At 54.5% G+C, this 232,178-nt stretch overlaps 2 protein-coding genes across 3 annotated transcripts; one reads left to right on the top strand and one right to left on the bottom strand.

Moving 5' to 3' along the window:
* The first annotated feature begins 38,015 nt into the window (after positions 1 to 38,015).
* Positions 38,016 to 146,635, top strand: NOL4L (nucleolar protein 4 like). 2 transcript variants are annotated; one of them, XM_004585718.2, is made up of 11 exons: positions 38,016 to 38,519; positions 87,793 to 87,948; positions 92,613 to 92,724; positions 99,218 to 99,327; positions 125,503 to 125,644; positions 140,311 to 140,588; positions 142,033 to 142,218; positions 142,301 to 142,492; positions 142,634 to 142,756; positions 143,027 to 143,228; positions 145,155 to 145,976. In XM_004585718.2, exons 1-11 carry the CDS (start codon positions 38,199 to 38,201, stop codon positions 145,373 to 145,375), a joined length of 2,043 nt encoding a protein of 680 aa, XP_004585775.1. In that variant the 5' UTR covers positions 38,016 to 38,198; the 3' UTR covers positions 145,376 to 145,976. The 2 variants fall into 2 exon arrangements, with proteins under 2 accessions (XP_004585775.1, XP_058535321.1); XM_058679338.1 differs by lacking the exons at positions 38,016 to 38,519; positions 87,793 to 87,948; positions 92,613 to 92,724; positions 99,218 to 99,327 and adding an exon at positions 116,864 to 117,091 and having other exon boundaries at positions 145,155 to 146,635.
* Positions 146,636 to 155,754: 9,119 nt separating this feature from the next.
* Positions 155,755 to 221,031, bottom strand: ASXL1 (ASXL transcriptional regulator 1). The gene is made up of 12 exons (XM_058679843.1): positions 220,539 to 221,031; positions 216,028 to 216,110; positions 213,647 to 213,755; positions 166,569 to 166,689; positions 166,396 to 166,493; positions 165,783 to 165,876; positions 165,178 to 165,330; positions 163,890 to 164,053; positions 163,699 to 163,795; positions 160,117 to 160,222; positions 158,969 to 159,602; positions 155,755 to 156,138 (listed from the first exon to the last, which is right to left on the bottom strand). Exons 1-12 carry the CDS (start codon positions 220,593 to 220,595, stop codon positions 155,887 to 155,889), a joined length of 1,968 nt encoding a protein of 655 aa, XP_058535826.1. The 5' UTR covers positions 220,596 to 221,031; the 3' UTR covers positions 155,755 to 155,886.
* Positions 221,032 to 232,178: the final 11,147 nt, after the last annotated feature.

Here is a 232,178-nt window from a genome sequence, read left to right on the forward strand (position 1 = left end):
CTCAGATGTACATAAACCAGTTCGTAACCTACACTCAGTGTGTAAGAGCTGAGTGACCACCTTTCCCAAGATGTAGAAAAGGCCACAGGGCAAATTCAAGATGCCTCATAATGCCCCTTGCCATCCAGGCCATGCAGCTTGCAGTCCCCGGGAGCTACTGAGTGACACCCACAAGGATGACTGAGATGGAAAGAAAAACAAACAGAAGCGCTGGCCGGGAGGCAGGGACCCTACCCCTCGGACACTGCCGGCCGGGGTGCAGGATGGGGTGGTGCCTTTGAAAACTGGGCTGGCCAAAACTGTACAAAAGGGTACACGCGGAGTTACTGTGTAACCCAGCTAACATGCCCCAAGCACCATCCCCAGGACACAGCACACCTGTCTGCAGCAGAGCTTGGTGTTAGCCGAGGTGTGGCCAGCACACAGGCACCGCCTCCCTCAGCGGAAGCATTGGTGGATGCAACATGCACTGTTTGCAGCCACAAGAAGGAGTCAAATACTGACTCCTGTGGTGCCACGCATGAGTCTTTTTTTTTTTAAGATTTATTTATTTTTTGATTACAGATATACAGAGAGGAGGAGAGATAGAGAGGAAGATCTTCCATCCGATGTTTCACTCCCCAAGCGACTGCAACAGCCGGTGCTGTGCCGATCCGAAGCCAGGAGCCAGGAACTTCCTCCGGATGCAGGTCCCAAGGCCTCGGGCTGTCCTCTACTGCTTTGCCAGACCACAAACGGAGCTGGATGGGAAGTGAAGCTGCCGGGATCAGAACCGGTGCCCATTTGGGATCCAGGGTGTTCAAGGTGAGGACTTTAGCCACTAGACCACGCCGCTGGGCCCGCCATGCGTGAGTCTTGCACATGGGACTCTCATTGTGAGAAGCTGGCCACAAAGACCACATGTGGCAGGAGCCCCTCCCTGGCATGTCCAGTGTGGGCCGATCTGTGAACCACAAGTGTCTGGGAGGGGAGTTTGGAAAAATGGCGTGACAGCTACTGGCCAGGGGGTTCCTTTTGGAGCTGATAAAGATATTCCAGAATTTATTATGGTGATGGTTGCACAATTTTGTGACTATTTTTTTTTAATTTGAAAGAGCATCAGAGAGAAAGGGGGAGATACAGAAAGTTCTCTAAATTTGCTGATTCAATCTCCAAATAGCCACAACAGGCAGAGCTGGGCCAGGCCAACACCAGGAGCCAGGAATTTCACCCTTGTCCCCCACGTGAGGTAGGACCACAAGCACTTGAGCCATCTTCTGCTGCTTTCCCAGGTGCATCAGCAGGGAGCTGCATGGGAAGGGAGCAGCTGGGACTTGAACCATTGCTCCAATTTGGGATGCCAGTGCTAAGAGCAGCATTTTAACCCACTGTGCTGCAATACTGGTTGAATTATCTGCTTTAAATGAATTGTATGGGATGTGACTTAATAAAGCTGTTATTTAAACATGGGGAAATGTAAATAATCAGAAAAAGAAAAAAACATCACAAGGTCCATAATTGTGTCGAGGGACAAATACGGCTACCAGTCAGGGATGCTATTCAGGTCACACCCTGCCAGTGGGAGTGCTGCTGTCTCATTTACTAGCAAGCTGCAGCGTCCAGTGCTGTGGTGTAGTGAGTGAAGCTGCCACCTGCAATGCTGGCATCTGCATGTGGGCACTGGTTTGAGTCCTGGTTGCTCCACTTTTTCTTGGGATTCTGTGCACCCTGGCATGAGTCCCAGCCACCTCTGACCAGCTCTGGGGATGCTGCCTCTCTGAGCCTTCTTCCTGCTCTGTCAGCCGAGCTGCCTGCTCCTGGGTTAGCCATGGCTCGCCTCTGGCCCTCTGTTTCCCTGCTGGCGTCCTTTGCCCAAGTGACTCAGCCATCCCAGCCTTGGTTTGCTTATCTACAAAACAGCCGAAATGGGGGGAAAACACAGGATGCCTGTGGAGGAGTGTGGGCCACAGTCCCCACCATTCTGGCCCTTGAGGAGAGGCGGGGGGAGGGGTCCTGCCCCAAAGACACCAGTGCCAAATGCCTGGGCCTCGGCCACAGGCATGCACCTGGCACACACACACAGACCTCATGACAGCCAGTGCTGCATCTGTGGGATGCGCTACACCAAAGACCGTGAGTGGGGAGATGGCCAGCAGGCTCCACCTCCTGCAGGGAAAAGCAGGGTTCATTAATTCATTCATTCAATCAGTCATTTATTCAGCTGCTAACTTCTCACTGAACACCTCCTCCTCCAGGCCCTGGAAAGGCTGCCGTTGACAGCAGCCTACCCTTGTCTGTCGGGTGGCACTGACATCCCTAAAGAAAGTGAACTCCTGGGCCCGGCGCAGTAGCGTAGTGGTTAAAGTCCTCGCTTTTCACATGCTAGGATCCCAGTGGCCCCGCTTCTCATCCAGCTCCCTGTTTGTGGTCTGGGAAAGCAGTCGAGGACGGCCCAAGGCTTTGGGACCCTGCACCCCTGTGGGAGACCAGGAAGAGGCTCCTGGCTTTGGATTGGCTCAGCTCCAGCCATTGCGACCGCTTGGGGAGTGAATCATCGGATGGAAGATCTTCCTTTCTGTCTCTCCTCCTCTCTGTATATCTACCTTTCCAATAAAAATAATAAAAAAAAAAGAAAGTGGGGCCCGGCGGCATGGCCTAGTGGCTAAAGTCCTCGCCTTGAAAGCCCCGGGATCCCATATGGGCGCCGGTTCTAATCCCAGCAGCTCCACTTCCCATCCAGCTCCCTGCTGTGGCCTGGGAAGGCAGTCAAGGACGGCCCAAAGCTTTGGGACCCTGCACCCATGTGGGAGATCCGGAAGAGGTTCCTGGTCCCGGCATCAGATTGGCGCGTACCGGCCGTTGCAGCTCACTTGGGGAGTGAAACATCGGATGGAAGATCTTCCTCTCTGTCTCTCCTCCTCTCTGTATATCTGGCTTTCCAATAATAATAAAATCTTTAAAAAAAAAAAAGAAAGAAGTGTGAACTCCTGGGTCCTATGTAATGGATCAGCTGGCTAACCCTCCCCTTGCAAGTACCAGCATTCCATATGGGTGCTAGTTTGTGCCCTGGTTGCTTCACTTCCCATCAAGCTCCCTGCTTATGCCCTGGGAAAACAATTTAGGATGGTCCAAAGTCTTGGGACCCTACACTCACATGGGAGACCTAGAAGAAGCTCCTGGCTCCTGGCTTCAAATCAACTCAGCTCTGGTTGTTGTAGACATTGGGAGAGTGAACCAACAAACAGAAGATCTTTCTCCCGCTGTCTCCATCTCTCTGTGAATCTGCCTTTCTAATAAAAATAAACAATAAAAGAAAAAGAAAAAAGAAAGTGAACTCCTGGGGCAGGTCAATTGGTGGGAAATGCCAGGGAAACAGGCAAAGCAGGGATGGGGTGAGGGCTGTCCCATAAGATAGGGTGGTCAGGGGGCGTGAGGGGTGGAGGTCTGAGCAAAGATTCAAGGGGAGGAGGTCCCAGTTCGTTGCTGCAGTCCTCCAGGCCATTAACAGTGTCGGTAAGCGTGTTCATGAACCTGTGCTGTGGCCTGGCCTGGCAGGGGGCAGGAGATAGAGTCAGTCCCCCCTCCCTGGAAGTGGCCCTGCAGGGTCAGCAGAAGCCGGGGGAACCACCCGTTGGTGTTGTTGGTGTTGGAGTCTGCCCACTGTGGCCAAGGCAGAGGACACAGGAGGTGACTTTTAGGAAAGAAATATGATCCCTGGTGAGCCATCATCCCTGACAGAACTGCCATATAGTGCCCCATGTAGACATAGCGTTCCAGAATCTTCCCACAGGCATCTGCAAAAGCACATCTCCTACCCTAGAGAATAACAGAGATCACATCATGTTACTTTTTTTTTTAAGAACCATTTATTTTTATTGAAAAGGAAGATCAGATTTACAGAGAGGAGGAGATACAGAGAGAAAGATCTTCCATTTGCCAGCTCACTCCCCAAGTGGCCACAATGTCTGGAGTTGAGCTGATCTGAAGTCAGGAGTTTCCTGCTGGTCTCCCACTTGGGTGCAGGGTCCTAAGGCTTTGGTCAATCCTCTATTGCTTTCCTTGAATAAGCAAGGAATTGGATGGGAAGTGGAGCAGCAAGGACACAAACCAGTGCTCGTATGGGATGTCAGTACAAGGTGAGGAGGACTGAGCCATTGAGCCATGCATGGGGGCCATCATGTTAGTTTTTAACTAATTAATTTGAGAAGCAGAGTTACAGAGAGTTAGAAGATCTTCCATCAACTGGTTCGCTCCTCAAATGGCCGCAATGGGCTGGGCTGGGCCAGGTTGAAGCCAGAAGCGCTTGGAACTCAATCAGACATGGGCGGGACGGAGACGTGCTTGACAAAACCAGAGAGCTGAATTGTAAGTGGAGCAGCCGGGATTCAAACCCTATTCACAGAGGGTGCCAGCACTGCAGGCAGTGTCCTAACCTACTGTGGCAACAGCCTTACCCCCCTCCATCTTGCCGTTTTTCACTTAAACTTACGTCAGGAGTGGTGAGTCGGTGAGTACCTGTTAAAACAGGTACTTGGGACACCTGCCTCCCTTCTCAGAGTGTCTGATCTACTCCCAATCCCAATCCCAGCTTCCTGTTAGCATGAGAGGCATCAGGTGATAATTCAAGTACTTGGGCCTCTGCCCCTCCTGTGGGAGACCCAGACTGGGGGTTCCTGGCTGCTTGACCCCATCCCAGCTGTTGTAGACATTTGGGGAATGAACCAGCCAATCGGTAATCTCGTTCTCTCTTTCACACAAATTAAATAGCATTTTTAAAAATATTTATACCAAAATGGCCTCTGAGAAGCTGGGCTCTAAGCCCCTTGAACCGTTGCAGCCAGTGGCAACTCTGTGACTTACACGGCCGGGCCCAGTTGTTGCTGCCTGTTTGTGGTCATCAATGACATGAAACAAGCATGTTCCGTGTCTGCCCACATCACCGGTTGGTTTGCTTTCCTTGATAAATTCCTGAGGTGCGACTCCTGGAAACCTTGCCTTGCCTAGAGCCACGGTTCAGCGGGGGTGGGGTTCCCTGAGCCCCAAGTCCCCAGCCAGGATGGCCAGGAGCCCGGCTCCCAAGAGCACTTGCTCTTTCCCATGCCTCACCCAGGCCTCCTGATCCACACTGTTACCACTCCCCCGCTTCTTCCTCATCTTTCCAGAACCTTCTGTAACCTTCCCCAGGGAGCTTTCCCAGAGCTCCCCCAGCCTGAGCCCCGGCTGCCCTGTCTCTGGGTAACCAGGGCCCTTTCTTGGCTGTGTTCTCTGCTCCCCTGTGTGGAGGCCCCAGGCCGGATTCACCGCGGGATTTCCCGCACCAAGGGTAGAGCTGGCTCATTTCACTTTCAGCAAATGTTTGTCAAGAGAGGAATGAAGAGCCAAACAAATGAATGAACAAATGAAACCAAGTCCGGCAGGGGGTGGGAGGGGCTGAGGCTTAGCCACTGGGCTCCAGTCCAGGGGGCCAGGGCAGGGTTGGGGGTTGCATAGCAGGGGGCCCCTGCCTGGAGTGGGACAGTAGGGGGCTGGGGAGTGCCATGCATGCCCACAGTGAGAGAGGGGGCGAGCGAGGGTTAGCTCAGGGAGTCAGAGCTGGGGTGCAGTGGGCAGTGCGGGCAGGCTACTGGAGAATAAGACAAAACCGCTTGACCTCTGCACCTGACTTTGTCCATTACAACATGAGTGTCACACGTACAAGTGCCTCACGCACACATTTATGTTGTGAATACCTGCTCTGGACCAGCCCATCATGGCCACACAGCCAGCAGTCCTGCAGCTGGGGTGCAGCCCAGTCTGCCTAGCACCAAGGTCTTTTTGCAGTGCCCTGGGCCCTACCTCCTGGGGCTGGGGAAGGAGCCAGCAAGTGCCTGCCCGGGGAGAAGCGCTGCTGGCACTGGGGCTGCTGACCCTGTGCTTATCCCATGTGGTCAGCCAGACCAGTGCATGCTCCCTGCTGAGACACCACTCTTCATTTAACCGCACACTGTGCATATATTTAACCTCAATACATACAGACCCCTTCTACCTTTTTAGTAGTTGTACAATGTTCCTTTTTAAAAAAGATTTGTATATTATTTATTGGTAAGGCAAAGTGACAGAGTCAGAGGGAGATCTTCCATCTATTAGTTGATTCTGAAAGAATGGCCAGGAGCCAGATACTGCATCTGGGTCTCCCATGTGGGTGGCAGGGACCCTGAGCACTTGGGCCATTACCTGTTGCCTCCCAGGGTGCGTATTAGCCAAAAGCTGTTTAGAAGCAGAGATGGGACTCGGACCGGGCGCATGGCCACAGAATACTGGTGTCCTCAACAGTGGCTCAGCCTGCTGCACTGCAGACAATACCGCAGCCTGTGGACCCGGCCCCTGCTGATGAACATTAAATAGTTTCCATTGTTTTGCTTTCACAGACAGCCCTGGGTAGACCTTGCTGTGCCCTGGGGCAGGTGCTGAGCCACCTGGTGCTGGACAGGCATCGGAGCTACACTAAGTACCCACAGACTGCCCTCTAGGAAGGCCAGACAAGGCAGTTCTTTCTCCGTGAGCTCCAGGCCGACCATCAGCGTGGCTTTCTACCCTCTGGGGCAGCAGGACTGCCAGCCATCTGGGCTCACCCTGCTGGTGAATGGGAGGTGTTGCCTCCTTCTTGCAGGGGGGATGTCAGGAAGAGAGGAGAAAAACCCCAGGCCACAGATTTTCCCTCCTCTAAATGCCACCCATCCTGAAATTTCTCCACAAAGGGCTACATTTGGGGAAGGCCCTGCCCCCACTTTGGGCGTCCTTCCAAGCGTGCTGCCTGTGCTGCCTGCCTGCCGTATGGGCCGGGCTCCCCGCCATGCAGGTAGCATGGGGTGAGAGGGAGGGGGAAACCCAGAGGAGTCGGAGGAACGATTCTCCCTCCCCAGGCGATGCAATTGCCCTGCCGCATCCCCCTTGCTGAGAGGAGACAGGCCGCAGGCTGAGGGATCAGGACTGAAACTGGGAACCCCCACTCCTGTCCACAATGGCCCAGCCCCAGGCCTTGCAATCCCAAGGAGCCATGTGCTAGAAGAGGGTGCTGGTGCTGGCAGCAGGCTGAGATAAGGCAGGCTGGAAGGGTGTGTGTGTGTGGAGGAGGGGCTGGAGCAGGTGCAAGGAGCACCTGGAACAGAAGCGGCGACCCGAGCAACTTGGCACATGGATGTCCAGAGAGGCTCAGCCAGGTCACAGCGCAGCATGCAGCCAGGGGTGGGGGAGGGTAAGAGGAGAAGGTTGGCAAGCCTGCAGTGTGGCCAGGAGCGCCAGGCAGGGGCAGCCGAATGCCCCTGAGCTCACCCTCCTGACACACCCAGGACTAGGGCACCATGATGGTCATCACACAGAGGAGGAAATGACCATGGGGTGAGGAGAGCAGCGTGGCTTGGGCCATGCATACAAGCTCAGGCCTGAGGGACAGGAAGGAGGGAGCAGCTACTTGTTGTTGACTTTGGCTCAGGTCAGGGGTAGGCAGTGGGCGCTGGAGGTCAGAGGTCATGCGTGCAGGGCTCTCACGCCATGGACCAATCGCGCTTCCCTACAGTCAGCCCTTGTCTCTGTGTATCCAAGATACAGATGATCAGGGGCTGTGGTGAATGGGAGCCAGGACAGAGCCCTGTGCTCGGGGACAGGGCCGCGATAGTCAGGCAGGGGCAGGTCAAAACCTCTCCCCATGCAGGTGCTTTCCCCAGGGACTCTTCTTCACCTTGTCATGTGTGACCCAGTCACTGTCACCTTAGCAACCAGAGTCCTGGGGCTGACTGCACCGTTCCCTCCTCAGTCTCCTGATCCAAGGGGCTATAACCCAGTGACATGCTGGTCCAAGGGCATCCAGGTGCTAGCTCCACACTCCGTGTTCTGCAGGTGCATTTGGAATGCTCCCCACCAGACCCACATATGCTACAGAGACAGCTCACCCCCAGAGAGCTATGGGGGTCAGTGGGGCTTTGGCACACAGCCCTAGCTCTTCTGGAAGCTGGAAGATGACAGGCTCCTTGGATTTTGCCAAAGCCTCAGTCTGTGAGATGGATGAAGGCAGGCAGGCTGGCTGATTCCTAAGGCCGTGTCTGCCTTGGAGAACACAGTGCTGGAGGCAGTAGATCTGGCCCAGCCTGGCCACTTGGTGGTCTCTGTGTCAGGAACACAGGGACCCCTTGGCTGGGCCATGGGCTGCGAGCCCAAGGTCATCTCCTGCCTACTGGCTGCAGCTCTGAGCTGGTGCAAGGACTTGCTCCAGAGTGGGTGCTCCCCTGCTCTCAGTGCTGCTATCTGCCCGGCCTTGGCCTGGGCCATTGGGAGGTAGCATCAGATGTTGAATTGGAAAGAGCTTTGCAGATGGGCCACCTTGGCCCAGCAGGAGGATTTATTGCTGGGCTTGCAGCAGGAGGTCCAAAGGGCATCAGGGCCAGCCCCTACCCACCCCAGAGACTGCGTAAAGCCCAGGCTGCTGTCCCTGTAAGCAGCTGCCTCCCCTTATATCTGAATGTGGTCATCTGCCAGGCAGGGTTCACGGTCAGTAGCCAGAAGAACAAGGTCGGGGGAGGGGGTCACAGACAGTTTGAACTTCCTGTCCTCCCCCAAATCTCCTTCATTTTCTTCCTGGACCCACTGCCCCTGGTGGGGAGTGTGGGGTATCTTATCTTGTCCTTGGTCTCCACCCATCTCTCCTGCCCCTACCCTTGTCTTGAGCCCCTGCATTCCCATGCTAGCCACCAAGCCACTTTGGTAATCTGGGGCCTGGGTGGACCTTGCCTACCTAGCATTGGCCGGAATGGGGCCCAAGGGGTGACCGGGTCAGGAATAGAGTGCCAGAGTGTCCTGTGCCCTGTTGCTTGCTGATCCATGTCCTACTGGCAGGTGCCCCATGGCTTTACAGCCTGTTCCCTGGCAGCCTGGGGCCAGCCCCTCACCTCTGCCCAGCCTCCCCCCACAGTCTCTCTTCAACCCACACTGCTGTACCCTGGGGGAAGGGCCCCTCCTCTGTGCCTGGACAGTTCTCTACTCATCCCCCACAGGGGTCCACCTGCGGGTCCAGCAGGGGCCATGCCAAGAGAGGCTCCTGCTAGGAGATCCCAATCACTTGCTGGGCGCCTGGATGAATGGATGCCGCTGGCTGCCCTCTGCCTAGCTGCCCAGCACTGGGGAGTGGTGACCTCCAGCTCAGCCAGGCTGAGCTATATTTAGATGCCAGGACAGGCTTCTGGGACCCAGGAGGTGGTAGACAGGCAGGTAGCCCAGGGGGCACGCCCACTGAGGGGGATGCTCCTGTGTAAGGCCAGGGCCCACTCCAAGTGCTGCCCTCCAACCGGCAGGCTAACGCTGGTGCCTGAACAAAGGGGCTGTCGGTGGAGCTGGTGCTCGCTGGAGTGACAGGCAGCAGCAGTAGGTCACGGGCTGGCAGGGCCAGCGGGGGGTGGAGGGAGTGAAAGTGGGGCCTTCTGGCTGCCCCCTGGCTGGCCTCGCTAGAACCCCCCAGCCCTCCTGGCCCCGGCTGCCTGCCCAGCTCTCCTCCCTGCATCCCTGGGGTGGGCACCGTGCCAGGCCGGGCGCGGTCCGGGCAAGGAGGGGCTGGCCCGGCCGGGCTGCGGGCTCCGGCTCGGCGGGCGGGAGGCAGGATGGATGTGCGCTGTAATTACCCAGCTGCAGCCGCCCCAGCACTGCCGCCATAGCAACGCAGCCTAGCCGAGCGGCCCAATGGCAGAAGGGGGACGCGGGCGCCCTGGGCCAGCCAGGAGGGGTGGCCAGCCGGGCGCAGCCCCGCGGGCATCCTTTGTGGGCTCGCTCCCCACCCTTCCCCAGAGGCTGGGAGCCAGGCTTTTCCTGGGCCCAGGGAGGTGAGTGCAGCCCAGGGGAAGCTCTTGGATGCCTCCTCCTTCATAATGCCAGGGCCCGTGGGGCTGGGGGAGCAGGTGTCACAGGGTCCCAGGTCTAGGGCCCCCTGTCTTGTGCCCCAGGACTCCCAGGTCTAATCATTCCTACTTTGGGCTGCCCCCTGGGGCCATGGGAGCACCCCTTGTCAAAGAGGTTTCTGGTTTGTGGGTCTCTCCAAGGCAGCCTTGGGCAAGGCCTGGCTTGGGCATGGGTCACTTGTAGAGAAGGTCCCAGAAACTGCTCTGTGGCCCCAGCCTAACCTTCCCCCCATCAGGAAGCTCCACTGGTGGGAAGGAGCAAGTCCTGCCAGTCTTCTGTCTGTGGATGTTTAATCTGAATCAGGGACTGCCTGCGACATGTGCATTTCACAGACGGGAAGACGGAGTATGTGCCCCCTATGAGGTCACACAGCTAGAACACATCACTGCAGGAGGCTGGCCAGGCTGGTTAGGAGCCATGTTTGCCCCTCCGTCTGGTGGTACAGCCATGGGCCTCTGGGAGGGTAGGTGCTGGGCACCAGAGGGCCCAGGCAATGTCTCAGAGCTTTAGCATTCTCCCTGCAAAGTGGGAATTTGTTTTTATTTATTTATTTTAAAGGTTTATTTATTTTTATTATTAAGTCAGATATACAGAGAGGAAGAGAGACAGAGGAAGATCTTCCATCCGATGATTCGCTCCCCAAGTGAGCCTCAATGGCCGGTGCTGCGCCGATCCGAAGCCGGGAGCTAGGAACCTCTTCCAGGTCTCCCACGCGGGTGCAGAGTCCCAAAGCCTTGGGCTGTCCTTGACTGCTTTCCCAGGCCACAGCAGGGAGCTGGATTGGAAGTGGAGCTGCCGGGATTAGAACCGGCGCCCATATGGGATCCCGATGCTTTCAAGGCGAGGACTTTAGCCGCTAGGCCACACTGCCGGGCCCTATTCTTTTTTTTTTTTTTTAAGAATGTGTTAATGTTCATTTTATTTGAGAGGCAGAAGAGATAGCAAGTGTGCTATCAACTGGTTCTCTTCCTGAGTGACCACCCCAGCTAGCTCCACCCGGATCTCCCATGTGGGTGGCAGGGACCCAGGTGGTGGAGCCAGTACAGGCTGCATCGCAGGCTACGCCTAAGCGGGATGCAGTGTTGGGAGCAGAGGCAGGACTGGGACTCAGGCACGCAGACAAAGGCGGCAAAGGCGGTGGTGAACCCTGCAGTGCCATAAGCACCAGACCCCTGGAGGAGAAATGCCCCTCCCCCTGTGGGGCTGCTGCTGGGCTCCCAGGAATTCTGGCCAGCACAGCCCTGGCACATGAGCCTCTCAGGCCAAGCTGGCGGCTGTGGCTGCCGCAGCTGTTATCTCCTCACTACGGTTGTAACAACAGGAGAGGGCGGGCTAGCCTTTCCAAGGCCCCTTCCGGCTCCAGCTCCCAAACTTTCTGGGCGGGTGCCAGTGGTGGCAGGCAAACAGAGAAATGGGGGGGCTCACAGCCTATTCCCAAGTGTCCCACTTGTCTGGGCATGGACTGGCTGCAAGGGACCTGGACGTGGCTAGCGTGAGAGCCCACAGCCACATGATTAGCAGGTCCTCATTGAAGGAATCCACTGGAGACGGCTGAGAAGTTTCAGCTGAGCTGAACACAGCTTTGCAGGAGGAATCGAAGCAGGAGGCAAGCTCTGGAGCACGGGCAGGACAGAGGAGAACCAGGAGACGGGGGCAGAGGAAGTCATCCACCTCCGGGGAGTGTGCTGGGGAGTTTGTGGACGTTGCTCAGGAGAACTTTTGGATGGGCTTCTAGAAGCTCCAGAAGGCTAGCAGGTAGTTCAAGGGAGAAAAAGATATGAATGAGGTTTCGTAAATAAATGAATGAATGCATGCTCCCTTTGGCCACAGTGCCCCTCCGCCTCCACTGTTTCCTTCCTTCATCTCTCAGGCCCCTCCTCCATTGCTCCACTGCTCTGGGTGACTCCGTTTAGTCATGTATCAGCTGCTGGCCCTGGAAGCCCACAGTCACGTGGTAGGTTACCAAGTATGAGTGGAACAATTCCAGCTCAGCAGCCAAGCCAGTATGGAAGAGTGCCCTGTGGAAAGGGCCAGCAAGGGTTGTGCAAGGTGTTACCCAAAAGGGTTGTTGAAGCATCAGTAGGAGTTCACTAAGCTGCCAACGCTGAGGACAAAGAACCTGCCCTGGGTAGGCTTGAAGACAGGACACAGTACAGCATGATGGAGAATTTAGGGGGGGGTAGAGGGAATTTTTTAAAGTTTTAGTTATGGACTGGTATGGTGGTTTAACAGACTAATCTTCTGCCTTGTGGTGTGGCATTCCACGTGGGTATTGACTACAGTCCCAGCTGCTCCATTTCTTTATTTTTTTTTAAGTTTTGTTTATTTTTATTGGAAAGCCAGATTTACAGAGAGAAGGAGACAGAGAGAAAGATCTTCTGTCTGCTGGTTCACTCCCCAACTAGCCACAACAGCTGGAGCTGTGCCAATTTGAAGCCAGGAGCCAGGAGCTTCTTCCAGGTCTCCCACACAGGTATAGGATCCCAAGGCTTTGGGCCATCTTTGACTGCTTTCCCAGGCCACCAGCAGAGAGCTGGATGGGAAGTGGAGCAGGTGGGATCAGAACCAGTGCCAGCGCTTGCAAGGCAAGGACTTCAGTCACTGGGTTACCAAGCCAGGCTCCAGCTGCTGCACTTCTGACCCCGCTCCATGCTTTAGGCCTGAGAAAGCAGTGAAATATAACTCAAGGTCTTGGGACCCTATACCTACGTGAGATCTGTAGGAAGCTCCTGGCTTCTGGTTTCAAATTTGCTAAACTCCAGCATTTATGGCTACTTGGGGAGTGAATCAGTGGATGGAAGCTCTTTCTGTAAATCTGCCTTTCCAATAAAAACAAATATTTTGAAGGTTTTATTTATTGATGTGAAAGGTGGAGACTCAGAGAGAAAGGACAAGAGAAATCTTTCATCTGCTGGTTCACTCCCCAGATGCCTGCAGCAGCCAAGCCTGGGCCAGGCTGAAGCCAGAAGCCCAAGGACGTGAGCCGTCATCTGCTACTGCCCAGGCACACAAGCAGGAAGCTGGATGCAAAGCAGAGTGGCTAGGACTGAACTGGTGCTTTAGTGTGGATTGCTGGCATCCTGACAGCGGCTTAACCCATTGCACAACAGCAACTGCCGTGCGTCCTAGGGGCAGTGATGAGTAAGGGCAGCTGCATTTATTGAGCACTGACTGTATGCCCAGGTCAGTGTTGCAGGCACAAGCTCACTAGAATCACATGAATAAAGCTGGGTTCCCTTTGTGGCAAAGACCAAGTTCACATCCATGGGTGAGGAATTGAGGTTCAGATAAGTTTAGGAAGTATGTGGGACGAAGAGAAAGGGGTGCCTCTGAGGGAGATGGGAAGATGGGTAGCCAGCCTGGGGAGCAGAGAGAGGCCCTGGTGTGCATCACCGTTGGCGTTCAAGTCCCATGGCTCTTAATTGGAAGCTGGTGCTCCTGCCTCTCCTCCCAGTAATAATTCATGGATACATTAATGGCTTCACATGTCTAAAAAGAAATTTCTTTATTTGCAAGTCAAAGAGAGAGAGAGAGAGAGAGAGAGAGAGAGAGAGATCTTCCATCCGCTGGTTCACTCCCCAAATGGCTGTGAAGGCCGGATCTGAGCTGATCCTGAACCTGGAGCATGGAGCTTCTTCTGGGTCTCTCCCACGTGAGCCATCCTCTACTGCTTTCCCAGGTGCACCAGCAGGGAGCTGGATGTGAGGTGGAGCAGCTGGTTCACGAACTGATGCACGCATGAGATGCTAACGTCTCAGGAGGCTTTTTTACACCCTGAGTCACAACGGTGACCCCCAAGGCTTCATATTTTTGTTCTTGCAAGATTATGGTCATATCAGGCAAAAGAAAATGTTGATGGGACAGGGCAAAATGGTGCTGGCCCCTAAGGGCTCCACTAAGGGCTTCACAAGCCCTGGGAGTCTCCAGAGCCCCCAGCAAGACAAGGACGTAAGGTGTCACCTTGGAGGTAGTGACACTTGAGTGTGCATGAGGCAGACAGAATTTGTGGGGGTCCCAGCAGGGGTCAGTGCACCCTGGGTCTATTCCTGAAGCCACTGGGGCTGCCGGCATTGGAGAAGTTTCTGGAAACCCCGTAGCAGGACTTGTGCTGATTACTTATAGACTGTTGAGACTGGGCCGGTGAACTGAGGCCCCGGGCAGCCCTCTGCTCTGGAAAACTGAAGTGGCAGGTCGAGCAGGTGGTAGCTCTGGCTGCAGGTGCGGTGTCACCTGAGCCACTCGGTTTGCTCCTGCGGGGTGGGGGAGTTACTGTCACACCCCATCTGTCTGCAGGCCAACTTCCTCTCTACTAGGGAGCAGGGGTAAGGGGATGAAACTTAGGGCCTCCCTGGCCCAGGTTAGGGGCGCTGCTTTGGCCGTACCCCACCCCCACACAGCTCCTTCCAGGCATCATGTGTCAAGGGGACCTGGGACTTAGTGGAAAGTGCAGGTTGGACAGTCCTAGGCTTGTTCGTTCATTTTTTCCAGCTATTTCATTTTAAAGTTATTTATTTATAGAGTTAGACAGAGAGAGGAAGGGAAAGGCAGAAAGATAGTCAGAGGAAAGAGTTCCATTGCGGGTTTACTTCCCAAGTGCCTGCCACAGGGGGCTGGGCCAGGCTGAAGCCAGGAGCTGGCGACTCAATCCTGGTCTCCCACGGTGGTGGCAAGGGCCAAGCACCAGAGCCTTCACCTTCTGCTTCCCAGGTGTGGCACAGCAGTCAGCTGGAACTAAGAGTAGACCAACTCAGACCCTGGTCCTGGGCAGCAGTGCCTAACCCCTGCACCAAATGTCCACGCCCCTTCTCAAGTTTAAATCTAGGCTTGACCTTGGGTAAGCCACTGTTGTTGCTTTTTCCCCTGCCCGCAGGATTTGGCTCTTGTTTTTTTCCCCTGCCCGCAGGATTTGGCTCAGGGCAGAAGGAGGCAGTGAAGGCCAAGGCTGCCAGTCCTGCACCTGCACAGAGCTGTCAGGAAGTGGGGGAGTCTTTCTCACCTTGCCTCTCTTCAGGGCAATCTGGGAGAAATAGGGCCCAGAACCAAACAGAGCAGCATAGTGCTGCTGGGAGGCTGGCTCGCGTGTGTGAGATGCCCAGTTCCCAGCGGGTATGCTATCCGTGAGGTGTCCAGATGGGCACCCAGGGCCGGGCATGCCTGGCCAGCCATGGTGCACAGATGGCAAAAGCACAGGAGGCCGAGCTGGGTCTCCAGAGCAGGGGCTGGGATTGCAGTGGGACAGGTGGTGGCGGTGGCCCAGCTCCCTCAGCCTCTAGGCCCTCGCTTCCACCTGGGGCCTCAGCCAGGAATGGTCGTGCTGCTGGTCTCAGACGCCTAGCATAGCCAGCCCTGGGCAGTCCTTGTCCGCCATGAACTTGTTCCCTGTGAGGATACAGACAGGTTTCATCTCCACATTCTAGAGGTGAGCCCAGCTGCTGTACAAACAGCGAGGCCCTCTCCAGCATACCTTGGAGGAGGGGACTGTCCCTGGGGGTCTCCGTGTGTGGGATTTTCTCCTCTCGGCTCCCCAAAAAAGTAGTCTGGGCCCACCATTCCCATCCCATCCTGCCAGTACAAAGATGCAGCTTTGGTGTGGGGGGGATTTTTCTCTTACATTTTTAGTTATTTATTTTACTTATTTGAGAGCGAGCGAGAGAGAGAAAGAGTGAGCTTCCACCAGCACTCTCTCCCCCAGATGACTGCAACATCTGGGGCTGGGTCAGAAGGAAGTCAGGAGCCAGGAGTTCCATCTGGGTCTCCCCACGCAGGTGCTAGGGGCCCTCCAAGCACTCGGCAATCTTCCACTGCCTTCCCAGTTGTGTTCATTATCAGGGAGCTGGGTGAGAAGCGGAACAGCTGGGACAGGAGCCTAATGATACAAGATTTCTGGTACTGCAAGTGGCAGCTTCACCCATCATACCACAATGACACTGGCACCATGCTCATGCACATTCAATCTCAAGACAGCATGGCTGTTATGGTCTGCCTATCACACTGCCCCTGAGAATGGGGGCTCCGTGCAGCTGGGAACTTTCTGCTGTGTGGGCCTAGCACAGGGCCTAGTACAGAGCAGGGACTTGGCATATCTACAGGGTGAATGAGTGACCTGGTAAACATCATTGCAAGCATTGGTGAGCATTTGCAGGGTACAGCCCAGTCCCTCATGCTCCAAGGCTTCAGGTGGTCCAGGACACAGAACAAGGATGCAGCCCCCCAGGCCTGGGCTTCTCCTCCCATCCTTCCAAATCACAAGGTCTGGGGCCCATTGCTTGCACCCTCCAAGTCCCATAACCCTCACCTCTGAAATTGACCCTGTGTGTATCAAGAGGGGAGGGGGGTCTTGAACTATCCTCTGCTGCTCTCCCAGGTGCATTAGCAGGGATCTGGATTGATAGCGAAGCAACTGGGACTCGGACTGATGCCTGTTTGGATTGCTGGTGCCATAGATGGAAGCTTAGCCTACTCTGCCACAGCACCAGTCCCCTTTATCTTGTTCTCATTTAAAACAGTCAGTAGCACACTTACACTGGGCACATGACTCTGCCCATGCCTTTATCACCAAGTAGTCTAATTATGTGTGTGTGCTGGGGGGATATTTAGAAGGTCTTAAAAAAACACAAATATGCAACAGGCATCAGAACGAAATCCAAATTTCGATGGGGTCTCTTAGGATCTGGCCATTGCTGCCTTCTCTGACTATCACCCACCCCCTCTCTCCACTGCCTCACTCCACGCCAGCCATGCTGGCCTCTCACAGTCCCACCCCAGGGCCTTTGCACTGCCGCTCTCTGCCCTTTTCCCCTGGAAACTTCAGCCTCCTCTCTCTGTCTTTAGATCTCTGCTCACCTCACCTGTCACCAGCCCAGAGCAGCTCACCCTGTTTACCCCAACTACCCTCTCTCCTGGAGGGTCCCTTTGTTCACCTTTTTTTTTTCTGATTGGCACTGGTGACGGAAGGGATCTGTCCTTATCATCTTAGTTCTGTGGAATAAGGGCTGACCCTGCCAGGGCCTCACTACACCCCAGCTCTGGGAGTGTGGCTGGGTCTGCCCCAGCCTCACTGTACGCCAGTTCTGGGAGTGTCTGTCCCCTGAGCTGACCTGTTCCACATCCGCAGAAACAGGGGCATGCGAAGAGCAGAATTCCTTTTTTAAAAAAAAGGATTTATTTATCTGAAAGGCAGAGGGAGAGAGAGAGAGATCTCTCTCTTTTTTGTAAAGATTTATTTATTTTTACTGAAAACTCAGATTTACAGAGAGAAAGAGAAGCAGAAAGATCTTCCGTCCACAGGTTCACTCCCCAAACAGCTACAACAGCCAGAGCTGAGCTGATCTGAAGCCAGGAGTCAGGAGCTTCTTCCAGGTTTCCCGCATGGGTGCAGGGTCCCAAGGCTTTGAGCCGTCCTTGACTGCTCTCCCAGGCCACAAGCAGGGAACTGGATGGGAAGTGGAGCAGTCTGGGTACAAACCGGCACCCACATGGGATCTTGGTGGTTGCAAGGTGAAGACTTTAGCCACTAGGCTACCACACCAGGCCCATGAGACCGAGAGATCTTTCACCTGCTGATTTACTCTCCAAATGGCCACAGCAGGCATGGCTGTGCCAAGCAGAAGGCATGGCTGTGCCAAGCAGAAGGCAGGAGCCTAGCACTCCATCAAAGTCATCCATGTGGTGACACTGAAGCTGGTGGTGCTGCAGGGCTGTCCTGTGCTCTGTAGCGTGTGTAGCAGCGCTCCAGCTACTACTAGTTGCACACCCCAGCACTGTCCCCACAGTGGTCCCAGCGATGGCCCAGCACTGTCATGTACCTCCGGGGGCCCAGACTCCTGGCTGAGGAGAGCAGCAACAATGCTATGTACCTTACACTGCCCACCCTCACCCCTACTCCATTTCCTCCACTGCCCTTCCCAGCACCCAGCACGTCCTGGAACCATGTGTGTCCTGGGCTGGTTTGACTCCCTTCCTGGCATGCGTTGCACGGGGGTGGGTCCCCCAGGAGCCCTCCCATTTATCACCTCTCTGAGTTTGCTGAATCACCCTACATCTGGATCGTACTGTCCCCAATCTAGATTGTGTTGCTCCTCTTTTTATAGATGACAAAACTGGCTCGGGCCAAGGCAGTGGGATTTGGGGGTTGGTGACTTGCCCATGGCCACCTAGCTAAATCTGTGACATTATTGAGATTCAAACCCAGGTCTCCACCTTTCAATTTGGTATTGTTTGACTCTGAGTTTCAAAGCACCAAGGCCAGAGACAAGGTGGGCCACAAGGAAGCCAGAGACCACGCAGAGCACCGGGTCTGGGGTCGTGTACGGTTGGAGCAGCTCCATGCTGTCCCTGGCAGGGCTCCCAGTCAGGAGGGTAGCTCGGGGTGTGCCCGGAAGTCTATCAGCATGCATTCTCCCTCTCCAGCTAGGGGCTCTGCATTCCTAAATGATCCCAGGCAGGGCACACCGGAAGACTCCGCTCTGCACTTCTCAGGAGGTGCCCTCTCGTCAATGCCCTCCAGAGGCAGGAAGGTGCTGAGTTTGTCCAGTGACCTTGGAGATGGGGTGGGGCGTTCAGGAAAAGGGGGTGACGTTTCTTACAGCAGAGAATGCACTTGTTGGTAAAGTACCAGGAGAACAATCCCCTGTGTCCTTGTGGCAAGAAACAACACAGGGGCAGTAGGTGCCACAGGTTAAGCCGCCACCTACAGCAGCGGCCTCCCATGGTTTGCACTTTGAAAAGACCAGTGCTTTTGGGGGTGGTACAGTGGGTTAAGATGCCAGCTGGAACACTAGATGCAAATTGGAGCATGAGTTTGGGGTCCCAGCCACTCCACTTCAGGTCTAGCTCCCTAGGAAAACATGTGGGAGGCAGTAGATGATGGCCCAGGATGCTGCAGCCACATTGTGGGATTCCAGTTACCATGCAGGTCTGGGTGACCTAGAAGCCATGGAAGGACATGACAGGGTTTGTTACGTTTTTTTCCTTTTTTTAAAATAAAGATTTATTTATTTATTTATTTATTTATTTATTTATTTATTTACTTATATTGAAAGGCAGGTCAGATTTACAAAGAGAAGGAAAAACAGAGGAAAAGATCTTCCATCTGCTAGTTCACTCCCCAAATGTTCACAATGACCAGAGTTGAGTCAATCCAAACCCAGCAGCCAGGAGCTTCTTCCAGATCTCCTATGTGGGTGTAGGGTCCTAAGAACTTGGGCCTTCTTCTACTGCTTTCTCAGGCCATTAGCAAGGAGCTAGATGAGAAGTGGAGCAGCAGGGACATGAACTGGCACCTATATGGGAACCTGGCACTTGCAAGGGGAGGCAGGATTAGCCAATTGACCCATCGTGCCAGGTCCCATTCATTCATTTATTCAGCAAGTACCCAGTGAGCCTGGCTATGTGCCAGGCCCTGTGCTAGGTGGGGAATGAGGCTGGCGGGGCTCTGGGCACCTGCAGTTCTATGTTGTTAAGGGGACAGATGCTATTCACCATACCAGTGCATGACCGTGCTGTAAGAAAAGCAGGAAAGTTGAGGTCCCGGGACTATGAGAGCATACAGCAGGGGTGCTGGTGTAGATTGGGGTAGGGGCTTCTTGGGGAAGTGGTTGCTGAGCTGAGATGAGAAGGGAAGCTGCGGGAGGTGAGGTGCACCAGCATGGAGTGTGTAGTGGGGTACACCTAGGCTCTGCAGGGAGTGGGGAGCAGTGAGACCTTTTGGGGGGAGCCCATGCAGATCCAGGGCTGGTCAGGGGCCAGGGGAGAGGAGCTCCAGGCACAGTTGGGGGGCTCCGCTGTGGGGAACCCCGTGCCAGAGAGAAGAAGCTCCCCAGCCAGGTTAGAGCTGAGGTGTGGCAAGGGCACTGACTTACAGCCAAGCTCCCTCTGCTCTCAATGACCTGTGGTAGAGGGAAGGAGCAGCAGGGAGCCCACAGCACAGGGATGGGTGCCGTGTGTCAGGCTAGAGAGGGTGGTAGCCTTAGCTGGCAGGTGGAGGGCGGGGAAGGGAGAAAAGCAGGAAGTGAAAACGATGGGCTCTGAGCAAATGGCTGTGAGAACTAAGCAGGGGACGAGGCAAGGACTGGTTTTCCCACTGAATCTCTCTTTCTCTGAGTGGATACAGACCTTGGTCTTGTACTGTGTCCACTGGCCCAGAGGTCCCTTCACGCATGTACTCATCTACCCATCCTTTCATCATTCATTCATTCATACGTCTGTCATCCACCCATCAAAAAAATTCATCTATCATGCATACATCCTTCCATCAACTATCCACTCATCCATCCATTCATCCATCCATCAACCATTCATTCATCAATCTACCCATTCATCCATCTATCTGATCTCCCATTCATCCATCCATCCACCTTCCCATCCGTTCATCCACCCAGCCTCACATCCTTTCATCCTCCAGTCTTCCTTTCCATTCAGTGCTCCTCAGCACTTCCTGTAGAGAAATGTGAGTGTTAAGACCCAGGAACAGAAGGTCCACTGTTTAGCAAACACAGTGGGGACCAAGAAGTCTGGTTTCATGTAGTAGATGTTGGCATGGCTAGAAGGGCTCTTAGGTGTCGTAGAGTCCACCTGCCATCGTTCCAGGGATACTGAGGTCCAGGAAAGGCCAGAGCCCCGTCTGTGATCACTTAGCCAGACAGCAGGTGTGCAGGAGGATTAGGCCAGGACCCTGTAGGACACCATGCCTCTGCCTGTGGTCTCTGAAAATCCCTGCAAAGAAATCCCGATGAGACCCTGCAGCTGGGACGGGTGTAGCCATCTGCTGCTGGGGTCCTAGGGCTCCTGCCTGCAGACTTCCATGTCCTACCCCCCTTGCCCACCCTATTCGCTGCATGAGAGGCCTAGCTAGCCAAATGTTTCTGTGATGTCCAGCGAGCCCCTGGGAGGCTGGTGGGGAGCCCACAGGTGCTGCCTGTTAAACAGCTCAGCAGTAGCCTGTGCCTGTCCCTTTAAGGAGGGCTTAGGCCTGCCGGCTAGCCAGCATTCCCAAAGGAACAGGAAGGGGCAGCCCAGTGTCTCCTCTGGCATAGACCTGCTGACCCCAACCTGCCAAGGCAGCCTGGGGAGGGGTTCAGACGGCCCTCCCAACCTCAAGGCACACTCCCAGGGATAGGGCCCTAGACGCCAGACTGGCTGGCAGCTGGGTTCTAAAGCCTGACTTCATGGCACCTGTGTGAGGGTGACCAACTGTCCAGTTTACCTAGACCTGAGGTATGCAAGCTGTGACTGTTGCAGGCAAGGCAAAACATGTTGGTCACACTATTGTGGCCAAAGCCATCCCCAGCCAAGGAGAGCAGAGTCTCTGTGGGATACAGAATCTTGAGCTTCAGGACTGTCACTCCTTGGACATAGCTGTGTGACCTTGGGCAGGGCCCCTAGCCTCTCCAAGCTCCTGTGTCCTCAGGTATCATGGCAGGGCATGGCCACTACCCACCCTGTTCAGCTAGGTCAGTGTGTTGTACCAGGGGCAACGGCTGCCAAGAGGGCTTTCTGCTTTCCTTCCAACCTGCACACCATCATGACCATCTATGTGTGGTCCCAGGGCCTTGGCACTGCCTGAAGGAAAGAAAAACCCTTGATTTCTCCCAACACAGGACCTGGCCCATAGGGCTTTCTCAGTGAGCACTGAGGATGAGTGAATAGGTGTGTGAGTGAGTGGGCATGGGTGAGTACATGAATGAATGAATGGGCAGGGGTGAATAAATGAATGGGAAGTTAATCGTGGAACACAGGACCCCTGGTGCTGTCTTGGCCTGTGAGGAGGCCAGTCTTAGTGGGAGAGGGGAGAGACAGTAAAGGGGTCAGCGTCCAGAGGGACCCCGTGTGGAGCATGTGCACTGATTACATCCGGGGAACTTGGACCAATTGTTCTGATCCGCGCCTCAATAATCTGCCTGAAGATACCACTAAAGACAGTTGTGTCCTCCCGGGTCATTAAGGGAAGTGAATATGTTAAGGCACAGAGCTCGGTGCCTGGCACTGGGTCAGGTTTTATGGGCACTGTTGTGAAAGGCAAGCAGGTGGGAGGAGAGGAGGTGCAGGAGGAGGGGTCAGCGGCGTGGGGAAGAGCCAGGAACCTACGAGGGTGACCTTGGGAGGGTGCCCGGCCTCTGTCTTGGCTGCTTGCAGGGAGAGTCTAGCAGCCTGTGCATGGGGCTGTCGGTCTGCAGGGATCCTGAAGGAAACCAAGCCCCTGGCAGCGTCTGCCCACAGTGTGCCGGGCAGGAGTTGGTTCTGAGCAGAGAAACAGCAGAGCACACCCAGCCCCCTCCAGGGACCGCACGTGAACCCATAGCAGCAGGAGCCAGCGGGGCGCATGGTGTCCTGCCGTTCTGGCCCAAGCCTGGTTCTGACCCAGGCCTGTGTGATGCAGCCCTCCCACAGTCCTGCTGTGGACACGCCCTTCTTCCCCGGGAGCAGGTGCAGAGGCCCACACACAAGGCCCCGCCTGGCCCACAGCCGGCTCCCCTAACACCCTAGGGGCAGACGCAGAGGCGCTGGGGCCTTATCAGAGGCCTCTGCTCTTGTCAGCAGGCCCACTGCCCGCAGGCTCTGCTACCCAAGCGGCCTGTGTCTACCTTGCTTAGGGCCTCCCAGGGGCTACAGGGGGCGTGTCCATTCATTATGCAAATACCGTGATAGTGGCTCTGCCAGGACTCCTCCACTGGCCTGGACCGTGAGTCCCTTGCTTGGGGACAGGCTCCGAGGTGGCCTAGCTGGACAGGGACTATGGGCATCACTGGTGCTGGGTGCCCAAGGTCTCAAGCCACTTCCGGGCAGCGGCTCACTTGCTCGGCAGCGTTTGCCATAATTATCCAGCCATCCCCTTCAAGTATACGGCAACCATAGCAACAGACAGATGTTCTGTCCCAGCCACGGTCCACAGCAAACCAGGAGCCAAGCACAAAATTTAACCCCTTCCAGGTCAGCCAGCCTAGGGCAGAGCTGGACCATAGCCTGGAGGCCCTGAGGCTGTCGCAGGTCTTGCTGGACTCTGTTGGGTGCATCTAGGTGACCAGAGACCCACTCATCTTACACTCACATCCCTGGTTGCCCCGCTCCACTTCCCCACCTGTCTCTTTTTCTTCCCCACAGCCCACAGACAGGGTAGAGGCCGTGTCTGAGTGAAGGCCATGTGTGGAGCAGGCTGAGCAGCCCAGAGCCTGGTCAGGTGAACTAAACAAGGCTTCTGCAGAGTTCCTACCTCCTATGTGCTGGGTGACCTTGAACTGGTGACTCACTCTCTCTGAGCCTCACTCCCTGTGTTGGACCTGCCTGCATCCTGTTGCTCATCTGCCACGTGCCAGGGCCCCAGGCTAGATCCCAAGGAGGCTCCAGGGAATGAACTCTGCGGTGGCTTACACCCCAATGAGGGGTGGGAATGCAGGCATGTGGGGCATGTCCAGCTGGCTTGGGACCATGAGCAACCCCAGAGGATGTGGGAGGGAGAGTGAGAGGTGGGCCAGGCCTGCTTGGGACAGGTGGTCAGGCGAGGCCTCTGGGGAGGTGACATTTGAGCTGAAGACTGGGGCTGTCTAGGAGCCAGGTGCAAGAGACTTGGGGAGGAGAGGCCCAGCAGCAGGACCAGCCAGTGAGGGCTAAAGTCCTGGGCAGGGAGGAATGAGTGTGGTGGTGGCGGGACGCTTGAGTGACTCACAGGGAGGGAGCACAGGCTGGTGGTGGGGAGGGAAGGCTGGGGTCCCCTGCCAACAGCCCACCTACCCTCAAAGTAAGTGTGGCCTAGCCTGACTGCCACGTGGTCTCCAGGCCCTGGGGCTGGCGCTGGTTGGGCTGAGGGGGGAGGGTAGGGGCAAGGGCTACGACCATACCCAGCTGCCCCTACTCCCCAGCACCTGGAAAGCCACTGGTCAGGGACTCCTGACCCAGCAGGGCCCCACCTGGGTTACCTATTAATGAGCAGAGCAGGAGCAGCCCCAGGTGAGCCAGCATCAGGGTCACCCCCAGTCTTGGGCCCCACAAGCCAGAGAGGCCCCTGGGGCTACTCCTGCCTTTGGCACCTCCAGCCTTTGGCACCTCCAGCCTTGGACTTAACTCTTAGCCTCTGGGACCTTTAGTTTACTGTCTTAGGAAAGGGACTGGTAAAACTGCTCCCCACGCTGCCTACCCCCTGCCCTCCGTACCCACCCCCCGCATCTGCTGATGTCTGGACCCCAAGTTCAAATTTGTCCCAGGGCAGTGGCCCCAGTCTGCTTCCTGCAGCCACAACCTTCGCACTCACACTGGCCCTTCACTCAATGCCACACTGCCCCTCCCTGCCTCCACGTGTCGCCGCCATGCTTGTGAAGATTTTGGTCTCTTGATTCAGTGTGGGCTTCCTGTACACCTGGCACCGTCCCCAGCGCTGGGGAGAGCACAGCGTGGCTATTCTGGAAGACAGACACAGGGAGAGCGGGTCTGGAAGAGATGGGCATGCTGGAAGCAGGCCGGGAAGAAGCTTTCTGGGGCAGAAGTCCTGCAGGGGTGCTTGGCCTCCAGTGGGCAAGGTCAAGAGTGTTTTCTGATTGCTCCACTTTGGGCGCCTTGCACACACACGAGCTTTACAAGCGGCTGGTATTGCTGTGGTTGTGGGTTGTTGGAGGATTAGGCACTGCTCCAAGAGCTCCTCCAGGGGCTTGCGCACTGGCAGTCCCCAGGAAGCATGCCAGGTGCCCAGGCAGCGGCCAGAGAGGCAGTGAGGTAGAGGTGGCGAGAGCCGGTGGAGGAAGAAGGGCTGCGGCTGCGGCTGCCAGGGGTCTCCAGGGCACAGTCCTTGTCCCAAGGCATGGAGGAGGGGATGCTGGGATTGGATCTGGTTTTATTGTTAGTGTTGGTTTTTATTTGAAAGGCAAACGACATACAAAGAGAGAAACACACACACACACAGTCTTTCATCTGCTGGTTCCATCCCCCTAAAGGCCACAACAACCAGAGCTGGGCCAGGCTGAAGGCCGGAGCCTGGAGCTCCACCCAGGTCTCCCAAAAGGGTGGCAGGGACCCAAGTCCTTGAGCCTCACCTGCCGCCTGCCAAGCTGTGCGTTAACAGGAAGCTGGAGATGAGAGCAGCCGGATTGGAAGCCAGGAAGCTCTGAGAAGGGGTCCGAGTGTCCCAAGTATCGGCTATCCCATGCCCCATCCATGTCCGCTGTAAAGTATAGAGTGGGCTGGGGGCACGGGAAGGGACAGGAGGCAGGGGACAATGCCCTGGGCGAGCAGGTGGCGCAGGGCAGCTGGGGGCGGAGTCGCTGTGGGATTGAGAGTCCAGCTGAGGCTCAGCAAGTCCCGCCCAGGTCCCCATGGTGCCCTGTGGTCAGTAAGCAGAAGGAGTGCCCTGTGGGGCGTTGGGGTGCTGAGGGAAAATCAGAATGGGGACCTTCCACACAAAGCCATGAATGAAGAGAGGAGGGGACTCTGCAGGGGCCAAACGGGCTGAATTCCAAGGGAGCAGAGAGCAGAGGGGTCACTGGTGCCATGGTGGCGCCCTGCTCTGCGGCCCCCACCCAGGCTGGGGGGACCTTCAGGTTAAGTCAGAGCGCAGTGTGGGCTCAGGACACATGGGCAAGTGTGGGGCGGTGCCAGGAGGTGCTTGGGACTGGGGTGGGTGTGAGTTTTCTGAGTTTGGTCCCAGAAAGCCTTGAGGAGCTCTGGAGATACAGCTGGAGGAGGAGGAAGGCCCCAGGCCAGAGGGTGGGACCTCTGAGCTGTGTTCCTGAAGTGTCCTAGTGGGGGACAATGAATGGAAGGAAAAAAGTGCAAGTGGAAAGGAGTTGGGAGGCAGAAAGTGGTTCTGACCCAAGGATGGGGGGAGTGCCTTCTAGGAGGCGGCACCCAAGGTAGGTCATGGACACACGGACACTCATAACCGTTGCCATGCTTGAGTGGCTGCCCCCGGCTTCAGGGCTCCAGCACCCAGAGGGGCAGGCACTACCCATAGTCCCATTTTCCAGTTGTGGATATAGGGCGTCAAGGAGCTAGAGTACCCTGACCCATGGCTGGAGGGTCCCAAGGCTTAGGAGAGAGCCCACTCCGTTCCCAGGGTCGGGCCAGGCTTGTTTGTCCAGCCCCATGAAGTGGAGGACAACCCCCACCCTCAACAGCAGCCTCAGGCAAGAGGCCCCAGCTCCCTCCGGCTCCGTCCCAGCACTGGTTTCACTTCCCAAAACGCAGCCCTATTTTGGGTTTCTGGCTTCCTCCCTCACCCTGAGCCACCCGGACTCGGAGGAGTGGGCAACTGAAGACCGACCCATGCCCACTGCCCCCTTCTACCACCCGGAACGGGGGAAGCTGCTGGCTGCACCCACCCTCTGCAGGCCCTCCCCAGGCCCTGGCTGCCCTGCCCTATTCCAGCCCAGCAGCCCTGCTCCCAGCTTACACTTATAGACACTGAACTCCTGGCCCCACCAAGACCTGACCTGTGACCTCAAGCCGATTGGTTCCCTCCCAGACCCTCAGTCTCTGTGACCTGGGAACATGGCTGCCTCCTAGTTGAGTCACCTCAGCCACTGGAACCCACAGCGTGTGGTGACCAGACTCTGTCTCAAGCCTGTCAGGGATTGGCCCCAGGAACCCCCAAGTGCCGTGTACGCTGGGCAGCCATGAGAGGGAGCTGTGTGTGCGGGAGGAAAGGGGCTGCCACTTTGAAGGGGGTGGCCAGGGGACAAGGTGATGGAACCAGCCCTGCAGACCAGGAAGGGCACCCTGGGTGGAGGGCACAGCCGTGCACATGTCCAGGGGCCTGGGAGGTCTGGAGGTGGTGTAAGAACAGCCAAGAGGAATACATGTAAGGCAGAGGGAGGGAGGAGCAATGGGGCTAGACAAGGATTGGAGACCCAGGGCTGCACTCAGAGGAGGCTTTGGGGCAGGGGAGGGGCTGTGTGAGTTTGCGCTAGTGTGAACAAGGCAGAGGGCACAAGAGAGCCAGAGACATGGGCACAGGCACTGGGTGACAGCTTGTCTGGGGGACGGCAGCTGGGGTGCAGCTCCTACTATGGTGATGTTTGGAGCTGGAGCCCAAGGGCTCCTGTTGAACTTGATGCGTAGGGGTGGGGTGGGTCAGGATGTGGCTCTGGGCTTTGGCCTGAGCTGGGGACAATGCAGACAGGAAAGCGGGATCAGGGGTGGGTTTGAGAGTTGGAGCCAGGAGTTCACGGCTAGACTCAGGCTGCCTGGAGGAGAAACCATTGGCACAGGGCAGGGCCAGGTAGAATAGTGGTGGGGTAGGGTGGAGTGTGGAGGTCTGGAGGTCAGAGGGGCAGACCTGGCCACTACCTCCCTCCTGCTGGCTGCTCAGTCCCTGGAAGGCAGAGTGTCCTAGAGAATGCCTGGGCCTCTCCTGTCCAGCAAGTTCCCATTTTCTGGCCTAGCGTCTGAACTCTGGCCCTAGCCTGCCTCTGCAGCCTCCACTCACTCCCCCGCCCTGACCATCCTCCATGGCCTCCGCTCGCTCCCGGGCCCTGATCAGAGTCCACACGCTTTGCTGGCCTATGCACCTGCCATACTGGGCTCTGGTCTGACCATCTCCCACCTGGTGGCCCTGAATGTGACTTGTTCTTTGCTCCACTTGGGAAAGGGTGAACTTAGATCCCCTGAATCCTAAAGAGGGTCCTCAAATTTCCTCATTTGGGGGTTCAGGGATCCCCAGAGGAGCTGCCCTTTCTGCCCTTCCCTGGGTTGGTGAGACCTTGGACAAGGTGCTTCCTGTGCCCTACATTGTCAGTCCCATGCAATTTCTGGATACCCCGGTGGGTTCTTCCCGCTGAAGGAGGGGTTAATGTGGCTGCAGGGTTGGGGTTCCCGGAAGAAACTAGAGACTCTGGCTGACCTGGCTGGTCTTGGCTGGAGCCACCTTCTCCACACCGAGCCCCAGGCCTTGGCTTCCTCACCTCTAGTATAAGACCTGTGACTTTGAGTAGGACAGCCACAGCACAATGGGCCACCCCTGCTCCTGGGAAGTGCACCGGGCACTCACTGGGCACTCACCGGGTGCTGGCTTCAGCAGGTGGTGATGGCCACCCAGGTGGCGGCAGTACAGCGCCTGCGACAGAGGAGGCCTCAGCTGGCTTTTGGCCCTGGAGCCTACAGGTATGGGCATAGCCGCTGGTCTCCCCCCAAGGAGGTCCCTGCTAAGGCCAGCAGTCCTTCCTCACCTCTTGTTCCCGGGCCTGTCAGGGCTGATTGATCACAGGAGCAGGTTCTGGGCCTGGCTGCAGCCTGAGGGATTGGGGCAAGCCACCTGCCAGTCCTTGGTTTCTGCACTTGTAATGTGGGAGAACATCTAAGGGTACAGGCAGCCTTGAGGTCAGAGAGCGAATTAGTCACATACTGTGGTCGGTTGCAGAGTCCCGATGGAAAGGATATGTCCCAGACACCCCCTGCGTGCTCTAACAGAGGAGGACACTGGGGCCCAAAGATGCAGAGGGACCCAACCAACATCACATGGCTGAGCTGTGACAGTGGGCACCTTCTGGGGTCTTCCCGGAATGGTACCCACTGCTAGTGGGGCCCTGACACATGATCAGTTTCTGAAGTCATGGAGCAGGCAGGGAAGTGCTCTGGGTCCTCAGGTCTGCTCTGTATGGGTGTCTTGGAGGAAGAGCTTTTGTGGGCAGAGGTGGTCCCAGTTCACTCCACTCCATGTGTTGGAGAGCCCCTGCTTGGGTGGGGGAATACGGCCATTGACCCAGGAATTGCATGGATGATGCTGGGATTGCAGGGTTCCATGAGAGTGAGTTATGGGGGAGGGGGCAGGTTGAGGGGAGAGCAATAGTAGAGCCGAGAGCTCTATGGATGAGCTGTAGTGAGTCAGGTGAATTTGTGGCATGGGGTTGGGGGAGAGATGGAGGGAGGATTGTGCAAAGGCCCTGGGATGGGAGGGGCCTGGGAAACTCCAGGAAGCAAAAGAAAAGCCCAGTAGCTGCAGCAGTAGCAGAGACGGGGGTCAGCCACCGGATCCCCAATCCCAGGAGGGAAGGGGTCCTGCAGCTCACCTGCACTTAGGGCCAGCAGCAGAACCATCGGGGCGGAACCATCAGGGGCGGAACCAGGGGTGGAACCAGGGGCGGAGCTCTGCTTCTTAGCCTCCAGGACTCCTCCTCCTACATCTGCTGAGTGAAAGGCGAGACAGGCAAACCTGTGTGAGCACCTGCTGTGGAACGCAGCGTCTGGTGTGCACAGCGCCTCGCACAGCCGTGCCACCCCTGGGTCCTGGGGTCCCTAGGCCCTGGCAGTCCCTTCTAGAAAGGGGAAAAGGGAAAAGAGCCTAAGGGAGCTTCAGCTACTGCCCCTACCGTGAAACGCAAGGCGTCACTGTGTTGTCTCCTCTGACATACTCTGCGGCCAACAGGGATTGTCATCCCACGTGTGGCTGAGCAAAACGAGGCAAGGAGAAGAGGAGGCCCTGCCCTCACTCCCACGGTCGCTGGCAGTCGGAGCTGTCCCTGCCCTGAGTCAGAGCCTTGATCCAGGCTGCATATCCGAGGCCACATGCAGCCTGGGCTTCGCCTAACTGGAACAATTACAGCAGAGCTGAAATCTCACAGTCCCTGACTGTCTGTCTCAGATGGAGCTGAGCTGAAAGTCCCCAGTCTTGTCCCCACTCCTTAATTGAATGTGGGTGGGCTGTGGGGTAGACAAGCAGACAGGTGGGCCAATCTGCCCCTGGATTTTTTCCACAGGAAAGGTTTTGGGAAGCTTCTAGAAAGACTTGCTAGGGAAGCTGTCCTTCTGGCTGGCCCCAGGAGGCCCTTGCCTGGGGCTGAGCACCCAGGTCCGAATCCACCCCCAGGGCCAGGGCAGTGTTGCGTTTCCTCCACCCACAGCCCTGTCCAACTTGCTCAGCAGAACACACTCTACAAAGCCCGTTGTCTTCTAGAATTCAGATGGGAGGGGGTGGGGAATACCTGGGGCTAAAAAAAAGGTGGGGGATCTTTCCATGAAGGGGCATGGCTGCACCCTATGGGACCCTGGCGGGCAGCCTGGCCCACACTGGGACTTCCCAGGTACAGACACCAGGGTTTGGCACAGCCAGTGCCTGCCAGGGACACCAGGGTGACATCTGCTGGGGGCTACGACACATTGGGCGCTGCGCTCAGGGCTTCTGCGTGGACGCCTTTGAGATGTGGACATGAAAAGTCAGAGAAAACTCAGTCCCCGAGCGAAGTCCCACAGCTGGTCAGAGAGGCTTGATGCGGTCAGCCCTCATGCCAAGTATTGTACTGCTGTGATCCGGGCCAGGCCATAGTGTGTCGAGGACAGAGCACTGGCGGGAGCTACACTCCAGGCCCCTCCTGGATCTCCGCAAGGTGGGGTGGCCAGTGTTAGCCTCAGCTCTGCCTCAGGGAGCTTCAAGCACTCCCTGGACACACCAAAGGCTCTGAGAAGTCCTGCAGCTGTACACACAGGCTTCAGCTGCAGGGTCCCGTCTGCGAGGTACAAGCTGACCACTGCTTATGATAGGGTCTCTTGGCAGAGAAGAGGTGGCTAGGATGTGAGCCAAGGGGAAGAAGGGAGGTTGGGGGGGAAGTGAGTGACAGACAGGGTCTTTTTTTTTTTAAAGATTTATTTTTATTATAAAGTCAGATATACAGAGAGGAGGAGAGATAGAGAGGAAGATCTTCCATCATATGATTCACTCCTCAAGTAAGCGCAACAACTGGTGCTGTGCCAATCCAAAGCCAGGAGCCAGGAACCTCCTCCAGGTCCCCCACACGGGTGCAGGATCCCAAAACCGCCCTCGACTGCTTTCTCAGGCCACAAGCAGGCAGCTGGATGGGAAGTGGAGCTGCTAGGATTAGAACCGGCGCCCATAAGGGATCCCAGAGTGTTCAAGGCGAGAACTTTAGCCGCTAGGCCACACCACTGGGCCCTAGACAGGGTCTTGAAGGATAACTAGGAGTTCTTTCCTAGATGAGCATTCCCAGCAGGGAATGTGTGCAGGTCGTGGTCTTGCTGGGATAGAGTGGCATAGAAAGCTGAGTGTGGCTGGTAAGAGAAGCCTGAGCAGATTGGCGAAGGCCTTGTGTGGCCAGCCAAGGCAGTGGGACCTGCTCCTGCAAACTGCAGAATGGCAGGGTCCAGGGGAAAGCTAGAGGCCTTGGGTTAGCCCTGAGGAGGCCAAACTATACAGAACAGATGGCAGAACAGACCGGGGCACTTCTGAGAGCTTCCTTGCTTTGTATCTGAAAGGCAGAGATGGAAACAGAGGTCTTCTATCCACTGCTCCACTGCCCAGATGTCCCAGCTACCCAGAGCCTGGCCAAGCAGAAGTTAGGTGGGGGAACTCCGGCTGGGTCTCCCACGTGGGCAGCAGGGACCCAGGTCCTTGAGCCATCGCCTGCTGCCTCCCAAGGTGCACAACAGCAGGAAGCTGAAACAGATGCAGGGGTGGGGTCGCACTCCCAAGGCCTCTGATGGAGGCTGTGGGAGTTTCAACCATTGTATCGAATGTTGACACCCTTAGACTCTTTGGGCAGCAAGAAATCCAGTACCAAGAAGGCAAGAATGAAGGCCAGGAGGAACCACTGGCTCCCGGAGCTCAAATTGGCCACAGTCAGAGGGCAGTGCGACGGCAAGCACAGGTTTTGGCTAAGGGAAGGAAGCATCTCTCAGGGGGTGGAGATCTCAGAGCACTCCAGCCTGGCCCCCCCAGGTCTAACACCCTGGGCAGCAGCTTCATGGCTCAATAGTCTCCCTTGCTCCCTGAGGCTCCCCGGGGCCGGCCCCACATGCCTACTGCCTGCTCGGGGGGGGGGACCCTTCTGTTCCTGATGTGGACACGCCCCATATTCTGCAGCCCTGCTCCAAGCCCTGAGCACAGTAGCCTTTTGATGCTTCTAACCCTCTGACCCCCGCTGGAGGCCAGCTGGGTCCCGACCGAATGGAACACGGCTTCTGTCTCAGTGCAGTGCCCAGAGCTCTTCGCTGAGGTTCTCTCCTTCACATGGCCCTTGGTCAGCTGGTCCTCTGGGGGCAGGTGGCAGAAACATGGCTGGGCTTTGGAGCAGAGCACATTTGGGTCAGCTTCGCTCCAAGCTGCTCACTGGCTGTGCGACCCTCCACACCATTTGGCATTTACTTGGGGGCATTTCCTGCCCCATCAAATAGGAACATGAGGACCTCAAAGGCGGCACACAGTAGGGCCTCAGGCAGGTCCCACTGCTGCATTGTGTCTTAGGTGCTCTGGCCAGGCGAGGTACAGCCCTGGTTTGTCTCTACCCCAATATCCCCTCAGGGCCTGACAGGTGGCGGGGTTGTGAGAGTTCCCCCCTCACATCCTCTTGGACTGGGCACACCCATGATCCCCACCCTGCCCACCTGGATGAGGGCAGGGGAGGCCCGCAGGGCTCTGCACCTGCTCCCTGACACTGACCTAGCAGGCTGCTGGGTGCCAGCATCCAGCATCAATAAATTACCGGCGAGTTCAGGTGACGGGACAGATCCAGTGTCAGCTTCCTTGGTGTCCTGCAGGCGGCCCAGGCCCTGGGATACCCCTCCATCTGCCTCTCTGTCCACAAGCCACTCCCAAATTGGCAGACTTGTAAACGGGGCACCTGCTGTGTGCACTGTGTTAAACAGAGGCCTTACAAGGACACCACAAAGCAGGTACCAGCTCCATTTCACAGATGAGGAGACTGAGGCCTGATGGAGAGGTGACTTCTCCTGATGTTAAGGAGGAAGGGGTCTTTACCTGTGTGTCTCAGCAGGAAGATTCCCTGATCTTGCAGGTTCTATTTATCACACATACATACACATGCATGCACACATGGGCACACACAGACACCTGAGGTTTCTTTTTTCATCCATGTATTCAGCAATTGCATATGAAACACCGCTGTCTGCCAAGTCCCATCCTGGCCAGCAGAGGTTGTGATGGGCACTGCAGAGTCTCACTTCTGGAGCAAGCGAGATGAAGAGCAGGAAGGGGACAAATCCCACGGGCTGTGAGGAGGAAGGGGTGAGCCTAAGGAGAGGAACCAGGCAGGGGGCAGAGAGTTGCTTGGGGGCCTCCGGGGAGGTGGCATTGGAATGAAATCCCCAAGGGTGCCTCCCTCTCGATATTTCAGTTTCTGGAGGGGTGGGTGCTGCATGCCAGGAGTTCCGGGGGTAGAACTGTTTTTCACGTGGTATGCCCCAGGGGCACTGTGGCCCTGGTCACTGCCCCAGGGGACCCTCTTCTCCCCATGATTTTCACCCTGAATGCCCCATCCCTGTGTGCAAGACACCACGGACAGGATTTTCCCAAGAGACCCCTCCAAGCTCTGCATTAGGACACCTTTACATGTTTTTTTAAGATTTATTTATTTTTATTGGAAAGTCAGATATACAGAGAGGAGGAGAGACAGAGAGGAAGATCTTTCATCCGATGATTCACTCCCCAGGTGAGCACAACAGCCGATGCTATGTCGATCTGAAGCTAGGAGCCAGGAACTTCCTCCAGGTCTCCCACATGGGTGCAGAGTCCCAAGGCATTGGGCTGTCCTCGACTGCTTTCCCAGGCCACAAGCAGGGAGCTGGATGGGAAAGTGGAGCTACTGGGACTAGAACCGGCGCTCATATGGGATTCTGGGCGTTCAAGGTGAGGACTTTAGCCGCTAAGCAATGCCGCCGGGCCCTACATGTTTTATTTTATCTGAAAGATAGACAGAGATCTTCTGTCCACTGGTTCACTCCCCAAATGCCCACTACAGGCAAAGCTGGGTCAGGCTGGAGCCAGGAGACAGAAACTTGACTCCCACAAGGGTAACAGGGACCCAAGGACTTGAGCCATCACCTGCTGCCTCCCAGGGTGTGCATGCGCAGGAAGCTGAAGCAGGAGTGGAGCCAGGCCCCGTGACATGAGACAAAGACATCCCTGTACCTGACTTGATATTTTTGTTTTCAATGGTAATCCGTCTGTCACAGTTTTCTAAGTGTCAGCCAGTCCCTGTGCCTTGTATGGGCTAGGGCCACACGCATCTCGCTTATTGCTGTATTCCCCCAGCCAGGCTGCCGTCTGCCTCGCATGAGGCACTCAGGGCTGGATGACTGGCTGCAGGACACTCCGCCACCGGGGGCTCGCATCGCCCTGTGAGTCAGGTGTAACTGCCTGGCTGCAGGACACTCCGTCGCCGGGGGCTCTCATCGCCCTGTGAGTCCTGCCGATGTTCCCATTTTACTATCATAGGAAACCGAGGCTTTCGGAGATTAAGGATCGCCAGAACAAAGTAGTGCCACCCCTCCCAGCTGGGGCAGGCCACCCAAGGGCCGAGCAGAGTAAATGCTGACGGAGTGATTGATTATGTGGGAGGCAGAGTGGTGCAGTGGAAAATGCTGGAGACTTCAGCTTAACATTAGCTTTTTGAGAACCAGTCCATCGCTGCCTCCCTCGCTCCATCCCTCCACCCATTCATTCATTTCTGTGGTTACCTACTCACTTATTCACTAATTGGTGATTATTCCTGAGTACCTGTGCTGGGCCCCAGGACAGGTAATAAGGAACTCACAATGCTGTGTTGTCAGGGCTGGGGTGGGGGAAAGCCCAAGGGGAGACCCCAACCCCCCTGGAAGGTCAAGTCTTCCCCAAGGAGGTAGGCAGGGGACACCTCAGTGCAGGTGCGTGGACTTCTGGGAGGTGCTCTGGAATCAGGTGTGGCAAGCAGCAGTCCGAGCCCTTCATGGAGGTGGCACGGACACTTGACAGTGAAGCCACCTGGCTCCAGGCTGACTGACTCACTTTGCCCCACCCCAGGCCTGGAACTTCTGCTGAGCCAGGCTGAACTGCAGCTGGGCAGGATGCAGCAGGAGGCAGGTGACCCGAGGCCAGGGCCTAACTCCACCCTGTGGCCTCTTCCCCGTGTGTGACTCAGTTTACCCACCTGCAAAGCTCTTGTGATTCCCGTCTCTCATTCTCGACCTTGGTAGCAGCCGTGAGCCCTGGAAAAATCTACAATCCCCAGGGCTGTGATCCCAGCCTCCAGAGGGTGGAAAAGAGAAATGTCCAGGGTCCTTTGGCAGGTGTCCAGGCTGGGAAGTGAAGAGCAACAGCTGCCCCCCTCCCCTAGGACAAGTAGCGCCACCCCTCCCAGCTGGGGCAGGACTTCCTCACTAGGTCGAAGGTACAGGGGTCTGCTCCTGCAGCAGTTAGCTTCCCTCCCTCACTTGCCACCTCCACCCTGTCCCCAGTACCCCTCTAAGGGAGCTGACCCCTCAGAGGTTGCCCTCTGCCCTTCACTTCCTGTCTCCCCTCCCCACTAGTCTCTCCTGCTGCAAGCCTGCCCAGGGTCTTCCTCCATGGCTTCCCCGCTAGCTTTGGCGGGCCCCTCTCCCACTTCTAGAAAATGCCAGTCTCTTTCCTACTTCAGGGCTTCTGCCTTGGCTGGCTTTGCAGCACCTGCCATTTAGGTCACTGTTCAAATGCTTCCTCTTCAGATGCCCCCCACACCCCACCCAGAAAACCAGCTTCTCTCCTGCCTCACTGGCGCTCATTCTCAGCTTGCCAGTTCCATCCCAGGCTGGTGAGTGAGGGTTGATTCCTCTGGGGGTGGGGTGGGGTGGGAGTGTCTCTTCCACCCTGGCACTGTGGAGCTCCTAGAGGACAAAGACCTCAGAGAGCCCATGACCACAGCCCAGCACTTGCTGCACCTGCTGGACAATGTTTGAATGAGTGAGACACAAAAAATACCAATAATGTTCATCTCCCTCCTTGAATGCTTCTTGGCCCCTGTACAGGAGAAAACAGCGTTTGTTGGGCACCTGGCATATGCCAAACACCCTCATGAATATCTTTATAGCCACAGCAACATGCCCATTATACAGATGATAATGTTGGGAACCTGTGGCCTAAGGTTACCCAGTTCATTCAAGCAGGGAGGTCGCTAAGTGGGCGGTGCCTTTGAGCATGAAGGGGGGCATGGCAAATGAAGTCCCATGTCTGCCCTTGCTATTGCTCCTGCCATGCCAGAAGGCAGCTGAAGAGTGCCAGCTAAGTCTGAGGTCCCAAAAGACAGGCAGAGACCCAGAGGAGAAATGTGTCTTAGTGCTGAGATAGGACCCCAACTCCTAAGTCAGAGGAGACATTGAGAGCAGCCGGTATCATTGCCGGGCATCTGTTTCTCAAGCCGGGAGTCAGCTGGAAGGACAAGTGTCCCAGAGGTCAAGGGCACATCAAGTGTCGCTATAGACCAGGCCCTGGGGAGCAAGCCTCCGGGCCACTAGGACCTGGGCTTCCCAACTGGACATGAGTCTTGCTCCCTTCTCCCCAAGCTGGGTGGTCTTGGGGCAGTGCCTTCTCCTCTCTGATCATCTCTTTACATGGAGGCCGTCAGCAAGTATCCAGAAAGAACTCTTGGGAAGAGAAAGAGAAAAAATGACTGTCGAGTTGTTGGTGTATATAAAGTAACATAGAAATGTAAATTGTCTAAAAATAATCTCCTATGTGAGATGCAGAGAGAGGGGCTGGGACTTGGAAGACCTCTGGGTTCCTTCACCGTTTACTGGTACCTACTGTGTGTCAGATGCTGTGCCGGGGCTCTGAAATACAGGGATGAGTCAGCTGTGGGCCCAGGGCACCTGGCTCCCAGGGGGACAGAGGAAGCAGGTGCACCAGAGCCAGGGGTTCCTTCTCAGGGTTGGGGAGGAGACAGGGGAAGCCTCCCTGAGGGATGTGGGAGCAGGAGCTAGACAGACCTGCCCGGAAACCCACCTCTCACCTGCTTCCTCCATGACCTTGAGCAGGTCAGGCTCCCTCTTTGTCCCAGCCCTTTATCTGTACAAGGTGGTGGTCTCCACCACCTTTCAGAGCTGCCAGGGCGTGACACACAGGCGGTCCCAGGTGGGGGGACTGTGGGAGAGGAGGAGAGGAAATGAACCTGCACTGGCTGAAATCTGGGCCTCTGGTGTTGGGCTGCAAAGTTGCCTGCAGCACTGACCTGAGCACCAGGGCTGGGGCTCATTTAGGGGTGCGTGTCCCTTCCTGCCCACCCGGTACCCTCACTGGTGACCCGCAGGGGACGCCAGGGAGAGCAGCAAAGCATTTCCTCCCGCCTTTTGAAAAAGGAGGGCAAACATCCTGGGCCATTGGCCTGTGCCTGTATTTATGTAGGTAATTTTATTGAGAAAGGGAGCTAGCTCCAGCCAAGGTCAGATCTGCCCAGGTGGGAGGAGGCTGGTGGGGCCACCTCCAGTCCAAGGTGCACCTAGGTGTCTGCTTGGAGGGTCTCATTGGCAAGTTGAGGCTCCTCTCGGGAGGCTGTGGTGGTTCTCTTAAGCCAGGCCACCGGCCACCATGCCACTTCCCAGGGCCCTGTGGCTGCCTAAGAGCGGTGGGGGCGCACAGCAGCCACGCAGGCCAAACTTCGGGGAATTCGAGGTAAGGAAAAAGGAGAGGAAGTTTGGGGGCCCAGGGACTGGGCTTTGGGGTTTCCCAGGGGGAACACGATGGACGCACGAGGAAGGGAGGGAGGAAGGGAGGGAGGAGAGCCCGTGTCAGGCGGCCCGGGCCAGGGGAGGTCGGGCTGGGAGGCTCGGGGAGGCAGGGACGCGAGAGGCTGGGCTGGGGCCCGTGCCGGACTCTCCGCGGGACCGCCGTGTCCCGCCGCAGCACAGCCTGAGAGGCTCCAGCCGGCCTCGCCAGATGGAACGCGGTCCCTGGGCTGGGCACTGCGCGCCTGCGGCTCCTGCCCTCCCGGCGGCTGCGGGTGCGGCGGGCCCTGCGCCCCCAGGGGCGGGCCGGGCGGGGGCTGGGCCCGGCGGGCCGACGCGGGAGGGAGGGGGGCGGGCGGCAGCGAAGGCTGTGCCGCTCTAACAGGTGGGATCCCGCGGCGTGGTGGAGGCGGGCGCGGGAGGAGGAGGAGGAGAAGGAGGAGGAGGAAGAGCAGTGGCAGCGGGAGCCGAGCAGGAGCAGGACGAGCGGCGCGAGCTGACAGCCACCACCGCCGCCCGCGCCCAGGCTCGGTCTCGCTCCCCGCCTCCCGCCTCCCCTGGCCGCCCGCGGGGCGGCCCGCCCCCTCTGCACCTCCGGGCCCGGAGCTGCCTCCATCGCTCCTGCATCCCGGCCGGGGGGGAGGAGGAGGCGGAGCAGGAGGCGAGCCGGAGCCGGAGCCGCCGCCGCCAACGCCGCCGCCGCCGCCGCCCGAGCAGGACAGAGCGCGCCGCAGCCCCGCGCGTCCGGCCGCCGCCCGCGCCCATCAGGCAGCCGCGTCGGAGCTACACCGCGGGACAGCCCCGGCCGCGGTGCGCCCCGGCCCGACCTAGCCCAGCGCCGTCCCAGCACCGGGCGGCCCGGTGGCCGGCCCGCCCCCGAGGGCACCGGGCGCGGCGGGAGGATGCCGAAGCCAACGCTGCTGCTGCGCGGGGGCTGGGAGCGCGAGCGCAGCCCCGGGGACTCGGAGCTGGGCCGCCAGTTCCGGGACTGGTGCCTGCGCACCTACGGCGACTCGGCCAAAACCAAGACGGTGACACGCAGCAAATACCAGCGGATCGCCGAGGTCCTGCAGGGCGGCGGTGGGACCGGCGCGGGCAGCGGCCCCGCGGCCGGCGAGAAAGGCAAGTTCCAGTTCTGGGTGCGCTCCAAGGGCTTCCGCCTGGGCAGCGGCCGGGAACCCAAGATGGGCCAAGTGGTGTATGTGCCGGTCAAGACGGGCTCGGTGAGTGAGCGCGCGGCGGGTTCCGGGCGGGCGGGGGCGCGCTGGGGGGGACGGTGTGCGGGGTGTGGGTGTGTGTCTGAACGTGTGTCCCGCATGCTGTCCGTGTGTCTGGCCCTCCCGAGGCGCACGCGTCCCTGCGCGTCCGCCTTGCCCCGGCCGCTTGGGCTGCGCTCCGGCTTGGGGCGTCCCTGCCCCCGCTCTGCGCCGCTGCCCGGGCTGTGGCCGTGTCGGGCGGGCTGTCCCGGGCTGCTCACCCCAGCGTGTTCCGTCCTCCTGTCCCCTCCCCCCCGCCAGCAGCCGGCTGCTCCGTAGCCCGAGCCTCTCCCTACCCCCCGCCCGCCCCGGGCTGCTTGTCCCGGGCGCCTCGCGCTCCCGCCCCCGGGCCGGCTGGGCGGTGTGTGTGTGTGTATGTATGTGTGTGTGGAGGGTGGTGCCGCGGGCTGGGAGGGGGTGGTGGTGGCGTGGAGGCTGGAGCCGCCACGGGACAGGGAGTCCGCCGGGCCTCCCTGCGCCTGGGGAGGGGACCGGCCCGGGCACTGTCGCCCCGACCCCACCCCGGGGTTAGCCCCGGGGAGGGGCGGCCGGAGCCGCAGCCTGGCGCAGGAGCAAACCTTCTGCGGGTGGGTGGGGCGCCCCCTCCGCGCCCCGGGCCCCTGGCTCTCCCCTCCCCAGGACGGGGGCGGCCTGACCTCCCCATCGCCTCCCCTCCCCTCCCCTCCCCTTCCCCGTCTCCGGGGCCGGCCGGGGCCGGGCGGGGTGGCGCGGGGGAGGGGGCGGGGAACCGCAGCAGCCGAGCGGGAGGAGGCCGGCGGCCGGGCGGGGGCGTCCCCTCCGGCCCGGGGCGCCCTAGAGAGGGCGTACCGCGCGGGCCCCGTGGCTCCCCCGCGGGGACCTCATTGTTCTGCAGAGGGTGGGGGCTGGGGGGGCTCCCAGCCGCTCCCGGGGTGCTGCTGAGCTTTGAACTTTACGGGGCCCAGACCCTCGGTTGGTGCGTCCCGCCCCCGGCCGGGCCACGCTCGCCTCCCTCCCTGCCCCCCAGCTCCCTCCCTGGCCTCGGCGGGCCGGAGCGCGAGAGAGCCGGAGAGCGGGGCGGCCCCGCGCCGGCCTCCCTCCCGCCCTCGCTCCCCCCTCCGCGCTCCTCCCCCGTCCGGCGCGCCCGCCCCGCGTTCAGCCCTGTCCCCGGCCGGAGCGGGCTCTTCACACACAATTGATTCGGTCGTTACGAAAAGTGCACTTGTCCCCTCCCCCTCCCCCTCCGGCGGCCGCCGGGCCGGGCCCGCGGGGCGCAAGGGGGCCGCGTGGGAGGGGAGGCGGGAGCCCGGGCGCGGGTCGGAGGCGCCTCCCCCTCCCGCGCCCAGGGGACGGGGCTGCAGGCCGCGGGGAGCGGGGAGCCGCGAGCGCCGAGGGCGGGCGGCCCATCTGCGAGGAGCGCTGATAACCGCGCCGCCGCCGTTGCGGCCGCCAGCAGCCCATCTGCGCCGCTGCCGCCGCCTCCGGCGGGACCGGGAGGCCAGGGGGCCGGGTCGAGGGGGTGCGCTGGGGCCAGCTTCCCGGAGGGGGAGGCTGTGGGGCCCTCAGCTCACATCACTGCCCTGCCCCCCCAAAAGACCCAGACCCCCTCCCCCAGCCGCAATCAGTGCCCACTTTCCCATGTGGGTCGTATGGGTCAGCGCCCAGCCTGGGTCAGTCCTTGCCACCCTGCCAGCTCCGTGGCCCCCTGGGTCCTCCAGAGCCCGAGTGTGGCTGTGGCCGGGTCAGTTCGCCTTCGTGTGTTATTGCCTTCCACCTTCAGTGCTTCCCAGGTCAGTGCCCACCCCCACCCCCATCCTCATCTTGAATCCCAGGAGCTGAAGCCTTGGCCTGACCTTAGTTAGCCTGGGGGGGCCTCTTGGAGCCAGACCTGGTAGGTGGCTCCCTGGTTCTGGGTGGGGGTGGCCCTCTCCCATGGGGTGTAGGCCTGGGAGATCCACACAGCTGTGAGCGTGAGCGCCCCTCCCCCTGTCCAGGGCACATGCAGAATTGGGAGCACAGGCTTGGGCTCAGGGTCTTGCCAGCCCAGCTGGTGACTTGACATCCCTCCGGTGGCCCTGAACTCACCTGCTCTTTTCTCCCCTGGCAGCAGGAGCCCCATAAGCCTCCACCCTGTTACTCAGACCCATAATAAAGTTTTCCCCAAGGACCACCTGCCTGGGAGGCAGAAAAAAGAGACCCAGGCCTCCAGGAGGGCAGGGCAGGGAGTGGTGGGGACAGACGCCTCTCCCTAGGTAACCTACTCCTCCATGCTTTGACCCCACTTGCCTAGCCCATTGGTCCCCAGCGAGCCCCTTAGTTACCTGCCGCCCACCCAGCCAGTCAGAACAGGAGGTGTCCCAGTCTTGCCAGCCCAGCCCCATGTCCCTGTCTTGGGGCTTAGTATTATCAGGGTTCTGTTTTCCTTCCCACTGGTCTCAGGGGAGGGAATCCTGCCGGGAATGCTGGGACAGCTGTGGCCGTGGCCTCTCCCTGGGAAGGGCGGAACAGGACCGTCTTAGAAAGGTGCAGAGGACATCCCCTGCCCTGCTGTGTACACGTACTTGTACGCACACGTGCATGCACACAGGCACACACGCACAAGTGGCTGAGGTTGTCATTGTTGCTGGAGTCAGTTGGGAGAGATCCTGCAGTTTTGTCCTGGGTGGGTTTTGGTGAAGGTCATTGGGCCTCCCACCTTTGTCCTAGGCGTCTCTTCAGTTTGCACAGCGCTGTGGTGGGCCCTGGGCTACCAGCCTGGGTGGGATGCCAACCCTGCTTCCCTGGTGCCCTGCTGGCCTGGCAGGGGGTAGAGGATGTGATACCAAAGTCTAGGAGATGCAGGGGTGGGCAGGTAGGCGGAACAGTCCCTGGGAACCAGGATGTGGGGATTGGTTTGTCTGGTGTTGGTCCCAGCAGCATGCAGTCCCTGAGGTCCTCAAGCCCAAGAATGGCCACGGCGCTGGCACGGTGCTTTCCTACCCTCCCCCCCACGGCAGGGGCCTCTCTGCTCCCCCCTCCACAGCCATATGTGGTGCTGTGGTGGGGGGGGCCCTTCCCTGGCCCAGGCCGGCCGCAGGTCGATGATCTGACACCACTTGTCCTGTCCCATCTGGCCCTGGAGCTTTTCTGGGTGTGTGTGACAAAGGCCTAATCTGTCCGGATGGCCCAGGGTGGAGAGGAGAGCCTGGGGGAGGAGCTGGGGTGATTGTACTTTGTGGGGGCCTCCTGCAGCTGGGGTCCCTGTGGGGACAGGGCGGGGCGGCAAGGAGAGCCGGAAAGCCCTGAGTGTGGGGAAGAGGCAAGTTGGTCGGTGTTGTGCAGGTTATCACAGGAACTGGAAGGTGGAGGCCCAGGGCTGCCTGGGAGGAGGGCGGAGTCCGCCACAGGCAGTGGTGCTGCTGTTGGGTAGGGGATAAGATCTTTTTATGACCAGAACAAGCTGGGCTGGGGAGAGCCTGCTGAAGAGTTAGACTCACCCGGAGCCAAGCCGCCTCCTGGGCGACATCCTCCGGTTCTGTCCGGCTATTTAGCCTCTCCCACCTCTCAGAGTGGGACTGTCCCAGGAGAGGGGGGGATACCTATGAGGGCTGTAGATGATGGCCATGGCCAGGCCCTGCTCCGGCTGCTAACTCCAAGACTGTTTGGAGAAAGATGTCCTTAGTCCACCTATCCCACCTCCCATAGTGGACGCTGGGCATTGTAGGTGGTGGCTTAACTCATGATGCCACCCTGCTGGCTCTGAATGGGAAAACAGGCTGCCTGAGGGCAAGTGAGCAAGGAGGACTTTCCATTGTCCAGGGAAGCCAGGGCTGGGTCGTGTCTGGGCTCCTGCCAGGCCCAGCCGCACGCAGTCCCCCAGTGGGATCTGGCTCCTTGTGCGGGGCTCCTGTGAGGCGGGCCTCAGGTGTTCCTCTGGCCAAAGTGGCTAATGGTGGTCTTTTCCTGCTTTGCACACAGTGCTCATTTTGTGGCAAGAGTGTTCACAGACTCGAGTCTGCATCCCCAGAGCTTCGGTGTCAACCTTTGGCACCTGCGGCCCCGGGGCTGGGCGGGAAGCAGCCTCTGGGTTCACACAGAGCAGTGTTTGCTGTGACCTTTAGTTGAATCCCTCAGGACTTCCTGATTTTCTCCAAATTGTCCCCAGAGTGGCCATTCGTGAGGTCACCTACCGTGTGCCCAGGTTCTGGGGAACTACCGCAGTGGCCTAGCTAGGGTCAGGGTTGTGATGGTGCCATTCTGTAGACTGAGCACTGGGGAGGATAAGAACTCCTCCCCAGCTCCAGGCAGGCCCCGAGAGCCTGGGTACCACTCTGTAGTTGGCTCCCGCTGGCCACCAGGTGTCCTGTAACCTGATCCAAGTGGAAAGCATAGTCCCTCTGTGAGAAGCTCTCAGTCCATCCCATTTTAGCCTGAATTCGTTTAGAAGACTGTGATCAAGAAGTCTGTGCTCACAAGCTGATTCCTGGGGTCATGCAAGATGTTTGGGGGCCTTGTGGGGTGGGGGACTCACTCAGGTGTGGGGTGGGGAGGAGCTCTGGGGAGAAGGCTGATGGTAGGGTGGTGGAGTCAGGCATCCATCTCACCTGCACTGTATCGAGCAGCGCTGGCAGGCCTGGTGTTCGCAGAGCCTATGTGATTCGGAGGATGTGGTCCTAGGGCCCCCGGAGGCCTGCACAGCTGAGCCAGGTAATGCGGTCCTGGGCCACTCTGCTGGGCAGCAGGGACAGCATGCATTCTTTCCCCTTGGGTCAGACCTGGTATGAAAGTCCTTCCCTAAAGAGACTGAGTGTTTGGGGACCCTGAAGATGTGCTGGGAGGACTACAGGCTGTGGGGGTGAGTGGGGGTGTGGCTCTGTCATGGACCTCATGGCCATGGAGGTTGTGTGATGGAGTCAGGCAGGGCTGTGTGAGCATATGTGGGTGTGAGGGGCCTGGGACTACACCTGTCTATGCTGTGCCGGGACAGTGTGTGCGTGCACAGATGGGGGCAGGCTGCCATTGCCTGTGTGAGCACCTGGGGTGTGGGCGTTGGCCGACGGCTGTGGCTGCAGGTGCACCAGCCTGGGAGTGAAGCAGCTCAGTGTGGGTGTGCTCACAGGGGCGTCCTGCCTTGTACCCCATCAACCGGAGCTGCTGCTGCGGTGGCACTTGTCATTTTTGGGCTCTCAGTTGCTGGCAGCAGCGAGTGTGAAAGAGCGAGTGAACCTAAGTGATGCTCTGGCCCTACCTTCTATCCCCCAAAATCTGAGCCAGGCACCCCAGTGGGGCAAGGGGTCATTCTGGGAGAGAAGGTGTTGGACCTGAAGGAACAAGCCGGCCCAGATTGTGTCCCAATACAGCCTTTTCCTTGCCTCTTGTCCCTAGCCAAATAGCCCACCTGTCTTTTCCAAGTCTTAATTTGCTCGTCTGGAAAATGGGCTTCCACCCAAGGTCCACTTCTTAGCCAATTGTCATTGAGAATGGTGTCTAGGTAACATGTTAAGGTCACCCTACTAACTGGCAGGGACTTCAGGCCTGGCCCCTGGGCTGCAGAGAACCAGTGAAGATGGGGTCTTGGGAGGACAAAGCTCTCTGAGTCCACCTGCCTCAAGAAAAGGGTGAAGGGTCCATGCCGTGCAATCTCAGAGCTGTCAGTTCAAATCTCTACTCTGTCCTTGCCTCAATTTCCTCATCAATAAAATGGATCTGTGTTATCATCCCCCTATCTTAGAACTGGTGTGCAAGTTAATGCTTTAATGCATGCAGAGCCTGCTAAATGGGGTGGGCATTTGTCACAGTGGCTAAAATGCCACTCGGGGATGCCCGCATTCTATATCAGATTACCTGGTTCGAGTTCCAGCTCTTGTCTGCAGCTCTAGATCCCTGTTAACATGTATCTTGGCAGGTAGCAAGTGGACTCCAAGAATCGCTGCTGCCTAGGTGGGAGACCTGGCTGTTGATGCCGCTGGAGACCACTCTCCAGGGAGTAGAAACATTTCCGTCTCTGTTTCATTGCCTCCCAAAGGAATAAAAGAGAGCCCCAACAATATGGCAAGTCTTTGGCAATGCTCATGGCTGTGTGATCTTGCTGAGCCTTAGTTTTCTCATCCAGTAAGTGGGGATGGTGAGGAAAAGCATTGTGGCTTGTAAACAGTACAGTGAAGAGAACGCTGCCAGCCCAGACCTGGCTGGCCACGTAGCAGGTGGGCAGTGGCGATGACGGCTCTGAAGCTGGTATCTGCGTCGTCTGAAATTCCAAGGCCACTGAGGCCTGGGAAACATTACAGTGATGACCAGAGAAGGCTTGGTGAGGATGAGAGTGGGTTTGAGGCCTCAGGGTCTTGCTGCCTGCTCTGTCTCAAGGAATTACTCAGGGAAGTTTCCCGTGCTCTCACCTGCCTCTGAGCCCGCCTCCCCACACACCTGTGCCAGAGGTGAAGGAAGTTTGCTGGAGGGGTGGGTGCTTCAGCAAGACCTGGCAGGCATCTGCCGAGTAGATGGCTGAGCCTCTCACCCTCCCTGTCCCCAAAGGGCCCAGCCTCACTCTGCTGCTTGGCAGGGAAGCTGATAACTGTGACATCTCTGCCAGTGTTGGCCATGGCCGCCTCCCTTGGGCAGGTGTCTGAGCAGGCCTTCCACCCTATTCTCATCCCTGGATTCTGGGAGGTGGATGAGAACGTGTGCTGGAGAGCCACGAATCCTCCCTGAGGCCGCTGCGGGTAGCCAGTGCAAGGTTCCAGAGCCACTACCCATTGGTGCCCTGGGCATGGAGGCTGGGTCCACAGTGGGCTGTGGGGGACTGAGGGGTGGATCATGGCCCAAGCCAGGCTCATGGTACTCCTCACCTGAGCTAGAGGCAACCCTCCTACCCACCCAGCTGTCCCCCTCCCATCCCAGTGGTGGCTGCATGCTTGGGTGGCTGGGGCAGACAGGTGGCTGGGCCAGCCCTTTCTCCTCTCTTGGTCTGACTTGCTTAGCATTCCGTTTTTTTTTTGTGTTTGTTTGTTTGTTTTGGGGTTTTTTTTAAATTTTTAAAATTTTTTTTATTTAGCATTCCGTTTTTATGGCCACCCAGGGCCCTGGGCCGCTTTGCTGCAGTTGTGGGGAAACTAAGGCAGAGGGAAGAAACCTGCTTCCTGAGCCCCAGCACTGGTTCTGAACCAAGTCTGCTTCCAACCCTGGCTCATTCATTCATTCATTCATTCGCTCCCTCCACTGACCCCTGTATCCCAGCAGCTGTGTCTTGTCCCTTCCTTGGGCCACAGTCATTCTTAACTCCTCTTCTTGTCCCTTCCTTTGCATCCCAGCCAACCCGTTTGCAAATCCTGTTGGTTCTCCCTTCACAAATACATCTCGGGGCAGGCGTCTGACTTGGTGATTAAGCGGCCGATTGAGGCACCTGCATCCCATAGTTGGTTTGAGCCCGGCTCTGTTTCCAATTCCAGCTCCCTGTTAACATGTACCCTGGCAGGCAGCAGGTGATGACTCAAGTGCTTGGGTCCCCGCCACCCACATGTGAGACCTGGATAGAGTTCTTGGCCCCTGACTTCGGGCTGGCCCAGTTCTGACTGCTGTGGCCATCTGGAGAGGGAATTGGTTGGTGCATGGGTGCTGCTCTGCAGTTCTCTGCCTTTTCAATAAAAATGCAGATGAAAAAAAAATAATAACCACATCTGCCACTTCTTTCTAGCTGTAGGCTGGCCCATGACTAGAGGGGCATTCAGCCTCTTCACCAAGCTCCCACTCCACTGCGCCACCCCCTGAATGCCAGAAGGCACTTTGCAAAGAAAAGGGTTCACTCCCTCTTGTGCTCATAACGCCCTCAAGATCTCATCTCCCTGGAGCCAAAGTCTTGCTGGCAGCCCCCCACCTGCACTTCCTGGTAGCCTCCACTGACCCTGGCTGCCTGCTGCCCCCACCTCCCTCCTCTGTCCACTGCTAGTCACACTAAACCACACTGGCTTTGCACAACAGTCTTGCCCCAGGGTGTTTGCACAGTCCTGCCTCCTGGGATGCCCTTTCCCCCAGATCACCGCATGGCTAGCTCCATCCCGACTGCCACCTCCTCAAAGAAGTCCTCTTGGAATATCCAGTCAGGACTACCTTGGGACCCCAAGGCCCTCTCTTTCTTCAATTTCATTTTTCCTTTGAAGCCCTCATCAGTCGCTGGCGTGGTGTGTCCCTGGTTGCAGATCTGCCTCCCAGTGAGGCTGTGAGTTTTGCCAAGGCAGCCCGTGTCTGTTTGGCTCCTTGCTATATCCCGAGGGCCCCTTTCTCCCTGGGTACCCCACCAGAAAGGGGGTGGGCAGATGCCTCTGCAGGAGCCTGAGATCTGGCTGTCCAGTTCTGCACTCCAAGGGCCTCAGCAGCTGCCTGGCACACAGCCCTCCTTCCCTAGGGAGGCTGATGAAGTCCTCAGGGCAGTGACCTTGGAGGCCTGAGAGAATTGTCCAGTGAGAGCAGAACACGAGGAGGGAGAGTGGGAGTCTGGGTGGCAGCGAGGAGGTGGCCTGGGTGTGGCAGGTCGTGCCAGCTAGAGCCTGGGCTGACTGCCTGGGCATCAGGTCCCGTAGCATGTGGGGGGACAGTCGGTGGCCGCGAAGGCTGGGGAACCACTGTTGGGCGGGGCTAGTGACACTGGGCTGGGTGAGAGGGAGGAGAGTAGAGGAGAGAAAGCTCTAGAAGCCACGTGGGAGCTGAGCTGGTGTCTGGCTATGGAAAGCTAACGGCTGGTGGGAGGGGAGGGAATGGGGTCAGGCTTGGCCAAGAAGGAGCCCTGGGGTGTTGTCGTTGTTGCAAGAGGGGGATGTGCCCTAGAGCAGGGAAACGGCAGGCAGGCAGGCAGTGCTCCACCAGCTGGGGTCATGGTGGGGCTGGCTCAGCCAGTATTGCAGGTGGACAGAGGGGAATCCTGCATCCCAGGAAACAGTACCTGGGAGCACTGTGAGGTGTCCGCGGGGTGAGTGGCTGTGGGAGGGGGAAGCCATGGAGGAGACCTGGTGACTCAGGCCTGGTGTGGGGGATCAGCTTGGGCGTTGTGGTATTCACAGAGCCCCTAGTCCCAGCCCAGACTCATCCCCACCCAGCCGGGGGCCCCAAGGCAGGCTCCAGGGAGGCCTGCACTTGGCTGCATGACTCATCATTTTCTCGGCTTCCCTGGGCTGGGGAAATGTACAGGGAGACACGGGGTCCTTCCCACAGCCGGCCGGCGTGGTGCTTACTGTAGACCAGCCTGTGGGAATGTGTATGCTGAGGCTGGGACCCTGGCCCAGGGCATCCCCAAGGATATCTCGAAGAGCCCCTGGCTTCCACTCTCATACCACTTGAGCAGCTGCCGCGACCCCATTCCACAGGTTAGCAAACCAAGGCACAGCCTCTGCTGGGCCTCCAGCCCCACAGCCACTTGCACCTTCAGTTTCTCATCCGAAAAGTGGGTCTGTTGATCATCTGTCCCCGACGGGGCTGAAGGGGAGAGCAGCTGAAGTGCTTTGTAGCTGTATTGTCATTGGCATCAGGGGGCTGGGGTGGCGTGGCGTGGTCACGTGGTCACTGCCCGCTCAGGTGTGTGGAGCCAGGTCTTGCCGTGAGTTGTGTATGCTTCAGGGCCAATGGCTCTCCCACCTGTTCTGTGGGAGCACTTGAAGTCCAGCCTGCCTGACAGGCCATAGCCAGAAGCTGCCGCTCTGTTTTGGAGCTGACTGAGGGGCGAAGAGTTTTGTGCCGTCCAGGGCCGTGCAGGCCAACAGAACATTCTGAGGTTGGGAAGCCAGGGCTGGGCTTGGGGGCTGCTGTCTCCTGCTGTGCTGTCTTGGATGAGTTGCCTTCCCTCTCGGAATCTTAGTCTCCTGGCCTATGAAATGGGGTGATGTTGGCTGGCTCTGGGTTCAGTTTCCTGCCTGCGCTGTACTGGATGGAATGAAAACATCCATGCCACGGTGTGGACAAGGTCACGCTCTTGGTCACGGATCGTGACCGTGACAGAATCTGTCACCCTGCCTGGCATCTGTGGCAAAGCCACACAAGGTGGTGCTGCCCACTTGGACTTTGGTGTCCAGACCAGCCTAGGACTTAAATTGTGCCCTACTGCCTTGAAACAAGTCCCTGCAGGCTCTCTGAGCCACAGTTGCCTCATCTGTGAAATGGGTCCAGTGTCATTGCCCGCCTCCCAGGGTTGCTATGGGGAGGCCAAGCACCCAGCAGGGAACCAGGGGCTATTTGTTCCCTGCTCATGCCTGCCTTTGTGGCTGGTGGCCAGGGGCAGAAGAGAGCAAAGCTGGAGTGTGGCAGGGCAGCTGGGGCAGAGGACTTCCAGGAGGAGGCGGTAGTGCTCAGCTGGGGCTGCCTCTGGAACTCATCACTCCTCACCCCACATCTGCGCCATGGAAGGCCATATGGAGGGCAGAGGGCAGAGGGCAAGCCCTAGGCAAAGGAGGTGCAAAGCAGGGCCCATAGCTCCTGTTGGTCCCTCAGAGGATTGGGGCTTTGGGCTGCCCGCTATGCGGCTGAGCCCTGAGAGCCTAGCCACTGTGTAGCCTCAGATGCTGTGACCTCACAGACCCTACTGCCACTTCTGTACCATGCAGACTGAGCCGGCCACTGCTTTGCAGTGGGGTCATTCACTACACACCAAGCGCTTGGTCACTGCCCACTACGAACCACAGCTTGGAGCACTCAGCTGCTGCTGCTGGACACGTGCCGGGCAGGGAGCCTAGGCAGACTCCTGGGAAACCTAGGCTCTGCTCCCAGCTGCTAGGGTCTACACCAGGGGGTGTGGTCTCAAGAGGAAGCAGGGGGAGGTCCCAGCAGGGAAAGGGTGTCTCCGGCTGATGCCTCGAGGGACAGTCTTGGGCAGGGCTAACCAAGGAGCAAGGAGAGGTTTGCTGGAGAGGGGATCCCAGCATCAGCCCCCCTACCATTGGACACACTTACCCCCAAACACACAGAGTTCCCCATCCTTCTGTGCCTCCTCTGCCTGACTGGGGCTGCTGTCCTCTGAATCCTGTGTGACTCAGGCGGCTTGCTTGCCTTCTCTGGGTGTCTGGTCCTCCATCTAAGAAGTGAGTGTGGTTCTGGGCTCTGCCCCTGGGTCTGTGGAGAGCTGAGGGTGTCCAGGGGCTGGCAGGGAGTGGCCAGTGGTGGAGTGGGTGTAGGGAGTGTGTGCTGCCCTTGGGACAGCCACTGCCGTCGACTGCAGCTGTGGTCACAGGTGCAGTGGGTCACTTGGGAAGGGCTTGGAGCTTGGGCCTAGTGGTTTCTTCCCACTGAGAAACGCAGGAGTGAGAGGCAGTCAGAGGCTGTGGTGGAGGCCTGGGCTTGTGCCCTGGGGATCTCAGCAGGGCTCTGCAGTCCTGGGATGACTACATCATTAATAAGGTGCCACTTTTGGGGAGGGGGTCTTCAGGTGCAGCTTGGGAGAACCCAGGCCTGAGCTGCTTAGTAGCTGGGTGGTCTTGGGGGAAATGAAGGAGCCTCTCTGGGCCTGTTTCCTCTTCATCTGAATGGTGGTAGCAATGGGTCCAGCTGTGCGGGGCTGTCACCGGCAGGACCCTGCAGTTGCTCAGACAGAGGCTGCGGGCCCCGCCCATTCGTTGGCTGACTCCGCCCATTGGCTGGCTCTGGCTGCACCGCAGATCTCTCTGTTCATGGCCTCAGCACTTGCTGGGTGCCAGGAGCTGTGCTTGGTGCTACCCCAGTGGTGATGGGACAGACATTCTTGATCTCTGTGTCCCAGAGCTGGGGATCAGGGCACCCAGGGACGTGGCAGGCTGCCCAGCCCCTGTCCTGGTCATACCAAGTGTGCTGAGCTCCAGGGATCGCTTCTACTTCAAGGCCCTGAGGCCAGCCCTTCTGCCCCTGTGCCTGGCTGCTTGCAGTCCCCGCGGTGGGCAGCCTCCTCGCCTCAGCCGGGTCTGCCACCTCCTCCCCATCAATAGCCTTCAGGCACTTCCTCTTGCTTTCCTCTCCACACGGTGGCATGTGGGGCCAGTGTGGTGGCCTGGCGGCTAATCCTCTGCCTGCAGTGCCGGCAGCCCATATGGACACCAGTTCATATCCTGGCTGCTCCACTTCCCATCCAGCTCCGTGCTTATGGCCTGGGAAAGCAGTTGAGGATGGCCCAAAGCCTTGGGGCCCTGCACCTGCCTGGGAGACCCAGAAGAGGCTCCTGGTTCTTGGCTTCAGATCAGCTCCGCTCTGGCCATTGTGGCCATTTAGGGAGTGAGCCAGAGGATTTTCAAGTTAAACCAATAAGTATTAAAACAATAATATCAACAAGCTACAGACCTGACTATACTCCTTGTTTGCTCAGACCCTCCCCTGGCCCCTTAGCTCTCAGAGTCCGGCCTCTACTCAATGCTCCCAGTCCCTCTGGCCTCTTGCTGCCACTCTGGATCTCACTGGGCTCTGCTGAAATGTCACCTCCTCAGAGAGGCTCTCCTGGACTGCCTTTTCCAAGTACCCTCTGTCACTACAGCTCCCAAGCCCCTTATTTCACTCTGGAGCCCTTACCAACATCTGGCAGATGAGTCTCTGTGTGTGTCCCTGGGGCTCTTTAATGACAGGGACTCAGTCGCTGCTGTGTGCTGGGTAAATAGGAGTCTCTCCTCACTCCACACCCCTCCAAGAGCCTCCGTTTGGCAGAAATGGGCAGGCAGATCCTGACTGTGGCCCCGAGGCCTGGTGTGAAGACACAGGTCCCTGTGCCCAGTGCTGTGTCCTCCCCGTGAAGAGCCATCTGCTGCCTCGGCTCTCACCTCATGCCAACTGTAGGGGTTGAGGGCCTGCTGCGGGGGGCCTGGAACCCCTGGCAGAGGAGGCGACTGGGTTTGGGCTGGTCCACCCTGAGAAGCCTGGGCGGGGCTGAGATGCAGGCTGTGGGGAACAGAGAGGGAGACAGACTGGACGTGAGGGTCCAGGAATCTGAGCCGGGGAGGTGGAGCAACAGAGCATTGGGAGCAGGACACTGATCATGGTCCAGGGACCCCCAGCCCCGAGCTCTTGGGGAATCACAAATGCCCCAGGTGGGAGCAGGACCTACAGCAGTGCGGAGGTGGTGGCTGGGGCGCATCAGTCTCTGCTTCCATCGCTTGTTTTCCAAAAAGCCTGCTTGCCCCTGTTATCACCCTTGGGGACTAGTCTGTCCCATGTGCTTCCTGTGTGTTTGCTTGCCGGGCTCCTGCGAGCCTCTGAAATCATCTGCGACTTGCCCCAGGCCCCCTGTGAGCAAAAGGGGTGGCTCCTGGGTGTGAGCCCAGGCCGGGTGACCAGCAGCTGTTTCATAGGGCCACCTGCCACTTCGGCAGGCCAGTAGCTCCTCCTTCAGTCACAGGCCCGGGGCTGGGGGAAATCAATCCTCTTCGTGCAGCCCTTGTGGCCCCAGCTGGGCGGTGCGCTCACCCGCAGCCCTGTGCACCTTGACCGTAAAGGGGCAGTACCGTCTTCCTTGGACTGTTGGGGTGGGGGCGGAAGGAGACTGGGCCAGCCCCTCCCCTCCATCAAGAGGCAAAGAAAAGAAGATTCTATTCTTAGCCCCGCCTCTGGGATCTGGGTTGGGGAGCAGGGCTGGGCAGGAGGCCAGCAGCTCCCAGGGGGACATGTGCAGATGCCCCTTCCTGGGTGTCCACCCCCCGGCCCTGTGAAGGGGCTGTTCTCCCCACCCTGACCCTCCTGGGAGGGGAGGGAGTCGGAGGTCCAGGCTTCAGCAAACTCGCACAGAGCAGGTGCCATTAAACGGGGCGGGATTGAGAGAAAGAAGGCAGAGGTGGAGGGGAAGCTGAGGCCCCGGTGCTGTGCCTCACTTCCCACTGCCATCCCAGTCTGGGGCTCGGTTGTGTTGGTTTGTCCTGGTGTTTGTTGAACGTCTGCTCTGAAGTGGGCCCCTTGGTCTGGGGTGGGAAATCCCTGCAGAGTAAAGAGCTGGCCGGGGCATGGGGTACAACCAGCATGTGCCTAGGCCAGGGAAGCACCCAGCTGGTTGGATGCTGGCAGAAGCCGTGGGGACCCAGAGGGGCTGGGCTGTGAATAGGCATGAGGGAGGCCTTCCTGTCAGAACTGTGCATCCTGCTATGCCAGGGCGTGGGAGTATAGAGCTTTCTGGGCAGGGCACAGGGGAAAGAGGTGAGGGATGGGGAGTGTGCTAGCCCCTTGAGCCGCAGGGAGGAGGCAGTGACCTGACTGGTGTCCCCAGTTCCCCATTTGTTGTATTTGGGGACGAAAAGACCTCTGGACCTTGGACCTCAGAGCAAATGATTTCTGAGCCTGTCCTGGGGAGATGTTAGCTGGACAGGGACCTTGGTGTGTCCGAAGGCCCCTGAGAGCTCAGACGAGAGCGTTGTCTACCTGACTCCTTGACCTGGGCAGCCCAGCTGCCCAGAGTGCCCTGAATGCGCATCTGACCCTGGTGCTTCCAGCTGCGGGTCTCAGGCAGTCGGTCCTCTGAGCATTCCTGCGGGGACAGATTTGTGCAGGTGGGGTCCTGCACGTGACTTGCAGAGGGAAACCCTCCCACAGGCCTGTGAGCTGGCCTAGCCCTGGCTTTGGCTCGGTGCTCCGTGTTTCCCACCAGAACCTAGCTTCTGGTGACTAAATTGCTTCTACATCCATGGAGTTTGTAATATCACACACATCTTCTAAGAACCCCACAAGGAAAGGGGACAAGAAGTGGTAGCCCAGCTACTGGAGGGGTAAACTGAGACTTGAGGAGGGTGAATGGCTGGAAGCAGGGTCAGTGGAGGGGGAAGGGAGACTACCCAGTATCTTCTGCATGAGTATCCATGTACACACACATACATACCACACAGGTAGGCATATCACATGAATGCATGTAGGAACACACATGTACATCATATGCACACACACATCCACACATATATGTACCACATAAATACACATGACAGTTAATACATTCCACACATGTATGAGCACTGCATGGGTGTGCATACAACACAGATATACAGCATATACATATGCACATCACACACGGATGTGTATCACATGCTGATAGCTGCTCTCAGGATACAGGTGGGGGCGTGGCGGCTCAGGAGCTCTGACCCTGGGGATGCTCAGGCCTTGGGCTGGTGAGAAGAGGCAGCAGTGCTCACGTGACCATCATTTGGCCTGCTTGCCATCCGTCTGTGGCTCCTGCTAGACAGGGCAGCCTGAGCTCCGCACTCCCACACCTGGCTGCGTCTCTGAGCTTCAGAGAGGACTGCGTCTGGCCGGGGCTGTGGGGCCCAGTGTCGCACCAGGCTTTGTGGTCTTGGACCCAGGGGGCTGACCGCAGTCCAGACAGGCGCTGAGCCGGGACTCTGGGCAGCAGATGTCTGCTCCCTTCCTCCTTTCCTGGCTGCCCTTGGTGGCAGCCCTGCCTGCCAGGCTCCCCTCCTTGTGGCTGCAACCCCAGTTGCCACCTTGTGTAGCTCCTAGCTCCACCTTCCGTGGGGCACATGCTGACTGGCTCCCAGAAGGAGAGGCTGGGACGCACACCTGGCCATCCTTCCCCTAGTGCGCACAGAGCACAGAGATATCTCCACCCATTTGATGGATGAGACTGACACACGAGGTTCAGTGAGCCACCCAGGGGCCCATAGAACAGTGGACTCTCTGCTGTCTTGGGGCACGCTGGACCCTGGCTGGAGCGTGACCCGGCCCCCCCCCGGGCAGCCTGGGCTGTGGGGGTGTGGTAGGGACAGACAGACATTCAGGGAACCTGCCACAGCCTGGGCGAGTGACTGGTGATTCTGGAGGGGAAGCCCAGAGGATAGAGACCTCTTCTCCGGACATGCAAATCAGCAGTGACCTTTTCTGTTCCTGTAAGCCCAGCCTTCCTGGGGCGGATCATTCCTGAGCAGCCTCTGAGTGTGCAGGAGCTACGTGGTTCATTAGTAGGGGATAGGGGTGATGAAGGGGTCCTGGGGGAGGCTGCCCGAGATGGGTTGCTCTCATGGCCCAAAGCTGGGACACAGCAGCCTGGGGGCTGGTGCCAGCTCAGCAGGACACCCAGGCAAGGTCCCTGGCATTATGGGGTTTAGATATGTGTCCAGTGGCTCTTCTGCTGTGTTATCTGAACTAAGTCACTTGGCCTCTCAGGGTGATTGAACTGATCTTGAACTCTGGGCCATGGTGAGGGGAGGGTGTAAGGAGTGCAAGTAGGTGCTCAGAGTACTCTTTAGCTCCAGGCCTGTGGCCCACTGGGCTCCTCTGGCATCAAACAGGTAAGATACCATGGGGCTCCCCCAATCCCATTCCCCAAGGCCCAGGGTCATTTAGGAACCACACAGCTACACCTGCAGGAAAAGCAGGTAGCAGGACAGGAGCAGGGAGAACCTGAACTGGGCTTTGCGGGACAGAGCAGGTGGGCGTGCTATGTGCCCAGAGGGCTGGAGGAGCAGAGGAACAGGATATGTGGGCCCCACAGCCATGGAGGGCTCAAGGCCGGAAGTTGTGGAGGATGTGGGAGGGCTGAGACTGGGGTGTCCTTGTGGGCTCCGGATGTAGGCCAGGCTGTGTTGTTCCCTGCTGGCCTGTGGCACAGAGAAACAGCCCCTGGTGTGGCCAAGAGAGTACTGGGCTAGGAAGCCTTGCTGGTAGAGACCTCAGGGCTCACTCCCAGGAGGGGTTAGGTCGAGGCTGCGTGGCCTCAAGCAGAGCGATGCCCTGGACAAGGCACAGGAGCGGCTTGGAGAGCTGGGTCCGCAGGGCTTAGTCTCACAGGCCTCCTGCCTTGGCAAATCAGCACAGATTTTCTGGGCACTGGGGTGCCAGCGAAGGTATGAGGCAGGCAGCCTGATCTTCAGTCTGGGTGGTTATAATGGTGACTGATCATGACATTGTAAAGCTGAGAGGTGGAGATCCACCTGTCAGCTCTCCTCCCTATGCCCATCCTGTGTCTGACCCAGGGCACACCCCAGTCCTCCAAGAGCCACGAGTGGGCTCTGGGCTTGCTGCTTCCCAGGGTGCTTTGGGGCCAATTGGCATGGTCTCTGGGACACGCCTGTGCAGTGCACCTGCTGGGCTGTCAGAGGAGACCGCTCCTCCAGCCTGCAGCATGCACTGTGTGCCTGGCGCCTTGCAGGAACGTGTCCTCTCTTCCTACACTCCACCTCTGCAGGTCCCCCATGCTCATTGAGGAGGAAACTGAGGCAAGGGATGATTCACCTGAGAGGCAGGGCTGGGTGCTGAGCCCAGGCTGGTCTGGCCACAGAGTCCTTGCTCTGAGTCCCTCCCCACCCTCCACCTCCCACCGCATGCTGGACCCTGGCTGGAGTGTGAGCCGGCCCCCTGGTAGCTTCCTGGGGCCCGATTAATCCCCTGGCAGGTCCCTCCAGCCCTGTGCCCTGCTCTGCCCAGACCTCTGGGCACCATGTACTCCCCCTGGCAGTGCACCAGGATGGACAAGGAGGAGGGCTTGCATTCTGCCAGGGAAGCCAGGAGAAAATACCACCAGGAGGGAAAAGTGGCTCAGTGGCAGGATTTTCCAAGCCTGGCCTGGCTTGCTGTGAGCGCCGCCTCCCCTTGCAGGCACCGCCTGCCCACCACCAACCCTTCCACCCTCCCACTCACTCCTCCACCTGGGGCCTGTGGTGGAGCCACGCAATCCCGGTGACGGGTGGCTGCTGGTGGCGCTGGCTGCAGTTTCTCACCTGCATGCAGGGTCTGGCTCCCGCGAGAAAGGAGGCGGAGGAAACAGGTCCTTGAGATGGTGACAAAGGTCTGAGTGTGGGCCGCGGAGCAGCCTGTTTCTAGGCAACTGCTGTACCCCCGGCTCCCTGCCGGCAGCGGGCACATCCGTCATGCCTCTGCCACTTGGCTGGCTCAGCAAGGGAGCACTGGCCGCCTGGACAGCCCAGCCCAGCTGGCTGTCCTCTGGACCCTAACACTGGGACTGTATCCTGATGGCTCCTGCCGGCCACATGCCTCCTGGCTGGCTGTTTTTGAGCCGGGTGCATAAAGAGCAGCGTGTTCACTTATTAGTCCACCTGTTCATCCACCCACCCATCCAGGCCAGAAAGGCGGGTTAGTGTGCACACTCTGGATGGTTCGTACCCCAGGCTACCACCGCACACTCAGCCGTTTGTTCTTAGGTACATCACTCTCGCTGGCAGGGCCTCAGTTGCTTCCTCTGTGGAATGGACGTGATAGTGGTTGTAAACCTCAGATGGCTGTTGTAAGCATTAAATGGCTTAATATAGATAGTGCCCCAGGCGAGTGCCTGACAGGTACTACATGCTTGATAAATGTTAGTCTTTGCTTCTATTTTTATTATGAATTGTTTGTAGAGAGGCTGGGTGTGGGGCGTGTTAGCCCTACTTTTAACTGTATGGCCTTAGGCAAGTCGCTGTGCCCTTCAGGGCCTTGGTTTCCTGTTGAAGAAACTGGGGAGAAAACTGCCCACCTGCCCGCCTGCCCACCTGCCAGCCTTCCCGGCAGCCCAGGGCCTTGTTGGCCTGCGCAGGAGCCCATCTGTCACGGCGAGGATTAGCACCTGTGGTGCCAGGGCCCAGAGCGGTCATTATGTAGTAGGTCTCCATTGGTGCCCACTGGGTACCTGTGAGGATGGGAGAGGAGTCTGCTGCTGGTCTTGCCCTCTGTGGCCCTTTGCCCTACTTCACTGCTGCACCCGTTAACCTGCCCCGGGGGTTCTCCCTGCGCCAGCCCTGGCCCTCATCCTCGCCTCCACCTCCTTTGTGAACATGGCTTCCTCCAGTGCCACACAGGGAAAGGAGGCGGCTGCCTGCCCGATGCCAGGGGAACGGGCATGCCGCCGCCCTTTGTCTCATCTGCCCGGCAGCCAAGGGAGGTTCTGTCCCTTGGGGGCAGGCCATGCTGCCGGCCTGCTGCTGGCCTGCTGACAGCCTGGGGAAGCTGCGTGGGCCGCAGGGCCTGGACAGGCCTGGGTTGGCAGCCGTCCCCTAGGATGGCCTGGCCCGCTTGGGCGAGGTGGGGGTCCAAGTCTGGGTGCAGAGTGGGGTCTGTGGCAACTCCCTAAGGCTACTGACTTGAGGGGCCCAGAGCAGTGGCTTCCTGGGCACCCCCAGAGAAGGTCATCAACTCCAAGCCTGGGGATTGACAGACTGAGCACAAATCCTTGATCTCTGTTGTCTTCCCCCCCGCCCCCAATTTGAAAGGTAGAATGGCAGAGAGAAGGAGGGAGAGACAGAAATCTTCCACCTGCTGGTTCATTCTCCAAATGGCCACAGCATCCAGGGCTGGACCAGGCTGAAGCCAGGAGCCTGGGGTGTCGTCTGGGTCCCATGTGGGTGGCAGGTGCCTGAGTTGGGCCACCTTTCGCTGCTTTCCCAGATGCGTTTGCAGGGAGCTGGCCTTGAACTGGAGCTCTGATGCAGCATGCTGTCAGTGTAAGCTATAGCTCAATCCACTGGCCACACCGCTGGCACTAGATTGTCCCACGCCCACCACCATTTGCCAGGGGTGGTCTGCACACCTTTCCCAGCCTGTGTGGACCCTGCTTGCTGGTGTGCGATGTAAGCGGATCCGTAGCCCCCCTTGGGACTAGAGCAGCGGGTGTGGGAAACAAAGGAAGCTCCCAGTTGGTGGGACTGCTGTTGCTGTTGCGGTTCTTGTGGTTGGCTTTTCCCTGGTGGGAGGGTGGTGGTGGTGGTGGTGAGCATTGTTGAATCCCTACTGTGTGTTAAGATCCTTTTGCTAGTGAGAATCCAATTCCAGAAACTTCTATGAGCATCTGCTGTATGCCTAGGAGGGCTGGGCATGGGGACAGCTAGAGCTAAGACCCAGGGGGGAAGGCTGGGATGGGTGAGGACCTATTGTATGCCTGGCCCATCCTACTGTGTGCTGGACATCGGCAAGCCAGGGAGGAGAGAAGTGGCCCCAGTGTTCACAGTGGAGAGGTGCAGAAACCTGGACCCGAGGACCAAGACCCAGGACGATACTTAGGGGGCTGTCCTTCTATTTTTTTGCAGGGAGGAGAATCAGGGGAGGCTTCCTAGAAGAAATGACCTGGGAATCCTAATTCCCTCTGAGATGGCTCCCTAATGCTGTGGGCTGGCCTCAATTTACATGTCTGAGGGCGGAACCTCGCTTACAAGGCCGCACTACACTTTTTGCCTTCACAGTCAGCTGACCTCTGGGACCGAGTCATGGCTGCCCCTCCTGCTGCCACGCCAGGGTCTGGCGGCCACGGACCAGCCTTTCTGCTCCCTCTCCTGCCTCTGCAGTCCCTTTTCCAGCGATATTCTGGAACATAAATCAGACTTCATCTCCTAGCCGAAAACCCTTCCCTGAGCACTGCTAGGACAAAGACCAGACTCCACACAGCAGCCCGTGGGGCCCGCCAGGCCCTGCACCCCCAGCCCTCCAGCCTCAGCAGGCTGGGGCAAGGGCCCTGTCCAGGCCCTGCGCCACCAGCTGCCCTGCTGGAACTGTTTGTGGGGAACGGGAGTGAATGGGGCAGTCTGATCCACAGAAGATAGTTGCTGGCTTCAGCTGCTCTTGCCGTCCTGAGCACCCAAGACCTGCCCAGGGTGTGACCTCACCCTGCTTCCTCTATATTTAAGCCAGGTCTCGGGGTGGCCAGTTGTCAGCTGTTGGTAGCAATGACCGAGACAAGTCCCCTGTGCCAGGTCACCCAGACCCAGGAAATTGGGGGCTTCTGTCCCTCACTTGGAATTTAGATTCTGTAACTATTGTTAATTTCAAAATTGTAAAATACAGAAGTTTAGAAAGATACGGCACGCAGGTTGGCATTGTGATACTTAAGTCGCCACCTGCCACACTGGTTCGAGTCCCAGCTGCTCTGCTTCCGATCCAGCTCCCTGCTAATGTGCTTGGGAAGGCATCGCCCAAATCCTTATGCCCTGTCACCTGTAGGAAAGACCTGGATGCATTTCCAGGCTCACGGCTTTGGCCTTGCCCCACCTGAGCTGTTAACGGTCACTTGGTAAGTGAACTGACAGAGGCAAGATCTCTCTTTTCCTCTTCTCTCTATAGTTTTGCCTTTCAAATAAACAAAAATAAATCTCAATTTTTAAAAAACCGTCCGACCTCTTCACTGGCAGTGAATGTCCTTCCCAGCAGGTGCTTCTCTGTGTGGCTTCTGTGTTTGCCCACATATGTGAAGGCCGATGCTGGATTTAGAAAGGGGTGACCGGGCTTGCCTGAGGTCGCACAGTGCCGTGGAGGGCTGGTTATGGGCTTTGCTCAGTAGCCTGTGAAGAGGGTTGAGATGAGCGTCTGTGCAGCCAGCACCTCCATGGGGCAAGCGAGGCAGTGATTGCATGGTGCTGTGTGGTTGACCCCGCGGCCAGGGTGGGGGACAAGTGGGGAGTGCAGCGAGCTCAGTAGGTGGCACTCGCCTTGGGTGTTCAGGCACTCCCACACATGGTTCGCATTGCCCTCACCCTGTAGGTACTCCCCCACATGGTACAGTTGAAGCAGCAGTCCCAGAGAGGTGACAGCCCCTGCCCGAGCCCACGTGTCTGGACTGAAACTCGGGTCTGCTGGGTTCTGGAGCTTTCTCCTCATCCCCGCCTTGCTAAGGGAGCTCGGTCACAGGTGCACAGCCTAGCTGCAACAGCTGCCAGCTGATATGACAGTTAGGCACTAGGTGCCTGTGAGGTTGGTACTCGGGCTCCCAGATACCAGTCATGGCTGGGCAGATCACTTGTCCTCTATGCCCCAGGACTTCTCCCCAACCTGGGGTCTGCCCCCGCTAATCCCTGGATAGGGTCCTCTGAGTGGGAGAATGGAGGCAGTGGGACCATGTCTCCTGGGCTTAGGCTCAAATGAGCCAGTTTGTGCTTGACTGTGTGACTTTAGGCCATGCTCTAGCCCTTTCGGTCTCCAGGCTTTGAGGAGTGAGTGGTTGGGGGAGGAGTGCTTTGGGATGTACCCCCTGAAAGCTGGCAAGATGTGAAGGGGACTGGAGCAGGAATCCCTGAGCTCAAGGAAGGGCAGGCACAGGTGGGGCCCCTTCACTTTTGCTGAATGGGGGAAGGCATATGACTTTATCCAGCAAGGGTTTAGTTTAAGGTTACTGAGCCAAAGTGGGCCCCAGGCAAGTTCCCTCTTCCTCCCCAGAGAAATGGCTTAACGAACAATAAAATTAGAAAGTTCCAAAAGCCTCAGATTTGCTGTTCTATGGTGATGGAAACCGAGGTACAAAAGCAGTAAGATCCTTCACTTCCTTTCTTCCTTGAGCCATATTCAGGAAGCACCTACTATGCGCAAGGTGCAACACATACTATGCCAGGCGCTGCCGAAGAACACAGCAGACCCCGGCTGTGCCTTCACAGGGTACAATATCTGAGGGACACAGCCACCATCAAACGATGGCTCAAGAAGCAGAAGACTGGGCCCGGCGGCGTGGCCTAGCGGCTAAAGTCCTCGCCTTGAACGTGCAGGGATCCCATATGGGCACCGGTTCTAATCCCGGCAGCCCCACTTCCCATCCAGCTCCCTGCTTGTGGCCTGGGAAGGCAGTCGAGGACGGCCCAATGCATTGGGACACTGCACCCGTGTGGGAGACCTGGAAGAGGTTCCTGGTTCCCGGCTTCGGATCGGCGCGTACCGGCCGTTGCAGCTCACTTGGGGAGTGAATCATCGGACGGAAGATCTTCCTTTCTGTCTCTCCTCCTCTGTGTATATCCGACTTTCCAATAAAAATGAATAAATCTTTTAAAAAAAAAAAAAGAAGAAGCAGAAGACTGCGATTGTGGGCGGTGCTGTAAAGACAGTAGTGTCCCCTGGGCCTCGGGTCAGGGAGCGCTCCCAGAGCCACCTGCTCAGGCTGCTGTCATAACACGCTGCAGACCCACAGCCTCAGCACAGACCTTTGTCCCTCGTGGTTCCGGAGCCTGGAAAGCCAAGGTCAGGATTGGCTTCTTCTGAGCTCTCTTCCCTTGGCTTACAGGTGGCCGCCTCCCTGCTGGGCCTTCTGTCAGCGCCTGCCCTGACAGCCTTTTTTTTTTTTTTTAAGATTCATTTATTTTTATTACAAAGTCAGATATACAGAGAGGAGGAGACAGTGAGGAAAATCTTCTGTCCAATGATTCACTCCCTAAGTGAGTACAACGGCTGGTGCTGCGCCGATCTGAAGCCAGGAGCTCTTCCAGGTCTCCCACATGGGTGCAGGGTCCCAAGGCTTTGGGCTGTCCTCGAGTGCTTTCCCAGACCACAAGCAGGGAGCTGGATGGGAAGCGGGGCTGCCTGGATTATAACTGGCGCCCACATGGGATCCTGGCGCTTTCAAGGCGAGGACTTTAGCCGCTAGGCCATGGCGCCGGGCTTGACAGCCTTTTTTTTTTTTTTTTTTTTTAATCTTCGTTTAAGAAGGGGCAGGGAGCTCCCACCTATTGGTGCGACTCTCCAGGCTGGGCTGAGTCTGTGTCCAGGGCTCAAGGGACTTGAGCCTTCACCTGCTGCCTCCCAGGATGTGCAAGCATAGGAAACCAGCCTTTGCCAGTGGAGCCGGGACTTGAATCCAGGTGTTGACAAGGGATGTGAGCACTTTAACTGCATGCTGAACGCAAGCCCCTAGCCCTGGGTCCTCATTCTGCTTACTCACCTCTTCAAAGATGGTTCTCCAAGGAGTGTCCTGTTCTGAGGCACAGGGGTCAGCATGTGGGGGAAGGGGTGGGCACGATTCAGCCCATAATGAGCAGGAACCCAAGTTGCGGTCAAGTAGAAGTTGCCTTAGCAGGAAGAAAGAAAGGGGGTATTAGGCAGAGGTGTGGCGTGGGTGGGGGCCCGGTGGCAGGAAGCAGCGCCCAGCATAGCTGTGGCCAGGGTGGGGGGAGATGAGGGGTCCAGATGAAGAAGTGGGGGCCAGCCCACATCCTGGAGCAAAGCACGTAGATTCGGGCTCCACCTCCCCTTCTGATCCACTCTGGGTGGCAATGAGGAAAGACTCTAGTACCTGGGCTCTATCACCCATATGGGAGGCTAGGATGTGGTTTCTAACTTCAGCCTGGCCCAGCTGTGGTTGTTTGGGCATCTGGGGAGTACACCAGTGGGTGGAAGGTCTGTCTGTCTCTCTCTTTCCCTGTGTCACACCACTCTGCCTTTTGGACAAGACAAAGTAAACACTCAAAGAGCCCAGGAGGTGGCACCCAGCCTGGGGGCCTCCTTGCTTTGTCACTGCAGTATCTACCAGACCCTGGGCTCCTCCTCGCTGCAACAGGACACAGCAAGCCAGCTGGCTGATGGGGCTGGGAGCTGGCTCTGCAGGGCTTGTCTATGGTCTTCTCTTCCTGGACCACCTTGGCCACCCTCGCGCCCTACCCTGATGTGTGTGGCATGGTTGGAAAGCTAAGAATAGGCAAACAGGGTCATGACTCAGGTCCCTGGGATGCCCTGGAAGCCAGGCAGGAGACCATGACTGGTTCCCGAGCTCTCCAGGGCCTGCGGTGGCTTTGAGAATAATTCTGGGATCCCTGGGATGGAAGCTCAACCTGTCCCCAGCCCTTCCTGATGAAAGAAATGGAGCTACCACCATGGCAGGGCTCTTTTCCCTGGTTGAGGGGGAGGGGATACCCGCTGGGTCCCGCTGGTGGGTGCTGACCCCTAGCTGGAGACCTCACCTCTTGGTCTGCTCATCCTCACATCTGGCAAATCCTCAGTCTAAATACATAGCTCATATTTGAATCTTTTAAAAATCTCTTTGACAGAGAAAGAGATAAGCCTAGAGAGATATTCCAGTCCTTTGGTTTATTTCTCAAATATCCCTAACGACCTGGTCTGGGCCAGGTTAGAACCAACACGCCTAGAAGTCAGGACCGGTCGCCCACATGGCTGGCAGGGACATGAGTACCCGAACCATTACTTGCTACCTCCCAGGGGCCTTAGCAGGAAGCTGGATTGGAAGTAGAGGCAGGACACACCTTTCAGGTGGGATGCAGGTGTCCCAAGGGGTGCAGAGACCACTGAGCCACTTGTGCAGCCTAGAATCCTGTCAGATGTACAGAAACTTTGCAAATGTCATGCAGAGCTTTCCTGCAGGCCTAAACCCAGTCCCCTGGCATTTGACACCTGCCATGGAAGGGACCACCAGGGCAGGTTACCCTTCCTGCCCCACCCTACCCTGGACGTCACTGGCTTTCCCTGCCCCACTTCCCTCCCTGATCCACACCAGGAGGCCACATTGCATGGACTTGCCATCCCTCCTTTGTCTCTCCTGCTCTGTGACCTAGTTTTGTTCCAACATCTTTGAGCACCCACAATGTGCATTGTTCTTGAGGCAGGAGAGAGGCAGCATCCCCCGGAGCCTGCATTTAGGGGAGGGGGGCAGCTGAATGTGGACTGTTGGGGCTTGGGAGATAAGGGCAGAAAGGGGTATGGCTGGGGGCTGTGGTTCAAGATAAAAGGGGTGGGGGAGCTGACACTGGGGAAACACTGAAGCTAACCTGTTAGAAGTGTCCCAGGCAAGAGGAGAGCTGGGACAGAAGCCCTGGGACAGGAAGAGGGTGGGGACTCAGGGAGGCCCAGGGCTGGGGAAGGCCAGGGAGGAGGCAGGGCCAAGTCTGGATGGGTGGCAGGCTCTGGGTGGCAGGGTCCAGGTGAGAGAGGATGGTGACCTGAACCAGACCTGTGCATAAGGAGAAGCAGGAGCAGGGCTGGCTTTGAAGTGGGGGGTGTTGGACTTGCTGGTGGGAACTGGGCTGGTGCTGACCACCTCTGCAGGAATGAGGCGAGGATGGACTGTCACACGATTTGGCAGCCCGACTGAGCTTCCTCTGTCAATGTCACCTAACCCGACCCATCCTCTGCCTGGGGGTGGTTAACTGATCAGAAACATCTGGTTTGGCTGCTCCATGTGCCACCACCTTTGAACAGTGATACAGCTTCCTTACTTTACAAGCGATAGCATCAGGCACAGGGCATGGCGGCAAAGATGCTGCTTGATGCATCTGCATCCCACGTTGGCATGCCCAGTTCCCCAGGCTAGTTCTGGCTTCCTGCTAATGTGCACCCTCTAGGTACAGGTGAAAGGCTCCCACATGAGAGACCCCATTGACTTCTAGGTTCCTGGCTTCAGCCAGGCTCGACCCTGGCTGTGGTGGGCTTGTGGGGAGTGAACCAGCAGACGGACAATCTCTCTCTCCCTCCTGTCTCTCATCTTTTATATAAATAAAACAAGTATAGGAATAAATAAAACAGTTCATCATGAACCACTACACAATGCAGTGAGCACTCAGTCTGGCTGCTGCCTGGCCTGCAAGTCGCCCTGCGCTCCCTGGGGAATGTTAGCTCTTCCAAAGACAGTGTCTGTGTATGGAAACTTAGGAGAAAACAAAATGAACAGGAATGCTTATTTCTATGCAAAATATATGAAATCCATGTATAAGAGGAGTTTATAAAGTTAGTGGAAGGGGCCCAGTGCAGTAATCTAGTGGCCGAAGTCCTTGCTTTGCATGCACCCAAATCCCATGTGGGCACTGGTTCGTGTCCCGGCAGTCCCGCTTCCTAACCAGCTCCCTGCTTGGGGCCAAGGAAAGTGGTTGAGGACGGCCCAAAGCCTTGGGGTCCTGCACCTGCTTGGGAGACCCGAAAGAGGCTCCTGGCTCCTGGCTCCTGGCTTTGGATCGGTTTAGCTCTGGCTGTTGCTGCTACTTGGAGAGTATGAATTAACAGATGGAAGATCTTCCTCTCTGTCTCTCCTCCTCTCTGTATATCTGACTGTGTAATAAACATAAAAGATATCTTTTTTTAAGTTAGTGGAAAAATATGTATAATGAAAAAATTACACAAGGATTTCAAAATCTTTTTGCACCAAAATAAATTTACTTTTGTTTTCCACAAAGTTTTTGAGTTGGCTTTGTGTCAGTATATGTATGCATGTGTGTCTTCCTGCAGTTTCTTTTTTAAATATTTATTTTATTCTCCTTTGAAGTCAGATATACAGAGAGGAGGAAAGACAGAGAGAAAGATCTTCCATCCATTGGTTCACTCCCCAAGTGACCGCAAAAGCTGGAGCTGAGTCAATTCGAAGCCAGGAGCAAGGAGCCGCCTCTGGGTCTCTCACACAGGCCCAGGGTCCCAAGGCTTCAGGCCGTCCTCGACTGCTTTCCCAAGCCACAAGCAGGCAAGGGAGCTGGATGGGAAGTGGGGCTGCTGGGATTAGAACTGGCACCCATATGGGATCCTGGAGTGTGCAAGGTGAGGACTTTAGCCACTAGGCTACCGTGCCGGGCCCTTGTTTCTATTTTACACAAGGCACGTTAGCAGGGAGCTGGATTGAAAGTGGAGCAGCCGGCACTTGCACAGGCATTCCAATATGGGATACCTGGGATACTGAGGTCAGAAGAGGTAGCTTCCCCCACAGTGCCACAGTGCCAGCCCCTAGAGCATCTTTAGTACTTCAGAAGGGACCCCCATCAATGCGCAGTCACTCCTGACTTTGTGCTGACCCCTCCGTAGCCTGAGACAGCATTCTCTATGGATTGGCCCTTTCTGGCCTTTTCCTGTAGTTGAGGCGTGCGCTAGGTCTCTGCAAGCTGCCCGCGGCATCTTACCTCTGTACGTTCTGGGTTCATCCGATGGGGGCATGTGGCTGTGTTTTACTCTTGTTATTGCTATGTAGTCGGCATGTGGACACACTCTGGGGTGTCCGGGTTGCTTTGCATTTCAGCTGGCATGCGTGGTCCAGCCATCCCTGGACATGACCAGGGTTCTGTGTCACGGCGTGTGTCGATTCCCTGCCAGCAAGGGCGCAGCCACCAGGTCACACAGCAAGCCCTGGGGCCGGCCTGTGAGGAACCTTGACCTGTTTGCCACAGTGCTGCGTGTCTTGTATTTGCCGCCGCGGTGCACTGGGCTCATGTGCAAGCCGACACTCATCATTTGGGCTTTGTGACGAACACTGTCCTGCTGGGCATGAGGTGGCATGTACCGCGGCCTTGCTGGGCCTTGTAGCTCATGAAGTTGAGTGTTTTTATCTTGTTCTTACTGACCATGGGTATGTCTTCTCTGTGTAAGTACCGCACACTGACCGATTGCGGCACTGGAGCTCCAGTATGTCCTCTCTGCAGATAAACCTATTCCAGTCCTTTTCTGATTTAAAAAGGATTGATTTATTTATTGGAAAGGCAGAGCCACGGAGGTGGTGCGGGGGGGAGAGACAGAGAGAGAGGTATATAAAGAGATCTTCCATCCAAATGACCATGATGGCCAGGCTAGAACCAGGAGCCAGAAGCCTCCTCTGGTCTCCCGTGTGGGTGCAGAGCCCCGAGTACTGGGGCCATCTTCTGGTCCTCTTTGCTAGACAGGACATGTATGTGCTCTCAATGTGTGAGAAATGGTCCCCCTCATTTTCGTAGCTGGGTAACATTCAGTTCTGCAGAGGTATTTTCATGAGGCCCCTGCTGGTCGGGCTTAGTAGCTTCCCAGAGTTTTTCTAACAAGACTCCTCATCTGTAAACGTCCTTGAGCAAATATGGTGGCGTTTCATACCTGCATAAATTTATGCAGGCACTTTTTGAAAGATTTATTTATTTACATTGGAAAGGCAGATATACAGAGAAAAGGAGAAAAAAGGAGAGACAAAGAGAAAGATCTTCCAACCACTAGCTCACTCCCCAATTGGCTGCAACACCAGGAGCTCAGCTGATCTGAAGCCAAGAGCTAGGAGCTTTTTCTAGGTCTCCCAGGTAGGTGCAGGGTCCCATGCTTTGGCCTGTCAGCTACTGTTTTCCCAGGCTACAAGCAGAGAGCTGGATGGGAAGTGAAGTAGCCGGGATATGAACTGGAGACCACATGGGATGCTGTGCTTGGAGGTGGAGGATTAGCCAGTTGAGCCATTGAGCTAGGCTCATATGTAGAGGCATTTATTTATTTATTTATTTATTTATTATTGGAAAGGCAGGTGTACAGAAAGGAGAGACAAAGAGGAAGACATTCCGTCCAATGATTCACTCCCCAAGTGAGCGGAACGGCCGGTGCTGTGCCGAGCTCTTCTGGGTCTCCCACGCGGATGCAGGGTCCCAAAGCCTTGGGCCGTCCTTGACTGCTTTCCCAGGCAACAAGCAGAGAGCTGGATTGGAAGTGGAGCTGCCGGGATTACAACCAGCGCCCATCTGGGATCCAGGATGTTCAAGGCGAGGACTTTAGCCGCTAGGCCACACCTCCGGGCCCATCCACAAACCTTTAAAAGTATCTGGGTCCGGCACGATAGCGTAGCGGCTAAAGTCCTCGCTTTGAATGCCCAGGATCCCATACTGGTGCTGGTTCTAATCCCAGCTGCCTCACTTCCCATCCATCTCCCCACCTGTGACCTGGGAAAGCAGTCGAGGACTGCCCAAAGCCTTGGGACCTGCACACACGTGGGAGACCAGGAAGCGGCTCCTGCCTTCTGGCTTCAGACTGGCTCAGCTCCAGCCACTGCAGCCACTTGGGGAGTAAACCATTGGACGGAAGATCTTCCTCTCTGTCTCTCTTCCTCTCTATATATTTGACTTTGTAATAAAAATAAATAAATCTTGGCTTGTGGAAAGCTGAGAAATTAAAAAATAAGTTTAGGGCCCAGCGCGATGGCCTAGTGGCTAAAGCTCTCACCTTGCTCGCTCAGGAATCCTATTTGGACACCCTGCAGTTCTAATCCTGGCAGCCCCACTTCTCATTCAGCAACCTGTGCCTGTAGCTTGGGAAGGAAGTCAAAGATGGCCCTAAGCCTTGGGGCCCTGCACCCATGTGGGAGACCAGGAAGAGGTTCTGGGCTCCTGGCTTCGGATTGGCTCAGCTCCAGCTGTTGTGGTCACTTGGGGAGTGAACCAATGAATGGAAGATCTTCCTCTCTGTTTCTCCTCTCTGTATATCTGACTTTCCAGTAAAAATAAATCTTAAAAAAAGGATAAGTTTTGGGCCCGGCGGCGTGGCCTAGCGGCTAAAGTCCTCGCCTTGAAAGCCCCGGGATCCCATATGGGTGCCGGTTCTAATCCCAGCAGCTCCACTTCCCATCCAGCTCCCTGCTTGTGGCCTGGGAAGGCAGTCGAGGACGGCCCAATGCATTGGGACCCTGCACCCGCGTGGGAGACCTGGAAGAGGTTCCTGGTTCCCGGCATCGGATTGGCGCGTACCAGCCCATTGCGGCTCACTTGGGGAGTGAAACATCGGATGGAAGATCTTCCTCTCTGTCTCTCCTCCTCTCTGTATATCCGGCTTTCCAATAATAATAAAATCTTAAGAAAAAAAAAAAAGGATAAGTTTATTTTGTTGTGAAAACTTTAAAATCCATAATTTTTTAAAAGACTTATTTATTTTTTATTACAAAGTCAGAACCTCCTCTGGGTCTCCCATGCGGGCACAGGGTTCCAAAGCCTTGGGCCGTCCTCCACTGCTTTCCCAGGCCACAAGCAGGGAGCTGGATGGGAAGTGGAGCTGCTGGGATTAGAACTGGCGCCCATCTGGGATCCAGGACGTTCAAGGCGAGGACTTTAGCCGCTAGGCCACACTGCTGGGCCCAAAATCCAAAAATTTAATTGTAGTATTTAAAAAGCTCATGGGCAATGTATATCATGCATGGATTTCAATTTCATTTCTTTCTCTTTTTTTTTTGTTTCTAAGGATATTCTATCTTTAATGGAAATACAGTGTTACAGAGGGAAGGAGAGACAGAGCAAGATCTTCTATCAGCTGGCTCACTCCCTGCATGGTTGTAGTGGCCAGAGGCTTCCCACACTGGTGCAGGGGTCCCAGCACTCGGGCTATTTTCCTCTGTTTTCCCAGACCATAAGCAAATTGTTTAATTAGAAGCAGAATAGCTGGGACAGGACTCAGTATCTGTATGGGATGTGGGCACCATAGGTGCAGGATTAGCTCACTGCACCACAGCATTGGCCCTGGATTTCAGTTTCTTGGCACCAAAATAAAGACCAGTTACTCCATGTTATTCATAAACTTGTTGAAGTTTGTAGTGTTGCTGGATCCAAGAACGTGTGTTTTTGGATATGATGCAGATCATCCCAATTGTCACTCCCTGGGATGCCCATGAGAACGTGAACTGCTCTTTCATCACCGGTTCCTATGTGTGGTGCCCTCGCCATGACCCTGGAGGTCAGAATTGAGGTCTGCAGTCAGCTGGCCTGCCTGGTTCCTGATCCCTGACCCCGTGCCTTTTCCCTCAGCCATAGTGACCCCTACTCCTTTGGGGTGTGCCCCAGCCGTGTCTGAAATAGCCACGCAAAGAACGTAATTCACTACTGCCTGGAGACTCCGTCCAGGGCCACGCACATGAGTGGGTGTGCAGGAAGCAAGGGCAGCTGGGAAGGAGTGGCTATCCTTGAGACAGGAGCTAAGGCTGCACCCCTCCGAGCCTGGCACCAGAGATTCCCAGACAGATCGGGGTGTGGGCTGCCTTAGCGATTAAAGGGCGAGCTTTGCATCTGGCAAAGGCAGGTTCAGTCCCAGGTTTGTCCCAAGGGCCTTTGCACAACTCACTGCCAGGCTTGGTGACTCAGTTTCCCCCTCTGTAAACTGGCATAACCAATGGGCAGCTCCTGGAGCATCAAGGCAGGGTCATAGGTGATCACTGTCACTGCCTTTCTTGGCATTGCACTGTAGGAAGCCAGAAGCGCACTGCGCGGCTATGAGGCCAGGGTGGGCATTCCAGGAACTGATTATTCCACGTGCTGGGCCTGGGGCCAGGAGGCTGCTTGGGCTGCTCTCTGGCTCAGCCCCTTCGGAACTGTGTGAGCTTGGGTAAGCTGCTTGCCCTCTGAGCTGTAGTTCCCTCAACCATGAGAAATGGAGTGGCGCCCAGTCCCTGGGGTTCCAGGATGGAACACAGCATCTGACCTACACTCAGGGCTCACTCTAGAGGCCATAGCCCCCACCTGCACTCCCTGTTTCTCAGATGGGAAAACTGAGGTCTTTCCAAAGGGGGGGGCGCCCTCGTGGACCAACAAGGTGGTTCATGCCTCCTTTTGTCTTCTGGGGCCTGATTCTGAGCACCTGCTCTGCAGTAGAGGTTGGTGACTGAGGTGGTTGCCGCCAGGGAGCTCCAGATGCAGCCTCAGGGCGTGAGCGCCCACACATAACGCCCCCCCCATGCCAGGCGAAAGGGGATTTGCATTCTCATCTAAATGCCTTGCATACCTCCCTCTTTCCAACTCGGAAGTCTGGGCAACGGGAAGCAAAAACGACCAGCTCTGTCCTACCCGTCTTGCAGTCAGGGTGGCTGGGAGCCTGGGCCTAGGGTACCTGACTGCCAGCTCATGCCTCTTCCCTGCACCCCATGCTTGGCAAGAGTGCAGGTGCAGCTGGGTCCCCCAGACTTTCTCCAGGTGGAGACAGCTGCACTTGCTCCTGCTGGCCAGTGTGCTCCTTAGCTCTGGTGTTTCACTTAATTAACAGCCCTTGCAGCCATCTGGGGAGTGAACCAGCAGATGGGAGATCTGTGTGTGTGTGCATTTCTCTAACTCTGCCTTCCAAATAAACAAAATCCATCTTAAATTAAAAAAAAAAAAAGAGGAGGAGCCAGGACCCACACCTGGCACTCTGATATGGGTTGCAGCATAGGGAGCAGCGTCTTGGCCACAGCACCCAATGCCTGCACCACTAGCTATTTGCTCTCTGTTTAAATGCCCGAAGCAACCTGTCACTGTGAAGGCTTCAGGCCCAGGCTCAGGTGGACACCATTAGTTTACTAACTAGTGGCAGTGTCTTAGTGGCAGAGTCCAGGGTGGCACAGGGCCTTAGCCAGCGGGAGACAGGGGACCCTGGATACACATGTGCTGGGCTTCTGCCTGGACATGTGAATGGGGTCCTACATACACTTGTTCCCAGAGGAGGACTGGGTCCTGCGACTGCCTATGCCAAAAAAACCCTGTCCAAAGTACAGGATCTCTTCTTCCATGAGGTTTCCAGCCTTGACCATCAGCTTACGTGAGCATCACAAACCCTGAAGCCTCCATACCCCTTTGTAGGTTTGCCTCCTTAGGACTGGTAAGTGGCTGAGTACTGGGCTGTCCGAATCTGAGCTCGGCATTCAATTTCCACCTATGTGCCCATGAGGGAGCGACACGATATCTTAGACCCTCAATGTTCCCATCTGCAGAATGGGGATGCCGCTGGCAGCCACCTCCTAGTGATACAGCATGGCTGTACGACTTAAAATTCTACAGAGATGCTACTCCCCACCAGCTTTAGGATGACGGCAGATGATGCAAAGGGCGGGAGGAAGGCTGAATTTTGAGTCCACCTTGAGTGGGTGAATCAGGGGCTGCCAGATCTGCTGCTGACAGCCTATACAACCTCAAAGTGATTTAAAATTTTTTTTTTAAGATTTATCTATTTGAAACAGAGATGACAGATACAGACACACGCAGAGCAGGGTTGGGTAGGAGTGGTGTGGAGTTGGGCCAGGCTGAAACCAGGAGCCAAGAAACTCTATTTAGGTCTCCAGTGTGGGTGGAAGGGACCCAAGCACTTGGACCATCCTCTGCTGCCTTCCCAGGGACATTAGCCGGGAGCTGAGTTAGAAGTGGAGCTGCCAGGACCCAAACCTGCTCTGACATGGGATGCGGGTGTCACAGACATGGCTTGACCCACCGCGTCACAATGCCTGCCTTCTCAGACCAGCTTATACACCCCTCTGGGAAAAGGGCTTGTTGCTTTGGGAGTTGGAAGGTAGCTGGGGTGCCTCCTTGAGGCCCCTGAATCCCCACAATCCATGTTTCCCCCCACCCCCACCTTTCCTGCCAGCCTCCCCCTACTGCCAAAGTGCATAGATCTCAGCATGGTCTTTCCCTGCCTGAAGAAAACCCATTGTTGGTGCCCCACTGCCTCCAGCAGAAAGCCCAAGAGCCTCAGGCTGGCGCAGGGAGGTGGGAGGAGGCCCTGGCCTCTCTCCTCCCAGCTTCCACCAGTCCTGCCTGGGTCCCCGCTGTGAGCAGCCCCTCAAAGCAGTAGCAGCAGCAGCAGTGGAGGGAGCAGTGGCGGGATGTGGCAGCAGCAGGAGCTGTGCTGCAGGCCCCAGGCTCCCTGGGCCCTGCCCCTGCCCCTGCCCGCAGCTGCTCCAGGTCCTCTATGGGCCACCGGCTCTCAGGGCTTGCTGCTCTTTGGGGCCATTCCTGCCTGTTCTCTCCCTCCCCTCCCCAGAGCCGCCTGCACAGGCAGCTGCAGAGGCTGCCTTACGATGAAATGTGGGTGTTGGCTTCCATGACCCAGGCCACCACTCCATCGTGCCCCTGTCTGCTTGAAGCTTCCCCATTGCCACTGCCGGTCCCAGCCAGGGGGCTCTGCACCACCCGGGGGCTCTGCACCACCCAGGGAGCTCTGCACCAGCTGCTCACTCTCCGGGGGATTTCACCATGGCTGCCTCAGCACTGCTTTGCTGGCCCACGGGCAGACGAATCACTTACCCAGGAGGCAGGGCTGCAGGGGCTGCCTGGTACCTCCGTAACCATGGTACCTGCCACTGGTATCTGGCCTTTCTGTTGGCAGGAGGGTCACTCATCCTTCAAGGCCTCAGGGTAGACATCACCTCCTCTGGGAAGCCTGCCTTCACAGTCCTGCAGCCCTTCCCCCCCATTGCATCTCCTGACCACGGCAGAGGTGAGAACTTCATTCTTTGTTCTCTTGTCTCCTCGCCCTGCGTCACACTCATCACCAAATGAGTGAGAGCACACGGTCACGGCCCTGGTGGTCGTCGTGTGCTGGTGCCACGCTTGTACTCCTGTGGGATCTGTTCTCCTGGAAGCCCATTTTAAAGAGAAGCCAGTAGAGTTGTAGCAAGCTTAGGGGCCATGCCCAAGATCAGCACCTAGAACATCTTTCCCATGCCAGGAGGGAGCCAACCCCTGGTCAGGTGTTTCATTTTTACAACAGCTTTGATGGCCAGGTCTGTTTTGCCATTGGAGCAACTGAGTCACATAGCAGATAGAGAATGTGCTGTGTGACTCAGGAGTGGAGAAAGATGGGGACTGCTCCCCCAACACCTTGGTAGCCTTCTCTTCTCCCCTCCTCTTGGCACTCCCAATGCCTGGTCTCCAGGAAGCACTGGTGAGGGTGGAGGATGTTTGAGTGAGCACAATCAGCAATGGACAAGGGACATTGCCCATTCAACGTCCCATATCCAAAAGTTCAAAGATGTGGCCCGGCCCGGCCAGACTAGGTGCCCCCTACCACCTCGTTGGCCAGACAGTCCTGGGGAAGAACCAGTTGCATAAACATGAGGCTGCATGTGCATGGGCCAGGGAGGGGTGCTGGGCACCGTACAAGTCCTCAATATTATTGCTTCATTGTCATTGAAATGGAGCCTGCCGCAAACAGGCCACCCAGTTCTAGCCACCAGCGCTGGACAAAACCCCCATTGAAAAGCCAATTACAATCACTCCATCTAAATTGTCATGGATTTGTATAGAAAATTACATCTCCATTTAGTTCTGAAGCGACATCCTAGGCACGGACAGAGGGGAGGAGGCCAGCCCATTTACCCGCCGGCAGTGCGGCTGCCGCGGGCAGACACACAGCCCAAGCTGCCTGGGTTCTGCTGGCCTGGGGAACAAAGGCTAGTTTGTGGGGGCCCAGAGAGGAGCTGGGCCTCTGAGGGCGGCTCAGATTCCAGGCCTGGGCCCGCAGACCCTGCCCCGCCAGCTGGTCTCCCCGGCTGGCGGCTCTGGCCAGATGAGCCCTGACAGCCGGCTTGGGCCAGCCATCGGCCCTAACACCACCCAAGGTGGCTGCAGCTTGGCTCATGTCCACGCTGCCAGTGAGTGAAGGGGGTTGGCGCGGGAAGTGCTGGCCTGGGCTTTAGAGATCATGGGTTCATTCATTCATCTGTGTGCCTGCTGGTCATCAAGGAGTGTGGTAGCATGGGCACAAGCTTCGACTTGGAGGTGTCTGAAGTTTCTGTTGTGAGGCTGCGAGGCCATGTGGTTAATTTGTTTAGTCCTGCACATGTTGTTGAGAGTCCCCAGTCCTCAGGGACTCAGCCCTGAAGTCTAGCAGGGGACAGCCAGTGTTTGGCAAAGCAGTGACACTGAGGGAAGCGGGTGGGGGCTGCGCTGGACTTGAGGGAGGAAGCAGTGGGCAACTCACGGGGAGCTGGTTGAGCCAGAAGCACCCAGGCAGAAATGAGTCCCTGGCAGGGGTGAGGATGGGGGTGCCCTGTACACTCTGGGGCCTCTGCCCTGAGCCCCAGTTTCCTCATCTGTGAAAAGGGCCAGCAGTCCCTGTTGCCAAAGGCTTGGGAGAAGATGTGTCAGCTGCCCTTCCCTGCTGGGAGCTGGGCACAGGATGCCCCTGGCTCACTGAGATAGCCTGAGTTAGAGGGCCTTCTTGGCAGGCCAGCCCAGTGGCTGCATGCACATCCATCCCTCCAGCCTCCCTGCTGTCACACAGGTGATGCACCTGCCAGATCAGCACAGGTGAACTCATGATTTGTCACTATCTCAGTGTCTTTTTAACTATTTATTCGAAAGGCAGAGTTGTATAAAGAGAAGGGGTGTGGGGAAAATCTTTCCATCTGTTTGTTCATTCTCCAAATGGCCTTAATAGCTGAGCCAGAACAAACCCAGGAGCCTGAACACCATCCTGGTCTTCCATGTGGGGGTGCGGGGAGTGCCTGGGCAGCCTTCTGCTTTCCCAGGCACATGAGTAGGGAGTAGGATCGGAAGGTGAGCAGCCTGGCCTCAACCCAGAGCTGCTACTGCACCACAACTCTACAAGATTTCTGGGTTCGGCCTGATGTGATAGCTCAATTGGCTAATCCTCCCCTTGCAAGGCACCAGGATCCCATTTGGGTGCCAGTTCATGTCCCAGCTGCTTTACTTCCCATCCAGCTCCCTGCTTGTGGCCTGGGGAAGCAGCTGGTCCTTGGGACCCTGCACGCACGTGGGAGACCCCGAAGTGGCTCCTGACTCTGGGTCAGATTGACTTGGCTGTGGCCTTGTGGCCACTGGGAAAGTGAACCAGCAGACAGAAGTTCTTCTCTGTTTCTCCTTCTCTGTAAATCTTTCCAATAACACTTTTTTTAAAAATTGAAGATTTATTTATTTTTATTGAACAGTGACATTTCTTAGTTTTTATTGGAAAGTGAGATTTACAGAGAGGAGGAGAGACAGTGAAAAAGATCCTCCGTCCACTGGTTCATTCCCCAAGTGGCCACAACGGCTGGAGCTGAACCAATCCAAAGCCAGGAGCCAGGAGCTTATTCCGGGTCTCCCACACTGGTGCAGGGCCCAAGGCTTTGGGCCGTCCTCGACTGCTTTCCCAGGCCACAAGCAGAGAGCTGGATGGGAAACAGGGCCACTGGGATTAGAACTGGTGCCCATATGGGATCACAGTGCATGCAAGGTGAGGACCTCAGCCAGTAGGCTATCACGCTGGGCCCAAAAAACAAATCTTTAAAAAATAATTCTGGGTTAGACCAAGGCCTGGCATTGGAGGTAGCTGAGGGGGAGGGGAGGACTGGGTAGGTGTGGGGGCTGAGAAGATTCCTCTGGCTAAGCTGGTGACTGAGATGCAGTGGACCTGTGTGTGAAACTACCCTGTCACCACCAGTGCTTGTATGGGAGCCTGTGCGACTGTCGCTGTGTGTCATACTCACATTGTCTCCCTACAACCTCACGCAGATGCCTAGTGGTCGCCTGGCCCCACTCAGGCCCACTGTGTCCTGGCCGACACACATCTGCCAGGACCTGAGGGACATTTGGCGCCCTTCCCAGGAGGACTGGCAGGACCGGCAGGCACAGAGGTAAAGAGGGCAGAGTCCTCCTCCTCTGCTTCCCGCCCCACCTGCCTGGCCCCATGGGCAAGTGGAAAAAAATTCATGCCCAGGGCAGCCCAAGCTGCCCCACCGGGGACTGCTCTGTGGCCAGAAAACAAGTTCTTCTGGTATCAGCTCGAGTTTGGCAGGAAGTGGCTTAGGGGTGGCAGGAAGTTGGATTCTGCTCCTATCAGCCCTGGCTGAGGGGCATGAGAGCAGTTATCTGGGGTTAAACAGAGTCACCAAGAAGTGGGCCTCCAACACCCCTGAACCTGATAGAGTTGGTGGCTTTGCCCACCCCTCCTGGTGATATGAGATGACAGGTGGGGAGGCCTGGAGGAAGTCCCTACGGGGCCCTGGCTCCAGACAGTTGACCACGTACCTGTCATTGCCCGCCACTGGCTCAAATGAGGCACCCCAAAGCAGTGGCTTGTTCAGGATCAGCAGGAAAAATGGAAGTGGGTGGGAAGACAGAGAGACAGGCTACAGACCATCCACAGCTAAGAGACTAAAGGAGAACGGGAGTGAAGAGTGAGGAGGAGGTGTGGAGACAGGACAGGGCGAGTGCCAAGAGCAATGGGCGGAGGGCGACCCTGTGTGTGCTCTGTGCAAGGCCACCCTGTGGACATCCCAGCCAGCCGACCTCACCAGAGGTGAGGAGTGAGACCAGGCGACCTCCTGGCTGAACCAAGGTCCTGGCCCTGTGCCTGTCCTAAAAAGGGCTGCCCAACCTGGGAGCTCCTTGTCTAGATGCTTCATTGAGGAGCTCACCCAGCCAACCAATAGGAAGCCAGGGTCAACCTGGGCAGTGTGGCCGTGGAGCTTAGGAGCACAGGCACACGGCAGGGCGTGTCCATTTCCCTGCCAGGGAAGATAAAGCTGTGGGTCCAGTGGCCAGGATGAGGCCTCATAGCAGATGCAGATCCATGTCTCCTAGCCCCCAGCACTGGGGTACCCCCCACTCTGCTGGAGCCCCCTGGGGAGTAGGTCACTGGCCCTTCTGCCATCATCCCTCAAGCAGCCACCCTAAAAACCGCTCCCTGGCTGAGCTACTGATAGGAAACTCGGTTTGCATGTCATTTGCACATTACTCAGTGCATGTCAGAAGGTATGGGTCGGTCATCTCCCTTCCCTAGGAGAGGGTTGCCCTCCTCCAGACAGCAAAAAATGCCAGCCGGCTAGACGGGGAGCTATGCCCTGGCCTCTAACAGCACCCGCCTGCTGCCGCCTCCCCCATTCACTCCCAGAGCCAAATTTAGGCAGCTCTGCCACTGCAAGATGGGGAGCGCAGAGGCAGGAAATGGTGGGGCTGGAGGCAGCCTGGTCTGCTGGCAGAGTGGGGTGATCCTCCTGGGGTGCCCCATCCCTAAAGCCCTGGGCCCTGCCTCCCCCCTCCCTCAGGAATGTGTGCCTCACAGGATTGGGGAACGCTGGGTTCTCTCAGCTGCAGCCCGGGGTGCTGGCTACCCAGGGAGGAGAGAGAGAGAGGGAGGGCGTGTGGGAGGGAGGGAGGAGGTCACGGCCAGGGCAGTGGGGAAGGGATCAGATAGCCTGCTGCTGCCCAGACACCCGCCGCCACCACCACTGAGGACACACAGCCCGCGCTGCTGCTGCAGGCTTCCTGCCTGCTCCTTGCTGGGCTCCCCAGGCCTGAGTGGGGGGCTGGGGGCAAGGCCAGGGGAACTCCACTCGCCCACAGAGGCTCCACCAGGCCATCTCCCTTCTAGGCTAACCTCAACCTAGGAGGGGAAGCTCTGGGAAACAGAGAGGTCGCCTGCACCGACAGCAAGGGCTTCTTGGGAGGCCAGGCAGAAATGAGGGACACAGTGGTGTCCGTAGGTCTGGAAACTTCTATTTCTCAGGTGTGGCCATGAGAGGTAGCTCCTGCCATAGCTGATACAAGACCCGGATGGGTAGGGGGTGGGTGCTGGAGGAAGACCTGCGCCGGAATCCAGGGGTGGGGTCAACAGAGCTCAGCAGTTGGGAGCATGGTGCCTGGGTCTGACTGCCGGTTCGAATCCGCTCACCCGCTCTGTACCACGTGGCTGTAGGCAAGCCTCTCCCAGCCTGTCTCTGCTCACTCAGCCGCAGCTGCCAGGACAGTGACATGAGGCAGAGAATGCTAGGTGCACAGTAGGTGCACCGCCGTACCGTCTCCCCCCCACCCCCCAATTGGAGCTATAACGGATGTGTACGCAATGGGGAGGCACCGTAGCGGGGTGATTAAATGGGCGTGGAGGGGTGCAGTCAGTGTGACCCTGGGCACATGGCCACACCCCGCTGCGCCTGGGGCGGGGAGCAGCAGAGGCGTCTCCCGCAGAGGGTCTGTGAGGATTACACGAGCTCAGTCTTGGCGCAGCGCCTGGCACATAGCGGGCGCTCCCTGGAGGAGAGCTGGCGCGATCGAATGGTACCGCCCCGCACAAAGGACAGGTGGGCAGCGTCCCGGGGGTGGGGGCGGTGAGGGGAGGAGGAGGCGGAGCAGGGCAGGTGCTTCGCGAGCGGGGAGGCGGGGCCCGGAAAAGGGAGGAGAGCCAGGGCACGTCTGCTCGCTCTTGGCGCGCGCGTGCACACGCAGCAGGTGCGCGTGAGTGGGCGGGGCCCCGCAGGGCGGGGTCCCCAGGTACGCGGGCGCGCGCGTGCCTGGTGGCCCGGACGACTGGGGGGCGGGGGAGTCGCCCCGCCCTGACCCACCGCTGCAAAACGTCCCTGTGTCTTTAACGCTCTCCTCTCCGCGTCCCCCCCACCCCCTTGGTGCGCCCCCCGCCCCAGCCGGGCTGCTGCCGCCGGAGCCGTCCCCCTTGCACTGACAGCTGGTATCTAATTACTGTGTGAGAATGGAAAGTCAGGCTGTCCCAGCTCCGGGGAGAGGGGATTAACGTCTCCTGCAGAATACACTTCCTCTGGTGGGTTGCCATGGTTACTCTCATTACCTGCCTGCCCGCGAGGAGCCCGCGCGAGCCGCTCCAGCAGGCCCTCGGTACCCGGGCCGGGTGCGCGCGCGCCTCCGCGCCCCTCCCGCGGCCCCGGCGCACGCGCCTGCGCCCTCGGGGTGCCCGGGGAGCCGCGCGGACGCCCCCCGCCCGCGCCGGAGCAGCTGTCAGCGGCGCGCGCCCCCGGCCCGGCCCGCCCTGGCGCGCGCTGTCAACAGTCATTAGGCACGGGCCGCTCCTCCCCTCTCCCCCGAGTCCGCGGTGGGGCCCGCACCTGGGGCCCCTGCTCGTTAGCGCGCCCCGGCCGGCCGCCGTTTCGGCTCCCGGAAGAACTCGCCAGGGAGGCCTCTCAGGCTCCCCGGACGCTTTCTTTGACCTCCTGGGATTGCCCCGTCCGAGGCCACGGCACTCGGGAGGAGGTGGGGTGGAGGAGTGTCCTTAGGGCCTCGGGGGCGCTGCTCCGCAGTCGTGCCAGCTGGGCGTTTAGGTGGGTAGCATTTGTGCTTCCTTTGGATGTGCACACGGTGGCCCCTCACACGGGACACCCGTTGCCTGGGGTCAAGTATGGACCTGTGACTCCACTGCACTCGCTGATGGGGCTGGGATCCACTGCAGTCAAGCCCTGTCCCGCCTTATCCAGTCGGGCAAAGCAGGAGGAGCCTGCCTTTCCCCAGCGCAGTTCCCAACGGGTTTGGGGCCCACGGCATCCCTTTCTCTTCCCACCTTTTCCACAGATCAGGAGAGAGACGGGTAGGTGGGGGAATGGGGCAGGCAACAGAGAATCATCACCCCAGGCTGCTACCTGGAGGCTGATCCCAGGGATCTGTGGCCTAGGGCATGCTTATTTGGATGTTGGAAAGATGGAGGCTCAGCAAAGCAGAAAGGAGGTCTTGTGAGGTCTGGACCAGATAGCAGGTGCAACTGGGTGCCGACAGGGTGGAGGAGAGGTGGGCACTGCAGTTACTGGTGCCTCATTCTTGTACTTGTCTACCTGCTGTGGGGCGGGAGTTCTTGTCCCCCTGCCATGTCCAGGCCCCCGAGCTCAGGGCAGCCATGATCCTAGAATTCAGGTATGCATCTTGCCACAGAGGGCTCTCTGCCCTCCCCGTCCCCATTTCCAGGCCGCAGCAGGCTGTGCTTGTAGCCAAAGGTTCAAGTACTGTCTTTCTCCTGCCAGCAGCCAGCTCCCCTTGGCCCAGCTTCCTCCTTGGGATTCTGGAAATTGGGGTGAGGGTCTTAGCTCTGCTTTTCCTTCCATTGTTTGTAGATTGGTTCTTCCATCTCTCCCGTCTTCCTGTTTCCCCTGGCACTCCTTTTCAGGGAGAGCTGACTTCTCTCCCCACCTCTGCTCCCGGGCTCCGCTTTCTGCCCCCCACTGGGAGTTGGAATGGGGCTTTGCTGGACACCTGCCTGCCCCCCAAACCTCAGTCCTGGCTGAATCAGTTGAAGCAGGGCTGGGGTGCCAGGAGAAGCATACAGCCTCCAGGGTTTGGCCACATGCCCCGTCCTGGCCAAGATGGAGAGGTGTCCTAACACTTGTCATGCATACAGTCCCCGCACCTGAAGCCTGGAGTTCCCACCCAAGTGGTTAGCCAAGGGTTTGCCCAGAGGGGGGCTGTGCCCACTGTTGACTTTGTCCTATGATGGCAGGCTTGTTGATAGTTCACACCACTGCCACTACTGCCGCCGAGAACAGAGTCTGAGCCGCACCCAGAGATGGTACCTGCTGAAGGCATTTTCTAGGGTGTCTTCCTGCCCTAGGAAGAACTTGATTGAGTTTCAGCTTCTCACCTTGGGTCTCCTCATGGCTCCGCTCATCTAGTGATGGGGACGTGCTGAATGGCACCCTGGTGGCCTCCCATGACAGTCCTCCCTGGCCAAGTGTGTAGCTTTGTACTGGCAAGTGTTGGGGAGGTTCCAGTAGAGATGACAAAGTGACAGTCCATTAGCAGTTGAATCGCACCTGCCATCCAGGTCAGGGGTGCATATAATTGGCTTATGTGGGCAGACAGACAAGATCCAGTCTGAGTTGGGCATTCACCTGAGGGCACTGTGGCGGGAGCCTACTGATGGCTGTTACCCGCCTCCCTCCCTAGCCCAGAAGTCCACTGCCAGGCCTTCCTCCATGCCCAGCGTCCAGGTCACTTGAAGAAATGGAGGGACCAGGAAAACCACCTTCAGGATGGACAAAATGTGGCCAAGAAGTGCTGGGTGCTCTTGTCCCTGGGGTGCAGCATCCACTCTGGGCCTCTGGGCAGACGCTTGCATTTCTGCTACTGTGGCCGGCTACTAGTCTTTTGTTCCCATCATTAGGGAAATTGGCCTTCGTTGGAGATGAAAATATTAATATGCTAGGCCTGGAAGCATGGAGCGTGTCTATAAGTAATGAGCCGACGACAGTCCCCCTGCGGTGGCTTCCCTCGCTCGACCATGGTACATCGCAATCAGCAGTTCTCAAAACCCATCTTGCATCCAAGTTGCAGGGCGGGTGGGGTGGGGGAACAGAGGTCTTGTTAAAAATAAAATAGAAAAGCACCCTAGAGCTTCCGATTTGATGGGTTTGAGCCTAAGCTGAAATATCTGCATTTTAAAAAATATTATTGGAAAGGCAGAGTTACAGAGAAAGAATGAGAGATCTTCCATCCTCTGGTCGGTCAGGAGCCAGGTGCTTCTTGCAATTCTCCCATGTCGGTATAGGAGCCCAAGTACTTGGGCCATGCTCTGCTGGTTCCCCAGGGCATTAGCAGGGAGCAAGATCAGAAGTGGAGCAGCTGGTGCCCATAGAGGATACAAGTACTTCAGGTGGAAGCTTAGCTTGCTACGCCATGGATATCAGCCCCAATATCTACGTTTTTAAAACAAATTTCCGGGTGGGGAGAATCCAAGTACCTATGAAACTGTGTCACATAATACAATGTAATTAATGAATTAAAAATAATAAATAAATAAAAAAAATTTCCATACGATGAATGCTGTTGCTGCCATCCCAAGGTGCACACCCCTGTCCTAAATATTTTAGAATTACCAGCGGTATTACATTAGATACGTGGCAATTTCCTCCTCTACAGGCAGCTTGCCCTTTCGCCTGAGGCCACATTCTCGGAATTTAGACCTGCCAACAGGCCCAGAGGTCACCGAGGGTGAGGCAGGTAGTGGCCTTCGGACGCAAGGACCACTGGAGACAAGCTGGTGAGGAATGTTCGCTTTATTAAGCACAGGTTACAGGCTTTAAAGGGTAGGGAAGGGGAGGGCAGGAGGGAGCCTTCCGCTGTAATTGGCTGTATGACACTTCTCTCCCTAGATCTTCCGGTGATGTCAGAGGTCATGTTCAGGCATACTTCCCTTGACCTTCTAGCCGTGTTGGAGGTCACATGCCTCAAGCCTTGGGGAAGATTAGGTTTAAGCCACGCCCTCTGGGCAGCAGGTCAGGGCCTGGGACGATCGCCCACCCCACATGGGCTGCTGGTGGTGTGCGACCAGTTGGTGAGGTCCATCAGTTTTGACGCTGTGGCCATGGCCTGTTGATGGCTGGCCTGGCTCTGGCTAGCTGTTCTGGGCTTGGATGGCTCTGAGTGGATGCAGTGTGTTACCATGGCAATGTTCTCCCCTGGCCTGGCCCCCCCACCCCTGTGGAAGGCCCCAGAGGGTGATCCTGCACAGTGCTGTCACAGCCATGCCCCGGGGGGTAGTTCCTTTCCAACACTCCTGCTCAGCATTTCCAGGAAGCTGGGGTCCTTAGGAGACTCCAGGCCCCTCTTAATCCAGCTTATAACGGAGTACACTTCCTTTGTCCATACAGGCCCCACTTGCTTGGAGCAGCGCATTGAGACAAGGCTGATTTGGGTGAATGGCAGATGTGGGCTGGCAAGGGGCATCCCAAGGCCACGGGGAAGGTGTTTTCTACTGCCTTTAATTAGCAGCCCGTACCTCGTGGTACTGCCGGGGCTGGGTTCTCCAGGCAGGCGTGTCTCTCCAGCAGCAGTTGGCGTGAAGGTTATTACCTCTGTGTATGCAGGGCATGGCAGAGATGCCTGGGGCACGTGACCACCGCTGGAGCCCTTTGTGACCGCGTCCCAGGCTGCTTTGGGCAGGTGTTTTTTTGCAAAGGGTGCAGTGCACAGTGCACTGGATGGGGTGTGGGGGGCGCACAGATGACCAAGATGTGGGGGGGTGCAGATCCGGTGTGGACTGTGGTAAGCCGTGGAGCTACAGGAGCCTGTCCTCTCCTGTGGGATGTGAGTCTGAGCATCCAGAGAGACAGCAATCAATTTTTAATGAGGTAGCTGCTGATAACCACTGCCCTGAGAGTTCCTTGGGGAAGACTTTATGTTTGCTTCAAGGGTGCCCAAGAGGGGAGGTGGGCAGCCGGGGGCGAGGCACACCAGACACTGGGCAGCTAGCAGCACTGTGTGAGAAAGCTCCTCGTGGGTTTGTGGGTCAGCCTCTGTCTGCTGTTTGCAAATTCAGCTGGACCACGTCTCCCTGTCCTGTGACAGAAGTGTCGTGGCTCTGGGGAGAGGGCTGTGTGTGAAGGTTGTAACCTGAAAGACTCCAAGGGACAGGATACAATAAGGAATGTCCATCTCAAGAGAAAAGAGGCTAACTGGCCAAGCCTATGTGTACCAGAGGTCCAGTGCATTTGTTACCTGGCCCCTGGAATATCCACCTGGGACTTCCCAGGCCCCTGGACTGCTGAGGAAGCCGAGTTCTGTGAGGTTAACGGGTACAGACACCCAGCCCAGGTCTCCTAGCTGGTCAGGCCACTTTCCATCTTGTCTAAAATCCTGCCTCCTCACCAGAGTGTTGCTTCTGCCTCTCTCTGTTTCCCTTCCCCCACACTACACCTGCTTCCTTTCCCGGAAATATCTGAAATAGTTGCGCAATCAGGGAGGTCAGCCCATGGTGACACCTGTGGATACAGAGTATCTAAACCCACTTTTATACTTTCTTAAAAAGAGAAACCCTTTAGAAAATCATCCAGATTTGACAGGCACACAGAAAAGGACACGGGCTGTAAGTGTCCAGGTGGCTGACTATAAACTGGACACAGCTGCACAACCACCAGCCCAGATGGCAAGATAGAGACCCAGCTCCATTCACTGCTCAGGTGCGCAGGTGAGCTGCAGCCATGCTACCAGAGCGTGCGTCCCATCCTTGCAGCATTTGGAGATCCTTGGCCTGCCGGGTGGCTCCAGGTCAGCCCACTACCAAGTCTGGCACTGACGAGTCCATGCAGCTAGCCTCCCACCTGCGTGGGATTGGGGAACATGGATATCACCATGAAAGAGAGACAAGTACTCCTAGGGGTCCACATTGTGGCACATCGGGCTAAGCTCCTCCCCAATTGCCAGCATCCTATGGGAGCACTGGTTCAAGTCCCAGCTGTTCCTTTTCCAACTCAGCTCCCTGATAATGTGCTTGGAAAAGTTTCAGAGGCTGGCCCGTGTGCCTGGGCCCCTGCCATCCCTGCAAGAGACCTGGATGGTGTTCCAGGGCCCTGGCTTCAGCCTGACCCAATCCCAGCCACTGTGGCCCTTTGTTGAGTGAACCAAGGGATGGAAGAACTCTTTCTCTCTTCCTCATCCTCTGTAACTCTACCTTTATTATTATTATTATTATTATTGTTGTTGGAAAGCCGGATATACAGAGAGGAGGAGAGACAGAGAGGAAGATCTTCCGTCCGATGATTCACTCCCCAAGTGAGCCGCAACGGCCGGTGCGCACCGATCCGAAGCCGGGAACCAAGAACCTCTTCCAGGTCTCCCACGCGAGTACAGTGTCCCAAAGCCTTGGGCCGTCCTCAACTGCTTTCCCAGGCTACAAGCAGGGAGCTGGATGGGAAGTGGAGCTACCGGGACTAGAACTGGCGCCCATTTGGGATCCCGGCACGTTCAAGGCTAGGACTTTAGCCACTAGGCCACGCCACCGGGCCCAAGACAGATTTATAGTGAGGAGAAACAGAAAGTCTTCCGCTGGTTCACTCCCCAAATGGCTGAAATGACTAGAGCTGAGCTGATCTGAAGCCAGGAGTCAAGAGCTTCTTCTGGGTCTCCCATGCAGTTCCAGGATCCCAAGGACCTGGGCCGTCCTCTACTGCTTTCCTAGGCCATAAGCAGGGAGCTGGAGAGGTGGAGCAGCCAAGGCTTGAACCGGTGCCATATAGGATGCCGGTGCCTGCAAGTGGAGAATTAGCCTGTTGAACCACAAGGCTGCCCCCATCTCTGTATTTGGAAGACAAAGAAACAGACTGTTCTCCCATTTGTTGATTCACTCCCCTTATGCCTGCAACCCCCAGGACTGGGGTCCAGGACAAAACTGAGAGTTGGAAATTCAACCCTGGTCTCCACGTGGACGGCAGGGACCCAGGTACTTGAGCTATCATCTGCTGCCTGCCTGGGTGTGCATCAGCAAGAAGCTGGAATCAGAGCCAGAGCTGGGACTCGAACTCAGGCACTCTGGGCACACAGGAGGTGGGGGTGCCAGGAAGCATTTAAACCACTGTGCCAAGTGCCTGTTGCCTGCCTCCCAAGAGAGTTTAAAACTGGAAGTTGTAGAAATACACAGCTGATGGGGGAAGTTCAGGAGAGTTAAGATTTGGCCTAAGGTATAATTACGGCGGGGGGGTCAGGCACAGCAAGTGGCTTCACACACACATACACACGCACGCGTGGACACAGATGGACACATGCAGTGGGCCCTGCCTAGGAAGAATGCTATTGGCAAGAGGGCCTAGAACTGGGCTGTTGAGGTCTCCTCCCATGTGGGGGTGCCGTCCACCGGTTCTCATGTTTGGTGCCCACCATCACAGCCACCCTCATTCCCCTGCCTGCCTCTCTGCTCTCAAGTGAGCCTCTGGCAGAGACAGCCCTGTGTGCTGGTCCCAGCATGTTGGGGAAGCTGCTGGAGAGAAGCAAGGCCCATCTGTGGCCAGGGTGTGCTGTGAACCAGCGTCTTGTGGCAGCACAGCCGGTCTCTGCTCCAACATCCAGGGCCAGCTTTGTCACTTTGCAGCAGCTTGCAGAGCCCAGACAGGCATTGATAGCTGTCCGGGGGCATCACCATGGCCCATTCTGTCATGCTGGGAACACTGTAAAGCGCTTGCTTTTATTAAATGCTTATGTCTCATCCACTGGTTCACTCCCAAATGCTTGCACCAGTCCATAACTCAACCTAACTCACCTGGGCTCCCAGGGCTCTAGATGCATAGTAACAGGAACCTGGGTTGGAAGTGGAATAGCCAGGACTTGAACCTGTGCTCTGGTGTGGGATGTGAGCAACCCAAGCAGCCATGTAACCCACTGTACCACAGCACCCGCCTGCAAAACGCCTCTTTCTTAACAGCCTTAGTCCAGCAGTCCACGTGGGCCAGGCTAGGTGCTGAGTGTGGCATGCACGTCCTGCTGATTCCCTTCTCTCACTGGTGCGAAACAGTTTATCTGTTATTCCCATTTTATAGACAAAGGCCCTGCGGCCAAGAGAAGCAAAATAGCAGCTCCGGGTCACACAACCGCCCAGGTGAGGGCGCTGTGTTCACGCTGGACGGTGCCTCGCCCCGCAGACACTCAGAGCCAGTGCCACCCAGCACATACCCCAGAGCGTGGGGCTCAGGGCTGGAGGGAGAGCTGGCGGCAGGCTCAGCCCACACACTCGAATGGCTGGCCTTGGCTGTTGCTCTGGAGGGGGTTCTGTGAGTGAGGAGGCATGGTTTTGGAGTTGCATCTGCAGTGGCATTTTCAGAGCTGGCCTTGTCTCTCCCCAGTCTCTTCCATCCATGATGCTTGCCCCCAGCTCCTGAAGCCCCCTTGGGTTTCTCTGGCTTCACCCCAGTCTCCTGCCCTGCTTCCTGCACCCTCCCTTCTCTGCCCGTGGCGGAGGGCGGGTGCCAGCCTAAGCAGCTGTTGGCGACAGAGGACCCCATCCTGGTCCTGGCACATACCTTGCCAGGGCTGGCTGGCGGTACACAGACTGCCCCACTCCCACAGCCCTGCCACCTGCATACGGCCTCTTGCCCGCCATCCTGCACATCCCCCTACACAAAGAGCACGGGTGCTGGCGCTGAGCCGTGGGCGTGGGGAGGGCGGGCGGTGGTGGAAAGCTTTCCAGAAAGGCCAGGGCGGAGGCTGGAGTCACCCAGGTGATGGGAGCCAGTCCCTTGGGGACCCTGGCCTGGCCCTGCAGTGAAAGGTTACCGCTAATTGGCAAGCCTGTGATGGGGCCCGCATCTACTTAGCACTTGCCCCTCCCGGGAGACTCCCCGGATGGGCTTGGCACAGTGTGTGATCTGAGAACTCCCGCCTGCCAGAGTCTGGCACAATCTGTCTGAAATCGTGAACATGGAGCCGCTTGGTTCTGTAATTTGTATTTGTGTCGCCGCCGCCACGGCTCTCTGCACTTTGCTGCTAGGAAGTTTTGGAACCGTGGGCACCCTGACTCTGGGAAAACAACCCCCACCTTACCCCCATCACCCACCACGCTGCTTGCCCCACCCCATCCCAGGTCTCTAGCCCCACCCCCGCCCAACTCCAACCTGGGAGGAGGCAACAGGGGGTCAGCAGGGAGAAGCAGCTGTCCCTACCCTCCCACACCTCTGAGCCTTGGCCTCCCCCATCTCCACCACCCCCAGCCGCCCCAGCCGTCAGCCCTGACACTAACACAGCTTGTCCCCCTGTCGCAGGGGGCAGATGGCCTGTCGGAGCCTGAGGGGATCTCTCTGAAGCGGGTCGCTGTGGTGGAAGATTTCTTTGACATCATCTACTCGATGCACGTGGAGAGCTCGGCGGAGCCAGGCAAAGCCCCTAAGCACGCCGGGCAGAAGAAAACCTACCGCGCGGTGAGAGCTCCGACTCGGCCTCTGCTGGCAGCCCGGGGCCTTGGCAGGAAGCCCCAGGCTCGGCACATGGTGGGCGGGGGCGGGCCAGGAGCTGAGGCTTGCTGCAGCAGCCTTTGGGGATCCCGGGTGGGGAGGGGGTGGCGTACAGGGCAGGGGCACCGGCAGGCAGCCGGAGATGGCTCCTGGGCAAGGGCAGGGCGGGCTCTGCAGGGGCCCAGCACAAAGGGAGAAGCAGGTTGCGGGCGGGCAGGCTAGGAGAGGGTGAGGGCAGGGAGGAGGCCCTGCTGGCCAGCTCTTCTCACTTCTCTTACGGGCCCCTGTGGCCTGCCCTCAGAGTGGCCTGGGGGAGGAAGGCTAGAGGCGGAGACCCATGAATCCTCAAGCAAATGGTTTGATATTTTGTCGTGTGCCAGGCCAATTCGAAATGCTCCCTGCATGGGAGCCCAGCCCATTCCCTACTCCTGCAGCTCACTGCCAGCACCCGCATTTCCTCTTGTCTCTTGCCCCCCACCTGCCGACCCCATGTCTGACTGTGTCCCCCGAGCTCAAGCGGCCACAGCTCTGAGCTATTGATCTGGTGCCCCCTGCCACCACCATGAAGCGGGCAAAGCCAAGCCCAGCGTGTTTATCCAGACCTCACGGTGGTCCTGGGGTGTAGGCTCCACGGGACCGCTCCACATTTAGGGGACCTGAGATCCAGAGACCCCCTAGCAGCCTGTCCAGGGATGCACAGTAGCTGGGAGGCAGCCAGCCAGTGTCCACGAGGCCCTGTCCTCTGGGTTCCTAGGCACATGCCTGTCAGCAGCTGGCACCCTGCGCAGGCTGCTGGGACCCTCTCCGAGCGCTCTGGCCTGTGGCAGTGGAGTGCCCGGACAGTCTGCTATCTCCCCAAATGGCCTGATATTTGAAGAACATGGCAGTCTGGCTCTCCCCGGCTCTCAGAAGATAGGGGTACACTCTGGGGCCTCAAGAGGCAAGGAGCCAGGGTTGGCGGGGGTGGTGAGTCCTCGTGCACTCCTTGCCTGGCAAGGTATATGGGCAGGGGTCATGAGAAAATCTCTACCCCAGGGTTCGAGGCAAAGGGAGGGATGCCCAGACTGGGGCCAGCGCAGGTACCCCTTGGTACATGCTGCTCAGTACAAAAGGTGGCACTGTGTAGGCATGTAACCCATACTGGCCTCTGCACTCTGCAAGCCTGGGGCGCTGGCTCTCTCTGCACCTTCACACATGGGAAGGCTGGATGTGCAAAGCCAGCGCTGTCGTCTCCACTGTCGCCAGACGAGGAGAATTGAGGCTCCAAGTGACACATAGCCTGCCCAAGGTCCCTCAGCATGTGCACGCCGGCTCCAATGGCTCTGAGCATGGCATACTCAGCCCCCCCCCCGGCTGGGGGCAGCTCAGAAGCTGCTATCCAGGCAGGTGGGCATGGGCCCGCCAAGCCAGGCAGTCTCCCTGGTCCCCGACCCCACCCCGGTGCCTGGCCCAGGGTCTCCTTGAGGTCTGCAAGCATGCATGCCAGGGACAGGTGGAACGATTCCTGCCAGCGCTGACCTCCTGGGCCCAGTGGACATTAGCCCTCGGCTCTGCACCTCCTGGCTTCTTGTCCATACACTCACCACGTGTCCCACTTCCTGCTGCCTAGCCTGGAGCTGGCACATGACTGGCCCAGAGCCAGCTGGGCTGTGCACAGAGCTGGAATTTCAGTAGCAGGGCCAAGGCCAAGCTGAGCAGGCCAGGGCCCTCCTGCGGTGGGTGTGAGGCCTGGGGCCCATGCGTCTCCCTCCTCCCCACGTGCCTCTCCTGCTTCCCCTCCTCGTGCCCATCTGTCGCCCTTCTCATGCCACCCATTTCCTTTTTTGGGGGTGGGGGTGGGGCCTGGATGCTTTTGTCCCCCTCTTTTCATCAGTTCCCTCTTTCCTTGACCCAAGCCTAGCCCTTCAGTGTCACCCAGCAGATGTGAGCCCCGCCCCTGTCCCCACCAGGGCTTGCAGAAGGGCCCCCTAGGAAGCCGCATGCTGCCGGCTGCAGAGACCCAGCCTGGCTCTGGCCGGCGTTGTGCCAAACCCTGGGCCAGAGTCCTGGGATCTGTCCTCGTGCGTTTGGCCGACTGAGTCCTGGGGCTGCCCACTGTCTGTGGGGCATAGGGAGTGTGTTAGGAGTCAGGGGACGCCAGAGGAGGAGGATTCTACAGTGGCCAAAAGAATGTTCTAGCATCAGCTGCTGTCCAGCACCAAGTCGGAGGCAGCAGGCAGTGAGCTGTTGGAGCTGTGGATGGCCAGTGTAGCTGGGGCTTCCCTTTTAGAACAGAAGGGGCCCCCTGGCAGCTTGAGGCTCCGCCCCAGGGGTGTAGGCAGTGTCAAGGTCTGAGGAAAATTCCAGGTGATTCTGCAGAGCTTCCTGAACTCTCGCAGAGGATGGGGGTTTCCTGGCTTCTCTGATGCCTGCCTGCACCCACATGGGTTGGAGCGAGTGCTCTTGCCTCCCATCTCTCTCTACCCAGGCCACTTGGAGCTGGAACCAGATGTGATCAGCAGCTGCTGCAGGCCCACCGCTTGCTCATCCCCTCGATTGGCTGTGGCCCTGGGAGTTGTGCAGCGTACATGAGGGCCTTGCAGCTCAGTGACTGTGCACACGGTCCCTGCCCTCCTGGTTCGTGGCATGGCTCCTAGCCATCACCTCCAGGAAGAATATGAAAGGCAGGGTCACAGGCGTGGAGCTTGGGGCCCTGGCAGCCCAGGGTCCTCGAGCTGCCTCCCACTTCAGCCCCAACACCTCCATCTTTGTGTTTTGGGTTTGAGCCTTACAATCTGTTTGGAGAATAGAGCTTGTGGCGCTCACACCTTCTGGAAACCACCATCCGTGGCATCTTGTGGTCCCACGGCCTGGGGCATCAGCGCACTGGACACAAGGAGAGGCTACTTCCGGGTCCAGGAGACCCAGGCAGGGCTGTAGATTTCCAGGGGGAGGGGGCGGGGTGGGAGCTCCCAGGATCTCTTACCTTCCAGCCTTGTGCTTCTTCCACCCCCACCTGGATGGAACTCTCAATTGGCACATGCCTAGCAGCCCCAATCCCATGCCAGCTGCCTTTGTACTCTGGCCTCCCCTAGCTTAGGGTGCCGCCCCTCTGACCACCCCCTCCACTCCTGGCCCTATGGCAGGAAGGGCTCTCACTGAACAGGGTCCCACCCTGGACCCTTGGAAAGCTGTCCCTCTGCCTGGCACCAGGTGGCGGAGTGAGTTCTGTGAACTGAGCAGGGTGCCCCTGCAGTGTGAGCTGTTCTCCACCCTGCCCCCTGGGTGGCCCGACACGGGGTGTGTGTGTGTGTGTGTGTAATATGACTCATGAGCTGTGAGGGTCACTGGGGGCCCAAAGCAGACTTAGTCATACTCTCTGCCCACAGGGCCATTCCTGCTGGCCTGGTTGTTCCTGCATCCAAGAGCCCCAGCTTCTAGGCAGCTCTGCTGAGCTGAGGATGAAGATGCCCACAGCAGGAAATTCCCTGTCCCTCGGCCCTGACACCCAGTGGGCTTGGCTGCACCCCTGGCTGTCATCCTCCCAGCCACCGGCTGCAGCCAGATTGGGTGGTTTGTTTGCTCTAGTGCCTAATCTCCAGAAACGGAATTTGTAAAGGAGATCACTCCTCCACAGCAGCCTGCCTGCTCTGCCGAGAAGAGGAGCATCGCGGGAGGGGCCCCTGGGAGTCCTCAGGCAGGCGGGGTCGCCAGGAGCACCCTGGGCCTCTGCCACCCGACCCATACCCTGCAACTGCAGCCCACAGGCCCTGCAGGTGGAGCAGGCTCCATCCAGGGCAGGAGGCGGGCCGGCGCGGGCCGGCAGCCGCCTCCACCCTGGCCAACTTTCCTAGCCGGGCTGCGGTGCGCACTGCAGAACTCTTGGGTGATGCTGCCCCTTAGTGGAGAGGAGAGGGAGGTGCCGTTCTCAGAAACACCTGCTAGAAATCCGGGAATCCCTGCATGGAGATTCTGACTCTTTGCCCCACCTCCGCTTCTATTTTTATCTTCTCTCGCCGCCGCCCAGTCCCTACTCTCTTTTCTCTTCTCTCCCTTGTAGGGAGGCCCTGTGGAAGCAGCGATGGGGCTAGTGACCTGGGCGTGGGTTTTCACCTAGCACTGCCTTGCCAGAGCCACGAGACAGTATGTGACTCAGCTTGATCTCCATCTCCTACGAGCCTGGGAAGTCGTGTACCCTGGCTCCAGCCTCTGCAGAGGTTCTTGGGAGCAGTTTGTCGAAGGATGACCCCAGTACTATGTGTAAACTCGGAGCCACTGCATTTATGCTCGCCCACCTGTAGGAGGGAAGCCGTCCCCACCCCAGAGCCGGTTTTTGTAAGCTCATTTTTCAGTAGTGGCAGTAAAATGTGCAAAAGACCATTGTACTTGCTAGGACATGGGTTAAAGACCAGACTGTGTTTAAGCACTTTGTTCTTGCAAATTCCATCCTCTGCGAGTCAATGTTTTACAGCAAAGGGTTTTCTGCAAAAACTACAGACTCCTCCTTGCAGTCAGGTGCTGAGGACAGTGCCCCTGGTCCCTCGGATCCTTGCATTATCCGAGCACAGGTCATGGTGCCTGTGTCCCAGACCCAGTGTGGCCCAGCGCCCCGGCCTGCCCCATCCTCCTGACAAATGTCCTGTCTCTTCCAGATCGCAGAGACCTATGCCTTCCTCCCGAGAGAGGCCGTCACGCGGTTCCTGATGAGCTGTACCGAGTGTCAGAAGAGGATGCACTTTAACTCCAATGGCCTGGAGCCCAAAGGTACACGAGGCGGTTGTGGGAGTGTCCCTGAGCCATGCACAGGCCGCAGCAGTCCGCGGGTCCCAGAGGCTGCTGCTGGTGGGGAGCCCCATAGTGTTGGTGATAACAAGTTTTGCTGAAAACCCAGTAGCCCTGGGGTTCTGTCCTCTGCCCAAGGCCCCTGCTGGACATGGTTGTCCCCCCCCACCATCCTGGGGGCCCGTCATTCTGTCGGACCACATGCTTCAATGCACCTGTCCATGTCAGGGTCCCCCCACTTTCTGATCAGTGAGCTCTTGAGGACATACTGACATTCAAGATGCCCCGAGCACTTGTGTTCAACTGAAGTAGGTGCATTGTTCCATCGTCTGTGCGCGCCTGGGAGACCAGCAAGGAGCCCACCGCGCATGGCTCTGCCCTCTCCACCTCCCCACTGGCCTTCCATGAATCTCGTTTCTCCGCTGTGGCTTTGGCCCACAAATGGGCCAGCACATGTGGCTGCTCTGATCACAGCACTGCCTGACACGGGTGGAGGGGCATCTGTTAGAGCTGCCAGGGATACCCAGAGCTCTTGACCAGCTCCTGCTGTCCCATTAGGAAATGTTTGGCTGTGGATGGAACAGGCTCAGGGCAGAAGCAGGTGCTGTTTATCGGGGTGGTGTGCAGGTGGAACCCACTGAATCTGGGGAAGGAAAAAACAACCATGAAGTCTCAGCTGACCAGAACAACACTGGGGGACAGGCACTGGGCGAGTGTCCCTCTTGCTATGTGCATGTGACTTCTGTCACTGGCTGACAAGCCAAGGACATGGCCGCTCTATAGGGACACATGGAACCGACCTAGTTAGTCCCTCATCTTGCTGGTTCCAAGGCTAGAAGCAGGTTGCAGGGCCAGGTTGCGAGGGTTGATGTGCACAGCCCTGACTGCTCTGTGTCCTGGGCAGGTGTCTTTTCTGCATCCTTAGCTACGAATGGGGCTAGGAGTGGTGCCTCCCTCTGCGGGCTGATGAGATCTGAGAGGCATTCTGTGCCCCTAGCCCAGGCTCTCCCTCCTGCCCACCCCACCCAGGCAGGAAGTGAACAGTGGCTGTTGCAGTTACCACGGTAACCGAGTGATTCCCACCCCCCCATGCCTGTGTGGTCAGATACTGGCTGAGCGCTGCCAGCTCTGATGAGGAGATGACCCTGGGCACCTGCAGATGGCCCCAGCGGGCTCTCCTTACCACACTGCCCACCCTGTTGGGCTCTAGGCCCCAAGGGTGCCTACCCTGGTGGCAGCTGCCTGACTCGCGCCCACCCCTCTGCCTGGCCTAATCGTTTCCATAGCAACTGGCGGAGTCAGCCTCGGTGGAGCAGGGGCCAGGCCGAGAGGGGCAGCACGTGTGGTCGGCCCTTGCCCTGGGAGTCTACAGACCCCACTGGATCTGCCACCGCCTCTCATCCCCGACCCGAGGCCGCAAGGTCTCCCAGGGGTCGCCGCTGCTGCCGCGCCAGGAGGACGAATGCCAACACAGCAGCAGCCGCTTCCTCTCTCCAGCTCTCCCGGCTCCTGCCACCACCACGCCCCGCCCTCGGAGGAGGGGAGGGAGCACACACCGGCTGGGAGCTGCCTCGCATGTAAAGCAGCTGGGAGGGGCGCGGGCTGTGCTCCTTGGAGCCGTCCCTCCCCCTCACCGTGGGCAGCACGTGCTGGTCGTGCTGGCAGTCCTAAGCCCATGGTGAAGTGGAGGGGAGGCCTGGGTGCTTGGCCCTGTTCCCTGCAGTGTGCCCCTGGCAGAGCAGCTGATCCTCTGAGTTCCCACATCTGGTAGCAGCTTCCCAAAGACCCTGTGAGCTGTGGGTCCTGCTTCTCTCGGACGGAGGAAACCGAGGCGTGGAGAAGGGGGAGGGGCACTGAGCTGAAACGCTCACCAGCTTTCTCCCGGGAGAGGGCGGGGAGCGCAGCTGAACTTGGTTTCTCAGCAGCAGGAAAGAGGCCCCGCCTTCGAGGACACAGCTGAATTATAGGAGCCCAGGATGTAGGGCACCTGGTTGCGTGTGGGGCTGCCTGGGTGAGCAACGACCTGACCCCTCCTCAGCCTGCGGGCACACACACTGCCAAGGTAGGGCCAGCCATGTGCCCCCTCCGCCCCCACCCCCAGGCCAGCCCAAGGGGTCCCTGGAAGCAGCCAAGGTGGAGCTGTGAAGTCTGCCAGCCTCACTGCCCGCTCCCAGCTCCCTAGCCCCAGGTCTGCTAAGTGACCAGAGGAGTTAGTGTCCTGGTCGGCCCTTGCCAGGTGGCGGGCTCACCCTCCTGCCCCCGCCCAGAGCTGGCAGATCCTATCTCCGTCCGGCCTGCTGGCCTGTCTGGACGCGGTCAGCTGGCTGCAGGCTCTGTCACAGAACCCCTACCCGCGCCTGCCCTCTCTTCTCCTGCCTGTCCCTGACCCAAAGGCAGGCCCAATGTTCCTGTCCCAGGAAGGTGGGAGGGAGAGCAGAGGTGGGGGGGACAAGGGACAGGATGGAGACTTATGGAAGCTCTGCTGGGAGTCCGCCTCGCTTCCTGGCCTCTGGTTAGAAAGAAAGAAAGGAAGCAAGTGGCCTCCCTTGCTCAGCGGTTTGTCCCTGCAGAGCCTGGGGGCCTCCCCGCACAGCCACTACTGTCCCCCACCCCCAGCCAGCGCCAGAGCATAAACAAAAGGAGGCTGTGAGGATCAGGAAGTCAGAGGATGGGAAATTCCAGGGCCGCCTGACCCCACGTTCCTTCTTCCCCTAGTGGCCAGCAAGGCCAGGGGAGGAGAGCTGGGTGTGGCCCTGGGGGTGGGGGGCACACCTCTGCCCCCACAGCCACAACAGATGTCCACTGGCAAGGGGCAGCAGCCATCACCCTCCACCACCAACTCATCTGCTCGGGTGGCAGCTCCTTGCCACCAGACCGAGACCTCTCCATGTGGTGCCCCAGCCCCAGCCTGGCCTGGTGCAGCACCTCCTGGCTTTCGTTCTTACTGTGTGACTGTGGGAAGGTTGCATGGCCTCTCTGTGCGCTATCATTTCCTCTATGAAGTGGGGGGTGTCCACTGATGGCCCCTACTGGGTTTTTGGCAAAACTTCAGTAGCCATCAGCTGATGGACTAAATATGGGCCCCATTTATGTGGTTGCATGCAGCTCCCTGAGTGCCCACAAGGCATGCTAGCCGGTGCTGGAGCCTCTTGTGGTCCCCGGCTATGTCTCCATCTCTCACTTCCTGCGTCTGTGTCACTCGTAGCCACCTCACCCTACTGATTCACTTCCCCAAAAGGACAGTTTTCCACCTTTTGAACCGGCCCCCAAGCCTGAACCCCACGGGCTGGGCTGGGAGGCCTCCCACACACTCCTGCTGGCCCTGCTGCGGGCTCTGCCTGTGCAGAAATGCCTCGACAGCTGCCACAGCCTCAGTCAGCTTCAAGGCCATGGCTTCAGTTTTCTAGGCTGAGAGGTGCTTGCCCTGCTCCACCTGGAGCCCCGTCAGGGCGTGACTCATCTCAGCAGAACCAGGAATCCCCCTGCTGCTTGTTCCTGTTTGGGCCTTGGCACACTCCGACCCAGCCTTCATCTCTCCTGCTCCTCTATGCTGGTCCTCATAGGTGTGTGCCTGCTTCTATCCAGAGCATGGTGGGAAGGGCAGCTTCCACTGCTCAAGGCCCACCTGCTTCCCTCTGGCTGGGGTGCTGCGAGCCCTGTCCTGTTCACGCATGTGACATTCCTTCTGTCAGTTGGGCTTGTGCCCAGGGACCTCAGGTGTCACTGCACACCCATGTTGCGGGGATGGGGAGACGGCTTGCCTAGGCTCAGAGCATCCTCCTCCACATTTCTGGAACATCTTGCGGGACCGAGTGGAGGTGCTAGGGAAGTCCCTGAGCAAGGACAACCATTTTCCAGCCCCACAGGGGTCTTCTTCGCCAAGCGAACCATAACTGGCTCTCACAAGCAAGGCGCGGCTCCTGCCTTGTGGGCCGCTGAGCTCGGGGTCCCTCACGGGGCTGGGAGGGCCACCCTGAGCTACGTCCTCTCCTGAAGGACGCAGAACAGAAATGGCAGAGTCTATCTAGAGACCCGTGGTCTGAAAACAGGAACTGCAGCTCCTCCACGTGCTCACAGGAACACCTGTCTGGTGTTGCACCCAGCCAGGACAGCCCGGGGACTGAGGACATCCAGTCTCAGCCAGCAGTGGGGTGACAGGGAGAAGCGGGCACAGCACTGTTTGGTTTCCCTATGCTTGGGACGGCTCCTGGCTCTTGTCCAACAGGGATTCCCTTGTCCACTCTGGGTAGTGCTGGCTCCTTGGTTTATAGAAGATTCTTTTTTGTTGTTGTTTTTGAAGATTTTGTTTGTTTTTTTAAAAGAGCTACAGAAAAAGACGAGAGAGGGAGAGCGCATGCGTGAGCTCTTGCGTCTGCTGGTTCACTCCATAGATGGCTGTGATGGCCAGGCTGAAGGCAGGAGCTTCCTCCAGGTCTCCCATGTGAGTGCAGGGGCCCAAGCACTGGGCTGTCCTCCACTGCTTCACCAGGTGCATTGGCAGGGAGCTGGAGTCCTTGGAGGAGGCCAGGGAGTGGATCATGAAGATTGCTTGCCCAGGCAACTGGGCCAGAGCTTTCAAGAGTTAATCAGATATTCCTACTTCCCAATCTCTGAGTTCTGTTTCTTAGAATCTGTTCTAAATAGGAGAAGATCAGAAATGTAGACCAGTACTTATGCACAAACGTGTTCCCTGTAGTGTTGTTTATAATGGCCCCAGTAGGAAGCAGCATAAATAGCCAGTCCTCAGAGAATGACCCAAGTCGATCACGGGCAAATGCTAACATGGTTATAAAAGCTACATTTGCAAAGCAAAAAGAGATTTTAAAAATGTATTGTTTTTAAAGATCAGAGTGACACGGACAAGAGAGATCTTCCGTCATTCTGTTGCCACCAGATGCTCAAAGCAAGCAAGGCTGGGCCGTGCTGAAGCTGGGAGTCAGCAGCTCCTGGATGTCCCACGTGAGGAGCAGGGACCCGAGCACTGGGGCTACCGCCTGTGCCTTCCACGTGCATTTGCAGGAAGCTGGAGCTCAAGTGGAGCAGCCAGCCCTCATACATGGGTTGCAGGGGGGCCCCGAGTGGTGGCTTAACCCACTGCACCACAGCGCCAGAGCCCCACCAAACGAGATTTTGGGTGGAAGAGAAAATGCCTGTGACAAAATGTTATGCCACCATCTTCCCCCTCCATGTTAAAGCTCATTGTGACTTTCCGTAGGCATGATGATATCAATTATGTAAAGAAGAAAACCATAGGGAAAAAAAATAAACAGAAGCATATGCCAAGCTTCTTGGTGCGATTGTGGCTTTTAAAATGTGTCTTTACATCTTTCTGCACTTCGCAAATGCGCCACGAGAAGCACATTCAGTCTTTGATCTCCAGGACAACAAAGACATAAATGGGGGGGAGGGCATGGCAGCCGTGTTCCTCTGAATGTGATTAAGGAAAAGCCAGAATTGAGGGAGGGGATGCCGGTGGCCTAGCTACGGACCATATGGCCTCTGAGAGGGCAAGAATTGGGCAGGGGGGTTGGCCCGAGGACCTGGGAGAGAGCTGGGTACGTACAGAGTTTAGAAGCTGAGGTGCCCTCAAGGGTCTGGCAGGCACTGCAACTGAAGCCAAGTTGTGCAATGTTGGGCCTCAGTTAAGTAATCAAGGCGACTGTGTCCCATATCAGAAATCTCAGGTTCAATGCCAAACTCTGCAGACCCTAGGAGGCAGCGGCGATGGCTGGAGTGATTGGGTTCCCACCACCCACATGGGAGACCGGGGCCCCAGGCTTCGGGCTCAGCCATTGCAGGTACTGGGAGGGGCAGAGTCTGAGGGCCTGTGGCCAGAGCACACAGCTGTGTGAACAGATGGTAGAAACCACTTACTGCTGCCAGTGGGGCCTTGTGGGGCCAGACCTGCCCACTGTCAAAAGGAAGTACAAAATTTAGACAGTTTACACTTTTTTTTTTAAAGAGAGCTCTTTATTTGTATATGTGCTGCCAAAGCAAGCACAAGAGAGTTCTTTACTTGTTGGTTTACTCCCCAAATGCCCGTAACAGCTGGGCTGAAGCCAGGAGCCAGCTCCATCCAGGTCTCCTTTGTGGGTGGCAGGGACCCAACGACATGAGCTGTCACCTGCCATATCCCAGGATACGCTTTTGTGCATCAGCAGGAATGAGTCGGGGAGCCAAGCCCAGAGCCTGGCATCTTGATGCCAGCTTGCTGGCCATGGGCATTCCAAGTGGCGCCTTAAGCCAAGGACCCACCCCCATGTTTTATGTGGCACATGCAGCCTCTTCTAGGCCAGCACCTACCTGAAAGACATTTCTAGGGTCAGGCTGGCCCTGGGGCAGTCTGTGGCCTCTGGCCTGGTCGCTCCCTCCGTGCTGACTTCCCCTCACTCCCTAGCAGGCACCGTGTGCGGAGTCCTCCAGGTGGATGACAAGCAGGCTGACCAGGAATCTCTTTTTTTGTTCTTCCTGCCAGAAAGTGAGCCCCCGTCTCCTCTGGTGTCTGGCATCATCGATTACAACATGCCCTTGACCTCCACGTACCTGAAGCAGATGAAGCTACGGGTCATGAACTCCCAGGAGCAGGTAAGGTGCCTAGTGCTTGCACCCCACCTTGACACAACCCGGCTCAATTGTGCCCCAATCTCCCACCCCCTGCCTGTGCAAACACACTGGAAATCGAAGAGCCCCTTACCTGGGATATGGACCTGCGCTCTAGGCTGACCGGGCAGGGAGGGGGTGCGGCTGTGGGGTCCTCAGGGCCTCTTCCCTAGTGCTCCGGCCTTGCAGTGTGGAGGGGACTGCAGGGTGGCTCTTGGGGTCACCTCACTGGAGTTCTTTCCCTCTAGGGAAGGTAAGAGAGGGAGGCCCTAGCTGCCTGTCTGTGGCCTTCGTCACTTGCTGGGGCCCCCACAGGTCAGGGGGACAATCGTGGGAGGGTGGCCCAGGCTAGATAAGACCCGAGGGCCCCCTGGCTGCGCTTTGCCAAGGACTTTCAGGCACCATGGAAACAGGCTCTGAAAAGAAAAGCCCCACATGGCGCACCTCCTAACCCTGCTCCCAGCCCCACCAAGCCTCCTCCCATGGTGGGCTGGGGGGAGCATCGCCTTTCACTGCCCCGCTGGGGCGAGGAGAAGGACTTCTCACCTTGGCCTTTGAGTGTCTCCACCTCCTGTAACATCTCAGTCCCCCAGGTGCTGACTGGGGAGAATGGGTGGGTCTGACGGCCAGCCCTGCAAGCGTCCCACCCTGCCATCCCGCACTTGTCGTCTCCTTGGCAACCTGAGCACGCGCAGTGTGCAAAGCAGAGAGCAGGGAGGCCAATGTGAGAACTTAAAGGGGGCGGGGTGGGGGCAGCTTGCTCCTGAAGAGAAGGACCAGTGCTCCCTGCCTGTCATGCCCAGCCCCCCCCCCGGTGTGCGTGGGCAGCCTTGCTCTGGGCATTGGAGCTTGTGGGCCTCCCACGCATGACCCTGATCACCCATGGCCGCATTCCTCCAAAACCTCTTGTCAGAACCTAAGTTATCGTCGGGGTGCGGGGCGTATGGCTGCAGAGAGCTCGGTTGTAGGGGCCGTGTGGTGAGGTGCGGTGAGGTGCTTGGGGCGGGGGGTTGTGGAGGTCTCATCAACATGGTCTGTGCCTCCTGTCGCCATCCGTGCTGTTGTAGGCACTTGGATCCTGGGCATCCCCTTGCATGATTGCCATCCGTGGCTGGGGAGGGTGGCGTCCGTCCGCGGGGAGGGTGGCGTCCGTCCGCAGGGATGCTGTCACCACCAGGACCTGAGGTGGCCAGCATTGCACCAGTTGTGACCCCCTCAGACGCGGAGCCCCTTTGCCCGTATTTCGGTCGCAGCATCTCCCGACCTTGGCTTACAGCAGCAGAAGGAAGTGGTCTGAGTGTTGTTGGAGTTTGCGGGGAGAATCCACTCAGCAGCCACGTTGTGGGGCTGAGGCCCAGGGAGGAGCAGAAACAGCAGTGGCGGGCCTCGGTGTTATGTCTAGGGTGGAACTGACGCCCACGGAGCGGGGTACACAGATTGCAGCTCCTGCGAGCCATGGTGCACCATGGCACAGCCGTGACTAGTGTTGTATGGAAGGACATGCGGTGCCAGGGCTGCTGGGTGTATGGGGGTGGGGCTCGAGGCAGGGGTCAGGGAAAGTTTGCCTCAAAAAATGGGCTGTTTCTGCTGAGTTGGACATCGGCAGGCAGGGAGGAAAATGCCAGGCTATGGCAGTGTGGGCAGTAGCCCTGTGGCTGCAGAAAGGGCAGGGCCTACGGGAGTCGAGAGGCCAGGCGGCTTGGCCAGGATGGCAGGCGGGTGTCTAGGGAGAGCGCTGGCACATCTGGCTGTGGCTGCGCAGGAAGTTCAGGAGATGTGACGCATACAGGGCCCTGTTGGGCTCACGCTGCTTCTAGGGGTTGGGGGACTCATGAGAGGGAGCCGTGACTGAGGTTGGGGTGGCTCGTGCTCATTTTCATCAGTTTCCTGTCTGGGGACACTTGGGGGCAGCTGGCTTCTCTAGGATGTGGGTGAGGGGTATCAGCTTGTGCTGGTGGGGGGTCCTCCCCACTACCCTCTGCTGTCTTCATGCGTACAACGAGCACCACAATGACCCACGGTGGGACAAAAACCACCCTGCATGCCAGACCATGTCTCCGCAGGAGTACAAAAGAGCAGAGACCAGGAGGTTTCAATTGTGCATCTGGAGCGGGAACTAAAGTGACCCCTCCTTGAGCTGGCAGCATCCTTGCCCAGAAAAGGGATCCATCAGGAAGGGCAGTGAGTTCCAGATTCCAGGGCTGGCAGTGCCAACTCCCCAGACCAGGCCCAGAAGGAAGCTATGCAGGGCCAGTATGGTGATGCAAGGGGTTGCGCCACTCCACTGGTGACACCAGTATCCTGCATCTGAGTGCCAGTTCGAATCCTGGCTGCTCTGCTTCCAATCCGGCTCCCTGCCAATGCATCTGGGAAGACAGTGCAAGGTGGCACAAGGGCTTGGGCCTCTGTTACTCACATAGGAGACCCAGAGGCAGTGCTGGGCTTCTGGCTTTGGCCTGGACCAGCCCTAGCTGTTGTGGCCACTTGAGAAGTAAATCAGCAGATGAAAGATGTCTCTCTGATTCTGCCTTTCAACTCTTCAACAATAGCATAAGAGTCTGAGACTCACTCTCCAAAAAAAGTAGAGGTTTCATCCCATTACTCTGACCACAGGATGTCTGTATAGATGAGAACATCTATAGGCTTTGTGTAAATCAGTAATGCAGGCCACATGGAAAAGAAACCAATTCTAATGTAACTGGAAGCTAGCATAAATGATATTTTATTAGCAATGAGCAAGGTTCTTCACCTAAGAACTTGGTAAGAGCAAAGCCCAGTTTTTTTTTTTTTTCTTGGTGTTCTATGTGCACAAGATGAAGGGTCAGGCAGGACGGTTACCTAAGTCCCTACGCTGTGAGCAGCCAGCATGCCTGAGGGCCCTGCAGAACCACCTGACGTGTGGTCGGGTTGCAGCATATCCATTCTCTGGGTCATGGGTCCTACTCCACAAGAGTGTTTAGGGAACTGTGGACACCCAGTGACAGCATTCACACCAAGACAAGAGGCCCTTCGCAAGGCCTGGTGCAAGGCACTGTGGGGGTCAGGCCACACCTACTCCGACCCCCATCCTAGGATGGCAGGCACCAGGAGCTGGCACATGCTGAGCCACTAGCAGAGGTGTTCCTTTGGAAAGGAGTTTACAAGGCCCAGGACACCATACCACCTAAAGGCACACACATTGGCTTTGCTTTCTGTCCCATCTCCTTGTCTTTATTACCGCTGCCTTCATTATATGGCCTCAGGAAAAACGCCAGTAGTGGCCTACAAACCAAAACATGTAGGGGTGACTCACCAGCAGGCTGACCTTGTGGTACAGCAGGTCAGTCAGCAGGTCAAGTCAACCAGCTCCCAGCTTCTTTGCACTTCCCACCCAGCTCCCTGCTAACACACCTGGGCCCTGCCACCCACATGGGAGACATGGATGGAGTCCCGGCTTTGGCCTTCAGCCCTGCCTGTTGTGGGGAGTGGACCAGAAGGTGGAATGTCTCCCCCTCCCTCTATGTCTCTTCCTCTCTCTGTGTCTCTCTGCCTTTCACATAATAAACACATTATTATGTGAAAAAAAAATCACCATGATCACTGAGTATTTTGGCATCCACCCCGTCAGACCGGGGATCGCCAAGCTGGTGCCCTTCTACAACCTAACTTATTCCAAGTCACGCTCAGGCTGCTGGGTCGTGCTGCTTCTCCTATCCAATAACAAGCTGGTTTATATATTACTTTTCTTTCACTCATTTGTCCACATACCCATCCGTCCGTCTGTCCATCCGTGAATCTGACACAGGGAGTCAGACACTGTCCCAGGTGCCAAGGAGAGAGCGGTGAGCAGGCCCGGGACCCCACTCACCCAGCTTTCGGGTCTGCAGGAGGAGTTCAGAGCAGGAAAGGAGGGTACCAGGAGCAGGATGCGGCACTTCCAGCAGCACTGTGCTCCCTGCCACACAACCGCCACCCACCAAACCCTGCCACTCCCCACCTAAGGACCTGTGCCTATGGCAGAGCTTAAGCCAGCCCCACATGACTGTCACCCCCCCAGGGGTGGCAGTGGGGCTTGCGGAGGGATGGGGACAGGGCTTTGTAGGGCAGCAGGAGGCTTGGGAGGAGTCAGTGTGAGAAGAGGAACTGGGGAATGCAGGGGTGCGGCTGTCATTTGAAAGCACACGTTATCCCTGCAAGCGCAGTGTTGAAGCCACGCCCCTCTCCTCACCCCCGCCCCCACCGCCTACTGGTGCAGGCATGGAAGCGGAGTGCCAGCCGTCTGGGTTCCTTGACCACCTGCGCTGCTGATGTGTAGACCCCGGGAGCTCAGCCCTGCCCTCCCTCTCAGTGCTGGGTGCAGAGGGGAATGCTGTCAGCACCTTCCTGCTGTCGCCCCTCTCAGCAGCACTAATGTCCCGCTAATGGTTTTAATGGTGCTTGTAGCAGCCAGGGAAGTGGTGGCTGCTCCATTGTTTAAGGCCACGTGACGGAGGCTCTTAGTTGCTTCCATTAACCTCTGCCTCCCTCTGCTCTAGTCTCTGGTCCTGGCCCAGAGTTCCTGGAGGGCAGGGAAGGGTTGGGAGGGAGGGGTGACCAGGCCTCCTGCTCCCCACCCCCCCACACCACCCAGGGCACACTGGCAGGACCTGTCCTGCTGCCGGGAGCCCTCCTGCCAGTGGGGAGCAGCATCCCCTGATGCCAACCAGCCACCAGCTCGTGCTGTTTTAAAATGTTTCTTTTTTATTGATTTGAAAGGAAAAAAATCTTAACACCTGCTGGGACACTTCCCAGAGGCAAAGACAACAGCTGGGGTCCAGCCAGGCTGAAGCCAGAGCCAGGAGCTCTGTTGGGGTCTTCCATGGGAAGGGGACAGAGACTCAAGTACTCCAGTCAACTGCTTGCCTCCCCATGTGTGTCAGCAGGAAGTCGGACTGGAAGCAGAGGCGCTGTATCTCAAAGCAGGCACTGGGCTGTGGGGTATAGGAGGCCCAGGCCCAAGCTTCGCCTCAACACCCCCCCCCCCATTAGTCACTTGAAAGAAGTGACCATACATCCTAGAGCAGGAAGGACAGGCAGCCGTGCTAAACACGGCTCTGGGCATGCCACGACCTCCCCTGGCTGTAACGCTGTGCAACACCTGTTTGAGGCACACCAAGCGGCCTGATTCATGAGATCAAGTTCATCCGCACAGGCACATCCACATAGTTCCTCTCAAGGAGCTCTTAGTGGAACACACAGGAAGCAGCCAGAGCGGCAGGTCAGTATTGTGGCCCGGCAAGCTAAGCCATTGCCTGCTACGCCAGCATCCCATAAGAGCACTAGCTCGAGTCCCAGCTGCTCCACTTGCCATCCAGCTGGGAAAACAGAGGATGGCCCAAGTGCATGGGCCCCTGTACCCACATGGGAGACCTAGATGAAGCCCCTGGCTCTAGCTGTTGTGGCCCTTTGGGCAGCAAACCAGTAGATGGGAGACTGACTCTAACTTTTCCTTTCAAATAAAGTAGACCTTTTATAAAAAGAGAAGTCAAGAGCTTCCTCTGTCAGTGAATTTTGAGAAAAGCTTTTCGTTTACAGAAAAATTGAGAAGATACTGGAGTCCCCACATCACTACCACATCCCCTTTAATTAGGGGGATACGGGCCCTGTGCGGGAACCTAGTGGCTGAATCCTTGCCTTGCATGCTCTGGGATCCCATCCGGGTACTGGTTCATGTTCCAGTTGCTCCACTTCCCATCCAGCTCCCTGCTGTGGCCTGGGAAAGCAGTGGAGGACGGCCCAGAGCCTTGGGATCCTGCCCCCACGTGTGGATGATCCCGAACAAGTTCCTTTTATTTATAACTGATACATAAAAGATTGTATAAATTTTCAGGATATTATTTGATAATTCAGTATATATAATGTTCAAATCAGGCTAAACATGTCTGTCTCCTCAAGAATTCATTAATTAGGGCTGGCGCTGTGGTCTAGCAGGTGCAGTTCCAGCCTGTTCCATGTTCCCACCCAGGATACATCACAGGTAGTCACTGTGTGTGCTTATGCAGCTCCAGCTGTGAAAGTTGCTCAGGGACACCCTGTTGTTGACAGCCTAGGCAGTTTTGGGGAGTCCAAGTGATGTGCTGTGTGGAATTTGGGGGTATCTTGGATGTCTTGGTCCTCAGCTTCAAGCGCTGAGTCTTACAGGCTGCCAGGAGGAAGCTCAGCCTGTGTAGCTAGGGGAGGCGCTCTCCAGGTGATTGAGACTGTTGACATTGGCCTTGGTCACACCTGGCTGGGCTGTGGTGCCCTCCGCAGTGGGAGGTCACTGCATGCAGCCTGAGCCAGAGCAGTAGGCACTTTGTTCTCAGAGAAAGTCCAAGGTGAAGGCATCACCCCCTCCACACTGCTCCAGGCCCTTTGCTTTATGTGTTGGGGGATTTTCCTACTATTCTTTTGTGTTTCCTCCACGGCTCCAGCTTTGGTCCCTGGAACACCTTCACCTCGCTTCTAGGGCCTCTAGCAACACCCTGCTGATGGCCGGCCTTGGCCACCACCCAGCCCTGGCCATGGTTTACTCTTGCATTTTTTGGATTGGTTTGTTTGTGTCAGATTTATTCTCGGCCGAGTCTGATGGCTCAGTGGCTAAATCCTCACCTTACACACACCAGGATCCCATGTGGGTGTTGCTTTGCGTCCCGGCTGCTCCACTTCTCATCCAGCTCCCTGCCTGTGGCCTGGGAAAGCAGTTGAGGACGGCCCCAAAGGCTTGGGATCCTGCAGCCACGTGGAGACCCAAAAGAAGCTCCTCTCTCGTTCCTGGTTTCGGAACCAGGACGGCTTGTCTCTGACCATCACATCGTTTGGGGAGTGAACCAGCAAACTGGAGATCTTTCTCTCTATAGCTCCTTCTCTCTGTATCTGTCTTTCCAGTAAAAATACATCTTATTTTTATTACCAAGTTGGATATACAGAGGAAGAGAGAGAGGAAGATCTTTCGTCCTCTGGTTCATTCCCCAAGTAGCCACAGTGGCTGGAACTGACCTGATCCGAAGCCAGGAGCCAGGAGCCAGGTGCCGCCTCTGGGTCGCAGGGCCGCCGGGATTAGAACCAGCTCCCATATGGGATCTCTGAGCATTCAAGGTGAGGACTTTAGCTGCTAGGCTACTGTGCCTGGCCCACCACCCCTTGTTTATTTTTAAGCATTTTTTTTTGTCCTGTAAGGTGCTCCAGGCTCATTGTGTTTATTTCCTGCCCTAATTCTCAAATCAGCCATTTCTCCAAGGCGTTTTGACTCCTTAATTTTTAAAAAGGTTTTTATTATTTTAATTTTATTTGAAAGCTAGAGTGAGAACGAGAATGAGAGAGAGCACACTTTTATTTGCTGTTCTCCCCCAATGCCCACAATAGCCAGGGCCGTGAAGGCAGGAACCAGGCCTCCATCCAGGTGCTTGGGCCATCACCTGCTGGGTGTCAGGTGCTTGGGCCATCACCTGCTGCCTCCCAGAATACACGCTAGCATAAATCTAACAGGAAGGTGAGCAGCCACAACCTCCCGTGTGGCGTGCCGGCATCCTGCACTTCCCCCCCCCCCCAACTCCTTTTATTGGACAACTGTATTGAAATGGAGCTTTCTTTCAAGTCTTCTCAGCTGATAGACCAAGAGACATATATGTTTTCATTTTAATTGTCTATGTTTAAATTTTGATTGACCCAGAGCCTATCCTGGAGGTTTTTTAAAGTTTTATTTACTTATTTTCATCTGCTTGAAAGGCAAGTGACAGGGCAAGGGCGATGTCCCATTGAGTGGCGCAGCAGCCAGGACAGGCTCATACCAAAGCCCGGAGCCCGGAAGTCCTCCACTGTCCCCAGCACTTGACCCATCACCTGCTCCCTCCTAGAAGGTGTTGACGGGAAGCTGGATCAGAGGCAAAGGTGTCGGGGCCTGCAGGATGGCACAACTGCCTGCTCCTCTGCCTGCAAGTGTCGGGATCCCATACGGATCCCACATGTCCCGGCTGCTCCGCTTCCCACCCAACATCCTGCTTATGGTCTGGGAAAGCAGTCGAGAATGGTCCATAGCCTTGGGACCCTGCACTCATGAGGGAGACCTGGAAGAAACTCCTGACTCCTGGTTTCAGATCAGCTCAGCTCTGGCCATCGTGGCCATTTGGGGAGTGAATCAGTGGATGGAAGATCTTTCTCTGTCTCTCCTCCTCTCTGTATATCTGACTTTCCAATACAAAAAATAAATCTTTAATAAACATTTTAAAAATCAAAATACTGTACGATATACCTTCTGGCTTATGAATGAGGTGTTTAGACTCAGGTCAGATTGACAATACTTAGTCTCAGGTGTTTCAGATACGTGAAACTTGGTCTGTAACTCACCCTGTTTCTGTCTGAAATGGAATCTGAAACTGTTCTCATAGTCAGACCTGAGACAGAGTCAGTCTTAGGATCTGATAGGAATGGCTCAACTCTTTTTATTACAAGATGTATTTACTGGAAAGGCAGAGTTGGAAGGAAGAGACAGACCCGGAAAGAGACTTGCCCTCTGTTGCTTCACTCCCCACATGGCAGCAAAAGATGTGGCTGGGCCACACCACAGGCAGGAATCTGGGGCTCCATCTGGGCCTCACATGTGGCTCCAGTGCCTTCCCAGGCGCAGTAGCAGGAAGCAGGATGGGCAGCAGAGCAGCCGGCGCTGGAGCTGGGGCTCTGACATGGCTCCTGTGAGCTCTTTTTCCCAAGACATTTTACTGACTGACCGGGGCAGTGGGGAGAGCCGCTTCTTGTGGCTGTGACCGTGACGGCGCGCAGCAGACCTGTTCCCCACAGCCCCTCGTTCAGGTGACCAGCAGGGTGGCCGTGGGGGTGACAGCAGGGGATGCCCCCACATCTCCTCAGCCTCCTAAACAGCAGTGAGGTCCAGCAGGGATGGACGCCTCTCAGATGCCAGAAGGGGACCACTGCTTGGGTATCCTGCTTGGCAAGAGACTGGCAGCAGCCGGCCAAGGGGGCATGACCCTCATGGAGTAGCATATGGTACTGAACACCCTGGGGCACTTTCTAGAAACTTGTGGCAATGTCCAGACACCGGGAGAGGACAAACCGTCTCTCCCTCTCTTCCTCGTGCCCAGAAGCTGGAGGGAAATAAGTGGGAAACAGGCGGCATCCTGTCTGGAGCCAACAGGCACCCCAGGCGCCCCCCTTCCTGCCCCCGAGGCTCCTCTGCAAGACCCAACCCCACCCCACCACTGTGGCCTTTTAACTGCAGCGCCCAGTGTGGCAAGAAGGCTGTTGGGGGTGGGGGCGATGGGGGGAAGAGGTACAAACCCTGAATATGGGGGGCTGGCCTAGGGGCGCTTTATCTGTATTAAAGGGAGGTCTGGCAGAGGTCAGGAGCTGCCACCTGGGCCCGTGAGGGAGGGAGGCGAGAGGCGCCAGTTCTGTCCTCCCCGGGCTCTGGGAGTTGCCTCCCACCCTTGTCTCCAAGGACGAGAGCTCCCACAGGAAAGGAGGTGTCTTTTCCCCAGGCCAGGGCCAGGAAGGAGCCGCCACAAACATCCAGATGGTCACTGAACCCATGGCCGACCTCGTGACCTGCTTCCCCACCCCACCCCCTGACACTGGCCCAGCTCAGTGGATTTGTCAGCTGGCGGTGGCAGCTAAGACCTGGGCGGGTTTCTTGTGTGTTTTGTCCTTTTGGGCCTCCTCTCCTGCTCCCAGCATTTGGGTGCCTTCTTCGCCAGGAGCCAGTGGGTGTTCTCGGCAGCCCTCACGGGGTTTTGTCCCTTTTTCTGCAGGATGGTGACCCTGAGCCCACTCCTCCGAACCCCATCCCCCACCCCATGTGCCTGCCACCCACAGGGGCATCCCTGGGCATACAGGAGCCCAGGCCCTGGCAGCAAGGCTCTCACACCTCTCTGGACTCCCAGGTGGCCTGCTGGGCCCTTGGTAGTTGCAGGAGGTGGCCTGGCTGGGTGGCCCGGGCGGGCGGGATCTTTGTAACCAGACCTGGAGGAGCAAGAGGGTTTCCGTGGCTTCTTCAGCGCTGGAGATCAATTAGAGATAATGGCTGCGGCTCACTCCAGGGGCACGGCCCAGCCTTTCCTGCTCACCACCTCCTCTGGCTCTGTGTTTTTGAGGTGGGGTGGGGGGAGGGCCGGCACTGGATCCGCCCGGCTTCAGCTTTGTTTGGCTCTGCGCTCTGGGTGTGGCCTTCTCTCTCATCTGCCACCAACAGACCCTGTGTGTGCCACCCGACGTAGCAGGTGCCACGTTGTGCACTTCGGCACAGTTGCGGACAGGGTACAAAAAGCGAGCCATGTGGGACAGAGTTAAAACAAGACAGGCGACAGGCTGCACCTGCAGCCAAGGGGAGGCCTCTGCAGAGGCAGCACAGCAGCCAGGACCTGCGTGAGGAGGAGTCTGCCCTGGGGATGCAGAAGGCCCAAGCACAGGAGGGTCGGGCGGTGCCAGCAGGAGATGCCCTGAGCCCTAAGCTCATAGTGTGTAATACATGGAGCCTCTTGAGACGGCTTCCTCTGCCAGACCCTGGCTGTTGTGGTCGTCTAGGGAGTGAACTAGTGGGTCGAAGATCTCTGTCTCTCCCTCTCCCCTACCTCTGCCTTCCAATAAGTCAAGAAAAATAAATAAATAAGTAAAAGATGGTACAGGCTTGGGCCGAGGAAGCGAGGCAGGTGCGGAGTGCTTGGCTGTGCTCCAGGTGCTGAATACCTCGCAAATGCAGTCCTGGGCTCAGCCATGGGGCACTGAGGTCTTGCTTCAGGGCACCCAAGTGACTGCTGTGAAGTCAGGGTCCCTCCAGTGTGAGTGCGGGCACTTCCCAGGGAAAGAGGGAAGGAGAAAGAAGCCAGAACAGGGCCAGGCTTGGCACCCTGGCAGCGCCTGCACGGGCCGCTTCACTGGCACAGCCCCAGTCCCTGCACCTGACACGGGCTTGGTGAACACTCACCGATGGCTGACCGTGCTGTCCTGACTTGTTTGCTTTGTCCGTGTCCCATGTCCACGTCCAATAACCTGCCTCCCACATCTGTGTCAGTTGGTCATGGGGCCAAGGCATGGGCAGGTACACACTGAAGGGCCCAGGTTGGCCCTCTCCCAGCATTCCTGCACTTTAGCCTCTCACAGCAGCCTTCCAAGACAAGGGCCTGGTAAGTGTTCTCCCGTTGTAGAGATGAGAAAACAAAGACTTGCAGAGGTGAGGTCACTAGTGTGAGGTTGCATGGAGCAGGGGCCTGAGTGTGAACAAGGGCATGTCGCTAGCCACAAGGTCTACCCCACCCCAACGCTAACACACGCATCCAGAGCCCTTGGGACGTGTGAGCTCTGCCAGGGAGGGCTTTAGGGCGGAAGCAAGCTGCTGCCTGCCCAACTTTCTGGGATAGGCTCTTGGAGCAAGGCTAAGTGAGTGTTTTGGGGCCAGGCCAGTCGACATCTGGGGCCTGCCTCCCTCAGGAGTTACCTGGGAAATCATGAGTTGCAGCCCAAGGCCCAGAGCCTGGGGGCCAGCCCAGCCCTCCCTCCCGCCCGCTCCCCCACCCCCGCCATTGGGGACAAAGAGCCTTTCCTCCGGCTCTGCTCTGCTGGAGGAGAGTGATGGCATCCCCTGAGCAGTCTGGCCCCACCGGGCCTCATCTCACCCAGCACAGAGCCTGGCGGAGAGGACCTCGGTTGTGACAGCAAAGGGCTCTGGGCCTCTCAGCCTCAGCCACTGGGCGGGCTCCTTTGGCCCTGCGCGAATTTTCATTGGATGTGCATCTTCTGAATCAACACTCGTGGAGGAAAACAGCCCCCATTGTGACATGGACAGCTCAGTCTCCGCAACCTCACCTTGCCTCTTGCCATCAGAGATTTATGATTTTTTTTTTTTTTACTTTAAAGGAGTTACAGAGGGAGAGATGGAGCCACAAGTGCTCTTTTGCCCATAAGTGCGGGTGTGTCAGCGTCGTCATGGTGCGTGGCCTAGACCCCTGGCACACTGAGTGCACGGGCAGCCCTGGTGGGTTCTGGCTGGGGACTACCGTGAATGGTGCTGCTGGGGTCCTTGTCGTCCTAGGGGGGCCACTTGTTTTCACATTGCTGTGGTTATGCCCGGCAGGCTATGGCTAGCCTCTGCCCGGGGACAGAGTGGGAGCAGCTCCCACAGGGGGAGGCAGGCTCAAGCCAGAGCTCCATGAAGGAGCAGCAACGAAGCCCCCACTTGGTACAGCTTGTATTCCTGTCAAGTAGAAGGTACTTCCTGCCGCTGTGATGTCAGTGCAGGAATGGTCGTGCAATCGGTCAGTGTAAGGTCCTAGCTTAGGGGGGCCTGGATCCCATGGGTGCCCAAGATGTCTCCGTGAATCAGCCAGGCACCTCTCTCCCCACTGAGCTGACATTACTGGTGCACCCTTCAGTGCCCAACTTTTCTGTTTCCTCCTTGGTGGAGCTCTCTTGGATCCACCATGTCCTTCTAGTAGCCTGAGCACTTCCTTTCTGGCAGGTTCTCTGACTGCCCATCATGGACCAAATACACCTGCTGGAAGCAGCAGGCGGGTCAAGAAGCCATACAGTCTTTTGTTTGATCTGTGTCTCCCCTGCTGGCCCGCATGGTAGGGGCAGTTGATGGCTGTGTCCCTGGGGTAGGGGCTGGCGGGATGTTGTGCGCAGTTGACAGGGGCCAGGGTGTGGTGACTCTCTGGGCAGGGTGACTGCTGCGCCTGCAGAGTAGGAAAGCAGCCTGAGATGTTTCTGTAAAGGAGAGTTAGTAGAATTGCCATTGTCACCTTTTGCCTTGGAGGTTTCCAGGAGAGCATATCTCAACAAGTGGGGCTCTTCTAGTTACGCTCACAATGGGAAGCTGACGCAGGTGAGGAAGAAATGAGGCAACAGCGTCAAGCTGTTTCTCTGAGTCATCAGCCAACGTGTCAAACTGGCCACTAGTTGTAGCCCGCTGTGCTAGGGGGTGGGCAGGGCTCCTGCCCAGCTCACAGAGCAGATGCCCCCTACAGATGCCATCGCCTCTGGGAGACCCTCCCCACAGCATCCTGCCTCACCTTCTCTGGCTCAGAGCCCACATCCCCTCTTTGGGAGCCTTCCCCATGTCCCTAAGGGGGATCCTCCCTCCCTGTCTGTGACACATCCTGCACCTGCCGTGTCCCCTGAGGCTGGCTCAATCGGCCTTACCAAGGTGCGGGTACGGGACAGCTCTCAGGGGCAGAGATGGGTGCTGGCCCTACCAGACTGAAACAGCTCTGTTTCAAGAACCCAGCAGATCAGTCAGACAAATTCAGAAGTCACGGGAAATGAATGTGCCATTAAGGTGCCTAAAGACCAGTTATTTAACGATGGTGTGGATACAATTCAAAGAGCCACTTAAAAGAAAATAAGCCAGATCTTACTTCACTACTTATATAGAGATAAATTACCAAATAGAAAAAAACTGACATAAATATAATGAAGACATAAAAATATTCCAGGACAAAATATGAGTGGCTTTTATAGTTACAGAGTGGAAAAAACACCTTTGTTTTGATGCCAAACCCGAAATCCTTTAAAGGAAAATATTAGATGATCTACAAAATTTTCATGTGGCCCCAAAAATCCTTCCATAAGCCAAATAACAAAAGGAAGATATATTTTCAAACTGTATTACAAATTGTTGGTTTTCTTCATTTCTAAAGAGCTCAAATAAGAAATGGGCAAAAAGATGTGAACAGGTTGTTTTAAAAATAATAGAAATGCTTGAGAAGCACACAAGACGAACACACAGGAGAGGGCAAAAGGAGCTGACCAAAGCGGACTTCACATCCCAGGCTGGCAGAGAGACGGGATGGCAAGGCCAGGCACTGCTCGGCGTGCCGGACCCTGCCAGTGGCCGAGGGAACAGGCTCAGCTTCGAGAGGCAGCATTATGATCTTGGTAACGAGTGAGATGATGAAGGCCACCCTTGAGAGAGGATTCCCTCCAGGGAAAAGGCCACACTACCTTTTGTGACGTACATCCTCACGTCCACAGCATCCCACAGGTTCCAGGGTCCTGCTGGCCATCAGGGGCCACCTTGAAGGCCTTGCTATGGTGTACAGATTCTACCCTCGCAGGGGGTAATGGGGTGCCAGCCACCACATGACTCATGGCATCTTGGTGTCCCCCTGGGGAAACAGGCTGGGAGAGGCATGGTGCCTGGGGCTCTGATCTGATGTCAGAACCGGAACTCGAACTCCATTTTTCTCTTTGACTTGTCCCATGGTCTCACAGTTGTTCGCTTGACCTCCTTGCCCAGTGTGCGGCCTGTTCCCCCACCCTCACCCCAGAGTAATGCCACACGCACTTCAGGGCGGTGGACTAGGCTCTGGCCATGCGTCTTGCTCTTGGATCTGCTGCCGTCTGGCCCTTGTGTCTCTGTCTCAGCCACTCCCTCTGCATGGGGATGATGCTCCCAGCTCCGGGCCCCTGACTCTGACCCCAGACTACAAAGATGCATGGGTTGCTCTTGGTCGCTCCTTGTCTTCAGTTCCAGGACTTCAGGCAGTCACAGAACCACAGCGAAGGCTGTGGTGAGGCCAGGGCCTTGGTGCGGTCCACAAGTCTGACTTTCTGGATTTGCTGTGTCTCAATTCTGGGGAGAACACGAAGTGGGAAGGGACGCATGTCTTCTGTGTGTGGGTTAAACAGGGTTTCTAATGTTGAGATCCTCTGGGGGCCTGCTCTGGTCATCTTAAGATCCTCTCCCACCCCATGTGCCCCATGGCCATGTTCCCACTTGTGGGGCAGGCCTATTGTCCACACAGGAGGCTGGTGGAGGGGCTTGGCTGCTGAAGGCCCATGGAAGGCTGGCAATTGCAGAGCTGACAGGAGACAGGAGGTCGTGTTACCTCCTTGAAGCAGCTGGACGGTGGGAGTGTGTGCATGTGTGGGGGTGGGGTGGGGCGGGTTAGCGTTCCCTGCTCTGGTCTCCTACCAGACTGTGACATGGACCTGACACTCCGAGAGAATTAGTGGCAAAGAAATTAGGTCACTGGTTCCTTGCTGGGACCCATGCTGTGGCCGCTTTAAGGGTGGAGGCAATGTGTGGAGGCAGGGGGACCCTGCACACAGCTTGCAAGAAAGGCTGCTGGAAGGAGCTGTGGGGAGGGGCATGAGGCGGCAGCTCCACACAGCTGCATCCGCGCCAGCAGAGGGGCTGGGGCTGTTTCCCGCTGGGATCCTCCCGGGGTAGGGCTCTGGCTCTCTCCTTAGAGCGAGGTGGGTAATTTTGGCTCGATTCCAGTTGACTTGTTGTATCCCACAAGTCCACCACTACTGCTGAGAAACAGCAACCCTGGGGGACAAGGGGGTGTGGCAGGAGACCCCAAAGGTCCCTGGCAAGGTTGCAGGAAGGGATGGCAGGCAGCATTTCATTCCTGGGCAACTTGGATCATCTTTTCAGAGTGTGGAGGGACCATCCCGGGGCGAGGAGTAACTCCTACCACCAACCCCGCCAACTCTGGGTGGCCTCAGCAGCTGTGGGCACCAAAGGGTTCCGGAAAAACCCTTGTGGGGCGCCCCATGCGGCATGGACCCAGAACTCAAACAAGAGGTTGGAGAAGATCTAGAAAGGAGACACTCTGGAGGGAGACAGGTAGCTGGGAAGCACCCTTGGATCCCAGGAATCAAAGGTGCTAATGAGTCGCTCGCCCTAAGCGCCGGCTCACAAAATGGGGGCGAGCTGCGCGTGCAGCCCCCCCGCCCCCAGGGCGCGTCCTGAATGTCGACGGCCCGTCATCCTCATTTCCCCCAAGGCGAAGGCGGAGAGGGACCCCCGTGAACCGGGGTCGCTGTACTCCCACCTCTCACCTGTAGAGGGAGCCCTTTTTACCTTGCAGACGGTTCACAATGCAAAGCTCTCAGGCAAAGAAAGGAAAAAGCATTAAAAAAATACAGAAAAAAAGTTGGAAGGTTTAAAGGCAGGGTGTTTCAGCGCCGCAAACCGGCGCGGCGGCTGGCCGCTGGGCTCCGCCGGCCGTCCCGGGCGTCCGTGGCCGCTCGAGGAAGTAGTAAACATTGCCCTTCCTCTTCGGACGCGCCCGGACCAACCGGGAGGTGGGAGCGCGCCTGGGAATTTTTCTTTTTCTTTCATTGCCATTGCCCCCCAGATTCCCACGGAGGTCGCTCCGACCCTGTTGAAGCACAGGCTCTTTGCTATTCGGCACTTCTGTAGCCGATGGTTTGGCTCGCCGTGGAGGCGGGGGTGACCTGTCCCTGACCCATTTCCTCTGTCGGGGTCTCATTCTGAGGTTGCGGGGTGGGGGTGGGCGGGAAGGCGAGCGTGTTGACGTTCCAGGCTGTGTCTGGGATCCAGGTCGGTCCTGTCTGCTCTGCCTTGAGACGTAGGGAGGTCCGTTCGCCCGGGGGTCCCTTTGCCCTCCGAGGCGCGCGTCCGCGGGCGGTGCGCGCCTGGGTCCTGGATGGAACCCCCCTTGACTTCCAGCCGGGGCTCGCGCGCGTGAGAGAAGCCGCCCCGCTCGGTCTGGGCGACCGCGCAAGGACCCTGCCCGAGGGGCAGGGGCCTGGGGGGGCTAGGGGTGAGTGGGTGGCGTCGCCGGAATGTTTGGATGGAACAGGTGAGCGCGGCGCGGGCGCTCGGGCGCCGCCGCGGGCGGGGAGGAGGGCGCACGGGCGGCAGTAAACTAAGTGGTGGGAAAGAGACAAAGGAAGAGTGAAGAGGCGAGGTGGTGCGGAACTGAGGGAGGGGGAGGGGGCGGCCGGTGGGCTGCGCGTCGCGGAGCTCGAGCTTGAACTTGATCGAGAAAAGGAGGCCTGGGGTGTTGTGTGTGTGTGTGTGTGTGTGTGTGTGTGTGTGTGTGTGTGTGTAGGGGGCAGGGGACGGAGGCGGTGTGGTTCGGCAGGGAGCCGGCCACGTGCCTGGTTTTTCCAGGGCAGGGTCTCCGACCGCCCTGTGAGCCGAGCACCCAGGACCCGGCAGCTCTGCCCGCCGAGGACCCCTATCCGCCGGGAGCCGAGGGACGCGCGGGGGGTCGAAGGCCCCGGGGCGCCCAGAGTTCCCGACCGCGTCTGAGTCACTTTCTTTGGACCAAGTCTCCCTCCTCCCGACCGGAACGCAGGCACCGCACAGGGAGGCGCTTCCCCGCACCCCTCCCGGCCCCGCAGACCGCGGCCTCGGAGAAGGAGGGGTGGGCACCGACCCCACCGCCCTCTTTCCCGGGCTCCTTCCCCGCCGGGTTCCTCCTCCAAGCGCTTCCCCCTTAAGAGCGCTCTCCCCGCGGGGCGCACGGCGGCGACTCCAGCGCGCCCTCGTCCCCCTACCTGGCCCGGCGCCCCCTCCTTCCTCTTCCCCCACCCGCCTCTCCCTCCTCTCTCCCTCCCCTCTCCCTCCCGGTTCCCTGGGTGCCTCCTTCCCCCTCCCCCCTTGCCCACTCCTCCTTCTTCGGCTCCCCTCCACCTCCTCCGGCTGCTCCTCCTACTCCCCCTGCGTGCGCCCTCCCAGCGCTCCCCTCCCCCTCGGCCCCCGCCCCGTGCCCGCCCCCCTCCCCTGCCTCCCCGTGCCCGGTGCCCCCTCCCCCTTCCTCCCGGCCGCGGCGCCGCCGCCGCTGCTCGCCTGGGCCCTCCCCCTGGCCACCCCCGCCCCCGGGCCGGGCAGTGACGCGCCGCGGCGGTGCCAGCCCTCTCCCCGGGCGGCCGCGGCGGCAGCAGCAGCAGCCGCAGCTGGAGCGGTGGGGCTGTCACCGCCGTCCGCCCCGCTCTCACTCGCGGAGCCCGACTGCTCGTCTCCGCCTCGTCGCCGGCTCAGGTACGGAGTCCGGCCCGGATCCCGACGATGGGGCCGTTTCCGGGCTCCCGGCCGCCGCCCCCTCCTCCCGCCGCTGCCGCCGGCCGTTGAGCTGCGGTTGGGGAGGGGGCGGGGGGGCTGGGGGTTACGGGGAGGGGGACGCAGGGGGACCTTCCAGCGCCGAGGTTGAGGAGGGGGGCGCAGGGAAGCGATGCGCTCTGGGCAGAGTGGGCCAGGGTGGGGGGCGGGTGAGTGTGACCGGGAGTGGGGGGCGGCCGTGGGGTGCCTGGGAGGTGTGCCTGCCCAGAGCACCCGGGGCCGTCTGGCGCACCCCACTCCCGGGTTGTGCGCGCCGCCGGTCCTGGGGGGCGGTGATTGTGTGCGTTGCGCCGCGGTATTGTGCGGCGGCCACACCGTTTGCAGCGGGCTCGGCTGCGCGTCCCGGGGCCGGGAGGAAGGGCTCGCGGGCCGCGGGGTGGGGGCCGGGCTCGGGTTGCCGCCGCCGCCGCCGCGAGAAGGGAAGTGAACAAGCTTTGGGGATGTGAGGACGGGAAGCGTGGAGTGGCAGGGGGGCTGCCTGCCGCGGCACTGGGAGTTGGGACTCGGTTTACAGAGTTGAGCCCACTTTGGCAGGGCCCGTCCCTGCCCGGGGGCTGGCGCCCCTCCCAGGTGCACCGCTCCAGCCGAAGCCCCGAGCGAAGCGGCAGTCCTGTTTGAAAGGGGCACTGCTCTGCGGGTCGGGGCAGCGGGTCCCAGTCAAGTTGGGAGCCCTCGTCTCCCAGGGCTGGACGCTTCTGCCGGGACGGCGGGGAGGGGGACCCGACCCATATCCTGCGCTCGCTCCTAGGGCAGCCTCCCGGGCTGCTAAGTGATCCCCGCTCCCTCTAGGAGCTGCGTTTTGCTCAAGTCTGGTTGCCCCTGCCGAGCCTCGCTTCCTGGGGGAAGTCCTCATTAAGTCTCGCTAATTAGCATGATTCCCGGAGAAAGGTTAAGGTTAGACCGTCCTCTTCCTCGTCGGGAGCGCCCCCCCAGCTCCTCCGCGTTCCCCTCGCCCTCCCCCCTCCCCGTGAGCACAAAAGCATAAAAAGAAAAGTGTGAAGAGGCGCAGATCAATGGAGAAGCCACAAACCCATTAATTCCAATGGAACCTCCCCCCCTCCCCAACATTGATTTTTTTTTCCCCCTTCTGTCTGCTGGGAGGGGAGATGAATAACCTCCACATTTTCACCTGAAACGGTGTTTGGGCTCTTATTTCCCCCTCCTTGGAGAGGGCTGTGGCTGGAAACAGATCCCTCCCCCACCCACATAAGACCTTGCTTATCCTCAAATTGCTGGGCATGGAGACGATCTTGCTGATGATACGGCCCGGGTGTAGACCCTTAGCGTGTTTCAGCTTCCCAACTGGGCCTTGGGCTAAGGAAAGGCACCTGCCCTCTGCCGCTCCAGCCCCCAGGTAGTAAATCCTGCTTGGGCTGGGAAGCCATGGGGGCCTAAGTGTGCCCTTGGACAGCAGCGGGCTCCTGTCTAATCCGGGTTCGGCCTGGGCTTGTTTGCTAGAGCAAGGCTTTAGCCTGCCACCCTTTGCTTTCCCTCGAGGGGTCACTTGGCTCCTGCCCCTCAGCACCCCCGGCTGACAAGGTGCTCTCCCCCACCACCTTGGGGAACTTGCTGTCTCACGGTCCCAAGCCCCTCTGAGCTGGATCACGCCAAGTTGCTCCAGAACTTTTTTTAAATGGTCTCCTGTGGGTTCTGCAGGGGAGGAAACAGGGCGCTATCTGGGGAAGTTTGTGTCCACCCCACCAACCTTTTTTCAAGAGACACCCCCCTTCCTGGTTCACATGGTAGGGCCTGGGGGTATCCACGAGACCCTGGTTGTGATAAGGAATGCTGGGAAAACAGCCAGTGGAGTGGTGGAGTGGCGTTTGCTTTGGAACAAAAGCCTGTTTCACACTGGATACAGTAGTGAGAGGTATGGAGAGGAACCCCCCTCCCAGGCTCCGGGCATCCTTGACTGTAGCAACAGAGCATCCACATGGACTGGCAAACCCCCTCCTGACCCGTGCTAGGTGGGCAGGTGCGTGTGTCAGTGTGTGTGTGTGTGTGTGTGTGTGTGTGTAGGGGGAGTGGAGGGCACCTAAAATGAAGCAGGTGACCAGCAGGCAGTTGGCTGCCTCATGTTACCCAGAAGAGCTTGTGCCCCTGGGTTGGCAAGCAGGGCAGGCACACTAGCAGGAAGGAGCGGCCCGGGGCAGGGAGTGTCCCCAGAAGGCTGGCCTTGCACTCTGCTGGCTGCCCGGCTGGGGAGGCGTGGAGTCCTGCAGGAAGCAGCGGCCTTGGGACTCAAGAGAGCCGTGGAGCTGTGACTCAGAGATCCCGCCTCCCCCCCCCCCCCCCACGGCTGCTGAACCACTGGGACCTGATCCCCTGTTGCCCGGGATCCTGGGGGGTGTCTTCAGTTTAGAAGCCAGCTGATGAGCCCAGGTAGTTAAGCCGGGGTAAAGTGTGGTTCACTACCTTCTAGGCATGCTCAGAAGGCCGTGTGTGAGACACTTGCTGGCTGCCGTATCACGAATTTACAGGGCCTTGAAGGGGTCCCAGGTGCTCCTGGGTTGGGGCAAAGGGGAAGCTTACCTGGGGCTTGGGAAGCCGCTCCACTACACCTGGGTGCTTGCCTGCCTAGGGCAGGGCTGTGCTGGGACAGCCTGAGCCTGGTGCTCTTGTCCACTCAGCTTCCGGGCAGGGGGCTGCCCGGACAGGGATCTGTTTTCTGTCAGGTCCAGCGCCTCCCTGCACGTCCGACCCCCGTCACCTGCCTGCTCTTGCCAAACACAAACCCAGGGCTTACGGTGGCACAGGGTTCTCAGCAAATCCTCCTCCTCTTTCTCCAGCAAGTGGTGGAGATAGAATTACAGCTCTGAGGAAAGGCCAGGAAAATACTGTACAAGGCACGCCCCAGGAGCCTAGGCCCTGTAGGATGCAAACAGCTCAACTTCAGAGGCACCGGGAACCCAGTTCCAGAGAAATTGACCCCAGTTGTAAAATAATCAGGTTACTGATAGCACCTGCCTGTGGTTACTAGCCACGGCTCCAACCCCACGGCCACCATTTCCCTTCTGCTCTCCTGGCTTCCCCTCCTCCCGGCCTGGGCAGTGACTGGTGTTAGCTGTCTGCCTAGGAGGAAGGGCCTGCCCGCTGGGTGGAGAGGAATGGAACCTGCCCATGAATTTTGGACTGCAGATAAGAGCGCGTAGGGCTTGGTCAGCTCCTCTCCCTCTGCCCCGAGTCAGGGCTGCCAGACTGGGGCGTGTCCTGGGCACTGCCCTCCTGCTGCCCACCCACCTCCTAGGGTTGCCCCCAAAGGGAAGCTGGCCCCATGACAACCCATAGTGGCTCGGACATTTTTTCTTTCTTTCTTTTCTCTTTGAAGATTGGTTGGTTGGTTTATTAACAAGTCAGGGTTATGGAGAGAGGGAGAGAGAGAGCTTCCATCCGCTGGTTTGCTTCCCACATGGTTGCAACGGCCATGGCTGGTGGGCCAAGTTGAAGCCAAGAGTTTTATCTGAACTTCCATGTGAGTGACAGGGGCCCAAGTGCTCAAGCAATCTTCTGCTGCTTTTTCTAGGCCCTTAGCAGGGAGCTGGATTGCAGGTACAGCAGCTGGGACTTGAACCTACTATCCCCCAATGCCGGCTCATGTGATGGAACTTGTGTTGCCAGGTGGGCAAGGCCACAAGCTTCCTGGTGTCTGAGGGCAGAGATCAGAGGAACCAAGGGCAGTGAGCAGGATGGTCTCCTGGGGTGACCTGAGAGGGGTCCCAGAGAGGATGGGTCATGTGCATTATTTGTTGTCGAAGGAAAAGTTGCATTGACATTTGTCAACAGAAAGCAAGAGGGTGGCATTCGGATTCTGAGAGATTTCAGCAGGTACAAGCAGGGTGTACCCAACCTGTGACCTCTAGGGCTTCAGTGTCTTGGGGAGGGGGAGCAGGGCGGCAGTGTCTCTGGAGGTCCCTGGGGGCTTGGGTGCTACAGATCTCTTCCATGGATTCTTCTTTCTTCCCCCCATGGGTTCTGAACCGTGTGGGTGGATGAGTGGGTGACTGTCCTTGTGGTAAGCCTGCGTCTACAGCCCAGGCTCAAGGGCAGGGAGACCACAGTGCATGCTTGCTTGCTTGCCCCTCTGCGGCGTGGATGCTCCATACTTATGCACTGTGGGGTTCTGCTGTGGTCGGTTCCGCTGCGGGCTGCCCGTCCAGGGGCCTTGGGAAGGCTTCTCTTCCAGGTCAGGCCCCAGGAGTGTGGATGTGGCAGGCAAATGGGCCCTAACACAACTTCATTGGTTGGCTGATTTTTTTTTCATGAAAAGTTAGGTTTGGTAGAGTTGATTTCCCATTTAGAAAACAACATAGCTGTGGCAGCAAGTGTCAAGGTCATGGACAAAAGCACTTCTCATAGGACTGAGGTCTCCAGGTTGGGGGCAAGAGGAAGAGTCCCTGCAGAGAGGGGGTTGTGGTCAGTGGATAACCTGGCAGGGCTCCCCACTCCATCCATGCCCACACTAGTGGGTGGGTGGGGGTGGGTGGGTCCCTTTCCTCTACATAGTGAGGCGTGGAGGGAAAGACCCTGCCTTCATCGTCGCCTTCATTATGGGGTCCCTAGCACCATGGTAGCTACACTGAGCGGCCAGAGCACTGTGTGTGTGTGTGTGTGTGTGTGTGTGTGTGTGTGTGAACTCTGGTGCAGCTTTCTTGGGGTCCTCCTGTGGAGACATTGTATCCTTTTTTTTAAGATTTATTTATTTTTGGGCCCAGCGGCGTCGCCTAGCGGCTAAAGTCCTCGCCTTGAAAGCCCCGGGATCCCATATGGGCGCCGGTTCTAATCCCGGCAGCTCCATTTCCCATCCAGCTCCCTGCTTGTGGCCTGGGAAAGCAGCCTAGGATGGCCCAATGCATTGGGACCCTGCACCCACATGGGAGACCTAGAAGAGGTTCCTGGTTCCCGGCATCGGATTGGCGCGCACCAGCCCGTTGCGGCTCACTTGGGGAGTGAATCATCGGACGGAGGATCTTCCTCTCTGTCTCTCCTCCTCTCTGTATATCTGACTTTCCAATAAAAATAAATCTTTTTTTTTTTTTTAAAGATTTATTCATTTTATTACATCGGATGGAAGATCTTCCTGTCTGTCTCTCCTCCTCTCTGTATATCTGGCTGTAATAAAATTAATAAATCTTTAAAAAAAAAAAAGATTTATTTATTTTTATTGGAAAGTCAGATATACAGAGAGGAGGAGAGACAGAGAGGAAGATCCTCCGTCCAATGATTCACTCCCCAAGTGAGCGCAACAGGCGGTGCTGCACCCATCCAAAGCCAGGAGCCAGGAACCTCGAACCTCCTTCAGGTCTCCCATGCGGGTGCAGAGTCCCAAGGCTTTGGGCCGTCCTCAACTGCTTTCCCAGGCCACAAGCAGGGAGCTGGATGGGAAGTGAAGCTGCCGAGATTAGAACCGGCGCCCGTATGGGATCCCGGTTTGTTCAGGGCCAGGCCACGCACCAGCCAGAGAGCCTGAGACATTGTATCCTTAAGGAATCTGATTGTTTCAGGTAGGTGGGAGAAAGTGTGCAGGGAGGCAGCCCTTGGCCTGGTGGTTCTGTAGTGCAGGCTTGGGGAGAGAGCTGCTTGGGTCCATCCCTGTGCACTGTGCGTCATTACCAGCTCTGGGTCTGGGGGCCTGCTAGACAGCACTGTAGAGAGAGCCCCCATCCCATGCAGCCCCGCATGTGCCGGATGCCCCTCTTGGTACCAGGAGGTTTCAATGTCAGTGTCAGGTACAGCCCACCTCTTCACAGTGGGATTTGTGGGGTGGAGGGAGGAACATAGGAATGCTGGACCTAGAGTGGCCCCACCAGTGGCGGTTGCAGAAGGGGGGATGTCACAGGGCAGCTGCTGGGCTGCCAGCCCGGTCACCGCCTGCATACAGCCTCTGCTCCAGCACCACACACAATGGGTACAAGAGCCTTTAATGGTCAGATTCACACAGATTCACATTACACGCCAAGCGTCACACCAACCAGTTCAGTGCACTGAACACGTCTCTGGTCTGGTGGGGAATCGGGAGGGCAGTGTACCTCAGGACCTGTGGGACTCACCTTCCTTCCTTCCTTCGGGGACCTGCTCTTCACTGGAAAAATACCTCAGGCAGGTCTATGGTTTCAGAAGTAGAATTTGGAGCAAGTAGATGGGGGGTGAGGGTGTGGGATGGTGGGACAGCTGGGATGAGGCATGGCCACAGAGCCGTATGTGGCCCTGGACAAGTGCCTCATCCTCTCAGGGTTTGGCTTCCTTGTTGGTAGCAAGGGCCTAATAGTGGTGCCTGCTCAGCGGGCCACAGTGGGCCTGTGGGGAAGGGGGATGCAGATGGCCCAGGGAGAGTGTGGCACCTGCCAAGCTTTGGTTTCTTTTGTCACTGTCTTGAATCTGGCTGGGTGAGGCCCGAGCATGGAAGTCTTCAGTCCATCCCCAGCTATTCTTCCTTGGAGCGCCCTCCCTTCCCCCTGCAATCCCACCACGCTTTCCTCCCTCAGCCCCAAGTATTGCTGGAACACTCCGCAAAGCTTTGTCAAAACTGGAGACAGGAGGGCTGGCCGCTGGGAGACTCCCTGGTCCCCGGGGGCTCACCATCTTTGGACACTGTCTGTTCCCTGTGGAGACACCACACAGGCCCTGCACAGCCTCTGCCCATGCACCATGAGGACCACCTCAGACACCCTGGCAGCCGGCCCTGTGGGGCTCCCTCCTCCATGGGGCTTTGGAGCGCTCATGGCTATGGCTTGTGTACTTCCCTGCCTTGTGTCCTCAGCCCCTCTGGAAGCGGGAGTGCTTGGAGGGCCAGAGCTCTATCTCATCCATGGCTGACCCTCCCAGTACCTGCAAAGGGATTTGGCCCACCCGAGGCGTTCCGTAGGTGCTTGTCCAATGAGTGTGAGGGGGCGGTGCTTCTCAGTGGCAATAGAAAGCTTGCAGTTTAATTCAGGAGCATTCCCAACACTGCCCAGGCCAGAATCTCCCAACCTTAGGCCTGGCTTCAGGTCTGACCTCGAGCCGGGTACTGTGGCCCCGACCCCAGAGACCATTCCCATAGCCACCTTGCACTAGGACCTCTTCCGCCTGCCAGCTCCGCTCTCCACCCCCGCCTGGTTCTGTCCCATTAGCATCCGGGGTGGTTTTGTTGTCCCTTTGTGCAGGGAGGGCTTTGGGACCAGCGTGTTTCTCCAATGTGAAGATTCCCTCGAGGCAGGACAGGGGTTGGAGAGTCACCAGGGCGGGCAGCCAGTGGTTGGGCCTGTGTATATGCAGAAGTGCCCACCTGTGTATGCATTTATGGAGAGAGGGCTATGGGTGTACTGTGTGGAGGGCTGACTCCCATTCCCAGGGTTCATTTGTGGTGGTGGAGGGGGCGTGTCCCCTGCCACACAGAAGCTGTACATTCCGGGGAACTCCCAAGTAGTGGTGTGGTGGGGCAAGGAGTGGCTGAGCTACGTGGGTTCCCCGGTAGCGGGAACACATGTGTGCTGTGGGAGGAATGGGGCTGAGCAAGTTCATACTGAAGTGTGTTTGCTATGCCTTGCTGGGTGGGGGCAGGGGAGGCCCGAACCCTGGGCTGTGTGAGCTGCTGGGTTTCATCTTTCTCCTGGTTTCACCACTGGCTCCCAAGCTCAGTCGCCTGCTGCTGCTCAGAGAGGCTGGGCCAGAGAGAGGTGGGGTCCCTTCCCGCCCCAGGGGTTCCCGGATGACTGGCCAAGGCAGCAGGCGTGGTCCTCTCCCAGCAGCCCCATCCGGCTGTTTGGAAGGCCCTGGTGCTCCCCCCACAAGGCCCTCGAGCTGAACCCCCTTTGCCATCTGATTGGAACCCTGGCCCGCCCCGCCCCACCCACCCCGCCCCCCTCCTTCCTTCTGCTTCTGGGGCTGGCCCTGGAAACCCTGGAAGCCGCCCAAGAGCATATCTTTGAAGCGCAGCGAAGGTTAGGAAGGAGGAAGACAGAAATGTCCTCTGGGCTGGGGGAGTAGGAGAAAGGAATTCCGTGCATGTTCCCTAGGAGTGCAGCCGGCCTCCCCCACCTCCCCGCACATCTCCCTGCCCACCTCTGGCCTCCGAGGGGCCCTGTGCCCAGCCAGCCCCCTTCCCGGGGCCGCCCTTGTTTACAGTGCTAGCTGCAACCTTGGCTGGCGAGGGTAGGAGCCAGGCCCCACCGTCCGCCCCTACAGGATGCAAGACCTCGTAATTGGCTTCAATTACAGGCAGCAGTGCGGGCCCTGGGCCCTGGCTTCCGACAGGAACCAGAGTCCAGGCTGCTTCCAGGGGGCTGTGCAGGAGGGCCCCCCTCCCCTGGCGCCCCGTTGACCCCTGCTTTTTCTCCCTCCACCCCCCCAATCAGGATGAAACCTCAGTGAGCAGTGGAGATTTTGATATGAGCGACTCCACATGGATGTCAGCTGAACCACACCTGGCCTCCAGCCTGAGTCCCAGCCAGGACGAAAGGATGCGGAGCCCGCAGAACCTCCACGGCCATGAAGATGGTGAGTGTCCCCAGTGCTGGCAGGGGAGTCGGGAGGGTGGGCAACAGGCAGATATCCCCAGGCTGGGCAGTGTGGCCAGCCTGTTGGGGAGGGGCCAGGCCAGACTTACAGCCACCCCCTCTGTCCCCAGAGACACAGCAAGGCTTGTCTGTCCCTCTTGGGGGACGTGGGGGTGGGGCGTTGCATCTAGTCCTTGTGGGCTGTGAAGATGTGGGGGAACCCAGCCTGTGAAGGCTTCTGGGGTGCTTGACCCAGACCCGGCCAGCTGCACCTCCTCTTCCCGCACCCGTCATGACACGACAGCTGTGTCCCCGCAGCTAGGATGAGGGGGGTGGCTGTAGGATGGGGCCCCTGACGCGGGATCGCTGTCCACACATCCCCGTAGCCGGCTGAGCTCTTGCTGGCCCCTGACTTGGCTCTGCCTGCAGCAGTAGCAGCCTGCGTCCTCCCTGCCTGTCATTGCAAGGGTTGGGGTCAGGAGTCAGCTCCCAGGGGCCCACTTCAGAGCTCCTACGTGGGGCTCCGGCATCAACGTGGGTATGGCAGGCCTGCAGGCGTGGGTGGCCCCCATGGTCCCCAGTGCCGTGGTTTCCGTGGAGGAGGTGGCCTCTGACAACTGGGGTGTAGGAGCCAGCAATTAGGAAGGGTTGAAGGTCGGGGCCTGGAATGTGGCAGGGAGGTGCAGGGTTAGAAAGGGGTGCGATGTTGGCTCAGTGCACCAGGCAGGCCGGAGAGTAAATAAGGGGTAGGAGCCTCCTGGTTTGGGTCAAAGTTCGTCTCCATGGCAGAACCCGCGCACCCGGCTCCCCGACTGGCCCCCTCAGCCTGAATCCGGCTTTGTCTGGGAGGAGACCCAGCCTGGAGGTGTCTGGGCCAGGGGCCGGGGAGCCAGGGCGTGCCTGTGCTAGGAGTGGGGTGCGAGGCTGCTGGGAAAGAAAGGGCTTTTGTACCTCAGTGCCTCGTGAGGTCAGCGCGACCCCCCTTGTGCTGTGTGCTCCCACCTCGTTCCCACGGGGGTGGGTACTGCCGGGTGGGCCGGGCTGGGTACTGCCGGGTGGGCGGCTGGGCTGCTGGAGGGCCACACCCAGGGCCAGCAGCCATGCTCAGTCCTACCCAAAGAGGACCTGGAGGAGGAGGAAGGCAGGATGGGTTGCCCAACCCTGCTCATCTGGGAAGCCTCCTGGTGGTGTTGGTCCTCGCAGCCACCCCTGGGGAGTGGCCACAGTGGGGGACACTTGTGGAGCCTCTCTCATGAGGGTCCGTTGATTGGTGGGAGTGAGGCTCAGCTGCCGGTGGTCCCTAGGAAGTGAGGTGGCCAGCAGCCAGTTGTTTATCAAGGCGGGCAGCTGGAGACGGAGGGGATGGTGTGGACTGTGCTGCCACCAATTTAATTATTTCATCAGGGGCTGCGTCTGGAGGTTTGGAGCTGCCGTGCTGGTGTGAGAGCAGTGCAGCCCCAGTGCTGGGGTCGTGGGGTTCCGAGGTGGCCCAGACTGGCCCATCTGGTCCTTTCCTTTGGCCAGGGGGCATGGGAGCTCCAAGGCTGAGCCCGTGACACCTCCTAGCCACATGGGTGTGGAGTAGCAGTGCGGCCTGGAGCCAACCCCTGCCCCCATACTGGTGGGCTTGGTGGGGTCCTGCTGTTTCCACATGGGACGCATGGCCAGGCCCTGGCAGGGCAGGTGCCACGGCTGAGTCCTGGTGAGCCAGAAGGGAAGTGAGCCCCCATGTGCCCTGCTCTGGGCCTGTCACTGCCTGCCCGCCTTTCCCTCGCACACCTCAGCTGGAGCTACCGCTCTGGTGCCATCTCACTGAGCATCAGGGAAGGCACCCGCGGGGGCCGGGGCCACACAGAAGCTGCTGCCCTCTCTCCGCTGTCAGGTGCGGGTAGGGGCCATGGGAGAGGTTGGGATCCTGCTGCGCTTCCTGCGCCTTCCCATCCCGCCCTGTGGGGCCACGCCCGGGCTGAGGCTTCCTGCTCTCCACAGGGTCCTGGCAGGGCCGTGTGCACATCCTACGTCCTTGGAGAAGCCCTGGGACTTAGGAGCTGCCCATGAGGGCACACGGAGGCTGGGCCCTGCTGATTCTATGGTGACACCGTTGGTGGGGCTCTCTGTTTCTTCTCCTGCGGCTGTGAGCACCCTGGGAGCCAGGACCCTGGCACCTAGCACTGGAGCTGGCAAGGCCAGGACTGGGGCAGTAGCTGTTGGGCGCCTGGGATGGACGAAGTTGTAAATGAGCGGGCCACGACCGGGCCCAACCTCCACAGGCAGGGCCACTGCTGCCATTTCCCCTTCAGGCCTCTCCCTCTGCCCGCTCCCTTCTCTCGCTCTCCCCCTCTCTCTCTCTGCCCCTTCCTGGATGGAAAATGTGAGGCCTGGCCTCGGCCAGGGATGCGCGGGGCCGGCATTACTCACCTCCTGGCCAGACAGGAAGCTCGTGCCGGAGGCCGGCTGAGGGTCCTGCTTTGACCTTGTGCAGGGTGAGTGGGTGTGGGTCTTCGGGCTGGAGCTGTGCAGGGTCCCGGGGGCATGCGGAGACCCCTCGTGTACGCCCCCAGCCCTGCTGTCTGTGCTCTGCCACGCCCAGGTGCCACCTTCCTTGGTCAAGGGCATGTCATTGGCCTGAGGCTGCAGAGATACTGCAGGTCTCAGGGGTTCCCCACCACTAGAATCCATTGTGTTGAAGAGGGGCAGCATGAGAATTTGGGGTCCCCACCAGCCATCAGCTTCCTGAGCTGCTTTTTTTTTTTTTCATCCCCCACATCCCAACCATCGGGTTTGTGGCAGAAAACTCAAGAACAATAAGGGAGAATAAGGCGGCTTAGAGTGGCCAGTGATCAAGGGCACCCCTACACCCCACCCAGGGTTGTTTCCACGTGAGACCAGAGCCTCCGTCCACTTTTAAGGGAGCAGCTGCAGGGAAGTGCAATAATTTAAAGATTTATTTATTTTTTATTGCAAAAGGCAGATTTACAGAGAAAAAGAGAAAGATCCTCTATCTGCTGGTTCACTCCCCAAGTAGCCACAATGGCCAGAGCTTAGCCAATCCAAAGCCTCCTGGAGCCAGGAGCTTTTTCTCCCACATGGATGTAGGGTCCCAAGGCTTTAAGCCATCCTCTACTGCTTTCTCAGGCCAAACTGGGGAGCTGGATGAGAAGTGGAGCAGCCAGGACATGAACTGGTACCCATATGGGATCCTGGCACATGCAAGGCGAGGATTTATCCATTGAGCCATGGCGCTGGGCCCCCGCCATGATTTTTAAAGTCAGTGACCATTATGCCCAGCTACGACCCTGTGTGCTCAGAGGTGACTGTCCTGTCTCTCAGAGAAGGGGGCATTTTGTGCCAGGGCAGGTGTCTGCTCCTGGACTCCTGCTCCTGTCCCGGGCCATGTCTCCCAAAGACTCCTTGTGCCCCTCAGCTGTACCCAGGAAAGCCAGAGCAGCATAGCCCCAGCCAGCCTGCCTGGCAGGGTGCTGATACGACACAGCTCTGGGAGGACTGAGCAGCATCCGGCTACTCCCGTGAGCACCCCGCCCAGGAAGGTCCCAGCACCTTGCTGTGGTAGTCTCGCTGAGCCCTGGCTGGCTCCTTCCTGCAGTGTGGTCTTGAGCAAGCTGCTTACCCTCTCTGAGCATTGGCCTGTGTCTAGGGCCCAGCCCTCGTACCCACTCACCGGGGCGGTGGTCATCCACCCAGGTGTCCCCCTACAGCTTTTGGTAAGAAGGCCAGGCTTCCTGTCTCCCTGCTTTTGCTGCCCTGGGTGGGGCCCTCCACACCCGGAAGTGCAAACCCAGCAGGCGTGCAACCCACACTCCTGGGCCTCGTGTGCCAGGGGCGCCGCCTCTCCTGTCCTTGCCAGCCTGTTCCGAGTGAGACCCCCACTCAGCTGCACTGCCCTTGGCCCAGCTCCTGCTTCTACTCCCTCCTCTCCGGGTGGCTTGGGGCAATCCTTCCCCTCGTGGGGCCATGTCTGATGACCCTACATCCCCTGCCACCCTGGCCTTTGATCGGGCCAGCTCTATTCCACCCCAGGGTCCCACGCTGGTAAGCAGCCAGGCAGCTGCAAGGCCAGGGGCCGCCACCCACCCGAGGGGATGGCTGGGTACACAGGTAACAGCTCCCCTCGTGGAGGCAGGGTCCTGAAGATGCTCCACAGGGAGCCCCGGCAAGGGCTGGCAGGGGCTGTGCAGGGAATGGGGAAGGGCAGGTGGGCTCATCCAGGGCTCCTGTAGCACCCCTCGGTGGTGTTCTTGGCTGGTGTTCCCACTCCCACGGCCCTTACCCACAGGGTCCACAGAGCTCTGCGGCCTGCTACCACCAAGCCCTTGCGCCGAAGCACCCCTAGCTTGGTGTGGCCTTGGGGACTGTCTCCTAGTGGAAGGTGGCAGCCCCTCCCCACAGCCTGGTAGGATTGGCCTTGGAAGCTGAGCCTTCTCTCCCCCCTGCACCTGCGGCCCCGCCCCACCCCCTCCCTGTTTCTCCAAGGTGGGGCTTGAAGGCCAGTGTGGGCCTCGCTTGCCCCTCACTTCTTGGAGGAGAAGAATCTGCTGCATCAGAGGGCTGCACACTGCTGCTGCGACCTCCTCCTCTTTCCTTTTCTGCCCTCCCCTCCCCCACTCTCAGAGGCAGAGAGCTGGGGCCCAGGCCCTTGCAAGGATTGGCCACAGGCCATACTAACAGTCCTGGGTTACAGGCAAGTGTCCATCATCAGCTGGGCTGCAGGCAACACAGACGGTGCTGGCCGGTGCTGGCTCCCAGCCTGTTGGGTGCTGAGAGAGGCTGGGAGATGGCTCCAAGGGATCCCTTTATTCTGGGGGCTGGGGGCAGGGGTGCCTGCACAGCCCTGGCCTTGTCCAAGCTGCTGGGGGCCTCCATGTCCACGAGGCTCCAGTTGGCACAACAAGCTGAAGGACAGTGCAGAGAGGTCCACCTGCTGAAAGAAAGAGAGATGGCCCAGACCCACACCTGGAACGCCAGCCTGGGCCTTGGGGGCCAATCCCAGCTTCCGCCCTCTGCTGCTGAGCAACGGCCATGGGGAGAGGTACCCCCAGCTGCAGCCCAGCCAAGGACAACTTTCCCAAGAAGCAGGAAGTGGCCAGGGTCACGTTGGTGTCACCACTGGGACCTCAGGACTGGGCTGTAGCAGAACCAAATCATCATTCCGGGAAGAATGCTGGGGGTCTGCTGGAAGCTGCTTGTGTGGAAGCTGGGGCTTGGCCTGTACCCTGTGAGACACTCGCACGCAGCGGCAGTAGGGCCTTCTGTGGCTGTTTGCTCTTGTGAGCATGTGCACATACCTGTGTATGTGTGTGCATGTGCAATGGGGGTGGCATCTCAGTTAATGCTCTGCACACTGACTTAGCATTTATTTCTCACTGCCTGTGCTTGACCTGGAGGGTGGGGCTGGGAAGGCGGCCAGGCCTGGGAGGACACAGACCTGGGCAGGCACTGCTGGGTGTGTTTCCCTGAGCAGAAGTGGCCAGGAGTGGGGGAGGCGCAAATCACCGTGCAGATGGGCAAACCCAGGCTTCAGAGACGCCGGAAGTCCCGAGATGAGGGTGGAGCGGGGGTCACATGGACACCACTTCTTCCTCCGGGCGGTGAGCTGGCCAGTTGCCGGCCAGCAGCCTGTAGTTTCCCACTGGGAGGGAAGGCCACATAAGCCAGGTGTGCTGAGCTAGGAAAGACGGAGATTTATGGTGGTCTCCAGCCTGGGCTGGGCACGTGCTGAGGGCAGGGGTCAGGATATGCCACCCGTGTGCACTGGGCACTGGGCTTGTCTCTGTTTCAGATACCGTCTCTTGTTTGCTAATGAAATGTTTCAGACATATGAGATAAATACAATAGACTGATAATTAACTCCACCTGCATTTTCATTTTAAAAATATAGTGACTGGAAGACCTGAAAGGACACAGGAGGGAACTTTGAGAAGTTTGTGAAGGGGCAGTTGGCACAGCAGAGAAGGTGCCACTTGAGGGGCCCGTGTTGTGACCTAACAGGTTGAGCGTCCTCCTGCAATGTTGGCATCCCCTATAGGTGCCAGTTCATGTTGCAACTGCTCCACTTCTGAACCAGCTCCCCACTGGGGAGTGAACCAACACTGGTTCATGTCCCGGCAGCCCCGCTTCCCAGCCAGCTCCCTGCTTGTGGCCTGGGAAAGCAGTTGAGGGCAGCCCAAAGCCTTGGGATCCTGCACCCGCGTGGGAGAGCTGGGAGAAGCTTCTGGCTCCTGGCTTCAGTTCAGCTCAGCTCTGGACATTGCAGCCACTTGGGGAGTAAACCAGTGGATGTTTCTCTTTCTTTCCTTCTCTTCTATAAATCTGGTCTGCCATTCTAATAAAAATAAATAAATCTTAAAAAAAATAGGCAGACAACTGGTATTTAAATTGGTGCCCACATGTGATGGCAGCAGGACAGGTGGGAGTTTAGCATGCTCTGTCACCATGGTGGCCCCAGGATTCTCTTTATATTTTTGTATCTCTGGATTTCAAAAACAGACTAATTTTTAAAAAAGATTTATTTATTTTTATTGGAGAGTCAGATCTACAGAAAGAAGGAAAGAGGGAGAGCAAGATTTTCCATCCTTTGGACACCCGACGCCCATATGAGATCCTGGTACATGCAAGGCGAGGATTTAGTCTCTAGGCTATTGCGCCAGGCCCCCTAAATGAATTTTTTTGTTTAGTTTTATTTATTTGAAAGGCAGAGTTAGACACACACACACACACACACACACACACACACACACAGCTTCCATCCCCTGGTTTACTCTGCAAATGGCCATGATGGCCTGGGTTTTGCCAGACCAAAGCTGGAAGCCTGGAGCTTCTTCTAGGTCTCCCATGTGGATACAGGGTCCAGATACTTGGGCCATTTTCCACTGTTTTTTTTCCAGGTGTAACAGCAGGAAGCTGGATTAGAAGTGAAGCAGCTAGGGTTTGATCTGGTTCTCATACAGGATGCTAAATATAGTAGCTTTATGTGCTATGCCACAACACTGGCCCCTAAAAAAATAATTAAGTTCATGGGAAACCAGAATTAAAGTATCAGTTTATTTTGGTGCAATAATATAATGTGAAAAATACTAACAAAAAACTGTATTGATTTTTTTTTTTTAAAGATTTATTCATTTTATCACAGCCAGATATACACAGAGGAGGAGAGACAGAGAGGAAGATCTTCCGTCCGATGATTCACTCCCCAAGTGAGCCGCAATGGGCCGGTGCGCGCCGATCTGATGCTGGGAACCTGGAACCTCTTCCGGGTCTCCCAAGCAGGTGCAGAGTCCCAATGCATTGGGCCGTCCTCAACTGCTTTCCCAGGCCACAAGCAGGGAGCTGGATGGGAAGTGGAGCTGCTGGGATTAGAACCGGCGCCCATATGGGATCCCGGGGCTTTCAAGGCGAGGACTTAAGCCGCTAGGCCACGCCGCCGGGCCCAAAAAACTGTATTGATTTTGAAGCTGTTTTTGTTTCAAAGGTTTTTTTTTGATGGGGGTTGGAATGTGTAGATCTTCCTTCTGTTGGTTGATTCTCCAAATGGTTACAGCAGCCAGGTCTGGCCAAGCCTAAGCCAGGAATTTCATCCAGAGGCCACCCTCTTCTTTCCCCCTAGCAGGGAGCTGCAAGGGACGTGGGGCAGCTGAGACTTGAACCGGTGCTGCAGGTGGCAGTTTGACCCTCTGTGCCACAATGCCACTGGTACGTTTTTTTATGGGCACTAGTTTGTATCCCAGCTGTTCCACTTCCCTTCCAGATCCTGCTTGTGGCCTGGGAAAGCAGTCAAGGACAGCCCAGAGCCTTGGGACCCTGCACCCGCGTGGGAGACCTGGAAGAAGCTTCAGCTTCCGCTCCTGGCTTTAGGTTGGCCTTTCTCTGGTTGTTGCAGCCACTTGGAGGTGAACTAGTAGATGGAACATCTTCCTCTCTGTAGAGCCAACTTTCCAATGAAAAGAAATTTTTAAAAGTTTAAAACACTAAAAAAGAAATTATAATATTTGTTTCAATTTTAGTATATATGTTGCCGAAGTGAGCACTATAAGATTTGTTTGAGAGAGTTACACAGAAGAAGGAAGAGAGAGAATTTCCACGTGCGGGTTCACTTTCCAAATAGCTGCAATAGGAAGGGCGAAACCCGGTAGAAACCAGGAGCCAGGAATTTCATTTCTTGTCAGTGAAGGAGTTGGAGCACTGGTGCCATCCTCTGCTGCCTTCCCAGGTACATTTGCAGGAAGCTGGATTGGAAGCAGAGCAGCTGAGACTCCAAATGGGCTTCCCGTATAGGATGCCGCTGTCTTAGGTGGCAGTGTAATCCACCACACCACCACACCCTTAAAAATTGTCTTTGCGGGCCCGGCAGCGTGGCCTAGCAGCTAAAGTCCTCGCCTTGAACGCCCCGGGATCCCATATGGGCGCCAGTTCTAATCCCGGCAGCTCCACTTCCCATCCAGCTCCCTGCTTGTGGCCTGGGAAAGCAGTTGAGGATGGCCTAAGGCCTTGGGACCCTGCACCCGCATGGGAGACCTGGAGGAAGCTCCTGGCTCCTGGCTTTGGATTGGCGCAACTCTGACCGTTGCGGCTCACTTGGGGAGTGAATCATCGGACGGAAGATCTTCCTCTCTGTCTCTCCTCCTCTATGTATATTTGACTTTCCAATAAAAATAAGTAAATCTTTTTTACAAAATTGTCTTTGCAGGAAAAACTCTTAAGTTTTTAAAGATTTATTTTTCTTGGAAAGTCAGCTATACATAGAGAAGGAGAAACAGAGAGGAAAATCTGTCCAGTGATTCACTCCCCAAGTGACCGCAATGGTCGGAGCTGTGCCAATCCAAAGCCGGCAGCCAGGAACCTCAAACCTCCTCCAGGTCTCCCATGCGGGTGCAGGGTCCCAAGAATTTGGGCCGTCCTTGACTGCTTTCTCAGACCACAAGCAGGGAGGTGGATGGGAAGCGAGGTTGCTGGGATTAGAACTGGTGCCCATATGGGATCCCGGGGCGTTCAAGGTGAAGACTTAAGCCGCTAGGTCACTGTGCCAGGCCCCAAAACTCTAACTTTTGTTTTCATTCATTTTCCCGATGTTTTGAAAGTGCCCTTGCATGTTATTCATGTTTCCTTTCTAGCAGATAGCACTGCCTTTGGCTGTGGGGTCTGTGAGCTCTGGCAGGTACAGGTATAGGTACCTGCTTATGGAGCATGTCGCAGAAGCCCCAGTCACTGTGGGAGCATCAAGCTTTGCTAGGGCAGAGATGCCCGAGGCTTGGACTGTGTATCAAGCCCTGCAAGTGGGACCCAGCAGCGGGATGCTTGCTCTCTGCCCTTTGCCGTTGGAGTCTCAGGGACACAGTGGTGTGCTCAGGGGACAGGTGCCCATGGGGTCTGTTGCCTGTTGAGATGCCAGTATCCCATGTTTGAGCCCCGGGCCTCCCACTTGTCTTCTGGAGGAAGAGCGGGTAGCCGCCAGGAGTCTGGTGTTCCTTAGAGCTCTGCATCATGTAAATACAGCCCAGGCTGCCCACCTCCCTCTCCCTCGGAGCATTGGTGGGGGACAGCCCCAGATTCCAGGCAGAGTCCAGCCGCAGCCCACAGCCCAGAGCTACCTCCCACATCCTGTGGGCCATGCCCTGGTGTGCCCACCCCCTCACTGGCTCATCTTTGTGTGTGTGTGAATTATTGATGCTCATCCTCCCCTGCCAGCCTGCTCCTATGACCGAAACCCCACCAGGAGGCACCACAGCAGCCGCCTGTGTGCTGGGTCCTAGGAATGGGGGGCAGGGGGAGATGCCTTCCACTTGCCCTGGCCCAGCCTGGCCTAGCCCGGCCCTGGCGGCTTGCACAGAGCCAGGCTTGTGCGGGCTGTGGGGCACTGGCGCCCACATAAGGGCATTGTTTGCCGAGGTCAAAGGGGTTTTTGTCTCCTTCTGGAAGGAGGAACAGTTTCCCCCATTCATCACTAATTCCCCCGTTTGAATAGCACCACACTGCCTGGGTTGGAGTAGATGGGCCCGGCCGCCTGCCCTGCCCGGAGGCGTTCCGGGCACAGGTGGCAGGCTCCGGGTCCTCCCCATTCGAGGAGCTGCCCTTTGTTGGGGCTGGGGAGGGCCCAGGGCATGTGGCGATCCTGGGCATGGGAGGTGCCTTCCCATCTGTGCCTGGGCTGCCTGTCGCAGGCAGCCAGCAGGTAGCCCTGAGCAGGCTTCCCCCGCACCCCCAGGGGCCTTCCTGGCACAAAGACAAGATGCCAGTCAGGCAGGGAGCACAGAATCACCCTGTGTCTCGTCCTTGGACTCCATTCCCAACTCCAGGGCTGGGGTGGGCCCAACCAGGCACACCACCTGACCCGAGAGCCCCTCAGCTGGATGCCTGCACCCCTGGAGGCACAGGGGCCAGCTGCGTGTTTTCAGAGTTATGAGAGGGTGGTGGCAACTCCCCGAGCTGTAGATAAGTGGTGCCCACGAGGCGGACCGTGCCCAGGGTCATGCCCCCAGCCCCTGGAGCCATCTGCGTCTGCGTTTGGGTTCATGTCTGATTCTCTTGCATCTTGCTTCTTTGCAGGGCTGTGGGGTTGGGGGGGGGTCAGAATGGGGCAGAGCCTCTCTTTTCTCTGTGTTCTAGCCACAGGGTGGGACATTGCACCAGCAAACCCCAACCCCCAAATGCTTCTGCCCACCTCAGGCTGGGCTGGGGGACAGGGTCCCAGGGAGGAAACAGGCCAACTTCCTTTCCTTGACTACTGCCAAAGGGAGGACCCCCTGAGCTACTCTGAGCCGAGCAGATACATGGACATAAACCTGCACCTCCAATAAGCCCCCACAAGAGGGAAAGCTCTTGGTCTTGCTCCTGCACTCCAGGAGTCTGAGGGTTTTTGGTCTGAGGCAGAGGGGGAGTTGGAGAGTCTTTCCGCACTCTGGCCCTGCAGCCCTGCTCTCCCTTGCACAGCCCGCCTGCTAAGCAGCTCCCGCTAGAGCCAGCTCCTCCTCCCAGTCTGGCTCAGTCACATGTTGGCACTGGTTGCTGAGTGGCCAGCTGTGGGGCACGTGCTCAGTCCAAGGAACCCTGGCTAACCCCAGGGCACTCACTAGAGGAAGGGGCGTGGCTTCTGGGGAGGCTGGAGTGAGCCGTGCCCATCCCCTGCGGCCCTGCCAGCTGGGTCTCAGGCGGCAGCTCAGCCACAAACCCAGTGAACACAGTAGCATTGTGAGATGGTGACAAATTGCTCTGGGAGAAATAGGTAAAGGGGTCAGCGTGTCAGAGCAGGGCTGCCCAGGCGACAAAGGAGGGAGCCAAGGGATTCCTAGGGAGGCAATGGGGCCAGCAGGTGGAGCAGGCTGGGCTGAGAAGTAGGAGTAGCAGGGCGGCCCATGGAAGGAGCCTGGTGTCTACTTACAGGCTGCTACCTGCATCATCTTTTGTCCCCCCACTGGCTGTGACCACCTTGGATGGGACCCCAGCTGCCTGCTTCCCCTGCCCCCAGATCAGCATAGATGAATGGGTTGGCAGCAAACCAGGACATACAGGCCCATAGTTTTGGGTTATTTGTTGGGAGTATGATAAAACAGATACCAAGGAACTTGCACACACTGGTTGGAATTGAAATTAAGTGTTTTGGGTGCCAAGGTGCTATGAAACCCACCTGTACGTGAATCATGTCAGAATTGCCTTCTCAAACATTTTGAAGTGTGTCATGGAGGAGAGATGCATTGGCAGGGCTGTGCAGCCCGCACTGCGACCTGCAAAGTGCTTCCCATGGCCTATGTTGCCCCTTTACCTGCCACAAGAGTGCCATTTACCCCTGTGCATCTGCCCGACCCAGCAGGCCAGGGGAAGCAGAGAGGCATGCCTCCTTTTCTGTCTGGTTCCTTTCCCTCAGCCAAGCAATATTCGCTGTACGGCCAGGTCGCATTGTGTGCATCCTATTTTTAAGACGTATTTTTATTGGACAGATTTACAGAGTGAAGGAGACAGATTTTCCATCTGCTGGTTCATTCCTTAAATAGCCACAACGGCCAGAACTGAGCTGATCCAAAGCCAGGAGCCAAGAGCCTCCTCCAGGTCTTCCATGTAGATGCAGGGTCCAAGGCTTTGGGCCATCCTCGACTGCTTCCCTAGGCCACGAGCAAGGAACTGGATGGGAAGTGGAGCTGCTGGGATATGAATCAGTGTCTATATGGAATCCTCATGCATGCAAGGCAAGGACTTTAGCCACTAGGTCACCGTGCTGGGCCCAAGAGAGCTCTTCTATTTGCTGGTTCACTCCCCAAAAGGGTGAGGTCCTAGCCAGCAGCCCAGAATTCCATTAGGGTCTCCCCACTGCCTGCAGCCTTCCGGGGGTACACGACAGCAGGAAGCTGGACTGGAAACAGCTGGGGCATGGGTATAGGACAGACCATCTCAGGTAATGTTAGTCACTGCACCAGTCCAGCTGCCGGCGGCCACTCACTGGGGATGTGCAGGATGCTAGAGGTAATTCTTTTAAGAATGAGAATGGGCCCGCACGGTGGCCTAGTGGCTAAAGTCCTTGCCTTACACACACCAGGATCCCATATGGTCACCAGTTTATATCCTGCTTCCCATCCAGCTCCCTGCTGTGGCCTGGGAAAGCAGTCAAGAATGGCCCAAAGCCTTGAGACCTTGCACCCATGCAGGAGACCTGGAAGAGGCTCCGGGCTCCAGGCTTTGGATTGGCACAGTTCTGGCTGTTGTGGCCACTTGGGGAGTGAATCAACTTAGGAAAGATCTTCCTCTGTTTCTCTCCTCTTAAATGAGAACTGTGTGAGCACACCGGCACCAGTGTCACCTGTTCCAGTACAAGGGCATAGCCCTGGCACAAGGGGCCCCCCATCTCAGGGAGGAAAATGCAACAGTGAGGCAGCCTGCCAGGGGTAGCTCTGCAGCCAGCCTGGGGCTGTGGTGGACATGGTAGCTTGGCCGCCTCGCAGTATGCTGAGGAGCAGCCCCTCCTTCCACAGGACGCCAAGGTGCCCGGAGGCCAAGCAATGACTGGAAGAGGAGTTCTCAAAGTGGTCTGAATGACCCACCAGTGCCATCATCAATTCCACAGGCCCTGCTCGGGGCCAGCGGGAGGAGCCTTGACTTACAGCTGGTGGGGACTGGAGGGAGGAGATGGGCTGAGGGACAGGTGTGCTAGCAGACTGCAGGGCCCACGTGCAGGCCTGGAGCTGTGGGGTTGGGAGTCCCGGCTGCTGAGAGGCAGCTTATGGTGGCCGCTGTGAGTGTGGGGTTTGGCCGGCGGGGAGGGGGCAGTTGTCCCAGGATCAGCAGTGTGCATCTGATCCTGGGGAGGGTTGGCTCCAACGCTGGGCACCCTGTGCCTTCCACAGGCCCCAGAGGCTGCCAGGAGAGAAAAGTCCCTTGTGGAGGGACAAGAGGCTGCAGGCCTGGAGTCTCTGGGGGTGTGGGGGCTGTGGGCAGGCGGGGAGCAGAGAGCCAGGCTGCCTGAAGGATCAGGGGCTTGACCCAGGGGACCTGCGGGGGGGCTGAAGGGGGAGGGTCCACTGTGCTGTGGTCTTTCCCATTCCCCTGATGGGCAGCCTGGTCCCGCCTCCTGGGCAACTGGGAGACCTGTGATTGGTGGGGATGTTAGAGCCACTCCGTCGCCATGGGGACGCTCCAGCCCCGTGCCTGTACCCGGTGCCCAACACCAGGGACTAAATCTTAATCTACCAGCCAGGAGGGTGTGGGCCGGCACAACCCTGGCCTGGGAAAGGGGAGGTTAAATATCCCCCATCCACACCTGGTTCAGGTGCTGAGACACCTGGGCACCCGAACGTCAGTGGCCCCGGGAAACCCTGTTAGGTGGCTCTAGGACTGTCAGGGTGGCTCTGGCCTTTGCTCCTACAGCCCATGAGGCCTGGAGTGTCTCTGGAGCTGCCCCCTTTCCCTGGTTGGTTGGTTCTCCCGGGTGCCGCAGCCGATGCAGCACTCTGGGCAGCAGGGGGCATCCTCGTGCAGTGCTTTGTTGGGTCTGCAGCTCTGGCTTGGGATGCTGGAGGCTACAGGTCCTGTGCAGGGTAGGACAGATCTGAGGGGCTCAGCCACCTGTAAGAGGGTGTAGGAAGGGCCTGGCGGCATGGCCTAGCGGCTAAAGTCCTCGCCTTGAACGCGCCGGGACCCCATATGGGCGCCTGTTCTAATCCCGGCAGCTCCACTTCCCATCCAGCTCCCTGCTTGTGGCCTGGGAAAGCAGTAGAGGATGGCCCAAAGCTTTGGGACCCAGAAGAGGTTCCTGGTTCCCGGCGCCAGATCGGCGCAGCACCGGCCGTGGCGGCTCACTCGGGGAGTGAATCATCGGACGGAAGATCTTTCTCTCTCTCCTCCTCTCTGTCTATATCTGCCTGTCCAGTACAAATAAATAAATCTAAAAAAAAAAAAAAGAGGGTGTAGGTGACCAGGTGGCCACACACCACCACCTGGGAGCTGGAGAAGAGAGCCTGACCAGGCCCATGCAGCCTGGGGGTGTCTTGCCACCTCTGGCCAGGCCCCTCACTCCCACCTTGAAGGTGGCCCTCCCTGGTTGCTGACCCCTGCCACTGCGCGGCCCATAGCCCCCCTCTCACCCTTAAGGTGCTGAGGTGGGTGGTGGGAAGGGTTCTCAGGGGCTGGCAGGTGCTGGGCTGGATCTCATCATTGGTCCGCTTGTTGCAGACGACTCCTCCTCTGAGAGTGGCAGCGGCCATGGCTCTTCCACCCTGAACCCGTCCACATCAAGCAGCACTCAGGGTGACCCTGCCTTCCCTCAGACGAATGGCAACGGTGCTGCCGCCCCCATGGATTTTGCCTCGGCTGCGGAAGACCAACCCATCAACCTGTGTGACAAGCTGCCCTCAGGCTCAGCCCTTGGCACGCCTTCTTACCCCTCAGATGGCTGCGGCCCCGACGGGCTGCGGAGCCGGGTCAAGTACGCGGTGAAGACCACCCCTGAGGTGAGTTGGGGTGTGTGACCCCCTCCTTTCCTGTGTTGGGATTGACCGAGTGTACCCCGTACCTGCCCCTGGAGCGCTCTGCTGTGAAGTGCCAATCAGCTCAAAGCCTCCCATGTTCCAACCACTCTGCCTGGCTGCTGCACTCTGCAGGGACATGGCAGGGTAGAACCCTTTCCTCCCCCCGCCAACTCCAGGCTGGCAGGGATGGCACTGACACTGCTTCCAGGGTCCCAGCCACCAAGGCTTCTTGCAACAGCATAGGGCATACTGGCACGTGCCAGGCTGGGCCTGGGGCAGGCAGAGCTCCTGCCCCACGGATGGGGCGTTTTGCCTGGCAGGGCCCCAGGGCCTGTGGGCAGCCAGCACTGCTGATTGCAGTGTACTTCTGGCGGGCAGGTGTCCTGTCCCCTCCCCCAGCTCTGTGCAAGAGAAGGGTAGGGGCTGTGTCAGGACCCTGTGAGGATAGGCTGGGAGGAGCCTAGGAGCGGGCAGAGTGCAGATTGGTGGCGATTAGCTTCCTGGGCTCACACCTTGGGGTTGCTGGGATTCCACTTCCTGAGCCCCATTCACCTGTTGGGGCCAGCCCACTCAAGGGCAGGATGCACCCCGGGCATAGGGGCTTTCTGTAGGGCACAGGTAAGGATATGCGGCAGTTCTCAGGGTGCTGCCCTGGGTGCAGTGCCTTGAAGGGACTGCACTCCTTTTCAACCTTTTTGCTTGATTTCTGAGAGGTAGGGAGACAGGAGACAGTGTTCTCTTTGCCCCACAAGCCTGAGAGGATGGTCAAGCCAGGAACTCCATCCATTGTTCTCTGTGGGCAGCAGGGACCCAGCCACTTGAACCTTTCCCTGCTGGCCCCCAGGGGGCGCATGATCAAGAAGCTGGAATTGGGCAGGGAACCAGGACTTGGTCCTGGGCGCTGGGCTAGGGGGTGTAGGAGACTCAGCCAGTGTCCTGGCTGCTGCGCCCAAGCCTTGGCTGGCCCGCCCACCCTTCATGCAGTGCTGATCTGCACGGGGGCTCCTGCATCTTCTGGGGGGTGTGAAGGCAGACAGGAGCAGCTCTGCCTGGGAGCCCCGAGAACACACTGCCTAATGGCCCTGTGGCCCTGGCCGGCTCGCGCTTCCATTGTATCTGCTGTTCCGCCCTAGCAGACAGCAAGCAGTTGACAGCTCGCTTGGCAGCTCAGGGTTGCAATATCCACCGGGGATCAGGAAGGAAAACCCTGAAGCCAAAAACAGATCTTGGCACAGAAGGAACAGGGCTGGTGACAGGAATTCCTCTTGCATTGGCCTCTGCCTTGCCTGGTGTGATGGGTCCCGCTGTGGGTACCCTGGCCTCATTTCACAGATGACAGGATTGGGAAGGAGGGAAGCCGTGGCTCCTATAGCACTGAGTCCCCCTGCTCACCACCCTGACTCCCCTGCGCCTTTCCTCTCCTCAGTCTCCCCCCTACAGCTCTGGGAGCTATGATTCTATCAAGACGGAGGTCAGCGGCTGCCCTGAGGACCTGACGGTGGGCAGGGCCCCTGCGGCTGACGACGATGACGACGACCATGACGACCATGAGGACAACGACAAGATGAACGACCCCGAGGGCATGGACCCTGAGCGTCTCAAGGCCTTCAATGTGAGTGGGGCAGGGTCCAGTGGGGCACAGTGGAATGGGGGCACCCCAGGATGGCCTACCCCACAGCCCATGTCTCCCACAGATGTTCGTGCGTCTCTTTGTGGATGAGAACCTGGACCGCATGGTGCCCATCTCTAAGCAGCCCAAGGAGAAGATCCAGGCCATCATTGAATCCTGCAGCCGCCAGTTCCCTGAGTTCCAGGAGCGCGCGCGCAAGCGCATCCGCACATACCTCAAGTCCTGCCGGCGCATGAAGAAGAATGGCATGGAAATGGTGAGCCCCAGCCTGCTCCCTGCCTCAGGGTCATCCAGGGCCCCTTGCAGCCTTCACAGCCGCTCTGTATGTTAAGCATCTCTTGAGTGTTTGTTGCACGCGAGCCCCAACACTCACTGGCTCTCCCCCCTTCTGCCGCAGACCAGACCCACGCCTCCCCACTTGACCTCAGCTATGGCCGAGAACATCCTTGCAGCTGCCTGTGAGAGTGAAACAAGGAAAGCAGCAAAGAGAATGCGCCTGGAGATCTACCAGTCCTCGCAGGTGCCTGCTGCCTGGCAGCTGCCCTGGGCCCTGGACGGGAGTACCGGGGACCATCTTCAGTCAAGTGGGGTCCACTGGAGCTTGGGTGGAGATGGGGAGACAAGGGGTGGGTATGCTAACAGGCTTTGTAGGTCAGGGGTGCCAGGCAAGGACTGCAGTTGGGTAGTTTTAGACATGGATGGGCCCTGCAACATGGCAGGGGGACCCCTGGAGCCAGGTCCCAAGAGTCCACTACACTTGGTGCCCCAGCGCTGCCCTCTTCCCATGCAGGACGAGCCCATAGCCCTGGACAAGCAGCACTCCCGGGACTCCGCCACCATCACCCACTCCACCTACTCACTGCCAGCCCCCTCCTACTCCCAGGACCCCGTGTACGTCAATGGCAGCCTCAACTACAGCTACCGTGGCTATGGGGCCTTGAGCAGCAACCTGCAGCCCCCTTCTTCCCTTCAGACAGGAAATCACAGTAATGGTGAGTTGGGTGGCACTCTTAACAGCCCCAGGAAAGAGACGGGGTGGGTACAGTGGGGGTGGGCGATCCCAGGACCACTTGGGCCCAGCGCTTGGACACTGGGATGTGCTGTCCACATCCTTCTGCCTGCCTCAGGGTTGGGTGGGGGTGTAAACAGGGACACACACACACACCGGCTCTGGGGACCACAGGGAGCTGAGGGTACCCTGCTCTGTGTGGACTTGCACACATGTGCAGCAGGACACGGAGCCCTCGCCTTGCCACAGGAAGCCTATCCTCTCCCCAGGCAGCCGGGAAGGGTGCTGGTTGGTACCTCCTCACAGTGTGAAATCCACACCCCCATGCTCACCACGGCCCTACAAGTGGGGAGTGTGCACATGTCCCTGGAAGGTTTCTGGCTGGGCTTAGTGTCTCATCCCTTCCTAATGCTTCTTAACCTAAAATAAGAGTCTGCCTGGCCCTAATCCCTGGATTCCGGGCCAGTGTGGCCGGCACAGGGAGAGGCAGAGTGGGTGCTTCTTCCTGAGAGCCCCGTGGAAGCAAGGCTCCAGGGACAGGGAGGTGGCGACTCATGAGTCAGGCTGGCAGGCCAAGGTGCCAAGCCACTCAGGGCTGCCCCAGAGGGCCTGGGTCAGTGCTGTGGCCCTGTTCACATCAGCCCAAGAGGCACAAGCTGCCTTCAGGTCTCTCCACGGAGGGAGGTTGCTGCTTTGGCCTCAGCTGTCTCCAGCCCCATGCTTGTCTCCTCACCTGGGCAGCTATGCTCCGTTGGCTCGGTGTCCCACCAATTAAGATGCAGATCAGCTCAGTGTCAGGTTGTGCCTGTCTTACCTGGGGCACTGCCCACTTTTCCTGCCTGGCAAAGGCGACCTGACCATGAAGGGCTGGCTCCTGGGAGCCTGGACCTGCTCCTTCCCAGGCTTCTGGCACTGCTCTGGGTGCAGGAGTGCAAGGGACAAGAGCTAGGGAGGGAAGGAAGTCAGGGCTTGGAGGAGCAAAGTCCACAGGGACATGGCAGTTAGGGACCCACCATCCTTGTGCAGGGTCTAGGCAGCCCTGCAGGTCCCCTACCTGCCCGGAAGCAGTGGGGCACCAGCACAGCCCCACTCCTTCTCTGCATTTGCTTCCAACAGACTGCTTTCTCTAATAAAACAGCTCCTGGGGCCTCCTCCTTGATACAGCATCTGGTCAGAAGGGAAGTTACCCCGGTGACCATCCTAGGCCCCACTTCCTTCCCCAAGTGGGGGCCACATCAGTGTCCTGAAGCTACCCGGTACCCATGGTTTCCACAGTCTTACCTTGGGTCCAGGCATCTCCAGTGACGTATCTTGTCCATCTCCTTCGGTAGCAGTGCAGGGAAAGGCCTGGCCATCAGGACCTCCTGGGAAGCAGGGAGATGGCTGGGAACTGAGAACCACCTCACTTGGGTTACATCATCCCCAGGATGCGGGCTTGGGGAGGGGTGCCTAACTCCTCCCCTGGAGGTTTCCCTGCCAAGCATCCAGCTCACTTCTGTGCCTCCTGGGAGTCTACTCAACAGTGGTCAGGTGCCCTGTCCTAGCAGGCGGCAGCAGGGATAGAGAAGTCCACCACTGGTAGCCCCTGGCCTGCATGGGGACCAGCTCTGCCTGGGGGTCAAGGTTGGGATGGGTGTGTTGGGGGAAGGGGAGGTCCCTCAGAAAGCAGCAGAGGGGTGCGATTGGCGCCAGGACCGAGGTGGAAGCCCCACTCTGTCTGCCTGAGGCCAGAGCCTGCACCCTTGTCACCTGCTTCCCAGGCTAAGGCTTCTTGCACAGCCGGGAAGCCCACCTTCCTTGCATGCATGCACAAGGCCCAGCGCCCCACTCATGGCGGACAGGCAGGCATCTCAGCACAGAGGTTAGGAGCGTGTGCATCTTCCCCCTCATGGGCTTTCTTTCTTCACAGGGCCCACGGACCTCAGCATGAAAGGTGGGGCCTCCACAGCCTCCACCACGCCCACGCCCACACCCTCTAGCAACAGCACCAGCAGGACCATGTCGTCGGCACAGCTAAGCCCCACGGAGATCAGCGCCGTGCGGCAGCTCATTGCTGGCTACCGCGAGTCTGCGGCCTTCCTGCTGCGCTCCGCGGATGAACTGGAAAACCTCATCCTACAGCAGAACTGACAGCACTGTTGGCCGGTGTGCACCGCGCCTGTGGGGAGGCGGCCGGCCCGGCCCCCGCTTCCCGCCTCATCACTTGGTACATTTGTTCTCGCAAAGAGGTGGGATCCAGAGCGCCGATTCTAGCCACACTCCAAGCACCTGAGACTTTGGGCACAAAGACACTTTTTTTGGAATCTCATCACACGGGTGCTCTGACCTGCTTGGAAGAGGCCTACAGGGCAGCCTCTGGAGGGGCTAGGGCTGCAGCTCCCCTAGAATCTCCTTCGTGGACCCTGATGTTAGAACCCCACTCCCAGATAATTACCTTTCAAGTCTTAGGTGAGCAGAATTGCATATTTATTGAGAAAAACAAAGTGGACCCTTTCTTCCTCTCCCCTTAGTAATTTATTTTTCTGAAAATGGATTCTTTGTGTTTGTACAGATTGCCAGTCTGTCTGGTCAGAAGGATGTACACCCCTCGCCCCGACATTCCATATCACTACACTGGCGCAGGCTGGGGGCCGGGTTGTCCTGTGCAGGTCCCCATGCTGCCCCAGGGACACCGCCAAGCAGGAAGACCTGACCCACCCCCATTGCAAAGCGAACTAGGAAAGGCCCCGCCCCCTCTAAAGACGCTCCAGTCCCAATGTCACCTGTCTTCTACCTCACACTCCAGCGTGGGCCGTTTCTAGGATGTGCCCCAAACCTGTTATGAATGCCTGCTCCCCATGAGGTGGCTGCCTGGGGTCTACATCCAGACCAGGAGCCCCGGAACTGGAGTCCAACAATGGGCCAGGCCAACACTGCCCTGCGGAGCTGAGAAGGAAGGGGCTGTTTATTCAGGGTGAGCCCTGGCTGGTAGGCAGGCAGGCAGCTGTGAGTCCTGTGGGACCGTGGCTGCAGTGAAGGGACTGCTAGTGGAACTGACAAAGCCACCAGGGGCTCCCCCGGGACCAGCTCTTTGAGGAGGCCATTCCCAGGAGACCCCTGGAATCTCTGGAGTGTGAAAGAAAGGGCAGAAAACGAGAGCTGGCCAGTCGCCTCCTTCCCTAACAGGCACTTCCTCTTGCTCAGTGCAATACCTCCCAGTGCTGCTATGACCAGGGATCTGCCCAGACCCCAGCAGGCCTCCGTGCCCACACCGCAGCTGGCACAAGCCCTCTGTTGCCTTTTCTTCCCTTGGAGCAAAGAGGCCCTGGGGGAACCTGGGCCGAGCAGACCCGAGATGGCCACAGAAGAGCCAGTCTCTCCCAGAGCAGGCACCCCCACCCCCCAGGACCAGCCTTTCTGCAGCCAACTGCCTGTTGTGGCCACTGCCTCCTGGCACCGTGGAAGACCACCCCTCAGGAGGGGCAGGAGGGGCGCCACTGTGGATGCCCCATCCTGCCTCACATTTAAAAACCACAAGGTAGGGAACCCTGCCCTGAGCTCATGCCCAGTCCCCTGAGGCTGGGAGCAGGCCTGTCTCTCACGTGGCCTCCAATGCCAGACCCAGCCACACCACCTCTGCCTTCCAGCTAACCGCTCCCCTGGCTGCTGGCCAGGACCCAGACACCCAGTGCACCCTCAGCACAGCACAAACTGCAGCGCCCAAGGCCTCCCTCATCCCACCACCCACACACCCATTCTCCCACCCTTACCTGCTCGGTCCAGCTTTCCCTCATCCCCCAATGTTTGAATTTGTGTAAATATTTATTTTTGTGTGAACAATATTACAAAGTAATCATTAGATCTTTTGCAAAATGTGACCCAAGGCAATTTGTGAAAATCTTCATGTTGAGAACTGGCAGAGACAATCGCCGCCCTACAATTCCCGGTACTAGTTGCTTCCCATGTTGCTCCTCCTCCCAGAGGCAGGGCTAAGCTAGACTGGTGGATTTGAAGAGCAGGAGACGGGGGAAGGGGCAGGCGCTCCCCCACCTCACCCAGTGGATTGGAACTGAGCAGTGGCACCTGCCTGATCCGAGGAAACTGCCAACCCTTCAGGGGCCACACTTGGGCACAGGCTTCACGGCCACAGGTTTTAAGGGAAAGGGAAGGCATGCCTATGGGGGGGGCCCTCCAAGCTAGCGGAGTCTGCTGTGTCAACTCCCCTCTTGGCAATGCCCCTTCCCAAGGAAGAACCAGGGAGCCAGCCCTGGTGACAGCAGGGCACTATCTAACACTAACTCCATCAACTACGAGTTAGGGGGCTCATGTTGCTTTTGCTTTAAAAGATACTTCCCTTGACCCCTTCCCTCCCCTCCTGACTTGGAGAGAATCCCCCAAATGTTGGTCCTGCAGAGCCTCCTCTTAGGGGCCCAGGGTACCGCCTGCCCATGCCATCTGTGAACCCCCACAGAGGGGAGGGCTCAGGCCATCGAGTAACCAATTGAGAACCCAGGTTAAGGGGAAACACTGGCGGGAAGCAGGGTACAGGCTGGGAAGCAGGCCCTGGACCTCCGTGGGGCGTCCCAGGTGGCTCAGTCTGTTCCCATGGACAGTGTCGTGAGGGAGGAGGAAAGACAGGGGGGCTAGGGAGAGGTTCCCACAGGTGGCCCCAATCGTCCCTACCCCAAGGGTGGTCACAGGACTAAACACCAGTTCACTTTCAAAATGCTGCTTTGAACTCAGAGGGTTGACTTTTACTTTGTAATTTTTTGTAAGACTTTTTACAGAATAGTAAAATATTTCACCAGAATGCCCATTTCAATCCTTCCGTGGTCTGATTTTTTATATAATTTAGTGGTGCTTTAGGAACTTTGTTTTTGTTGTTTCCGAGCTCAACAGCTCGGCCCTTTTTCACCTGTATCTACCTAAGACCAATGTGAACCTTTGTATTTTTGCTCCTAATTTGGGACTCAGTGAAGTGTACTGTTTACATGTACAGATGCCCCGACCCCACGTGTTCTGCAAGCCTCGCTCGTGAGGAGGAAGCCGCACCTCAGTAAGCTCATCTGCTTAGCAGAGCCACGAAACAAAACCTCTCACTTACCTGTGTTTCCACCTAAAGAGAAAACCACCCCACACTCAATGCCACGCAGCACTTAGCGGCGCAGTGGCCGGGCCAGGAGGAGGGAGGATGGGGGCCCCGTTCTCCAGCAGCACGGCAGGTCACTCTGTGGCCTTCAGGATCAAGCCAACGAGGACTTGGGTACAACCTGTGGGGTGGTGAAGCCCCTGGCTTAATTAGACAAAGCTCAAGTGCGTGTGTGAGCCAAGCTGCTGCTGCTTGCCCTGAAGTGGCTGGCTCTTGGTAAGCATATGGCATTGAAGGCCGGCAGTGGCTGGCAGCACCTTCCTGTGGGGACCGAGTTGATGGCGTCACCTCTAAATTATATTTTTACAGATACGCACCTATGCAACTTAATGTGGCTCTTCTAAGCAGGTGAGGCCTTCCTCCTCGACACTTTCTAGATAAGCGATTTGTGTTCTCTATAGTGAGTTTTTCCGGTAAACGTGGCTTAATATTTTAATTCTTAGCACGTGTCTTCTCTGTGATGCGACTCAACTGTTTTGTTTGTGAAATGACTGGCACAGGCCACCTCCTCTCCCCCACTTAACAAGACCAATGAGCTGTTAATCGAGCTGTATTTCCATGGTATTACTTGCTAAATGCACTGATTTCTTAAGTATGTGGAATCCTTTTCCTTTTGAACTGTATATCATATATAAGACTGAATCTACTTAATAAACACTGAACGACAAACTCGGTGCTTGGCTTCCACGTGTCAGGCCACGGGCAGCCCCACCCCTTCTCCCCCTAGCTGTGTGAGAGAGCCAGCCTTCTCCTGACCCTTACCTGGCTGACTAGCAAGATGTCCAACCTGTGAGAAAGGGCAGGCGCCAAGTCTCCCGGGGTTCACTGGTTACCAGTGCCACTGGAAGCCTTGCAGCAACCCTAACATACCCCCACACACCACAGAGCCACCTGACAACCCGGACCACCTCTAACCCATGCTACCGACACAAAAGGGTCTTTCCAGGGGGCCCCTGGCCGAGTCTGCGTTTTCATTATCCAGACTTAGGCTCAGTTTGAGGATTGTGACTGGGACTTCCCTGCCTGTTACAGGCTTAAGAACCACTGTGGGGATTGGGAACACTTTCAGGCCTGACCTTGAATGTGGTTGCACAGCAGTTACTAAACCTGTTTTTCTCACACCATCCCAAGAACTCTGATTAACAATGCAAAGTCTGTGCAATAGCCAAATGCGCGAGTTCAAGAGACCACTGGCAAGGGCCAGCAGTCTGGAGCCTTGCGCCAAGGGCAGGTGCTGCAGCAACCCAGCAGGCCTCGTTCTACCAAAATGATCACTGTCGATTCGCTGTGGGCCTGGGAATATTCCAGAACACGGCCCCCCATGCATGCACTTACCTCCACAGCAAAGATACAGCTGCAATGGGATTTCTGGGAAAAATGCTTGAGGGAGGAAAAGGAGTGGCTTACCCCCGTCTGGTTTTACATGCGGCTGCAGACCAGTGCAGCCAACACAGACACACATCTGTCCCCTCTTGGCAACGAGCAAAAACAGACTTGGCACACAACAGGCAAACCTTCCTTGCCTGGGCGTAGGAATAGCGGACACACATCCACGCCTTTTTCAAGAAACCCAAAATGCACTCTGGAGCCTAGAAGCCGCAGCAAGCCTATGCAGAATCTTCAGAGGTCTAGCTCCTCCTGGGCAACCTTATGTCCAAACCCACCCGGCTTACGTTTACTCAGGAGTTCTGGAAGGAGAAGCCCCAGCTGCCTGGGACAGGCGAGGACATCTTCCAGGAGTGCTTCCCCCGGGAAGAGACTGCACAGGCTCAGTTCCCCTGCAGACAGCAGCATTCACCACTGCACCACACAGTCACCCTTTTCCCTGCCAAGGACCATTTGGATATTATAATGGTATTCGTATGCCATACTTAATTATCCACATTATCCACTCAAAGCCAGGAATGCCACCGTCATACTCAGTCCGGAGTCTTGCCTGCAGCTACCTTGCACAACCCCACCCCTGGCATCCTACATTATTGGAGCCCTTCACTCCAAGCTTTCAGCTTGTGCACACATAGGTGGCATGAGTGCTGTTCTCCTGGTAGAGGTTGCAAAGTCCATCCCTGCAGTGGTTTCACAGTACCCCTGGCAAGGGTAACAAGGGCTGCTCCTGGGAGACCCCAGTGGCTGCAAACTGCTCTGTCTAGCACATATACAGCCCTCACTAGCCAGGTCTCACCTCCTCCAGGGCAGACAGATGTCCCAGCCAGCAAAACAATACCATTGTCACAGTCCACGTTTCCTTCCCCATTCAACCAAGAGTCAAAGAAGCCTCCTGCACCGAACACTCAGCTCAGGATCCCAAAGCTCACAGGTCGGCTTCACAGCCCGCTGCACCCTCTTACAGCAAATCCACTTTGCTGCAGCTGTCTTCATCCAAGAGTCACTAAGCCATCTCCTAGGAGGTACTGCTCACTTGACAGCAGGAAATGTATTCCAAGTGGCCTGGCACAACCAAGACAGTTGGCAGACAGGGGAAGGAGGTTCCCTGGGGAACCAGCCCTCCACCCTACCACACTCTTCCTGCCTCCCTGAGGAGACAGGATGGGCCAGCCAGGCAAGGTCCAAGTCCTAGGTTCTAGCACCTTTCACAGCCATGGGCAAACAGGGCCTGGGACACAAAGGCACAAGTACCTATGACCACCACCAGGTGGCCACCCAGCCTCCAAAGGCTCAGGTTGTGCAGCTGGGCCCACGCTGTGTATTTCCTCTAACCTTAAGTGAGTGACTGCAAACACGCTTCCTCTCTCTTCTGTCTGGTCCTCAAGCAGGTGCACACACTGCCAGATAGTCACATTTAAGGCCTCCATAGAAACCACTCCCTGCAGCCCCTCTCTCTCACAGAGCCACATCTAGTTACCTCCCACACACCTCCCACAGGCAGTCTTGGGGGTTGTGGGTAGTCTGGGGAGAGAACAGCTCAGAGGCTCACTCACCGTTGCTGCACTTGCGTCACTTTCAGATCCTCACTTCCTGTTCGTGCAATGCCAAGCTTGTACAGTTCCGACCAGCTGCAAGGAGCGCAGAGCTGACATCCATCATCCTTCTGACCAGACTTTCCCAGAGGACGCTGTGGGACAGCACGGAGCCGAGCAGACACTCAATACCCCCGTCAGTTCTACACCATGTCAATTTCAGCTTCCCACACCAACAGGCAGCCATGCAAGATCACGGACGCCACAATGCAGGTTGTACAGGTTTATTTTTTCAATACCATGAAACATACAAGAGCAGTGCTTCTCTGAGTGGCTCCATGGGCCAGACCAGCACCCCACTGCACCCGCAAGGGCTACAACAGAAGGAAGAAAGGGAATGTTCTAATGCTGGCACAGCCAACACTATTTAACTTCTCATTTGTACTTCAGGTGAAAAAATGCCACGCAGAAATTAACGGGGGGTGAGGGAGAGGGCACAGAGAAGCCTTTGAGGTAAAGTGAGATACGCCGAGCCACGCAAATCTCATACCTCAGACAGGCACTCACACAACGGAGACCTGGGTTCAATGAGCAGCCTCAACTTCGCAGCAGGTCAAGACACTAACATAAGGCAGGACGCAGGGAGAGGGCAGATGGACACAGGGACACCTGCTCGCAGGGAGAGTAGGAAGACAAGGCAGCTCCAAAGAAGCCCTGTGGCCCCCAGGGGAGGGCAGGCCCACATATTGCTGTGACAAGAGGTGACCCAAGGGCCGTATCTGGAAGGCCTAGTGTGGGGACTGAGCAAGAAACTCACCCAGGAATCCAGTAGCATTGACCATCCACGGCAGCAAGCAGCCAGTAAAGGCCAGAGAAGCAGCGAGGAAGAGGGAGCAGGACACGTCTGCTCAGCAGTGTGCACGTGGGTTGACACCCTTGGGCCACCCTGGCCTGTCACCAGCCAGGTGGCTTGGCTTCCTGGTTATGCAAGGCAGCACAGCACTGAAGCCCTGATGACAGGGGAGCAGGAGGAGGAACTCACAGCACTTGAACGCAATGATGCCAACAACGTCAAGTAAGGAAGAGACGTTCTTGTTCTCTGTACAATACATCCATTTACAGAACCGGTTGTACTGTGTACAACATATAAATACATGATCAAACATCAGAGGTGCATAGAGCATACTTACAGAAGCCAAAGGTTCACTTTATACATTGAAGAGTTAAAAATATAAAAATAAGAAACACACTGCTTTGAAATGTAAAATGACTTTCACATACACAAGTGCATGGAGAGGATCCACATCCAGAGTCCAAGAAGTAGGTATGTGTGGAAGAGGAATTCGTCTGCTAACACTGGGACAGGCGGCTCTTGAGGTGTGCACTGTCACAGCACACAACTCCATTCCCCAACCCCAGGATCCCAACAGGGATATTTAAGGTTCTGAAAGAACCCCCATGGGCCAGCAAGTGGTTCAGAAAGAAATTCCAAACTAGCTGCAGCAACAGAACCAATGGTCAAACGGGATCTGTCACCCACACATGACTCAGTGCTGGGCCCTGACGGTGCATCAGCAGCCACTCGAGCCCCCTGGTGGGCAGAGCAGGCAGTTCCTTAATCCCTGTGCTGGCTTCCCTTACCATCACCTCACTAAACAAAGTTGTAGCACAGAAGATGGCAGGGAGGGGCAGTGGAAGACTGACATTTCTGATGGGCTCAGGAAGGTGAGTTCCCTGCGTGGAGACCCATCTCTGGCCTCAGTTTCAAGTCAGTGCCGCCCAGTGTGAGGCAGGCATCCTGGGCCACCTCAGGCAGGGGTGGAGAGGGCTCAGGCTGGCTGGCCTCAGGCAGCCCCAGGAGACGCCCCCTAGGAATTCCCTCTGGCAAAACCAGAAGGATTGGCAAGGGACAGAGGGCTTCAGCACAATAAATTTCAAAAAGAAGCAAGAGTGCTCTTGCCTAGATAGTCTATTAGATCAATGATAGAATATCAACCATTATCAAAATACAAACACTAAATATACATTTTTTTCCCATGGCCATAATTTATTATCTCACCACAAGGCACAATACACAGAGCTTTGAGGGTCCAATGCAGTCATCGTGACAGAATGCACCACAGCCTTGGCACATAATCATGGCTTTCAGGCTGCATGCACACTGCAGTGAGATGCTTTCCACCGTGCTGCTATCAGTGAACATTTGCAAGGAGAGTGATGCACTGTGGCTTGCACCAAAATTGGCTTTGTGGCTCAGTTGCACCACACTTCCAGCAAGGCCTTTAGGGAAGGTGGGAGAGCTGGCGGAGTAATTAAAGCTGGTGGAACTTAGCTGGAGTTTAGAAAGCTTCCCATAAAAAGCCTGCTTGATGTTGAGTTGGGAGGGGATGGAAGAAGGCTCCAGAGGCTGGTTGAGCCCTTTGCCCGGCTCTCGGGGTAATTTCCAGAATGGCAGGTCCATGACAAAGGGCATCCCTTGCAAGTGTCCCACCAGTTCCAGAGGACTGTGCCCGGCAACTTTCCTGTTCTCAGCGTCGGCCTTGAGGGGACCCCCTCCAACAGGCTTCTCCTGCTTGATGTTGCCAGCAACGGCAGGTGGTGGCTTCGGAGCCCAGTCCTCCCTTACAGCCTCAACTCCACCAGACACAGAGTTTTTGCTCAGTGTCAGCTTCCTACCAGGAAAAACTGGAGGAACCCCGCCAGGCAGCGGGGTCAAGTCCACAGGCCGAGGGCCTTGAAGAGTTGCAGCCGCATTCCTGGAGCCAAAGAGTTTCTTCCCTTGGCCTCCAACATTGTTCTGTTCACCCAGGGCCCAGGTGGCCTGCTCTGCAGTGAAGCGGGTCATACTCGGAGGAGAGAAGCAAGGCGTTCTCGAGGTAGTGTGGTCTCCTGGACCTCGGCCTGGAGCAGCATTAGAACCACAGTGGGGATCGTCACAAATCTTCTTCTGGTCCCCAACACTACAGGAAGAGAACTGCTCTTTGGAATCCATTTCTTCCAGTTTCCCAGAAGTCACTGGATGTAAGGAACTGAAGTTGGGGACTGACTTGGTGACGTGGGGTGTTCCAGACAGGACAGCAGTCCCCAAGCTGGCGAGCCCTTGGCCTGCTTCAACAGACTCCTTCCAAGCCCGTGAGGGACTTCTGCTTCTTGGGCCGCTGACTTCCCCAGGGTCCTGCTCAGGCAGGATCTGTGGGGCCTCTGGCTTGCTGCTGCCTCCTTGGACTGAAGGCAGGATCTTCTCCAGGGGCAAGTTACCCTGTAGCAACTGCATCACAAGTGGGTTGGTGAGCTCCATGGAGGAACCCGGCCTGGCCAGGCACACAGGCCTCGGCTGAAACTCGGTACTGGCCAAGAGCAGAGAGTCTGCCATCTTCTGGGGGCCAGCACACACTCGAGACACCCAGCTGCGGGCAGCAGCCACTCCATGGGTCCTTGTGGCCACACTCAGGTCAGCGCTGCCCTTGGGCAGTGGTGCACACTGGCTCCAGTCATGGTTCTCCTCCTGGCCCACTGAGGCTCTCTTAGTCCCTGGGGTTTCTCTCGTGTCTGCATCACTGCTGTCCTCAGAAAGGGGGCCTTCAACATCAGAGGCTGTGTCTGTGGATTCACTGTGGGGACTCAAGCTGGAAACGAGCAGTGGCTCTGAAGCCCTATCAACAGCAACCTGCTTGCCGTTGCTGCCAGAGCCGCCAGAGGCCCCTTGAGGTTGACACGTCCAGAGTGAAGGCAGGCTGGCAGGCGGACCTAGTCCCTCCTCTGCCGTCAGCCCCCCTGGGGCAGCTTTCTCCCACTCCTCTCGGCTCCGGGCCTCACCAGACATTGCATCGGCTCTGCACCCTGGCACAGGTTGCTTCACACACTCCTCACCACTGGGGACAGGCAACCATGAGGCAGTGCTGCCACAAACAGGAGTCTCAGCTTTCCTACTAGCTTGGCAGGAGGGCCCTTCCCTCCTGGGTGGGCTCAAGTCATCAAGTCCCAATTGGTCATCGAAGGCTCTGTTCTGTGGGCAGTCAGCCAAGGGCAATTCAGGTGTGGCACCCGGGGACCTGCACACAGGATCCTCCCAGGTGGACTCACTGCTGCCAGCCTGCTCAGCTTCTCCTCCGCACAGGGCACCTTCCATTACAGATGCAGTGGGCCTACTCCCAGGAGTGATGGTGGTTCCTTGCTCCTTCTCACACTCTGCCCAGGCAGTGGTCCCAGACTCGTGTTCCACTCGGACACCTGCAGGCAACTGAGGGTGCTCCACTAAGCTCTCAGCTACCAGTGTCTGGGAGGAGAGTGGGGGTGAAGCCTGGCAAGGCTGGTCACCAGTGGGAGCAACAGGGAGCTGAGGAGCATCTTCGATCTCCCGTGGGAGTATGCTTGGGCCCCTGCGCAGATGGCAGCTCTCCTTCTCTCGCCCGGCTCTGGACAAGGCAGTGCCAGTGTGGGCATGGGCACGGTCCCCAGTCAGAGGACAAGGCGGCAGTAGTTGTGCTCGCTGTAGATCTGACGCACGCTTTCCAGGACTGCCTGGGGCTCCGCTGGGGCCAGACTGGCCACAGGCCTCACCACCATCACCACCGCTGCTGTCTCTGCCGCCTCCCTCATCGGTGGCCCCTCCGCCACCTCCACCCGGGCCACCCCCCCCCTCCGATGGCAGTGGTGGCCGCCTCTCGATGGCAGTGGTGGCCTCTCGCCCCTGGGGCCTGGCCGGCACAGGCTTTAATGTCTGTGAGGGTCCTGGGGCCAGTCCAGCCCCGGCTGGAGGACCCCGTGACAGGGACGATCCGGGGGCATATCTGGTAAGTGGGCTGACCTTTAACCACCCAGGGTGGTTTGATGCGTGAAAGTTGAATCTGCAAGAAAAGAATTGAGAAGACAATTTTAATGGGGTGACCTTCCTGACCTTTGAAGTGTAAAGCAGAATTTAGATTCCACTAGTTCAAGAGTCCATGGCCTAAAGGATCAAGTAATTTTCTTTAAAAAATAAAAGAAGAAGAAAAGTAATGATCTGGGGCCAGTGCTGGGGCATAGGCGATTAGGCTAAGCCTCTGCTTGAGGCAACAACATCCCATATGGCAGTCGTTTGTGTCCCTACTACTCCTCTACTTCCCATCTAGCTCCCTGCTTTATGGTGTGGGAAAGCAGCTGAGAATGGCTAGAGACCCAGAAAGAAGCTCCTGGCTTCTGATAGACACATCTATCAGAACAAGCAGATAGAAGATTTCTGTCCTGTATAGCTCCGCCCTGCAAATACAGCATATCTTTTTTTTTAAAGATTCATTTATTTTTATTGGAAAGGCAGATGAGAGGAGAGACAGAGGAGGAGGAGACAGAGAGGAGGAGAGACAGAGAGGAAGATCTTCCTTCCAATGGTTCACTCCCCAAGCAGCCACAATGGCTGGACCTGAGCCAACCCAAAGCCAGGAGCCAGGAGCTTCTTCCTGGTTTCCCACGCAGGTGCAGGGTCCCAACACTCTGGGCCATCCTCGACTGCTTTCCCAGGCCACAAGCAGGGAGCTGGATGGGAAGCGGGACTGCCGGGATTAAAACCAGCACCCATATGAGATCCTGGCATGCACAAGGCAAGGATTTTAACTGCTACACTATTGCGCTGGGCCCAATACAGCAAATCTTGAAAAACATTAATAAGAATTAAATAGTAAAATGGCTGAGCATGGTACCATTTTTTAAGTGTCTAGGGGCCAGCACTATGGCATAGTACACTAAGCCTTTGCCTATGGTGTTGGCATCCTATATGGGCACTGGTTTGGGTCCTAGCTATTCCACTTCCAATTTATGGCCTGGGAAAGCAAAAGCAGCAGAGGATGGCTCAAAGCCTTGGGACCCTGCATCCATGTGGGAGACCCAGAAGAAGCTCCTGGTTCCTGGCTTCAGACTAGCCAAGCACTAGCCACTGTGGTCATTTGGGGAGTGAACCCCAAATGTGAATGGAGGATCTCTTTGTTTTTCCTTTTCTTTCTGTAAAATCTGCCTTTCAAATAAAAATCTTAAAATACAAACAACTAAGGTTCTATTCAAGCATAGTTATATGCCACACTTTAAGACTTCATTTCCACCAGGCCTACAAGTATCCATAGAAAAGAATTTTTTTTTTAAAGATTTATTTATTTTATTACATCCAGATATACACAGAGGAGGAGAGACAGAGAGGAAGATCTTCCATCCGATAATTCACTCCCAAGTGAGCCGCAACGGGCCGGTGCTGTGCCGATCCAAAGCCGGGAGCCAGGAACCTCTTCTGGGTCTCCCATTTGGGTGCAGTGTCCCAATGCATTGGGCCATCCTCGACTGCTTTCCCAGGCCACAAGCAGGGAGCTGGATGGGAAATGGAGCTGTCGGGAGTAGAACCGGCGCCCATATGGGATCCCGGGGCTTTCAAGGTGAGGACTTTAGCTGCTAGGCCATGCCGCCGGGCCCCCATAGAAAAGAATTTGACAATACCTAATGAAAGACTTAAAAACCCACAAACTTGGGCGGCGTGGCCTAGCAGCTAAAGTCCTCACCTTGAAAGCCCCGGGATCCCATATGGGCGCCGGTTCTACTCCCGACAGCTCCATTTCCCATCCAGCTCCCTGCTTGTGGCCTGGGAAAGCAGTCGAGGACGGCCCAATGCATTGGGACACTGCACCCAAATGGGAGACCCAGAAGAGGTTCCTGGCTCCCGGCTTTGGATCGGCACAGCACCGGCCCGTTGCGGCTCACTTGGGAGTGAATTATCGGATGGAAGATCTTCCTCTCTGTCTCTCCTCCTCTGTGTATATCTGGATGTAATAAAATAAATAAATCTTTAAAAAAACAAACAAACAAACAAAAAAACCCCACAAACTCGACAGTTACAGAACACCTTGGGGTGCCTGGGTTCCATCTTGGCTCTGGCTTCTGACCCAGCTTCTTGCTAAGTACGGACCCTGGGAGGCAAAAGTGATGGCTCAACTGTGTCCCTGTTACCTACATGAGGGACCTGGCCTGAGCTCCCGGGTGGCCCCAGTGAGTGTAGACACTGGGGGAATGACCTAGTGCATGAGAGCACGCTTCCTTCACCTCTCAAATCAAAATATTAATAAGTAAATCAAATGAAAACCCTAGAAATCTGAGCTCTATAGTAAAGGAAAAAAAGGTTAGAAGGAAAGACTCTTATTCCCTTCACCTTTAGGTCTTGTGTCTCAAGAAAACCTCCCTTGGGCCCGGCATGATGGCCTACCTGCTAAAGTTCCCGCCTTGAACATGCTGGGATCCCATATGGGCGCCGGTTCTAATCCCAGCAGCTCCACTTTCCCATCCAGCTCCCTGCTTGTGGCCTGGGAAAGCAGTTGAGGACGGCCCAATGCATTGGGACACTGCACCCGCGTGGGAGACCAGGAAAAAGTTCCAGGCTCCTGGCTTTGGATTGGCACAGCACCGGCCGTTGCGGCTCACTTGGGGAGTGAATCATCGGACGGAAGATCTTCCTCTCTGTCTTTCCTCCTCTCTGTGTATCTGACTTTGTAATAAAAATGAATAAATCTTTAAAAGAAAAAAAGAAAGAAACCCTCCCTTGGAAGAAGCTCCGTGATCACACATAAATGACCCACGGGCCTCAGGGGCGCCTGCCCAGCAGAAGGGCTCTACAATCTCATGACCTGCCAAGCGAATCTGGTGGCCAGGAATCCAAGGGGCTCCTACCCGGATGGGCGGGACTTTGGGCTCCTCTTTAGTGGGCTGTGGCTTCTCGGTGTGACCACTTGCAATTGTGTTACGAAAGGACTGACGGTCTTCCAGCCGGGGCTTCTTTTCGGGAAAGGACGCAGAGGCTGCCTGCTCAAAGGACTTCCTCTTCTGGTCCTTGGGCTCCTGGTCCACAGCCTCCTGAGACAAGTTGGGAACTCGGTCTGGAGACGTAGAGGCTTGTGTTGCGCTGTCCAGCTCAGGCTGGACACGAGCAGCCAGAGACTCACTTGGGCATCGGGGCCCCTCTGGGTCGGGCGCCGGGGAGGTGGTGCCCAGCAGTGGGGCACTGCTCACTCCTGCCGAGTCTGCCTTAGCTTCCCCATCCTTGCAGAGTGGGACATCAGGCAAAACAGACTTGGCATCTTTAGCGACCGCTGCTTCTTCTGGCTCCTGCTTTTTGTACAGGTTCCTTCGGGCCCTAGCTCGGAGGTCTGGCCGAGACCGTCTCTTAAAATGCCCGTCGCGTTGTCGGGTTGCCGGACCCCTCTGTGACCGGGCCAATTCCCCTGGGACCCGCGAGCTGCTGTTGGCATCAGCCTCCTCCTGGCCCACATTCTGCTGCAATGATTCTTCTTTGGTCAGTCCTAACCTGCAAACCAATTCACACATCAGTGACAGGCCAGAAAGGGCACTTTTTCCTTTATTATGAATAGTTTGCATCCAGATAGATTCCACAGAATAAACCACACCAAACCATGTGTGTCAGCCTTAGTCTGCCTGGCATGAAGCTAACTGACACAAATCCTCACCATTGCTGCATTCCTGCCCAGCACAGCAGCACAGGCCCTGGTCCCCCTCAGGTCCTGAAACCCATGGATGCACAAATCCCTTAAGATACCATGCTATTTGATAATCACCAACGCTCATCATCTCACCCACTTGCATCTCTACATGACCGATCATCTTTCCTTGGTGTACATGCTACATTAATGGCAGGTACTTTGAAGGGAATAATGACAAGTCTGAACTTGCTGCATACACATGCAATTCTCCCCCTCGCCCCAAATAATACTGATCTCCCTTTGGCCTCACTGTACTCTGAAACCATCTGCCTCCACCCCCTCCATAGGCCAAGCCAGGATTTAAAACACCAAGCGCCTTACTTCTGTCCATAGTAGTCTTCAAAGAACTTTTCTTTCCATTGTTCTACCTTCTTCTCCTTCTCCATTTCCTGCCGTATCCTGACTTGCATCTCATGAGTGAATTCACCTAGATGAAAACAAACATTTCTAGTGAGTACATTTATACATAAGACAATCTGTACTATGAAGAATCAAGTCCTCTAAGTTGTATTACACATGGTTTTATTATCTTATTTACATTTATTTATTTTCACTGTATTTGAAAAGCAGAAAGAGCTTTTCCATTCAATGGGTCATCCTCCAAGTCCTTAACACCCTCCATCCAGGATTCCCATAGGTGGCAGGGGCCAGGGCCCTGAGCCGTCCATCGCCTGTCTCAGGAGCAGCTGGGAGTTGAGCCAGGCACTCGATATGAGCGTCACAACTCACTGACTGTAAAGGCTGAATGGTGAACACAGACAGGAATGATACTTACTCCCTAGACAGAGATCAGTTACCAGAGGCAAGCTCGAAGGCCTACCCTGTAAAAGCCCTGTTTACAAAGACAGCCTCCAGTGGACATTTGGGAACTTGAATGTCCCAGAGCTCCTTCTGCCTTGTCTGATGAGTGGCTTACCATGCCTATGTTTACACAAACAAGGTTTATCTCGAACCCGTTTTGCTGTCAGGTACCTGGAATTCAGGTATGCAACAGGCAGTGACTTTCTACACTAGTAAAAAATTCTGAGCCTGAGGGCAGATGTTTAAGAAACCCGCATCCCATGGGGCCAGTGGTGCGCTCAACCAGCTAATCCTCCACCCTGTGGCACCAGCATCCCACATGGGTGCCGATTCGTGTCCTGGATGCTCCAAATCCTTGAGTCCCTGTGCCTGCTCGGGAGATAGGAAGAAGCTCTTGACTCCCACATTCAGACCAGCTGAGCTCCAGCCATTGTTGAGTGAACCAGCAGATGGAAGATCTCTTTGTTTTTTCTTCACTGAATCTGCTTTTCAAATAATAGTAAATAAATCTTGGACAAGGCACGGTGGCCTAGAGGCTAAAGTTCTTTCCTTGAACTCACTAGGATCCCATACAGGCACTGGTTCTCATCCTGGCGGCCCTGCTTCCCATCCAGCTCCCTGCATCTGGCCTAGGAAAGCAGTCAAGGATGGCCCAAAGCCTTGGGACCCCTGCACCAACGCAGGAGAATCTGACGTCTTCAAAAAAGATTTTATTTATTTATTTGTTTATTTATTTTCAAAGGTTTGCCCATTTTCATTGCAAAGTCACATATACAGAGAGGAGGAGAGACAGACAGAAAGATCCTCCGTCCCATGATTCACTTCCCCAGAGACCACAATGGCCGGTGATGCGCTGATCCGAAGCCAGGAGCCAGGAACCTCTTTCCAGGTCTCCCACATGGGTGCAGGGTCCCAAGGCTTTGGGCCATCCTCGACTGCCTTCCCAGGCCACAAGTAGGAGCTGGATGGGAAGTGGAGCTGCCGGGATCAGAACCGGAACTCATATGGGATCCCGGGGCTTTCAAGGCGAGGATTTTAGCTGCTACGCTATTGCGCTGGGCCCAGAATTTTTAAATTTTTATTGCAAGTCAGATATATACATGGGAGAGATAGAGGGCAAGATCTTCCATCTGTTGATTCACTCCCCAAGCGGGGAATTTTTTTTTTTTTTAAGATTTTATTTCTTTTTTATTGCAAAGTCAGATATATATCGAGAGGAGGAAAGACAGAGTGGAAGAGCTTCCATCCGTTGATTCACTCCCTAAGCGCCCACAGAGGCCGGAGCTAAGCCAATCCAAAGCCAGGAGCTTCTTTCTGGTCTCCTACGCTGGTAGCAGGGTTCCATAGCTTTGGGGTGTCCTCAACTGCTTTTCCAGGCCAGATGCCGGGAGCTGGATGGGAAGTAGGGCCACCAGGATTAGAACCCGTGCCTGGACCCAGGTTAAGGTCCTCGCCTTGAACATGCTGGGATCCCATATGGGCACCGCTTCTAATCTTGGCAGTCCCACTTCCCATCCAGCTCCCTGCTTGTGGCCTAAAGTGTTGGGACCCTGCACCTGCGTGGGAAACCAGGAAGAAGCTCCTGGCTCCTGGCTTTGGATCGGCATGGCACGGAACCGGCCACTGCGGCCACTTGGGGAGTGAACCATTGGAAGGAAGATCTTCCTCTCTGTCTCTCCTCCTGTCTGTACATCTGCCTTTCCAATAAAAATAAATAAACCTTAAAAAACAAACAAACAAAAAACCCAGTGCCCATATGGGATCCCAGTGTGTGCAGGGCGAGGACTTTAGCTGCAAGGCCACCGCAACAGGCCCTGACTTTCCAATAAAAATAAATCATTTAAAGACAATAAATAGATAAATCTTTAAAACAAACAAAGGAAAGAAACCTGCATTCTATCCAAGAGTGTCCGAGGTTCAATGCCCAGCTCTGGCTTCCAATTCCAGCCTCTTGCTATGCAAACCCCAAAATGCATCAGGGACAGACGAATCAAACAACCGGGTTTCTGCCACCCATGTGGGAGTCCTGCACTGAGCTCCCAGTGTCCAGTCTGAGACTGGCCCAGTTCTGGCCATGGCACATATTTGGGGAATAAACCAGTAAACATGAGTTGTATACATCTGTCTCTCAATTGAATTAATTAAAAAAGAAACTCAAATACCAAGAATTTCCCCCAGAAGACACTGCACATGTGTTGCTTGACTTGCTGCTGGGGGAATGAAGTGTGCCCACATGAACGCATAGAGGCACTCAAAAGCTCATCGCCGGCTCTCTTTGGACCTCAGTCCACGTGCCCTCTCCCTCTGCCAATTTTGCTTTGTATACTTTGTTGTAGAACATCACCATTTTGAGTCCAACTCTACTGTAAGTTCTGCTTACTCCCAACACTGTCTCCAGAGTGTCCCCATCAGATGAACTTCATAGAAGCTGACGTGCTAACACCTAAGTGGAGAGCACAGCGAAGCCCAGCATGGCAGTGCTGCACTGTCACCTCTCTCTATTCCTGCCCTGAAGACCATGCCAGGGGCACCGGGTTGTTTTGTTTTGCTTTTTAAAGGATTTATTTATTTGAAAGGCAGAGTTGGGGAACGGAGAAAGAGAACTTTTTCCATTTGCTGGAACACTCCTCAAATACATGCAACACCAGCTCTGGACCAAGCTGAAGCTAGGAACTTCTTCAGGGTCTCCCAATTCAGTGGCAGGGATCCAAGCATCTGCGTCATGCTCTGCTGCTTTCCCAGACACATTAGCATGGAGGTGGATTAGAAGCAGAGCAGCTAGAGCATGAACCAGTGCCCATGTGAGATGCCAGTGTTGTTAGCTCAATCCACTGTCATCACAGCACTGGCTGTAGTGTTTGAGGTTTAAAGACAAAAAGCATTTGTAGAATGGCTCTACACATATAGCACAGGCAAAGTCTAAACACCCTGATCCTTCTTTGGAGCTGTGCGAAGCAGTCACACCCCCAAACCTACTTGGCGCTGTGGGAAAGCCTGCCTTATGTTCAATCGCCCTTGAGAAAAAAGGAAGATTGTGAGAACTCCATGCTTGGGTTTGAAGTGGCAGGTCCATCTCCAGCCATCAATGACAGAACTACTTACCGTCAGCCAGGCGCTCCCGCCAGCTCTGAGCCGCGTGGGTAAAAAACTCGTTATTCAGTGCACTGCTGCTGAGCCGCAACAAGCCATCTGTCCCCACCTTGAGGGATCAAAGGAAAAAACAGAATCATAAGAAAAGGAACTTAAGAAAACTGGAGCCCGCTAGAGGCAATGGGAAGGCCGTGCATTTGTACCTGTCTGTCCACTTCAGGCAGGAGGAAGAGGAGCTGCTGCTGGAAATGCGACGGCAGGGCGTGGAAGGTCCGAGAGTTGATCAGCGCACGCAGGTTTGTGTTCACCAGAATGGACCCAGGTGTCTCAAAGTCGATTTCTTCCCCTCTGTTGCGTTTCATCTGACCTGTGATTGTTGAAGCAAGATGCACCAGACACAGATATTCAGATTAAAGAACAAAACAAAACAAAAACAAAACAAAAAAGACAACACATGGGAAAACTGTGGTGGCGGCACTGTAGTACCAGGACTTCTCTGCACATACCTACTCAATCCCATGGCCCACCCGAGTCTGTCTGCTGCCACTGCTCTGTCTGGTTACTGTCACTGTAGGCCTGTGATGGCTTTCTCTATTGTGCTATGTCACAGCCTGAAGCACTCTTTCCACAGCAGACCAGGCAGGGGCATGATCCACAAAGCCCAAGGGGAGAAATGACGTATGGTGTCTAAACACAAATCTAGTTAGCGCTCGACAGAATGATCCGCAGACGCCCCAACAGGCTGCAGAGGTGGGCTGCACATGCAGAGACGCACTAAGGGTCACTGAAAGCCAACGGAAATATCAAAGGGCAAGTGTACTTTCATTTCAAGAGAATCACTGAGAACAGAGACCTAGGAAACCTCAGAGTGAACACTGCTAATGAGCTAGAAAGGCAGCAAGCTGTGTCCACACAGGGGCAATGGCTTGGTCTAACGTTCAGAAGTCAGAGACAGGCTTTCCAATGCTTTCATGTGCCCCACGGACAGAAATCCCCAGTACTCAAGAAATCAATCCTGAAATAGTGAAGAGCACACTAGCATTGCAAGGAACTCTGCTGGGAGGTGGGAGGTATACAATGTGTAACACTAACGAATGGTCCCGCACCCCCAAGTTCAACAGACACTTGGACTGTACTTGGTGCCTCGGCTACAAAAAGGGAGGATTGGGGAGATGAGCAGGGCAAGAAAGCAGAATGTGGAATTCCTCACCAACACATTCACTAAGCAGCACCAAGGTAGGCACAGGCAAGAGCCCTGCAGGGGCAGACAAGGAGCAATGTGGCACCACTTCTGCCTGTTCAGGAGCTCGCTCAGTCTAGCAAAGATCTACATGTGAAATAACCAAAATACCAAGAAGACACAAAAACAGAAGGCCAACGAAGAGGTAAAGCTCAAGTGGTGCAGGAAAACTGGAGTAGAAAACATCAGCTTCTTCCTGGGCCTGCAGGGCCCCCATGACAGGCAGAGAAATGTGTGCCAAAGCCACTCACCTGTGGCTGGCTTCCGGAAGCCTCTCAGGAGCGGGGCAGGGTCCCGGGCGAGCTCGGCCTGGCCACGAATAGCAGTGCTGCTCAAGGCCAGAGAGCCGCTGCTGCTGCTCGATGGGCTGCCGCTCTCGCCATCAGCGTGGCGGCCCGAGAACCCTGAAGGCACAGCATTCCACTGGTCAAAAGCATCACACACCGCGGCTTTCGGACAAGCTAAATGTTCCCAGCTCTCCCTGAGAGGCGGCCAGCAATGCCCAAGCACTTCTGTCGCCCAGCTTCAGGCAGCCAGCACTTGCCAGCTCACGGTCTGGCTTTCCCAGATCACCTTAAGAATGCCAAACCGTCAACAGGGCTTGAACAGCACTCCACCCTTACAAGGCACTGCACAATCCTTCAGGGGTCCTCACAAGCGCCCTGGAGGCCCAGAGGAGGGCACACGGCAGAGGTCAACACCAGAACCTGTGGCAGGCTGTGCTCCACAGCGCGCTGCCTTCCAGAGTGGGCCTCCAGACTCCATTGCATTCAAGCACCAAGGCAGACTGCTGACCAGGGAGGCTGCGTTCCCAGGAGGAGAGGCACAGACACCGCTGGCATGAGGTTACACGTACCTGAGGCCGATTCCACGTGGGCCCCGTTTACCTTCAGAGGAGTCAGGACAACTCGAGGCAGCATCACTCCCGTCTTTTTCTTCTGTCTGTTTGCCTATACCCCAGAGGAAATAAACAGAGCCCAAGTTACCTGCAGAGCCAACAAGAGCACCGCCTATAGCACAGTCTCAGCTTTTAAAACAGGGTTCCCGCTCTGCCACATCTGCCAGGTAATGCTACCGAACTCCAGGCCTGTACTGTCCAGGCCTCACTGTAGCTTGTAGGAAGGTACTGGCACTACAATTTAGGGATAAGGAGTCTGCCGTGCACAGCTAGCTGGTCAGCAGCAGGACCTTCAGACTGTTGACTACCAAGCTTGAGTCATCACCACACTGCACTAGGCTTCTTCCTAGATGTTCATGTGTGATGAGAAACGAAGAGAAGTCATGGAGAAGAGAAGTGAGGGCCCCTCTGCGGCAGAGGCACTGCTGGATAGGTTTCACATGGCCCAGCTTCACAGGGCACAACCAGGCTGGGACCAGACCCCTCCTCTCCATCTGCAGGCACAGCTGCAGCCCAAGAAGAGAGCCTCCTAACTCAGGGCTGCCTGGAGTTGCCGCCACCGCCCCCCTACCTGTGTGGAGGCTCTGCAGCTGTCCCTGGGATTGGACAAGGGCCGACTCTGGGACTCAGTGGAACAGGATGCGTTCGAAGAGGTTTCATCAAGAGATACTGGGAGAGAAGAAAATAAAAATCAGTTCCAAGTGACTGCCTGAGCCCTGCCCCCGACTCCCTCTGGACACTCACCATCGTTTTCACCACTCACAGTGCTGGCTTCATTGGAACCACAGCTCTCCACGTCGGCAGAGTCCTCCGGCTCCTCGGCCTCCACTGCAGCTGCACTGCGAGACCACTGCAGGGCATCCTTCTATGACAGCAAGACAACACAGGTCACCCTAGCGCCCAGCAGTGACTGTATGCTTTGGAACGGAGTTTAAAACATTGACAAACCCCTTTTCATTTCAAACTGACTTCTTTCTCATCAAGTTCTTTTCATAAACACCTACCAAACAAAAATCAAATATAATTTTGTTTTGCTAGTTCCTGGAAGGGCTGTGCTACTTTATCTGGATATCACAGTGGCTGCTGTGAGCCCACAGGGATCGGCAAGCAAATAAGAGAAAAGTATTCCAAACTCAGGAAACCGTAGATTTCAAAGTATGTATGAAGAACTGGGATACATGAAAGTCAGAGCAAGTGCTACGAAGGCAGGTGACAGATAAGGCTTGAATTCTCTGTGCAGCTGTTGCAGGCATTAGCCAGGGGAATAATTCACACTCCAGAAGTTTCCTCTGGCAATCAAAGGAAGCCTGCACAAGAGCAGCTCGGCCATGACAGAGCCCAATGGAAACGCTAAATATCCAAACCCAACTACAAGAGCAGGAACAAGACTGTAGCGTAAGGAGAGTCCTGAAGCTCATTTGCCAATAAAAGCTTCCTCCACGGGCTCACTGTGCAGCCTCACAACTCAAGCCGACCCATTCCCAGAGAGGTCTGAGGTGCTGCCTCAACCCCGGCGAAGAAAGAGCATTGATGGACTAATCCTGGGGCCAGTGGGAGGAAACGGAGACAGAGGAAGTGTTTTTGAACCATGTGAAGATGATTAAGTAAAATCATAGTATTACCTTTTTAAATCATAACAAATAGAATTTCGGGGCCCGGCGGCGTGGCCTAGCTGCTAAAGTCCTCGCCCTGAACGCCCCGGGATCCCATATGGGCGCCGGGTCTAGTCCCGGCAGCTCCACTTCCCATCCAGCTCCATGCTTGTGGCCTGGGAAAGCAGTTGAGGACAGCCCAATGCACTGGGACCCTGCACCCGCGTGGGAGACCCAGAAGAGGTTCCTGGCTCCTAGCTTTGGATCAGTGCACACCGGCCGTTGCGGCTCACTTGGGGAATGAATCATCAGATGGAAGATCTTCCTCTCTGTCTCTCCTCCTCTCTGTATATCTGACTTCATAATAAAAATAAATAAATAAATATTTTTTAAAAATCGATAAATTTGTAGATTCTCTTTTCCCTACTGGTCATAAATGTCCTTCAGAATCAAAACCTAACCAATCTTTTGTATATATCTTGCAATTATGTTTACTGACTGTCCATGGTTTAAGGATCATGAGATTAACCTCTGGCTTTTCAAAGGTAAATTAGGATATTCCAGGTTCTTGGGCCAGGGCCAAGGTTCAACTGGATGATTCTCAGCCAGCAAGTGCTAGGATCAGCCCAGCCAGCAAGTGTCTAGTGCAGATTCGAGTCTGCTGTAAGTTACCTGTTACAATCTTGATAGATTACACTTAACATCTTCCTCACTTACTCAAAAAAGGTGGAAGATTTCTCTGCTCTCCTGACCCACTATGGAATAACATAGGGTATTACAAACATATCAGGCTTTTCAGTTCTTTGATGTAGTTCATAAGCAGTCTGTCTCATTGATTATTGGTTCATAAGTTACATCACAATATCTTACTGTGTGTGATACAGGCTGTTTGAGGTACAATTTACAGGTACTACTTTTAGGATTGACATAATTTCATGTTAAAGTAAGGCAAACATGTGGTATCTAACTTTTTGGGATTGGCTCATTTCCCTTAGCATAATGGTTTCCAATTGGGCCCATTTGGCCATGAAGAAATGCATTTTGTTTCTTTAATAGCTGAGTAGTATTCCATGGAGTAGACGAACTATAGCTTTCTTCTCCAATTTTCTGCTGATGAGCATTTCGGTTGCTTACAAGTTTTTGCAATTATTGATTGTGCTGGTATGAACGTAGGGGTGCATGCTGGTGTCTCGTATAACAGGTATTTTGAATACATTCCTAGAAGTGCTATTGCTGGATCATATGGTATGCAGGTTTTCAGCTGAGTGTTCTCCATATTGATTTCCACAGAGGCTGCACCAACCTGCAGTCTCACCAGCAGTTGGAATAGGGTTGCCTTTTCCCCGCATCCTACCCAGCAAGTGCTGTTGGTGGTTTTTCGTATGTGCACCATTCTCACTGGCATTAGGTGGTACCTCAGTGATGTTTTAATTTGGATTTCCCTTATTGCAAGAGAGCTTGAGCATTTTTTCATATGTTTGTTTGCCATTTGGATTTGTTCCTTTGTAAGGTGTCTGCCCATATCCTGTGCCCATTTCTTGAGTGGTTTGTTTTGTTGTTTTGGTTTTTCTGGACATCTTTGTATATTCTGGAGATTAGCCCCCTATCACCTATGTAGTGCGCAAAGATCTTCTTCCATTCTGTGGGTTGCTTTTTTACTTTGTTGATTGTTTCTTTGGCTGTACAGAAGCTTCTTAGTTTGATGCAGTCCCATTTGTTTATTTTGATCTTGATTGCTATTGCTTTTGGTGATTTTTTTTTAAAGGAAGTTTATTGCAAAGTCAGATATACAGAAAGAGACAGAGAGAAAGATCTTCTGTCCAATGATTCACTCCCCAAGTAACCACAATGGCCAAAGCTGCGCTGATCGGAAGCCAGAAGCCAAGAACCTCTTTCCAGGTCTCCCACACAGGTGCAGGTCCGAAGGCTTTGGGCCGTCCTTGACTGCTTTCCCAGGCCAGAAGCAGGGAGTTGGATGGGGAGTTTTGCCTCTGGGATTAGAACCGGTGTCCATATGAAATCCTGGCACATTCAAGGCAAAGACTTTAGCTGCTAGGTCGCCACGCCAGGCCCTGAAGATATTTCATGTATACTTTTAGTGACCTGCATTTTATTTTTTTTAAATCACTTATTTGAAGGCCAGCACAACGGTACATCAGTCTCCACCTGTGTTGCTAGCATCACATATGGATGCAAGTTTAGTCCCTGCTGCTCCACTTCCCATTCAGCTCCTGCTTGTGGCCTGGGAAAGCCAAGGGTGGCCCAAATCCTTAGTCCCTGAATCCATGTGGGAGATCTAGAAGCTCCTGGCTCCTGATCAATTCAGCTTTGTTGCTGCGGCTATCTGAGGAGTGAATTAGCAGATGGAAGAATTATTTCTCCTCCTCCTCTCTCTAAATCCACTTTTCCAATAAAAACTAAGTCTTTAAAAACATATTTATTTGAAAGGCAGAGTGGGGGAGAATTCACTCCAAGATACCAGCAATGGCTGGGGCTGGGCCAGTAGAAGCCAGGATCTAGAATTTCTGAGTCTTCCACAGTGATGCAGGGGCCCAATGCTCGGACCATCTTCTGTTCCCTTCCCAGGGACCTGGACAGAAAGGGGCAAAGGCAGGCGCCAGCGTGGTACCACAGCAAGCTAAGCCCTGGCCCACAGTGCCAGCATCCCATATAGAAAGGAATCTCTCTCCCTGTCTTTCAATAAATATTAATAAAACTTTTAACAAGTGGAGCAGCCAGGAGTGAATCATGCTCCCACACATGGGAGATGGGTGTCATGGATGGGAACTTAATTTGATGTGCATTTTGACTGTGACTTTTCACATGACATCAGGTGTGAAATGCTTCACTTGTCATCACACAGGTGCTCTCCAAACTTTGGGATTTTGGAGCATTTCAAAATGATTTTCAGACCGGAGATGTCCAACCTGTGTATCCTTTTATTCTATATTCCCATTTCTACACTTGTAAAAGACTATATATTAATCTGTAGAAAGAGAAAATCAGGCCGATCTCTGTCTCTTGCTGCTCTTTAATGCTGCCTTTCCAATAAGTAAAGAAATCCTGAAAGCAGTGAATTAAGCACTACATCAAGAAGTGGTGTCCAGATGGCCATGACAACACACAGAAAGCTAACATTACCAACAGTAAGGAAAATATGAATAATGCAAATCCAAACCACAACACTACACCACCAGACCTGTGAAAACAACAGAAAGGAAGGCTTGACAATACAAAATAGTGTTGATTGGGATGAGGAAGAGGTACAACGAAAGCTGATCCAGGTATGTGCGATCACAGCCTGGCACAGAGAAGATGCAAAGCTGCGAAGGCCCCAGATGCAGGGTCCCTGGAGGACACACTGCCCAACGCACAAGCAGCATCTTCACGACCACAGGCAGCACCTGTCATCCAGACTGTTAACAAGACCAATGAATGGCAGTGTACTCAATAAATCACTATGCAAGAAGCTCAAGTTGAATGGACTACATCTATTCAGGATACCATGATAGAACTGAAAACACGAAGCACTGAACGCAAAGCGCCATTCACTAAGAATGCACGGTGCATTGACTTCATTTCTCAAATGCTCAAAAGCATTCCAAGCTAGACTCAGTGTTAGGAAATGCAGACACATACAGAAAAAAAAAAAAAGCAAGAAAATGATTTACTAGTGGCAGCTAAAATTGTGTTTCATTTATTTTCTTTTATCTTTTTCCCCCTACCCCTGTGGCCAATGAGACACTGTCAGTCCTTGGATGCTCACCCCCGCCTGTCATCAGAGGGCCAGGCAGGCCATGCCCAGCAGACTGACCCCTGCCCTGTGCTTCATTTCTCTAACAATGAACACTGGATCCCAACTCTATGTACAAAAAACTTAACAGAACTCAAACATTTCCTACAAGAACATTCCTACTGACAGTCACTTAAAACAAAGCTCAGAATTAACGGCAGAAAAAGTATTGAAGTCACACCAAATTAATCAGCTAAATTAATGCAGTATGAGTCCATCATTTTTTTAAGATTTATTTATTTTTATTACAAAGTCAGATATACACAGAGGAGAGACAGAGAGGAAGATCTTCCACCTGCTGATTCACTCCCCGAGTGAGCCGCAACGGCTGGTGCTGTGCCGATCCAAAGCCGGGAACCTGGAGCCTCTTCCGGGTCTCCCATGCAGGTGCAGGATCACAAAGTTTTGGGCCATCCTCTACTGCTTTCCCAGGCCACAAGCATGGAGCTGGAAGGGAAGTGGAGCTGCCGGGATTAGAACTGGTGCCCATATGGGATCTCGGTGCGTTCAAGGCAAGGACTTTAGCCGCTAGGCCACGCCGCCGGGCCCAAGTTCACCACTTTTTAAAAATGAAAACTGTGGTAGCAAGTATTTAGCCACAATTAAGATGTCACTTAGGGGCCCAGGGTGATAGTGTAGAAGCCAAAGTCCTCACCTTAAACATGCCAGAATCCCATATGGGTGCTGCTTCTAATCCTGGAGGCCCCACTTCCCATCCAGCTCCTTGCATCTGGCCTGGGAAAGCAGCTGAGGACAGCTCTAGTCTTGGGACTCTGCACCCATGTGGGAGACCTGGAAGAAGCTCCTGGCTCCTGGCTTTGCACTGGCTCAGCTCTAGCCATTGTGGCCGCTTGGGGAGTGAATCATCGGACAGAAGATCTTCCTCTCTGTCTCTCCTCCTCTCTGTATATCTGACTTTGTAATAAAAAAAATAAATCTTTAAAAAAAATTATGTAAAAAGCACAGATGTAAGAGCATTCTCCTGTAGTCTCACATTACAGTAATCACGAGGTGTGGCATCCCAAGTGACATTTTTTTTTTTAGATTTGTTTATTTTTATTACAAAGTCAGATATACAGAGAGATAGAAAGGAAGATCTTCCGTCCGATGATTCATTCCCCAAGTGAGCAGCAACGGGCCGGTGCGCGCCGATCCAAAGCCAGGAACCAGGAACCTCCTCCGGGTCTCCCACATGGGTGCAGGGTCCCAAAGCATTGGGCCGTCCTAGACTGCTTTCCCAGGCCACAAGCAGAGAGCTGGATGGGAAGTGAAGCTGCCGGGATTAGAACCGGCGCCCACATGGGATCCTGGGGCGCTCAAGGTGAGGAGGACTTTAGCCGCTAGGCCACGCCGCCGGGCCCTTTTACATCATTTTTTTAAAAAGCATTTATTTTATTGGAAAAGCAAATTTACAGAGAGGACAGAAAGATCTTCTATGAGCTGGTTCACTTCTCAAGTGGCCGCAATAACTGGCCAGAGCTGAGCTGATCCGAAGCCAGGAACCAGGAGCTCTACTGGCTCTCCCACATGGATGCAGGGTCCCAAGACCAGGGACCATCCTATACTGCTTTCCCAACCCACAGTAGGAAGCAGGTCGGGAAGTGGAGACATGGGGAATAAAACTTGTGTCCATAAGGGATGCCAGTGCTTGGAAGTGGAGAACTACTCAGTTGAGCCAAGCTGTAAGCCCTATTTATTCTATCAAAAAACAAAAAAAAATCTATTTATCTGAGACCGAAAGAACAGCAAAAGAACACGAACTTCCCCCTACTGATTAAATTTCGCAAATCTATACAGCAGTCTGGGCTAGCCAGGCCAGAATCAGTATCCAAAGATTTATTCTGGGCCTCCCACAAGGCAAAAAAACAAACACTTGGGCCATCACTGGCTGCCCCCCACAGCAGACATTAGCAAGAATTGCAGGGACTCAGACAGACAAAAGCTTTTTTTTTAAATTAAAAACAAAACAAAACAAACAACATCCAAGCAGGTTTCCAAAGACAATCGCACCAAATGAGGGTTCCAATTGCTCCATATTCACACGCCATACGCTGCTGATAGTCTGCCAGCCTTCCAGTGGGAATGTAGTGGTGGTATACACACACCTCCCTGTGCTTCAAAACTTTCATTTTACAGTTGACTTAAGTTTTATAGTCATTGGTCATATTCGTGTTTTCCTTGAATATCTGCTGAAATCTTTAGTGAATGAAAAAAATACACTTAAGATGGGTGGAGAAATCAAAACAACAAAAACAGAGAACTCTTCCATCCACTGTTCAATCCCCGAATGACCATTACAGCTAGCGCCGGGTCAAGCCAAAGCCTAGGACTCCACCCAGGTCCTAACCCCAGCCATTTTCTGCTCTTCTCAGCACATCAGCAAGGAGCTGGATCAGGATGGGAGCACTGGGATTGTAGCAGCACTCATATGGAGGCACTGCAAGGAGTGGCTTAATCTGAGGTGTCACAACGCCAGCCTCTTCGGGCTCATTTTAAAATGGACTTTACTGTTATGCTTGCAGAAATTCTTCATTCTGCACAATTTTTTTCATGGGCATGTGATACTTTTAAAACAAACAAAAAATTTTATTTGAGAGCCCGGCGCAACAGTCTAGTGGTTTAATCCTAGGCTTGTATGCACCAGTATTCCATGTGGGTGCAGGTCCTAGTCCTGACTGCTCCACTTTCCATCCAGCTCCCTGATTCTGGCCTGGAAAACCAGTAGAAGATGGCTCAAAACCTTGGGACCCTGCATCCGTGTGTGGGAGCCCTGGAAGAAGCTCCTGGCTCCGGCTCCTGGCTTTGGATCAGCTCAGCTCTGGCCAGTTACTGCGGCTACTTAGGAAGTGAACCAGCTCATGGAAGCTCTGTCTCTCCTCCTCTCTGTAAATTTTCCTTTCTAATAAAAATAAATAAATCTTACAAAAATCATTTGCATTATTAGAAGCACTTTCACAGCTTTCCAAGAAGAAAAGGAAGAGCTAGTTCTTTTTAAATGAACAATCTTGAAATGAAGTTTAAATAAAATGAAATCAAAGTTTTCACTAGAACTTGGAAGGAAGGAGTTTTCATCAACCAGAAACAAAACAAATTTGTCTGTTATTTGCCACCCACATGTGCGAGCAGAGATTCTACGTGCTGTGGGCCACAGGCCTCACACTCTACATCTGTGAATCGACAGGCTTCAGGAAGCAGCCTTCTGAATTGTAGAATGGTAACAGGATGTATGTGCAGGTTACCAGCTCCAGCAACGATAGCAAAATACATCAACTTTCGTTTTTAAATAAACTGTATGCACATAGCAAGTGTACTGTATACAAGTATCAAGAAGTTAGAGAGTTCTTCATTTAAAAAGCAAAACACAAGAAATTAAATATATTAGGTAGGTATACATTCTGATATTAAGATAATAAGAAATTATTTATTTTTCAATACAATTCTTTAAAAAAAAAAACCGGGAAGTTTTTAGTGCTTTTCTTGGGGCTGCTGTTGTGGTATAATGAGTTCAGTCACTGCCTGCAACACCAGCATCCGCATGGCTGCCCCTCTAAGAACCAGAAGTTCCACTTCAGATCCAGTTCTCTGCTAACGTTCCTGGGAAAACGGCAGAAGATGGCCCATGTGCTTGCGCCCGGTATCCAGGTGGGAAACTCCGAAGAAGTCCCAGGCTCCCAGTTTTATCCTGTTACAGCCCTGGCTGTCCATTTGAGGAATGAACAAGAGGAAGGAAGATCCTTCTCTATGTAAATCTGTCTTTCAAATAAATGAAAATATCAAAGAACTGTTTTATTATAAAACATTACAAAAGCTGAATAAAATCTTTCATCAAGCCTTATAGAATTTCCAGTTCATTTTTATTTCATGCAAACATGCCATATGAGGCAATGGTCCCCTGGAGAAATTCTCACACATTTGCATATGGATACCAAATAAAATAATGTTGCAGCAGTGTTGGTAATATAAAAAGGCAAGACTGGGGGGAAAAAGTGAAGCATTTAAATGCCCTTAATAGGGGTATTTAAGTTAAACGGAATAAAAATCCACCAATGTGGACAGGCCACTCTTCATGACACGCACGCCCAGGAAGGCTGCACACGCAGTTCACTTGAGCGGTCACCGGTGAGAAGGAAAGGACCGCAGGCCTGTGCAGCTGCTGGGCGGGTTTGGAATGGGTGTCAACGGCATTTCTTACCTGCCCTGCCTAAAGTTTCGGGCCTACCTATGGAAACACTGCAAAATGAACACCTCCTGACGGACATTACAGCAGAAAAACCCTAAAAATGGTAATGGTACAAAAATGCACAGCCTGAGGAACGGCAAGAGACAAAGCAGCAGGTGAGGGGCGGCAGTCTGGACGATGGAGAGCAGGAGACAACTGACACAGCCCACGGACTGCAGAGCCACAAACAGGGAGCCAGGGGTCAGCACCAAACCCCACAGGGGGCGGGGAACGGGCAGGAGAAATGGCTGAAAGCTTCACCAGCAAGAACTAAGAACCAGCCAGCAGCAGTGCACCCTGAGGAGCGGGGGGCGGGCTCTGCAGCAGCTCTGGAACAGCTTCACCCTCCAAGCAGACTGAACCCCACCCCCCCAGGTTCTGGGGTAGAACTAGCAAGGCACCGCTGGCAGAGCAGGAAGAAAGAGGTGCACTCTACACAGGAGCGCCAAGTTGAGCATCACACACAAGGTGGCGACCTCACCAGCTCTCTTCCCCAGACTGCCTCTCAGAGCTGCACAGAATGTTGCGAGGATTGAGGAATTTCTCCTAATGGAAAAATGGCTAGCTCAAGAGAAACACCTTCAGATACAGGTAATTGGGGATCTCCCAAAATCACCTGGGTCCTCACTACAGTGATTAACAGTGCCCCCCACAAGCACAGAACCCATGATTCATCCATCCTTCTTTTATTTTAAAAACATTTTACTTATCAGAAAAGCAGAGTAACTGAGTGAGGGAGAGAAGAAGAGAGAAACCCTCCATCTGCTGCTTACAATCCCCAGTTAGCCACAACAGCCAGAGTTGGCCAGGCAGAAGTCAGAAGCATGAACTCCATCCATGTCTCCCCAGAGCTCATCATCTGCTGCTTCCCAGGCCCATCCAGGGAGCTGGATCAGAAGCAAAGCAGTTGTGACTCAAACTGGCACTTCCAAATGAGATGCTGACCCCTCAGACAGCAACTTAACTCACTATGCCACAACACAGGCCACCTATCAGTTTTCATGCCATGAACTGACCTGTCAAAGGCCATCGGATATTTGAGTCCAAGTTATCAGAAAGACAGTAACCAAATTTACACAAAAGCAGAAACTGAAAGGAAAAGATAAATAAGTTTAATGGTCAATGTTGTCAAAGAACCAGAAACAAGTAGACTGCTTCTTTATTTTTATTACAAAGTCAGATATACAGAGAGGAGGACAGACAGACAAAGATCCTCTGTCCGCTGATTTACTCCCCAAGTGGTCGCGACAACAGGAGTTGCTTTGATCCAAAGCCAGGAGCTAGGAACCAGGAGCTTCCTCTGTGTCTCCCACACGGTTGCAGGGTCCCAAGGCGTTGGGCAGTCCTCAACAGCCTTCCCCGGCCACAAGCAGGGAGCTGGATGGGAAGCAGGGCTGCCGGGATTAAAACCGGCACCCACATGGGATCCCGATGCATGCAAAACAAAGACTTTAGCCACAGGCTACCATGCTGGGCCCAAGTATAGTGCTTCTTTAATGAAGAATGCCAGACAAATGAATGCTAGAAATTAAAATGAAATTATACAGAAGCTCTATAAACAATAATATCTAAAAATTTTACGGAAGTTTCACATTCCACAAACTAGAAGGTCCAGAAGGAGAAAACATTTTCAGTTGTCCTAAAATGAAGATGAGAGTTCTCACTTTTAATAACACAAAATGCTGAGCACAGGCAGTGAAAACAAGACCCACAACACAGCATGGTTTGTGAACTTTCAAAACAGGAGAACCGGAGACGGTTACATCACGAAGTCACAAATGCATTCATCCCGCTTCTTCAAAGTGGTTTTGGAAGTACTGCCTCTGGAACTCCGGGCTAAACTAGTAACTCAGCAGCACCAACACAGTGAAGACATGTAAGGTGTCAGCTAACTTCCCTCCCAACAACATGAATGTACCTCACACAAACGTAACACAGGTAGAGAAAACGTGTGTACATTAAGGAGTAACAACAAACTGAGATCTAGGGGGATCAGGGTACCACTACAACACAGGACAGAGACTTTTTCAGACACCCCAGGAAAACAGCCATACGTGTGGCCACAGGGTAACCCACTGGCTGTGGTTTGCCTACAACTTGACAGTGTCAGGACTGAACACGCTTTGGCCCACAGGAACTCCTCCGTCAGTCCTGGTCAATCCTAGGGACAGTCCATACTAGAAACAAGCAGAAAGGATGGTTCTAGGACCAAAGCTTCAGAAAAACAAATGAAACTGAATCTAACAGCACAAGCTTCAGCTCTTCTGCTTAGGATCTATTCTGTTTATTTTTCATCCTTATTCATTTTGAAGTATGTGAAATTTAACATAGTTATAAAAGCAAAAGCTTCGCAAAAGCACTCGGCTTAGGAAAGGGGCATCATGCACAGCTCCCTCCAGCCCCTCCTCCCACTCCTGCTAGGTGTGAACAGCCTCAGCAGTTTCTGGTTGACTCTTTGCATGCTTCTTCTTTGGTAGAAATGTTAACGTATATGCTTACTGTACTTCCGTTTCATCTTTAGACACATACACAAAAAGCACACCATGGGAAGTACACCTTGCTTTTTCCACTTAATTTAATCAGAAAAAGCCATCATTTCTTAAGTGTCTAGATTTATTTATTTATAGGAAAGACAGATTTACACAAAGGAGGAGAGAGAGAGATAAAGATCTTCCATCCACTGGTTCACTCCCCAAGTAGCCACAGCAGCTAGGGCTGAGCCGATCAGGAGCCAGGAGCTTCTTCCAGGTCTCTAGCATGAGTCCAGGATCCCAAGACTTTGGGCCATCCTTTACTGCTTTCCCAGGCCACAGGCAGGGAGCTGGATGGGAAGTGGTGCAGCCAAGACTCAAACTAGCGCTCATATGGATTCCCAGTGGTTGTAAGGTGAGGATTTAGCCACCAAGCCACCATGCTGGTTCCAACATCTTTATATCTTCTCAGGTGCGTAATACTCCCCGATGTGAATGAAGCAAAGTTTATGCAACCGTTGTCCCATGCTGGCAGTTAACATGGCTTTTAATGCTTGCCAACAGAAATGCTGCTGCCTGAAGGTTGGTATCATGGTGGGACAAGCAGTCATCTGTGACATGGGCATCCCTACAGGTGCTGGGCTGTCTCACTTCGGATCCAGTTCTTGCCACTGTGCTTGGCAAGGCAGAAGGTGGCCCGATTGCGTGGGTCCCTGCTATCATGTTTAAGATGACCCAGATGAATCTCCTGGCTCTTATAACCATTTGGGCAGTGAAACAGTAGATGGAAAATCTCCAACTCCACCTTTCAAATAAATAAAATCTTTAAACCAGTAATAATAAAAGTTAATGAAGGAACAGGTGATGCATTGCAACAAGTGAAGCCAGGTTTAGGAATTCACATCCTATATGGAGTGCTGGTCTGAGTCCCAGCTAACCTTGCTCCTGGTAATAAGCCAAAGAAAGGCAGCCAATGACAGCTCAAGTACTTGGATCATTCAACCACACAGGAGACCAGATGAAGTTGTTCTAGACTCCTCCTGGCTTCAGTCTGGCCCAGTACTTGCAATCGCCAGATTTGGGGAGTGAATCAGTGGATGGAACATCTCTGTATGTCTGCCTTTCCAATATAAATAAAAAATTTTTAAGAAAAATAAAAGGAACAACATGTTTTCTAGTAACCCTGAAAAGATTAACTATCCATACTTCTAAAATTTTTTAAGATGTATTTTGAATGACTGACATAACACAGCATCATAACCATATTACTATGTTTAGCAACTGGGTACAGAGGTGTGTCTCATTCAAGCAACTCTTACAAAAAAGACAAGACTTGTTTATTTGCAAGGCAGGAGAGAGGTCTTCATCAGCTGGCTTATTTCCCAAATAGCTGCAACAGCCAGGGCTGGCTCAGGCTGAAGCCAGAGACGCGGTTACCTTCCTAGGAGCACCAGCAGGTGGCTGGATCAGAAGTGGAACAGCCAGGACTGAAACTAGTGCTCAAACAGCATGTACCCCAAGTACTTTTTTTTTTTTTTTTGGAAAGGTAGGTTTTTAGGGAGAGAGGTAGAGAGATGAAGAGGTGGAACAGGAGAGAGAGGGAGGGAGAGCGAGAGAGCACGAGAGAGGGAGAGCGAGCGAGCGAGCGAGCGAGCGAGACAGCGCGTGTTCTTCCACCCTGTGGTCCGTTCCCCAAATGGTTGCAATGGCCAGAGCTTATTTCTGGGTCTCCCAAGTGTGTACAAGGGCACAAGGACTAGGACCATCCTTCACTGCCCTCTCAGGCTGTAAGAAGTGGCTGAATCAAAGTGCAACAGCCAGGATACAAACTGGTGCTCCTGTGGGATGCCAGTGCCACAGCTGGAGGATTAACCTGACACACCACTGTATCACCCCTCTTCCCCAAGTAACTTTTGAAGACATTACTAAGATTTTTAATCTAAATGAACTATAACCGAATACTGAATTGTAGTTAGAAGATGTATTTTTTACAGGATAGGTTGGCAATTCTGAAACTACGAAGTGAATGTTTTCTAGAACTAAGCAAATAAATTAGACAAAGGGGTAACTGGAGTTAGGGTTTCCAAGCCAGAGTAGAAATTATAAACCTGGAGAGGGCAACACCAAAATAAATCCTGAGGTTGGTACAGAAGGCACCTGTGAGCGCTGCGTGAAGGGAGGTCAACACAGAAGTGCAGAAACGGACACAGACACGCACATTGGTCTAAACCCAAAGAAACCAGGGTTCTTTAGAAAAATGAGTGAGTTCAGAGTTGAAGCTGGGAAAATACCAGCCAAGCTTAGAATATCTTACTGAGACAGAGAGCAAGGGGCATTAAAGGTGTGTTTAGGAATGAGGGAGACATATGAAAGGACTCAGAGCTAGAGAGAGACCGTCCCATTTGTTCACTCTGGGACACCTTGCATTCAACAGTAAATAGACTTATGGAACAGTGAAGAGTATAAAACATTCATCCACGTCTACCCAAATAATTTGTGACAAAAGCACAAAAGCCATTTACTCGGGGAAGAAAAGTCATTTCAAAAAGGAAGCTGAAGTCAGCTAAACATAAAAACACAAACCTACCTCAAACCACATATCATTAACTTGAGAGAGATCACAGATCTAAACCTAAGAGCCAAAAATATAAGCTTCTAGACTTTTTTTTTTTACCAGTGAATGGAGAAATATTTCTAAATGGACTTCATAAAAAAATAAAAAACTTATCAAATGATACCCTAATAAAGCCCACGGCCTGGAAGCAAATTTTAAAAATTACTCAATCTCTCTTTGTAAATGAGAAGAGCTGTTTTGTTTTCTCCTCCCTAACCTAGCTGTCCATCCCATTATTTGGTGAAAATCAAGGCAGGAAGCTTTGCAAACACAGAGTTGCATGAAAAGGGAGATTACAGCAGCAGGGCATCAGAGACCAAGTAGGCAGCAGTGCAGCAAGGCGTGGGAGTCTCAGCTGAGGGGAGAAGGCACAGAGATGACAAAGGCAAGGCACAGAGGGCCTCTGCGAGGCACAGGAAGCATGGAGGGAGGGCTGGAGCTCAAGCAAAGGAGGGGAACCATTCATGGACAAGGGGCGCAAACCCAGCAGAGATGGTCCAAGACGGCTAGAGAACACTCCCATGAGGGAGGGTCAGCAATGACGATGGGGAGAGGGTTGGGCATTAAGAGATTAAGCAGATGCATTAGGGTAACAGATAAAAAATAAAAAATCAGAACAAACCTTCTGGGCTTAGATTGTAACTTGTGTTCCTATCTGTAAACACAAGAGCTCTCAATGTATCTAGCTAAAGCTGGACACAGAGATGAACGCAGGCATGTCTGTAAATAGGGCTCAGAAACAGCTGAGCCCTCAGAAATATTTGAGCTCTTCCCCTGAAACGAACTGCTATCAGCAATACCTGCAAAGCTGCAAGAATGTTTGGAACCCAGATCTTGGTTTCTAAACATCACTCTGCAGAAAACAACCAGGACTTGGGGGAGGAAGGGCTCACATTAGGGCAGAACAGTGCAAGATGAATCAAGATAATCTTCTGTCAGAAAAGAGACATGGAGGCGAGGCACCACCATGAGTACAGATGCCACCAGACAGAGTTACCACCAGCCAAGTTAGGGCTCATCGCATTCCTTCACTCACCCAAGAAAGTAATAGTAATGATAGTAGTATAACTCACTGAAACATATTATTTCGTAGAAATATCAACACGTAAATAGGTGAGTTGAAATGGATATAAAAGAGCTTCAAAGTCTCACCCATAAAACAGCTGTAAGTTTTTTTTTTTAGATTTATTTCTTCTTACTATAAAGTCAGATATACAGAGAGGAGGAGAGACAGACAGGAAGATGCTCCGTCCGATGATTCACTCCCCAAGTGAGCAGCAACAGCCGGTGCTGCACCGATCCGAAGCCAGGAGCCAGGAACTTCCTCCAGGTCTCCCACACGGTGCAGGATACCAAAGTTTTGGGCTGTCCTCAACTGCTTTGCCAGGTCACAAACAGGGAGCTGGATGGGAAGTAGAGCTGCTGGGATTAGAACCGGCGCCCATATGGGATCCCGGGGCGAGTTCAAGGCGAGGACTTTAGCCGCTAGGCCACGCCGCCGGGCGCAACAGCTGTAAGTTTTACAGGGTTAAAAGGAGCTTTACAACAACGCAGGCTGGTAGGGGTTCCCCTATCCAAGTGATCAAAGTGAACAGCAGCAACAGGCCAAACAAGCTAACAGGCCACTGGAGAGGTCATGTTAAGAATCCAGCAACATAGGGCCTAGCGGCTAAAGTCCTCACCTTGCACACTCTGGGATCCCATATGGGCGCCGCTTCTAATCCCACAGGCCCCACTTCCCATCCAGCTGCCTGCTTGTTACCTGGGAAAGCAGACGAGGACGGCCCAAAATGTTGGGTCCCTGCACCCGTGAGAGGGACCCTAAAGAGCTCCTGGCTTTGGATCGGTTCAGTTCTAGCCACCGTGGCAGCTTAGGGAGTGAATCAGTGAATGCAAGATCTTCCTCTCTATGTGACTTTCAAATAAAAACAAATAGGAAAAAATCTGTTATCTACAAAGAGTTCTTAAACATAACACCAAACAAATGGTTATACAACTCAAAAGTTGCCAAGTTAGGCTTCAACAGAATTTAAAGCTTTTGCTCTGAGACACATGTTTAAACTAAATGAAACAATTCACAAATCACACGTCCCACAAAGGACTTTTCCAGAGCACTCTACAATAAACAATAAAAAATGTCCAGTTAGTAAGTGGAAATGACTCAAGCATAAACTATACTAGACAGGACATTCAAACGGAACGCGTATATGAACAGCTCCCCGACACCCTCGGTCATCGGGGAGCAGCCAGCTGGAGACCTGAGGCTCAAGGACAAAAGACGGAAGGAAGAGCACGGACAATACCGAGAGCTGAGAAGAATGCATGGCTGCCTTTCTCACCTGCTGCTAGTAGGAACGACAAACGCTGTTGTCAGTCTAGGATAAACTGTGAAGTGGCTGCTTACCACAGAACCCAGCCATTTCAGTCCACAATGCCTACCCTCGACACCGTGTTTTCACACTGCAGCCTACACACACACAGGAGCGTCATTCCTGAGTCCCAACCGGAACTATTCCAATGTTCCTCAATGGAAGAAAGAAACTGTGGTCTGCCCAATGGACTACTGCTCAGTAACACAATAATACACACCAGGTAGACTACAGCAGAATGACACTGAATAAAAAAAGCCAACTTCAGAAGACAACATATGGGCCTGGCGTGGTGGCCTAGTGGCTAAAGTCCTCGACTTCAATGCACCGCGATCCCATATTGGTGCCAGGTCTAATGCCGGCAGCTCCACTTTCCATCCAGCTTCCTGCTTGTGGCCTGGGAAAGCAGACGAAGACGGCCCAAAGCCTTGGGACCCTGCGCCCGCGTGGGAGACCCGGAGGAAGTTCTTGACTCCTGGCTTCAGACTGGCGCAGCACTGGCTGTTGCAGCCATTTGGGGAGTGAATCATCGGACAGAAGATCTTCCTCTCTGTATATCTGACTTTTTAATTAAAAAAAAAAAAAGACAACATATTATATGACTCTATTTATATGATATCTGAAGAGGACAAAATTACAAGGAGAGGGCCCGGCGGCGTGGCCTGGCGGCTAAAGTTCTCGGCCTTGAACGCCCCGGGATCCCATCTGGGCGCCGGTTCTAATCCCGGCAGCTCTACTTCCCATCCAGCTCCCTGACTGTGGCCTGGGAAAGCAGTTGAGCAGTTGGGTTCCTGCACCCGTGTGGGAGACCCGCAGGAGGTTCCTGGTTCCTGGCTTCAGATCGGCGCGCACCGGCTGTTGCTGCCCACTTGGGGAGTGAATCATGGGATGGAGCATCTTCCTGTCTGTCTCTCCTCCTCTCTGTATATCTGACTTTGTAATGAAAATAAATAAATCTTTAAGAAAAAAAATTACAGGGAGAGCGGCAACAATAAAGCAACCAGCAGTTACCAAGGATTTGGGGGCAAGGGGGATACAAACAGAAAAACGGTAGCACAAAGGGATGTCATTGAAATTATAGGGGCTTTCTCTCAAAGTTTATTTAGCTATTTGAAAGGCAGGGTTAGAGAGAGAGGAGTACAGAGAGCGAGAGCCATCTATTGGTTCACTACCCAAATGGCGGAAACAGGGTTGGGCCAGGACAAAGTCAGGAGCTTCTTCCAGGTCTGCCACACAGGTTGACAGGGGCTGCTTTGCCAGGCCCAGAGCAGAAACTGGACTGCAAGTGGAGCAACAGTACTTAAGATGGCATTCTAGGGGATGACCGCTCTGCAGGATGTGGCTTAACCAACTGCACCACATGCCAGACCTAAAGCAGTCCTGGATGAACTAATCCACTTCCCCAACACTCATTTAAATGTTAAGGCCTGAGTTTCTTTAACAGTATTGTACAAATGTTAGTTTCCTGTATTTTTAAGACATTTATTTAGGAGATTTGGGGGGGGGGGGAAGAAAAAGAGAAATCTACTTTGTTTTTTAAAAAGTCACTCCAGCCTCTGCAGCCAGTAAATTTTAAACATTTTTCTCTTTGAAAGGCAGATTTACAGAGAGGAGACACAAAGAGAAAGATCTTCACTCCCCAAATAAGCACAACGGTCAGAGCAGAGCCAGTCCAAATCCAGGAGCTTCTTCTGGGTCTATGGAGGATGCAGGGTCCCAAGGCTTTCAGCCATCATCCACTGTTTTCCCAGGCCATAGGCAGGGAGCTGGAAGGGAAGTGGAACAGCTGGGAGATGAACCAGCACCCATACGGGATCCCAGCGCCTGTGCCAGGGAGGATTAGCCACTGAGCCATTGTGCTGGGCCCTGGTATTGCAACTTCTAATATACCTAAAACTATCTCTTCCTTTTTTAAAATTAAGATTTATTTTTATTTGAAAGGCAGAGCAGCAGAGAAAAGTAGAGGCAGCAAGATCTTTCATCTGATGGTTCCCTCCCCAAATGGCTGCAACAGCTAGAGTTGGGCCAACATAAAGCCAGGAGCTTCTTCTGGGTCTCCCATGTTTTTTAAGATTTATTTATTTTTATTGGAAAGGCAGATATACAGAGAAGAGGAGAGACAGACAGGAAGACTTTCTGTCCGATGGTTCACTCCCCAAGTGGCCACACAGCTGGAGCTGAGCCAATCTGAAGCCAGGAGCCAGGAACTTCCTCTGGGTCTCCCACACAGAGGCAGGGTCCCTAAACTTTGGGCCATCCTCGACTGCTTTCCCAGGCCACAGGCAGGGAGCTGGATGGGAAGTGGGGCCGCCAGGATTAGAACCAGCACCAATATGGGATCCTTGTGTGTTCAAGGTGAGGACTTTAACCGCTACGCTATTGCACCGGGTCCTGGGTCTCCTATGTTAATGCAGAGACTCTGCTGTTTTTCCAGGCCTTAAGCAGGGAACTAGATCAGAAGTGGAACATGATCTCGATCAAAAGCTGGACATGAACCGGCATTCATATGGGATGCTAGCAATGTAGGTGGAGCTTAGCCTACTGTGCCCTGCCAACAGCCCCACCTAAGAAACCTAGAAGATGGGCTCGGCGCGGTGGCTTAGCAGCTAAAGTCCTCACCTTGAATGCGCCAGGATCCCACATGGGTGCCAGTTTTAATCCCAACAGCCCCGCTTCCCATCCAGCATCCTGCTTTTGATGATGTTTACACAGTCGTTCAGGGTGGGAAGGGTCAAGGTTCTGGGAAAGTGGGAAGACCACTCTTTACACATTTGCTTTGTCTTCTTCCTATTATCTGGGAGAGGGGAGGATACAATGGGAGAGACCACGTCCAGCCTCCCCAGTACCCAGTCATCCCAGGGTTCCCGACGTGAGGCACGTTCTGAGAGTTCTGCTCATGTGGTTTCAATAGTTTGGAAATGTTGCTGATATTGCCACTCCCAGAATGAAGAAATCCTTCCAAGGTCAACTGACTGACATAGTCCATCTCAGAGTCTCCATTCACCTAGAAATCTATTAATCTTCACTGAGGTAGTTGATCAATTTGTTCTGCCCTCCTTCCTCTGCATATCAAAGGGTGCTCTGGCCCAGCCCAACCCTGCTTATCGCATGCTTAGTCTTCACATACACCAGTCAGAGTGACCCCCAATAACCTCCCCAATAACCGGCCCCCGGCTCTGGTTCCTGTGCCTGCCACCATGTGCAGTAGACTGGTTCGGTCTGTCCCACACTCCACTGAGCTCTCGTATACATCATTGCGCATTGAACGTTGAAGCCTAACTCAACTCAACTGATTCCACTCTCTAGCACGCACATGCCAGGGGTGCCACCACTTTTCCAGCAAGGCCTACCCTGAGCCCTGGTTCTCATGCTCACCAGTGGGAGCTGCAGCCCATCAGAGAGGTGCTCACAGCCTCCCCACTGGACCCACTCTTGCACTCTCCAGGTGTTCTGCAGTCTAGTTCGAAAGGACTTGGCCCCAGTCCCAGCACTTACCAGCTGATGCTACAGCAAAGTCCAATCCACCTGCCCTTACTCTGGCTCATGCCTGTACCAGTGGATACAGATAGCCCAGCATGGCTCTCCCGCTAACCTAGTTCACACGCAGGCTGACAAGTGTTGTAGCCCTGCCCAGCCTGGTCTGCCCCTACTTCCAGCTCTCACGCTCACCAACAGGAACAATGGATTAGCACGGGAGTCCCCACTATTCTACCAGGTCCAGCTCTGGCTTTGAGAATATATGGAGAGTGAGCCAGAGAATGGAAGCTCGCTCTCTAACTTTGCCTTCTGAATAGATATATCTTACAACAAAATTAAATTCAAAGGATTAAACACAAGACACACACATACACACAAATTAGAGTAACTTCACGCTGGACATTGCAAAGACAAAGTAAACTTGAAGGCACAGAGAAAGAAATATCTAAAACAGTTACAAGTTATCACTGAACTGGGGGCCAACTTCAGGCTGCCCAGTGTATGGACAGAGATGCTCACAGGAGAGGGGAGAGACAGAAAACAACTTGAACAAATACTAGCCAAACAGCAACCCAGCTTGATGCAAACTACAGACAAATAACCAAGCAGCAGAGGGGGAGCTGTCATGGAGCAGTAGGTTAAGCTGCTGCTGCTTGTGACCACTGCACTAAGTATCAGAGCCAGGATTGGAGTCCTGGCTGCTCCACTTCCAATCGAGCTCCTTGCCAATGCTTCTGGGAAGGTAACAGACAATGCTTCAAGTGCTTGCTTGCGTTCCTGACACACAACAGAATGCCTAGGGGGAGTTCCCAGGCTCCTGGCTTCTGCTTGACATAGTCCTGGTCATCTTAGCCCATTTAAGGATACTCCAGCTTTCAAACAAGCCAACAAAAACATTGAAAGAATGATACTGATTAATGTGCTCAAAACCAGTCCCAAAGAAAAAGTAAAGAAAAGCAATCCAGAGGGGCTAGCACGCTCGCATTTGGTGGAGTAGAGAAGCCTTCTCGTGGGATGCCAGCAACCCAAATGGGCACCAGTTCACTGCTTCTCTGCTTCTGATCCAGCTCCCTTATAAGCCCTGGCAGGAAAGCTGTGGAAGATGAACCAAACATTTGGGCCCCTATCACCCACACTGGAGACCTGGATCAAACTCCTGGTTTCTAGCTTCAGTATGGTTCTGCCCCAGCTCCCAGCTGGGTTGCAACACCCACCAGTTTGCACCAGAGCTGAAGATGACGACAGGCTGAACCAGGATGGACCACAGAACTCACGAGCACTCAAGATATGGAGCTGGGAGGAGGCTGGACTAGCTGGCAAATGCAAACGCCAGGAGTGTTGACCATGCCAACCAACGGCACAACACCTACTAGCACACAGGAAAACTGGGACTGAGAGCTGGTCTGACAGGGGAATTTGGGGGATTCCCCTGCTAGGTCGCAGCCCTCATGGTAAACACAGAGATATAGCTGGGAGTGGGTCAGAGTAGGAGGGCTGCTGCACCTGCCAGCATGTCTGCAGGCCAGGTCTGGGGGCAGGCCATGCAGGGGAAGGTTGCAGCACTCGCTGGCACACAAGAGCCAGGAGGGATATGGATTGCACCAGACTAGGATGGGCTGCAACACTCACTGGTGAGTGCTGACTCTGGGTGTAGGTCATGCCAGACTATGTCAGGGCACCCACCAGCATACCCCCAAAGATCCAAGGATGGGAACAAGCATGGCAGAGGAACTTGAAGAACTCCCCTGCTAGTCTGCAGCTCCTGCTGATGAGCATGAGAGATGGATGGTAGCACCCAAGAGCACATATGTGGGCCAGGTCTAGGGGTGGGTCAGGTTGAGTTAAGCTGTAGCACCCATGGGTGTGCACAAGAGCCAGACAGGATGTACAATGGACCACGCTAGGCTGTGCCACATGCCAGCATGCACAACAACTTGGGCTGGGGGCAGACCTATGGGAGTTTGGGGGGAGGGGTCACCCCAACTAGCTTCTGGCAACCACTGGTGTACAGAAGGATGTGGTAGGCTGGGCTGGGCGGGGCTAGGCCAAAGTACCCATCAGTTCATGTGAAAGATAGGGCTGGGGGCAGAACTGACCAGGAAGCTGCACCCAGCAATATGTGGTATGTGTGTTGGCTGATATAGGTGACAGATAGAACCTGAACCTGTAATAGCTAGCACAGGTAAGAGTCAAGTCTGAGGTCACTGTAGGTGAGGATTCCAGATGCTCAACTCAAACCCCAGCCATAGGGAAAATCACAATATACTGAAAGGAGAGAAAAACACGCGCCGAGCACTATTCACATGAGAACAGAGCACATGTGCAACTGAAGCATGCGACCAGAGACAGTGTCATTTCAAAATGACAAAGGACTAATTCATCAAGATTAACCCTAATGTTTATGTAGCTTACAAGTGTCTCAACCCATGCCACAAAAGCTGACAGAATTTAAAGAAACAAATACAGCCTATGGATTTCACCATTCCTTGTAGTTGATAGTACAAGCAGACAAAAAATCAGGAAGAAAACAGGAGAACCGAACAGCATCAGCCGACAATAAACATTTCTAGAACACTCCACCTGACCGCAGAGGACTACCCAATCTTCTCAAGTGCCCTGGAACATGTATCATGATGAAACTTATCTTGAATCAGTAAGTTTGAATTCAAATCATACCCCAAATGTCCTCTCACAAAAGAATTAAATCAAAAATTCTTCAGAAAAATCTCTGCATATTCACCAAGGAAGAAAATAAAAAGATCACACTTCTGAATAATCTGTAAGATATCAAAAGGCACCAGCACTCTGACATAGTATGTTAAGCCTCCATCTGCAGTTTGACATTCCACATGGGCACCAGTTCTGGTCCCAGCTCCTCCATTTCCAAATCAGCTCCCTCTTACTGCACCTGGGAAGGTAGAGGAAGATGGCTGAAGTCCTTGTTTGGGCCCCTGCACCCACAGGGGAGACTTAGAAGAAGCTCTAGGTTTCTGGCTTCCAGCCTTTGTGGCCATCTGGGAAGTGAACCAGTGGATGTCAAGATTTCTCTGTCTCAACTTTTCTGTCTGTAAACTTACCTTTCAAATAAAAATAACTGAATCTTTAAATGAAAATCAAAGGCAAAATTGTGAACTAAACACACACACACACACACACACACACACACACACTATATCTTAAGTTGTGATACAGCAATGTCTACCTTGGAAAAAAGGAAGGAATTCGGGGCCCGGCGGCATGGCCTAGCGGCTAAATTCCTCACCCTGAACGTCCCGGGATCCCATATGGGCGCCGGTTCTAATCCCAGCTGCTTCACTTCCCATCCAGCTCTCTGTTCGTGGCCTGGGAAAGCAGTCGAGAACGGCCCTATACTTTGGGACCCTGCACCGTGTGGGAGACCTGGAAAAGGTAACTGGTTCCCGGCTTTGGATCGGCACAGCACCGGCCCCTGCGGTAACTTGGGGAGTGAATCATCTGACAGAAGATCTTCCTCTCTGTTTCTCCTCCTCTCTGTGTATCTGTCTTTATAATAAAAATAAATATACCTTTTAAAAAAAAGGAAGGAATTCAAGGAAATGACCTCAGCTTGCATCACGCAACACCAGGAAGGGAAAGAGAGCAAATGAAGTCCAAATCAGACATAAGCAACAAATTACAAAAAGCCTAATTTAATGAATACTGAAAAGCCAGAGTGTGACTGCAAGCAGTGACACCAGAGCTGGTCTATGAGCAGCTCCCTAAAAGCAATGGGGTGCTGGTCAGACAAATCAGTACAGAGCTAAGACACAAGCCACCATGATGGCGAGGTGAGTGCTGGCCTTGCCGCAGCCTCCACAGGTGTTAACTAACAATCAACTCTGGTAGTTCCTTATTTAATCTTGTGAGGATAGATGAATGGAATGAATCCTTAAAATGCACACGTATGAAACACACAACTCAAACAGGACAAACTGAATGAAAAATTGGCTTTATAATCAAAACTAGATGGTTCCTTCAGTGAATGCCACCAAGGGAAGAATTCACTCCTATGTAAGCATTTTCTGAAGAATAAAAAGGAGGAAATTCCCCTCTGAAGACAGCATTCCTTATAGGTGAAAACCAGACATTTCAAGAAAACTACAGATCAATGTATCTCATGAATATAGACATAGAAATTCTTTTTTTAAAAAAATATTTATTTATTTTTATTACAAAGTCAGATATACAGAGAGGAAGAGAGACAGAGAGGAAGATTTTCCATCCGATGATTCACTCCCCAAATGAGCCGCAACGGGCTGATGCGCGCCAATCCGAAGCCAGAAGCCAGTTACCTCTTGCGGGTCTCCCACTCAGGTGCAGGGTCCCAATGCATTGGGCCGTCCTCGACTGCTTTCCCAGGCCACAAGCAGGGAGCTGGATGGGAAGTGGAGCTGCCGGGATTAGAACCGGCGCCCAGATGGGATCCCGGGGCTTTCAAGGTGAGGACTTTAGCCACTAGGCCACACCGCCGGGCCCCGAAATTCTTAATCTCAGTAAAATCTTTATGCTAAATAGTAATAATAGGTCATGTGACCCAATATGGGTTTTACTTCAGAAAGCTTAACATTTGCACTACAAAAGTCAGATTTATCTAAGTACATACAGGAGAAACTCCAACATCCAAGCCTAACAAAAGGTTAAATGTTAAAACGAGATGAACCTGGGGGCCAATGCAGAGGCACACCTGGCTGATCCTCTACCCTGTGACACTGGCATCCTAGCTGCTCCACTTCCATCCAGCTCCCTGCTTGTGGCCTGGGAAAGCAGTAGAGGATGACCCAAAATCTTGGGACCTATGCCCACGTGAGAAACCCAGAAGCTCCTGGCTGCTGGCTTCAGATCAGCTCAGCTCCAGCCCAGCCACTTGGAGAGTGAACCAGCGAATGGAAGATCTTTCTCTGTGTCCTCTCTCTGTAAAATTTGCCTTTAAATAAAAAATAAATCTTAAAAAACAAAGCAAAACAGAATGAACCTGGGTAAATGGGATGAGATGGGCTTGATTTTGTTTGTTTTGATTTTTTCAGCCATTATTTAATTATCCTTGCAACTCTCCATGAGTTTGGAGTTATCTCTACATACAAAGTTTACTTGAGATTGCGTGTGTGTGTGTGTGTGTGTGTGTGCTGGCCCCATCCACAGCCGACTGCGAATGGATAGGGAGCTAGAGGCTAGTGTTCAGGCCTCCCATTCAGGTGCAGGAAGTCAATTGCCTGGAACCAAACCTGATGTAAAATGCTGCCATCCAAACCAGAAACTTAAACACTAGGTCAAACACCCAACCCAATGTATAAAAAAAAAAAAAGAATTAAGACTTATTTTTATTGGACAGATCTTCTATCCACTGGTTCACTCCCCAAGTGACCGCAATGGCCAGAGCCAATCTGAAACCAGCAGCCAGGAGCCTCCTGCAGGTCCCCCTTGTGGGTGTGGCGGCCCAAGTATTTGGGTCATTCTCCACTGCTTTCTCAGGCCATAAGCTAGATGGGAAGTGGAGTAGCCAGGACACGAACTGGCATTCATATGGGATTCCAGCATTTGAAAGGGGAGGATTTAGCCACTGAGCCACTGCACTAGACCCCCCCGCAAATAAAATTTTTTAATGATACAAAATGATAAACTGTGAACCCAGTTCCTGGAACCATGAGCTCAATAATTTCTAACCTTAAAAGCCACCAAAATCATCTCTTAAAAAAAAGTTTTATTTATATATTTGAAATGCAGATTTTCTCTTATAGAAAACACAAAGAGAGATCTATCTGCTTGTTCACTCCCCAAATGGCGGCATCAGCTAGAGCTGGGCCAGTCTGAAGCCAGGAGCTTCTTCTGGGTCCCTCACATGTGTGTAGGCTCCCAAGGCTTTGGGCCATCTTCCACTGTCTTCTCTGGCACATTAGCAGGGAGCCAAATGGAAAGCAGAACAGCCTAGATTCAAACTGATGCCCATATGTGATGCTGGCACCCAGTTAGCAACCTCACCTGCTACACTATGGCACCTACCCAACTGATCTCTTCATTTTATACATGGTGAGACAGAAGCAAGCATCACAAAATACTTAACATAAAGTGATCCTGGTTAATTATTGATTAAAACCCAAACCCAAAGAATTTTCCCCCACCATACATAGAACTTCTTAATGGCCTAGAAATTAATTTAAAACAGGAGAAAAATGTCATAGTCTTTGTCAGCAGCTTTGGTTAAGAAAGTAAAATAACGGCCCGGTGGCGTGGCCTAGTGGCTAAGGTCCTCGCCTTGAACATGCCGGGATCCCATATGGGCGCCGGTTCTAATCCTTGCTTCCCATCCAGCTCCCTGCTTGTGGCCTGGGAAGTCAGTCAAGGACAACCCAAAGCCTTGGGACCCTGCACCTGTGGGGGAGACCTGGAGGAAGTTCCTGGCTCCTGGCTCCAGATCAGAATAGCACTGGCCGTTGTGCTCACTTGGGGAGTGAATCATCGGACAGAGGATCTTCCTCTCTGTATATCTGACTTAATAAAAATAAATAAACGTTTAACAAAAAAAAGGAAAATAAAAAGGTGGGAATTCAGCTGGAACTAAGTAGGAAATGTCAACATACAGATTTAAGAGAACGGTTAAAATCAGAGCTTCTGAGCTGGAACACATTATCCTAGCTCTGTCGTGGGAGGAAGACAAAACCGCTCACACAAAGTGGCATGGTGCTTTAGCAGCTGCCGGAATGAAAGAGGAAAAAAAGGAAGTAGGCACTGTGGTATAGCAGGCTAATCCTCACTGGCACCCCATATAGGCTCCAGTTTGTGTTCCAGCTGCTCTACTTCCCGTCCAGCTCCCTGTTTACGGCCTGGGAAAGCAGCGGAGAATGGCTCAAGTTCTTGGGCCCCTGCACCTACATGGGAGACCCAGAGCACAGAGAGGTTACTGGCTTACACTTGGCTCAGCTCTGGCTTCTGTGACCATTTGGGGAGTGAACCAGTCTCTCCCTCTCTGTAAATCTGCTTTTTGGATAAAATAAAATGTTTAAAGAGAAGGAGAAATGAGGAACTATCCAACTGCAAGTCTGGGTTACTGAGGGGAAAGTGATGACATAGTAAGACACAGCACAAGAGAACACGACTGACTCATGATGACAGTGAGACAGTGTGGGTTCTGCTGGGACAGCTGCGGATTACATCACCCAAGATGAGGAACCTGGGCTCTACTCCAGGCGGCCTGAACAACTCTGGGATGAACAGGGGCCACTGCTGTGAGGCACTGACAACCTCTTCTCTTAGGAATAGCCTGATGAGGAAGGCTGTGCAAAGACACTACAATCAACTACACTGCAGAGCCCGTCAGTGATGCCTACAGATACATTCTTGCAGCTGGACACATGGCTTCCTGGGCATGGGAAACTAAGCACCATACCACCGGCCAGAAACCTGAGCGCAGTGAGTTGTATCTGTTTTACAAATAGTAACTGCAAGTGAGCAACTGTGTCAAAGAGTGTCCACTGGATGTGGCAGGCAGAACTGACACATCACCCACCCCCAAATCCAAGTAGGAAAGATGTGCAGTAAAATGTAAAACAGACAGACACACCAAAAGAAATGGAAACTCCTTGCTGCTGAGTGAGAGGGGGAGCTACTCAGCCAAAAATAGAAGGCACAAAAAAACTTAGAAGGAATGAAAGAAATTCCACAATCTCCAACGAGCTCATAGAAGAGTCTGCCACTGCAGAAGTCATCACTTTTGAGGACTGAACAATCCCTCCAGGAACCTGGGCAGTCCAGGAGCTCAAAGTCGAGAAACTAACCAGCAAATAGTTTTAACAGGCCAGACACAAGGGGGCAAATTTGGTCCTTAAGAGCAAAGAATAAAACAAAGGCAGCTTAAAATAATGTTTAAAATGCAGAAAACAAAAACCACAAAAACAGAATAGAAATTTAAAAAAAGCAAATTTAAAAACCAATCATAATCATAAGTGTCAATGTGAGGCTGACATTGTGGTATAGTGCATAAAGCTGCCATCTGCATTCCAAGTGTTGGATGATATTACGGCTTCTCAACTTCTAACCAAGTTCCCTGCCAAAGGCCTGGAAAATGAGCAAGAAATGACCCCAGTGTTTTGGCCCCTGCCACCCATACTGAAGACCCAGATAAAGCTCATGACTTCAGCCTTGGCCAGCCCTGACGGTTGTGGTTATATGGCCAGTGAACCAGCAGATGGGATATCTCGAACTCTTTCAAAAAAAAAATACGAAAGAACAAAAATGAAAACAGTGTCAAGTCAAAACTAAATAGCAGCCATATTACTAATCTTAAACACACACACACACACACACACACACACACACACACACACACTCTCTCTCTCTCTCTCTCTCTCTCTCTCTCTCTCTCTCTCCCCAGCCCCAAGCAAGGAGCTGGATGGGAAGTGGAGCAGCTAGAACATAAACTGGAACCCACTTGGGATCCTGGCAAATGCAAGGCGAGGACTTTAGCCACCAGGCTGCCACGCCAGGCCCAGTAGTGATTTTTTTATGAAGTATCCTAACCCATGCAGTAATAAAAAGCCTAGAAAGACTAGCGTAAAGAACAAAGACACAGTATATACAACATTACTTGAGGCCAGTATCACGGCTAGTAGATTGGGACACAGTGTGCAGCACTAGTATCCTATAGGGCACCAGATAATGTTGCATCTGCCCCACTGCCCATCCAGCTCCAAGCTAATGTGCCCAGAAAAGCAGTGGAGGGTGGCCCAAGTGCTCGGACCTCTGCCATCAACATGGAAACCTGGATGAAGCTCCCGGCTGGCCTTGCACAGCTTTGGCTGTTGCTGCCACCTGGACAGTGAACGAGTGAATGGAAGATCTCACTGTGTACCTCTCCCTGTTTCACTTCTTTTTTAAAGATTTATTTTTATTGGAAAGTCAAATATACACAGAGACGGAGAGCAAGAGAGGAAGATCTTCCGTCCGACGATTCACTCACGAAGCAGCCACAAAGGCTGGAGCTGAACCAATCCGAAGCCAGGAGCCAGGAGCCTCTTCCAGTCTCCCACATGGGTGCAGGGTCCCAAGGCTTTGGGTCGTCCTTGACTGACTTCCCAGGCCACAAGCAGGGAGCTGGATGGGAAGCAGGGCTGCCGGGATTAGAACCAGCACCTATATGGGATTCCAGTACGTTCAAGGGGAGAACTTTAGCTGCTAGGCAACCACGCTGGGCCCTGTAATTAATTTTTTAGTTACTATTCTTTAAAAAAGTAATTATTTTTGTTTAAAAGATACAGTTAAAAGGAGCTGGATCATATCTGGAGCAGGCAGGACTTGAACTCGTGCCCATATGGGTTGCTAGTGCCTCAGGCACCACTATCAGGCATCAGGCTATGTCATGGGCTACCCATTAGCTATTATTAAAGAGAATATACATTTGATACAGTTATTAAAATAATATATACAATCTGAGAGACAGAGAGAGAAGCAGCTACCACCTATTTGATTGACTACCCAGATGCTCCCAAGCAATAGAGAACACAACCCAGGTCTCCCAGGCAGGTGGCAGGAAGACAATTACTGAGCCCTCATCACTGCCTCCTAGGTCTGGACTAGCAGAAGCAGGAGGTAAGAGGCCCAACTGGGCACTAAACCCAGGCTGAATCCCTATGCCCTAGCCTCTCTTCTTTATGAATAACACTTCACCACAAGAACAAAGGCAAACACACAATACTCTGCAGACCCTATAAGTATTTTCTACCAAAAAGAACAAAGTCTCTACCTTAAAGAGACTACTATATAGAAAGAATTAAAAAAAGCAGTTTCACATCAAAACTGGATAAAGTTCAAAACTGGAATATCAGATATGTCATTTACAAATATAGATTCACAAAGTGTGAATGGTCTAAATCACACAATGTGTATTGAGAAGGAAAATCATACAAAAGTGACATCCTAAGAATGCAAGGATGCATAAGTACTGAAAAAAATCTACCAACACAGGGCTCAGCACAGTGGCCTAGCAGCTAAAGTCCTCGCCTTGAACGTGCCAGGATCTCATATTGGTGCAGGTTCTAATCCTGGCAGCCCCGTTTCCCATCCAGCTCCCTGCTTGTGACCCGGGAAAGCAGTCGAAGATGGCCCAAAGCCTTGGGACCCTGCACTCGCGTGGGGGAGACCTGGAGGAAGTTCCTGGCTCCTGGCTTTGTGTATCAGCACAGCACCGGCTGTTGCAGCTCACTTAGGGAGTGAACCATCGGATGGAAGATCTTCCTCTCTCTCTCTCCTCCTCTCTGTATATCTGACTTTGTAACAAAAATAAATAAATCCTTAAGAAAAATTAGTGTTGAGGGGAAGGTATAAGAAACAGAAGACCAGTTAGCAAGCTACTGCAATCATTGGAGAAAGAGCCAGCATGGTGCTGGGAGAAGGGGTGAGTGGGATACACTGGGACAGTACAGCCGACAGGATTTACCTGTGCTGTGAAGGCAAATGGAAGGAGGTGGCTGCAAGGCTGACATCCTCAAGGCTTTCAACATGTGCAATTTGCAAAATGGAGTTCGGGGACCCCCGCCAGCATAAGAGTGGGCTGAATAGTGAGGTCGGCTGGGTTAAGCTAGGTTCCAGTGCCCATTATGTGTATGAGAGATGAATGGAATGAGGGATAGACTGGACCAGTCTGCTTCACACACTGTCATGCACAGAAACCAGGGCTGGGGACAGGCCTAATGGGGACTGTTGGGGGTCACTGTAACTTGGCTGTAGTTCCCACTGGTGTATGTGAGGGAGCGTGTGTGGTGAGCAGGCTGGATAGGTTTATGTATATGTATGATATGGGGGCTGGGGACAGAACTGACAAGTGACTACAACCACCAATGTGAATATAGTCTGATATGGGCAAGACTGAGCCAGACCCTGCACTGGCTGGCACACTCCAGAATCAGGTCTGGTGTCACCTCTGGCAAGGTTTCTTTGGGGACCCTCCCATATGGATCACTGGAATCAGAACTCCAACCATGGTGAAATCTGACCATGGAGTACATGTGTCAGAACTCTGTCTCCTTGGTTGCTAAGGCCTGTGTGCTGGACAGATGCCCAGAGGCTTACGGGGGACATGACAACCAGCTCATTGAGGCCTGCAGAGGATGTCTAGTACCATGGAGGACAGAACAAATTGGACAGCTCTCCCAGTCACGCTTTGACAGTGAGTATCTGGGCAAATCGAGACTCTCAGGTGGACCTTTGGAAGGATTTCGTCAACCTTGGAGCAATGAAATCAGCATCATCTCAGAACTATTAAAACCACTTAAGCAGCATCCTGGGAACATGTTGCACATCAGGGATCCTGGGATGATATCAGGTGGCCATCCCCCATTCCCAGGTACTGAGTGGTTAGGTTGCTGGGAGTGGCCATCTCTCCTCTTCTCTCCACTATCTCCAGATTACCAGAAGAAAAGAGATTGGAGGCCGTTGTCTCACCCACTTTCCCCCACTGCTCAACCTTCCCCACCCTAATTAGTGGCCCACACTGGCATGCATTTCTCTCAACTATGTAAACATCATCAAAACAAAATGAATTTATCTTAAAAAAAAATTACAAAGATGGCATTCCCATCAGCTTACACAGACAAGACAAAGATGGAATATACTGGTATAGAAAAACCATGAGGGGCCCGGCGGCATGGCCTAGCAGCTAAAGTCCTCGCCTTGAAAGCCCCGGGATCCCATATGGGCGCCGGTTCTAATCCCGGCAGCTCCACTTCCCATCCAGCTCCCTGCTTGTGGCCTGGGAAAGCAGGAGAGGACGGCCCAAAGCTTTGGGACCCTGCACCCGCGTGGGAGACCTGGAAGAGGTTCCAGGTTCCCTGCATCGGTTTGGCGCGTACCGGCCCGTTGCGGCTCACTTGGGGAGTGAAACATTGGATGGAAGATCTTCCTCTCTGTCTCTCCTCCTCTCTGTATATCCAGCTTTTCAGTAATAATAAAGTCTTTAAAAAAAAATAATAATAAAAAAAAAAAAAAAAAAAAAACCATGAGGGGCCCGGTGGCGTGGCCTAGCGGCTAAAGTCCTCGCCTTGAAAGCCCCGGGATCCCATATAGGCGCCCGTTCTAATCCCGGCAGCTCCACTTCCCATCCAGCTCCCTGCTTGTGGTCTGGGAAAGCAGTTGAGGACGGCCCAATGCATTGGGACCCTGCACCCACGTGGGAGACCCGGAAGAGGTTCCAGGTTCCCGGCTTCGGATCGGCGCGGATCGGCATGCACCGGCCCGCTGCAGCTCACTTGGGGAGTGAATCATCGGACAGAAGATCTTCCTCTCTGTCTCTCCTCCTCTGTGTATATCTGGCTGTAATAAAAAAAAAAAAAAAACAAAAAAAAAAAACATGAGACTGGATTGGTGTATGTGAATTTTGAGATGCAATTAGACACTGAGATGTAAACAAAGATGTTGAGCAGAAAATTTAACATACAAATCTAATGTTCAAAAAATAACCAGAACTGGCACATACCTGGACAGTTATCAGTAACAGAGAGAAACAGATGGAGAAGCAAAGGAACATCCAACTGCTGCAGGGGAAGATACTAGAAAGATTAAAGGAGATTCATCCCTAAGCTCCAGACCAGCTCAGAACTGAAAGAGGCACATCCTATCAGCCACCACTACAGCAGGGGTGGAGCAGACATCCCTATTCCAAAAGTGTGCGTCTCAGTGCTTCTCCACTTCTGCAGGAGACAAGCCACAAAACCTCAAGGCAAGAACTTCCCATTAGTGTTTAAGAGCTTGGCTCGAAAACACCAGTCCTCAAGAAAAACCTCCACAGGTCTAATGCTAGGATGTGAAGGCAAGGGCGCAGCAAGCGCAAAGATCACAGGCTGTAAACACAGATGTTATTTTTGCAGTCTTTTACATTTATACTGTGAATATGTGACAATATCAGGGCTGGTGCTGTAGCACAGTGGTAAATCTGCTACCTTCAGCTCCAGGATTCCACAATAGGACCATTTCAAGCCCCAGCCCCTCCACTTCTGATCCAGCTCCCTGCTAATGTGCAGGGAAAGCAGCAGAGGACAGCCCAAGTGTTGGGTCTCTGCACCTGTGTGGGAGAGTGAATCAGCAGATCTCTCTCTTCCTTGACACTGACACTGAAATAAATAAACCTCTCAAAAAAGGAGAGCTTTTCAAACACTATGTTCCGGGCCCGGCGGCGTGGTCTAGTGGCTAAAGTCCTCGCCTTGAACGCCCCGGGATCCCATATGGGCGCCGGTTCTAATCCCGGCAGCTCCACTTCCCATCCAACTCCCTGCTTGTGGCCTGGGAAGGCAGTTGAGGATGGCCCAATGCATTGGGACACTGCACCCGAGTGGGAGACCCGGAGGAGGTTCCAGGTTCCCAGCTTCGGATCGGCGCGCATCGGCCCGTTGCGGTTCACATGGGGAGTGAATCATCGGACGGGGGATCTTCCTCTCTGTCTCTCCTCCTCTGTGTCTATCTGGCTGTAATAAAATGAATAAATCTTTAAAAAAATAAAAATAAAAATAAAAAATAAAAAATAAAAAAAAAACTATGTTCCATAAAAAGATCCTGTTAAACATTTTTTTTTTTTTACCATGCATTCCATTTAGACCATAAAATTATACAATCATGGGTCAATAACAACTACTACAGCAACTTAAGTGATCTTCTGGAATCAGCATTGAAGCACAATGGGTTAAGTAACTGCCTGCAATGCTGGCATCCCATGTCTATGGCAGTTCATCTCCTGGCTGCTCCTCTTCCCAACCAGCTCCTTGGTAATGTACCTGGGAGAGCAACAAAAGATGCCCAAGTACTCGGGCCTCTGTCATCCATGTAGCAAATCCAGATGACTTTTAGACTCCTCCCTTTGGCCTGGCCCAGCTCCAGCTGCTGCAATCTGATGAATAAACCAACAGAAAGATGCCCAACTCGCCTCTAACCCTGCCTTTGAAATAACTAAAACTTTATAACAAAAAAATCTTTTATGTGTATTTCCTCTGCATTTATCCAGCATTCACTTGCTGAGACCTGGGGGAGGTTCCCGGCTTCGGATCAACGCAGCACAGACCGTTGGGGTCACTTGGGGAGTGAATCATCGGACAGAAGATCTTCCTCTCTATCTCTCCTCCTCTCTATATAACTGACTTAGTTATAAAAATAAATAAATCTTTAAAAAATGATTTGAAATCTGGAGTTAGAGACAGGGAAAGACAGAAAAGTATCTTTCACATACTGATTCACTCCACAAAAGGTCCACCAGCTAGGGCTAGACTAGGCCAAAGCCACGAGGTCTCCCGAGTGGGTAGCCGGGATCCAAGCACACAGACCACTGCCTTTCCAAGCACATTAGCAAGGAGCTGGATCAGAAGCAGAGCAGCTGGGCTATGAACCACAGCCTATATGGGAGGCTGAAACTGCAGGTAGCCACTTCAGCCACAATGCCACAAAGTTTTTTAGACTAAACAAATCTCTCCCCAAAAGTCTGATATGAACACTGAGAAGAGACCAGATGTTGTTTTCAACTTGTCTGACCCAAATATTTTTTTTCCCCAAATACATTCCCTCAAGGAAGCCTTGAAGAAACACAATCTCATCTTCCCAGAACCACGGTACTTTAAAATCACTTCGCAGAATGTTTATAACTTCTCATTTTAAAAAACACACATCTCTTTAAATCACCCTGCCCCCTTCACCAGATGACATCAATCCAGTGACAGTCTTTTCAAACAACTGTGAGCTGACCTTCACTATTTTATCCTCACAGGGTTCAGAACTTCAGGTGGCTGAAGGAGAGAACACGCGAAACCAGACTTTGACCAGGGATCTCAGGACAGGGCTCCCTGAGCAAGCTGGGAATCCTGACCGTAGCACAGCTCGTCTCTCAAAGGCAGATCCACAGCCCCTCGAGAATCACTCGAGTAAGGAGCTTCTGACCAATTGAAGAGTCCCAGCCTGCCCCAGAAGCTGACTACTGCCGTCCTCTACCATGAGCCTTGGGCGTAAAATCCCAACAGCACAGAGGGGGACAGGGCTCCTGACAACAGTCAACCAGCCAACCTGCAAACAGCAAACCTGGCACCAAAGGAGGAGAGAGCAAATGACCCATGGGTGAGGCCCAGCTGCTGCGCTACAGGAACATGGAGGCTGCACAGCTCTCAGACCACAGGGCGCCCAAGAGCTCCGGGAAGCAGCAAAGATGCCTCAGCAGCGGCCTGGGGCAGAGGAAGCCAACACGGAGAAGCTGGGCCCTCAGTTCCACAGCCATCAGGTTATGCTCCAGCTTCCGTTCACGAAAAAACAAGGGGGTCATCACTGTGGCGTAAAAAAATTAAGATGACACCTGTGACACTAGCGTTTCATATGGACACCAGTTCAAGTCCAAGTACACAACTTCCAACCCAGCTCCCTGCTCATGTACCTAGGAAGGCAGTGGAAGATGGCCTAACTCCTTGAGCCTCTGCACCCACATGGAAGACCCAGATGAAGCTCTGGGCTTTGGCCTAGTCAGCCCTGGCCGGCCTAGTCAGCCCTGGCCGTTGAGATCACTTGGGCAGTGAACCAACAGATGGAAGATATCACTTACTCTACTTTTCAAATAAATATTTTTTTTCAAGATTTATTTTTATTGGAAAGTCAGATACACAGAGAGCAAGCAGGAAAGACAGAGAGGAAGATCTTCCATTTGATGATTCACTCCCCAAGCGGCTGCAATGGCAGGAACTGCGTCGATGCAAAGCCAGGAGCCAGAAGCCTCTTTGGGTCTCCCACATGGACGCAGGGTCCCAAGGCTTTGGGTCATCCTCCACTGCTTTCCCAGGCCACAAGCAGGGAGTTGGATGGGAAGCAGGGCTACCAGGATTAGAACCAGCGACCATATAGAATCTCAGCGCATGTAACACAAGTAATTTAGCCACTAGGCTACCACGTAGGGCCCAATAAATATTTTCTTAAACAAACAAACAAACAAACAAACAAACTGGGGAGCCTGGCAGTGACCTAGCAGCTAAAGTCCTCGCCCTGAACGCATCGGGATCCTATACGGGCACTGGTTCTAATCCCAGCAGCTCCACTTTCCCATCCAACTCCCTGCTTGTGGCCTGGGAAAGCAGTTGAGGAAGACCCAAAGCCTGGGGACCCTGCACCCGAGTGGGAGATCCAGAAGAAGTTTATGGCTCTTGGTTTCAGATCGGTGCAACTCCGACCATTGCAGCCACTTGGGGAGTGAATCATCGGACAGAAGATCTTCCTCTCTGTCTTTCCTCCTCTCTGTATATCTAACTTTTCAATAAAAATAAATAAATCTTTCCACTGGTCTACTCCCCCATAAGTGTCTGCCAACAGGTGGAGCTAAACCAATCCAAAGTCAGGAGCCCAAAGCCTCTCCTGGGTCTTCCAAGCAGGGTCCCAAGGCTTTGGACTGTCCTTGACTTTCCCATGCCACAAGCAGGGAAGTGATTGGGAAGTGGAGGAGCCAAGACATGAACTGGTGCTGATACGGGATCCCAGCGTGTGCAAGGCGAGGTCTTTAGCCACAAGGCTACCACACTGGGCCCAACTATATGCCTTTTTAAAGAACCCATCTCTCCTAACCTCTCAATGTTGGAGACCAAAGAACATGTAAGTGGAGCTGAGTGGTAACACAAGAGGTGCAATGCCGGAACTCAGACCCTGATGCCCCTACCCGAGTGCTCTTAGTAGCACCATGTATCACTCATTCCAGCACAAAGAAATTCAACAACCAGGAATACCAGTGAACAGAGCCATCTTCACAGTACAGCAAGTTAAGTCACTGCTTGTGATTCCAGCATCCCCTAGGATCACCACTTTGAGTAGCAGATGCCTCTTGCTAACGACAGCCCACATCTGTGGGCCTGACACTCATGTGGGAGACCCAACAGAGTTCCTGGCTCCTGGCTTTGGCCCAGCCCTACCAAAACAGCTGTCGCAGCCAGCAGATGGAAAGTCTCTCTCTCTTGTATCTCTACCTTTCAGATAAGTAAGTAAATCTTCAAAAAAAAAAATAAATTAAATTAAATTAACTAAGACCCGATTCCTCACTCCAGCTCCTGACTGCAACCTCTTGTCAACGCAGACTCCGGAAGGCAGCAGTGATGCCCAAGTGCTTAAGTCTCCGCCACACACACAGGAAACCAGCTTTAGCCTGGGCAGCTGCAGGGTCAGAGTGGGAATGGGATCCTTCTCTCCTCTCAAACACATAAGCTTTTTTAAACACCTCAAAGGGTGGCTGCTTGGCACAGCAGTTAGGACACACCTTAAATAACTGTACTGCTATCGGGGTATCTGGGTTTGAGTCCCGGCTGTTACAGGCCCTTGGGAGGAAGCCTGAGGGTGAAGGATTCTTGTCTGTTTCTGACAAAGTTTTAGTTCTAACAAGGAAGATGATGATCAAAGTTCAAACGTCTAAGGGAAATTAACAATACGGTATCTAAAAACTGCCTCTGTGTTTACACTGCTTCTAATGTTTCTGCCTTCAGCAATTAAGAGGAACAAGAGGATGGCTACAGTTCGGGAGGGAAAGATTTACTCCTAATGTCAGCAGATTCCATCACAGATTTATGTACAATTGTTCCCAAAAAGGCAAGGGAGAAAAAAGGCTCTTAGAAGTTAATTTGCTGAACAGGGAAAAAGCAATGCATATTCCATTACAGAGACAGAGATAAAAAGAAGGTGAAAAACAAAGAGCTAGCTGGCTTAAGATCTTGGTCTCCTACGTTATTCAACCAATATTCATTCAGTAGGTGCCAGATACAGAAGAAATAGTAAAAATCTAGCCCTTGCAAGGAAGCTAACGTAAGTAACACAGCAAGTAACGCTCCTAATAGGGCTATGAAATCTAAAAAACAGGGGAAAAAAAAAATGACCAGCACAACTCCAGCCTCCAGCTCCCACATTAGAAGACTGGGTTCAAGTCCTGCTAATGCTACTCAGGAAAGGAGAAGACAGCCCAAGTCCATAAATCCCTGCTGACCACAGGAGAGATCGGGATGAAGTTCCTGGCTCCTGGCTTCAGCCTGGCCCAAGCCCAGCCACTGAAACCATTTGGAGTGTGAAAGAGATCAAAGATGTCTTTCTCGGTCTCTCCCTCTCCCAATCACTCTTTCATAAATGAATAAAACGTCCAAAAAGAAAGCGGTATATACTAAAAAAAAAAGTTACTGAGTTTTCTGGCAGGAAACCTGACAAGTGCAAGGGTGTGGAGGCGGCCCCAGGCGTGGGGCGCCTGAGACACAGTCTAAAGATCACAGTGGCTGATACACTGTGAGAAGCAAGGGAAAACGCTGAGCGTGCAATGCAGCAAGAGCAGGGGCCAGGCGCAACAGCGACAGGATCTGATTTGCATTTAAGAACAGATCACTCTGCTTACTGTGATTTACCAAAACCTCAAATGGCTCCTGACAGTGCCTTCCAAGTAGAAGGCTCTATGATCTCACTGTATCTAACTGCAGGCTTACTCCATTCATTTTTTTCCATTTTTTTAAACGTTTGTTATTTATTTCAAAGTGGCAGAGACAAGAGGAGAAATAAGAGACCATCCATCCACCAGTTCACGCTCCAAATGGTTGCAACAGCTAGCGCTGGAGCAGGCTGAAGCCAGAGGCCAGGAGTTCCAGCAGGTCTCCCGGGGGTGGGGGGGTTGGAGGGCCACCCACCCAGCAGGTGCACCAAACTGCAGCTTCACTTTTGGTACTATTTGCTTGCATTTAATAATATAGTTTTGAACTTTGTGTAGAGAGTGGAACTCAGCATGAAAATTTTAATTGTATTTACATGAATACTAATGTAAGAATAATTATCTCTGGGCCCAGCGTGATAGCGTAGCGGTTAAAGTCCTCGCCTTGAAAGCGCCAGGATCCCATATGGACGCTAGTTCTAATCCCGGCAGCTCCACTTCCCATCCCACTCCCTGCTTTTGCTGTTTTTTTTTTTTTCCCTTCCATTTCCGAACTGGATTTTAATGACAGGATACTTAACATGTAAGTCACGTATTTATTCCACACAGGCTTTTTAATTTTTTTTTTTTGAAAGGCAGAGAGAAACCAAAAGAGAATTCCCAGCTGCTGGCTGACTTCCCAAATACCTCCCAACAGAAGCCAGGAGTCATGCAGGCTTTCTCACGAGTGGCAGGGACCCACTTACTTGGGCTGGAGTAAGGTGTAGAACTGGGACTCAAAGCTAGGCACTCCACAATGGGTTGCAGACTCCCCAAATGACATCTTAAGCATTGTTCCTAACCCTTGCCCCACTAAAGTATATGTTAGCCCTCGAAGAATCATTTCATGCATTATAAAAGTCCAACTGCATAGGTTAACGGAATTCAGCCGTGACATCTCTACTTGAGCACCATTCAACAACAGAACTGCACAATGTCAAGATCACCACAGTTATGGAAAGCAATGCTGAATCCACCATTCACTAACCAAATCTAAACTCACCCATGTCACAGTCACCAGCCATGGAAGTTCAACATCAAAGTTCTGAAAACAGAGGGACACAAAGGAACACCAGAGTGGTCTCAACGGCCACACAATCAAGGGTCACCACCCACAGATGACTTCAGGAAAAGACTATCTTCTTCACCACATCCGTGCAAGCACTGACGCATCAGCTGGCCTCACCCAATGTGGACAGAAAAGCAGGTTAAAGTATGAGTTGTTCTAAAGATAAATAACGAGCCAGGAGGCTGTTGGGGGCTGCAGGAGAGAGCGTCTTGCTCGGATCCCGATCCCAGCCAACATGTGCTCATGCAGAGCTGGGCCCAGGCCCACCTGGATTCAGGGGCTGCTTCCTTTCCGGTGAGTATACCGAGGGGGGGAGTCTCTGGGACTGGTTGGGTCCGGGGTCACCCACCGCCCTCATTGGGTGGCAGACGGGATTGGGGTGGGGCGCAACCTTGGGCCTGTGGGTTTAAACTTCAGCAGCCAGGAGGCTGTTGGAGGCTGCAGGAGAGAGCGTCTTGCTCGGATCCCGATCCCAGCCAACATGTGCGCCATTTGGCGCCAGGCTGTGCCTGCTGGCCGCCCAGCCGGGGAGCTCCGAGGTAATGGATGTCCGAATTGCTGCTGAGATAGCTCTAGGCTGACCCCACTGTTTCTGGGATCTGAGTCAATCCTAAAGATTCCCAGTGCCAATAACTCTTCCTCTGAAAAACTTCTAATCACTTAATAATGCTGAGCTTTGAACACCTATCATGCAAAAGATAAGCCCTGGCTTGTCTAGCAGGATATTTTTTTGCCTGACATGATGATGGTTCAGGAGACTGGTCACATTTGGCAGGGCCATAATATTAACTCTAGAACCTTATCCTGGGGTGGATTCTGTGCAGGATGTGTGGGCCACACCCTGTAGAAAGTTTAGCCCCACTGGTAAACCTAAAAGTTTGGGTGGTTATGGACTAAGCTAGGTATGACCAAGGAGTCTGCCACCAATCACAGGTAAAGGGACCCGCCACAGACTGGACTGGGCAAGGCAGCAGCACCCAAATGTGCATCCTGAATAGGGCATGGGGTGGGCCGGGCTGCAACATTCATCAGCTCATACAAGGCCAAATGGGAGGCCAGAGTACACCGGGCACTGGCCTAAAACCCAATGGCATGTATGAGAACTGGGTCTGGGAGTGGATCAAGTGGAGGAACTTGGGAAGCTCCCCTGGCAAGTCATAGCTCTCGCTGGTGAACACGTGGTCCAGATCTGGGGGTCGGAAAAGCAAGGCATAGTAGCTCCAAAATGTGTAAATTGGTAATGGAACGGAATGTACTGGGCAGGACTGAGCAAACCTTTGCCCACAAGCAAAACTAGAAACCAGCATGGAGCACAGGTCATACCGAGCTAGGCTCTTGCACCTAATGGTCCTCAGAGCAATCACGGGCAAGTGCATGATTTACGGCTAGGAACAGGCCCAATCGGGGAGGTAAGGGGACATCCTAAACTGGGTTGAGGTTCCCACCAAGGGGTGCATGTGCTGGAATGGGGGTTGCGTTCTATCTAGGAAACAGTCATAGTCACCCAAGGTACTAGTGTGGGCTGGGATTGGATGCACCAGGCCAGTTCAGACCCCAACACCATCTGGTGTCATGGAGAACCAGCGTAGATGTGGGACTGACTAGGCTGGGTCTCAATCCCATACTGAGCCATGCGTGAACTGTATGTGGGTATGGACGAGCCATGACCAGGCTGAAACATCCAACAACAAGAACCAGAATGAGGTGAAAGCCAGCCAGGAAAAGCCACTGCTCCTGCAAGGACAGGACGTGAACTGAGTAGGGTTGGCTCAAGGACCCCCTGGCATGCGCAAAATCTGGCATTGGGAGGGGTTCTGATGGAGGAGCCTGGGCAACTCCTCTGGCAGGACACAGTCCCTGCAGGTAAGCGCAAGAAGCATGATAGGAAACAGCCCAGAACAGGCCATGGAAAGTTTCCCACTGGCACACATTCGGCATGGGTCAGGAGCAGACCAGGCTGAATCAGTTCATGTCATCCACTGGCAAACCCAATCACCAGAACAGAGTGTGGGAAGAGCTGGGTTTGGTCGCGACAAAACCAGTGCACATTATGGAATGCCAGGGCGTGGTTGCCTTACTGGATATGAATGCAGCACCCAACCAGCACACGTGAGATCCAGGAAGGGAGGGGCAGAACTGGCAAGGGATTAAGAGGCTGGTCCCCTCGCCAGACAGCTACTCCCACTGGAGAGCATGGGCTGGGATAGAGACAGACCAGACTAAGCAAGGCTACAACACCTGTGCACAGCATGTGGCCTAGATCAGGGAAAAGCCAGGCTGGGCTGATTATTCCTACGGGTGCAAGCATAAATTAGAGTGGGTGAGGGATGTTTGGGCTTGCCCACAGCATCAGCTGGCACTGGGGACTAATTCTGTCAAGTCAAATCACAGAACCACCTAAAGAGTGCATAAACCGGGACAGAGAGACCTGGGAGGGAAAAAGTGGGTTCCCCCTTCTTGGGTCACTATTCCCGTGGGAGGGCATGAAAACTAGGACGGGGGCTGGGATGGCTAGATAGAGAGGCACTCAACAACATCCGTGAGGGCTGAATGGTTGAGTTGGTTAGATGGAACTAAGCTTTAATACCCATTGACAAGTACAACAGCCAAACGGGATGGGGGACAGACTGGTCTTCTGCTACGCATACTGGCAAACCAGGGTAGAGGGCGGGTCTGGTGGGGGTTATTGTGGGTCGCCCCGAATAGGCTGCAGATCCCACTGGTTGATGTAAGGGCCGAACCAGACTGGACTGCAACACCCATTGGTTCCAGTGCAACTCGGGACTGAAAACAGAACCAACCCAGCAATTGAAACCACCAGCTGATCGGGGTGATGGACTGTGCCGGGCCCTGTGCTTGCTAGAACATACAAGAAACATACAAGAACATACAAGAAACATACAAGAAACTAGTCTAGGAAAGTTTCTTTGGAGATCTCCCCAATAGAACTGCTGGACTCAGAACTCTAACCAAGAAAAGACAGAAGACAGAACAGGTCAATCATTCATCTCAGCTATATGTTGGCAGCGAAATAAGGGGCAAACGGAGACTTTATGATGGACCATATCAATCAGTGGACGACCTCATCGAGCGAAACTGGCAGCGATTCATAACTGGAGAACTATTAAAACCACTTGAGCAAATATCTCAGAGCATGCCCCACATCCGGGACTTGGGGTGGGTGGGAAAACGGGTGGGGCTTCTCCCTCAATATCCCGCTTTACCTCAGATACATGATGGAAACAATATGGACATAATAGTATTACCCACCTCCCTATACCCCCTGAACCTTTTTTTTTTCTTTTTTTTTCCTTTAACCGTAATTAACTATGTAAAGATTGTCAACAACAATACAATAAAATAGATTAAAAAAAAAAAAAGATAAATAACTATATAACTCATAGGCAATTATGAGTTCAGGAGCCAGCACTGTGGCATGGTTGATTGAGCCACCAGCCAGAACTACTTAGAATCCTACATAGAGGCACAGATTTTAGTCCCAGCCACTCAACTTCTGATCCAGCTTCCTGCTAACCTGAAAGCAGCGGCAGTTTGCACAAGTTCTTGGGCTCCTGCCACACATATGAAAAACCCAAAAGCAGTTCTGGGCTCCTAGCTTCTTTTGCAGCCATTTGGGGATTGAAGCACCAGGTGGAAGATCTCTCTGGGTCAATCAGTCCCTCTCCATAACCTTGAATTTCAAATAAATCAATCTGTTTTTTAAAAGATTTATTATTATTGGAAAGCCGGATATACAGAGAGGAGGAGAGAGAGAGAGGAAGATTTTCCGTCAGTTGATTCATTCCCCAAGTGAGCCGCAACGGCCGGTGCTGCACCATTCCGAAGCCAGGAGCCAGGAACCTCTTCCCGGTCTCCCATGCGGGTGCAGGGTCCCAAGGCTTTGGGCCATCCTCGACTGCTTTCCCAGGCTACAAGCAGGGAGCTGGATGGGAAGTGGAGCTGCCAGGATTAGAACCGGCGCCCATATGGGATCCCGGGGTGAGTTCAAGGCGAGGACTATAGCCGCTAGGCCACGCCGCCGGGCCCGCAAATAAATAAATCTTTCTAAAAAGTGAAAAATCATTGAAATTCACTCACAAAAGAGCACTTCAAAACTTTCATTAAAATGTATATTATGAAAGACGTGCAGATTACAAAACTTTTGCACTAAAATCAACTTAACCTTTAAATTTATTTTTCCATAAACATTCTGAAGCATCATGGGAAATGATTCAAAACAGATTAATTGAATAATGTAGCAAAAACCTAAGGAAAGTGCAATAAATCTGTTTAAATGTCAGTATGAGTTATTTAGAGTACAGGTAGAATTTCACATGTTTTCAATTTTCCCTCTTACATTTGCACATATTGCTTTTCTTAACAGGTCAAGAAATCATTAACCAAGCTAAAGTACTACCAAAGCCAACACACAAAACCACTTTTATTTTGGCTGAAATTGCAGTTCAGGTGCCATAGGAAGATCCAGGGACAATTTCATTACAACTCTCAGCAATATGGGTCATCAAGTGTCCAAACCAAAGGGTAACAATGAAACCCCAAATGCAACCACAACCAGGAGCAGTGCCTAACAGAGTGCCAATTCAAGTCCCACTGCTCTGAGATCAAGCCAGCTTCCTGCTAGTGTGCCGGGGATGGCAGAGAACCCACTGTGCATGTGGGAGGTAAGTATGCACCTTCTGGCTCCGGCCGTTGGCCGGACCGGCCATTGACCAGACCCAGTCCTGACTCTTGCAGCCATTTGGAGAATGAACCAACAGGAAGATTTGTCTCTCCTTCTCTTTGTAAACCTGCCTTTCCAATAAAAATACAATCTTTATATATAAAATACGTATAGCCATTATTTATTCCTTTATTATCTATGTATTAGAAGCAATTTCCTACCCAGTACTGTGGATGCAGAAATTAGTGAGGGTACAGTGTGCCAAGGAGTTGACAGTAATACTGGAGTAACCCAACAAGCCAACCACTAAACCAAGGAGCCCAGCTGAGAGGGGACGCCTCACAGCTCCAGGATAATGAGCGACAGGAACCTGCGGTAGCTGAGCTCAGAGGCTGACCCCATCGCTCAACCACCGCAGCCAAAATCTAACCACAGACTGACCAAACACCTGCACACTCACGGCAGGTTCACACGACGCAGCTCACTCAAAGACAAACTAAAATTCAAATGAAGAAACTGTATTCAAACAACTTATTAAAGCATAAACCATGCCAAGAACACTGCCTCAAACCAATATACAAAAACAAGCAAAATTCAGTTTCTACCCTCAAAGAACTCACTCTCATACACACACACACACACACACACTCCCCATGTAATTCCATCCTCTTAACAGAAATATAACATTAATGGGAATGCTTATGATATAGCATGTACAACTGTAACTGTATACAATTCTATTTAACAGATAATAGGAAAAGGCCATTAAAGATGAGAGCCCAGGAATACCATAAGCATTAAACGCTAATTTGATGTCAGGATGCACACATCACCATGAAAGAGGTCAAATCTACTTCATGTTACAAAGCTAGGTTTGGAACACTGGGCTCTGCCTCTCCCCAGGCTCAATTACAAATGCACGCGCGCACACACACACACAAGCAGAGGGCCAGAAAATTACAATCAGAAATTACAACAAACATCAGGGTCCAATGGTAGCTTAGTGGCTGAAGTCCTCACCTTGCACGTGCTGGGATCCCATATGGGCACCAGTTCTAATCCTGGAGGTTCACTTCCCATCCAGCTCCCTGCTTGGGGCCTGGGAAAGCAGCTGAATACGGACCAAAGCTTTGGGACCCTGCACTCACACAGCAGACCCGGAAGAGGCTCCTGGCTCCTGATCAGAGCACAGCTCTGGTTGTTGTGGCAGCTTGGGGTGTGAATCAATGGACAGAAGAATTTCCTGTCTCTCCTCCTGACTTTCCAATAAAAATAAATAAATCTTAAAAAAATCAGAAACAGCAGATATCTGAACCTAAGACACTTTATGTACACGCAAAGAACTGCAGGTTATACAGCTGCTATTTGCCCATATACTTAATTTTTAAATCAGTCTGCCAGGAAAATCAAACAAACAACAACAAAAAACTTGTATAAGGGCCATTGCACTTTATAAATACATTATGGAAGAATATACGATCAGCTTCCCTACTGTCAGCAAGTCACTGTATGGAACCAGAGCTGTGGCACAGCACGTTAAGGCCCTACCTACAACACCATTACACCCTATGGACACCAGCTAGAGCCCTAGCTGCTCCTTTTCTGATCAAACTCCCTGAGAAAACAGCAGATATTCAAATGCTTGGACTCTGACATACATTAAACAAACACCCATTAAACAACTCAGTCAGACACACAGATGAGGCTCCTGGCTTCAGCCTGGTCCAACCCTTGATGCTGTAGCCCTCTAGGGAGTGAACCAGCAAATAGAAGATCTCTCTGCTTCTCCCTCTTTGTAACTCTGCTTCCAATAAAAAAAAATAAATAAATCTTAAAAAAAATTTATATCGGGGCCTGGTGGCGTGGCCTAGTGGCTAAGGTCCTTGCTTTGAATGCGCCAGGATCCCATATGGTCGCCGGTTCTAATCCCAGCAGCTCTACTTCCTCTCTGTCTCTCCTCCTCTCTGTATATCTGACTTTGTAATAAAAATAAAATAAATCTAAAAAAAAAAAATTTGTATCTACACCTGGGATTGGTAAACTACAACCTCAGTCAAATTTGGCCAGCCATGTATTTTCCATAAATAAAACAAACGCTTGTAAGCAATATTTACTTATTAGAATACAATCTTTCCAATCACTAGTATACATGTCCATGGCTGCTTTTTCATAGTAGTTAGCCAGCAGTAGCCCATAAAAATTAAAATGCTTCTTTGCCTGTTTTTTATTATTATATTTTTAAGATTTATTGTTCTCAAAAGGCAGATTTACAGAAAGGTGAGACAGAAAGATCTTCCATCCACTGGTTCACTCCCCAAATGGCCACAATGGTCAGAGCTGAGCTGATCTGAAGCCAAGAACCAGGAGCCTTTTATTGTGTTCCATGTGTGCAGGGTCCCAAGCACTTGGGTCATCCTCCAATCCTTCCCCAGGCCACTAGCAGGGAACTATATGGGAAGTGGAGTAGTCGGGAAGTGAACCAGTGCCCATATGAGATGCCAGTGCTACCATACAGATGATTAGCCAACTGAGCCACTGTACCAGTTCCCAAAAATGCTTATTTTCTGATCCTTCACAAAAAGGTATGAGATCAAATGACAACTATCTCACAAATGGCAGAAAAATAAGTAGCTTAATCATTTTGATCCTATTTAAGATTTACTATGAACTCCAATTTTTCCAATTCCTATCACTTAGTAAATACTCAATTTTTGAATTACACTAATGTAGTCACTCAACATAAAATGTCCACATTCCCATTGTTTTCTTCAGAGTAGGTCTTACTTCAAATGCCTAATAATTTATCATTCATAAACAAGGCATATTTTCAATTATCTGCACACATACTTATCTTGCAGTTGTATAGCCTATAGACAACCAAAACTGAAAGCAGACATGATGGCTATTCGGACTTGGTAAATTCAACAGCCAAATCACACCAGAACATGACGGAGTACCACTTGGACCCACAGCCCAGGTGTCCCTTCAGGGCTTATTTACAAACACAAATTCCCGGGCCTCATTCAAACCTCTAACGGTGATTCTCAGATAGCCAGAAAGCTCAGGAAGCACAGCACACACATTGAGTGCGTAGGACCTACCTTGAGTGTGAAAAGGCTGATGCGGCCTGGGAGTTTATAGAACAGTCCCTCTCCTCCTCTTGAATTGGAATGCAGCATGGCATTGAGGCACGCCAGAGGGGAAGTCCCACTGTAAAATACAACGGATGGAATGTACAAAGCTATCTGCCTGCTTGGTCAGAAACCTCATCCTCCAACCCTGAGTGAGGGGAAGCAGAGCTATGCAGGAGTGTCAGCACAGGGAAACAACCCTACTGGGCTAACAGGAGGACTCACCCAATCAATCCCATGCCGACCGAGTACCCTGAGATCAAATCCACACCTAATTCCTCTTTGGGTTTTTTCATTACATGAGTCAAAATTTCAGAAAATACAGAAAAAGGCTGAATTTTTTCAAGTTATACTTCAATTCGAAATTTGAATTAAACTTTAATAAAACCTCTAAGAAAAAAAAAAAAAAAACCTAAATGTCCTAGCCTGCACGCTTCGTGCCCAGTCTACCCTGAAACATTACTAACGCAGGGCCACAGAGTCAACGGGACTAGCCCAATAAAGCAAGCACATCTTTCTTCCCAGTTAAATATTCTCTAGTAAGCACACAAAAGCAGCAGCATTTTCATTGGCTTTTTTTGTTGTTTCGAGGAGACAGAGGAGTTTCATTCTATGTGTAGGCAAGAGCATCCATTTAAATTTGGAAGAGTCAAACACAGGACTTGGGCACACTTAAACATTAGTCTAAAAAAGATGCTGTGTTGTTTCACAGGCTCCGAGACACAGGAGATCACAAAATAACGACAATACGACAGAGGCGCCCGTCGAATCTTCAAACACAAGAGCTGTCAGTTGTATAGGCAAATCCCTACTTAACACCAATCACTGGTGCTGAGTGAGGCTCACCTGGGCCCTTCCTCGTCCTCTCCCCAACTTGGCAGAAACACACAAAGATCTGGGGTAAAGCCTCTGAGTAGCTTTTTTAAAACTACAGGCCCTAATTTATCAGAGTGTTAAAAATAAACCAAGTCTTTAAAAAAAAAAATGTCATTAAAAAAAGCCTATTCTGCTTGGAACATACTGAATGCTGCAAACAACTTTTTTTTTTTTTTAACCAAGATCCAATCTGAATTAATCTCTAAAAGACCCCCGGACAGAAGCTGGAGTATAGGTGGGTGTGCCGGCATGCCTGCTCTCAGGGCACCGCAGCAGGCAGAGGCCCCGTGACGCCCACACTGTGCCTGTCTGCAGGCAGAGCGGCTCACTCAGCATGAGCAGCTCCACATTCTTACGGCAGGAAGAAGCAGAAACTAGCTAACTATGGGGCCCAATCCCATCAACCCCAAAGCACAAAGTTACCTTCTACAAGCAGAGTCCAACAGCAGGGCAGAAGACAGCACCATGGAAAAGATCCCACCGATGAGGAAAAAGAAAAAAGCACAATTACCACACTGTTCAGTGCAGACATACAAACCCAGTGCACATTCAATCCTTCCCCACACAACACCCACTGGACAAGGTCTGAACCAGCACCTGTGGAGGTCAAGTCAGGCAGCTGAAGCTGACAAGCAAAGAGGCTCAGGAAGAGGCCCCTGTGCGTCCCTCCAACCTCATTTAGAAACGAAAACAAACCAGAAAGGCAGGGTGAGTACAGGGAGAGGGCATCAGACTGTACCTGGTTTTCATGACTTGTTGTTTCTCCAGAAAAATTACATCATAAATTAAAAACACTGGCTAGCATCAGCGGGAGAGGGCATGGGCAGAGGGCCTTCTTGGAGGCTGAGGACTCTCCAGTAGGGCAGCAGAGGAGGGCAGCTGGACCTGCTGGCCCGCTGCTTGCCCACACTGAAACCGGCCACACCAAGCCCCAGAGAAAAGCACCCTAGTTCACTCACTTGTGTTCGTTCTCTTGCTTTCTCTCGTGCGCGCTCTCGCTGGCGCTCTCTCTCTCTCTCTCTCTCTCACACACACACACACACACACACACATCCTCATGTAATCATGAAAACCCCTTCCCTAGGGGCCCAGCGGCGTGGCCTAGTGGCTAAAGTCCTCGCCTTGAACGTGCCCCGGGATCCCATATGGGCGCCGGTTCTAAACCCGGCAGCTCCACTTCCCATCCAGCTCCCTGCTTGTGGCCTGGGAGAGCAGTCAAGGATGGCCCAAACCTTTGGGACCCTGCACCCGTGTGGGAAACCTGGAAGAGGTTCCTGGTTCCCGGCTTCGGATCGGTGCGCACCGGCCCGTTGCGCTCACTTGGGGAGTGAATCATCGGACGGAAGATCTTCCTCTCTGTCTCTCCTCTCTGTATATCCGGCTTTCCAATAAAAATAAATCTTTAAAGAAAAAAAAAAAAGAAAGAAAACCCCTTCCGTAAGAGACTCTGGGCCTGCACCGAGAGCCATACAAACCTCATCTCCTTCAGTCCTTCTGCCTCTATGACCTGCAGAATCTGCTTCGGTGTCATTGGAGCGTCCGAGTAGTTTTCTAACACCTGAAGAGAAAGAAATGGCCTGATTTCAGTGAGCAGCTTCCATGCACGTCTACCGCTGTACAACAAGCCGGAAGCGATCGCCAGGGACAATTTAGTTTTTCTGCAAAACTAAATTACTTCAGAAACCAAATTAGTGCACCCTCTGATGCTCTACCTTTCCAACAAAATAACAAATCTTTAAAACCAGGAGGCGCTCCAGGTGTTGTGACAGTGACACCAACAACCGCATGAGCACACGCCAGGTGCAGTGTGGGCTGCTCTGCTTCCAACCCTCTTACCCACGAATGCACCTGGGAATACAAAGGAAGATGACCCAAGTCCATGGGCACCTGCCACCCACACAGGACACTCGTATCTGGCCCAGCTCTGACTGTCGCAGCTATCTGAGGAGGGACCAAACGGGAGGAAGATCTCATTGCCTTTGCCTCTTTTTGTGAACAATAATGAACCTTAAAAAAAACAGTGTGTGCTCCATTACTGAAAGTGACTGCACTTAGCGGAAAGGATCCCATTCTCAATGCTAAGGACATAGTACAGTATGTGAGACCTCACAGCCACCCAATACAGGGCTGATCCTTCCACTCCCACCTGCACCCCAAATTTCACAGCCCTACCTGCCCCTTCACTGTCACTTCTTCACCAGTGTCCCTGTACCAGCCCTACCCTCCTTGGACCCCCTTCTCTGCTCCCAGCCTGCACTCAGCAAACACAGGGCACACTATTCCATGCCAGGCATGGTCCGATGGATCCCAGGAACGTTCACGCCTGAGGTCACCCCAACAGCAAACCTGCGCCGGTCACTCTCTTGCTTCCCCCATCTCAGACAACAGGCACTGAAACGCCATGGGACCACCAGGAAAGCAAAGGCTTCAGACCCAGACAGGCCTGCAATCGGTCTGGTCTCATCAACTGGGCCAAGTTACACATCCAACCTGAGTCAAGGACCTCACTTGATCGGGTTTGGTCTTGTTGGAGAAAGTAGCACACGGAACATCAGCATGCCCTCCTGGCATGGGGCTGGGCTAGGTGTGCCCACATCATTCCACCTTAGTGCATGTCCGGTACTGCTCTCTCCTCCCAGAGCTGTCTTACAGACCACACACAACACCCAACAGTCCTACAGTTCCCAGCCCCGGACTGCTATCCAAAACCCTCTCCACAAACGGGGTAGCCCGACAGCCACTTGCAGTCTTACCCAGTTCCCACACTCCACGTTTTCTGGGCTGCCGCGTCACTGCTGCTGATGGCTTCTGTGATAGGCCTATCTCCTGCTTGTTCTCCAGGACTCAACTCAGAAGGCACACTTCCCCCTGAAACCTTCCCTGATTCGCTAGGCAGTCACAAGCCTCCTTGCAGAGATGCCACCGTTCCACAATGCAGAATTATCCTCCCAGCCAAGACTCTGGAGCACAAAAGGAGGAACCAGCCTCAGCAGTGGCTGGCCAGCAGGCAGGAGCAAGCACGATCTGCTTGCCACTTACACCTGCCACATTCTGCTCGGCTGGTGGCCTCCGCCTGCAGAGGCAATCCATCTCTAAATTCCCACAAGGCAGCAAGTGCTGAGCCGAGCAGTGCTGCAGGAACAGGCCTACAGCCCAGCCTGCCTCAAGCTACCTGGGACATTCACCAGGACCAGACCGCAGGTCTAAAACCATGAGCCAAGCTTTCCAAGTTTTGCAGGATAGTTTCTTTCTAAGAAGCAAGAAAATCAACAACCAGTTGTTTTAAACTGCAGCCAGCAAGAGCCTGAGACTCCACCGAGGGAAACACAATCTCTAAAGGGAAGTTACATCAAAAGATATAAAGTATTCACTTTATTAAAACTGCATATGCCTCCAGTTTCCAGCACAGGAGCAATTCAGCAGTGTCTATTCCTAGCCTGGCTTGTTACAGTGTACATTCTAAGCAAAGAAGAAAGTATCTCTTCTACTTCAAAGGGAAAAAATTGTTGGAGGTAAGGAGGTTCAATCATGAATCAGAGTGAAAGGTAACAGCTGCTCCAGTGGCCCCAAAGCCCTTGCTAAGAGGAAGTGCGCTCAGCTGCTTCTTCCCCCAAACAAACGGCCATGTGAAGCAGGGCAAGTCACAACCCGGGATTCAACGAGCCAACTTCCACTTCTCCCATCCAGAAAAGCAACAAACGCTGAAGAACAAAATGTCTGAGAGAAAATTCTCTCCTTTTCAACAAGACTGACATCTGAAAAAAATCCCACCTCCTAGTGGAAGGCCTGCTGACAATCCTGAGGATCACTCCTTTAAATGCAAGCAGCTTTGAAAGGGTTCCCAGCTTCACTCCAGTCACCAATCTGAAACCGCTGCAGGCAAATGCTTCCGCCTGCCACCCCCAGTGCTTTAAATCCACTCCTCCGGAGTTAGAGCACCTAGTCTCCTGCCCCCAGGGAAGCATCCAGGGCGAAGCAGGTGAGGACACTCCCCAGCCAGGGCTGCAGCTTTACTTCTACTTTCTTTCTTTGTTAATGTAAAACTAAAATTTCCCCAGACCTCCCAGACAGTTCCATGCAAAGAGATGGGAAATTCTGAAACAAAAAAAAAATGTGTCAGAGACCTGCAAAAATTACACACTACATTCCTGCAAGTCCCCTTCCACTTAACTACACCTCACAGTTAATTCCTGTTCGTAGGCCTGCTCTTTAATGCAAAGGGAAATCACTTGCTTGGATCATCTGGCCAGAAGGTGAGTCAATGACACAACAGAAATAGCAGCTTTGATGCCGAGTTCTAACCACAGTCAATGAGAGCTCCTAAAGGTTTCACGAAACAGCAGAGCTGCAGGTTTTAACTAGTTCAAGCCAACAGCGCTCTGAGACTCTTGAACCACCAGGATGCCAACAGCCCGCACTGAAAGGTACTTTCCCCAGCCTACAGCCTAACAAGCACAACTCTGGCAAGCACACTTCCCTTGGGTGCCCAGAGCCATAAACACCCACACAACAGAACTCAAGTTTCAATGAACACCCAAAATTCAACCTTAAAGGCAGAGAACATCTCCTCCCCTTCACAATGAACAATGTGTTTCCAGTAGAAGCAACAGTGGAGAAATACTGAAATTTCCAACGGATTCTGAAAACGGCCAACATTTCCAATTTTGAAGAGATCTGCCAAAGCCCGGGGAGCTCTCAAACCAAGGTGCACACTGGGCTCGCACCCGCCCACCGGGACGCTCACCAGATGCGCCGGTGAAAACCTGCCCAGCTCCTGTCCATCAGGCCCTGAGTTTTACAGACTCCCAGGAAAGAGAAAGGTGCATGGAACCCAACCACAGAGCCCTATCAGCTGATTGGCTGCACCTCTCATAGGCAAACTTGGGATTCCTCCAACAGTAAAACGGAATGATACCCAAGCCATGGCAACCACGGGGTGTCTAGACACGGGTGCCATGTGCACCCTAACTTCAGGTGTCTCTTGGACAGCTCCGAGGCCATGACATCTCTGGCAGAAGTAGATAGAACCTGTTCCTACCATCATTTGCAGAATTCCAAAAACCTGTCTCAAGGCCATCGACTTCTGGGTGCAAATCCAGGGAGGAAGGACAAAAAAAAGAGCCATTCCCGTACAAATCTGTGCTGTGAGCGAGCCCGAGCCCCTCGCCCGGCAGTGCCAACCCGCAGGTTCCGCTCGCCCTTGCTCCCACTATCTCCAGACACACACACTGGGTCTTTGTCCCCGGACTGTAAATGGCTCTCCTGCCGGCGCCTAGCCCCACACTCCCGCCCGGGGCCGCCTGCCCTGCCAGCACCTGGGGAGGAAGGTGCTCACGTGGATCCCACGCCCCGGCCCGGGACCTCGGGCCTTAAAGACCTGCCTTCCCTAACAACGACCCCAGGGGCGCCCGCACTGGGGAACGCCAAAGTTAGAGCACCCTTGTTGGACGATTCAACCCTGGAGAAAAGCACTGGCTTTGCTCCACAAACCTGGTTTCCAGAGGTGGGGGCGGGGGGAGGTCAGAATGCCACGAGCGTCCTTGAAACCAGGAGGGGGGGCATTTTCCGACCCCCCGGAGTTAATCCCATTGCCCCCCTTCTCGCTTCCCAGGAAGTGAAGATAGTGGGGGTGGGGAGGACGCTTCGGACCCTTCTCGGAAAGCTAACTCCCCGAGGTGAATTCCCGAGCTTCGTGCCCAGACCCCCAGACGCAGCCACCGGTGGGGGAGGGGAGGCTGGGGCCCCGCCGCCCGGAGGGGGAGGAGCCGGCCCGCCAGCTCGCCCCTCCGCAGGAATTTGGGGGGTTGGCGGGTGGGGGTGCAGAAAAAGGCGCCACAGCCCGTCCCAGCAGGGGACCTGCCCTCACCCAAGGCCTGGGGGTGCTGTCGGGTGGCCCCGCCCCCTCCCGCGCTGGCCAGGCCCTGCCCCTCCCCCCGGGTGGGGGTGCGCGCCGAGCACCCCACCCCCCACGGAGCACCCGCCTCACCAGGCGCGCGGCCTCGGCCCACGTGCGCTCCTTCTTCCTCTTCTGTTTGTCCTTCATCCTCCTCCTCCTTCTCCTCGGCAGCGGCGGCGGTTCCACGCGGGACCTCCGGGCGGGGCGGGCGGCGGCGCGGGGGTGGGCCGGCGGCGGGGGTCGCGTGGCGGCGGCGGGGCGCGAGGGCTCGGGTGCGGCCGGGGAGCCGAGCGGAGGGGGAGGGGAGGCGGCTCCACGCGCCCGCGCTGCGTCAAGCACCCGCGGCGGCCCCGCGATCGCTAAGGCAGGCGGCGGCCGCTCCGCATCACCACGGGGTCAGGGGTCACGGCGCCGGCCTCCGCTTTTCCCGCTCTGCTGAGGGACGAGAGGCGCGGCTGGGCGAGGCGGCGAGAGGCGGCTTCGCCTTGGGCGCCTGGGTGCGTGCGTGTCCGCCGTGGGTGTAAGAGAGTGTGCGTGTGTGTATGTGTGTCTGTGTGAGTGAGTGAGAGAAGAGTGAGGAGGGGGAGTGTGGGTTTTTTTTTTTTGAACAAAAACAAACCGAAAGGGACGCTGGGAATCGTAGTCCCGCCTGCCTCTCTGGCGTGCGCCACTCCGGAAGGATATGGCCGTGTGGAGCCCTTGGACCACACTTCCCGGCATGCTCCGGGACCACCTTCTCCGCCCTCTCCCGCCTCGGGCCCAGCTCGGTTAGGAACTGGGCGGAGTCTCGCGATGTGCGGGAACTGGCTGGGCCTGGGGGATTCTGGGAGGGATGCTAGGAAGGGGCGGTGGCCGGGCTCCCTCTACCGCCGTTAACCCCTTCGGCGCCTCTCGCCGCGCGGCGTCCGAGCCGGGGAGGGTGAGGGGTCCTGCTTTGTGCCTCTCCCCGCCTAGGCGGATCTAGGAGCGGACGGGAGGAGGCAGGACTTCCCCACGTCGGTCCGTACGTCAGAGACTCTCTGCGGCCGGATGGCGAGAACCGGACACCCAGGACAGGAAACCGGCGGATGCCGCGATTGGATGGATCCAGCCGGTTCTCGCGTCTCCTCCCAGCGTCCGGGTCCCGCTCAGGCTGTGAGGAGGCTGCGCACACAGCCTGCAGCGAGCACACCGCCTGGCAGGGGAACCGGAACAACTCGGATCTAGTGACCCGAGTGTCTCCTGGGCGGCAGTCCCTGCGGAGAGCGCGGGGGGCCGCCCTGGAGTGGCCGCCAGCTGGCCCTCCCTGTACCTCACAGCAAGCATGGACACCAGGCACCTGGAAGGGGCCCGCGTGACTCGGTTCCTGACCAGCTGAGAGACGCTGGGCAACAGTGCCCAGCTTCTGAAACGCGTGTTTGCCGCGGCTCCTTGTTAAACCACATCCCTACTATCTCCTCCACCGAATGAAAGGCCAGCTCTTGGGGCGATAACAGCTGTGAGGGCAGACCCATCTGGCACGTGTTTCCGCTGATTGACCCATCCTTCCCCTCAGAGTAGAGCCAGGGCTTGACCACAGGGCCTTCCAGCTAACCAGGGACCCGGGGCTCTGCTAACACTGCTCACACAGAAGCCGCTCAATGAATGAAGTGTGCAGGAAATAAGGCACTTAAAAAAAAAAAAAAAGGATTTTTAACTTTTGTCTGAAATAGTTACACAGAGAGAACTATTCTATCCATTGGTTCATGCCCTAAAAGGATACAATAGCCAGGAGCCTGGAACTCCACCTGAGTCCCTCCTGGGTGGCAGAGGTGTATTCTGGGGGTTCATCCCACCAGGCACCTTTGCAGGGAGCTGGATCAGAAGTGGAGCCGCCAAGAGCCAAACTGGCACCCACGTAGGATGCCAGAGCCATAGGCACTGGGTTGACTCCGTTAATACCATAATACAGGTTGTAAACATTTTAAATCTTCAAACTTCACTCCATGAGGTAGGAAAGAGGATCAGCAGCCCTCCCCTGCAAAACTGTTTGAGTTTTTTAAGATTTATTTTATTTTTATTGCAAAGTCAGATATACAGAGAGGAGAGGAGACAGAGAGGAAGATCCTCTGTGTGATGATTCACTCCCCAAGTGACTGCAACGGCCGGTGCTGTGCCGTTCCCCAAGTGACTGGACGGTGCTGTGCCGATCTGAAGCCAGGAGCCGGGAACCTCCTCCAGGTCTCCCATGCGGGTGCAGCAACCCAAGGCTTTGGGCCGTTCTGTTCTAGACTGTTTTCCCAGGCCACAAGCAGGGAGCTGGATGGGTAGTGGAGCTGCCGGGATTAGAATCAGTGCGCTTTTGGGATCCTGGCACATTCAAGATGAGGACTTTAGCTGCTAGGCCACCGCGCCAGGCCCAACTTTTTTTTTTTTAACAAAGCATATTTCACTCTACAGTTGACACAAAAGCCTTAGATCAGTCATTTAACCTAAGTTGTTTTTTTTTTTTTGGGGGGGGGGACAAGCAAGGAGTGGGCTCTCATCTGCTGATTCATTTTCCAAAGGCTCGCTACAGCCATGACACGGCCAGGCCAAAGCTGGGAACTCCATCTGGGTTCCCGCATGAATGATAGCCATAACCTGCTGCTGTTGCTAAGGCTGCGCATGTGCAGGAAGCTGGACCTGGAAACATTTTGATACTCGCAGCCAGGGATTCCCACATGGGATCCGGGCCTCCTAGGAGTTGGAGCCCCTGTGCCCGGAGCGCCTTCAGGAGCTTCCAACCCCTCTACTTCCAAGTATTAACTTAAGAAGAATCACCCCAAAATATACATGTGTAGTACAGGCGGAATACTGGCCCCCTCTCCCCAGAGCGTCCCTGGAACCTGGGAACATATTCTGTTCCATCACAAAGGGAACAGGGACCCGGTGGCTGAATAAAGATCTTAAAATAGGGAGCCCATCTGGGTGGGCTGGTGCGATCACATGGATCCCTAAAAGAAAGCATTATAGGGGAAAGGGAAGAGACCAAGAGATCACCAGCTGCTTTACTCCCCAGATGGCTACAACAGCCAGGGCTGGGCCAGCCTAAAGCCAGGAGCAAGAATCTTCTTCAGGATCCCCCATGTGGGTGGCAGGGGCCCAAGCACTTGGACCATCTTCCACTGCTTTTCCCAAGCACATGAGCAGGAAGCTGGATCACAAGTGGAGCAGATGGGATATGAGCTGGAGCCCATACGGGATGCCGGCTGTGCACGCAGCTGTTTTACTTGCTGCACCATAACACGGGTACCTGTTGCTGGTTTTGAAGGCGACTGTGACCCATAGACCGTGGGCAGCCCCTAGACACGGAGAGGAAGCCCCACTAACAGCCAACAAGGAATGGGAGACTCAGGGCAGCAGCCCATGGAAGCTGACTGCACAAGGCAGCAGATTTGGCCTGGAGTCTCCAGCAAAGCATTCGAACACTCTGATGTCAAGCCTTGCAATGCTCAAGGCTAAGAGCCAACTCAGCCATGCTGCATGCAGCCCTCTGGCACGAGGCAAGATGAGGTACAGATGAATGCTTCAAGTTGCTGACTCGGTGGTCACATCCTACAGTAGCACCTGACATCGGCCCCGTGGAAATGCCTTTGTTTCTTTCAGCAGAGCAGGCCTGGCTCAGAGTTCGGGCAAAGCCATGGGGAAGTCCAGATGGGTGTATTTTAAGGTCTCTGCCCTTGCTGAGTCAAACAGAAACTGATGACAGCATCCTAGCTGAGAGTGAGGGGGATGTCAGAGAACCAGAGAGGGACCTGTTGAGAAGCCAGCTTTAGTCATTAACACTTAAACAGCTGTGCTTTTCTTTTAAAGTGAATAGGAGTCATGAGTTTTGTTTCTTGCCAAAAGCACCAAAAAAAAAATTGTACAGTTTTTGGTGTGTGTCTCTGTTTTGTTTTGTTTAATCACAGTTCTTTCATTAGAGATTATCTCTGGAATCACCACAGGTGCCATAGGGCTGATACCGAACCCGGCCCAGTTGGGGAAGAATCACTGTTTTCAAACTTCAGTTATGAGCCAAGCAAACATTCAGAAATCCAAGCAACAAGCTTACCACCAGTAAGAAGTGAGGGACTGGAGGGCTCTGGACTCCTGCAGACCAGGGACTGAATCTCTTTGCAGTCCTTCTCACGCTGTGTGGCCTTCAGCAAGTGACCAACTCTCTCACGGACTCAGTGCCAGCATTTGGGCAACAGGGGACATGGCAGATGTAAAGGATGGGAGAGAGATGAAATGGTATCTTTCTTTTTTTTTTTTTTTTTAAAGATTTTATTATTATTGGAAAGCCGGATATACAGAGAGGAGGACGGACAGAGAGGAAGAACTTCCATCCGATAATTCATTCCCAAGTGACCCGCAACGGGCCGGTGTGCGCCGATCCGAAGCCGGGAACCAGGAACCTCTTCTGGGTCTCCCACGCGGGTGCAGGGTCCCAATGCATTGGGCCATCCTCGACTGCTTTCCCAGGCCACAAGCAGGGAGCTGGATGGGAAATGGAGCTGTCGGGAGTAGAACCGGCGCCCATATGGGATCCCGGGGCGTTCAAGGCGAGAACTTTAGCCGCTAGGCCACGCTGCTGGGCCCAAAAATGGTATCTTTCTAAAGTGTGTAACACACAGTACACATTAAATACCAGCTCCCCTGGCTAATGATAAATTAGAATCTAAAATATAAAAACTGTTTCACTGGGGCCAGCACAGTGGCACAACAAGCTAATCCTTTACTTGTGGCACCTGCATCCCAAAGGGTGGCAGTTCCACTCCCCATCCAGCTCCCTGCTTATGGCCTTAGAAAGAAGCGGAGGATGGCTCAAGGCCTTGGGCAACTGCACCCATGTGGTCGGCCCAAAGATAGTTCCTGGATTCAAACAGGCCCATTGTGGCTGTTTCGGTAGTGAGGCAATAGATGGAAGAGTCGCTTCTTACAACTCTTTCAAGCAAAATACATCTTTATAAAAAAAAAAAAAAAAGTCAGGCCAGCACAATAGCCTAGAGGCTAAAGTCCTCGCCTTGAATGCGTCAGGATCCCAAATAGGTGCCGGTTCTAATCCCAGTGGCCCCACTTCCCACCAGCTCCCTCCCTGTGGCCTGGGAAAGCAGTCGAAGATGGCCCAAAGCCTTGGGACCCTGCACCCACGTGCGAGACCCGAGACCCGGAAGAGATTCCTGGCTTCTGGCTCTGGATCGGCTCAGCTCCAGCTGTTGTGGCTACTTGGGGAGCCTAGTGGATGGAATATCTATATGGATGGAGTCTGCATTGCAAAGTCAGATTCACAGGAAAGATCTTCCATCTTCTGGTTCACTCCCCAAATGTACTCAATGGTCAGAGCTGAGCCAGCCAATCAGGAGGCTGGAGTTTCTTCCAGGTCTCCCGTGCTGCTGCAGTGTTCCAAGGCTTTGGGATATCCTCTATTACTTTCCTGGCCACAAGTACGGAGCTGGATGGGAAGTGGAGCAGTCAGGACATGAGCTAACACTCATATGGGATTCTGGCACGTGCAGGTTGAGTAGATAGTTACTGAGCCATCGTACCAGGCTCTGTTTGTTTTTAAAGATCTTAAAATATGTTCTGGAAGGCAGTTATACAGAGACATCAACTGATCAATCTTGTGCTAGTTCAGTCCCTGAATGGATGCAATGGCGCTTGGCTGGGCTGGGACAGGCCGAAGCCAGGAGCTTCATCCAGTCTGCCAAATGAGAGGGAGGTTCCAAGGATTTGGATTATCTTCCGCTGCTTTCCAGGTACATTAACAGGGAGCCAAATCAGAAGTGAGACAGCCAGGGCTTGAAGCAGCCCATATGGGATGCTGGTGACACAGGCAGCAGCTTAACCAACTGTGCCACAGCACAAGCCCAATGGGGTTTGCTGCTTTTTACTGAGTGTTTTTTGCATCATAACCCCAATTTTCTTTTTCTTTTTTTTTTAAAGACAGATCTTCCCCAAGGAAGGGGCATTTTAATTTTTAAATTTATTTTTATTGTATTTGAAAGACAGAAACACAACCAAAGAGAGTTTCCATCTGTTTAACTCCCCAAATATTCCCAACAGGCAGGGCTGGGGCAGGCCAAAGCCAGGAGCCTAGAACTCAATCCAGGTCTAGTCACATGGTTGGCAGAGGCCCAGTCAAGGACTTCAGTCACAATATTGTCCATGCCCTAAATGATGAGGTCAACGTCCAGGACAGCATCTGATCAGCCAATGGGCAGCTCTCCTGGTTTCTACCACCTTGCAGTTTCCACTTGATTATGGCTATACACCTGCTAACATCTCTGGGGGTTCATCACATCCCCCAAGGCAGACAGAGTCCTGGTGCATGGTAGACACTCAATGTCTGGATAAATGAACTTGTCCCAATAATTGCTTTATTGTAGAAAACCTGAAGACTAATTCTCATTGAATGGGACCTGAACAGTAACTATACCTGCCCCCAACAGATAAGAAAGACCTACACAGGACTTCAGCTGAACTTGTTTCCAGCCGCTCAGAGCAACAGACTTGCTGATCTCACTGCTGCCAGGAACTCCCACAGGACACACACTCCTAGCCTACAGCTCACCAGCCAGCATCGTTATTTAAATCTTCCTCGCTTCAGTGTCCCAAGAGGGTGGTAAAGGTGTTTAAATTACCAAAATGTTAACAATGATTATCTCTAGGTTATAAGACTATGTATAATTTTTGGTATTTTTTTTACAAAGTATTGCATTAAAAAAATTTTTTTAGCCAAAAATCAGAACATTTAGATTAAGGTGGCATTTGTCTGTATTGCCCAAATCTACAATGACTATGTACTTATCTTATGAGGGAAAAATAAAATATTCAATGCACTATGGCTCAAAGGTGTGAGGATATCTTTAATAATAAATTGCCCCTTCCATTTTTCTTAAAATGATTTGCAGGGACACACACCCACATACAGTTGGCTGCAAAGGATGACCCGAGTTAATAATTGATCAAAATTGAGGAAGGTAGCAGCTCCCTGCCCATTCTTTAAGGATTTCCGGGTAGAGAAATCAATTCCTCACTTAGGAGCCCATCCTAATTTTTACTCTTTCTCAATACCAGAGAGAAATGTACTCAAACCTACCATAATTTCTTCTGGCCTTAATGTAAGCATTTCCTCCATTCTGTCTGTAAATATGGAAAAGAACCTTTCAGTGCATTTTAATGTCAACGTGCTAAAGTGAAAAGATAGTAAAAAATACTTTTTTCATTTGCAGTTTTATGATGAAAACATGAACTTGTACCCCACCCCAGATGGCTCTTCAACAGACCTTAACTTTTTTTTTTCCCCAGACCCATTTATTTGAAAGGCAGAGTTAGGAACAATCTGAGAAGGAGAGAGGCCTTCCATCCACTGGTTCACTACCCAAATGGTCACAATGCCCAAGGCTGGCCCAGCTAGAAACCAGAAGTCATTTCATCCAGATCTCCCAGGTGGCACAGAGACCCAAACACTTGAGCCATGCCCCACTGCTTTCCTAGATGCATTAGCAAGGAGCTGGATGGGAAATGGGGCAGCCAAAATGTACATTATTGCCCACATAGGTTGGCAACGCAGGTGGCGACTTCACCCACTGCACCACAATGCTGATCCAACCCTTGCTACCAGGTGAGGTGAGGAGGACAATTAGGAGGGCCAGGAATGTGAAGAAACATTCATCATCAAGTTAATGATGGAGTCAACATTTAAACCCAAAACCTTTCATGACAAATTCTATCCAAGGCACTGGGTGGGTGACGACTCTCCCAAAAGGTCCCCAGTGATACTTACTACCTCACTGAAAATCGCATCTTTTGAGTCACCTCCCACTATGAGTAGGGTTGAACTGTGTAACCAGTAGGCTGTTATTGGAAATGATTGAATGTTTGTGGCAACAGTCAGAAAACATAGTTGAAGGGCCAATGCTGTGGCACGGCACTTGAGCCTTCCCATACCGGAGCCCAGGAGGGGCTCAGCTGCTCTACTTCCTGCCAGCCATGTGGAGATACACTTGGGAGGTTCTGGCTCCTGGCATTAGCCTGGCCCAGCCCTGGCTGTTTTGGCCACTTGGGGTGTGAATCACCAGATGGAACGTTTCCTTCTCCTCTTTCTCTCATTCTGCCTTTTTAAAAATAAATCTTAGGATGGGGTTAAAAAAAAAGGACTTGATACCAAGACCTTGCAGCCATACATTGTTCTCTGGATCACATACATGCTCTAAAGGAAGCCAGCCACTGTATCATGGGGACACTCACTGCCTTATGTCCCCAGACACGACAAAACCCCAGATGAGCTTGCCACTATGTTCAGCATTGGCCAGTATCTCAAGTGCAACCTTAGGAAAGACCTAGAGCAAGCAGCAAATAAGCTGGATTCCAGACACATGATACCTGTGAGATAATCAGTTTTTACTGTTTTATGTCACTGGGTTTTGAGATTTCTTAGACAGCAACTGATGAAAGACATTAATAACTACCTCCCTGGTGACTCTTGCCTTGTGTGAAATCTGTTGAGCACCAATGGACCCCCGTTTCCAGAAAACTCTACTCATATCCAATCCTTAATACTGTTGTGACATGTTCCTCTTAGAAGCCAATACATAGTAAAAGTAGTAGCTACACTAGCATGTCCTTTTCCTCTGAAACAAAGATTTAAACCAGTTGTCCCAGTTGGTGGAGCTCATATCTCAAACCGCACTGGCCCAGCTCTACCCAGCACTCACTCTGCTGCCTTGCCCTTCTGACCCCTGGAGCTCAAAGTTCAGAACCTCTGCTCTAAGTGCTTCATCCTCTCCAGTCTGCCCCCCACCTCTTGATGGTACAGGTTGCCTTTCTCTGGCCTCATTTTCACTGCAATTCCTAAGTGACCCATTATGAAGATAAGACCACTGATCCTGATGCCTCTCCAACCACACTGGAACAAGTAACTATACATATTTTGAAGACATAATCATAGGGATTTTTTGGACAAGGAAGCAGCAATGAACTGTGAGGGGGCACACTTCACAGAGAAGGTGATAGTTTAGCTGGGGCCTCAAAAGCCTAAAGACACAGGAGTGGCTCAAGGAATTGTGGGTAGGAACAACAGCCAATCTGATGGGGACAGCCTCAATGTGTGTGTTCTGAAATGAAAGTATGTTTAGTTGGGAAAGAGTCAACCAGTTCTAGGGAAATAGAGCAGAAAGCAAAGCAGGAGCGGGGTGCTGGGAAGAGCCCAAGCTAAGGAGTGTGAACTGAGAGCAGGGCTCTGGTTTCAGCTTAGATACAGGCCCCCACCCAAGCCAGCAGCATAGGGGCCAACACAGAATGTGTTCATTGTCATGTGCTTAAAATGGGTTTATCTGGCCCCAGCACAGTAGCCTAGAGGCTAAAGTCCTTACCTTGCACGCACCAGGATCCCATATAGGCACCAGTTCTGATTCCCATCCAGCTCCCTGCTTGTGGCCTGGGAAAGCAGTCGAGGACGGCCCAAGGCCTTGGGACCCTGCACCCGCTTGGGAGACCCAGAAGAGGCTCCTGGCTCCTGACTTCAGATCGGCTCAGCTTTGACCATTGCAGCTGCTTATGGAGTAAATCAGCAGACAGAAGATCTTCCTCTCTGTCTCTCCTCTCTGTATATCTGACTTTCCAATGAAAGTAAATAAATCTTAAAATAAAAATAGTGGATTCATTCAAGCAGGTCTGTGTGCTGAGGCTGGACTCCAGTGGTGGTGAGGAAACCAGAAGGGATTGCAGAGTCACACCTGAAGCCTCCTGGAATGCCATTTCTTCAGCAAGGTCTCCCCTGCCGTGCTCCTGGCCCGTCATCCTGGAGGGAGTGGTCCTCTGTCACAACAAACAGCAGTACCAGCATGTGCACCTTCTTCTGCTGGCATTGGGATGTGGGCCCGGAGCTGTGCCTGGTTCTACACAGTTCTTGGGTTACATGAGATGGAGCCAATGTGACAGGCACCCTGGTAGGGAGAAAGCTGGGGTGCTGTTGGGGCTGAGAGACACAGATGTCTCTGAATTGACCCTGGAGTGAGAAGAAAGTAGTTCCCAATCCAACAGTTACAGATAGTTTGGTTGTAAGATCAATGTTCAAAACTTATTATACACTAATAATAACCTCATTACAAAGTGAGGCTGGAGCTATGTAGTGTAGAGTGCAGTGGGAAGACATTGGGGGGCCTCCTGCAGCCCACAGCAAGTGCCTGCCTGGAGTCCCTGCTCCTCCAATCCTGATCTGGCTCCCTGCAAATGAGGGCAGCAGGAGAAGGCTCAAATACTTGAGTTCCCACCACGCCTGGCTCTGAGCTTCAGTCTAGCCTAGTCCCAGTGGCCGTGGTCATTTGGGAGCGTGAATCAGCGGATGGAAAAATCTCTATCAAAAAGAATGAAAAATAAATAGAAACTGTGAAGCAAATAGGAAATGATAGAGGATAAAGGCTACCATTCATAGGAGCAATAAAAACAGTGCCCCACCTGGAAATAAACTTAGCATAAAATGTGCAGGTTTTATATGAGGAAGAGTATGAAAACTACCAAGGCATTTGAGTTTGGGCAAGCGGAGATCAGAGCTTGCCTGAAACCTGGCTATTAATCAGCCCACCAAGTAAATGTCACCACAGCAAAGATCCCAGTGAGATTTCATATCAAAACCATCCTCAAGTTCAACTACAAAAAACAGAGGTATCATTTTCAGGACAAACACCGAATGGTTCCTGGCCATGGAGCCTGGGCCAGCCGCACCTGGAGGACCTGCTCTGCAGCACCTCCTATTCTGTGCTCGCTGTTATCACTCACTCTCACGCGGCAGGAGGCAGAGGCCCTGAGAAGAAAGCGCTGCCTGGGCTTCCCCAGCTACGAGGGGCTGACCCCGAGCTCCACGACGGAAACCCACCAAACCCACCTGCTCTACCGCCGAGAAAACTCCGAGGACAATGAACAGGCTGACGCCTGGTCTACCAGGTGCTCCAGGGCGGCAGGCTGCTACAACACCTCAGATATTGCAGTTTCAGCGAAGGAATGGACAAACCTATGAAAACCAACAGGGCCCAGAGCCAGAGCCAGGTGTACAAGGAACTGTGGTGCAAGAAAAAGGTGACATTGCAGCGTGGCCGGAGGAAAGGTAGACATCAATAAACAGAACAGGATCAGCCATTTGGAGAAAAATTAAGCTGGAACTCTACTTCCTCATTAAGTAAATTCCAATCTAGATTAAAGATTTACATGTGTAAAAAACAAAAAAAAGAAAAAGAAAAAAACTGCATGATTTTATAATCCTGAAACCAGACGTCTTTAAACCACTAAATGAAATTTAAAATATATCTATCAAGTAAATCAATGGTATTAAATACAAAAAGTCAAAAATTCACATGGAGGGGCCAGCCCTGTGGTACAGCAGGTTAAGCCATGAACTGCAGTATCAGTACAGACATCCCATTTGGGTCCACTTCTAATCCAGCTCCCTGCTAATTTGCCTGGGAAAGCAGGAGAGGCTGGCCTGCATGCTTGGGCCTCTGCACCTGTGTGGGAGATACAGATGAAATTCATGGCTCTGGCCTGGCACAGCATGGCTCCTGCAGCCATTTGGAGAATGAACCACCGGGTGAAAGATTTATCTCCCTCTCTTTCTCTATAAATCTGCCTTTCGAATAAATAAATAAATATTTAGAAAACTGTATTCTCTTCAAAAAAAAACAGCCTCAACCGAAGCCAGGAGTTTCTTCTGGGTCTTCCACATGGGTGCAGGGCCCAAGTATTTGGACA

Source organism: Ochotona princeps, chromosome 22 (assembly GCF_030435755.1).
Source record: "Ochotona princeps isolate mOchPri1 chromosome 22, mOchPri1.hap1, whole genome shotgun sequence".
NCBI lineage: Eukaryota > Metazoa > Chordata > Mammalia > Lagomorpha > Ochotonidae > Ochotona > Ochotona princeps.

Coding starts and splice junctions, on each gene's coding strand:
- ASXL1 (XM_058679843.1), bottom strand. CDS start 220,595: ATGAAGGACAAACAGAAGAGGAAGAAGGAGCGCACGTGGGCCGAGGCC. Junction 213,756..216,027: donor GAAGGACTGAAGGAGATGAG/GTTTGTATGGCT, acceptor TGTATTTTACAG/TGGGACTTCCCCTCTGGCGT. Junction 156,139..158,968: donor CCAAAGTCCCGCCCATCCGG/GTAGGAGCCCCT, acceptor CTTTTCTTGCAG/ATTCAACTTTCACGCATCAA.
- NOL4L (XM_004585718.2), top strand. CDS start 38,199: ATGCCGAAGCCAACGCTGCTGCTGCGCGGGGGCTGGGAGCGCGAGCGC. Junction 99,328..125,502: donor TCATGAACTCCCAGGAGCAG/GTAAGGTGCCTA, acceptor CCCCCCAATCAG/GATGAAACCTCAGTGAGCAG. Junction 140,589..142,032: donor CGGTGAAGACCACCCCTGAG/GTGAGTTGGGGT, acceptor TCCTCTCCTCAG/TCTCCCCCCTACAGCTCTGG.